Source organism: Varanus komodoensis, unplaced genomic scaffold, assembly GCF_004798865.1.
Source record: "Varanus komodoensis strain SLA01 unplaced genomic scaffold, ASM479886v1 scaffold4, whole genome shotgun sequence".
Classification (NCBI taxonomy): domain Eukaryota; kingdom Metazoa; phylum Chordata; class Lepidosauria; order Squamata; family Varanidae; genus Varanus; species Varanus komodoensis.
Genome location: NW_025335941.1, coordinates 35,875,993 through 36,114,538, shown reverse-complemented (window position 1 = coordinate 36,114,538; position 238,546 = coordinate 35,875,993). Strand labels below are relative to the sequence as shown.

At 39.6% G+C, this 238,546-nt stretch overlaps 3 protein-coding genes across 21 annotated transcripts; 2 read left to right on the top strand and 1 right to left on the bottom strand.

The window, feature by feature from the left end:
- Positions 1-12,173: 12,173 nt before the first annotated feature.
- TMEM45A (transmembrane protein 45A) lies at positions 12,174-34,575 on the top strand. Its single transcript, XM_044442760.1, has 6 exons — positions 12,174-12,340; positions 23,644-23,852; positions 24,206-24,418; positions 25,890-26,074; positions 29,971-30,116; positions 32,275-34,575. The coding sequence occupies exons 2-6, from the start codon at positions 23,663-23,665 to the stop codon at positions 32,366-32,368; spliced, it is 828 nt and encodes a 275-aa protein (XP_044298695.1). The 5' UTR covers positions 12,174-12,340; positions 23,644-23,662; the 3' UTR covers positions 32,369-34,575.
- An 18,520-nt stretch (positions 34,576-53,095) lies between these two features.
- On the top strand, positions 53,096-73,423 carry TFG (trafficking from ER to golgi regulator). 4 transcript variants are annotated; one of them, XM_044442236.1, is made up of 9 exons: positions 53,096-53,238; positions 59,769-59,888; positions 61,060-61,268; positions 63,280-63,363; positions 63,690-63,836; positions 65,618-65,785; positions 68,574-68,711; positions 70,385-70,477; positions 72,631-73,423. In XM_044442236.1, exons 3-9 carry the CDS (start codon positions 61,085-61,087, stop codon positions 73,005-73,007), a joined length of 1,191 nt encoding a protein of 396 aa, XP_044298171.1. In that variant the 5' UTR covers positions 53,096-53,238; positions 59,769-59,888; positions 61,060-61,084; the 3' UTR covers positions 73,008-73,423. The 4 variants fall into 4 exon arrangements, with proteins under 4 accessions (XP_044298171.1, XP_044298172.1, XP_044298170.1 ...); XM_044442237.1 differs by having other exon boundaries at positions 61,057-61,268; positions 72,634-73,423; XM_044442235.1 differs by having other exon boundaries at positions 61,057-61,268.
- A 2,336-nt stretch (positions 73,424-75,759) lies between these two features.
- Positions 75,760-209,519, bottom strand: LOC123029256 (ABI family member 3 binding protein). 16 transcript variants are annotated; one of them, XM_044441958.1, is made up of 47 exons: positions 209,356-209,519; positions 181,417-181,596; positions 165,335-165,403; positions 164,153-164,285; positions 161,243-161,424; positions 160,179-160,237; positions 156,395-156,446; positions 155,275-155,346; positions 154,074-154,166; positions 152,087-152,164; positions 149,745-149,819; positions 148,781-148,855; positions 147,226-147,297; positions 146,834-146,905; positions 140,098-140,172; positions 138,624-138,698; positions 138,106-138,180; positions 137,362-137,436; positions 135,676-135,750; positions 135,248-135,319; positions 133,310-133,384; positions 130,890-130,967; positions 128,478-128,558; positions 126,686-126,727; positions 126,089-126,160; positions 125,181-125,249; positions 123,847-123,894; positions 122,726-122,800; positions 120,909-120,971; positions 118,012-118,089; positions 116,425-116,499; positions 114,724-114,801; positions 114,248-114,313; positions 112,394-112,447; positions 111,348-111,413; positions 109,944-110,018; positions 106,116-106,223; positions 102,399-102,509; positions 100,088-100,219; positions 96,563-96,628; positions 95,394-95,606; positions 93,322-93,430; positions 84,908-84,987; positions 84,359-84,388; positions 80,608-80,769; positions 78,814-78,936; positions 75,760-77,524 (listed from the first exon to the last, which is right to left on the bottom strand). In XM_044441958.1, exons 1-47 carry the CDS (start codon positions 209,432-209,434, stop codon positions 77,409-77,411), a joined length of 4,083 nt encoding a protein of 1,360 aa, XP_044297893.1. In that variant the 5' UTR covers positions 209,435-209,519; the 3' UTR covers positions 75,760-77,408. The 16 variants fall into 16 exon arrangements, with proteins under 16 accessions (XP_044297893.1, XP_044297899.1, XP_044297895.1 ...); XM_044441964.1 differs by having other exon boundaries at positions 84,359-84,385; XM_044441960.1 differs by having other exon boundaries at positions 114,724-114,798.
- Positions 209,520-238,546: the final 29,027 nt, after the last annotated feature.

Genomic DNA, 238,546 nt, shown 5'->3' with positions numbered 1-238,546 from the left:
TCATGGATTGGTGAAGACTGCCACTGCCTTGTCCCATCCATGATTCAGATACACAAAAGCCTCTTACAGGGGCATTGGATGTTTATTCCCTAAAACTTGCAGATCTTTGTTAAAGCAGAACAGGACATTAAACTTTGCAACTAAAATAAATGAACTGAAACTCTTAGGTTAGCCTATTAATAATGGGGCTTAAGCTACAGAAAGCCAGATTCTGGCTGGACTTCAGGAAAAACTTCCTGACTGTTAGAGCAGTATGACAATGGCGTCAATTACCTAGGGAGGGGGTGATTTCTTCAAGATGCAGTTGGACATCCATCCATCAGGAATGCTTTAACTTGGAGTCCCGAATCAAGCAGGAGTTTTAATTTGTTGGCCTTATAGGCCACTTCCAACTTCACTATTCTGTGATTCTATAATATTTTCTTTGTTAAATCTGAAGCATTCATTTTATATAAATCAATATAAGCAATCCATTAAGTCAGATAACTATAATGAATGTATATTCATTTGCAAAAGAAAATAAATAGAAGACTCCATGGTTGTGCAAAGCCACATGAAAATAGCTTTTGTTAAAACTTGAAGCTGAGGCAAGACTCAGTGGTAGGGTCATGAAATGAAGAAAACCATGTATACATTCTCACATTCTGCACAGCACCAAGTGATCTGAAGATAGTCTCAAATATAGCAATATAATACAACCTGTTTATAGTTGCAAAACAAACAATTTGGTTCCTATCTGGATATTGTATGTTAACCCATGGTTCTTTTTCCTTCTTTTGAAAGTAATATACACAGTTTAAATGCTATTCTAGAATATCTGTATAAATTTATTTATTTATTTATTTAAATCTATTTATTTATCTCATTTTTGTACTACCCCACAGCTGAAGCTCTCTGGGCAGTTTACACAGTCCATAAAAACAATGATAAAAATACTATAAAAACCAGAAAATCAGAAAAAAATATGTAAAAGGTTTAAAACAGATAAAGACAAATAGTAACAAACAATAACAAGGGGTAACAGCAAAAAAGAATGACTCTGTGAAACACCTGGTGATTTCCCTCAATCCCCTGGGTGGCCTAGTAAGTCTTTAAATGCCTCAGAAAAGAGGGCCATTTTATCCTGGTGCTGAAAAAATGACAGATTCAGCACTAGCCAGGCCACAGTGAAGAGGTTATTCCATAGATGGGGAGTCACCACTGAGAAAGCCCTCCCCCTTGTTGCCACCCTCCACACTTCCCTCAGGTGTCACACTCGGAGGAAGGTTCCAGAGGTTGAGGTTCCAGTAAATTAATATATTTCCTTTTCAAAAATGGAAAAAAATATGCTGCATACAAACTGGAACCACAAACCCAGTGAATCCATCTAATGCATTTTCTGGCCCAAGACATTTCACTGTCTAAAGTGAAGGATACAATTTCCTCACAACACCTTTCTGCCACTGTCCAACTGCTTGCGCTGCTGCCTAAGGCAGCTGTCTCACGCCATCAAATGAAAGGACCAGCTGTACCTTACCTTGTATCACGGCCACATGTTATTGTCCCACTATTTCATTCACATCTCTTTTGCCTCATTATTGTGCCTCCCTCTCTAACTTCTCATTTGGAATTTGTTAATGTTTTCACTACTACTTTTCTGTTTCACTTATCACAATACCATATCCTTTTCCAATATTGAGTGCAGCTTGTCCTTTCCAGAATTCACATGTCTTCTCAGTTCTAAGCTACTTATTATATGGTGATGGTAGATATGCTTCTTTAACAGCCTAAGTCTGCATTTTTTTCTCTTATAGTACCTCCCAACTTGGTGTCCTGTATCAGAGCCCTGGTGTAGGGAAAGCACTTGGAAGTTGGACTACAGGGCTAAGAGACACAAGTGGTGAGAGGATTAAGTCTGCAATCCTATGCAAGCTTACTACTGGGTAAGCCCTTCTTGACAAAGTGGGGGTTAATTCCAAGCAGATAGGCATACGTAGGATTACCTTGAATTATCCCCTGTCCTTGCTCCTCTTTGTCCTCCTCACCACCTTACACATGAATGGGGCAGTCCAACATTTGAAGATGGAAATCTGTCATTGCCATGTTTAGGTTGAAGCTCAATGATCACTAAAGGATCTCCGTTTCCACTTCACTGGAAACAGCAAAAGGTAGATCCCATGTTTTCCATAATCCCAGATGGCTACGAAAAATCTATAGCACTAGTTTATCAGAATAGTGATGTTTACATGTAGGAAAAGAAACTGTTTACTAAGTACTACCTTTATCTTATTAGTTATGCTTTCATGTACTATGATTAAAGTCATACCAAATAAGTTCTAAATAGGCTAAAAGTATTAGAGAAGACAGAATATAGGTAATTTTAGAGAAGTGAAACTTTTCAACTGTGATTCCTCATTATTCCCGGTTTCATTTTTGTAACTTTTATTTGATCTTAAAGTAGGGGCTTTGTATAAATTATCCATCTTTGAACACCTGGTGCTTTCCCAGTTGTTTATTGGGATAAACACAATATTTTGGTTTTGAAGTGTGATAAGTTATACAGTTTGCTTACAGATGTGTAAAATATATTCAATCTTGTATAATATATTGGAATTTTAATAAAAACCAAACTGAAAATGAAATGTGCCATGTCCAATAAAAGCCAATTTAAAATGAAATATGTCACATTGTGATGATTTATTAAATGAACATGATATTTTATACTACAAGTTAAGACTTTCAAAGGTACTGAACAGTGAAATCCATAGCAGTGTCCACTTTGTCAATGGGATTTACTCCAAGCTAAATGTGCATAGGATTACAGCCTGAAGCAACTCAATGGCACTTACTTCAGAGTAGACATACATAGGATTGTGCTTTAAGTGATGGGAAGAACAATCAGAAGTGGGGCCCAGAAGAGCAGAGTGGTGGATTCATCAATGCATTTTAAGGCCTTCCGGCTTGGGCCAGCCAGGAAAGGAGGCTGAAGAGCACAGATTTTTTTGTATTTTTCATTTTATCAGATGCAGGGTCATACAGGTGATCGGAATGAAGTAATTGGGGCTATCCTGGTGGGAAGGAAACTTTGGAGGCATAAAATCCAAAGCCGATCCAAAGTGGTATCGGTCAGACACTGGCTTAATACATCATCTTATGTGTGAACTAGACCTCCATGTGTTGGGGAGGGGCAGGGAGGATCCAATTTGTTAGGCTTACTCCACCCTTGAGAGAAGGCAAAGGAGGAGATTTCAGAAAACCGGTGTACAAAAGGGCATAAAGCACAGAAACTAAGACTGGTGAGATATCTGAGCTCATGTGACTCTACACGAGCTTTTGCCTAAGCTTTGTTTAAACATGTTCCTGGAAGGCTTGCTATGTGTGGTCTGGCATCCACTCAGGTGTCCCTGTTTCTTGCAGAGAAGGATGTTACCTATTTAAATAGGAAAGTCACACCAACAGTCACTGGATTGGGAGAAGAAAATATATTACTAGGGAAGAGATAGTACGCTAATGTGTTGTGATGGTTACAGTCTCACACTGAAGACCCAGGAGAGCCAGGTTCTAGCCCCCACTTGGGCAGGAAGCTCACTTGGTGACTTTGGGCCAGTCATTGCCTCTCAGCCTAACCTATCTCATGGGGCTGTTGTTGCAAGAATAAAAATGAAGTGCAGGAGATCTACGTACACTGCTTCAGTTTCCTTGCATGAGGGAAAAAGGCAGGATTTAGATGCAGTGCAACAACAACAAGTCCTGTTCTGAAGTAGCTTTCTTCTGAGTGAAAGCTTATGAAATACTGTCTCTATACTGAGAAACTTAAGCTAATGAGCCAAACATCTTCATCTTCAACTTCAGAAAAAGTGGCAAAAAGACATAGGGATTAGGTTGACAGTGATCAGGAAGGACTAGATCAAGCAATTCAGGTTCTACTGGACTTTCAAATGTGCAATCTCCAAAGGTGGCGTGCGGAGGGTGGCAAGGGAAATGGAAATTATAGACCCAAACATGAATATGCTGGATAGCAAGATGGAAACCTGGAAAGGTACTTAACTAGCCACTGGCAATGTGTTCCTATTGTGGCATTTCAGTGGAAAAGACCTAGTAAGACTTGTTTCCAGAGAGTGAAGCCCCTATCCCCAAACACCATCTTTTATTAAATAAGATGAAAGGGCAGCTCAGTCTTTATCCCTTAGCAATTATCACCATGTTCAGTGCTTAGAGGGAGGAGATTCTCAGCCTTGCTGGCTATGTGCTACCTCCTTTATCAGAGGTGGCCTGCCTGCATACCTTTGCTGAGGAGCTTGGGCAGAAGGAGGTCTTGCACCCCTGAAGGATCCTGTGGGCAGCTGGTTTGCCACTGTATGTAGAGAAGGCTGGACTAGATGGACCTTTGGTCTGATCGCACATGGCTTTTCTTATGTTCTTATGGTTGTGAGTGTTGCCTGGTTTGCCAGAGTTGTGATATCACAACCTTTCTTTGAGCTGTGATTGGACAATCACACATGGGGAGCCAGATTTTCCACCACTCCCTCTTCCCAGAGATATGGGACCACAGTGCTGATATCATTAGGTGTCTCACTTCCCCCAGGGGCAAAATGCCATGGTTTGCTGAAAACACTGCTAAAGGAAAGACTCAGAGTGGAAATCACTGAAGGACTAGCCTCCTTCCCACCGATATCACTAGCTCTTTGCTTACCAGAATAAAGTGTCATCATTAAGTGACCATGGAAAGCAAGACTTCCCATTGTCCTTCAGCAGAACCAGGAATTGCAATGCTCAGTAGCTCTTATTTGCAGGAAAGGGCATCTGACAAAGAAAGGTATCTTGCTCTTGGAGGTTCTCAGTACAAATGGTGGCCTCCCCCATCCCTTCTCTCTGTGTGTGTGAGCGCATGCATGCATGTATATGCATGTGAGCGTGTGCTTCAAGCCTGGGGAATATTCCTTCCCACAGTTTCAAAAACTACCTTTAGGTGTGGAGCCCAGCTTCACCAACACTACAGCTAATTTCCCTGACAAGACATACCTGGAGATCCAGTTGCCTGAACATCTCCATTAAATCCATTTGCTTAGCTAATTCTCCCAAAATTAGCTTGTGCATCTCAATTTATGTAAATCTCAGTAAATGTGCAGCTGTTAAATGTGCAGGTGTTAATAGAAAAGATCTTATCCATAGACACTATTTGCCAGAGTCTAAAGATTCCATTTAAACAGGTATGTGTTTTGTTGGCATGTGTGTGAATTTGTACATGGGCAAATTTTATTTTTCTGGGCTCCAAGATCACTGCAGAAGGGGACTGCAGCCAAGAAATTAAAAGACGCTTGCTCCTTGAGAGTAAAGCTATGGCAAATCTAGACAGCACACTAAAAAGCAGAGACATCACCCTGCTGACAAAAGGGAGTATAGTCAAGGCTATGGTTTCCCCAGTTGCAATGTATGGCTGTGAAAGCTGGACCATAAGGAAGACTGAGCGCCGAAGAATTGAGGCCTTTGAATTGTGGTGCTGGAGGAGACGCCTGCGAGTCCCTTGGACCGCAAGGCGATCAAACTGGTCAGTCCTAGAGGAGATCAGCCCTGACTGCTCTTTAGAAGGCCTGATACTGAAGATGAAACTCAAATACTTTGGCCACGTAATGAGAAGGAAGGACTCACTGGAGAAGACCCTCATGCTGGGAACAACTGATGGGAAAAGAAGAAGCAGACGGCTAGATGGAGTCACTGAAGCAGTCGGCGTGAGCTTGAGTGGACTTCGGGCGATGGTGAAGGACAGGAAGACCTGGAGGAATGTTGTCCATGGGGTCGCGATGGGTTGGATGCAACTTCGCGACTAACAACAACAACTAATGAGGGCATGTTTTGCTAAGCCTAAATATTTGCTAGCAGTGTGATACTAGCCATAGATGCCTTATCTGCCAATGTCTAAAGGCAGACGTGGTTCTCACCAGAACATGTGTAAGACTGTACATGGATTGAAAGAGAGCACATTTGTCTTCTTTGTCATGTGTTGTATACACTGCAACAGAACTTTTAAAAGAACATCCATGTTACCTTCTTTCACCTGTTTGTTTGTTTTAATGAAAGAACAATAGTTCTCTTTTCAGAGTATTGTGAGATGTTAGTACATCTTCAGAAACAAATTTTTCCAACCTATGCCATCCTATTCAAGGAAGAGGGCATACAACTCTTAGCATGGGGCATGCTGGAAGTAGCAAGCCTTTTTCCTGTCTAAACTTGCATAGGATTGCACCTTTAATAATTCTTTTAAAGAAAGATGTGTTTTCCTGCCTACCTGAGACTCTAATTTGGAAATGTGTTGCTTAGCAGGTTTCTCCATTGAATGTAGTTTGAATGGCCAGTCATGCAGATGTTCAGTACAATCCACCACCTTTTGCAGATAAACTTCATTGCATTCTGTTGTTTTTCATGGTGCCTTTCCTCTTAAGGGCTAATAAAAACAGGCAGGTTGTGGTTTGGTTTGAATGAAACAGAAAACCAAAGAAGCATTTACTTTCACAATGATAGTAAATAATATCAGCTAAAGTATTTACTTTCTAAAAATATGAAATCAAAGGGACCTGTCCATAAATTTATCTGAATTAGGCTCTGACATTTTAAGATAGCAGTTGCTATTAAGAATTACTGGTTTTCACTAATGCTTCTTATTTTCCCAGAGTTCAGAGAAGAATGTATTTATTTCAAAAAGCATTTGGACAGTCATCTGGGATGGTGTAACAGTATCCTGCAATAGCAGGGGACTGGACCTAATGGCCTTCTGGCACCTTCCAATGCTACTCTTCTATGATTCTACGATTTAAGGACATTATTCCTGGAATAAACCTTAAACTAGAGTAGGGAAGGTAGACCAAGAAGATTTGCAGTACAATTGTTTCTGATATCTAGTTATTTCACAAGAACAACAATAAAATTACCTTTCCTTACTAAATTAGGCTGTTGAAGTTAAAAAAAATTGGGATGGCTAGGAGTGAATCTGTACATGAAGGGAGTATGAACACATTTAAGTTCTGGCACTGAAGACAAATTTCTAGAATGTGTTCAGAAACACCCCTTTTTAATGACAAAAGCACAATCTTACTCAATTTTAGATAGATAAAGACTCTCAAAGTCCTAGCATGCTGCAGTCAACTGTTTAAGGTTGTGTAGGATTTTATGCTAAGTTTCTTTCTTTGGCAGCTGGTTCTAGTTGGTGGGCTTAGTTCTAGTTAAAAAGAGAAAGGGAGAGAGAGATCTGACATTCTGAATCCACCTCACCCCCAGAATGAACTGATAACAATTGATAACGATTCAAGGTGGTATCAATGCACATCTTATTTTACAAAGTAATGCAAAAACCCAAAAAACAAAAAAACCCACAGGCAGGTCTTTGTTTCAGGAAACATACAATTTCAGGCAGATCGTGGGAAGGGAACTGAGAAAGGCAAGGGAAAGAAGAAAGGCAAGGGTAATAGGTAAATATGAACAAATACAGTTACATCTACTTAGGATTCATTAGAGTATAGGTGCTAAGGGACTAAACTTGAGATGACAATAACATGTTGTTTTAGAACTTATTCCTAGAAAGGAAAATCTAATTTGGAAGAGTTTCTTGAGCCACTAAGTAGCAGCAGGGACAAAAAAAGACCTTATACTACTAGGCATTTCTATACCATACATCTTTCTGTCAGACCAAAACTTTATGAGAGGTTTTTTAAATTCTATTTTACTGTATTTTAAAGCTACCTTAAATTAATTTTAAATTCTTTTAACATTGTTGTTTTATGTTATTTGCATTTTATTTTATTGTTTTTATTGTTCTGTCTTTCCTGTTTTTATTAAGAATTTTTATTAAGAATCCCTATAATAGTATTTACCTGTGCATTCTTTGCTTCTATATTCCCAAGTATTCTAATAAATCAAATTACCTTTTCTCAAAGCAGATTTTGTCTGAAGTTGCTTTTTCTCTAACAGTCAGCCTCATTGTTAAGGACTGTTGAAATATGCACCTTTCAGTTGCATATGTGATAAAGATCATAGGAGGCTGACATCAGCAGAATTATTAGATCAGCAGTGATGTCATCAGACATGAACCTGTACTAAAATGGCTTTTTAGTACAGGTTCATGTGTACTAAATATTATATGCACATACTTGCCTGTGTTACACGGAGAGTGGGACAAGAGATTGTACTAATTAATCATACTGTAACATGGTGGTGTAGTGAGAGCCAGTGTGGTGTAGTGGTTAAGAGCATGGGACTTGGACTCAGGCGATCTGGAGCCAACTGGGTGACTTTGGGCCAATCACAGACTCTCAGCCCAACCTACCTCACAGGGTTGTTGTTGTGGGGATAAGATGGAGGAGGAGAATGATGTAAGCTGCCTTGAGTCCTTTGTAGGAAAAAGGCAGGATATAAATCAATCAATCAATAGTCTGTATTCCAAAGAAGTGCACTGTACTTGAGATATTGATCTCAATATATATATTGAAAACATTAAAGTAATAAGACTAATCTGTGGCATGTAGGCTGACATGTATTAGAGGACTGCAGGCCTGCTGGATACTGCATATGTATACAAATGTTTACAAAGTTTAAAAATGTTCTCAGAAAGCTTACAATATACAGTTCATGCTACTAATGTAATTCATTCTGCTGCGTGTTACTACAAAAAATTACACATAGGAAAAACGACAAGAAGTCTTATCCTGCAATCCTATGCCCACCTATTAGACAGTAAGCTCAACTGAACACCACAAAACCTTTTTCTGAGTAACACACAGGATTGCAAACCTATTTGGACACCTAAGTGTAACATTCAGGACTCAGTGGTCAGGTAACCAGACCTATAATAGTTAAGCCTGCCAATTTTGTTTAGCGGTGTATTAGAGAGGACAGATGGCCACAATAACCATATGAAAGTATGTGGCGCCACACACTCCTTCCTGCATGCTCCAAAGCTGAACACGCAGATGGTCAAAGACTATCCTGATGTTTTGCACAGAAGGCACCCTTTGCATCTGCACTTCTGCCATGCATGCTGTTGCCTCTGATTACGGCAACCCTATGAGTGGGAGCCCTCCCAGATGCTCTGTCCCTGACAACCTCAGCTCTTCTTAACAAAAGACCATAGAATTTTATGGACCTGATCCATCCCATAGTTGGTTTTCCTAGCGAGTAGGGGATCATGTAGTCAATAGGACTGAATGATCAGGGGAAAGCAGGTGTTTTAGATGATGCTGGCATCCTTGAGTGTATCTTTCGAATATTTTTCCAAGACTTTTCCTGAGTCATGAAAATGCAGCATTTTAGGAATCATGGAGGGAAACCAACACCATCCACCAGTGTAGTTCCAGTTCTGCTGCGTTTCCCTATGCCACAGCGCTACTAAGAGACTCCTCAAAGAAATAGCACAGAAAACCAAAAGGCAGTGCAATTTGATCTCTATGGGAAAAAACATGCAACTCCCATTATCCTGTTTTTACGGGTAAAAGAATGATAAGGTGGACTATTAAGGTAGTTAGAACAGGTATTGCTGTGTGTGGAGGAAATTTCATTGAGGAAGTTTGGGGTGGGGGATGAGAATCTGAAGCATCCCACTAGGTTCCACCCACCAAATATAGGTTATGTAGCAGAACATAACAAAAGACAGGAATAGAAACAACAACAGATGTATAGCGATCCAGTTCTAATCCTACACACACACAACACAGAAACAGAAATAGCAGGTTAAAGAGAAAATCTAGAAAGCCTGTATATTGAAATTCTATGTCACCAATGAGTTACTCCTTAAAAGATTTCTGTTTCCTTTTAGAAAAATGTACTTAATGTTTGTCTGTCCCTCTCTTTTGGTCACATAAATAAGGTGATAAAAAATTAGGGTTTCATCTCACTTTTTCAGGATAATGTCCTCAAAGAACTTATCTGATTTTAAAGAAATGTATTCTGACTTGCTGAAAATATCATCATTATTCTTGCCCAATTCCTGATGCAGTTATTTAAATTCTTGTATCTAGGCAGCCAAGGAAGCAATGGCAAGAGAAAAGTATCTGCTGACTCAGGGTAAATCCAAGGTTTACAAACTTTAGTCCCCACTTGGCCATGGAGGACACTGGGTAACTTTGAGCAGTCACTGAATCTCAGCCTAACCTACCTCACCAGGTTGTTGTAAGAATAACATGGAGAGGAGGACTATGCAAGTCACTTTGGGTTGCTTGAAAAGAAAGAAAAGGTGGAATATGATGCAATCATTTCCATCCTTAAGGGGGAATCTAACTGGAAGAATGAGAATGCCAAACACCCCACTTATCATGGAATACTGAATAAGAGAAGGATATCTGAAAATGGGGTGAGAATGAGAATGGACTCAAGTAGCTGGTAAAGGTAGACAAAACAAAAGCACATTGATTTTAAAAAAGTGTAATTACCCTACTTTTTCTGGTTCACACTGAGAAGCTATTTAAACACCCAATGCACAGGAGTAAAAGCTGCCTATAAAAGTCAGTGGAGAAATCCCAGACTCCACATTGCACCATTTTGTTCCCAGGCCAACTTTTCCCTATCATTTCTCATGTTTGGGCATGCTGTTGTTTATGTAGCCAAAACAGCACCATCCATCCATTAGAGGCTGGCATCTGTAAATTTACCAGAATCCCATGGTTTGCAGAACTGTCCCAGAGAGAGAGAGGGAGGGAGGTGCCTCTGTGAATCAAGACAGCCCAAATGGGGACTGACTATTCAATGGGCTACACAATGCTGACTGACCACATCTGGGGACAGTGGAATAGTAGGCTTGGATTGAAATACTTTGGAAAGAAAAAAGATGGCTGAGGTATCCTGGGAGTTTAGTCCAACCTCCCTTGAAGATCTTAGTGGTCTGGTAGGAACACAGATAGACAGGCGTTCTTTCAGTTATCCCAGCCCCAAGCTGTTAGGGCTTTATATGTTAAGGTCAGCACTTTGACTTGAATTGCCCAACAACAGGGCAGCCAGTGCAGCTGACAGAGGACCAGAGTGCTGTGCTCTCTAGTTAACAGCCGCACTGCTCTGTTTTGAATTAGCTGGAGCATCTGTTTTCAAAGGCAGGCCCACGCAGAACACATTAGTTCCCAGTATTTGCTTGGAACTTACTCCTCTTTACTGTTCTGCATCCTAATCCGGAATTTCGACTGAAAGAACATAAAAGTGCATAAATATAGCATAACAATTGAATTTTAAATGGTGATAGCACGGGAGCTTGTGAAGAGTTCCTTCTGGTTGTGAAATGGCATTTTAAGAGGTTTGGGGGTAGATATATAGAAATCAGGAAAATAAGCACCTGCATTATTGATCTGAGGAATAAGAAGTGGCTGCTCTTTTTTTGCTTTTTCTGTGTGCCGCCAAGTTGTCTCCAAGATAGTGCAATCCTATGAATGAATGTCCTCCAGAATGTCCTATCCGTGGCAGTGCTGTTCAGCTCTTGTAAACTCAAGGCTGTGACCTTTCTGGAACTGACCTATCTCATTTTTGGAGACTTATTGAAGAGCTATTATTATTAGAATTACCTCCCTCCTCTAATAAAGTTCTTATTAAGTTCAACTCTGAAATAATGACTGTTTCAAGTACACCCAGAAATGCGAACAGGAAGCGGTTGTTTCTAAAGGGGGAGACCTAGAAAAAGTTCTTTAATACAACGTCTAGAAGAAATGGCTCTTCCATAGCTTTCCAAACACTTAGGAGGAGGAAAAACAGAGGGAGCAAGCCCTCTATTTGAAAAGGACGGAGCTGTTAAAAGGCTCTGCCTGAAGAGTAATAGGGAATCACTCGGTTTCCTCCCAGAAACGGCGAAGCCGAGCTCTCCGCAATAAAACTCCGTGGCTCCCAGACACCCCGCCTCGGTCCTCTCCCCAAGCTCAAGCAAGTGCCACATCACAGCGTGCTCGGCCGTCCCGCTGCTCTGCTCCAGCAGAGGGCGCCCGCCCCCTCACGCTTGGTGGACCCTCTCGGAGACGGACTCCTCCTGCAACCCATCCGGAGGCGAGAGGAGGCAAAGCCCGCCAATGGGAACTGCGGGAGGGGCGCTGCGGTGAGTAACGGCCGGCGTGATTTCCCTGCGGTGGAGCCCGGGAGGCGCATCTGGGCAGCTGTAGAGGAGGGCGGGGTGGGGGCGAGGCGGGGCGAGACGGAGGAGGAGGAGGAGGAGGAGGAGGAGGAAAGTAGCGGGAGCATCCCTTGCAGACAACAGTTGGAGTCTTTCCTAGGATAACGATGAGCTCGCCGGCACGTCCACATACTTGAGTCTGGGCAATGACGGATGGGAATACCGCTGTAGACTGTTCGGGTTCCAAAGAGGAGCCCCAAACTCGCAAAGGTGCAAAGAAGCAGGCCAAGTTCGGTAAGTCTCGCGCGCGCGCGCACACTCACACGGTGTTCAGTTTGTTTTCACCGACTTGTGCAACAGAAGAAACGAAGTTTCGATTCCGGGAATAGATTTATATCCCGAACCTTTAAATGTGCTTCCGCCAAAATCTCCTTCAGTAAATCCAATTAAACTTATTTCTTGGAGCGTAACTTTAGACTCGCCCCATTAAATGCATTTTGAGTATCACTTATCGACATTTTTGCACTTCCTGAAGCATGTGCACCCACTGTGCCAGTCTTTCGGTGGAGCTTTTGCAAGACGACTTTATTTTTTATTTATTTTATTATAGCATTTTTATGCCGCCCCCATCGCAGAAAGCCTTCCTTCTCTTTTTACAGCATTCCAAGTTTCTTCCTTGGTGGGGAAGGGAGAAGTTTCTACCTTGGTTGGGGAAGCTAAGAGATGTATAGCGCTACATCGGATGATGTCAGATTCCTCCGTTTTATTGTCTGTCTCCCGGTTTTTGGAAATGGGGCCAGGGGCCAGTTTGGGGGGTACACACAGCGTCCATACACACTTCTTCAGCCAGATGATTAGGGGCAGTTCCCCTAAGCCCCACCTTACATGTTCCATGGTCAGAAATGCTAAGAGTTGTAGTCCAAAACATCTGAAAGGCACTAGATTAGGAAAAGCTAAAATAACGATGGAAACATTAAACATGAAGCATGCTTGATGCATAATTAAGCAGCATGGTGTGATGGTGCGAGTCCTGGACTAGGACTGCGGAGATTCTGGCTCTAGTCTGCACTCAGCCACGAAGCCCACTGGGAGATGTGGGGCCAGGCAGCACCCTCAGCCTAACCTGCCTTGCAGGGTTTTGTGCCGATATGGAAGAGAGGAGGATTATGTCAGATGACATGGGTCCCTTATAGGAAGAATGTGTAATATGCAAGTGTAATAAATACACAAGACTCGCTCAGTGGAAGAGCCACATACGGTACATGTCAGATGCTTGAGAACTGCAAGCGGGTGCCCACGGGCGGTGGCAGCAGGTGGCAAGCAGGCACCCACAACAGCGAGCAGTAAGCCACAAAATAAACCCAGAGAGCTGCATGAGACCCCCGAGCCTCAGTTTGGCCACCCCATAATATGCTCTATCTGCACCTTTGCATAAAAGACTCACTATGTATGTATGCTTGCTTGTTTTAATGAGTTAGGGCAGTTCTGATGACTTTTCAGAATTCTACTATTCTGATAGTATTTCAGATGTAAGTATTACTACCAACAGATTCATGCTTGATTTAAGTATCAGTTATTTTGTACCATAATAAGGGCTTAGATACAGTTCTGCACTTTGTTTGTTTGGTCCTTTATCTGGAGATATGGGTTGCTAACACAAACAGGGCTGTTGTAGGCACTGACATGTCTTAACCCATACAGTGTGACTGGTGTTCGCAAGGTGTTTCTCTAAAGCAAAACTGCCACTTATAAATTTCTGTTGGGATGGAAGGAAAGAGAAACTGCTATACCAGCCTCCCCCAGCCTTGTGCCCTCTAGTTGTTTGTGATTCCAGCTCCCATAAGCCCCAGACAGCATGGCTCATGGACAGGAACATTGGGAATTGTCATCCAAATTATCTGAAGGGCATCAAGTTGGAGAAAGCGGTGTTAGAGTCTTGCATCCAGAGACAGCTTTCTCCATGCCATAACGATGTTACATCATAAGTAAAATAATTAGAATGGGGGAGAGAGCAACTGTGGGCAAAGGGAGTTTCCACATCCTGTGACAGACCATTGGCACCTCTAGCCCTGTATTCTTAACTGATGCAGGATGGCATCAGCTGTATGGTATTTCAGGCAAGGGTTTTTCTGTGCTATCTGGAGATGCTGGGCACCAGTGCTGACTTTCTGTGTGCAAAGCAGGTGCTCCACCAGTGAGCCTCAACCCCTCCTGAGAGGAACAAGGTCCATACATCGTGGATGTCTGTCTAATTCAAAGCACAGCTTGGTAAGATGCACAGAGCACAGATATGCCACATGATGTTGTGCTGCATATTTTGCTACTGTGATGTGAAATCTAGCTGTTCAGATGTATTTTTTCATGGCTACTGCATCACCTTGAAAGACAGCCTAGTATTATGCCATATAATGGGTAGGACAAGGGATTTGCTGTGATTTGCTGTGAAATGACCAGCTTACTGAAGACCACTTGAAGAGTTCTTGGCTGAGCTGAGATTTTGAACTAGGAACTTTCAGCTCATGTTATTAACCACAACTCCAATTCTCTATTTAAATGAATGGAGCTTAGGCAGTAGCAGTGTTAGAAGATAAAAGTTGCCTCTAGTGTTGGTCTTACTGTGGACTCTATTACCCATTTGCACAGACTCCTAACCCCTTAATCCATTTTACAAGCTACTTCTTATCAATGATGATAAAAGAAGAAAACCCCACCATTTTAAGGAAGATACGTTCATTGTCCTTGTCGGAAGACCATGTTGGTTGTTTTCCATAAAACTATTGTTCCTTACCTAAGAAGAAAAAAATATTTAATGAAAAATAGCACCATTGTTCTTTTCTACTGTCATTAACACTGCAGATTCTGCATTTAAAGTTGCCTTGTTCTCTAAGGTTCTGTCAATATTACAAACCTGCTTGGATGGGCAGAAAATGAGAAGGAAAGCCAGAGAGACTTGACTGTAGTCATCAATTCCTTAAAAGTCCTTTTGGTTGCCTGCCATATTAAGCCTGCCATGTTCCACAGTTTATAAAGAAAATTACAAACCATATTGTAAAGTGGAGGAAAGAGACACACAAATACAGAGTACCGGGTGCGTAATATGCTCTCTAATTTGCTAGCAATTGGTGTAACTATGACATGTATGATCTGTGATGTGTCAGTTTTTCAAAGAAACTAAAGCTTTCCTTCCAATGGCTTGGTATATTTATTTTCCTTCTGGCCAGCAAATCATGGTTCTGTCTGCACCAGTAACCAATGCCCTTTATCATCAAAGTCACCATTCAAAACTTATGAAGGACCTGCAGTTTTGCTTTGTACCTTACTGGGTGCTATGCAGGTTGAGACTTTGATTTGGCAGCAGCATGGTGGCTGCCAGAGGAGATGGTGGGGGTTGTCGAACCTGTCCAATCTGCTGGATAGGTGGAATTGAAACGCATACTCTAGAGCTGGGATAATGTGGGGCTGCTGCTTTAATTAGATGTTTGATATAACTTGGCTAGTTGCGTGCAGGTGCCCTATCATCATTGATTGGGTGGATGGTAACTGAGGAAAGGTCTTTTCCAGTCGGGGCACCCTACAGATGAAATGCTGACTCTGGTGCCAAAGGAAGGTTGCAACCCTTTTAATTACCCTACTACTATTATTAAACTGCATTTATATCCTGCCTTTGCTCCCCTTGTGAGAAATCCATGGTATCTTACATAGCTCCATTTTATCCTCCCAATAATCCTGTGAGGCAGGTCAGGCTGAGAGTGAGTGACTGGCCCAGAGTCACCCAGTGATCTTCATGACTGAGTGGAGACTAGAACCCAGACCTCCTGAGTCCCCAGTCCAACACCGTAATCACCACACCAGCTCTCATACCCATTCACCTAGGAATAAATACCAGAATGCATAGAAGGGGTGCTGAACCTCTTTCAGTCTGAGGACCAGACTGAATTTCAGAGAAGCTCTTGGTGGTTGCATCCCAGTGGTGGGCAGAGCCAAAGGGGCCAAAACTGCCAGCATGTTTTAGCTTAATGCTCTTACTACCAGTAACTGAATCTTAAGAGAGAGATGCAAGGTCTTAGAATGGGGAGAAAGCTATGCAAAAAATGATGGCAGTTAAGGAAAGGGGAAGGGCCAAGGGAAGGGAAATGGCTCTGTTGGGATTTTGGTTCTGATATTTTGCACTCTTACTGCTTGAGGGATGTTGAGAATCGTGGTTCGTTTTCTGTATAAAATAGGCCTAACTTGTACTCCTAATGTCCTTTGGGCACCAGGCGAAGTCTTTATAGAGTACAATTCTTTACCTATTTTACTAGAAGTAAGCTCGAATGAATCCAATGTATACAATTTACCAAGGCCTTTTAAAATCTTGAAGTTCTGATGTTGCTGCTATCTGCTGGGTTTACTGTTTTGCATGCTTTTAGCATTGTTTCTTTTTAAAAGTTTCAGTATTTGCTTTTGACAGTAACGTACTATGGATTTTTTAATAAAAGAAATGGTCAACTTTACAATATGTACAATACTTTCTCCTCTTTCACATACTGGACTTCTCTTTTACTGTTGAGTGTGTACTTTATTTTTAATAATGCAAACAAAGGTGCACTCAGCCAGATGTGTACTCATCTTAGACATTGCAAGTTTTCCAAGGAATCGACAACATTAAAAAAAGTGGAGTAAAAACCTTGAGACATTTCTGTGGGATTTTGAGTCATCCTGTGAAAAGTTGGAGGAAAAAACAACCCAAAGTTAACATGTCAGTGTGTTGATGACTAATCCAGTGTGTGGATGAATAATTAATTGCACAGTCACTTAAAACGAAGATAAAAGTGGTGGAAGAAAAGATTGGAAATAGCAGATGTAGGTGTTATACAAAGAATTGGCCCAATCTTAGTGTTGGATTAAGAAACAGATAACTAATGACAATGCCCATTTTATTAAACATGAATGTTAACACTAAAAAACTCAGCAAATACTAACAGCATGTTGTACTGTCACCCCAAGTAATCTTGGAAAGCAATGTGCCTCAGAAGGAGGGACCTGCCCACCAGATTGCCTTGAAAGATCTTTTACTGGGGTTTGATGCACTGTCAGAAAGAACAAGCCCCAGGTTTGTGATCACTCAGATGAACAACACTTAGAAAGTAAAGGGAAGTTTATTCAGCGGAAAATACGAGGGGTCTTCAAAAAGTTGCCGCACTTTTTAAAACTCAATTTATTAAGAATTTCAAAAACAAATTACATCACTTTTCTACACAGTCACCTTCCTTTGCGATGCATTTTTCCAAGAGTCGTACCAACTTTTTAATGCCATCAGCAAAAATATATAAAATATATTCATAAAATATTAAATTGCTGAAACTTTTTGAAGACCCCTTGTACAAAGCAGGCTCATTCCTTTAACCTGATGTTGTCTAGGCAGCAAATATTCCCGTTGCATCCCAATCTTACTCTAGATAGCCAAAGAGATAAATAGATTCCTTACTAACAGAGAGAAAGCTCGCTCTCGCGCGCTCTCGCTCTCTCTCTCTCTCTCTCTCTCTCTCTCTCTCTCTCTCTCTGTGTGTGTGTGTGTGAGAGAGAGAGAGAGAGAGAGAGAGAGAGAGAGAGAGAGAGAGAGACGGACCTGTCCTGCAGGATAATAGGTAGCAGTCCCTTGCTTGAGCAGGGAGGATGCAAGAGTTCCACAGGTCGGGGTTCCAGGACTGTGTTCAGAGCTTGCCCCCTTCCATTTTCTAAGTCTCTGATCTTTATACTGTTTCTCTCTATACTTGCCCCTGTGAGAAAGGGGAGGCTCCCATTGTTTCCCAAACTTACGATTGCGCTTGATGGACTTTCGTATTGCTGTCTGCAGTCAGTCTAATTTCTATGGATAAAAGGTGAGTTCTTTGCTGGCTGCCATTGATGAGGCAATATCTGAGTGTATCTTTTCTTTCTTTCAGCTCTTGAGATCTCATGCAGCTCTCTCGAGACAATGGTAATCTTCCTTGCTGGGTAGTTTTGCCTAATCTCTTTAAGGGAAAATGTCTTGTGCCTGACCTTTTCTCAGCAAGAATTTCAACATTTGCTATTCACTGTTCATTTTTATCTCATTCGCACTGGCTAGTCCAGGACAGTAGCTGTCCTTTCCTGAGCTCAAGCTTATCCTAACGTGGCTTATGGTCTGGAACTGCCTCATAGCACTGCTTCATGGCCTGGGAGCTTGTCTTTTTGGTACGGATATTGATATGCATGCACTGCACTACTCAAGATGTTTGCTGTGGATGTGCCCTTAAAGCCCTGGGAAATCTAGTTATATTAAAGCTTTTTAGGGAACACTGAATAGAAATGGATTTAGGTTGGAATTTGGAGGTGGAGGCACAGATAGAGAAATGAGTTTGAATAACTTTACAATGGGTCACACAACACAGGCAATCCAGATCCATAAAAGTAGAACCCATCTAACACTGGTTCCTTCCACACTAAATATTTAGCCTAGAATTACCATGCCTTATTTACTCACATTTTACAGGCATTCATGTTGTTTTTGTCATTTGTAACCCTCCTTTGCTTCCCAAGTGCTGGTAGGTCTTTTTTTCTGACCACAGTAAGTTCAACTTCATTTGAAACAGGAGAGGGCAATGTCTGTAGGTCTTGGGAGCACATCCCTGCCCTGCCAAAGAAATCTGACAGTGCAGCAACCACAAAAATCCCTGTGATTATCGAGCTCATGTATGTGAATGACTGTGACTAGTGTGCAGCCCCAGCCATCCCAGCCTCTACCCTGTATGTCCCTCAAGGCAAAAAGTTATGCTTTCCTGGTGGTAGGGTTATTCTGCAGAGTTGCATTGCTATGTACACTTCATGGAATCCTAACAAATTTACTTGGAAGTAGTTATTGGATTGCACTACATGTCTGAGCATGAGACAAGCAATGCATTTAAATAAATGTTGAGACTGTAATCCCTGCATGTATTGGGGAAATAGCATTCATCCCAACATTTTTGCTAGGCTCCAATTCCTTCTTGTGTTCTCTTTTGTTCATTTGAATTAATTTTAACTATAATCACAAACATTTCATGCATGCATACTGTTTGAAGACCCAATTTACATTAAATTGCAGGCCTTGATGTGTTGGTACAAGAGAAAGCTGCACCTGTGGTGAGCGCTGCGATGATAAATTTTATGGCATTCAGGGAAAACAAAGCATCAAGGAAAAGACAGGTCTCTAACAAAAAGAATGTCTTCAGCAATAAAAAAGGCAGTGATATGCCATTGAAACAGAGAGGTTTTGTAGTTTGTTTGGTGGTTACAACATTTCAAACAAATATATAAGCAGTTTTGGTGTAAAATTACATCAGCAAAACACAATGTGATTTTTTCTAATTGAAATGAATTTCCTCACCCTTCGCTGAGCAACACTTAGTCCCAAACCGTGGCTCAAGAGAAAAGAGATCCACCCCTTCCAAAATGCTCTTGACTGAATTTTGGAAATGTGTAGTAGAATAGAGTTTCATAATTGCGTGGGAGGGGAGGGGAGGGCCTCCGATGCCCCTCTTGACTTGAGTTTTCTGTTGAGCACATGTAGTTGATAAGCTCCTTATCAAAATTTAATTCACACTCAATCCAAACCAAGTCACTTTCACATTTTTAATGGTGATTTTAATTACGTGATGTAAGAATAGGACTTCTTTTCTTAAATGAGGCCAAGTGGAGACTTCAAACAAAGCTATTTTCCAAATGATGCCTATTTTTTTTTAGAAAATTCATCAGGTTCTCAAACTTTTCTTATGTCATGATGGCCATCCTCAGAATCAGAAGTCTCTGAATATTATGGGTTAGGACCACCAGCATCAGAGGACTATTGTGGTTTGTCACTGAGAAACAGGATGCTGGGCTAAAGAGGCTTGGGGTGATCCAGAAGGGGTCTCCTTAAGTCTCCTTAGAAATACTTTCTTGTTATTTGGAGGACCATCCCCTTATCCTCTGTGGTAAGGGGCATGGACTGCATATTGGGTAGTTTAATTATCAAATTTCAGAGCTGTGCTCTGGTACAAATTAAGATGAGTTTCAAATAATCATACATAAATTTCCTAGGGTGGGACAGTAGTGGGGGGAAACTGATGTACACAGTCCAACTTTGCAGTCTGTGCTCTGTGTATGGAGGGGGGTCTATGTACCTATTAAGTGTGCCTAAGTGGAAACCCCTTCCTTTAAAGAAGGGCTGTGGATTTGCTTTATGGTGGTGATATTGCTGCAATTAGCACATATTATTATAATGTCGTAATATAATATTGACAAATTATGCTTTGTCATTGGATGATAACTGAATTAAAGGAGTCCTAAAGGAAGCTAAGGAGATTTCAGAGAAGCTGAATGAATTCTTTTCATTTGTTTTCACAGCTGAGGATATAGAACAGATAACTCTTGGTGCACTTATGTATTCAGGAAGGGGGTCTGAGGAATTAAGACAGATCGTAGTGACAAAAGATTAAATACCCAAATCTATTGATAAACTGAATGTTAATCATTGTTCCCAGATGGTACCCATCTCAGAGTTCTTAAAGAGCTTAAATATAAAATTGCTGACCTTCTTGCCAAAATGCTTAATCTTGCTTAAGATCAGCTTCTGTATCAAAGGAACAGAGAATGGCCAATGTAACACATATTTTTTTAAAAAGAATTAAGTGGAGATCCAGGGAATTGCAGGCCAGTTAGCTTAGTGTCTTTTCTGGCTAAATTGCTTGAAAATATTATTAAAGACAGAATCAGTAAGTGCACAGAAGGTCAAGCCCTGATGAAAAAATCAACATGGCTTTTGCAAAGGTAAGTCCTGTCTCACTAGTCATTTATAGTTATTTCGGAATTTTAGTAAGCATGTGAACAGGGTGATGTGATAGACATTGTTAACTGAACTTTCAAAAAGCTTCAGCAATGACTCCTGAGCAAATTAAGCAGTCACAGAATAAGAGAGGCATCAGTACTGTATGGATCAGTAATTGGTTAAGAACGGGAAGCATAGTGTGGGTATAAATTGCAATTTCTCCCAATGGAAGGATGTAAACAGTGGAATCCCACAGGGATCTGTATTAGGACCAAAGCTTTTCCATCTATTTGCAAATTAGCTGGAAATAGGAATAAGTAATGGCCAAGCGGTTAAAGGGGTGGGTAAAACCAAAAGGGGCTGTGAGAAGCTCCAGAAAGATCTCTTCAGGCCAGGAGAATGGCCATCAAACTGGCAAATACAGTTCAATATAAGCATGTGTAAAGCTATGCATATTGGGGCAAAAAATATCCCATTTTCTTGTGTAGGCTATGGGAACTGAGCTAGCCATGGCTGATCAAGGAAGGGATCTTGGAATTGTGGTGTGCAGCTCAATGAAAGTGTCACCCAACATATAGCAGCTGTAAAAAAGGCAAACTCCCTATTAAGCTTAATTAGGAAAGGAATTGAAAATGAAACTACGAAGATTATACTCCCCTTATACAAATTTTTGGTGCAACCATACTTTAGAATATTGTATATAGTTCTGGTTGTTGAACCTAAAAAGGACTTTATTCAGTTGGAAAAAGTGCACAGAAAGACAACTAAGACAATGAAGGGGTTAGAGCAACTTTTCTGTGAGGAACAGTGAGAGCAATTGGGGTTGCTTGGCTTAGAAAAAAGTAGAGTTAAGAGAAGACATGAGAGCGGTGTTTAAAATTATGTATGGTGTGGAGAAAGGGACCTCTCTCTCCCCTCCCTCTCTCCCAATATTTAGAACATCCCATGAAGCTGATTGGTAGGAGATTCCAGACAGATAAAAGGCAATACTTCTTCTGCTTATTTAAACTATGGAATTCACTGACATAGGAAGTAGTGATGGGCACTAATTTGGATAGCTTTAGGAGTTGACTGGACAAATTCATGGAGGAGAAGGCAATCAATGGCTACTAGCCTTGCTGGCTATGCGCGAACTCTGTTATCCAGGGCAGTATGCTGAGAAGCTTGGGCAGGTAGAACTCTTGTACTCCTCCTGCTTGAGAGATCCTGTGAGCAGCTGGATGGCCACCATGTGAGCAGAGTGCCAGACTGGATGCACCATTGGTTTGATCCAGCATGGCTTTTCTTACGTTCTTATAATGCTATTGACTTGGTTACACTGATAAAATATTCAGTGTGAGAATAATAATTTTTGACATTTTTTACACACACAATATATATATCAAGGGAATTGACATGGAACACACAGACTTGGAGTCATTTCCTACAGTGATGTATTTTCCCTATTTTAGTCAATCTGCAACTAGGCTGTGTTACTGCCATGTTACTGGGACAATGTATCTAGCTGTCACAGATAAGAATTGCTCACATATGGTTCATGAACTAATTTGAATGCTAAGTGTTGATGATTTGGGCATGGCAGCTGTGCAAGTATTGGAATTATTCAGCTTCATTGTTTTGTTTAGTTGCAAAGTCATGCCTGACCCATCACGACCTGATGGACAACATTCGTCCAGGCTCTCCTGTCTTCCACCATCCCTCAGAGTCCACCCATGTCCACATCCACTGCCCCAGTGACTCCATCTAGCCACCTCATCCTCTGCCGCCTCCTCTTATTTTGCCATCTATTGTTCCCAGCATGAGGCTCTTCTCCAGGGAGTCCTTCCTTCTCATTAGGTGGCCAGAGTATTTGAGTGGCATCTTCAGTATCTGGCCTTCTAAAGAGCAATCGGGGTTGATTTCCTTTAAGATTGACTGATTTGATCTCTTTGCACAGCTTCATTATGCTCAAACAAATAATAAGGAATCTTGTAACATGTTGAAGTGGGACATATTTATAATGGCATAAGCTAGGGGTGGCCAAACTTGCTCAATGGAAGAGTCTCATATGTCTGAGAGCCACAGTGGGTGGCAAGGGGCGAAATAAAAGCCTGGTTTGGCCACCCCTACCATAAACTTTCAAACAACAACTTGTGTTCTGTTTGCTTATGATGTTTTAACAACTTCCAGGACTGATTCTTCTCATTAGGATTTAACAAGGGTACTTCTTGTGTTCTACTGCTGTTTTTTCTATCTTTTTTTCTGATCAGAAAAAGATCTGTTAAGAAAGAAATGATGAAATAGCTTCACAGTGCTTTTTGGCTGTTAATGCTAATTCCTATGGAACAACCCCAAGAATCGGGAGGTGGGTTAATTATGCATCTCTGTATCCTTTAATACAAAGTGGATATGCTCAGAACATTTAACCTTTAGGCTCTTTTCCACCATTACAAGAGTACATATATTCAACTTAAAGAGGATATACCTGACAAGCAAAGCCTCCTGCTGCTGTTCCAACTGGCTGTATTTGGATACAACAATAAACTAAAATAACCCAACTTTAAACATTGGGTTATGAAACTTGCTTTTTTCAACAAAACATAATTAAGGACAAACATAATCTAAGCTTTGAAAGTATCCTAGATTGCTTCATTTAAAATGGAAGAGGGGAGTACATATGCTTAAAGTTCACTGTAGCTCATTTCTGTAGTGCAAACCATAATTTTTCATTATGTTCATATACAGCCAATGTGTAGACTGGGACTTAGACTGGAGAGACAAGAAATATATTGCTTTTAGGCATACTTTAATTGTAAAAAATCTTTATCCATAGGTTTTTGCACAAGAGAAGGATGGGAAATTTTAAAGGTCATGCACTGCCTGGGAGCTTTTTGCTTCTCTTTGGCTTGTGGTGGTCCGTGAAATACCCATTGAAGTACCTCTGTCGAAAGAAAAAGAACACATCTTCCCTGGGCTCCAAGGCAGGATTTCAGCGCTTAGAATTTACTGAGGGCATCATCAAAGCTGTCTTTGCTCTAATTGGTAAGGTGTTTTCCTTTAGCTGAATGCCCAGACCATTATGATTAGGACTGGGGCATGTATACTAAACTATGATGCTATGTTGCAGAATCTCTTTCTTGGATTTAAGACTGTAGCTTTATTTTATTTAACCGTGCTAATGAAAAAAGTAGGTTGTGGAGTTTGATACACATGTGTAGTAGTAATAATGGATTACTAGGGCACATTGATGAGTACTGGTCTGAGTTTTTATCAGTAGCACAGTGATGAGAAAAAGGGCTGCCATTACCACACTGATGCCAAAGGCTTCCTCGACTGTTATATGCTTGGGACAAATTAAGGTCGTTGACATGTTTTTCCTATTATTTCACCCACAGGAATGATAGCTGAGCAGTTTGTTCCTGACGGTCCTCACCTGAAGCTGTATAATTATGAAAGGAAACAATGGGATCACCTAATGAACTGGCAACATGCCACCATGTATCTCTTCTTTGGTATCTCAGGACTGGTAGACATTGTGGTGCATAGAACTAATATATTACCAATAGCATTGGACAGAATGATGCTTTCGCTAGCAATTTTTGTGGAAGGTGAGTGCATTGCACTGCTTTATTCACACAGAATAATCTTTTTCGGAATCAAAATGAAAATTAACAGAAAAGATGATCTGTTAAACTGACTATGTTACATAACCCAATGAGAGAAGCCATAACAAAGGGAGTGGGGTGCAGAAAGATTGCATATCAGAACTGATTATTAATATAGCTAAATAATGAGCTATGTGTCCTTTCTGGAGAGGAAGAAAATAGAGTAACTGAGGGTTTGAATAAAGAAATGGGTTTGTGGGTTATCTGTATTTAAATAGCATAAGCGAAAAACAGAGAATCCTATACTCTGGGGGAACCTTAAAAGTCATCTAGCCCAACCCTGATGCAGGCAGTCCATTGCTCGGGCATCCTTGCTATGTGGCCAACCAGCCTCCGCTTGGTTGTGAATATATTTAATTGCATTCCGTGTGCACACACACACACCCCTCTACAGTAAATGGGGCAGCCCCAGTTTGGATTGCTACCACTGTGCACTAGAAAGGAAGGATAAAAACTCCCTCCACCATTTCTACCAGAAATCCCTGCATTGGTTGGTAGGGATGGGCAGTTAAGGCAAAGTAAAGAAAAAGGAAGCCTCCACCGACACCTGCAAAGACTTCCTTTCTCTTTGCACATTTTTCACCCCAGGTGGGAGTGGAGGAAATTGCAGGAAGAATGTGTGTGTGGGTCCCAAGGGGTTAATTAGTTACCAGTGATGGTGGTCCCAATCAAAATTGGACCATTACAGTTGCTCTAGAGTAAGCCAACCAACAAACAAACGTTAAATGACTCAATGACCATAACATTTGATCCATAGGGTGCTTCATCCTGCCTCATTCACAGAATGAGAAGCAGGAAAGGTTTTCCAGGTGACCATGTTTTCCATTTGCAGCCTTCTCTGTCTCCTCCCACACCCACACACACCTTTCCCCCCCACAAAAAGTCCTTTCAGGAAGAAAAGACAGAATCAATGCACAGTGCCTTTGGATTGGCAGTACTAAGCGATGTCCTTATAGAAACACCCTTACACACAATCCTATGCAGGTTTTGGCAGAAAAAGGTCCTACAGCTCTCTCCATTCCCCAGCCAGAATAGCTGGGAATTGTAGGACTTTCTGTTTAAACCTGCATAGGATTGTGCCCTTGATTTGGAGCATATGTAGAGTTGTAGTGGATACAGTGAAGAGGTAGGCATAGTCTTTATGTTGACCCAGAACACTGTTATGTCTGTTGCACTTTTTATTTGATTAGTGGTAGGAAATTTATTTACTTTATATTTCTTTTCCAATTCTGTTTTTGGAGGACTTTCTCTCAGAAAGGCAAAATATGAAAAAATAAATGAAGGAGGCAGAGGGCAACTTGCCATCTCCCACCCCAGCACCCCCTGAAAAGAAGCAACTCCTGAATGTGTATGCAAATGTGCAAGTGTATGCTTAGAAATGTTCATACATGAGTTTGTCTTTCCCTGTCACCAGGTTTTCTGTTTTATTACCACATCCATGGGCGTGCTATGCTGGATTTTCATGTGCATCAGTTACTTTTAGTGGCCATCTTCGGAGCAGCTATCTGTGTTTTCTTAGAAGTGTTCTTCCGTGGCATCATAGTCATTGAGATGCTCCGGACAAGTCTCTGCTTACTGCAAGGGAGCTGGTTCTGGCAGGTGAGTGAGGTGCTATTTCCTACCGTCACAATCTGTTCATTGCCAGGAAAAGGTTGCAAAGGAGAGGATGAAAAAATGCCACTCATGCATGGGACAGCATGGAAGAGCAGACTGAAGAGTGATACAACAGTAGATCAGACCTAAAACTAAGAAATGTGGAGTAACTAGCTCATGAGTCTTTGAACTGCTGCATTGCAGAGTAGATGGCAACAGTGGCCTCTCCCGAAGAGCTTATATAAGTACGCTTAACTGGAAACTAGCTATGCAAGTGTAGGGAGATTCTATTCGCACTCAGGCCTTTGTGATTAGCACCCCCTTTCTGAGCCAGGCGGAGGCAGGGACTGAAGGCATTAAGCAGCCATGCATCTAGATGTTGGAGATGGAATCTGCATGCACAGTCCTGTGCCCCTTTCACACATGTCTACATACAGGGGTACTATCTGCTTACAGCCAAGCCACTTCTCTCGCTAAGTAAAGGTAGCACAATGTGCCTCAGTGTTGCAAAATTTTACATTTCTGAGATGAGATATGTCTTGTCCCATTGCTGATGTCCCCACCATTTCTCTGCTCAGTGTGGAGAGAGGAGGAGATGCTGGGAAAATGAAAACTCTGCAGCCTGCTGTTTAAAAGTGATCTGGACAGACTATTTGCTAGGCATTTTTGCCGTGTCATTCTCTTGTTTTAGCGTCTACAGGGACATAGTTATGTCCTTACAGAGCTGTGCACACACGGGGGAAGGAGGAAAAAAGTGTGTGAGCTACTTTTTATCCTTTAATATTCTAAAAGTTTTTTAGTTTTTATTTCTGGTTGTTTGTATTCTGGAATTTTTTATTTGCAATTATTTTTAGAGTGAATTCCAGTTATATGATCATTTATGTTCTTAGTTGTTGTATGTTTGTGAGTACAAAAGAGGACATTGCCCTGTAAAGCAGTTTAAACATGGTTTAACTAATAAGCAAACATCCTTTTGCAATCCAGTCTTGAATGCTTAAACATCCATATACAGCTCTTTGTATTTCACTGCTGCATGAATCAGTATTTGCATAGATAAATAGGGTGACCTTGTGCTCTCTTTCACAGAGGACTGCCGTCTATTTGAAGAATTGCTATAGTACTGTGCACTGTTTGAAGATATTTTCTGTTTGAAGGGCTGTCCTGTCCAAGTCTAGTTTAAAGATAAAGAGCTATAAAAATGAAGAGCCAACAGTGTTTCTGAAATTGCCCATCAACAGTTACCATCTGACTATGTTCTTCCCCACTTAAAATTGTATTTGTATCTAAAATAATGCTTATGTCTAAATTTGCATTTATGTATGTACACTAGCACATGCAATTTTCAAAACCTGTGTCCATTTTTGTGATCTGTTATGATGATGCAAGTGGCCACTCCAAAGTGGAGCCTGCAACAAAATTATGCCTTGTGGAATGCTTCCTGTTCAGGGTCCAATAGGTCCATTCCATTCCATCAGCACCCCAACAGACACAGAGTAGTCTATGCCAATGAACATGCTTAGTTCCCATGGGTTTGTTTTGGGCAACTCCACTTGCATAAGGATTTCTAAACATTTCATACCTGTGCAAAAACCCAGGTTTCTCTAGTCTGTTGATACCCGCTTCTTCTTGCTCATGGATGATACCATCTTAAGGACTGGCACTTGGAGAACTGAGGCTGCCCTTAATTTATTGATTTATTTATACGTGTATTTATAGGCCACCTAGAACTGCCGGGACCTTCCTAGGTGGCTTACAATACATAAAACATATTAACCAAGTAAACCACATTAAAACCAATATGCCCCAATAAACGTTGCATCAGTGCTGCAGCATGTGGTAAGAGAGCTGAGTGGCAGTCCCAGAAAACACCCTCCCTGCTGCAGTTAGTATTGCATCCATTGGTGTCACTTGTGCTGACATGATGATTGAGGGTTCATCATGAAAAATGAAACTCAAATGTATGTGGAGGTATAATATCCTTGTGTATGTACTGCTGAAGTGAATGGAATATGTTTTGGCAAGGAAAAACGCTATGTAAAAAGGAATGGATTTTCTTTGAAAGACTAAGAAGCTCTTATCAATGAAATACATTGTGGAAGGGAAAACACCTCTCCTGCGTGTGGTGCTGTTCATAGATAGGTTTAAAGGATATGTACAATACCATAGACAAATCTATTGTTACATTCTATTGCTCAGAGGGTTCCTTTGCAGGCTTAAGGTTGAGTTCCCCCTCCCCCTCTCGCTTTAGGACACAATCCTGTTAATAGAAAAATGTTCTACAACTTCCACATGCACCTTGTAGCCGTGCTGGTTGGAAATGCTAGGAACTCTAGAACTGTTTTCAGTCTAAACATTGTATTTATTCATTCATTTATTATTTATTAAGAGTATTCATATGCCATCCTTTCGCAGAGCCTCAGGACAGCTTACATAAACATGCATAGGAGTATGCCCTAAGATGATGAATTTTCTGGTGGGGGGCAGTCCGGGTCACATTACCATTTCATATTTCATAGAATCATAGAATAGTAGAATTGGAAGGGGCCGTAAATGCCATCAGGTCCAACCCCCTGCTGTTGCAGGACATCAAGTTTTACCAGCCCACTCAGATGGCTGTCCAGTTTCACCTTGAATGTCTCTAGTGTTGGGGAGACCACCACCTCTCTAGGCGGCTGGTTCCACTGTTGTATTGCTCTGACAGTAAGGAAACTGTTCCTGATGTCCAGCCTGAATCTGGGTTGTCACAACTTGAATTGATTATTCTGTGTCCTACACTCTGGCATCAACAAGAAGAGATCTTGACCTTCCTCTTTGTGACAGCCTTTCAGGTACTTATAGAGGGATATTGTGTCCCCACTCAGTCTTCTCTTCTCAAGGCTGAACATACCCAGTTCTCTCAGTCTCTCCTCACAGGGCAGTGTTTCGAAACCCTGGATCTCTCTCTTTTTTTGCCCTCCTCTGGACCCTTTCTAATTTTCCTACATCTCTCTTAAATCTTGGTGCCCAAAACTGGACACAGTATTCCAGATGAAGTCTGACTAGTGAGGAGCATAGAGGAACTACTACTTCTCTTGATTTGGAATACTGTGTATATATCAAGTGTTATGGTGACCCTATAAATAATGCCCTTCAAAATGTCCTTGACAGCTTGTTCAACTCATGTAAACTCAAGGTTGTGACTTTTTTAATGGAACTAATCCATCTCATACCTGGTGATCCTCTTTTTCTGCTTCAAATTTCCCGAGTATTATTGCTTCCATGGATACTGGATGCACTGAAATACATTGAATGCATTTAATAATTCTATGTGTTTTCATTATCCTCATGAAAGATAAGGTTGCCTTCGTGTTCTTTCTAGAGCCTTCTCGTTGCCAATTATGACAGGGCTTTGGGTTCCTACTGCTGCTACTACTACTATTAATATTATTTTCATTTCTGTACTGCCCAAAACCAAAGCTCTCTGGGTGGTTTACAACAAAGTTCCCTGGGCAGCTTGATCGAGCAAGGTTGTTCTTATGGTGAAGCTTTGTGTTCTTATATTGCTCACCCGCACTTTAACTCTGTGAGAAAGGGACTCATGTGGATTGGGAACTGAGGTGAATTATGGGAACTTTCCAGGGCTACGCAGAGAATATAAAACACTGCTGAGATCTGTCAATTTTTTAATATTCTTTCCTTGAGCCCTAATGGCTATCACATGGCATGCAATAAACATATAAACATGGCATTGCAAACTATAAATACAAATACTTGTATAATATTTTTATACAATTTTTAATTTCTTCCTGTTGTGAGCCGCCCCGAGGCTTTGTTGCAATGGGGGCGGCATAAAAATGTTTTAAACAAACAAACAAACAAATATTTCTAAATCTAAATCTGTTTGTGCCTTTTTGATTTCACAGATTGGATTCGTTCTTTATCCTCCAAGTGGGAGTCCAGAATGGAACCAAATGGATCACAATAATATAATGTTCCTCACGATGTGCTATTGCTGGCATTATGCATTTGCACTTCTTATAATGGCAGTGAATTACATGATAGTCAGCTGGTAAGTGGATTCTACTTAAGAAGAGAAATTCTAGATCTCCACTTAACTTGCCACTACAAGCTAAGTCTTTGAAATGTTATTCAATGTAATAAAAATTTCAGGCCTTCAAAAAGAAATCCTCCTGTTATGGAGGGATCCAAAATGGAAGTGGCCTACAAAACCTCATTCTGAAGCAACCCAGCTGCAAGCTGACTTTTCCTCATAGGCTTGCTGAGCGAATAACAAATAAGATGTTTTTTAAAATATGTAAATGAGCAATGCCCATCTTGCTTCTCAAAGGTACAGTGACTTCATAAGTTCTTGAAGCTTTTCATGTAGCCTCCCAGAGCTTACTACATAGGAGAGCTCACTGGAGTTGATTGTTAGAGCATAGGGACCCATTTGATTGTTACTGCCTAGCACTAGAACAACATATAATCATCTTCTGATAAAGAAAACTGAGTCCCTGACAATATCAACTCCTCTTTTTTTTTTCTCATCACTGTATAATCATAACCAGACAATGTAGCTCTGAGAATATCGTTCTGGCATTCAGGGCAAAACAGATGCTGGGAGATAAAGCAGATGTTACTTTAAAGCAGGCTCACCCAGTTTGGTAACCTCCAGATGTGTTTTGGACTATTTTTCCCAGCAGGTTTTGGGCATTCTGAGAATTGTTACCCAACACATCTGGAGAGCACCAGGCTATGGAAGCCCATTTTAATGCTTGCCTATTCGACACTGGATAATTTTGGAGGTTCTATCGTTACTGAGAACCTAGCATAAGAGTAGGACTGCTTCAAACCTTCTCTTCTGGGCTCCTGTGGATCAGGAAGCCTATGCCAGCAATTTTTATTGCAAATATTTATTCAGTATATCCTGCGTTTTCCCCTCTTGCAAGGAACCTAGGGCAGCTTACATAATCCTTCTTACAATTTTTTCCTTGTAATAACTCTACAATGTAGGCTAAGCTGAGAGTCAGTGATTGGCCCAAAGTCAGTGAGCTTCACTGCCAAACAAGGAGCAGAACAGGATCTTTAGCGTCTCAGTCCAACACTCTAACCACTACAGCACACTGTCTTTGTCAAACAAATGGATCACAGTTTGGCAATATACATTGTAGCTATGCTTCCCCTTCCTCCATATAGCAGGATCAATTACACTGCACATTTTTTTCAAACACAGATGTTTGAGTTTACCTGAACCCATTCCTGGAGCAATTGCAGGGCAAGACATTCAGCGGTGTCTCTCCATATTTTCTTCAGTACTAACACAGTGAGCTGCTTTCCTGTTCAGACATCCCTTACCAGATATAACGAGCAGGCAGGCCGAGTGTATGTCTGCAGAGAGGGCTTGTATATTATTGCAAGGATCCCTAGAAAGGATGTAGTGTGTACCCTCCCCCTGCATTGCATCCACCCTGTGGGAGCCCCATCTTCCCACTGCTGGGGGTGACAGGAAGGTTCTGCCTTCACTGTTGTGACAGTGTAAAATGTTGCTTCTCCACAAAAATTAAGAGCAAAAAATTGGAGTAAGGATAGAACCTGCTCTCTGTCCCAATGACACCAAACATTTAAGAGCAAGGCTATTCCTGTCCATGTAGACTTAACTGAGAATTCTGTTTTCTTTGTCACGGTACAGCAGGAATGCAAAATCTCTTTCAGCCTGAGGGCTGGATTCCATTTCAGAGAAGCCCTTGGGCCCACATTCCAGCAGCAGGAAGGGCAAAAGGCAAAGGATGGGTCTTGCTTCCAAAAAGATCATAAACAGCAGTGTATTTTAATTTAAAGTTTTTAATGCAAGCATCTAAGCCTTAGGAGAGGCACTTCAGCCTTTTGGAATTTGGACAGAGCACTGGAGATAGCACAAAACCTAGAAACACCCCAAGGACTGATGGTTAGGAGAAAAGGCTGGGGACGGGGGAAGGGAACTGGCTTTCTGAGGATTTTCAGAGATTTGGATTTGGCCCCTATGACCAGGATTCTGCACCCCTGCACTACAGCATGGCATATCAGAATGTTGGGAGAATCGCTTAGAATGTTGGGAACCGGACTCGGTATGAATCCATTGTTAACGCTGCACCTCATATAGGAATAACCAAACCTCCAGTTGTCCCCTGCTGGACTTAGATGGTTGAAGCGGTACCATTAATTGTTGTACTTTATTTTTCCCTCTCCAGGGTAGTTCGTTCAAAACTAAAACAAGCCCCAACAATGGAAATTGGATTACTGAAAACATCTGAGCGAGATCAGGAGTCAGAAGATGAGATCTAATTTATCTAAATATTTTCTCATAGATTACCAATTCTTTCTTCCATATCTGAGATGCAATGGTTTTGTCTACTGTATCATTTAAGCTTACACAATCTGTGCATCTAGAGATTAATTTATGAAAAGTCCGTTAGTGTGTTGTTTATATGCTGTGCTTGAAGTAGAAAGAGAACATTTTACTACTGAGCAGGCTAGAGGTGACATTGTCAAAGTGAAAATCAATCCAGGCCATTAATAGATAGGTCTACTCTTTCTTTGCTCTTGGGTAAATTGGGAAATTTTCATACATGTTAAAAACCCAAATACAATCCTAATGTTGCAGGAAACACAGTTTAAAACCAATTTATATGTAATACAAATTTGCTTTAGGTATAAAGGATAATTTCTTGTTTAGGTTCCAAATTTACAAAATGTTTGTTTTCAACTGTATAACTTTGTTTCTTTGTCATATCATTATTATTTATTATTAGTTATGTTCTGACTGCATCAAAGGATACAAAAAACTAGTGTAGAATTATTTAGCATCAGTACTCAGCAAATGATATCCCTGAATTGCTGGATAATTGAAGGTACTACATTGCACTTGTTACTTAACAGCATCGGAGTTAATTTATTTTTATAATTATTACACAGAAGGCTGCTGTATATTTTGAATGCCTTCTATGCTGAATTCACTCACTATGAGACTTGGGCCAGAGTTCTCCCCTTAGCAAAGAAGCTCACCCAACCTTTGGGGATGTCATTATGTTTCAGTCTAACCTACCTCACAGAACTGTTGTGAGAATAAATTTTCCATTGCCTTGTGCTCCATGAAGGAAAGGTGAGATACAATCTATAACATAAATATAATGTTAGCAAAGAACAGAATCACCACTGAATGCAGCAACAGAGTATATAAATGTGACTGTTACATACCAGAGATCTGGCAACAAAAATGCTTTGCTGCACATAGACAATAACTGAGAGTACATTTGAAAGCTCAACATTTTTGAAGGTAGGGTGGCCAGATAACCATCACTAAAACAAGGAAATGCATCATCAAAAGAGGAGAGATGAGGGTTTCATGATAGTACATGCGCTAATTCTATGTAAGGATTCAAATTACTATCTTTTAAATAGAAATAGAAAACATCTCATCAGAGCTGCAAAGACAGCTTTATTAGAGATGAGCAGATTACCTGTGCACCTGATCAGCCTTTTTTCCAGGTGCTGTCTGTTGATGGACAACTGCACAGGGGCTTATGCTCTCCCTTTATCTTTAAACTGGACTGGGGCTGGAGAGCCCCTCAAAGAGAAGATGCCTCCAAACAGGGCTGTCCTCTGGCAGCTTCTTAAGGAGAGAATGCCTTCTGTAAAGTAGGGAACATGGCCACTGTATCTGTAGGGCATGGAGAGGGTCCATAGCTCAGTGGCAGCGTACATGGTTTGCATATGAAAGGACCCAGATTCAATCCCTGGCATCTCTAGGTAGAACAGGAAAACCCCCTGCCTGAAATGCTGGAAAGCCACTACTAGTCACCATGGATGGTACTGGGCAAAATGGATCAAGGTCTGAGCTAGTGCAAGGCCACTTCCTGTGTCCCTAAGGACAGGGGCTGTATGCACTTGCTCATGCTAATTGTTGCCAGTGTAAACCACTAGGAGCAATCATCATGAATAGTGTGTGGGGCAGCACCCTAACCCTCCACCTCCCTGGCCCTGCCTGTGCTACTAGATAGTTCTTCCCCTTTCCCATTTGGCATTACAGTCAGCACTTTGCTTCCTGGGGAAAGGACCATTTGGAAGTATCCTTATTTGTGTGACATAACTCAGAATGAACCTATACTCAGGAAAGACCACATGGTATTGTGTGCCTTTAGCTTTAATGTCACTTAGTATACTCTCAGGTAAAAATACCTTGTTTGAGACATAAAATCATAAAGGTGTTTGCAAATTTCATAGCATAGATGTATGTGTTCTCTTTAGGAGTTCTAACTTTAAAAGACTCTACTGCATTAGACATATACTAAATATCAATTAGTAATGGCTATTTGATATGCACTTTCTATTCACCCAAATTGTGGTTATAACAAAATCTCTTTGTAGAATCTCCTGAAGAATCATTTGATCAGTCAAAGATGCTTCAGGCTTGTGCAACTCCTTTAAAATTATGAATAGTGATTTGCTTTTTAACTGCATTGTATCATAATCCATTGAAATAAAGTAATTCCAGTTCACTTTCAGACAAGCAGAATGTTGTGTGATGGGTTACTTTTTACAGTCCAATCTGCTTGCAATAAAGTCCTTGACTTGTGGTCTGTTTTTAACCATATGTTTGTGAAATGAAGAAGCACCAAGTCCAATGTAATTTAGTTTAAAGGAAGCATTCATCAGTTTTAGGGTGGCCACCAAAAAAAGGGGCATGAAACACCTAAAAATACTTCAAAGGAGAACAAGAATTTGCGTAAAATTTCCATATAGTAATATATAAATGCAAGTTTGGAAGTAAATATAATTTTTTAAAAATACAGGGCATCTCATCTTGATGTGCAGGAATGTGACCTGGTGATCTGTGTCCTTGCCTGTTCATGCTGCAGGCTCTAGTTATTATGGATGGGCAATAGTTCTTTTCTCTGTCTTGAAACTGGACTTGCACTGGATTGCCCTTGAAATAGAGAAGATCATCAGAGAGAGAACACTCCTCTGGCAGCCCTTCAAAGAGAGCACTGTCCTCTGTGGGAGAGATCACTTGTCCACCCTAATTAGGATGGTAGCATTAGTTGCAGTGTGGTAACATGGGAAGTCGCCTGCCAATTCTCAGCAGCTGCCTGCTGAGTGATGATGAAGGAACTTTTGAGGATTGCAAAGGTAAGGTTGAAACACATTAGCCGTGCCATATTTAAAAACCAGTTCTTCCACTACTATTGGTCATAAAACATAATTTGTTTTATTCATTTAAGTATTTTAAATGGGTTTTGAGTTTTTTTAAGGATAAAATCCTCTCAAGGCTGCATCAAATCTGTAAGTTTAGCAGTACAGCTATTGATCAATATACAGTGAAATATTATAAAAGTAAATGACAGCAATAAAGTCTGTTATCAACAGCTGGCAAGATGGGCTTCTATGGATGACTGCAGAGTGTGGGCAGGCTGATATGGAGAAAGGCCATAAGTGATGAACCCAAACCATTTAAGGCTTTCAGGATGAAAAACAGCACTTTGAATTTGTCTTGGGAATCAGATCTGGCCTCAGGTTGGCAAGACTAGGCAGCTGCCAAGAGTGCTCACACTTAGAAAGATCCATTCCTGTTGACCCCTAAGGTCCCTCCCACACTTACTTCCACTGCTGCTTGTCCCCTGGAAATTTCCATCCACCAGAGAAGGTGGCTTGTGCAGTTCTTTAGATAGCCAGGCAGACCCAAATACATGGCTCTGTGAGTTCCTTCCTCAGAGCCAGGCATTGTGGAGACCGAAGAGGTGTTCCAGAAGATCCCTTGGGTTACAGACAATCTCCTGGGACACCTCAACGGCAGCAGCTATCTTCTATCTAGCCAGAGTTAACAAGGGACAGGCGTCCTGGAAAATCACCTGCTAAGTTCAGCTAACCATCACAGGTATACATATGGAGGAACAGGATGGCTTTTTCACACCCAAATCTGTTCTCTGCTATAAGGAGCTGGATGGAACTTGGTTCTTTTATTTATGCTCTTGGTGCTTTTCAGCTTCAGTTCATCCATAAGTGACTCCTGCAGGAGTTCTTCAGCATGCATAGGGCAAGTGCTAGGCTTATGGTTTGACTACAATCCATGAGAAGGTGATTTTGAACGGTAGAAGCCATAGCTGTGCAAACAAATCCACGTTGAGGTCCCCAACAAAGGCAAAAGTTCGTGTCTTTTGGCAGTTCTGAGTGACTTAATGAACTTACAGACAGATCTACTGCCACTTCAGCAGGGGCTCCATTATGCACAGAGGGGCTGAACAGAGGAAGGATGGCCTCAAGAAGATGAGTTGTGCCTGCACGGTGATGCACTACCCTCAAAGTTCAGTGCTCTGAAATCTTAAGAATCAGCTTCCCTGGCTGAAGTAATTGGTTTAAAAAGTATGCAACCCAATCTGTTAACTTTAGTGACTGCTGATCACACTCAGCATAAGAGACAGAGCTGCAGAATGCAAAACCACATTCTATTCTATTCCTGTAGTGCTTTTTCTATAGTGCCAAGTATTTTACTATGTACTAGACACTATGTACTATGGTGTCTTGGTTTTCTGTTCCAGGCTGGAAGTGGCCATCTAATACCAGTTTTGAAATTATGCCCAGTTTTAATTTGTGCATCAATATTCAATGAAGAATTTGGAAAGCCGTGTATTGGTACATGGACATTGGCATCACTGTTTTGATTTCAAAAGAGCTAAGTTGTTTAAAGACTTACATATTTGAAATGGTAGTCTATTTTACAGGGATGGGCCATAGTGCAGTTGGAAAGCACATGTATCACATGATTCGAGCCCCTGATTCAATCCCCAGTGTCTCCAGGTGGATCTAGGAGACAAATCTGCCTGAAATACAGGAGAATTGCTGTTAGTGTTGAGAATATTGGCCTAGGAGGTGGACAGTGCTCTGACATAGTAGGAGCTTGGGTCCCCTGCTGATCTGGGGACCCTGCCATGGTATGGCTGTCATGTTGGGAGGAGAGGCAGTCTAGCTTGGCTGGGAAATTAAAGGGATGGTCTGGTCATGGCCATATGACTCCCAGCTGTTTATGTTCATGAAGAATGAGGGTCATAGATGAATAAAATGCATTCTATTGTGTCCATGAAAACCCCTCCTCTGCTAATAAGTAAATTGGACCTTCATATTCAGGAATAGATCAAATATGTTAATAACAGTTCCAGTTCTCTGGATGCTGATCTTGATACAGCTGAAGTGAAATGTGTTAGTCCTTTCAGTAGTTGCTTTCAGGCTATGGAACTCCTTCTGAAGGAAAGCTTGGCTCCCTCTCTGCTGTCTTTCCACCATCAGCAAAAATATTACTTTAATTCAAGAAGATCTTGGGCCTGCAAGTGGCTTCTTGGGGGTGAGGTATTTTTATTTTTTTATGTTAGGGGTTGATACTTTTAAAATTTTTTAATAAATGTGGTTGTTTGAATCAATTTTAATTATGGAAGCCACCTTGACTGCCATTTTTGTAGAAAGGTAGAGTGCAAATCGTGTTTGCAGAAGTAAAAAAAAGGCCTGAACATTACAACATTATGTTGCAGGTCTTACCTGTACTTATAAATTCTATCGTTAAGACTAAGTCTTAAGGAAAGACAAGAAGCAACCCCTGCAAACCCCCTCATTGTTTTGAAGCCTATTTTCCCTCTAAAATTATAACACTGAAAACTTCCCTCTGCTGCTGGTCACACACACACACGTTGGTCTTCAAGGATCTTCTGCCACCCTATTTTCTTCTAAAATGGCACATGTTTTGGTTCACAAGGTACATTCTGGAAGCCAAACTACATTGTCTTGTATTTAGAGCTTGTCTCCCACAATCAGAAAAATGCACTATGCAATCAAATTTCTAAGTGGGTTAAATAGACACATGAAAAATATTAATTGCTGGACTATGAATATTTAATCCATTTTAAGGAAAGCAGTACTAGAAACTAACTATATGGTATTATATGTTTCTGAGTGTGTCATTCACTTCTCCAGTACGCAGAACCATGTGCTAGCATGATGAAGGTGGTCTTTGGGCAAGGGCTGGAGCTCACATGCCATTCTTGGCTCTCCCAAAGAGAGATCAGCTGATGTCAGACAATTGAGGCTCCTGCTTCTCCTGGAGAAAATCCAGCCACTCTCCTTGCTAGAGAACGGTTTGAGTCTCTTTAAAGTGTTCCGGACAAATGCCATCACCTAAAAGTTCTGGTATTCTTCTCATCAGCATCACACGCTTAAGAGACTTAAATGCCTGGAGTTTCTCATACGAGGAGGCAGTTGAGCACAATGAGCTTTGGTTACTTCCACATTGGACTAATCTGGTATCTATTACTATATGTGATGCTGAAATAACACTAAATATTTGCTGAATCCCACATGGTCCTGGACTTTGTCCACATCTGCTGCTTATTAATGACAGTATGAGGTTTCCAGTGATCTGAGTGATTTATGTTCTGATGAACAGAACAGTTAAATGGAACACAATTTAGCTCAGATAAGAATAAATTGCCATTGCAAAAGTACAGTGCGTGTGTGTGTGTGTGTGGGTGTGTTACATTAGATGATGAAACTCCCATTTCCTTTATTGAGCCCTTCTATAAGCACTGAGATAATTGCAAATGTAATTGCTAATACATATCCTAAAAAAGAAAAAGAAAAAGATGTTTTCCCCAGCAGGTGGTTACTTGTTCCTGTAAATGATGCTGGTGTTTGCTGTAGATTGTGTGCTTTATTTACCTTGCACTGTTCATTCCCCATCTTGCCAATATCTGTAATTACTGGTATGGTTCTGAGCTTCTACCCACTATAAAATTTGATGCATGAGCTCTGCCTTCTTACATAGGTTGCATTAGCCCTGTTTGTCCAACTGTGATTGGAAGATAGAAAGCAATTTTATCATGTGCCAGTGGACTAACTCTGCATTGTTTATTTAGCAGACTGTATTCTACCTGGGGGCATCTCAGGTAAGATCTTTCCCATCACTCACTGCCAAAATCTTTTACTGTAGAAGATCTCAGGGACTGAAACTGGGATCATTTCCATGCAAAAAATGGCTATCCATGATGGAGTTCACACAACATATTTTAAGCCATGGTGGGTTAACATGTCACCTGAACCCAGCATTCTTCCTGAGGGGTGGTTTATAAACTTTCCTGATGGCCTATGGCTTGTTCCAGAAGATAATTGACTCCCCAGAAAACATGGCAAACCATCTTCAGGCTGAAAATAAGAGAGATGTTTGGCCCACGTGGCAATAAAGCATCTCTGCTCTGGCCAAAGGGCTTGCTGATGACAGTGAACAAAGGGCAGCTGTCATTGGTTCCCAGGGCTTCTGATACTGTGGGAAAGAGAACAGGGCTGTTCATAGGCAAACCCACTCTCCCTATGACATTGGCAGGAGCCCAGGGAAGCCTCAGGTTCCACGGCATACTACTTCCCCAGGCCCCATGCAGAGGAAGAACCAGCTGCTTGGCCTTGGTTGCATGTGAGGAATGGATCCCACTTGCCACTGGCACCACTGTGGTGATGGTAGGTAGCAACAAGACTTTCTGGTTTCCTTCTTTCCAAAGAGGAGGCACATGGGCAATGAAGGCACACCCAGTGTCACTCTCTCAAGTCCCAACTGGGAGAGATAGCGGGCTAAGAGACTGACCATAAAGTATGCCAAAATTCTAAGAATCATGTTAATCCTTTCCATCATTAGTGTTCCACTTAACCCCACTTTACACTTCCTCCTGCATCACAGCTCTGCAAGTCTTTCACCCTCCCTTGATGTCTGACAAACTTTAATAGTTCCTATTTAGTATTTTGTTTGGACTGGATTTTCTTGCAGAACTTGGGAGCTGATCAGTTTGGTAGATTGGATCAGCCTCTCATTGCTGCACCACCAGCTTCAGATTCTGATTCTATTTACATAAACCAATTCTATTTAGAGGGTAAGCTTTTGACTCATTGCAAATACTTCCTCTTCCTGCAGATTCCAGGGATGATTAAAACTGAAGTAAATTAACAGATCAACATCTGCTAGCAAAATCAATGGTTTTGACTTGCTGAATTACTGTCAACACAAGCAGTTGTCAGAAAACCTTGGAATCACAAAACTGGGAGAATGTATGTTTAGATTCACTGGAAGACACTTAGCTCAGTTTCAGCAATTTATTGGGAAAACACCCTGGCAATCCTCTCTGACAAAGAAAAACAACAGCGCTGCCGAGTAGCCAGTGTATGCTGCCCATAGTGGACTCTACCCATCTGTTTTATAAGATTCCTACATCAGACGTGTGGGTTGCAAAATCAGTGTACCCGTGTGGTCTGCAGCCTTCCTGTCAGCCATGTGGCCTGGTAAAGCGTTATATTTGGCTGAACACTTTGTGTTAAATACTATTGCAGTGATCACATTAGTATAAAATCATAGAGTTAAGGGTCTTCATAGGCCATCTAGTCCAAGCTCTGCTTGACGCAGGAAATCTGGAGCTAGAGCATCCTCAAGAGATCATTGGCCAGCCCCTGCTTGAAGGATTTCACCAAGGGAGAGCTCACTGTTCCGCTAAGTCAGTGACCCCACCGTTCAACAGCTCTCACCAGCCCGATGTTTTTCTTAGGGTCAACCAACATTTAGTCATCAGTAAGTTTGTTTGTTTATTTGTTTATTTATTTATTTACCAATTTATATCCTGCCTTTTTCCTACAAAGGGCTCAAGGCAGCTTACATCATTCTCCTCCTCCTCCTCCATCTTATCCCCACAACAACCACCCTGTGAGGTAGGTTTGGCTGAGAGTCTGTGACTGGCCCAAAGTCACCCAGTTGGCTCCATGGCTGAGCGGAGACTCAAACCCAGATCGCCTGAGTCCCCATCCCATGCTCTTAACCACTGCACCACACTGGCCGTTAGAGCAAGTCCTTCTATCTGCAGCAGCAGAAAGGCTTTTGCCCACTCCTGTGTGACAGTCTTTCAGGTATTTGAAGAATGCTTTCACATCTTCCCCAGGCTAAGCACACCAAATTCCTGCAAACTTTCCTCATAGGACTTGCTTTCTCTACCAATGACCGTCTTCTCTGCTCTTCTTTGAATCCATTCCAATTTCTCTATATCCTGTTTAAATTGTAGTGCTCTTTAGTACTCCTGAGAAAGTATGACTAATGCAGAAAACAGTGGAACCATTACTTCCTGTGTCTCGGAAACAATTATTCTATTGATGCATTCTAAAATCACATTCACTTTTTCAGCAGCCTCATCACACTACTGGCTTGTGTTTATCTAGAATATGATTAGATGAAGCAGATCAACTGATCACCAGTGGGGAATCATCGGGATGGCGGCCAGTGACAAGCGGGGTCCCCCAGGGCTCTGTCCTGGGACCGATCCTGCTTAATCTTTTCATAAATGACATGGAAGAAGGGGTGAACAGTCTGCTGATCAAATTCTCAGATGACACTAAAACTGGAGCAGTGGCCACAACTGAGGAGCAGGTACTCCAGATCCAAAAGGATCTGGACAGACTATGAAGGTGGGCAGGAGACAACAGAATGGCGTTCAATGTGGATAAGTGCAAGGTCTTGCACTTGGGGCATAGGAATGGGTATCATAAGTACAGGTTAGAGGACAAGTGGCTGGAGAGCAGCACTTGTGAAAGGGACCTCGGGGTACTGGTTGACTGCAGGCTAAACATGAGTCAGCAGTGTGATGCGGTGGCCAAGAGGGCAAACACCACCCTTGGTTGCATAGCCAGAAGTGTGGCTTCTAGATCAAGAGAGGTATTACTACCACTCTATATGACTCTGGTGTGCCCACAACTGGAGTATTGTGCTCAGTTTTGGGCCCCTCATTACAGAAAGGATATAGCCAGGTTAGAGTCAGTGCAGCGTAGGGCCACAAGGTGGCTGGTTTGCAGAGAATGGGGTATGAGGTGAGACTGAGGGAACTGGGTCTCTTCAGCCTGGAGAAGAGGAGACTCAGAGGGAACATACAGGTATGTGAGGGGATGTCACATGGAGATGGGTAGAGACCTGTTCTTCCCTGCAGAGGAAGGCAGGACGCGCTCTAATGGAGGAAAGCTCAGGGAACCAAGGTTCCATTTAGAAGCCAGGAAGCACTTCCTGACAGTTAGGTCCCTGAGGGTATGGAATGGGCTTCCATGAGAGGTGGTTGAGGCCCCATCGGTGAGGGTGTTCAAAGGTAGGCTGGACATGCACATGGTGGGCATGTCGTGAGTGGAGCTGGCTGGTGCCGGAGGTCAGACTGGATGGCCTGGGAGACCCCTTCTGACTCACGCTGTTTCTATGTTTCACCAAAAAATGGCCCAAGTGCACACAAGCAACAACTGTGAGGGGAAAAGAAAAGGGTGCAGCTTTGTATGGCAAATTCTGCATGACAAGCTGTATGAAGTGATTTTCCATGTGATGATGTGTGACCTCACCTACAGGAAGGCAATGAATCCCTCTAAAAAGCAATACAAAGAATGTGTCTTTGGAGATTACTTTTCCCTTCTAAATAGTTACTTGGACGCATATTTGTCATAATCCACAGATTTCACTTGCATTGTTGTCTTCTTTTTTCATGCTTGGCACGAGTATATGTACTAGGCTACTATTCTTACACATACATGAAATCATCACTACAGATTTAATAACAATTCCAACACAAAATTGGTCTTTGCTGTAGGTGCCTTTCTAAACAGCCTTTAGTATTTATCAACTCTTACAAAACTGCCATATTTAATCATTTGATTTCTGGAGCTACACTGCCATCTAGTGAAATAACATTAAAATAAAGTTTATTGTTAAAAAGTTAAGGTTGTTTCATTGCTGATTGCAGGGCGTTGTGCTGATGGGGAAGCTCAGGAAAAGAAGATCCGCAAGATCCGCTGCTGCTGCTGCTGCTGCCGAGGAGACCCGCTGCCACCGTGGCTGACAGGTACCCCAGCGCCCGCTGAGGACGCCACTGCCTTGCGGGACGGACGGCGCCATTGCGGGACCGGGAGCCAGGGTGCTGCTGGCCTGAGGTCCCACCATCCGACTGCCGAGTGCTCCACGGGCCCTGCTCCTGCCCCCCTCCGGGGCGGGGGGCGGGGGAGGGGCCGCGCAGCCTTTAACTCGCTGGCAGCGACTGGGGCTGGCGGCCAAAGGGCGTCGGCCTAAGGGCGGTGACGCCGTTTGGGGCTGAGCGGGGGCTGGCCTGGCCAGGATCTTTGTTGTTGGCCGGCGGGTGGGATAGGTTAAAGTGGGCGGCAGGGATTGTGGGTGTGTTTTTAAGTGTTTTAATGTGTTTTTAGTTGTTTTAATGGATTCATCTCTGGCTTTGAGTATGGGGTTGCCTGGGGAGTGCATGGGCACCGCCATTGGGGTAGTCATGGGCAATGGACGTTACAGCGTTGGGGGTCTAATGTGTCCGTGTAGAAGAAGGAGGGTCAGATGGCTAGCACCTGTTCCCCCTTCTGGTTATTCCCCCAGCCTGAGGGTTCCAGGTAGTCCTGTCAACTGCCCCCCGGGCCTGTTGGTGCTGCTGCTTAATGCCAGGTCGGTCCACAATAAATCTTCCCTCATCCATGACTTGATTGTGGATGAGGGGGCCGACCTGGCCTGTATTACAGAGACCTGGGTGGGGGAGGAGGGATGTCTCCCTCTCTCAAATGTGCCCACCCTGGTACCTGGTCCAGCACCGACCATGCCTGGAGGGGAGGGGAGGGGGGGTTGCTTTTGTTTACCGAGCCTCTATTTCTCTCACGGGGCTTCCTGTTCTCTCGAGGCCGGGTCTAGAGTGCCTCTACTTGGTGTTGGGCAACCGAGACAGATTGGGGATTCTGTTGGTGTACCATGCACCCTTCTGCCCAACAGACTCCCTGCTTGAGCTGACGGAGATCGTCTTGGACTTGAAGACTCCCAGGATGTTGGTCCTGGGGTACTTGAATCTCCACGCCGAGACTGTTCTGACCAGGGTGGCTCAGGACTTCATGGCCTCCATGACGGCCATGGGACTGTCTCAGAATGTCACTGGCCCGACCCATGAACGTGGACACACTCTGGACCTGGTTTTCTTGATGGGACAGGAAGAGGGGGATCTGAGGGTGAGGAACTTGTGTCTGACACCCCTGTCATGGTCAGATCACTTCCTCGTGAGGTTTGAGCTTGAGAGCGGCCTTTCCCTCTGTAAGGGTGTGGACCTGATTGTGTTGGTCTGCCCCCAGAGCTGGATGGATCCGGATGGATCCGGATGGATTCCTGAAGGCCCTGGGGGAATTCCCGGTTGATAAGACTGATGCTCCTGTCGATGACTTGGTTGAACTGTGGAATGGGGAAATGACCAGGGCTATTGACATGATCACTCCTAAGCGTTCTCTCCTGCCTGGCAGAGCCCGTTCATCCCCCTGCTATACATCCGAACTATGGGCAATGAAGCGGGTTGGGAGACGTCTAGAGTGTAGGTGGAGGAAATCATGGGATGAATCTGACTGAACACACTTAAGAGCCCATTATCAGGCCTATGCTGTGGCGGTGAGGGCGGCGAAAAAGAAATTCTTCTCTGCTTCCATTGCCTCCTCACAATGCCGTCAGGTGGAGCTCTTTCGGGTGGTACAGGGGCTGGTTCATCCAGGCCCAAAAAAAGATCTCGTGCCACCCTCGATGGCCCGCTGTGATGACTTCGCCAAGCATTTCAAGGAGAAAATCTCTCAGATTCGTCACGAGCTGGACTCCACTAGTGACTCAGAACCTTTGGGGGAGGTGCCAATGTTGCCATCTGGTCCACAATTGATGGATGAATTTCAGTTGCTGCGGCCTGATGATGTGGACAAGGTGCTTGGACAAGTACGTCCTACCACCTGCTTACTGGACCCTTGCCCATCTTGGCTACTCAAGAAAGCCAAGGACGGGATAAGGACCTGGATCCTGGAGGTTGTCAATGCCTCTCTAAGGGACGGCTGGGTACCTGCCCCTCTAAAGGAGGCGGTAGTCCGGCCAATCCTAAAGAAGGCATCCCTGGATCCAGAGATGGCCGCCAATTATAGACCGGTGGCCAACATCCCGTTCTTGGGCAAGGTGTTAGAGTGGGTGGTGGCGGGACAACTCCAAGCACTCTTGGATGAAACTGATTATCTGGACCCATTTCAGTCTGGCTTCAGACCCGGATATGGTACTGAATTTGCCTTGGTCTCCCTGTATGATGAACTGTGCAGGGAGAGAGACAGGAGGAGTGCGTCCCTGTTGGTCCTCCTGGACTTCTCAGCAGCTTTTGATATCATCGACCATGGTATCCTTCTGGATAGGCTAGCGGGATTGGGAGTTGGAGGCACTGCTCTGCGGTGGTTCCGCTCCTATCTCAATGGCCGATTCCAGAAGGTGGTGCTGGGGGACTATGGCTCTGCGCCATGGCAGTTATGCCATGGAGTTCTGCAGGGGTCCATTTTGTCCCCCTTGCTATTAAACATCTACATGAAACTGGTGGGAGAGGTCATTAGGAGGTGTGGGCTGCAGAATCATCAGTATGCTGATGATACCCAGCTCTACCTCTCGTTTTCAACCAATCCAGGTGAGACAGTGACTGTACTGAACCGGTGTCTGGCCGAGGTAACGGGCTGGATGAGGGCCAATAAACTGAAGCTCAATCCAGACAAGACGGAGGTCCTGTTGGTAGGTGGTTCAGGCTTCGGAGTGGGGGACCTGGACCTTGTCCTGAATGGGGTTGCACTCCCTCTTAGGGACAAGGCTTGCAGCTTGGGAGTGCTTCTTGACCCTGAGCTGTCATTAGAAGCTCAGGTGACAGCGGTGGTGAGGAGTGCTTTCCTTCAGCTTCGGCTGATCCATGAGCTGCGTCCCTACCTGGAGAACAATTGCCTGGTGACAGTGACACATGCACTGGTAACTTCCCGATTAGACTTCTGTAACACGCTCTATGTGGAGCTACCCTTGAAGATGGTCTGGATACTTCAATTGGTGCAAAATAGAGCTGCCAGGTTGCTGACAGGGACTGGGCGTTGTTCTCATATAACCCCAGTTCTCCGCCAGCTTCCCTGGCTCCCCATTGAAGTCCGGGCCCAATTCAAGGTGGTTGGTTATAAAGCTCTTAACGGCTTGGGACCTGGTTATCTAAAGGAACGCTTACGTCCATATATGCCCTCCCGCCCCTTGAGATCGGCAGCAGATGCCCTTCTCCAGGAACCCTCTGTGAAAGATATTAGGAGGGTGAGTAGCTGGAGGGGGCCTTCTCTGTGGAGGTGCCCCATCTATGGAATGCGCTCCCCAGAGAGGTCCACCTGGTGCCGTCGTTATTTGTTTTTCGGCGCCAGGCCAAGATCTTTTTATTTAAAAGTTATTTTAATTGTTAATTTATGAATTATATTTATGGGGTTTTTATGTACATGCTGAGATGATTTCGGTTTTTTAACTCTAATTGTATAAACTGTTTATTTATGTTTGTTTATTATTGTTGCAAGCCACCCCGAGGCTTTTTGCGAATGCGGTGGCATAAAAATTGTTTAAATAAATAAATAAAATAAATAAAGTACAAACGTGTAAAGGAGTTTGCCCAGCAACTCTGATGTTGTTGTTGTTACATTCCATCAACTCATCTCTGACTTATGGTGACCCTTATCAGTTAATATTCCCCAGATGTCCTGTCCTTGACAGCCCTGCTCAGCTCTTGTAAACTCCAGAGTGTAGCTTCTTTTATGGAATGGATCCATCTCATTGCTGGTCTTCTTATTGTTTTTCTGCCTTCCACTTTCCCAAGCATTATGGTCTTCTTCAGTGAGTCATGCTTTCTCCTGATGTGCTCAAAGTACAACAGCTTCAGTTTTGTCAATTGTGTTTCCGGGCCTGATTCACTTTAGGAAGTATCTTTTGTCAACACAGGTATTTTCAAAGCTCTCCTTCAGCACCATCATTTGAGTACATCAATTTTCCCCTCTTAACTTTCTTCACTGTCCAGCTTTCATATCCATGCATGCTGATTGGGAATACGGCAGTGTGGGAGATCTTGTCCTTGGCTGCCAGTGAAATGTCTTTTCACTTGATCATCCTTCCTAGTTCCTTCATTGTTGTCCTTCCAGATCTCATTCTTCATTGAATCTCTTGGCTGCAGTCTCTATTTGAATTGATAATTGATTCAAGTCATGCAAAATCTTTCATGACCTTAATTTTTAACATTAAAATTCTGTAATTTCTTTGAAGTCATGAATTTTGTTTACTTAATGTTCAGCTACAGTCTTGCTTTGACAATTTCTTCTTTCACTTTCCTCAAGAGTCGGTTCAATTCATTGCTGCTTTTTGTCAATAATATGGCATCATCTGCATATCTGAAATTACTGGTGTATCTTCAGCCAATTTTCTCTCCTTGTTGTGATCCTTCCTTATATGTTCTGAATCCAGATCAAACAGATAGGTAAATAAAATGTCAATCAAGTATGAGACAGTCATTTCTTTCAGAACCATCCCTAAGTTCTTGTGATTTGTATAGTCAAAGGCTTTGCTATAGTCTAAAAAGCTCAGATTAATCTTCTGAAGTTATTTGATGTACCCCAGTATCCAATGTATATTTCTTATATGATTTCAAATGTCTCTTCCTTTTTGAAATCCAACTTGAATATCAGACATTTCTCACTCTATATAGTGTAATTTTTTTTGTTGAAACACCTTGAGCATTACTTTGCTTATATGGGAAATTAATGCAATGTTTCTTTAGTTGCTGCCCTTTTTTCATCTCCTTTCTTAGGAATGGAATGTACACTGGGTATTTCCAGTCTGTGGGCCATTATTCTGATTTCCATATTTGTTGGCATATTCTTGTTAGGGTTTGGACTGATTCAGTCTTTACAGCTTGGAATAGTTCTGTTGGTATCCTATCTACTGGTACTTTATTCCCTCCAAGTGATTTCAGAGTAGCTTTCACATTACTTTCTAATATTACAGGTTCTTCCTCAAACAGTTCCTCTTTGAAGGAGTCTGTCTTCTTTTTGTTTCTCCTGTATAGTTCTTCTTTTTCCCACCTTCTCTTTATTTCATCTGGTCAGCTAGTATGTACCTAAGTCTTTCAACATTCCTAATCTAGGTTTGAATTTCCTTTTGGTTGTTGGATCCTCAGAAAGAGTTTCTTGTTTTTCCTCATTTGTTGCACTCAGGATTCTGAATGGTTTTCACCCTTTGCTTCTCACCTGTCTTTAGCAATTGTGAATGTTTCTTCCATCATCCACCCAGGCCTTTTATTTTTGCTACAGAAATGGTCTTTTCGCATTCTTCCATAATAATGCCTCTGGTCTCAGTCCACAATGCCTCTGGTCTCGGTTCAATAATACAAATCTGTTATTTATGTGGACTTTATATTCTGTAGGAATGTTATTTAAGTTGTATTTTACTACTGTGGTTCTTTTAGATAACTAACAGAAGCATAGTAATAAAGTGCTCCTTGTCTTGTTTTGGAAGAAAGAACACAATTTCAACATCTTCTACTTCCAGTTACATAGTCTAGTGGATTTCTGTACTGGCCATCTGATGATGCCCATGTGTACAGTCATCTGAACAGTTCCTTGAAGTATGTATTTGAAATAAGCAGATGATTGGCTTCACAAAATTCTAAGTCATCCTGTTGCTTTATTTCTGACCCCTAGGCCAAATCCTCCCCAGATATTTGATTCTGCATTGTTTCCTACTTTTGCATTTCAGTGGTCCATGATGATCAGCATGTAGTGTTTTGGGGTCACCTCCCTTATTTCTTTATGATACTATCCAAGAAGTCACCATACACAAGAGGTTACCAAGCAACAACCCTGGTATGGCAGGCCAATTTGAGTAATAATTGTCTTATGAAAACTCTTTGTTTTCATAATTCATTCATGGTCTGTTGAATTTTACTCTGTGGGCATTTATCAATTTTCCATGGTTACACTGTGGACAACTAATCACCCATCTCGTTCAATAAAATGCTATTAAGTTTAACAATATAATCAGTATTATCTATACAGGGTGGGGCTTCATGAATTTCAGTATTCCATGCACTGTGAACTTTAGACTGCTTCTTGATCCAAGAAAGCCACTTTGAATGTCAGGAAGAACACTGAAAAGGAATTGACCGAAGTCTTACAAAAGAAGTGTGCATGTGACAGGGCTATTGCATACACTTATTAATGTTTGTGGGTATGTGATAAAGAGCCAGGTAAAATCATGTTGCCCCAGTGTCCCTCACCAATAAGCTGGAATCAGGGAAGGAAGAATGTAGTAATAGAGGTTAGAGTCTTCCATCCAAATGGGAGTGGGATGCAATCACCTAAGTTGAACCCTTGCATCTACTGGCCTTTACTAGTGTATTCTAGCCAGTATTTATTTTATTTATTTATTAAAACATTTTTATGCCGCCCCATTCGCCGAAGCCTCGGGGCGGCTTACAACATAGATAAAACAATAAGTTAAAATCCATATAAAATAATCTTAATTAAAACACACATTATAAAATAAGCCGCCCTGGCCAGATAAAATTCAATTGTATTTAGCATTTAAAATGTTGCTTAAATAAAAAGGTCTTAGCCTGGCGCCGAAAAACAAATAACGACGGCGCCAGGCGGACCTCTCTGGGGAGCGCATTCCATAACTTAGGCGCCACCGCTGAGAAAGCCCTTCTCCGAGTAGCCACCCTCCTAATTTCTCTCACGGAGGGCCCCCGGAGAAGGGCCTCTCCCACCGATCTCAGGGGGCGACTGGACAAATATGGATGTAAGCGCTCCTTCAGGTGACCAGGACCCAAGCTGTTTAGGGCTTTATAGGTCATTACCAACACCTTGAATTGGGCCCGGACTTCAATGGGGAGCCAGTGAAGCTGACGGAGAATTGGCATCATGTGAACATAACGTCCAGTCCCCGTCCAGTACTGATGAGTATTACTGTCTGCACTTGAACATTCACCCTTTCATTTCTCTCTTCTCTTACATTCACCCACACCTGTTCTCCCCTGCAGAGGAAGGCAGGATGCACTCCAACAGAGCAAAGCTCAGGGAACCGAGGTTCCATTTAGATGCCAGGAAGCACTTCCTGACAGTTAGGACCCCTAGGGTATGGAATGGGCTTCCAAGGGAAGTGGTTGAGGCCCATCGGTGAGGGTGTTCAAAGATAGGCTGGACATGCACATGGTGGGCATGTCATGAGCGGAACCAGCTGGAGCCGGGGTCAGACTAGATGGCCTGGGAGGCCCCTTCTGACTTGCTCTGTTTCTGTGTTTCTTCTTGCTAATTCTTGGTGGAGAGTCTAAAAGGCAGAATGAGTCAGAGTAGGAGGGAGGGACAACCTGTAATGGTTGTTACGCATAAGGGGCAATAGGAAATGTTATTGGAGGAACTTTTGAGCCCTCCAGACAATGAAATAGGACAGAAAACTGCAGGAGCCTAAGTGGTACAAGACTTGTCATGAAGTTGATTAACCACATGTAAAATAGATAACTGTGCAAGTGTTTGTGGACTTCTTCTTGGCTCGACTGCAAAACTGGGCCAAGTATGAGAGGAAGTCCACAAATGCTAGAGGGATGGATTCCTCTAGAGTTCATACCAACCCATCATTGCTCATGGTATCTGCCTGGATTGCTTAAGTTGTGAATTGGAGGTGTCACTTTACAGTGGTTCAAGTCATACTTGCATGTTCAGTTCCAGAGAATAATATTGCATCAAAGTCCCATGGCTGGTGAATTGTGGGCTGTCCAGTACTGTTTTATACAAAGCCATTGGGAGTGATTATCAGGAGATTTAGGGCAAAGTATCACCAGTATACAGATGGCACCAAGATCTCTTTTGCTGAGATATGAACTGGGAGAGGTTGTGCATATGTGTGAAAAGGATGTTGTAATGGCTTGAATGAGGGCTAATAAACATAATCCCAGTGACAGAGATCCTATGGCTTGGGAGTTTTCAGGTCTGGTAATTGGGCTGTTTGCTTGCTCTGGATGAGGTTGGATTCCCTCTGAAGGAGCATGTATGTACTCTGGGGGTGATTCTGGATCCATCTTTGACACTGGAGACCTAGGTGACCTTGGGGGCCCAGAGGGCCCACTACCATTTTTGCTTTGTATACCAATTATATCCATTCCTGGATAGATATAACCTAGCCATAGTGATCCTCATGAATAGAATACTGTGATGCTTTATTTCATTTTCATTCTGCCCAATAGTTGAGATTCTTTTAACAAACATTTAAAAGATGCAAGCAACAAAAATTAACCCAAAAGAACAAAACCACAGCAATTGCAACTGTATCAGCATAGAGGTGTAGCAGTGGTACAGTATAAAATGCAAGATTAAAACTAAAATTAAAAAGTTAAACAGTTAAAATGCTGGGAAAATAAACAGTTTTCACCTGGTGCCAAAAAGAATGGGGTCTTCTCATGAAGCTGATTGGTGGGAAGGTTAGGACAGATAAAAGGAAGTACTTCTTCACAAAGCAGTACTTCACAAAGCAGTTATATACAGATAACTATATAATTCATTGTCAAGGGAAGAGATGATGTCTGCCAATCTGGAAAGCTTTAAAAAGAGATTGAATAGATTCACAAGAGAAGAGGTGATCAGTGGCCATTAGCCTTGCTGGCTATGTGCTACCTCCTTTACCAGAGGTGGCATGCCTGCATACACCACTTGCTGAAGAGCTTTGGCAGGAGGAGGTCTTGCACCCATCCTGCTTGAGGGATTCTGTAGCAGCCGGTTTGCCACTGTGTGTGTGCATGCGGAATGGTGGACTAGATCATGCATGACTTTTCGTACGTTCTAAATACAAAGTAAGTGCCAGGCACACCTCTTCGAGAAGCTTAGAGCTGGGGTGCCACAACTGAAAATGCCCTTTTCCTAGTAGCTACCTGCTGCAGGGGCAGCAGCTGAGCTGTAGAGGTGAGGCTGTCACCACCAGCAGCTATTTTTGGGAGCGAAGACCAAGGCAGGGTAAGATGACTGCTTGTCTTTCCAGCCAGGCCAGTCCTGATGGAAAGGCAGGTAAGAATTTTTAAAAATGTTACCTGTAACATAAATGGGAAGGAGGCATTCCTTGTGCTCAATGCAGACAATATTAGTTAGCAATTTCTTATGTGAATGAGATTTACTATACTTTGTATAGTTAAAGGTCCTCTGATAATTTAATAACTCATACAAGACAGGTACAAAGGTCTTAGATAAGGATATTTCATAATTATTGCAGCCACCAGCTATTTCTGAAATACTCAGCAAACCAGTGTTTTAAACTTGCCTGACTCATTTTATTGCTACCCCACCAGATTTTTCTTAGCTTATGCTCAACAGGCAAACACAGAAGCATGTCAGTTTTCAAGATGTGGAACAGATCTAATTTCCTTGCCACTTAACAGATTACGTATTTTCCTGTTTATTTTTAATTTATACTATTTATATATCACAAGCAAAATATTCCTAAGCTGTTTCCATATAAATATCAAAATAATACTTAAAATCACATTTTAATTTTCATAATTTAAAAAACCAATTATAATATTTTTAAATGCAATGCAGCACAATTACAGTAATAATATAGAGCAGTACAGGAGCAGTAAAATGGAACAGAGTGGTTAATGCAGTTGCAGGCCAGGGAACACCCTGGATGAACTGATGCATTTTTGGGAAGCATTTGAAAAGTAACACCACTTCTGACTCTTAAATTGCACGGGGAAGTTTCTCACGTGGTGGGTGCCACTACTGAGAAGGCCTGCGTTGAGGAATTACATGGTGACATTCTGACAACTTTGAAATGCCCGGCAAAACTTCCTCCCATGTTCTTAATGGTCAGTTAGGTGGGTGTATATAGAAAGGAAGATGCTCTGCCTGGTCCTAAGTTGAGGCTTGTATTACAGAAGTATGAGCATGGGTCGATCGCTAACAGGCAGCCCAGGCTGTTCTTTTAGCACAGGTCTTACGTAAACATAATACAATGTCCCAGGAAGACTACTAGCTCCTCCGCCCTGCACCAGCTATGGCTTCTAAATCAGGCTCAAGGACAACCCCACATAGCTGTGTTTCTTTCGGAGCCGGAAACCTGATGCGGGTCTCGACTACCTCTGCGCCTGCGCAGTGCCAGTTTCCTCTGACGAAGCTCTTCGGCGCCATGATCCTGGCCGTCAGGTCGTGGGTGGAGTGCGCGTGCGTGGCGGCCCGGCAGCTGAAGGGGCAGTAACCGACTTGGTGGTCTCCCTTTGCCACGTACGGCGGCGAGGACGGTAGTATCCCCGGTAAGTGGCGGAACAGAGTTCGAGCTTTGGGCTGGCTGGCTGGTGGAGGAGGCCCGCATGCCTCGGCCTTTGTACGGCGGAGGAGCTGGAGTCAGTGCTGAGGGGAGCCTCTGCCTGTGTTTGAATGGGAGCGGCCGGGCCAGAGGGTCTGCGGGGAGGAAGCAGGCGGCTGGCCGAGGCCACCGCGCCTCCCTTTTCTGTGACAAGGTTTCCCTCTGGGTTGCTGCCACGTCTTACACCCCGTTTCTCCCTCGCTCTAGGAACTCCTCTTCTAGAGGGGCGGAGAAGCCACACTGGCCCTTTGCAGCAAAAACAAGGCAACAGACTTGTCGTCCTTTAAAAGGCTGCATGTAGAAAAGTGTCTCACTTTTTGTAATAACCCTCGGCGGACCAAAAACCACTTGGCAAAAAGCACCTCCTTTTTTTTGGCTAAACTCCCATCTTCTCCTTTCCTCATCCTGGCCTGGACACCCGAAAATGGGCCGGTGATGATTAATTCCTGCCTCTGTAGGTGTCAGTCGTTAGGGAAGGGCTGTGAAATAAGCAACTCTCCTCTCAGTGCTTCATCTTTTTGTACTGCTCAGAGTGTCACCGTATAGATACAACATGGTCTTTGTAGTTTCTGTGAGCCTTGGAGGAACCTAAGTAAATTGTCCAAGGTCACCAAGAAGCTAGGGGATAGTTCTGCATTCAGTCTGGCTTGCTGAGTGAGTGTATTTATTATAATACCAGTAAGAGATGTAAACACTTGCACCTTTCCCTTATGTTAACATTCTCAAGAATCCAAGCTGCCTTCAGCTGCCAAGGAATTCTTATTAGTTTAATTGTGTAGATTTAAAAAAATATTCTCTGTTACTGTCAGTGGGAGTGAGCCAGCAATTCTAACTGTTCAAAGCTTGATTACTCTTGTGGTAAAGTTGATGTGCAGTGGTGTCACATATTTAGTATTAATGATGCAAAGATGCAAATATGGTTTCGAGGTTTTTTTAAAAGATGACACCAATGAATCAAATACATTAAGAAGTGCATAACATCCAAGTAAAAAACATCCATGTATTTCTTACGTAGAGTAAAGCTTTTTAAAAGAGGGGTTTTTTGTTTTGGTTTTTGTTACTGTAAAATATCTTTCTGGACCAAATTATGTTTTTTAATTAGCCATTTCAAGAATTTATTTCTAATGAGGAAATAAATTGGCTGAAATCTGTTTTTTTTTTTTTTTTGCAGTTGTGAAAGATATAGCAGTCTTAGTTGGTGAAGTATAAGTGCAAGAGAAGTTCATTTTGTAAATATGAAATGTTTTTTAAATTGATCTTAGGGGCAGGTTAAGTCTGATTTCTGCCACCTCTGTCATACAAGCTGGGGTTGAATTCCATACTTGTTTATAGAGTCTGCCCTTGGGGTTGTTACATTGCAACTTACTTTTCACAACTTAAAGATATTTGTCAACAGAAAACAAAAAGGTTAAATTACCAGTTGGATTTAAATATATTTGCTGGAATGCTGTGGACATAGTATATCTTGACTTCATCAAAGCTTTTGACAAAGTACTCCATGATATCCTGATTAGCAAACTAGCTAAAAGTGGGCTTGATGGAACATTGAACAGGTGGCTACAGAATCAAACTTTAGAAGTGCTCATCAGTGGCACCTTCTCAAACTGGTAGAGTTAACAACCTTGTGGAGTACCGCAGGGTCAGTCTGGGCCCCAGTGTTCTTCATGTTGAATGAGAAAGTGCAGGGAACGATTATCAGATTTGTATAAGACACAAAACTGGGTGGGATGGCTAATACCCTGGAAGACAGAAAGAAGATTCAAGGTGATCTTGATAAGTTGGAAAGAACGGAATGAAATTCAATAGTGACCAATGCCAAGTTCTTCACTTAGGAAAAAGAAACCAAATGCAGCATTATAAAATGGGAAATACTTGGCTCAGCGGTACTGCAAGTGAGAACATCTTGGAATTGTCATTGATCACAAACTGAATATGAGTCAACAATGTGATATGGCTGCAAAAAGAGCAAGTAATATTTTAGGCTGCATTAATAGAAGTTTAACTTCCAAATCCTGAAAGGTACTAGTTTTCCCTGTGAGGCTCAGCATTGGTTAGGCTTCTTTGTCCAGTTCAGGGCTTCACAGTTTAAGAAAGATGTAGACAAGCTAGAGAGGCTTCAGAGGCATGCAACAAAGATGTTCCAGGGACTGGAAACAAGGGAGAGATTGAAAGAACTGGGCATGTTTAGCTTTGAGAAGAGAAGGCTGAGGGAGATATGATAGCTCTCTGCAAGTACTTGAAAGGCTGTCACAAAGAAGGACAGGATCTCTCTTTGATCATCCCAGAATGCAGGACATGGAATAACGTGCTCAAGTTACAGGAAGCCAGATTGTGGCTAGTTATCAGGAAAATATTTCTGACTGTTAAAGCAGTATGACAATGCAACCCGTTACCTAGGGAAGTTATGGGCTCTCCCACACACTAGAGGCATTCACTGAGAAGGAGGTTGGATTTGATGGCCTTCTGGCCCCTTCCATCTGTACAATTCTATGATTCTATGAAGTTCTTCTTAGTTCTTCTCTGAAGTAACCAGTGTAATGGTCTTTTCCAAGTTACATTTCAATTTATTTATTTAAAAGTTTTGTATTCCGCCCTTTACAGTGTCTTGTTGCTGTTGTTGTTAGTCGCAAAGTCGTGTCCAACCCATCGCAACCCCATGGACAACATTCCTCCAGGCCTTCCTGTCCTCCACCATCCCCCGGAGTCCACTCAAGCTCACACCAACTGCTTCAGTGACTCCATCTAGCCACCTCATTCTCTGCCGTCCCATTCTTCTTTTGCCATCTATTGTTCCCAGCATTAGGCTCTTCTCCAGTGAGTCCTTCCTTCTCATTGGGTGGCCATAGTATTTGAATTTCATCTTCAGTATCTGGCCTTCTAAAGAGCAGTCAGGGTTGATCTCCTCTAGGACTGACCAGTTTGATCGCCTTGCAGTCCAAGGGACTTGCAGGAGTCTTCTCCAGCACTACAGTTCAAAGGCCTCAGTCCTTTGGCACTCAGCCTTCCTTATGGTCCAGCTTTCACAACCATACATTGCAATTGGGAAAACCATAGCCTTGACTATACGGACTTTTGTTGGCAGGGTAATGTCTTCTTTTTAGTATGCTGTCTAGATTTGCCATAGCTTTCCTCCCCAGGAGCAAGCGTCTTTTAATTTCTTGGCTGCAGTCCCTGTCTACAGTGATCTTGGACTCCAGGAAAATAAAATCTGTCACTACCTCCATTTCTTCCCCATCTGTTTGTCTGGAAGTGAGAGGACCAGATGCCATGATATTAGTTTTCTTAATGTTGAGTTTCAAAAATTTTGCACTCTCCTCCTTCACCCACATCAACAGACTCTTTAGTTCCTCTTCACTTTCTGCCATGAGAGTGGTATCATCTGCATTTCTGAGGTTGTCGATATTTCTCCCAGCAATCTTAATTCCAGCTGGTGATTCATCTAGCCCCGCCTTTCTCATGATGTGCTCTGCATATAAGTTAAATAGGCAGGGTGACAGTATTTAGCCTTGCCGAACTCCTTTCTCAATTTTGAACCAATCAGTGGTTCCGTGTCCAGTTCTGACTGTTGCTTCTTGACCTGCATATAGGTTTCTCAAGAGACAAGATGGTCTGGTACTCCAATCTCTTTAAGAACTTGCCACAATTGGTTGTGATCCACACAATCAAAGGCTTTAACATAGTCTATGAAGCAAAAGTAGATTTTTCTGGAACTCCCTAGCTTTCTCCATGATCCAGCATATGTTCACAATTTGATTTCTAGTTCCTCTCCCTCTTTGAATCCTGCCTGTACTTCTGGTAGTTCTCAGTCCACATACTGCTGAAGCCTAGCTTGTAGGATTTTGAGCATAACTTTGCTAGCATGTGAAATGAGTGCAGTGGTGTGGTAATTTGAACATTCTTTGGCATTGGCCTTCTTTGGGATCAGAATGTAAACTGACCTTTTCCAATCCTGTGGCCACTGTTGAGTTTTCCAATTTTGCTGGCATATTGAGTGTATTTTACTGCATCGTCTTTTAAGATTTTGAATAGCTCAGCTGGAATACTGTCACCTCCACGAGCTTTGTTGTTGCTCGGACTTCCTAAGGCCCATTTGACTTCACATTCCAGAATGTCTGGCTCGAGGTCAGTGACCACCCCATCGTGGTTATCAGGGACATTAAGCTCTTTCTTGTATAGTTCTTCTGTGCAATCTTGCCACCTCTTCTTAATTTCTTCTGCCTCTGTTAGGTCCCTGCCATTTTGGTCCTTTATCATGCCCATCTTTGCATGAAACAATCTCTGGTCCTCCCTATTCTATTTTTTCCTTCTATTTCTTTGCACTGTTCATTTAAGAAGGCATTCTTATTTCTTCTAGCTATTCTCTGGAATTCTGCATTCAACTGGGTGTATCTTTCTCCCTTGCCTTTCACTTCCCTTCTTTCCTCAGCTATTTGTAAAGCTTCCTCAGACAACCATTTTGCTTTCTTGCATTTCTTTTTCTTTGGGATGGCTTTAGTTGCTACCTCTTGTACAATGATACGAACCTCCATCCACAGTTCTTCAGGCACTCTGTCTATCAGATCTAATTTCTTAAATCTATTTGTCACCTCTACTGTATATTCATCATGGATATGATTTAGGTCATACCTGCGTGGCCTAGTGCATTTCCCTACTTTCTTCAGTTTAAGCCTAAATTTTGCAACAAGAAGCTCATGATCTGAGCCACAGTCAGCTCCTGGTCTAGTTTTTACTGACTGTATAGAGCTTCTCCATCTTTGGCTGCAGAGCACATAGTCAGTCTGATTTCTGTGTTGACCGTCTGGTGATGTCCGTGTGTAGAGTTGTCTCTTGGGTTGTTGGAAAAGAGTGTTTGCTATGACCATCATATTCTCTTGACAAAATTCTACCAGCCTGTGCTCTGCTTCATTTTGTACTCCAAGGCCAAACTTGCCTGTTATTCCGGTTATCTTTTGGCTTTCTACTTTAGCATTCCAGTTCCCCATGATGATAAGGACATCATTTTTTTGGTGTTAATTCTAGAAGGTGTTGTAGGCCTTCATAGAACTGGTCAACTTCAGCCTCTTCAGCACCAGTGGTTGGGGCATAGACTTGGACTATTGTAATGTTGAATGGTTTTCCTTGGATTTGAATTGAGATCGTTCTGTCATTTTGGAGATTGTATCCCAGTACTGCTTTTCCTACTCTTTTATTGACTATGAATGCTACTCCATTTCTTCTGAGGGATTCTTGCCCGCAGTAGTATACCTGATTGTTATCTGAATTAAATTCATCCAATTCTGTCCATTTAGTTCACTGATTCCTAAGATGTCGATGTTCAGTCTTGTCATCTCTTGTTTGACCACATCCAGCTTGCCTTGATTCATGGATCTTACATTCCAGGTTCCTATGGAGTATAGATCTTTGCAGAATCGGACTTTCCTTTCACCACCAGGTACACCTGCAACTGAGTGTCCTTTCAGCTTTGACCCAGTCGCTACATTCTTTCTGGAACTACTAGTACTAGCCCTCTGCTCTTCCCCAGTAGCATATTGGACACCTTCCGACCTGAGGGGCTCATCTTCTGACATCATGTCTTCTTGCCTTCTGGTACTGTCCATGGGGTTTTCATGGCAAATATACTGGAGTGGGTTGCCATTTTCTTCTCCAGTGGATCACGTTTTGTCAGAGCTCTCTGCTATGACCTGTCCGTCTTGGGTGGCCCTGCATGGCATAACTCATAGCTTCATTGAGCTACACAAGCCCCTTCACCACGTCAAGGCAGTGATTCATGAAGGAGTACAGTGTCTTAGGGCTATGATAACATAAGACACAGCATCACAATAATTTATACAATCAACATTAAAAGCAATACTAACTTTTAACATGTTGGGAAAATAAAAAGGTTTGGCCTGGGGCTTAAATGAAAAAGCATCAGTGCCAGGCGCACCTCTCTGGGGAGCCCACTCCATACCCCATTCCAATTTTACTGCCTCATTAAGTTAGTGCTTTTTTTAATGGACAATATAGGCTTTCCTTCTGATTCAAGGAAAGATATGCATGGGCAGGAGAAAACCACAGGTGTAAGTACAGTTTGCTTGGCTGTGTTTTTATGTTGAAAAAACATGAAGTATAAATATGAGAAATGTAATTTCTATTGGATGGGGGTTGTAGAGTACAGCAAAATGCAGTAATCTCCTCAGAAAACATGTTATCCAAAACTTCAGCAATTTAAGTGTATATGTTTGACGTATGAATTATATTCTAGAAATCACTTGTTTTAATGGACTCTCTGGGCTGGTTGTATATGCTGAGCTTATTTCTGAACTGAAGAAATCCCTTAGATCTTAGTATCATCCACAGTATGCATAATTCATAATAACAGATTGCTTTTCAGTACTCCATAAGGTAAGTTGCCTTTTGTTTAAATTGGTATATGTGCTTGTAATGAAGGCCTCTAACTTCTGGCAGTGACTAAGCTATCTTGGTGTTCTGATGCAGATTCTACATGTGGCTGCCTATTATATTTCACTAATCAGCACTGTATGGCGAGACATCTGATCTCCAGCTGAAAGTAGAAGGATAAATCTGCCCAGCTATTCAATAAACTTTGTGAGAGAGGTAAATTTCAAAGCAGATACCTCATTGGAAATGAATATTATGATAAAGGAAGTAAAAAGTGTCCTAAAGTTAAAAGTGATGATGTTTTGTTTAAAATTATTTTTATTACTATATTCTGTTCTTCATGTTACAGATGGAATTTTGAAATATGTTCAGCTATGATAATTCAGATAAGCACATGTAATTTAATCTGTTAAAACAGCTGAAACCATATGTTAAACTATATAATAATTATTATTATTACATCGCATTTACTACATTTATAACCTGCCTTTTTTTCTCTTTTCTGAGGAACCCAAGGCAGTTTACATAGCTGCATTTTATGCTCACAACAGCAACCTGGTGAGGTAGGTTGGGCTGAAAGACTGCAACTGGCTCAAAGTCACCCATTGACCTTCATGGCTGTGTGGGGACTAGAACCCAGATCTCCAGTCCAACATTCTAACTACCAGACTGGCTATATCTGTTGTAAGCTGGAATTGTCTCTGAGTCACTTTGAATGAGCATAAAGTTAGAAAGGGCAAGACAGACGAGAATAGGCTGTATTAGCACATCTTTATATTAGCATTTGAACATCCATTGTAAATTATTTAAACGTTTCAAGATGCATCTTAGTGTAATCTCCTTATTGGGCAAATCAAAATGTCACAAAAATATGCAATTTTTTGAGATTGCTTCATCCGGTAATATACTTTTTCCTGTTACATCTTGCTTGATGAAGAGAGATACAGAGATCTTGAAAGCTTGCACTTTGTTGTTACCTTCTGGTTAGTCCCTTAAAATATATGGTAATGAACTTGACCAACATATCTCACTTTTTATCTAAGAATGATATAATTGATTCTACTAACAGATGTTAGCATTCTGTCTTGGACATTTTAGGCATAACAGTTCTGCAAACTGGCAATGTCTATCATTTCACAACCCTGCTCCCAATGTCCAAAATGGTGAAATTGTTAAGTTTTAAAAACTGTTTTTCATAATAGACGTAGGGCATTTGTGGTTATTTTCTCTCTGTCATATCCTTATGCTCAAGATATTTTTTCCAGGTTTTTTTGTGTGCTTCCCTTCTTTTAGATCTAATAAGAGTCTTGTGTTTTAGATACAATAAATAAATATAACTATTTGTTTCATGGTCGATATTGATATCCTTTTTTTTCATTCCCAGTAGCTCTGTAAAAAGGCCAGAGGTAACCATGAATGGTCAACTGGACTTGAGTGGAAAGCTTATAATTAAAGCTCAGATGGGTGATGATATTAGGAGAATTCCGATTCACAATGAGGATATCACCTATGATGAGTTAGTGCTGATGATGCAGAGAGTTTTCAGGGGAAAGCTTCTCAGTAATGATGAAGTCACAATAAAATACAAAGATGAAGGTAGGATTTTTTCCCAGACTTTTAATATTATTTAATGATGCAGAAATGTTCTTATGTTTCTTTAGTTCTTTTGGTTATGGGAACATTTTTCTTCTTTTTCTGGCCTATGCAGAATTTAAGGTTGGGAACTAGTTCAGAACAGCTACCTTGAATGACCTAAGTAACTGGTAACCTTTAGAGAGACAGGTAGACATTAAGGTTGTCTTTCTCAGCACTGGAGAGGAGTAAAGTTTTGCTGCACTTGACTTACAAACCATAGGAGTAGCATTCAGTGGGAGGTAGGTAGATACAAGGAACACCTCAGGCAGGATGGAGTCTAGTATTAACAGGAGGAAGTAGGGAGCTGCAGTTGTCATAATTGGAACCTGGAAGTAGCCCTGAGATCACTTACAGGTTTCTGTATTGGAGGCTCCCTTTGTAGAGTTGGGATAGGGGATAGTGAAGGTGTACCATCCCAGACACCTGGCTTGTACCTCCTAAGCTGTGCCAGTCTCTTAATAAGTACCTGTTCTGGCCTGCATATATAGTTTTCATAGTATGAAACAAGTCTTTGCTGTAATAGCACTGAACTCTTATACCTGAATTCTCTAATATCTAAAACTAAACTAAAAACTAAACAAAGTGTTTATAGCTTCTATATATTTGTTAGCTTCTATATATGCATTGAAACACTGAATAGATTGTATTGATATCTTTAATATGCAACTATAAAGATAAGATGAATGTTGAATAAGCTTGGTCATTTTTTGTAGGTCATTGCCTGGTAGAACTACTACAGTGTATTTTCATAGCACTGTGTAATGAAAACTTGTAATGCTTACAATGCAAGCCTAATGGTATGTGTTCTTGAGGTACTGACTGACATTTCAGTAACTCCTTCCACTTCTAGTGCTACTTGCAGTCTAAAATACACAGACACTTTTTACCATCATTCACTGGTGAAACCTTACTGTAATGGCTTCAGTAACTCAACATTGGAATCTTCTCTTCTGCTCAAAACTTAATTCAGGATTGTAGTTGTACTGAAATTTGTTCAGGTGTGATCTGCCCTTCTTCCTAGGCAATTCTGATGTTACCTGAAATAAGAGGTAGAACAAGTCTGCCCTGTTTCTGCAGTCTAACCCAGGGCACTGTGTACAGTTGCATTTGCTGCAATATAAAGTGAAAGAGCAAAACAGCATGTTGCCATCCATTTCCCTAAGTAGATTCTGTATGAGCAGGACCCAAGTATGTCTACTATTTTTATTCTTGAAGATGATAGACATCTTAAGGTTGAGAAGACCTTTTGGCTCCTACCTTGATTCTTCATGAAATTGACTTGCTTGTAATTACTCTTCTAGGAAAAACCTACGTGTTTTTCTGCTTGGAATTTTCTGGAAAAAGTAGATGTGTTTTATGCAGGTATTGTGGGAAGGTGATTATAGATTTTCCTGGGAACTCAAAATGATAGTAGATAGTTGCACATCAGTATATGGGGGCAATTGGTGGAACAAGGCACCCAGCATTGCTAAGTAGATTCTGAAAATGCTTTAGATCTCAGATTCCAGTCAACGTGTTGTTTACATTTTGTTTATAACTCCTATACAATGATGTAATACAGATGAATGTATCTGATACTGTTAGGACAGGAAAGGCTAAATAATGCCAGATATTGTCCGTTGAATGTGCAATCAAAACTTAGAAGAATCACAAATAAGTTTCTTGGTGCCTGTATATTAGTAATTTATTACTTGAAATGGTAATTTAACTTAATGTTAAACAAACAGCAGCAGATTTTTGGTTTGCAGATATTAATTTTAAATTCAGGGCAGATGGAAGGTGATTGTGTTTACACCATTATTGTTTTCAGTGCATAAATTAAAAATTATATCTTTAGGAACATAGCATAGACTCGGTGTGCTTATTCTGTTTTGTCCACTTTAAACTAATTTAAAAAGATCTGCTGTATAATTTAAGGGAGTTTATGGTTCCTTCCATGTGCTTAGATATGATTCCTAATTCTCCTTAACAGATGGGGATCTTATAACAATCTTTGATAGCTCGGACCTTTCCTTTGCAATTCAGTGCAGCAGGATACTGAAACTGACACTGTTTGGTGAGTAGAAATGCTTTTCGAAGCAATGGCAGTTGATGTATTTAAGGGATTTCCCCCCTCATTCTTGGCTGTTCCCTTTGTAATAAACTTTACTTAATTTCTTCCTCTGGCAATTCAGAGAAGTATGAGTCTCACCACTTATACCTGCTGCTCTAGAGAAGTGCATTCAATTTTAATGGACCAAATTGTGATCAGTGTGTAGAATTGGTTAGAATAAGGCCATGAGAGCAACAAAACATTTTCAGTTAAACTCTTACAGTAAAGCAGTGTCTTATGGTATCAACATTTGTGCCTTGAAAACTCACTGTAGTAATATCTTTATTCAGTTAATGGGCAGCCAAGGCCTTTAGAATCCAATCAGGTAAAATACCTCCGGCGAGAACTGATAGAACTTCGCAACAAAGTGAATCGTTTGCTGGATTGCTTAGAGCCACCTGCTGAACCAGGCCTTTCAACCAGTCTCCCTGAAAATGGTAAGTTGGAAAACTGGTACTGTCAAGTATTACTTGAACTTTTTTGACATTGTCCATGAGTGTGTGCATGTGTGCCACAAATGGACATGTAGCAAGAAAGCTGCAATTTCTTTTGAACTGGTATTTTGCTTGCCACATGAGTTCATGAGGACATTTCTTTTAAAAAAGTGTTTAAATTCTGTTGCTATTTCTGTAGCTTTTGATACAGGTTTGGTTAAAAATCAAGCTGAATAGAAAACAAATGCATTGTAGTAAAAGCAGGGAATAGATAATTTTAAGAAATATAATTTTAATAAAGTTGTGGTGCTTGTCATGTAACATTTAAGTGCCCTTAAAATTGACAATTTAAATGTCTTTGAAATGTTGGCTGCTGTAATACACTAAGATCGAATAGTTTTAAGTAACCTAACCAACCTCCCCATACATGCCACATCATATGCTCCTTGGGAGAGGTCAGGAATAGTGGTTGGGCTTGTCTGTTTCATCTTCTGTGGAGCAAGGGTAGGACTGAATTAGGTGATGTCGGTGTTCTCAACCTAGGTTTCTGAGCTGTCAAGTGTGGTAGGATGTGTTTAATCAGGATGGAAAACCTTTGGTTTGTGGATTCAGTTTGGCTCATCAGGCTTTCCCTAAAAGACCTCACCCCTTATGGGAGATTTTCCTATCCTCCAGACTCTTTCTATCCGTTTGTGAAATACTGGAACTATGGAGTGCTGTTGAGCAATTTTATGATAGCTAGCTTTTTTTTCAAATAGGGTTTTTGACAGAAACATACAGATATGTGTGCATTTTTGTCTTTTAGAAACCTTTAGCACTATCAAAAATCCCATTTGAAAGAAGAAGCCTGAGTTTTGACAGTTATCAGAACTCCATGCTTCTGTAGAAGGGGTGGCTGTGGAGTCCTCTGGTTACCCATGGGATGCCTGAAGAGTAAAGACTGGGAGGAATCCATAATGAAGGTTTTGTTTGTCTGTGCAGTGTGTGTTGTTTCACAAACTGCCTATTCTGCATATTTGCAGGTTTTGTTGTGGTGTCATGTGAACTTGCCCAGCTTGTTATCAGTAGCTGCTAAAACTCTCTGGAAGTTATCTTGCAAAAGCATATTGAAGTGCTATTAAGTAAATACTTAAATAATGTTACTTTGTACTCAGATGGCTTCTTTCAGTGTATCTGAATGGAGGTTCTGTTAGCATTGTCAGCTAAGGATAAAGTAACTGCATGCATGCACATTGGCCAAGTTAGACTTCAGTTAGATTTTCTTGTTTTTGTTTTTAATTTGAACATTACTTAGGTTTAGAAAATTGGTTCTATAGCTTGGTAATTCTCTTCCTGGAAAAATGATCTTCTGAAAATCATGAATGAAATTGCTTGCTTACATATCAATCATCTTGGTAGATGCAAATAGCATATATTTGTTATCTCTTGCCATGTAGTATGCCTGTTCATTTTAAAGAATGTTTATCCACTGCTCCGGCAAAAATGTCTCAGAGCTGCTTCCATGCAATCACTGAAAGCAAGGCAGCCCATGTTTATGGGAGGGAAGGGGACATGGCTGATGAAATGGCCCTGGTTCCTTTCTCCCTCTGTATGGCCTGCTGGAACACTTGCTGGTAGTGATAGTTGAAGGAGAGGGAGCTTTACTTATCCCAAATTAATTGGCAGTAGAAGATGGTGGAATTTCTGATGGGGACATTAAGGATGCCAAACAAGGTCTGGTCCTTAAAATGAACTTTGTCATACTAGTCAATCAAGCCCTCTAAAATTTTCCTTATATCTTTCAGATGTTGCAGAGGGTAGGGAAGACAAGCCTGCTACTACTGACTCCACTGTCAAACCTTCTACTCAAGTTATAGCAGCAAGTATGTCTGCTTTTGATCCATTAAAAAATCAAGATGAAATCAACAAAAATGTCATGTCAGCATTTGGGTTGGCAGATGATCAGGTGTCAGGTAAGAATATGTATTTATTGAAACCCTTGTTGAAATTTCAGCCTTTCAGAATTGGTCACATGTAATAAGGATCTTATAGAATGAATATGCAAATTGAGTTATTGTATATAAAAATATTTGCTAAAATTATGCCACTGTCTCTTGCCAAAAACAAAGCCTTAATTATTCCCAGGACAGAATCTTGTTAGTTTTTAAATGGCATTAAACCAGACCCAAGGATAATACACATTCTTTGATTGAAATAATGCATGTATGATGTGGCCGTACTGAATGGTACACCATCTTTGCATATTTATCAGTAGTGTAGTACTGCTTTCAACTATCTTCCTGTCAGCTGTAGGTGAGTAAGTAATATGTTACACATCCTATTGCTCATATTCTGAAGATTTCTGTTTAATATGGTACTACTAAGGTATATCAATATTTGGAGATAAGTTATTGTCTGAAGTATGTACTATATGGGCATAAAATATTGTTGCTGAATGTGTTAATGTACTATATCATTCATAACTTGTGGCTAGATATAGCCAACAGATTTGAATTCTGAGATTATCGCATTTTCAATAGTCTTATAAGATTCAGCCCTTTCAGTTGTACAAATAGAAGGGGAATGCAGTGTATCTAAAACTGTAAGAAACTATAAACCAGAAAGTAGAATTAATTTCTGAAAGTAAAGTTTTCATTTTTTAGATTCTTAACAAACTTAATATTCAGGGTTAGCAATGCCAGTCTGGGAAAGTCAATTGTGTGTGAGTGTAAGGGAGACCTATAATGTGAAATGGCAAATCCACGAAGCTTCAATATATGACTCATAAGTTCATGCTGAAGAAACATGTTTTTACCAAATAGCTAAGAGAGAGACAAAGCTGCAACTTCCTGGCAAACACTGCCTTCCTGAGGTGTTTTGTATGGCAGAATGTGTTTCTTATTTTTGTGCTAGGTAAAATCACTCTCTTTATTTTGACTAAAAAGTATATTCTCAAGAGAAAATTGAATTCTGACCATACTTTCATAGTTGCATTGGCATGGCTTGCTTGATGTAAAATTAGACATGTGCAAGGGAAATAAAGCCTATTACAGCTGTCCCCATAGATTGTACTTCTGAATGATGAAAATTGATCTTTCAGGAAGCAGTCAGATGAAGATGACCCATTTATGACAGCTGTTGCTTAGCTTGAGTTTGCTGTGTGCTCATGAATGACCTTGGGTTGTGTACGTTAGGCCTCCTGGATCTGTGAGGTTTAAATATACTGGCAGTGTTGTATTCTGTGGCTGTATATAGATAATTACTGAAAAACAACAGGAGTGACATTAAGCTTGATCTAACACCAAAAACTGAAGAAGTGTAACATAATATAATAGTGATGGCAGAGGCAGAAACACCTGCCTGCAGGAGGAAAATCCTCTTTGCTCTCCTTTCCTGCTTCCTAATCATAGTACAAAAATTGTTTTAAAATGGCAAAGAAATGCTATTGTGGATCTTGTAGCCTTGTGCTATTTTAGAAGGAAGAAGCAACATAATATTAATAGGGATTAGTGGCTACGCATATATTTTTCCCTGTGTGCTGCTGTAAAAGCTACTTTGGTGTAATTGTGGGATAATAACTAAGTTACTCAATACTACTGATTTGCTGGATTCGATCCAGACCTAGCTGCTCTTAGTGTGGACTCATTAAATGAAACTTACTCATAGGTACTTTAAGTCCTATTGATTTCAGTGGCTGTACTCCAGGACTGGGCAACATGTAGGCTTAAAACATCTGGAGAATCAGATGGTTATTCCTGATCCACTTCAGCCAATAACACAATCCAATAACATAGCAGCAATTTTGGTTGTGTTGTGATATTCTCCAGGTATTCCCTTAAAATACTACAAAACTCTTTAATATCAGTTTGACCAAAGACTATAGAAGAAATAAAATGAACCATACACCCTCCTATATCCAAGTCTCTGAAAAGTTAACATCTGGATACCGTTGACTAACTTAGAACCTAGGTATCACTTAGATGCATGACTGGAGGGAGTCTTTGCATTTGTAACTAGATGCATGCTTATTGGACACAATGTTCTTACATAGCTGAGAAGATGTACTGTAGTCTAATGAAAGTGGGGAAAGGAAGTAATTTTCAAGACACGCTGTTAAAGTATCTATTTTTGTACAGGAGCCACGTATAACTTGAAAGAAATAAAATTAGTTTTGCCCAGAGACTGGATCCTATATAAAATATGTAATCTAGAAACTGAAAAATTGGTCAAACCAAATAGCAGTTAAGATGACAGACAGAAAAAGCTGGAAAAGTTTTTGTTCAATTAATTAATTAATTAAAGCATTTATACCCTGCCCTTTACCAAGGTTTCAGGATGGCAGTACAATAGTAAGCATTTATTTGTTACTGTTTTATTTCTACGTTGTAAGCCATCCCGAGATGTCGATGCATGCGGTAATGGCATATAAAAGTATAATATAATAAACTTATATTCAGGAAAGTTTGTCGCCTTTGATAGACGTAGTCAGAATTAATTAAGAATCATAGCAATTTGTGCAGCTATGTTTGTGTTGCTGTCAGAAATTGACTCATTTTATAAGCACTTGGCTCTTCTAAATTCAAGACTGTCACTTCCTTTATGGATTCAAATCCATCCTATGAATTCTAGACTACATAGCAGATTATTATGTTCTTGTATATCCAGTATTCTTAAATACTGAAAGATGATACATAAGTAATTTCTTCTGTTGTTTGAAAAGTTTAAGTGTCTGCATCGTTTTACGCTGCTTCTCTTTCTCAGGACCCCCCAGTGCCCCTGTAGAAGAACGTTCAGGAACACCTGATAGCATTGCTTCCTCATCCTCTGCAGCTCATCCACCTGGTGTTCAATCACAGCAGCCATATGTAGGTGCTCAGCCACAAACTGGTCAAATAGAAGGTGAGTGATATCTGCACTTAATTATTCAGCTTACAATATATTCATCTTTCTTGCCCAATCTCTTGATATGGTCCTACTTAAAATTTCTGCTTCTTCAACTTTACTATTCTATTCCATTAAGATGAGCTACAGAGATCCTTCTCAGGGAAGCTCCTGCTAAAAAAGTAAAGGGGGTGGTAAACAGGAGAAGGTACTTTTCACTGGTGGCACTTCTCTGGAATATGCTCCCCAGAGAGGTAGGCCTGGTACCACCTTTAGTATTCTTTCAATGCCAGGTGACAACTTTTTATTCATATTTTAAAAACTGTTGGGAAATTTTATATTTTTATATCTTAATATTGTATTGCTGCTGCTGCATTGCATTGTATGGTTATTTTTAATATGGAGCTATTGCTGTTGGTATTTCTTAGTGTTGTTTTTAGTCTTCCATTTTATTGTTCTACATAGGGGTATACATGTTTGTAAACAGCCCAGAGAGCCTTCTGGGCTATTGGGGCTGAATATAAATGCAATAAATGAATGAATATTCCCAGCTGTCTTCTCTTGCTTTCTTAAATTACTCAGCCCATGATCTTTCCCTACTATTCCTTTCTTGAACATGTTCATGTGTCCTTTGTCTCTCCACCTGCAGATCTCTCTCAGATGCACATACTTTGTCAAAGCTATGGCCTGTTTTATTCCATAATTGTTTGCTCCCCAGTGCATCCTAGACTAAAAGTACCTGTGACTACATTTACTCATATCAGTCACTCGTCAAGCATGTCTTTCCTGTCATCTCCCCTTGCCTTTGCCTCTGTCAAAGATTGTAAGCACCTTCAGGGAAGGGACCTGTCTTCTGTGCTGATCTGTAAACAGCTATGTATGTTGATGGCACTCTATATGTAAATCATAATAGAAAAGCCTCTTTGAATTGCCTTGGCCTAATCACTAAATAAAGTGGGTATGATGCAGTCAGGTTTTGAAGGACCTTTTTGACTATAACTTTTAAAACACTAGATGGTGCTACAGTGCTGAATCACAAGCAAAATAGTTGTGTAAATCGAAAAGTGATCTGAAAACCATTTTGTAGTATTATTGCAACAGTTTAAAAGAGTTTCCATGATGCATCTTTTTAGAAATGTTATGAAACAATATATATTAGAATTAAAAATATCTGATTTCTAAAATAAACATTAAATAGATATCCTAAAAAACCTGAGGCCTGCCCTAAGTATGAACATAAAACCTGACTAGCAAAGCAGTTTATGCGTATGAGGTGTGCAACACAGCAAGAATGAGTCTCTCAAACAGCTTACAATCTGAAACTTTTTCAGTCTTTTATTATGAACAACCAGCTGTGTAAAGGAGAGTGGCCTGCAGGGTAAAATAAGAACCATGGACAACCTCCCATCTTTCTTCTGGTTCCCAGATACTAGGCTCCCATATATGGTAAATCACTTCTTCCTGCATAGGATAATATGCATACTCCCATGGGGGAGAGAAAAGACAGCTAAATTCTTATCACATCAGATTTTTTAAAATGAAAAATCTTAACTTTCTTCAGCAAACTATGCTCACTTAGATCTAATAATTCTGTTAAAAAATCTTAACTTCATGAGAATAGTTTATGAGGAAGGTAAGACTGAGCTGCTAATATTTTAATTTTAAAAACATTTTTAAATTTAAATTGGTAGGCCAAATGTATCAACAGTATCCACAACAGGCTGGATATCCTGCTCAGCAGCCTCAAGCTCAACCCCAGCAACAATATGGTATGCAGTATCCAGGTAAGAAGGTAGTAGGTACTTCAGAATTACTATATAGAAAAAAATGTGATCAATTAGCCATTTCTTCAATACATCTTTGTAGTTCAAGTTTTCATCTGTAGGCTGCAATCAGATGTAGTACCACTGCGCATATGACCTTAAGACTTTTTCCAAAATATCCAACTTATTACATCCATTTCAGAGCAGTTGAGCTGCTTTTGTGGGAACTGATCCCTGAATAATGTAGAGCTGAATGTATTGCTGTCTTCCACAAAGTTGCATTGTTCATACGAATACAGAATTCAGATGTAGCTCCCAGCTTCATGGGTCAGTCTTATTCAAAAGCTCTTCCCATGTAGTGCTTCTACATCTAAAGAGACTGACATATAAACTATAAATGTTAAAGAATCTGTAGCATTTCCATTTTCCTTGTTCTTTGTGGATAGTTTGGCAAAAGAGCATGATTATAATGGTAGCTAGAATGCATCCTTATTATGTTGGGCAGGGGGGATTGTGTTAACACAAGAAGTATCAGAAGAAAAGCCTGCTGGTGGTTTTGCTTGCTCATTTCCCCCTGGATTGGCCTCCAGAAAGCATCTGGAACTCTTCAGCTACAGTAGAACTAGTCAAATATTCTTTTAAAGTGCTCAATAAATCGAGTGAGCTCCAGAAAAGTTAGGACATTCTTCGTTTGAACAAAACTTGCACCTAAGTATTTATATTGGCCTTAAACATTGATCTATTGCAGTCATTAACATCAATGGCTGTGTAAGTTTTATATCTGCACCAGAACAACTTTTAAAGTGCAACTCCTGCAAGGCACAGTAAATACCAGTAAAGTCTTTGCTGCTGTTAGCAAACTGGTTATTACCAGCAATTGTTTCTTCAAGTGGAAGCTAGTTTTGTGCAACATGCGTATTTTCTGAATGTTGCCCTATTACATAAGCTGTACGGTTTACCTTTTGGTCTTCATATATTAAAAAGGGCTTCTTGTATGTTGATCTCGGGTATTAGGTTTTATTCCTCTCAACTGCCACTTGTCAGGTGTGTGTTGTATAGTTCAGTCTAGCCATACTAAAATTTGCAAGTCTGGTAGTGCTTCTATATTTAAAAGGGTTTTTTCCATAGTAAATTTTGAAATTGCAGGTGAGTTCAAAATTTACTCCAATGCTTTCTTTAGTCCATTCTTTCTATATTCAGGGTCATGCCTTTTTAATAATTGTTATATATCTGGTGTTTAATGCTAACAGGATTCCAGTCAATGGAGAGTTTTCATTGCGAGTAGCTTCAGGTGTGTTTCATGCTAGAGATAAATGGGAGTAACTGGTTTTTGTTCCAGGCCTTTTTGTTCTTATGTTGCCAATATGAAACTGTCTAAAAGCTGTTTTTAATATAGTGGGCTGATAGCAAAGCATAGTGTTAAAAGCACTTAAACTGTTGTTGACATCTTTGTACTTGTGAAAGGAGTATCTGGAAGTATTTTCTGTTTTCCAATCTAGATACAATTGATTAGATTAGCTCTATCAATTAATGGTTTCACACTATGAATAAAGCATAGCCTGAATATGTCTGAATTGGCACATTAAGTTGCAGAGTTACTCAGTGGTGGCATATTTCACTAAAGGAAGATTCTAAAACATAGGGATATTCATTGTTTAAATTATTTCATAAAACTTAAGAATTTTATTTGCATACAAAATGTAGTGGTTTCATATAATGAGGTTGTCTGTTCTTTCTTCCCTCAATTCGACAGAATTAATTTAGAGTTGGTTCACACATATAGACACTCAATTATTCTACAATGGACAAGTGGTTAATGTGTGAATTGACTCTCAGCTAAAATACTAAGCTTTTCAGTGACATCTAGTAACATGAAAACTTTGTGGCTCATTCAGCTATGCAAATCATCCTTTAATGCTGAAGTGAGCAAATAGTCAGCATGCCTGTGTGAGCACTGCTGTTTGAGCATATTCCTCCTTTTCTGCCCTAGGTTTTGTTTAGTGCTCAGACTTTTTAAAACTGTTCATTTTTCCCCCCAGTTGTGCATAATGTATACTTCAACCTTTGCCTGAAATGTCTGTCTTTTTAAGAATATAGTGATGGGTATGTAGGTATTAAACAACCTGTTATGCTACTTTTACTTAAATACGTTGCTGTTTATTTGGCTCTCTCAGCAGGCTACAGCCAACAGACTGCTCCTCAACAGGCACAGCAGTTCCAAGGATACAGTCAGCAGGCATCACAGCCTCCAGCTCCTGGCTTTCCTGGCCAGGCTCAGCAGCTGCCAGCTCAGCCTCCCCAGCAGTACCAGGCAGGCACCTATCCACAAAACTACACAACACAAGCATCCCAGTCTGCTAGTTATAATGTGCCCCCAGCTTCACAACCTGGAATGGCTCCAAGTCAGCCAGGGGCTTATCAGCCAAGACCAGGCTTCACCCCACCACCTGGAACTACTATGACACCTCCTCCAAGTGGCCCTAATCCTTATGCACGCAACCGTCCTCCTTTTGGCCAGGGGTATACCCAGCCAGGTCCTGGCTATCGATAAGGATGTTCTGCTGCTGAAAGGCCCCAGGTAAATCCAAGCAGCTGCTGATGCTTTTCCATCCATATAGACTCCAAGGTTCTTTAACTGATTACAAAAACTAATGAAAGACAGAATATTGTGTGGTATCACTGTTGCTGTTTAATTTGCTGGGATATATGACCAAATGAATCTTGTTTCCTGCTTTAAATTGCATTGGCTCTCTAGTTTAATATTGATTTTTGGAAACACTACCTAAATGTTTGTAAAGTAATGACATTCTAGCTTGCCATATTAAACTGCTAGGTGAAAATCTAGCTCACTTATCTGGCTTGTTTTTACTAATACGATGATGTACTAAATTAGACCCACTTGTTAAAAGAAAAATATGATGTATAAATTGTAACATGCTCTCTGATTGAATAAACAGTCAAACTCAATTGCTGAATGGTGATTACTGCTTAAATTATTTTGTGTCTTGCTATAGCATGCTAATCCCCTTCCTCCCTGCTACACACACTCAATCACTAGTTGGGACTAGTCCAACAGTATTTTTTTCTGTACAAACAGTCTTTACTGTCCTCAGCTATGCATTTACTTTGGCCTAGTATGTCAGCTGAAAGACTTGAAGCAGTTGTTGTGGTAGCTGAAATTGGACTATTATTAACATTGCTGTTGTGCATTACAGAGACCCTTCCAGTGAAGCTGTTATGTATACAGGAACCATCTGTGAACAGTGATGTCCTGGTGTTTGAAACAGATCTCTGCTATGCATCACTTCATTTTTAATTAGCAGTAGGCAAACCAGTCAGTCCTAGAGGAGATCAACCCTGACTGCTCTTTAGAAGGCCAGATACTGAAGATGAAACTCAAATACTTTGGCTACCTAATGAGAAGGAAGGGCTCCCTGGAGAAAGGGCCTAATGCTGGGAACAATGGATGGCAAAAGAAGGGGACGGCAGAGGAATGGCTAGATGGAGTCACTGGGGCAGTGGGTGGACTCCGAGGGATGTTGGAGGACAGGAGAGCCTGGAGGAATGTTGTCCATGGGGTTGTGATGGGTCAGGCACGACTTTGCGACTAAACAACAACACCCATACAGTTGTGTATGTACCTGTTTTACCGTAATGAACTCAAGGGCAATCTTAAATTCTGAAGAATATACACATTTTACTAAAAGTAAAATACTGGATTCAAGCAATCATTCCCAATGCAGGTACAGAGCTCGCATACAGAGGAATTTCCACGGAGCATAACAGACCTGTTTTCTCCTTTCTGTTTGCAAGTGTTTGGAGAGGCTTGGTGTCTAAATGCAAAGCTTAGTGCATAAGATCCCAGGTTCAGCCCCAGCAGCTCCAGCTAGGACTGGAGAACAGCTGCCAATCTATGAAAATGAGCTAAAGATGCAGCAGTGGTTTGATTCTGCATAAGGCAGATTTCTATGTTTCCAGGTGTCCACAGACCTTCCAACCTGTATAATGGGGGACTTGTTAATATAATGAAGTGTGTGTGGGGAGAGAAAAAGCAAGAGGACAAAAAGGGAAAAAGAAGCTGTTCTGGGGGAAGGGAAAAGAATGAGAGAACTGCAAACAAAGGGGCTGGGTTTAAAACCTGTTCATGTATTCCCTGCCTTACTCTGAGCAGTGGAGGGTTGTGTGGGGGAGTGCGCACAATTGAATTGTGCGCACTCCATATACTTGGTTCAAACACCACAGTTTGCTCATCAAGGATTATTTAACTCATGATGAGCCAAGGAGTGCAGCTGAACAACCACTGTCATGCAAATCAAGCTGCTGTTGACAATTCAAGGTTATTACTAACCCTTGATTAGTAGTAGCTTTCCGTGAGGATTATTTTAACCCTCAATCCATGATGACTAGCTTTCCACACCATAATGCAAGCTGATTGCCCTGATAGGTGGTTACATAGTTAAAAGGGAAGCTGCATATACCATAGCTCATCATGAATTATAACTCATTATGAACCCTGATGAGTTAGCCATATCTTGTGAGCTGCCTCATAAAAAAGCCACCTTACTTAATCAGGGAACATGTTATATGCTTTTTTGCTATCAAAAGTAATACAGGAGTGGCTATCAAAAGTCAAAAACTACCAGCTGCATTGTGGTATTGGAAAGGAAGTACAAAAAGTACATTGACATTTCTTCTACCACAGGTGCTTATATAATATTTCAGTGCAACCAAAACTGCAAGCTATGTATGAAATGTCTGTTTAAGACTGTAGAAGAAACAGTCACATGTAATTATTCAATGAAAGACTCAGTTTAAAATACTTGTATTTTTTAAGATGCTCTCAATCATGTGTTAGGGGTTTGTTTTATAGCTAGATTCATTCAATTAATTCACAGGACTATTTTGATGTTTATGCTAATTTGATTCATATGTTCTAAACTGAATGTCCTGATCTTAGAAAACTATAGTCATTATGCGGATAACACTCAGCTTTTCTTCCTCTTTCAGCTTACGCAAGGAGGCTGTGGATTTCTTTAACAATCTAGATGTAGTGAAGGACTGGATGTGGACAAACAAATTAGGTTGAGGCAGGGTGTGATCTTGCCAACTGGCATTGTCAGACAAAAGCATGCCCTCCAAAGCCTATCTTTAACAATTCAAGATGTAAATGAATGTAAATCTATTCTAATAGGTAGTAGAACCCCTTTAAGCAGATCTCAAAATACTTATTTCCAGGCTTCATATCTCTAGAAACTTTCATTTTTTCACTTGTGTGTCTGCTAAGTATACCAGTGGAACAAACATTGATTAAAAATACTTTATTAAGAGTACAGTGTACCTGCAGTGTACTTAAACTTTTTTTTATAAACAACCAATCCACTATTCCTCGTGTTCCTTCTTATATTTTAATACATTGACTAAACAACTTTAAAAAACCTACATCTCTTTATATATAATGTTTAAATGTTCAAGCAATACAAATACAGCAATTTACGTAGCATGAAAGGAATTACCTATTTTCAGAACGAGCCTTAATTTTCTATTCTACAAAGCAGATCACATTACTCTTCAATTTTATATATATAGAAATCAGGTTTTTAAATACAACTAAAATGTAGGTGCTTTTGTATGCTTTGCCAATAATCTATTCTACACACCATTTCATTAACATCTGCATTGATCTACACTTAACTCAGAATGATCATACCAGTCTGTCAAGGATAAGTGTTAACTTGACTTATTCTTAATGTGCCAATCTGTATATTTTGTATACATGAGTACTGCATGCATGTTTCAAAGGCAGCTTTCCCCAGAAGCTGTGAATAATTGAGTCTGCGTCTGTGGAAGGAAAAACCTGTGCTTAAAACTGTCACATGTTCTTAAGTGACATACTGCATGCTCGTATACCCATACCAGAGCACACAGTATTTTGAGGAGGGGAATTATGTTTGTTCCACTTTTATGGTCGTGATCACAGATCTTAAAGTTTGTGCATACAATAGCCTGTCTCTTCTTTGCTGTAGCCAACTGAGAAGTAGTTTCATTCTTTCTTTTGAACCCAGCTAAAATTAATTCATATTAGAGAAGTAAATTTCCCCTGAAGATGTAATAACTTCCACTTAAGTCCAAAAATGAATGCCACAAGAAAATATGTGTGCAACCTCTGCAACTGCCAGCTCCAGGCATGCAAGACTCATGTTGCCACATAATATATTGCCTTTGCTGTGATGAGTCAAAACCCAATTGAGCAATCAAAGTTAGAAACCTGTACAAACTACTCAGGTGAGTGCTCAGCCTGAGGTAGCTTGATTACCTGTATTATCTTGCAGAGTGGTAACAAAGATTTTACCACAGAACTGTATGGTGCATTGGTTACAGGTGTGAACTGTGTCACATGATTTATTTTTGAAATGTTTTAAGACAGACTGAGTGTATTTATGCCACATCATCAGTTTATGATAATATTCAGATGGAGCTGTAGAACTGCATACTTTCCCACAGGGTGTATATATTGACAGAAAGGTTAATTCAGGAGCTCACCTGCCTGAATAATTTATGTCTGTTCAAAACTAAATTGGAGCATGAACTTTGGCAGTAACAATAAAATTCAGAATACATATTTGTTTTTAATCTTTTTCATAAAGGTGCCTCAAAATGACACAACAATGATAAATAATAAACTACATCTTTTAAAATATGTAGATGGTACCATAATAGACTAATAGGGAGCCAGCTTCCCAAGACATCAATTTATAGTATGTTCTAACACTTCCTGGAACAGATCCGTAAATCTGGACAACTATAATTAAGCAGCCAATGCTATTGAACAATGAACACAGTATTGTCATTAGATTTCAGCATGACGTCCATAATACCATGACACATTTCTATGTCTGAGCCCATGATAGTCCTAGCTGGATGCAATTTCTCAATGTTCAGTTCATCTCTTGTTCTACCATTTTCCAGGTATTGTGGTTCCACACTCATACCACTGAACATAGTTAGTATGTGTCTCAGCTCCTATTTTTCCAAAGTGAACAGGTTCCTGTCGAACAGCTCTATAATAACCTGGTTAAAACAAAATAGGGAAAGGCCACAAATTTAACACTAAAGGGTTAAATCATTACATTTGTTTAGATATACCTATTATTTAAAAATATATACTTGAAAATACAACTGTTAAACAAATTTTAATTTGCAAATGTCTATGATGTAAACTCATTAGAGAGCTATGTGATTCTTGAAAAAAGTCCCAAGGATGAAGGTCAGTTATTACTTTACCTTTCAAGCTAGGATGCATAAAAGATAAAGCTGTCAAATATGAAGGACTTGCACATGTGGAAGCAGAGACTGATGGACAGTAATTGAGGCTCCAGCAAATAGCATACTGTGCCTGCACAATACTATCTTAAGCCATTGATTCTCCAAATACCATTTAGAGGGCATACTAATACAATTTTGCATGTGTTTGCTGTCTGTTGATCAATTCCATCCCATATTGGTGTGCTGGCCTTCAAAACAGGCTAACTTACCTTGCTGTTTGGAGATAATAAAAAACCCCTGTTTAGAAATACATATAATGCAGTGCCACCATTACTTTTGTGATCGAAAAAGTGCAAGCTTTTGTGATGGCTAGCTCTCATCATGAGGCTAGAAATTACAAAAAGCAGGTGGCCTGAGAGTGGGGAGGAAAGCTTCATCATGCCTCCAGCAACTGACATCACAAATGTGACAGCTCTGCAGGATAATGAATTCAGTTTTGGAGTTGGAGGAAGAGGCAGTCATTTGGTACTGTAATATTTTCTTGGAAATATTTTCCTTGGTTTAGACAAGCACATAGGTAAGGGTGCAATCCACTGGCTACTAAATATTATCTGAGGAGTCATAAGTAATTGAGATTATCCTGAGGCTACACAGAATGCTACAACCTCAGAAGTGAAAGTCCCTGCTCAAAGCCCTTCAGCCCTAAAGCACATGGCACCACAGAAATCCCTTCGGCAGCATTTCTTCCAGGATTGGTGTCAAGCATCAGATGAGGATGGGAAGGGGAAAAAGGGATTGTGACAGTGTGTGGGAAAGAGTGGAAGGAGAAGCCAATAGGATGCATTGCATCATTTGGACACTCCAGTCCTTTACTGCCTTCGCTTAGGGAGGCTGAGAGGCCCATTCAACTGCACAAATTTCAGAGGAGAACAAAATTCTTCTCTATTGCTCTTTTTGCCTTGTGAGCAGCAGCTCAGCAGGGAATTGGATACTCAGAAGTCTCCAAGATCAGAGCTTTCTGTGTAGCAGTCATAAACCTGATAGGGATGTACTCTAAATTGTGTTTAGGTATACCTAAAACCTTTACAACATACCATCTATGGTAGGTAGTTGATCTGATGGAAGCTGTTGGCCAGTCCTTCCATCTAAATATGAATCCACAAATTGACAGTGATCTTCTCCATGTCCTCTCTGGTCTCCTATATTATAAAATGTACCTGAAAATATTAAAAACATGTTTAAAATTACATAAAATTTAAATAACATTTTAAAAAGGATTAGAGAAAAAAAATCATAAAGTTCCTTAAAATGCTCAGAATTTGAAAACTGATCAGCCCCAAACTGATCACCAGAGTGCATGTAGCCCTCGAGAAGTTGTTTGCCTGAATCCATTTTAGGTGTGCATTTACAACCAACACTAGTGGAACAAGTGTGAGAGCTGTGCAGATGATTCATTCCTACTTCCATGGGTGTATGGCTCCAGTTGCACCCATCTGACCATCTCAGAAGGATTTCTTGCTTGTGACAGTCTCTGTTGAGCTCAAAAAGGCTTTCCTACTCTTTGCTGGCTTAGATAACTGTAGATTTAGCATCCTTTAAGATAAGAACCTTTATTCCAGTTTACAATCAACACAGAAAGAAAGCAACTCTTCAAGTGTCATTTTATGTTTCTTTTGATCTGGCTGAAATTACTGAATTTTTCCTAAAGTTTTGGCGTGGGGGTGGGGGTGGGAATGAAGCATGCAATTTTGCCCAAATACTGTACAATACAACCAAGGGTGCAAACCTTTGCATATTTAGGAAGGAAAAAAGCCCTACAACTTCCAGCATAGCTGGCTGGGGGTTGTACGACTTTTTTTCTATTTGAACATGCAAAGGAGTATGCCTTAAGTAGTTTTTGTATAACTAATACAAATATAGGAAGTGGGTTACAACGCCATGCTTATGTAATAAACGCTTTGGCCCTGCTCTGTGCACACCTAACAGCTTGGTTTCTGTGTATGATGCCATCTCTGAAAGTTTAGCCAAGGAGGACATGAGCTAAAATGAGTCGCTTGCTTGCCTGCAAACCAATAGGTGCCATCATGTCTTTTTGAAGAGGGCTCCATGCAAGTAGCATAAGCAATGTGCACACTCACTGGAGCATGCAGTTCCACCATGGATAAGCATATGGAAGTCTGCTTCCATGTACCCACAGGGCTCTAGATTTATTGGAACTACTGCATGCTGGCTGAATAGTTGTAGATACTTCTCCATGGAATGTAAGAAAAGTGGCAGGGTGGTGACAGATACTTGATCTGGCTACCAATCATGAATGTTAGAAATCAGCCCCAGGACAATTCTGAAAGTGACAAGCATGCTAAGTCACTCCATGACATCACCTCCTAGTTTTTTGTGTGCTTTGGACTACCATTTACATTTTAGGCTGACATTAGGCTCATTGAAGGCATTTAGAATGTTAGGGTTCTTTTCACAATCCTGGAAAGCAACATTGGGCAGTGTTTCTGCACCTGGTTCATTTTTGTTGCCCTCCTCTGGAGCCTTTCTAATTTTTCTGCATTATTTTCTGGGTAGCTGTGTTGAAGTGTAGTGTGTGCTTTTGAAGAAGATAGAATGGCATCCTGTTAAAACAGGATACTGGGAGGTAGCTGCCTCTGTGATGACTGAAGGCTTTTCTGAGCACAGATTGATGATGCTTGACCATCATTCCTGGTCACTGTTCCCGGCCAGACCATTTAATTGCTTTGTGCAACAATATTAAGGAAGCTAGTATATCAGCTTTGACATATCTTGCCCTGCTTGCATGATAAGCTGTCCCAGTTCACTTAACCAGGCATCTGATGTGCTTATGTGGGGGCAGTCCATTGCACCTGCCGTTGCCTTCATACCTGTAAGCGAATCACTGAGATAAATTTTGTATCGGAGTGAGTTGCACACTTGTACACCGACAAATTTCTTGTACCAAGTCCTCTTCACATACTGTTTCCCCTTGCATTCAGAATAGGTATCAGAATTAAATTTGATTTCAGTCCAAATTGCATCTTTTCCCACTGTAAAGGAATAACACATACATTGTTGGTGGTAATGTGCAAGCACAGGTGTGTAATATAAATATTGGAATTAAGTGAAAGTGAGATAAGACCATTTTACCACTTTAAACATTTTATAAATTGTCTACCCTGCTTTTTATTCTGAAACAGTCTGAAGGCAGTTCACATTAATAAAACACAATAAAGCCGAGCACCATAATACAAGAGAAAAACAGTTAAGAGGAAAACACAGATCAAAGCAGCAGTTTAAAGGTGATCAAGAGATTTCATATACCAAGGGAGAGGAAGCCTAGGACACTGGCTTGATCTGGCTAATTGTGCCTTCCTGGATTCCCCCAGGAGGTGGGACTTGGGCTCCAAATCCCGCCTCCTGGAGGAATCCTCACTGCCATCCCTAGTTTGTGATCAGGCTCAGAAATTTGCAGGTGGAGACAGGCACACCTAAGTCCTGTCTTGCCTTTACTTGCCCTAGACCGGGACCGCAAACCCCATTTTTCACAACATTTCAGCTGAGAAGGCCATTTCACACCATTTCAGCTGGGTCCTTCTCTTTGGTAGAAATATTTGTGGTCCCAGTCCCCAGGAGAAAACAGGGCCTGCCAGGTGCTATAAATGCCACCACCACCTCGGCCTTGCTTAGCCTTACAGCAAGAGAACAAGAAAATGGAGGGTCACGGAGAGCAGGGCACCTCAATCTTATTTGCAAGCATTTGAGCAGAAACATATACATGTAGCTAGGGCAGAAACTTGCGGCTGAAGTCTCACGCCCTGCAATGCAGCCCAAATTATCACTCAGATAGTGGCAGATGATTGGGATAACAGTGAAGAGGTCTAACATAAATACCTGAGCCAGCATTGGCATGCTGGGGACCATGGGGATGATGCTATTCCTTGCAGCATCCATTTTTCTTAGATTACACACACACACACACACACACACACACACACACTCTTATGCTCATTTCATTATTTTTACTTTTAAAATCTATTACCATTTCCTGCAACAAAATCTTTCAAATTAAACATATTTAGCATCAGGACAGCAGGACAGCAACTCCATTTTAAAATTAATGTTAGAAAACATGTTTTTGTTTTGCTTTTATTCTAATATATCAGTAACATAGAAGGAGTTGTAAAGCTGGAATCATACTGGATGGATGGAAGAAGAGAAATGCTAATTTTGTGGATCATAATTTTAGAATACTAATAGAGGGTGAACATATGACCAAAATTATCTAGCTATGCCACTGCATGGGTGTCCTCTCCCACTGGGAGGCGTTTGCGGCTGCTGCACCCCCAATTCAGTGGTGGCAAATACATAAAAAAGGAAAATAAAGCTTGAAAACAAGCAAAATGTTGTTCGAGCCTTCTCTTGTGCTCTGTTTGCTACTGTCACAAAATTCACTAGTGTGGCAGTAATGTGGGCCCATAGATGGATTCAATGGAGGAGTTGAGCCCTAGACCCCCTGAAATCTTGTGGGGACATGGGTACACCAGGGAAGATGTCCACATGGCTTGTGAGTCACTGTCGTGCCTGACGGCGTGACAGAGGCGTCTACTCGTGAGGAAGAGGCAGAAGCTACCAGTGAGAGTCAGGCATTGGAACAAGGGGACTTATACTTGGGGTCCAGTGCCCAGACAGCCCCTCTGCAGCCTGACTCTGAGACTTCTGAGCAAGTAACCTCCCCACAGCCTGACCCCTTAGCCCCTGAGCGAATAGCCTCCCCACAGACTGTCGGTGAGGCGTCTGAAAGAGTAGCTTCCCCTCATCCTAGGTCTGAGATACCTGAACAAGTTGCCCCCCCCCCCCCCCCCCCGGCTCCTGACTCTGAGGCTGCTGGACAGAGTCCAGGAGAACAAGAAGACATAACAGTGAATTTGGCAAACGCCCAGCTTAGGAGGAGTTTAAGATGACAAGAGCAATTATGACGACAGGACAGAGGTCTGTCCCACCCATGAACAGAAAGGCGAGACAGGAAGGTCTGATACCACGTGGACTTCTGAGATAGCTCAGAAAGGAGGGAGCAACTGAACTGTTAGGGGCTTGTTGTTAGAGCTTATCAGTCACATCGTAAATCTTGTAGTGAATAGCAATAAAAGTCTTTAGCTTCACTGCCGGCTGCTGTGTGAGTTAATTGGAGACGTAAGTTACAACCTCACAACAGCCACATATTGTCCACACCTGCTGTATGCCACCCAGCTGCTAAGGATAGGGCAGACTGTGCCTGGCACCTTAAAGCAAACAGAGTGAACATTTTTGGGAACAGATTTCCATAGTTTGGGTTCCACCTTAGGCTTCTTGTGCAGCCATCAACCAAATGTCAGAAATTATGGGCATCTACATGCAGGAAAGCATCTGAAGATCACAACTGATGGGTTAGATTCATTGGGGAAAAGTAGCCACTCAGATATCCCAGGATATGAGATACTAGTATGCATATGACCCTTGAAGGTGACTGGGAGAGCAGACTAGTTTGAAACAACCCTAATGGTGAGTTATGCGCATCAATTTCTGAGCAATCTCTTTCATTCAGATTTGGAGAAGCTTCATCTAAGTACAGAGTTAGGTTGGAGTAACCATCCTAAAATGTTTAGCATACTTTGATTCTTACAGAGCATTGATTTGTACATTCATTTACAGTTCCAGGTTTATATAGGTTCCAACTAATGAAGAGTGTTAATGCATTAAAGGAGAGAAAAATGACATGAGAAATATGGAATGAGTGAAAGGGCCTTTTTGGTTGCAGCACCAAGACTGTGGAATTACATATATCAGGAAGTCCAGCAGTCCTCTTTATTGGCTTTTTGTATGGTAAAGACCTTTCTGTTTTGCATTCTGTTAAACTTTCCCACCCCTTCTGATTATCCTGTCTGAGTTTTCTCCTTCCACTCATTTTATTGTTTACGAGTAATTATACAATGATTTTTAACTGCTATAAGTGTCCTTGGAAAGCATTTGGGGTCTGGAAGATGGGGAAAATGTTTTAATAAATGGAATGAATGCTATGGAAAATGTTTTGCTGAAAGAAAATATATGTAACCAACATAAAAAGATAAAGAATTAAATAGCACTTTTTACACAGTCTCCTTAACTGTGTAAAGAAACGTATCCCACTTGACTATGTCAGGTCCACCCCTGCTTTCAAAAGGCCTTATAAGGAACTTATACAAGTTGATGGCAGTTTTTCATTTTTGTCCAACATCAGCAGAAGTTGATGGCGCATTTTCTACAGCACAGTGGCAGAACGCTGCAGTGTGCTCTGTTAAATCACTTATTAAGTGAGAAACAGCCTATTCATTTCACAAGACTGTCTTTTAATTTAATGACAGGGCTGAGAAAATACGAGCTGTGTCTGGCTCGTTGCTGCCCATTGGTCCTGAGCCATTGGAGTGCCACATCACGTTGATTGGGCAGTTCTCAGGTAAACATTTAGACTGGCAGGAATTCTCTGCAAGTGGACAAGTTGAAAAAATAAAATCATGCGCAAAATGCCTTTCTCCTCCAAATCCATTCTGTCATATAGCAGCACATTAACTCACCTCAGAAAAATTTTCTCAACAAAATATACACTATGCAGAAAGGACTTACTTGGAATGGGCTCAGTCACTCTTGGGTCTGCTAAGGAAAAAAAGCAAGCACTGGGTTAGACTGAAAGGAACTTCTAGCATTTTAGAAATAGACTAGAAATGCTTGTTTTCTTTCTGCAGTTGACAGGATTTATAATTACAATGTACAATTAGAAAGTTGTTTGAAATTAGGACAACAGAACTGTTGTGAACTGGCATTTAACTCCTAACATATTTCAGGGTTGTACTTTTTAAAGTGTTATGTATCAGATGCTTCTAGTATATTCAATGTAAACATCTCAATAGCATTTTAGTAGTGGATAGAAAGTTGCTTCTTTTGATAAAAGAAATTCCACAGGGGCACTGTTCCAGTTCATGATGATAAAAAAGATTAATTGCATGTCAACAGCACTTTAAAGTTTCAGTTTAAGAACTTACAGAAGACGTGCAGACCTCTCAATGCATTCAGCTGGATAGCTCTTTGCTGTTTTCCCTTTTAGGGATGGATGCTAAGAACTGCAAAGTACTAGAGAGACTTGTAGCTAATGAATACAGTTTTCGAAATGCTTACCTGATTCTGTTTTAAATGGCTTTGATTCGCTACTTGGACCTTCACCAAGTGGGTTACTTGGTATCACAACAAATTCATAACTAGGAAGAAAATGAGGAAATGCGTTCTATTCTTGGTTATGAATATCAAACATCTCACATAAGCAATAAGACTGGCCTATCTTAAAGGGCTGTTATAAAGATTATTAAGATAATATATGTTAAATGTTTTGAGTACTAAGAGAAAGTCTCATCTAAATATATTTTTCTTTATGTGGTATAGTTTCTGTGTTAGAAATTGGATGCATAAGCATTTTATTTTGCCATGTATGTGTGTTACAGAAATGCACAACGAATAGAGACATTTTGCTCATACACACAGCAAAATAGAGTCACATGACTTGCTCATATATGCATATGTTGGATACAAGCCAATTTCTATGTAAAAGTGATGCTTATCTAGGACATTTGATTTGATTTAAGAAGTCCAGAACGCCTATTTTATGAACAATCAAACATCCTTATCTATGTTTCTTTCATGTTTTGAGAAGGAAATCTCCCATTCCCTCAACCCATCTGTTGGGAGAGTGCTCTGCCCATTTGCTTTTCAGATTGAAACCATTTTCAACTTCATTAGTTTTTCTGTACAGAGGCAGGAGAATCGGACTTCATTTACTATTTTGACAGAAATGCAATCAGCACTGAGGAGCAAGTAGATTACAAGACAATAAATTCACTAGTCAGAATTTACTAAATTGTTTAGGGTCTCCTTTGCCTTTGGCTATTAGAAAAGTTAAACCCAAATAAGCCTAGCAGGCCAACAAAGCAACACATGATAATAAATGCATTTGCACAGATTAAATGAATGTTATTTATATTACAGTAAAGACTTTTTCCATAGGAAATTGCTATCCCATATGGAATCTTGGCAAAAGGAAGGAATTGCACTACTTTCCAGAGCATGAAACAGGACAGAAATGGAAGAGCATAAAAAGAAAAGAAGGGATTAAACTGTCTGTTTAACAAATCCCTAATAAAAAATGTTAGATAATGTTCTAATAGTTGATTTTCCTTTATTGTTAATTGCACAGTATTTATACGGTCCACCAATTACAGTGGGGACTATTAGTTGACACTAACTTGAAGCAAGAAACAAAGCATGTCACTCATTTTCAGATAGATGTTGTTATTTAGTATGTGTTGTATAAAAGGGATGAAGCCAGGTACTTTGGGGTCCTGGATGACAAAATTCTGTAGACACTTATGGCACAATCTGGGCAAAGGTAAACACTTGTATGCCCCACTAATTTCAAAGTGTGTGTGTTTATCTGTGTACATCTGTTGGGAGAGGTTAAAGTTCTCTCACTGACATTCATGGGACCTAAAAATATTTATATTTTCCTGGGTTCTTTTCATATTTCCTCTGCTATTCTGGGACTGAAATTGTCTCCTGAGAACACACCAATCCTTCATACTTAAAACCAGGGGTCCTCAAACTTTTCCACCAGGGGGCCAGTTGAAAGGTGCTGGTGCTGGGCAGGGGCGGTGCCTGTGGGTGTGCGCGCTGAGGCAGGGATGGGGAGCGCAACGAGGCAAGGTGAGGCGAGGTGCAGGCACCAGTGAGGCGAGGCGGGCGCACGAGGCAGTGGCTTGCTTGCTTGGAAATCATTTTCTCCAAGTGAGCAGACTGCTCATTTTCCCCGAGTGAACAAACTGCGTACAGGGTAAGGTGGGCAGCGGCACACGTGCGCATGGGCGTGTGCGGGGTGGGTCCAAATAGGCATGGCAGGCCAGATAAATGGGCATGGTGGGCCGGATCCGCCCCCCGGGCCGTAGTTTGAGGACCCATGCTTAAAACGTTCATACAACAGTAACTTGATATTATGCCCACTCAGTGCAGAGGGAAACATTTCAATTTGTTCCTTACAGCTCAATCCTTTACATACTTGCTCACAAGTAAGTCTTCCTTAGTTCAATGCTACTGCTTCTCAGTTAAGTGAGAAGGCCTACTTGCAAACTGTCTATTTCTGCCATTTTCTTTCCCCTAGCAAAATGTTTATGGACATTCTGTAACATCATCCAAGTATGGTCAACTGGTGCCAGCAGGTTACCCAGGCCATGATAAAAACCCTTACCATGTTACCTGATCATCTGAACCATATAGCCTATTTGCCCCCAGCACCATGTCACTATACATACAGGTAAATAACTGCTTATCCTAGACAGGATAAATAGGTTAGCATTCTGGTCAAGCTTACATTATAGATTTACCCCAGATCAGCAATAATGCCAGACATTTCTGAAGCATTTCTGCTCTACCATGGATCTGCTGTAAATACAACCCACTCCTTCTATCTAGCAGCAATTGTCCACTGACTGTTGGAAACTGTGGAAACGGTTATAGATGTAATGTAGCTTTAATATTGCAGCACTGCATGACACACCACAGCAAATTCAGGCAAATTACCCAACATATGTCAGAGGGCATTTGGATGGAAGTTCTGCCTTACATCAAAGGATTCTTCAGTTTTAGCTGTCACCAAGTGTTTTGATTTCTTTGATTTGAACAAATGGGTAAACTTAGCAACAGGACTTTATTAAAATCAAATGGAATATGCAGTTGTTTGATTCCTGGAATATTTCCACATAGAGAAAACTTTAAAGACAGGTGGGGAGAAAGGCCTGAGCAGTAAAAAAACAAAGCTCTTTATGTGGTCCACTTGCTTGTCAACAAACAGAACACTCTTTCAGGAATTCCAGAAACAGGATATAATCAATGTGTGGGGGCTTTAGGAAAAACCAGGCACTGGGATGCTTGAAGGACAGGTATGTGAGGACCTTGGCCAGAAATATGTGGCCTGACAAATCACCACAGGCAATTGCTGTAGTGTGTTGGGCACAGATTCAGCTGGTAGGAGAAGGGATGGCTATACTGTGGCCCTACAGGACCTTCATTGTATTCCATTAAGTGCACAGGGTGAAAAATGGCAACCTTGCATTTTACAGCCCTACTGTATAAAAATTCTAATACAGATTTATTTATTCAAACTTTCAGCACTACTACAACAAAAATATTCCAATCATGTTATCAGTTAAACTCATGTAACCTTTAGTATTTGGATTCAGAGAAAGTTTTGACTTCATATCTCCCCTTATTTCCATTCAACGTCTACCTGAAATACTTTAATAACTTTTGCCAAATGTGTAGAACAAAAGTTTAACTTTTAATGACATGTGAGTCTGATTCCCCTTAATACAAAATTAAACAGTGAAACATGGAAAGTATGCGTTGTCTGCGTAATTGAGATGGCATCTCACCTAAACCTATGGGTGTTGGCTAAATGAAAAAAGTAGCATAAATTATTGTAAATATACTAATGGAAATCTGATATTGTTATTACTGCTACACCTTTTGGCCAGATTATAGACAGACAAATGTGAAAAGTTAAAGCATAACATTTTAAACTATGGCCCAAAGCAAGCAACTTTCCATCCGGTTTTCTAGTTCAGTGTCAAAGTAGTTCAACAGAGCAGGCATTAAGCAAGACAGATTCCATTGGTATTCCCTTCCTCTTTCAGAGATTAGCAACTTACAGAACTAAGATATCAATGGGACTAATAATTTAACTGTGTAATAATATTACACAGCCTGCAATTTTATTGTCTAAAGAAGGCATGCATGTAGTTTCTTCTAGAATTAAAGGGTAATTATCAAAGAGAGATTTAAAATAATATTTTCTTCAATGTAAGGAAAATTTGAGATCCGTCATGAAAATATAATAGTTCAGAGCTATAAAATCCAAAAGGGTTTCCATGAACAAGAACAAAAATTGAATGTGAACTTCAGGTTTAAACTTGAATGAACTGAAATGAAAAGAGGACAAAATGTTGGGATTTTGCAGTGTGCAAAGAGATTTTTCAGAACAATACATTATAGGAGATGGCACAGCTGGGAATAACCACACACACTGGTCAGTGAGGAGGAGTAGAGGACCAGATCTTGCCCATACTAGTGGTAAAGGATTGGGGACTGAGTCAGCACCATGGAATCATACAGTTCCTAAACAGAGAGCAGTGGACTGTGCAGACATGAGTCACTCATGTCATCAACAGACACTGGGCACTGCTGGTTAGTCAGCAGTCAGAAGCTCCCATGGTGCTGACCAAGTCATCCATGCCTGCATAGTGGCCTGGTGACACCAGTTGATAATTGCCTCCCACCCACATGGATCAATGAATGCTGGTGGTGGCCAGTTACTGTTCTCTGCCCCACTTCACTAGCTACTGTTAATATCCACATCACACAAGGAAGTGAATATGGGACAATTTCTGGCATTGGCCTGCTACAAATAGTTTACTGGCATATAGAATATATAAAAATCTTACATACCACATGTAAAAATCTTACCTGCTGTAATAGTTCTTGCTGGTAAATTCTATGGTTGCTGCTAAACTAAGATAACAATATAATGACCTCCTATTTAATCTGGGTGTGACAGCACCTGATAGTTAAGACTGCATTATCCAGAATGGATTAAACACTACAAAAGGTCCATTCCCATACAAACTCAGACATGCTTAAGTCTACAGTGGAGTGTAGCCAAGAAATATGATTAGCCATGGCTTGTTGGCAGTGCATAAAAATTATTGATGGTCCAACAATTTCTTTAAGCCAGTCAACTGTATCTTACCCTCTCTGAAGATATTATTTATTACTTAAGAATTGCTTCAAGATCCTCAGAAGAAAGAAACTCTTGTAGATCAAGGCTTTTGAATAATGAAGACTGATAATGTGCAATGTTGTTTTGACCAACTATCCAGCCAACTGTTATTCACTACAGCAATAATTAATGATTTGAAGAAAGCTCAGTGAACCAAATTATGGGTAAAATGTTTTGTATTTTTCTAGTTGCTTGCATTTTGCCCAGTTTTAAGATGTTAGTTTTCCTTTGAAACACTGCAAATGTGCTTTTTGATAATTATCCAGCATAAAATGCCAAAACACTCCTCACCTAAGGGGAAAAAATTAACCAATGAAAAATACTGGTTATCAGGCATGTGTTGTTATGAGAGAATGGAACACCTGCATCAGGTTTGTATCCTTAACATGGAATTTTTCAGCAATCCAGCAGTCCAACAGAACTGAAAAGCAAGGAGGTCAGCAAATTTAGAAATTGTTGCAGTCTAAAATGGGCAACATGAACATCCTCTGAGGCACCAGTGAGAAGCAGAAGAACCAGTTCATGGTTCTATGTTTTTAGCTCCACCAGTCCACTTAAAATCCTGACTTCAGGTATGAAAAGAGAATGTTTACCAAGCCGAACTTAGGCGCTGTCACCAGCTCTGACATAATACCCTATTCCCATTTATTCCTCTTACTTCTTTCTAGTAGATTCATCATTCATTTACAATTGTGCCTACATGACACTGTCTCAGAGATGTTTTGCTACGCTGTTCCTGCTGTTAAGGAGCAGCATGTGTTGCTCTATTTATGCCAATCCCCTGACACAAGAGAATACATCTGCACCAATACATTCTTTGGCTACGGCAAGAGCTGGCCTTAGATAGGTGAAACTATACTAGCTCCCATCTTACGCCTGAATCATGAATACCATCCAGACTTCTGCCATAGCCTGTTGATTGCCTCTGACAGTATACAATGAAAACAAGCTAAATATTTGCCATACATTTTCTTTGAAGGAAAACAGGATCAAGAGCAAGAATAAGGCATGCTATGTGATAGCAGTAATAGTGACCGAAGAAAGGATTTATTGCAGCAGCCCACTGGCATACACATACTTGTTAGGGATGCCACACTTCCAAACATGATTTTTCCTGGTTGCTTCCAACACATCCTTGCTGCTCTCTGTCCTCTACCACCTCTTGGAAGAGCTTAGAAGAGTGAGACTGGAAGTAAATTCAGACACTGCAAAGAGCATTGCCAGCAAAATAAACAACTACCTGCATTCCAACATCCACAGCAGAATGCTTTGGCAAATGCAAATGGAAGACAGAATGTACAGCCAAAACATACCCCCTGTATGTCCCTCTTCAGGTCTGGATGTTTCACCAGGCAATTGACTGTGCATTATTTTGGGGACATCTGTTTGCAGCGTCTGCAGGCCAAACGGCATATTGCACAAGAATATGTGATCATTTCTTGCAAGGTTTTTAAGGTTTAAAACAGTTGCAGGGGTTCTGCCTTGAATTTGGGCCATAGCTTAAGAACATTGGGCTGTCCAGGATCAGACCAAGGGTTAATGTACAGTCCAGCATTCCATCCACATCATGGTCAGCCAGCTGCCCATGGGATCCTACAAGTAGGATATGAGTACAATAGCACCCTCCTGATCATGTTTCCTGGCAACTGGTATACATAATTGGAGGCAGTTAATATGCTACCACTAATATTGGAGGCAGCATATAGTTGGTCATGAGGAGTAGCCACTGATGATCTTCTCCTCCATAAAATTGTCCATTTGCCTTTTAAAGCCATCCAAATTGGTGGCATCATTACACTATGGAAGTGAATTTCATGGTTTAACTATGTGCTAAGTGAAGAAACACTTCTATTTATCTGTACAGAAGCTTCCAGCATATTGGGATGACCTCAGATTCTAGGATTATGGGATATATATCCCATTGCTCCAACACACATTACCTTAATCTTTACAGTGAATGGCATTTGCCATTGTGATGCCCTTTCTCCCAGTTTGAAGATATTCTTTTGAAGCTCCTCACAATTCCTATTTTGTTTTAACTACCCTAAATAATTTGGTGTCATCAACAAACCTAGTCATTTCAGAATTTACTCCCAATTCCATACCATTTATGAATAAGTTGAAAAGCACTGGTCCTAATACAGATGTCCATGTGACCCCATGACTTATGTCTCCCCACTGAGATAATCTACCATTTATTCCTGCTTTCTGTTCCTTAACCAGTTACTGATCTATAAGAGGACCGCCCCGCTCCTTATTCTATGACGGCTAAGTTTGCTCAGGAATCTTTGGTGAGCAACTTCATGAAGAGTCTGTTGGAAATCCAAGTAAACAGTGCCTTGCTGTCCACATGTTTACTGACATTCTTAAAGAACTCTAAAAGGTTAGTGAGACAGGAGTTACTTTTGTGGAAGCCTTTTAGATACATTCTTGATAGGACTTGTTTTTCTATATGCCAATGTTATTTTTAATAATGCTTTCAACCAGTTTACCCAGAACACAGATAACTGGCCTGAAATTTCTTGGATTTACCCCCACCCCCATGTTTTTTTTTTTAACCTGTTGTTGGCCATTCTATATTCCTGTGGTACAGAGGTTGATCTTGGGGATATGTTAGATATTTTTATAAGGAGGTCAGAATTTCACACTTGTACAGGATAGATACACAGAGTTTTGTCCTCTTGTAGTACCATTTCCATAATCAAAATCTCTCCACCCCAATCCCTCCCTGTATTGCCAAAGTGCACATTCAGGCTGTGTTCATGTTAACACCTTTTCTGGTTAAGTATGTACCATAGTATAGAGGTTTTTAATTCCACAATAAAAAGTACCCATTAAGTTAACCTAGTGTTAAAAAGCACAAAAAATCAAAATTGGTTAAAATGGAAAATCCTGTACTGGTTTCAGGCATATGAACCAAGTATAAAGTGAAAGCTTCCACTGAAAATATTAGCAGTCATTTCCAACTGCTTGTAAAACTTGATTCCTAAGAAAGGAGTCCTCCCTGCCCCCATTCAAAGAATCATTGTTTCCAACTTAATAGGTAAAAGCCAGAGAAAATCTGCTTTACAATTCCCGCAGGATTGAGAGCCATAAGTACTGAGGCATGGATCATTTGCTTCTAACCAAAGACTCATTTCTCCATCCCAGACTGCTAGTTGCTCCAGCAGCCAGGGCCAGCCTCAGTCGTTTTCCTGCCTTAGGTGAAGGGCAAGATGGAACTCCCCCCACACCCCCACACACATTCCATATACAGAAGCCAGTGGGACCGGCAATTGCATCTTCCACATAGTTCCGCATAGGGAGAGCGGATTGAACAATGTAAGGGGATGCAGAGTGGGCTTCAAACAACACAGAGCTCTTTCCTTCAGCAAGTTGCTGCAGATCTCTGTTGTCTGAGACACTGCCTAACAGTAGGACCGGCCCCTGCCAGCAGCTGAGCACAAGTACTTTTCATCTACAACCTTCTGAAAATGAAATGATCTGCTCTTTTGAATCAGCTGAGGACGGTGTTTGGTCGGGAGTCTGCAATTACTGTTTGGTATGAAGAAAGAACAATAGTGGAACTGACTTGATGAGTGACTGCTTCTGTCTACAGCTTGTTATTGATTTTAGAATTATGTCGTTAATGATTAGGCGAAAATATGCTGTTGAACTGTTTGGATGCAATGGCTCAGTATTACAGCAAGGTTTCTTGGTAATGATTCCAACCTACCTTGTGTTAGGTTTTAGGTTTTCAACAGTAGAATGAGTTTGATTTGTAGTTATAATGGACTTGTCCTTTCCAACAGGGCCTCCATTTTCAGTTGATACAACTTTATACTCTGAAATGAAGAGAAATCTTGTTGAACTATTCTCTGCATCTCCATTAATATGCTTTTAGTGTAAAGTAGTTAAAATCTGGATTAAATAACACATTTGTTAAAAGGAAATATTTTTTACAACTTGATTTGAGGAAGTAATTCTGTCTTTGCTTGGATTTGCCATGTTGAAGAGTCATGGGATAATCTATTTAATATTGCATGTGTAAGTAGAGGAATTTTTATGTTGTGGGGGGCAGTTCTTGGTAATGGTAATGTTAAAAAAAAATCTCCCTAAGGAAATTGTTGTGAATAGGAAATAGTTTTGATGGGGATACTGGGATTTTTATTGCCATCCCCTAGTGGGAATGGATGTTCCGCTTGGGATGTGGAGCATCTGTCACAGCTTTCCCCCTGCTCCTGCAGCTGTGTTGGGTGGCCTCTGGCAAAGGATGGGAAGTGGAGAAGGAGCTGGTCAAATGGGTCCTGCTGAACCTACTACTTCTCAGGAAGGAAAGAACACACGTGCTTTCTTTTGTGAGTACTGTTGTGCAATTTCTTATGATGTTTCAATACCTTATACAATTATACAATCTGTAAGACTGCCCAGACAGAAGTAAAGAGAATGAGAAATAAATGAGTAGAACGCAGCAGGCTAGCACATAATGAAATATAGCTTTTACCCTCAAGACAGTTGCTTAATTATGTCTTGGAATCAAGACTGCTGCTTAACAACAGAGTGAAAATATTCACAGTTATATTTTTCCATCCAAATTAATTCCAAACAGAAGTAGACTGACACATGCATAGACTTAGATTGTTTCCCTGACAATCCCTTCTGAAATAAGACAGCCTAGTTCCCCCTTCACCACTACCTTAGAGTTGGATGCAAGACCTTGCTCTAATCTGAGGAGAGCCATAGCCTATGGCACCAATTCAGTCAGAAAGGGAAGCTGTAGAATCAGCCATGGGGAGCCAGATGCCTGAGAATGCAGTTCATCTAGGCCTGCTGGGAAGGAGGGAAGGACCCTGATGTGGCCTATCTTCTACAGCTGGGAGTCCTGGCTTTGATGGAGGCTCCTGGCTCCAGACCTGGGACATCTGTGGGAACAGGTTTGTAGGAGATGGAAGTCGCTGCAGAGCAGAACTTTCAGGGCAGGGGTTGTCCTAAGGTGCACCATCAACTAGAGAGGTTGGTGTGCAGGTGTCCAGAGACATCCCATAAATGTCTATGAGGCAGGTTTCCCTTCTAGAATCAAGGGTGAGGTACTGATCTTTACTGCTTACCAGAGCCAACCTTCTTCATTTTATTGGAACTGTAAACCTATTTGCTGTATGCTGAAGCCAGGGCTGATTGGATTTTTAGGTAATGCTTACAAATTGATTCTGTTCAATCACTGTAATCTCATATCTGGGTTTTTTTTCTATTACTGGGGCCATAAAGGATTACATAATCACTGGAATTACTTCCAGAAAAAGTTTTACTGAGTAGTGAGGTTCTGACACTCTGAGACCCAGTGGAATAGACATATGGAGTCTGGTGACTTCTCTGTCAGTGGGGTTTCTTATCCATTGCAGCTTTTATAGAATAATCACTGAGGTTATCATGCAGCTACCACCTTGGGCTGTGAATAGAAATTAGGCAGCCATAAACTTTTCACTTAAATTTAAGGAGCTTAAATAAAGTGGTATAAAGAACACCATCAAGTCTCCAGAATAGTAAAGATGTAGGGAAAGGGATTCAGTTTCATAATTCATTCATTCATGTATTTTTGCCAAGTCTGAGATATGATTCTTGGGTCCTTATTGCCAGTCTAGACTAGTTGCTGGGTCCGTGGGTGGGAGGGTGCTCTTGCGCTCATGTCCTGCTTGTAGGATCCTGTGGGCAGCTCCTGTGTGAGCAGAATGCTGGGCCCGAGGGCCCCTTGACCTGATCCAGCATGGCTCTTCTTCCATTCTCTTCTAAGATAACAAAAGTTTGGCTCACCTGTGACAGTTTCATTTTGTGGTTTTTCCCAATCCAGTATGACAAATGATGGACAGCCTTCAACTGTCACCACGGTGAGGTTCGTAGGAGGCTTTTGTGGAGGAGCAGTGGCCCTCTCAGTACTGTCTCCCTCTTCTGTGGGAAAGTGTTGCAGTGTATCCGTGATGGAACATGGCACACTTTCTTCTTTTTTAATGTACTTTACATGGTCACCTAGAGAAACAGCAGCAACATTTACACTGTAAATTCATGGAAACTACAGGTGAGATGGCAAAGCTATCTGATGCATACTGCCTCAGGCAGTGATTTTCATATTGAAATGCTTCCCCAAAGAGATATTCCAACAGTCAACCAGCATGTTGGGGAGAAGAAGCTAAGCTGGAAGCTTTCTCTCTTAATATGTATTTTTTATGAACAGAGATGGTTGTTGTTATGAGTATTATTATGCATACAGTATCATTCAGTTATGAAAGCCAGTTATAAAATGTTAAGAAGGCTCCTCAGATCCTGAAAATGCTTGAACGTGTAGTAAAATAATGTTGAGCTGCTTGCCAAACATTCAAGCTGTCTTCCCTTGTATATATTATGAAATACATTACACTCTGTAAGCATGTTTCAAAACATTATTATTTTTACCCTGGTTAGTAATTCATCCTCCCTCGAACATTTCAGAGTGGTTTAGAGATGACATCATATGCTCAAGAAATGCATAAAGAAGGTTATGGGACTGCAAGGGCTAGCCCCATCTACCAGCGGCCATACTCTTTTTAAGCATGCATGAGAATAAATTTGATGGGTGAGGCAGCATGGCACACTGAGCTTCTTCACACCTTGAGAGATCCTACCCTAGTCAAGGCCTCCTCTCACATAAAGGCACCCTACATATGTACAGTCATATATATGTGGAACTGTCTCACATGTGTGCCAAATAGTGCAGAAATAGTGGAAGTGGGGTGTGGCCACTGGAAGTTTAGGAAGTGAGAGCAGAGCTAGTTCCTGTCACCCTGACTCCATTTGTGCCCTTTTTGAAGACATATGTACAATCATCTAACTCCTCCTTTCTTCATTACTGAAGATTCATTTTCTTGGACATGTTGCTGATAATCAAAAGATTCATGGTTAAATATTATTTCCTCAGTATCAAACAATGACTGCTATTTTACACATACCTCTATACCTTGGCGTGCCTGCAATATCAGTCTCTGTTGTAGGAAGTGAGCTGAACATTGGATTACCTAAGGAGAGGAAAACAACCATAAAATTTTAATAATACTCTGATTTGCAATACTGAAATAACACCTAATATTTCATCTCTCATTTTAGCCTCAGTCTCTTAAATCCTCTACTTGGTGCATGCTTAAAGTCATGTTAACCTTTTTCTTAGCAGTGAGTTGAATTTGGCTGTGATGGAAAATAAAAGTCTCTGCACTGGCAAAATAAAGACAATCATAACCCAAATGACTGAGCTCATTATTGCTCTTGGATTTACTTCATGTATAATATACAAAATCCCCCTTAGCGCTCTAAAAAAGATTCTTTTTCAGTGTCATGGATACTCCAGTCACTTAATTCATTGTCAGTCTCCTCAGGGAACACATTTGTTTTGTACATAGCAGCACTCAAAAATGCTGAAGGCAACTCCAAGCCAATTCAACTTTTTATGCTATACATGTCGTGTAATGGCCAGGGAGACATACATATACACATTTTGCTAGCCAGTGAAAAGATGCCAAGCAAAACTAATTCTAATGACTTTGTACTGGTAGCTATAGTAATAAATGTAAAGGAACACATTCTGAATTAACTAGATATATGGATTTTACAGGAGTAAGCAAGAATGAAAATGAAAATTTTATGACATAACTCTGAAATGCCTTAAAGTAATGTAAGATATTATTACAAAATATTTGAGTCTTTCAATGCAGTCATCTCACTTAGCCTTTTCTAGCCTATGAGCTATTTGTTGGCTGATTCATTTCCTATAATTTGATGTCTGAATTGTCCAAACTGGATTCATATTAAGAAAGTTGTGAAAGTAAACAGGATGTATAGTCATATACCTTAATGCAGGCACAAGATGAAAAGTATACGCTATAAATATCATTCCAGAGCCATGTCATCATTGCTGCATCGTATCAATAAAGGTAGTGATTATATGTGATGGTGTCTCCACTAGAAGCAGAGGATGCTTCTATGATACATTGCAATGATACATCATTGCAAATCCAGTTTTTGGCCATAATTTCCACTATTTGAGTCCTTATTGCTCCCCATCTGTAAAAACTTTTGCTGCTATCAATCAATCAATCTTTATGCTACCCAATAGCATAAAAGGCAGTCTGGGCAGCAAACAAATCAAGGAAGGATAAAAACAGAGAGATATCACAATAAAATAATAAAAACAGACACATTGAAATTGCTAATACAACGATATAACAAGTTGATTGCTGCCATTGTTAAATTGGAACCCTAATATAAAATACAATATCAAAATTAATTTTTAAACTATTTATATCCCTGGAAAATTACAAGGTTTTCACCTGGCACCAGAAAGGAAAAAGGGTAGGTGCCAGGAGTACTTCTTTGGGAAGCTGATTCCATAAATGGGGTGCAACAATCAAGAAGGCCCTTCTCCCACTCACCGCCCTCCTTAGCTCCTATAGAGGGGGCTCTTTAAGAAGGACTCCTGAAGATGATCTTAAGGGCCAGGTAGGTATATATGGGAAGAAGCATTCCTTCAGATATTAATTTATTTGACCTGTATGCCACCATAAGGCTGCTTGGGCAGCTCACAACATATTATTTATTTATTTAAAGTTTTTATATGCCGCCCTTTGCCACATAGCCTCGGGGTGGCTTACAGAAATAAATACAAAATAATAACAATTACAATTAAAACCCGGAAACACACTGGCTGCACAATTAAAATCTATAACTATTAAACATTATTAAAATACTGTTTGAATAAAAAGGTCTTGGCCTGGCACTGAAAAACAAATAACAACGGCACCAGGCGGACCTCTCTGGGGAGCGCATTCCACAGATGGGGCACCACCGCAGAGAAAGCTCTCCTCCGGGTACTCTGCTTCTTGATATGGAAGGCTCCTGGAGGAGAGCCTCTGCTGCCGATCTCAAGAGGCAGGAGGGCAAATATTACACAAAAATAAAAAAAAATGTATTTCATAGTAACCTCCTTGCCTTCCTTGTGGTATATGGCATGTTCAGTTCATTATTTTTAGAAGTACAACAGCTTCCTCCAAAGTTGTCTAACCCATGTTGTAGAGGGATAGGTGTCCTTGTAAATTACTTTCAAACACATATTTGAGGGTGACTGTCACAGGACCAGCTATGCTTTGTTCCATGTATATAGATAGCCCCATTTCTGTTTGCCCTTCCCTTCCAATGACCTTTTCACTACCACTACATAGATGTTTTTATTTCGCTCACTGCATCCACCAAAGAATCTGAAAAACTTTCAGGCCACCTCTAAGCATCTTTAGGAAATCTAGAGTTTGGTAGGCATAAGATAGGTAAAACAAGAAACCACAAAGTTTAAACAACATTTTAAAGTTTACTGAAAAAAGTCTTATTATTAGGGGAAAAGTTTTAACATCTGAATGGTTTAAATACACAAACAAAACCCATAAAAGCAAAAAGGATAAACACATCCAGCTAAGTCCAAGCTGAACTAGGTCCTTATTTTTGTTCAGTTCTCCCCAGAAATATATTACTGTCAAGAGCTCTCAGCATTCCATTTCTTCCCCAACATTCCATTTCCTCCAAACAGCTTTCTGATTTTCTTTCATTCTTCTTTCTTTTCAGGCTTTTTCTAGTCCAAAAACTGGCCTTTTGCCTCAACTTTTTATACAAAAAAGCATTGTATACATCTTGGTGATATCTCAGATGACACATGATAGGTACTTGTGCACAACCAGGTTCTGCACTGAACTTGCAGAGTATCTTCCCCTTAGAAAGGAATATGGTGCAGCCCCTTCAAACTCAAGTTATGCCCTTCATCTCTGTATTTCATAGAAATCAGGCCAATGCCATCACACAGTATCCTTGGACAGCAGCTGAAGCCCAGTCAACCTAACAGGACCCATGGGAGGTGCCTGCCCTCAATTTTCATTAAGGCAACAATGAACCTTTTCTCAGTTCCTTTCTGTAGTCATGATTTTTCCATCCAAAGCTCCAGTAGCGTTGCAGAGGAAAAACACAACCAATATCAGGAGTGGATAATGTTTTTTCTTTCATTTTGATGAAGGAAGTTGTCCATGACTCCCCAAGCACCCCCTGAAAGCACAGCAGGGTCCAGCCCATTAATTAATGAGCTGGCCCTCATAAGGGACAAGAGTTGTAATTCTTAAGCCAAAAGCATCAGCCAACAGGTATGATTGTGTTCACTAGCGATTCACTAGAGACAGCTATTCCATCTCTGCTTCTTCTGCTCTACATGTTTCCTCTCATCCTTGTGTGCTCCCGAGAATCTGTTTCAGGAAGGGAGTCAAGCAGCTGGTGCAAGATGTGTGAGTCACAGCCCCACGGACACTTGGAATGATGAAATATTGCCAGGACTGCTATTATAATTCTAGTGCAGCAGGAATACTAAGTTACAGATTAGGTTGCTAGTCTGATAGAGAACAAACAAACAAACAAACAAACAAGACCCAGAAATGTACAATTAAAATTCTTACTGTAATCTGGAGAAGAAGCTGCTGTAGGTAGCTTTTTTGGTGAGCCTGTTTTTGTGAGAGAAGCTGGCCCAGTAGGCTTTGCTGTAGAAGATGCTGTGGAAAATGAAGAGGCTTGTGGCATCAAGATGTTTCCTATTTTAAAACAAAAGTGAACCTGAATGTCTAGTTGGAACCAATGTATCCTTGATTCTAAATAAAACATTTTATAGGCTATAGGAGAGATTCAGTTTTTAAACCTGCTTTATTTATTCATCCTCTATATAGACTGATTTAGATTCTCACCTGAGCATGAAATAATTAATGATTTAATAAGACATTTCTTTCTGTTCCACATCTATGTAACTTTCTGTTCTTGGTTTATTTTTATGATATGGCATGTGACAAGGCAGTTACAGCAGTCTTCTAGAAGCTGTTTTTCTCCAGATGTTTTGAACTTAGGGATACACTAATTCTAATCCTAACCTGCTCCTTCAAGGGGAGTGTGACCCCATCCAGAACAGGTTGGATTTCTTTTTGTGCTCAGAAGACCCATCCACTAACAGCATCTCAGTCATGTCTGCATTGAACCTCAGTTTGTTAGCTCTTAGTGTTTCAGCCAGGCACTGGGTTAGCACATCTACAGTCCCATTAGTTGACAATGAAACAAGAAATATGTGTCATACACATAATGGTGAGAGCACACTCCAAAACTCTGGATGATCCCATTCAGCAGTTACCATGCAGATGTTAAGCAGCATGGGGGACAAGACCAACCACTGAGAAACCCCATGTTGGATAATCCAAGGGGGTTAGGTATATCCCCCAAGGACCACTTCTGGAGTTGTGTGTCCAAGTAGGAGTGGAAGCACTGCAGTGCAGTGGCCCCTACCCACAACTCAGGCAGTGGCCCCTACCCACAACTCAGGCAGTGGCCCCTACCCACAACTCAGGCAGTGGCCCCTACCCACCCAGGAGGATACCATGATCAGTCTAAAATTCTTGTCTTGCCAATAAAAAAACCCAGACACTGCAGGTATTAATATATTTGATAGCTCACTTTTTATATAGTGTATAAATGATTGATTATTTTTGCATGATTCAGGAAAGAAAAATGAGATGGGTGTGTGTGTGTGTGTGTGTGTGTGTGTGTGTGTGTATTTATATATGAAATTAACTGAACTATATGAAGAAAAAAAAAATCCCCCTACACACAGAAATATATTGAGAGCTAGAATCCAATCTCTTAAGAAAAATAAGTGTTTTTGAGAAATATGGATTCCCCATATTATAGGTTCTCATTTATTTTCCTCTAAAATTTACTACAGCTTCTATCTTGAATCTAAAAAAGAAGTGGGTAAAAATATTAGTTATACTAAATTAGTATGAAATATAATGAAAACAAAAGGGGAAAATAGCCTGGGAAAAACTGAACAAACATTTTATTCCAATACCATTTGGGAGAATAGCTATTAGCCAAGAAACCCTTCCCATACATGGGGACAGGTTCACTGTTGTAACAGTCCTCTGAGCACTATACCAAAGCCAGGTGGATGGAGCAGATTATATGACTCTTTTTCATCCGATCAACACTCTATCCTGGCAGGATAGCAATCACATAGGGAGATTGATGTGATCAGCCTTGCCAATGTACTTGTGGCATTCCTTTTTCTCTCTCTCCATCACCTGCTGTTCACATGGGGTGGGAGACTAAGAGTAAAGATTAACTGTTGGAAGAGGAAAGACTGAATTTAGTGGTTCTCAAATATGGGAATGTTTTCTGAGGGCTCACTGGCTTTCCTTTTTCCTTCTGTGAGCAGAGAATTCATGTGCACAATGGAACATTGACACTGGTGCTTGGGTTCATCTGGCAGAGACAGTTTAAGCACATTGCACTCCTAGCATGCAAAGCATTTCCATGGGTGAATACAGTGCAAAAGAACCCTGACAATATGGATGCTTGTGCAGCATCCAACAGTCATATATGATGCAAAACTGAGAAATATACGAAGGCTGCCTTTTATTAAAAAACAAATTATGAAGGTCCCAGTGAATCTAAGTATCTTCTGAGTACACCTACAGAAAGTTCCCTGGATTTACACTTATAAACTGGAATGGGGTGGTTTTGTTGAGAAGGTGCTATAGCTACAAAGTCAAGCACATTCTCTGCATGTAAAAGCCTGAAGCCCCAGCATCTCCAGGGTACAGCTGGTATAACTCCTACATGAAATCTTGGAGAACCACTGCCAGTGAGCAAAGTGAACCAAGGGTCTGACCCAGTATAAAGTAACTTCCTTTCTTCCTGTTAAAACTGCTTCCTGGGAAGCCAACATACCTGAACGTCCAGGTTTACCAGTCACAGTGTTTGGAGGCAAAGGTTTTCTTTTCATTGGTGTAGGCTTGGCAGGAGCTAAGGGTGGTCGTGGAGAGTCAGGTGGTGTAGCTACTGTATAACGTTACAAGACACCACTGTTAACGAAGGAACCTCACACCACGCAATCAGAAAGAGAAAAATGGCTAATAGCTACACTTCTCAAACAAAATTTAAAGGCATGAGCTTCAGCGATAAGAACTGCAAAAGAACACAAAACATAGACAGGGAAGAGCTGAAAGGAGTTACTTTGAGCATTTGCATTTCCTGCATGAAAATGTGCATGCTTCCAGCCTTAGGCCAAACAGCACAGCAACCAGCACAGCAAAGCGGCTAAGCTAAATCCTCAAAATGTATGCTTCTTGTTCAGAGTTAAGAATCATTTCGTTCAGTTGCATGCCACTATATTGGCAGAAACAAGCATCAGCCATTGTCAATATATGGTGCTCTCTGAGAGACTGAGATCAAAGTGAAAGCAGTGTTAATTGTTTTCTAGGAAGATGCTCATTACTGCAAATGCAAACAATTGTGTACTGGGACATATCAGGGGAATATAACATAATATCTCTCATCCTTCCTAAAAGTACACCTAGGGGAAAAACATCAGTAACTAGTCTGAAGTTATTCCCAAATCAATTTGGGATGATGGAGCAAGTGGAGTAGCAGTAATCTTTTTGCATTTAACATGAATCAATGAGGATCCCCTCATTTAGCCCATAAGTGTCTTAACTGGGAAGTGGATGAAGGCTCCCCTACACTTCCAGGTGATTCATACTCCAGGAAATCAGGAGGTCATGTCAATCACATCAACTCCCTGCATTCTGTTCTTCTTAAATTTAAATATTTTTAAATGACCATGCAAAGCCAACTGATATTCCAAAATGGGAGCAAAGGTCCCTGTGATGTACCCTAGCTGGATATATTTTGGTTTTGGGCATTCAAATAGTGCAGTGAAGGGTACTGTGAAAACTGAATTGAGGCACAAATAAATGTCATGTATTTCTAATTGTTCAAAGTCTTATGGGTTTCTGCTGCAAACCTTTAATTGATAAATATTACAATGGTCCTTCTGACAATTAAATGGGTACTATAATTGCCAAAGTCAGATCTTCTGTGCTCATGTCAATGAATTCCACTCCCATATATGGAGATTAACAGAATTATTTAGTTTATAAATTAAAAGCCTTTCTTTCCATGCATTCTTTGCAAGTTTTAATACTAGATAGAATTAAGTGGGAGAAGCTTTCAAAGCACTTAGTAAAACAAGCTCATGCGTAGCTTCAGAGAGACTATAGTACATGAATGAAAGGCCAGCAAATAGAAATGGCAAAGCAACATTAGGTATTATGGACAGTTGGGATGAATGCAGATTTACATAATGCATATAACATATAATTTAATATTTAATGAGTAATAAATAAATATCATTTATACATTCTTTTCAGCAGAAACACAGATTCCCCACAATATGATTTTCACTCATCTTACTACATACAGAATACAGTGGTGCCTTGGCTCACGAACACCTTGGTTCACAACCAAATCAGGTCACGAACAAAAGTTTCATGAAAATTTTGACTTGGGTCGTGAACTCCGCATTGAGTGGCAACCAAGATAGTGGTCATCTCCCCACCCCCCTGAGTGGGGAGATGGCCACAATCACAGTTGTGTTCGTGCAGGGAAGACACAGAGGAGCTGACAGCAGAACTTGCTGAACTCCAGAGTGAGCAGCAGAAGGCACTTGCTGAGGAGGATTCAGTGATTAGCAGTGATGTGGATGAGGCTAGCAGAGATGTGATACAGTCCATTGTGAAAAAATGGAATTAGTGCCAGGATTTCTTTGAGAAGCACCACCCCAACGTAACTGTAATGAACAGAGTGTTGAATCTGATGAACAATAACGTGGTCTCTCATTTCCGAAGGGTTATCCAGCACAGGAAAATCAAGTGACTATAGACAGATTTTTCACCAAAACTGACCCTGCAGCTAAGAGACAAAGAAGAGAGGAAACCCCTGAAAGAGATCTCCCCAGTGTCCTTATGGAGGGGGACTCTCCCTCAAAACAATAACCTCCCCCACCACCTAGGTTAGTGTTCTCCACTGTACTGTACAGTACTTTGTTACTTTGTTGTTCTTTGTCACTTTGTTCTTTGTTTCAAGTTTTTCTGATTAAAAAATAGTTATAGAATAGATCAACCTTATTTACATTGAAACTTATGGGGAAATTTGCTTTGATATACAAGTGCTTTGGATTACAAGCATGTTTCTGGAACGAATTACAACTAGAGTCGTGAAATGGATTAAGTTCGTGAGCCAATGTACCACTGTATTAATAATTTCAGACTATGCATACTTAGTACAAAGCAAGTCCAATTAAAATTAAAATTAAAATTCTATGCTTCTATGTGAACAAGCATAGAATTAGACTGCAAATTTATAAGCCACACTTTTCTACTAGATTAAAGCAGATTGGATTCTAAAATGTATAAAGCAGTGTTCCACTTGTTTAAATAGTTCTCTTAAGAAGCTGTTTCTGGTGATTGGGAGATTTCTGGAACAAATGCTAGTACAGTGTGTGGAGCTACAATTGCAAGGGAGAAATTCATTCAAGATATGGCATTTCCTCCCCCCCTCCCCCTGTGTAAGCTAAAGTGCCATCTCTTTAAAGTGCTCTTTTGGTTTTAAGCTGAAGAAACGAAGGGACTGGATACAGGCTAGCACATAATCGGCTCTGCTAGTTCTTGTGGAAAGGAGCAGGGTACAATTTTCTCAAATTCCCTCTTTCCCTTGCTGTGCATGCTGTTCCAGACAAATGAAGGATCATCTCAAACAGCATGGACAGTGGTATTCAGTTTGTGGAAAAGAGAATCAGAGAAAAAGGATGGTGCATCACCTTCCTCCAGCGGAAAGCTTCTGCTGGAACCTACAGTAATTGAAGATGCAATTTTATTTGCAGAGAGGCAAGTCTGGATCCAACCCATTTTTGTATATTATTTTTAAATTTATATTTTAGTCATGGTCAAAAATGCAAGGTAATGAATATAACAGTATTATTACAGACATTGAAACTGAGCCTTTTCAAGAATCTATCCATGGAATACATACAATATCTAGCAGAACAAGAACAAGTTCTGCTTATTTCTCTAGTCTGTATTCTGTAGAAAATCACCATAGAAGATAAAGAAGAAAGTTTGTATGCCATTTTCTTTAATTGGTTCTCCACTTAAACTGTGAGATTTCAATTTTTATTTACCTGTTCCATCTGTTCAGTGGGCTAGTAATACTGGTGAACATGTGGTTGATTTTGCTTGTGTATGAGGGTGCATGGGATAACTATTTGACTTTTAAGATCAGGATATTCTTACAGGTCAATAAATACAAATGGAAACAACAATTACTCATGATATCTTTGATATAAAATTGTTTTTAATTTTTCTCTCTCGCTGTTTGTGTTATATATGCATATAATTGTATGTGTATGGTTTCTCTAAGGTAGTTTTAAGGTTTAAATTTTTGAAAAACTGCTTGGAGAACTTTGGCTATTGTACAGTTTAGAAATATAATAAATAAATGAAGTATATTTTAAATATAAGGGTTTAAGTTTATATTTAGACTCTTCCAGGTAAATCATGTTGCTGGAGAAATAGCATCTTTTTACCTATTATTGAAAACTAATCTTACCAGGTTCTGGCTTCTTTCTTGCAACTGCAGAATCCACTGGTGTGTTGTAGCTTATACTAGAACTTGTACTAAGTACCCTGGTAGCATCCCGGTCTGTTAGTTTGTCCCCTGCAAAATCAAAATCAAAATCCTTATGTGTTACGATGCATATCCAAGCAATCACAAAGACAACTTGTCTGCTATATGGACATCTGATAGCCTAAGACTATCAAGAAAGATCAGTTAAATATCACCAATAATCTAATTGTACATACTAGCTAATGCAAATCTACAATTTTAATAGTTCACAAAGTGTGTGAAAGCTTGCTAACAAACTGCATGTTTGGCATTTACTGCCAGCATAGAAAGGATAACAATTTATAGAAATATCAATTCATTTTCAAACAGTATCCAAATGAAATACATATATACAAATATTGGCCAATACATCTTATTTTGATTACTATTTCAATGACCTTTGAAAACACTAGCTATCTGAATTAAATTTTATGGTCCTTACATGAGTTTATTTATAAAGCCCTAACTAATTTATTAGATGTATATCTCACTTTTCCTCCAATGAGTTGAGTGCGGTGTCCACATTTCCCTCACCTATGTTAATCTTTACAACACAACAACTCACTGAGGTAGTCAAGGCTTAGCAATAGTATTTCATCCAGTGTCACGCAGGGAGCTTAGTAGGGATTTGAAAGTGGGCCCCCTCAGTTCTAGGCTGATGCTCTGAGCTCCACACAAGTTTCCTCTACTCAGTTTTTGGCACATGCAGTTTTCCCCACACAGCCAGATTCCACTCCACTCAGGAGGGGCTGCAAACCGTTGGGAGATGCTTTTCAAATCATTCCTGTGGGAATAGCTGTGGGAAAGTCCCCTTCTGGCAACATACTTTGCCATCTCTTCTCTGATCTAAATCCATGATTTCTATAGGGACATCAATATCCTTATCTTCTTGAGGTTTTAATGTGGAGCTTGCTTGAAAAGAACAGCCAAACATGCACAAGGTATAGCATTAATCAAGTGTCAAACGCTCTGATTCAATTGCTTGATACCAGGAAGTCGTATGAGGATTGTGTCTGTGCTGATTCCTTGACTAATCCCTGTAAACCCACACATTAGACTGGTGTCAGGATAAGTAACACAGTCCAATGACAGATTTCCAGGGAATGGTTTACAAAACCTATTGCTTGTCAGAAGAGGCAGATTTCTTTCTCCTGGACTTCCAGTTTAGCGTTGTCTCACAATATTGACCACATGGGATGTTTATATCTTCCTCAAAGCCCATGCAGAAACCAGTCCTGCAGCAATTATTCGTAGTAAACGAAGTTGACATTTCACTGCAGTTTTAGTTGTGCCTTGATTTATGTTGTTTGTATGGCTCTGGAAATATTGTAATCAAACTTTCTCCGGATTATATTACATGTAGAGCAAGTAAGTAACATAGCCTGAAAATTGGACACGTATGTGAACGACCAACCTGAAACTGAAATGATTACACAGACAAGGTTTCAAATACATGGCAGGCAGCGGTACCAGCATCCCGAGCAGTTGCCAGGGCTGGCATCATAGCAGAGCCGGCAGCCAAGCCCTGCTCTGAGTTCTCCTCAATTTATTTTTCTTACATGGCAATCCAAGTAGCATTACGTGGTACCACTCCGGGGCATTGTGTGGTATTTAAAGGATGGCTAGACTAGATGTGGACAAATCTGTTCATTTTTGTTTTTCTCATTTCCTCCCATTTTAAAATCTGGTTATCCTTAACGCTGATTTAAAAAAAAATTGCATGAAAAGTTATAAAAAAAAACTTTGCATGCTTTTCTCCTAATATATGTATATTTGTACACAATTTGTCCTAATATACATTTTAGCAATTTTCTTTATATTGTGCATTTTTGAATGTACTTTCTCCAAACAAGCACATTTTAACATGCATTTTCTGAGCAAAATTCAGAGAAATGCCAAAAACTGGCTTTTTTTTTCTGTTTTAAAGTGTGAAATTGGGTACGTTTGTACTAAAATCTGATCTGAAAAAGTTCCCCCTTCCTTAGGCTAGACCAGTACTTTGATTCTTAGATTGGTGTCCCCCTCAGCCAGGCAAACCGCTAGGCCTCCTAGCGGCCTAGCAGCCTGATAGGGGATTGGGTCCCTCCAGAGGACCTTTTATGCAGAGCCCTCTCAAACCTGGAGCCAGCCCTCTTCACTAGTCAAGGAAAAGATCTTTGTGCTGGGATAGGTTGTCCCTGCAATGGCAAGTGGCAGCCCGAATGGTGGGAAAGCCTGATTTTCAAAAGTTTTCAGTTGATAAACCACTAGAAGAAAGATGTCTTCTGAATATCTATAAAAATATATTTCTATAGTGTACAGAGTTGATCAACATAATTCACTCCAGAAGGGTGGGACTTCCACTCCCAGCATTGGCAGGGATACTAGGAGCTGAGGTCCATCATATCTGACAAACTACTTCCCTTCCATTTCTGCTATATAAGCTATTCTAGTGGAGGGCAGTGCCCAGGCCTTGCACATTAGTGCAGCTAGGAGTATGAAAAAGGTCAGTTGCCTGGATAGATCTCAAGGAAACACTGAATTTTTTATTTTGTATGTATGTGCACACACACACTCCCCTCCACCCCCAGCAGCTCAGGGAGTACACAGAGAACACCAATTTATCCTCACAATGACCCTGTGAGGTACGCTAGGCTGAGCCAGGGTCAAGATAATCCAGAAAGGGGAGGGATGAAACCCAGGACTTCCTAATTAAAGCTTAATACTACATACTGCTACTACATAATATTAGATTTCCTTCATGTGTTTAAGAGCAGTGTGAATAGGCAATATGGGATTTTAAAAAATGAATTTGAAATTAATCGGACAGTCTGTCATTGCAGTGCAGAATGGAAATACCTTTTGATGAGATTATGGCTAGCCATCAGTTCAATATCTATCTGATAGACATTTAAGATAGTTTGCATACCCTAGGACTTGAGGCAAGTGGTTTAAAAGAGAAAATGATTCTATAGCTTTGGTTCTACATAGAATTATGTATTGTCCAGTATAATCTTGTAAATTATTACTTCTAAAAACACATGAACATAAAATCTTCAAGCTTACTTGTAATTTGTATCCTATTAGGCTATAACTTAATTACCACATTGCTTCTGAGTGATTGAACTCTTTGATGCCTTAACTAGTTTTAATAGCTTTGTTCTATTGTACTTGATTTATTGCCTATAAAATATTTTACGGTGGAAATTCTTTTGATCTGGCAAGGATGATTAACAAATGGCCTCTGAATTAAAAAATGCAACATAAAATTTACCAGTCAAATTACTAAGCAGAAATATTTGCTGCATTTCAGAAACTGGAAGAATTTACTCAACACTTAAGCTTTAAAATCCAACTTAACCTGTTTATCTGCATTAATTCTTCACATCTTTTTAAAAGGTACTTTGAATAAGTACAGTATACCATTTTTCTATCTATGTAGCCTAAGATGGCATTTCACTGTTCAGACTTCACTGTATCAGAATTACTAGATTTCCTCCTGCAGTCCAATCTCAAGCACTTTCTTTTGGAGGTAGCCACACATTCAGAATCCCAATACATTTACATTTAAGCCCTAATAATTTCAATCAAACCTCTTTATGGTTTATGACCATAAATTTAATTCACTTTTCCAATAACCGCAAAAAATATCCACCAAGCATTCATTCTCTGTAGCTATTCATCCAGTTCCAAGTGAAGGGACAGGAAGGGAACTCTAGTCACTGGATAATACCCTGTCCAGCTCAAGCACAGAAAAACATTTAAACAATAAAAATAATGTCTAAGTATTACCTCTTGATACTTTACCCCATGTGAATCCACCAGGTGTTTTTGTTCTACCAGGGGCAGGTGTTGTTTTATTTATAACTGAAAATAAGTGCAAAGGACATTAAAAACCGATACAAAGCAATAGTATACTCACATTTATTTTTGTAACTGTTATAGAATATTATATTGTCCACTCCAGAGAGAAGGTGGAAGAGATTTTTATGAGTATATGGATGTGAATTTACCTCTTTCTAGAGAAATCTGCCTGATTTTTAAAATCTCCCTTTCCTGACCCTCTGTGCACAATTTCAGGAGACTGTGACCTAGTTCATACATAATGGCAGTATTTGGTGGCAAATCAAGAGTTGATTAGTTAATTAAGAGTTAATTTGTTAATATGTCCCCAAGATTTGTGGGGACGTATGCCACTTCTAGTTTACACAAAGTCATGGTTTGTTCTCAGGTTAACTCTAGGTTGTTTAACCCACGAATGAACCAAAATGTCAAGGTTCAGACAGCATACCAACAACTTACAAATGGAAGTACCTTGTGTATACCATACATTCCCACAAATCATGTTAATCTTGGGTTAATTGAGCCACAATTTTCCACTGATACCACTGTTATATGCAAAACAGCCCCAAAGGTCCTCTTCCAGGACACTGGAAAAGTTACCTAAGGAGGAGAAGGAATGAGGATGACTGTTACTGTCAGATTTGTGCCTGAATTAGGATCCAGTCCAATACTGGACCAGTCTTTCTCAAGCTGGTGCCTTTACAAGCACTGGATTACAATTCCCATAGTTTGGGAATTATGTGCATTGTAGTCCAACACAGATGGAGGGTATCAGTTTAAGGAAAACTGATCTGAACTATTTCAGAATTAAGTGAAGTCCTATTTTAAGACTCATGTTTCATTCTTTTGCATTGAACTGCTTCTAAACCCTGTCAAAGTAATGAAGCAACTAATACCATATACATGGCAGTGGTGGTTGGGAGATGCAGGCAGGGAAATAAACTGGATGAAGCAGCAAAACATAGACTGGAGTGCAGAGTTCTCAGAAAGGGTCCAGCACAGATGCTGGGGAAAGACTTTAGTTGTGGGGAAAAGTAGAAATGGTCCAAGGCTGTTTATGGTTTCTAGCAAGACATACTAAGGTCTATAAACAGTACTGTCCCCCTAGTGCCAGCATTCAACAGCACTGGAAGAGGCTATAGAAAGCAGGGTTGAAGACTTTGCTGAAAAGAAGTAGGTCAAAGTTTTTTAGCATGTGACTCATTTAACTCCCCTGTAGCTATCCTAATGTTAACAAATCTACTCCTGCTCACCTATATTAAGGAAAATACTGGTCAACTACAAATTATAAATAAAATCAAATTATAAACATTGACTAACTTAAAAAATATCCAAAAAAGAATACTACATTACCAAGCCTGCCATGTGGCTTTTCAGACGTCTTAGGTTTTGCTGTCGTGAGATAGATTTTATGTGGTACTGTTAGAAAGAAAACAAAACTAATTTAGTTTCTAAGGGTAGAACATTGAAATAATATGCAGCATGATATAGGTTTCAAGTACTGCAACAGCAGGAAAAATCAACATCTATCAACTTTGTAGTTTCTAGCATGATACAAGTTTACAAAGCATTTTTTTCTGAAAAAGTAATAATTATCCAGACATCCAATGCATTACTACAAATCTTAGGAGTTTACCTATTGAAGAATTTTGCTAGATATTATAGAGCACACCCCAGGCCACAGAAGTTCACTATTCCTTATCATACTGGCATTCAAGTATGCATCGCATCCTTGCATGCTACTGAAATGCAGTCGTTAGGAAATTGAGTTGTGAAACCCCAGGTAAACTCATGCTTGTGCCACAAACTCTGTGACCCAGGTCTCAGGTCACTGAGAACCCATGGTCTGGATGTTCTTTGTTAGCTGTGGGTTATCAATATGGTGACAGTTATCACTGCATGGATTTGGTGGATAGTGAGTTCATGAGCTGGCAAGATTAATGTACTAGATATACTTGTCATGTACTTCATTATCTTTACAATCTGATAGCCCATGACAACTCTATCATGTGGGAAGTGGAATCCGGTACTTTGGCAGTCTTGTGGAACCTTGCCCAACCACCCACAAAAGATGACTTCCAGTTATTTGCTTCCAACAGGTATTTCCCCTTGATCCAAAGAAATTGGTTTTCATGAGCAAACTCAGAAGAATGCTGCACAGGAAAATCCCTGCCAGATCTTGAGATTGCACACTGAGTGTTGCTTTTCTACCATAGACTTATCAACTAACAGTTGGTCAGTTCTGTCAGCTTTTTCAGAATACCTTATCTGTTACAATTATATAATTAAGAAGTAGTTTAGGGGTTTATTATTGGGCCATAAGAGCAAAATACACTAAGTTCAGCAACTCCCAAGAAATACTCAAATAAATTCAATTAAAACAGTTGCAAATATATTACCAGTTTTCAGACGTGGACTTTCAGTTGTGGCACTGCTGTGGGGCTTGGATGAAACTAAAAGAAAACAATTGAACTAGTTAAGTATACAGAGGGTCTTCTTTATGTGGAATGCTGTGAAATTCAAGCAATAAGGATGACATTTTCAAAGCAGTATAAAAGTTAAAGTGCCCAGTGCTATGAATCAGGCTTGCATGGAGGACGACACCTTTGAGACCAGAATAATATTTAGAATGATCAAGCTAAGATAGAAAGAGCACTTAGGTAGTATTCCAATGAAAATTAGGGCTTGTGCCCTAGCCAAAACAGTGAAGAAATGATCTGGAAACAAGGAATGCAGCCTTATAGTTCAATCAAGACACAAATCAAGCTTTTAAAAAAGTTAATAAACCTGTAGGCTGCTAAATCCTGTAAGAAAGTTACATAGAAAATAAGGCCAGTTCAGCCAACTTCAAGGAAATAAGTAGATAAGTTATTCAAAGTATCTTTGGGACAATTAAGAACATGAATGTGAACGTGAAAGAGCCCAGGTAAGCTGCAATTGGTGCTATGCTCATTTGTCACCTGAGATTAAATGGAGCTCATCTGAGTCAGGTATGAGGTGAGAACAGAAGAAAACTCCTTTCCTATTATTATTACTTATTACATATCACAGAACACTCAGTGCATCTTATTTTGTCAAGGAAAAAAAAACCAAAATCAAACCCAGTTACAAAATATAAAATTTAAAATGATATCATCTAACACTGCAATGTTTAAGCATCAATTTAAAACAGAAGGTTAGGTGTGCAATTTCTGCATGATATAATAAAGAGTGTTCCTGATGAATCTCCACTAAGACTGGCGATTCCAGTTGCAGCATAACTATGGAGAAGGCTCTGTCTCTCATGTTCACTTGTTGGATGGCCAGAGTTGAAGGCATAAAATGCAGGACCTCTGAGAGAGATCTAAAGTCCAGGCAGGTTACAGTGTTGAGGCTTTAATGGCCAACACCAGCAATTTAAATGAGGCTTAGAAAAAAATATCAGCAATGCAGGTCTCTAGATGTGCTATGTCCTTTAGGTTGCAATGCTCTGGTCAGGCTCTTTGTGATTTTAATTTTTACTAAATTTTCTATAAATAGATGCTATATAAACATACAAACACGCCATATAACTGCAAACCATAATTATTGTCTAACTATTATCAGGCTTTCAGAATGAATGTATATGCAGTGTGTGAGAAAGTGTGTGAGAGAGATGAGAATCAAGTACTTCTCTCCATCTGTGTTGCCTATGAGCCATTAGTGAAGGTGATGGGGCAGATTGCATTCAACTATCCCTTTTGGGATCCAGCTGACCATCTCCTCTCAAACAGTAAGAATGTGCTTGAACCTTGCTACAGAGCTCAGAAAGTTCCAGACCAGGAGGCAGCTGCATTTAGCTCTTCATCACAGTGGCTCCTTAAGTACAATATACAAGTAGGCTTTGCCACCTGGCCGAAATACCTGAATTTCAGTAAAAGAAGTGTGAAACAGGAAGAAAAGGGGATGTTCTATTTCTTCCTCATCTCCACCTATTTCCCTCACATCCCGTTATTTTCCCCTCAGATTACTGCGATTGTATGAAGGAAGTAAAAATGGAAGAAGCTTAAAATGTAAAAATGCATCCTTCATCATATGTCAGGAATTGCAAACCTATATTGTGCTTTTGAAATCTCTCTTTCAATATATTTCTATTAGAAATCATTATGTATTGATCAAAAAAGATGCTACCAGTCAACATAAAGATGTGCCTATTAAGATGAAAAGTGCTGTTGCCTTATTTTAAAAACCTGCTAAAACACTACCTACATTAAATATTATAAAAATGCAATTACCAGCTTTAGTCTGGGATACGTCTGATTTGCCAGGTGTTTTAGGTTTTAACTGTGTTCCTTTTGAAGCTGGAAAAAAGGAATGGGATTGTTATTATATTCTTCAGGCTCATGCCATGTTTAGCTCAAATGACAGTGCATGCCTTAAAAGCATTAACTAAAACAGTAATGATTCCGTGTTTTTCTGATAGTGGATTAAAAGGTAAAATCAGAAAAATGTGATGATACACAATGGCTGATAAGGCAAATTGTTCAAGCTTTGAAGACAGCAGCATCTCACTTGTGAAAGAGAGAAAATAAAATGTCAGCAATGGTGTTCTGAGCGCTAGGGAAACCAAGAGATCAGAGCAAAACAAAAGATAAATTGAGCAGCATTCAGCAGACGGATGGGATGTTACAACACAAAATAATGGCAGAAGGTATATTTGATGCTGAAGAGAGAATAAACAGTGTAGTCATTTCGTCAAGGAAGCTTTTACCCATAGTTAACTTTGGTGTTTCAGAAGACATAGTAGGTTTTAGTATAAATGGTTGTGAGGTTGTCTGAAGTACTGCTGCTGGAAGGAAAAAGTGAACATCTTTACAAACCTGAAATAGACTAAATATAAGATGCAATGGAAAAATTAAATGACATTGGGAGTCAGAACGGCTTCCCAGTTTGGGCACATAGTAATTATAGGGGATATTTTCAGTAGATGATGCAGAAGGAAAGGATAAAATAAAATCTCCCCTACATCCCATGGTCTCAGTCAAGTGCAGGGCTTCTGTGAAAGCTATTCAAAATGAACAGATGTACATGCAAATGCAAAGATGCATTTAAACCTATGCATGGTTAGGATAACTTCTTTTCTTGGAATAATGCTGCAAAATAAAAAGAATGCTGAAATGGACATGGTTGTTTGGGGAAAAAGTGCAATTGGTAAGATTTCTCCTGTAACATTTTGTGACCTTTAACATTATAAAGAGATGACAAAAGGTGATAAAGAAGTTTCCGGAAGCTATCAAGACTTTTGTTGTGATCATGTCCATAACTACATTTACGGTTGTAATGTGAACAAATTTCAGCTTTCACATGTGATCTGAGCAATGTGAAAGGAAAACTACACATGTGGCTTTTTAAATATGCAAGAGTTTACCAAGTACCTAGCTGCAAAAACTGGGAGCTGATAATAAAAAGATATCTACATAAGCCTCCATGATATCTACATAATCCTTTATGCATGCTGAAGGAACTGTCTAAAGTCTAAACCATGTAATGCATGCACACGTGCACACACACAGATACATACTGAACCATATGATTATGCAAAATATGTGGGTACAAATATTTGTAGGAAGTCCACAGGGTTAGTAGCGACAGGCCCATGTCATGTTGACTTAGAGCATAATCCAACAAGATCGCCACTCTAGAAGCAGGGTACTGAGATCAGAGTCCTCCGCTTATCTCAAGCCTTGTAGGTACTCGTAAGATGGGTGGAGAGACAGAGGAGAAAATGTCCCTTACTTCTTGTTGGACAGGTTGGGACAAGCAACACAGACACTAGTGAGTCTAGCACATCCACTCTTTTCCTCCTCCCATCTGCCTGGTCCTTTTTTCTCCCTCCCTAATCCTCTTCCATTGGAAGGGGTATGAATGGTGAAATCTTTGCTTGGATTCTACATCCCAGGTCATAGCTTTGTCTATGGGCCTGTGGGTAGAGTGGTGTAATCTGCATTGATTTATGGTTTGTGGATGCCTTCCTATCATGCATAAGATTGCACTGTTAGCTAATTAACTACAGTATACCGGATGTCAGTACCAGTAGAAAGCTTTCATTTGGCACTGCAGGTACTTTAAATTGCTTCAAGTGTTGGCAACTGATGTTTCAAATGCCCTTTAAAAAAAACCCTGTTATTATCTGAGATAAATCTGCTGGCATTTCAGCCTTCTCAAGTTGGGTTTGTTTTTCTTTTTTTGGGTGGGGAGGGGAAGAAGAAAGGCTGTTGCTTTCGATCTGGGAACAATGTAATAGTTTCCACAGAAGACAATGGATGAGGATATTGTGTTTTCCCATTATGAGTGTAGCTACTCAGGCATAAGCAAGAGGAATTTGGCATTTTTCTCTAAAAATACAGAAAGTGAGGTTTGGCTAACAATCTAATTCTGTGAATATATAGAATTACAAAAGTGACTCAATTACCAGGTTTAGTTTCTAGCATTCTTGGCCTGGTGGATGGTTTTGATTTATTAGGAATGAACTGTTCCACTGCTGAAGCTGAAATAAAAATTTAAACCTGGATTATAACTTGCATGAACAGATTTGTTTCTCACCTGAAAGAAATGAAGTATGTGAGAGTGACTGTGGTAACCAACTGCTATTATTCCCAAAAGGGAATTATAATTGTTGTTGTTGTTGGCATTAGCATCTTTATCAATTTTTAATAGCAAATGTTGTCCCAATGTTTTCTTGGTTATAAAAGAGGGGAAGTCAGAGGCCAAGAAATATGAAGTTCAGAACTGCTTCATAGCTTAACTGAAGAAAATTTGTTCAGACAATATAAGCCAAAATCTTAATTACACCAGTTCTCAGGTACCTTTTGAGAATGAGTTCAATAGTACTTGGGTCTATTCACTCAGGCTCAGTTCTTGAACATGATTAATTTAAGAACTGCCTTTATGCCGTGAAGTCTTACTTCATATTTTGGGTGCGTTTCAATGGCTGAATCCTACACAAAGTCCTTTGCATGGAGGTGGTTTCTGACAATGTTTCCGCAAGCTGATACGTCTAGAAGTCTGAACAACTGAACAGTTTTGTTTGTGTTCAGATGGTTGCGAGATCAGGCTTTTAAAATATTATCCTCCCAAATGCTCTCTATGCCTGAATGAAACAATTTCTGTTCAGCATACTTGATGGAAACCATTCCAATTCATTTCAACAAATTTGGGAAGAACAGGTTTGCAGTAAAAATTAAACAATACACAATCAACATATTAGTGTTAAAAGTTACAGCATGCTTTTATGCATAAGGAAACGCAAATTACTGATTGATAATGCACATTTATTTTTCATATCCAAATTATCAACATTTTTATCTTGTGTTTTGCTTCCCTAAATTCCAAACCTTATTTACTTCATACATCTGATAAAGAAGATTCTTGCCTATGGAATATCATGCTCTCATAAGCTGCTTTGGCTAAATTTGAGAGAGAACTGTGTATTTACCCATAGAGCATAATCTGATGTTTTTCACGGCAACAGTTCTCACTACAAGACCTCTCCCACCCTTTTTTTGGAAACTGAATAGAAGCAGTGTTTAGTCAGCAGTGCAGTGCAGAAATGCTACAGGAAAATTTCTGGCTGCATATATCTTGGAGGTTCAGTAAGATAATTTTGTAGCTTATCCTAAATACTCCTAGAAAGGACATTGTATCAAAGTAAGTCCATTTATTGTAAGTCCATTGTATCAAAGTAGGTCCAAGACTGATAATGATAAGTGAATTTTAAAAGAAGGAACTCATATTTTCAAGCATAAATGAAGCTGAAGGAAAGTTAATTTTGCTGTATTTGTAGAACTCAAAGGCTAGGAATTTTGTGTATATGCCACTACTTTAATAGTATCTTCATATGAAGATCAACAGTCTTTGCATATTTTGTGCCAAAGGACAGTTGCATATATGGAAAGAAAGACTGGTTATTAGATGCAATGGTATGACACAAGCTGCTCCTGGGAATTTATTCTCCTGCAAGAATTAAGAGAAAAGCATAGCTGTGGGTAAATATGTTTACCAAGTGTTGGCTTTGCTGTTTCAGTAGCTTGTGGTATCATGGTACTGATAGGATCTTGAGAAAATTGAATAATTTCTGCTGGAAAAAACGGAGATACATCATCAAAGAAGTGGAGCAAATTAATAAAAGTATTTCTTCTGTGCCAGTGTGCCAAATTAATTCCAAAGAGATGTAAGCAGTACTCTCATGTATATAAGACTGCAAAATCTTTTTAGTTGGAGATTTTTAAAAATAATATTTTAAAAACTGTTTGAAAGATGTGAAATGACTGCATTTTCATACAAAAACATTTATCAGTATACTGAAGAAAATGTCCTTGAATTATATTAGGGTGAGAGTCTTTCCACACTTTGTTTTGCTTTTTCTGCTCAGACTGAATCACATTCTGCCTTTTTTGTGAGGAACCAAGGCGGTTTACATAATTCTCCTCAACTCCATTTTGTCCTCACAACAACCACCCTATGAGGCAGGTTGGGCTTCGAGTCCAAAGTTATGTGATTGGCCCAAAGTTATCCAGTAAGTTTCATGGATGAGTGGGGACTGGAGCCTAGATCTCCTGGGTCTCTATCCCCCATTGGCTCTCAACTGCTCCTATGCCCATGCTTTGAATCACATAATGATCCTATTAATTTAACTTCTCTGCTACTTCACCTTCTTCCTAAAGAACAAGTGTGCTTTCAGCAAAGGCTAATGAGCTGGGTCTCTGATGAAGTGACTCTCACCTACCTTGTCACCTTCCTTGTCCTGGTGCCAGTTATGTTTTAGGCAACAGGAAGTTGTTTTTAGTGCTGCTATTGATTTGTATCATCTAGATATATTGTTATCAATAATCATTCTATATAGGCCTTTTTAATGCTTATTAGAGATGAATGCGTGTCCCAAAATCCAGCCCTCAAAGGGTCATACTTGGCGTTCTTTGAGGTGGAAATTGATGTAGATCACCACTTTCCCATTGGATGCTACCCTTGGGAGTGGAGTGGCCTCATCTTTTTACCGGGGCCCTTGGGGTGGGGTGGGGTGGGGGGGCAAAGGAATGGCACAGCAGAGTCCAGTTCAGTCTGATCCTATGTGCAAGTAGCTGAACAAAAGTGCTTGTTCTTGCCAATGCCCCTATTAGATATTTTGCAGCATCTTCATTATTTACGCCAATCTGATTTACAATGTTTTAATGATGTTTATTTGCTGGAGAATGCTGACTTATTTCTTGGTGGGGAAAATGAAAGGGCAGTATATAAATAAGTAATGCAAAAGTCAGCATGGTAGAACATTCTGAGCATTGGATTTGACTCAGAAGTTCTCGGCTCTTCTCCCCACTCAGCCATGAAGGACACCGGCTGACTGGGCCAGTCAATTGTTCTCAGCCTAACCTACCTCACAGAGTGGTTGTGGAGATAAAATGAAAAGGTGGAGGATTATGTAAGCTGCTCTGGGTTCTCTGCTGGGACAAAAGGGAAGCTATAAATAAACGAACATGCTGGATCAGTTGCCCTGGTCTTCTTATGATTATGATTTTGAATGCTATCTGAACAGAGGTAACATGATGCATTAGTAATGCATGTCAGTAAGAATCATGCTATTTGTTCATAACAGCCAAACGCTGTTTAGTATTTGAAATCTGGATTTAATTTCCATCATAGTATTTTGGTACCTGTTTGTCCCTTAGCCTTGTTTCCACAACATCAAAAGCTGCAGTGTTTAAAGACTCTCACATGGGAAATGTATTGAAACAAATGTTTCTTTTTAAGAATTTTCATAAACTGCCTTCTTTAGATGACCATATAGTGGAAAAAGTGACACTATTTAGAATTCCAGTCTTCACAGAATATAAATCAGCTCTACTGTATTTCAACATTGCCTCCCCAGGAAATCTTTTTATTTATAAGAAGCCCTTCTAAAAGACAAATGGGTTAGAAAATTAAATGCTTCAAATAGAAACAAATTCAGTTACATTCCATTCAAATAATCTTCAGCAGAAGAGGAGTGCTGAATTACAACAGCTACACATTATTTTAGTTTAAATGTTGCTCTGAGATCCACTTTTTGTTTTCATTACTTCCATTCATTTCCATCATTTCCACCACATGATTTCTGAAAAACATCAAGCTCCCTTAGAAATATGCTGTGTTCTCAGAGACCACTGTTCTCATTCCAGATGAGACTAAAAATGGTTGGGTGACTTACTGGTTAAGAGAAGGTACTCTGTACATGCTCCAAGGCACCTACTTTTCTTTCTTTTCTTTTTTTTAAACAAGTTCCAGAGGTATACTGTATCACATACTGTAAATAGGGCTGAGCTAGGGATCAAGTGATACTCCAAATTGTAACATATTAGAATGATTCTACAAGTCAGTTCCATAAGGCTATAATAATGCTTGTGTCTAGCCAAAAGAAAAAAAACCGAGCATTTTAAAATTAGAAAAGTGGGGTGGGGGGTGAAACATAATTAAATGCAACCCTGTGTTTATCCAAGAGCAATTGGCATACCTGGCCAGACATACTAGCTATGGTCAAACAGATACGCTGAGGCAAGATCCTCACCCTGAGGGTGCCCTTCTCCGGGAACCCTCTGTGAATGATATTAGGAGGGTGAGTACCTGGAGGAGGGCTTTCTCTGCGGTGGCGCCACACCTATGGAATGAGCTCCCTAGAGAGTTCCGCCTGGCGCCATCATTATTTGTTTTTTGGCGCCAGGCTAAGACCTTTTTATTTAAAACTTATTTTAACTGCTAAATTACTGTATTTATTAGGATTTTAAATTAGCCGAGAATGCACCGGGGGGTTTTACTTTTTTTTTTTTTTTTTGTGAGCCGCCCCGAGACTTTGTGGTGATGGGGGCGGCATAGAAATGTTTTAAATAAATAAATAAATAAGATAAATAATTAGTAGTGATGTGTTACCTGGTTTTGTTTGAGGTACTTTTGGGCTAGGTTTTGAAGAAACTCGGCGGCCGCTTTTTGTACCTGCAACAAAAATACTGGTTAGGTACTGTTACTTCTCAGGACAAGGAGCAATCACTTTGTGTTCCCTCTTAAATCCAATTGGTTCCTATCCCACTTCTCATTTGGATGTCAGAAAGGGCTCTGGGCTAGTGCCTGCTTCACGTGGCAGAAAACAGCGTGCCCTCACAAATGCACCTGCCTGGGGGACAGGGAGTGCTGCAGCCTTTCTGCTGTCATAGGAGGAGCCTACCATAGGCAACTTTGGTCCAGTGGATCCACATCAATCATCATCATCCTCATCCTCATTGTCTTGCACTTACAGCTGCCCTTTTTCTTTTGGCAAGGAACTGAGGGTAGATTATAAGATTCTCATCCTCTCCATTTTTATCACAGCAGCAGCAGCAGCAGCAGCAGCAGCAGCAGCAGCAGCAGCCCTGCATAGTGGGTTAGGCTGAGAGTGAGAGACTGGCCCAAAGCCACCTAGTGAACTTCATGCTCCAGTGGAGACTAGATCTCCTAGATCTCCACTCGAACACTCTAGTCACCACTGGCACACATGGCAGGCATGTGCTATTCAGGACTGCAGCTTCTGGTTCTTTTGCCCAGCCGATCCATTTGCAGAGAGAGGTTGGCATCTTCCAGGCATCTTCCATGCGAAAGAACACTCTAGAAGCATTCCTATCAGCACATCTACACATTTGGGAACAGTATTCACCCTGCTGCTTTGATCTGGCAAAATGCTCTCCTTTTATTTAAATATCCCAAAGAAAAAGTCACAGGTATTATCAATCGATGAGTGATCAAAGATGTAGAAATAGTTTTCTGTAAAATTATTTACAGAGAATGCTCCCAAGGGAAGATGATCTACGGAGCAATTGCTTACAAAGTTTTCTGGGAACAAATAAGCAGTATTAGCTAAAGGCTGGAAAATAAAATTTATTTACCAAGCAGATAAAGAAAAATGAATGTTTTGGATGTTCATAAAAGTCAGCTAGGGTTAGTGGTTGAATCAAAATAAATTGTATTGCACTTAAAGAGATGAACAAGGATATTTCCCCCCATGCAGAAAAGATGGAAAGAAAACAAACACATAACTTAAAACACAGTATGTTCCTTTTAAACTGGTTGAGCACTGCCCTGTTTTAAAGATTTATGACCATAATCCAAATTGTTATTGCAAGTTTGCTTCACCCAAATAGAAACCGGCAATATAGCACAGACTACATCTTAAAAGAAGAAAATGAGTATGTGTACAGAAGAAAATAGAAGCCCTAACACATGCATGGAAATATCTTTTGCATAAGGCATTACACGAAAAATGATTTCCTTTGTTAGCCAAACATGTGCCTAGAAAGGGAAAACATTGCTCTGGTTGCTAAGCAGTGATTCATCTTTTTCTTTTATGTTCAGTTTGCCTGTTTGTTCTACATGCTGAATAGATAAGAAAAAGAAACATCAAAGCTATATCTGGCTGTTATTTTTGACTAATCCTGTATATTACACTGTGCAAATATATTGTCAAGTGTTTATGTTTATGTGTGGTATTTTTATGTTTTTGTAGAGTGTAATTGGCTAATGCTGAAAATAAAAGAAGTTTTAAAAATTACCGAGAAGATCTTTACCCAGTTTTTCATTCTGATAGCAAATTTCTTTACTATATCAGTGTTCTTGCAAACAGTTTCCTGCTTTATGTACCAATGGGCCTCTATAAGCTAAATGAAGAAGTTACACATTGAGTATAGTTCTGCAGAAATGCATGGTACTGGAACACTTACTAGGTTTTGTTGATATTATACCAGGGCTGGGTGATGTTTTTGTTCTGGCAGGAATTTGATGAGATACTTTAGGAGCTGAAAGAAATTGAACAGAAGTTGCAGAGAATACCGGCAAGTGTAAGTTCTACAAAGTAATTAAAAATAGTAAAGATGCAATCTTAACATTGGATGCCATAGGATTCTTCTGAGTCCCAGCTGCGAGATCCCACAAACTTGGAGCTGGAACTCTGAAGGCTGAGTGCACACCCTGTCTCTTTGCAGACAGAATGGAAAGAACCATGCTGGCTGTCCCCCAAGGTCACAAGTGGATCTTGGAAGGAAGGGGAAAAAAAGAAGCATACCAAGGGATGGATAGGAGGACACGGCTGCTCCAGAGTTATATCCATTCCCATTGGTGCCTCAACCTCCTTTCCTTCCCCTCCCTGAAGCTAAACCTAGATGTCTGAAAGTGGCTGTCTAGATAAAGTGATGTCTGTCAAACTATGTTCAGTTTGTGGAGTGCTCACTATCACAGATTACAAGTTGTCATGCTCATTTCCCCCCAAAGATCCTGCTGCTTTCTTGTCATCAACCAGTACATCCCTGTTAGTCAGCATTAAATTCTGTTTAAGTCTCATGGTTCCTTCTTTCAGCCTCTGAGATGCCGAAAGAAACACATAGCAGACTTAGATGTCTGGAAAACGCCAGGATAGTTGGAATCTCATATTTCTACTATGGCTTGCAAAGAACAAGACTGGATTTAGGGTCCCTTTCTCAAACAACAGTCTTTTACTGGGTTGGAGACATCCTTTCTATGACCAGGTCAGGCATTTTGGTAGCAGAACATCATCTTTACTTCCAAGCATTGTGTCCTGTGCCATGATTTCAAAGGAACATGTACTCGGGATGCCCTTCTACACCTCATTTCTGCTCAGTTTTGAAGTATACTGAGTTCTAGTATCATAGCCACCTTTTCTAGGCTTAGCACAACAAGTTGATTTTAGTAATGCTACAGAAGAATCTTAAATTACATGCTAAATTTTATGATAAAGCATGACGATATGGGCCACACAGGACATGCAGTGCTGCAATTCTGACACGCAATATAAAGGAAATAAATATGATAATTAAACTGTTTTTACCTATCGTTGTTTTTGATTTTTCTTTTCCAATTGTAACTGCTTCTATATCTGTCAATAAGATTAATAAATAAAAACAGAAATAATCAGTAAAAATCTTGTCAATCATTATGAAACAAAACATGAAAAACACATTTCGGCTTCATCTGTAGCTAATCCTCAATTAACACACACAATTTATTTGACCAACCTCAAGTAATAAAGTTGAGGTCCAGATACAAGTGTGTCTTCTGGCTACTTTGTAAGATGTTGCTGCATAAAGCAGTGAACATGCACATGGTATCAGATGCTCCCACTACTTCCCCAACAAGGAGGCAGCACATGCTGCCACTGTAGTTTCTGTTTCTTTATTAGGAGAGAATAAAGGAAGGTTAATATATGGTTATGTGTGTTTATTTAAAAATATATGCCTTAACAAGGCAGGATTTGCAGACAGATGATACTATTCCACCCTCCAAAGGAAATAACATCTACCTGGATCCTCTCACAAGGCTCCTTCTCCTAACCAACTTCAATACTCCTGCTGGTTTTAATTCTGGTGGCTACACCGGTAAATCCAAAGGGTTCTCTAAGCTGTACTGTGTAGGCTTAGCTGGGTCTGTGTTTAGGAAGCACCACTGTCAATTCCCAGTGAAGGAACATACATCTTCAAGCCTGTTGTGAGCAGCCCCGAGGCTTCGTTGCGATGGGGGCGGCATAAAAATGTTTTAAATAAATAAATAAGCCATCAGAAGCATCTTCCAGACCTGCATAGCCCAGTATCTTTTGGATGTTCTGGGTTACAACTTCTATCATTCCTGACTATTGGCCATGCTATCTGGGCACGATAGGTATAATCTAAAACATTTGGAAGACACTGGGTTGGCTATTCCTGTTCTGGATCTTCAGTGTTCATTAGCAATTACTTCAAGAGATATCATCTTCATATGACACACTATTATTGCATTTCCATTACAACATTGTAGTTTAAATAATGAATTAAAAATGGATTTGAATCAATTTAAAGTAATAGATTTAAAATAATAGATTTGAATAATGGACTAACTAGAGAAACTATGTATACACTTTCTGCTTTCTTTATTTTAGCTCTTTTAAAAAATCTGTAGTCCGCTTTATTAGAATAAACATAAATGAAGGAATAATGATAGCTTACTTTGGGCTAATAAAATTTTGTTCAGTATCCAGTCACTGAGATATAAACCAGTCAAAACACAGCTTATAAGACACACATCTTCTGAACATGGCATCACATTTTAAGATAATAAATCAAGTGTATCCAAAGTATTCTAAAATATATAAAAATTAAATCTGATGAAAGAAAATGAAGAAGAATTTACCAGGCTTGGTCTGTGGCTCATCAGGGCTGAGCTGAGTCTCATGTCTGAAAGGCTCAGGGTCTTTCTTTTCTGAAAATAAAATAAAGAATGGGAGCTATAAATTACTACCTTGCCCAGAAAATTGAAACTTACATCAGACTCTGTGAACATAGATGCAGTATGCCTCCAGAGTATAAGAGGAGTATAAGAGAAAAGAGTATAAATTCCTATTATAAATTATGAAGGAGAAAAAAAGACATGCCAAGAAAATGAAAAAAGAAACCAGCATTTCAGGCTACCTTGGTGACAGAGATTTGTAACAGAACTCAAGCACAATTCTTACAATTAATGTCTATTATTGCACACAAATCTTCCTATATATGCTATCCCGATGGTTTTCAATGCAGGGGCAGAGGGCCTGCAAGTATAGGGGAGGGGGAATTGGTTAAATTCAGAGACCCCACTCTTGCATAAGTAGAAATGCCTCTAGTTCATGCTAGGGTACCTGTGGAAACAAGCCATGATAGGAGGGCAAAACTGTACCAATACTATTTCATTAGAGCTAAAGACTGACTCTTCAACAGGGGCCCACTGAGACTCCTGGACATGCTGTTTTACTTCAACTTGCAGGTTCATGTGCTTCTTACTTTGGCCCCAAATATGATGGTGGTGAAAAGGGGAACAGTCACTGGCGTGGCCTATTGGTTCTCTGGCTCTCTTGCACACCAAGCAAGTGAATAGGAGCAATGATAACAAAGAGGCTGAAAAGCAGTAGCAAGAAGGTACACTCATGAGGGAAAGGAGTCTTGCCTTAAGGTCCTTAAAAACCTGGACTTGGTGCTGTTTTTTATTGACATACAGTATAAACATAATCAAGATTTTAAAAAATCACACAGATAAAATTTAAATATGAATATTAGAACATTTACCAGGTTTAGGATGTAGCACATGAGGACTAATGGTTGTTTTATGGCTAGGAACATGATGTTTGGCTTTTGGAGCTGAAAGAGAAAAAGGATATTCAAAATTATTAAGATATTTCTAAATGTAGGTCTGGCATTTAAGATTTGAAGGTGAAGGCGAAGAAACAAAATCATGCTGTGGATAAGAAGTATACAATGGCAGCCACACAAAAGATTTCAGAAGAAAGAATTGCCTCAACACACATATAAAGATTAGCATAGGTGGATTATGTAATTTGCAGCAGTTTCTTGACACCAGGTTGAAAAGTAATGTGAATCACAAACACTGAAGACTTGACTGCAGTGTAGTAGGGCTACTTCCAGCTGCTTTCAAAGGTGATAGAACTCTGTGCAAGGAAAGAAAAAGCAGTGCTGTGAAAAAAATAAATGAAATTGTTAAAGTCTTCAATGCTAAATGGTAAACACACCTAGAGAAAGAGTGAATTTTAATGAAAAAAATGTAGGGTGTTAGATGATCTTGCAGAGGGAGAAAATGCAAATAGGTTTCTTAGACAAAAGAGTAAAACAAGAAGTTCAGTCAGTGCACTAGGAAAACAGCATTACCTACTGTCGGGAGTTCATTGCTAAACGTAAAAGGTTCCAAGACTGTACCAGAAAAAAAGGAGTTATTAAAATGAGGAAAACCATTTGGAATGAATGTAACTGCTGCATTAATTGACAAACAGAAGGTAATACAATTATCTTAAAAGCAAGGTTTGCTACAAAATTTAGAACAAGGTCAGCTAACTGGTTAAAAATATAATATATATGACCTACTTGGGTGTTTCTATAACGTCCACTAATATGAAAAGGCCTTTGGATAGTTGGATGGAATAGTGCTGGTTCAAACTGTTTTTGGTCCCTTCTCAGCACCATTCTTACCAGCTGCTTTGGTTGCTGTACATCCACTTTCTCATCCTTACTACCACTTGCTTATTGAAAGACAGAGACTTAATAAAGGCATTGAATACACTACTCCTTCCCACCCACAGTTGTCTGGGCCAGAGTGAGAAGCAAGTGAATAAGCAACCTGAAATGGCAAAGAGGAAACTCCAGGAGGCAGCTGCTGGGGTGTGAGCCCTCGGCAGGTACCCAACCCTTGAGATGGAAGTCTTTTATTTTGCTACTGCTGGCGGTTGATGTTGTCATTCTGTTTTGTAACTATAGGCTTTACACTGTACTTTATTATTTTTGTATTTGTTTCTTAATGTTATGTTTCCCTGACAGTGGAAAAGGCATGCTAGGTATATTTTAAAGAAATACATGAGCACCTAATACCTTCTTCATCCTAATTTTGAAATTAATCTCCTTAGGAGATACCTATTACTTAATCATCTAGATATGAATTGGAGTTGTTCAGTTATTCAATGAAACCGCTCATTTCCATTTTTAAGTACATCTGGAAATGATAACATGGTTGAGTAGTTAAACCATTAACCCTAACTCAGGCATGTGCTTGTTTGAGACCCTTAAACCGTGTTGCTAATGATCCAAAAATATGAAGTTACAGTACTTAGACATAGATTGCTAGGAGTCTAGACAGGAGGTGGACTAGTGCCCAATTAGTAAGATGGTCTCTAAAGAATACCTGGAGGTGTGCCACCAGAGCCTGGATCAGATTATCCCAATTCTATGTTATACATAAGTCCTATTTAAATGTCCAGTTTTTATGTTGAATGAACACATGAGGTATTTATCCAGTGGTCCACCCTGGTCTCTTATTCCCAGAAGGGAAGCTCTCATTGATACCCATGGGAATGCCCCTCGTGAAGCTAATGGCAGCTCCATAGGAACAATTTTCACCAGGACCCTGGTTGGAAAGCAAAGGATTGAATCCTCCTTTCCCATGTGCCAGGAAAATTGCCCCTGAGCCTGCTATGAATTGTTTTCAAAACAGAAAGGGATATGCAGTTACAGGTGATACATTTAATCTAATATCTAGTTTGCTCTGGAGAATTCTTGTTTGTGTATGTAGAAATGTCAAGTGTATATCAGGGTCTCCACAGGGAACTCTGTATGAAGATGATTTCAGTTAGGGGCTCATTGTGTTAATATGCTAGCACTTTTGAAGGGACACTAGTGCAAAGCATTGCTTATGCAATATCATTAGCACTTGCTCATGTGATGGGGAAATTTCTAATGTTTCTAATTTAGAAACATTCTAATTTCTAAACTGCTTTCTATAAAATGTACATCTTTCAGATTTTCACAGTGGCCAGTACATCACTGCATAAATAAATAAATGCAGTCTTTAAAATGTAATGTTTAATGTGAAATCAGCATTCCAAAACAACATCTAGAGACAATTTTATAGAATAGCACAAGTAACTAAAATATATTTTAAAGGTTACTCTACCAGGCTTGCTATCTGGTACTTCTGGCATGCCATGCTTGGATTCTTTAGATTTAGAACGAACAGAGCTTGGTTCATAAGAAGCTGAAAAAAAGCCCCAGTCCAGAAATTAATTCATACTCTATTGACATTGAAATACACACACTTAAATCCTGTATGGTAGTGATACTGCTTTAATAAATAAACTGAAATCAGGAAATGATGAATTTTACATTCTGATACTAAGGAAGGAGATTAAACTGCAGTGCATAAGCTGTGTGTATAAAGGGGAGACAACAGAAATTATAGAATATGATTCACTGTAAATTTTAAGGAAGGGATTAGAGAAATCTGTTAAGGATGAGATAAATACTTCAGGAATAATTCCACTGAGTCCACACTTGGTTCTGTAGAACACAGTCTATAGCAATGCAGAAAGAAATGTGAATGAAAGCAGGAGCTTGTATCTGAATGCTGCAGCAAGAACAGCCTTCCCCCTCCATGATAATTAGCTTTGCTGGCAGTTGTTAATGGGAGCTTTAGTCCAAAACATCTGGCATGTACCAGCTTGACAAAGGCTGTTCTAGATTTTTGGTCCCAGTGGAGCGAGGGGCCTGACTTGGTCATTGTGTCAGGTAGTGTAATAAGGAAATGGATCAAGGTGGCTCTTTTGTGGAAACTGTGCGAGCACAGCTATTGAAATATTTTCAACATTTGCCTATATTCAGGGATGACAAATGTCAGAGAACGCAAACTCTCCTTCAAGGACTGAGCACAACTTACTCTTAGGGCCTAACTAGAATGTTTGGGCAATCACATGTACTTCAAACACGGATGCCCTGTTCATGCCTAAAAGTGGAGGTACCAAGTGGATTCCTTAGGCATAATAACATACAGAGAGGCACGGAGAAACCTTCCCACTCCTGCACATCTGTGTCTTTCAATGCAGGCTCAGGCTGCCTTTCATCTCTTAACTCTGCCCTGCATGTCCTTTCAGTGTGCTGAGCAAACATCAACCTTTCCTGCCATTCTCTTCTTCAGGTTTGCTTCACTGCAGGAATGAAGAGATCCTATTGCTCATGCCAAAAATGAAGCATCTTCTTGGATCTGCCATATTGTGTCAGGTATATAAACACTATTTTGAGGCAGGTTGTCCAGCTTTTTTTGTACTACTAACTGCTGGGGCAAAATGATCCCTTCTACCACCTCCTTTCCTTTAGCTGGGCTCTTCCATCCAAAGAAAAAAACGCCTCTTGATAATCTGACGTAACTGTTTTTAAAGCAAAATGCCTACATTGCAACGCTCACTTACACTTTCTCAGGCACACCATCTGTTTAACCCACATGCCACATCAATTTCTCAGCCAGTCTGGTTTGAGTAACTAGCTGATTCAAGCCATCAATATTTTAATCTACTTATGGAAGATTCCTGGATTCTGGAGCATTATTTTGTGATTGCCTTTTGTCAGTTAAATATTTTAAATTAAAAAAAAACTTGAAGGATACTTATAAATTTAATAGGAAAACACAACTAGAATTGGACAGACTATGTTTAGTTTTTTATTATTTGGAAAAGAAAATTAATATAATGTGTACAACTTACAAACATTCACAATTGATTTACCAGATCCACTTGCTGGCACTGACTGAAAGTATTACAAAAACTAATAGGCTGGAAGGCTTGCAGCTGGGAATATGTATGAAGATGACTGGGGCTGTGGGATTCAGATACTAACTAGTTGTGTCTTCTATAATTACTAGCAGTGACCCAAAGTTAAACCATCAAGTTTTGTTTAAAATGTAATGGTACTCCTTTCCAATACTTTGGTTTGAATTATTCTAAGTAGAAGTTCTTCAACTGGTTAAGGTGTAAAAATGCACACTTTTTTGGCAGGATACCAATAGATGAAGTATAACAATGGACATAACACCATTCTAGTGCACCATTAGAGTATGCCAAGTGGGGCTGCCTGGCATGGCTTTGCGTACAGTCTATTGAGGTGGCAAGGAAGTAGCAATGCATTGCTGAAGAGACATGGGCTCTCTTGTTTCTATTTCAGCGAGCCATAAATGTTTGCACTATGTCACTTGTAAGATCGGTTGTGTAGGTGCTACTCATGCTTTAGTGTTCGTAAGGGATAATAAATTAGACATGTGAAAGAGTTCTTGCAGATGTTAATGGAAGACATGTGAATAGTAATGCTTGGCAAGCATTTCATTGAACACATATTGCTACAACAACAATAAAACGTAAAGAAAAAAACAGTACTAGACCAATTCCATCATTTAAAACACTATTAAACACTATTAAAATTTTAATGATGAATGTAGTGGCAAGGAATGCCCTTGTAGAAGGTGAAAGGTCCTTTGTATGAACTAGAAGAAATTGAAAGAAGAACCAGGATGATGACAATTAACTGAAGTAAAAGGTATTACCCATTGTTGTGACTGGATGTCCAACAGTGTGAGAAACCTTAGTTGTGGTTGGCACTGGAATCAATTTGCTGGTAACTGCTGGAGTAAAGGATATTATCTTGAGACAGAGAAAGGAAAATCAGAGAGTTCAGGATTTTAGAACTAGTGTTCTAGGAAAGTATTGTATGTTCTATTTTAATGGCATATCTTTTCTGTACTGTTCATCCAATCTGAAACATAATCAGTTAGTATAATGTCACTATGGTATTGTAATTGCAGTTGAAATGGGGAGACATGGGTTCAAATGCTTGCTCAGCTAACTCAGTGAGTTTAGGCAATCCGGCATATCTCAGCATATTAAGCTTGCTATGAATATACAATAGTTTAATCTGGTGTCTATACTTGTATACAAGTAGGGTGAAAAAAATACAGTGGGGCTTGTTCCAAAGGGGATGAAGGTACAAGCATATTGGCCGACAATTTCCTAATTAATTGCATCTGGAGTAGAAGATGTACTTCTCTAAAACCAGATTAGACTACACTGTGATTGAATTATACTGCAAAAAATGAAAAGCAGAAGGTGTTGTCTTTTATAGTTGGAATCATGCACATTGATCTCAAAAGGTTTACTATGGTGCATACAATATGAAGAAAATGAAGCTTGCATCAGCTAAGAACCTTACAAAAAACAGCCAAACACTGCATTCCATAGAATAAATGGGGCATTCTGAAAGTTTTAAAAGGGAAAAACAATGCAACTATGCAGGGTGGGAAAATGAATTTGGAAGTTAGCTAAATAGCAATATTGGTGTGATATATTTAGCACACCACATTTCTTAACTATTGAAGGAAGTGAAAGAAAATACTTCAGCTGTCAACATCTGTTCCAAGACATAGACCCTGTCAGTCTGACACATTTTAGCTTCTTGAATGCTTAATGCAAGCTGTACACAGGGGAACAGTATCACTGGCTTAAAGTGCAACTGCTTTTGACTCCCCGAAGCTAATGTATCAAGTTTGTATTTACAACTGGGTCTATTGGAGAGAAGCCACCTTTTAGGAGACTCCTTCCTCATAAACAAAAATAGATGCCTGGCATTTAATTAAGTGGAATGTATCACATCAATTTTAAGCTCATATTCTTATCCTGACCTCTCGAACCCACTGAAATTCTATAGCATTTTCCAACTCTAGGAAAGTATGAGGAGGCTAAACAATATTACCACATTTGTTTAGAATGAAGTAGACACATATGTTGCCTCTCAATTAAATATCCTGATTAAACTTTATAGAGGATGGCCATGAGGCCCTACTGATGTACAGAGCGTACTCAATGAAAGTCCATGTATAATTGATTTGGAACTGTATTTTCCATTTCAGTTCCTACTTGATGAGAATGGCACTTTCCACCTTCTACCAACTAATAGCCTGTCTCTGCTTCTGTCCTTTTATGAAGCCTTGGAACTGTTTCTGAAAGTGCTGATTTTTCACTGCATTGTTTACTTACTGAAAACTGAAGAGATGCTTAACTCTAACCCTGCCATACACCTTCCTTCTCTAGCCTGAAGAGATGACTGGAGGGCCATGGCCTTCCAGTCACTTACTCTTTTCAAACGGGTAATCAATAGTGTCAAAACTGATTGCACCAAAACAGTTCAGCACTACTGGTGGGTTTCTGAGTCAATAGTCTAAAACAAATTGAAGAAGTGATGGAGGTCAAGTCCCAGGAGAACTTGTACTGTATATGCTATTCCCAATCCAGTAGTGAATATGCACAAGACACATACCTCTCTAATGGGACAAGTGTTCCAGATGGCCTTCCCCTCTTTCATATGCCCCCTACCCTTTCCCACAAATTTTTGATCTGTACTCAAAAATACTTTGAGCAGGTCCTTTGTTTTCATTTTAAAGCATGGATAGACAATTTGGTAGCCCTTGGGCTGCACCTAGCACCTGATCAAAAATTCTCTCTATCTTCCTATTCAATGTTAGTAGTTTATCCCAGTATTATTTACTGCTACCTGTGACTGACATATGCCATCAAATGCATTTAACTTTATTCTCAAACTTGAGTTAAATTTAAAGCAAATTCGATTAACTAAACTTAGCTTAGTTTGAGTTGATAAAATGCTAGAAACATGAGCTTTGATAGGACAGTGAAATCTTATGATGCTAATTTTAATCATAGAAGTTTAACTTCAAAAGGTTATGTGTGACTATGTATATCACACTACATGATATAAGATTATGAAAGGTTTACCACCAAGAAAGCCTTGACTATTTGGCAGTCTAAAAATGAAATAAATAAGTAAATACAAGAAAAGTAATACATGTGAATAACATGTGTTCTGTTTTTATGACATTCTTGTCCAAAACAGTTAAAAGAAAGTTTGATCCATGCTGTGGAACAAAACAGTTATAGGAAAGTACATGGCAATTACCCGGTACAGTCTTTGGCTCTTCCAGATGGGGAAGGATTTGGGGCTTGGAAACAGGGATTTTTGTTTTACTGGGAGCTAGAAGGAATAAAAATGAAAATGTAATTCCTGCTTGTTTAAGAAAACATTAGTTGGTACCAGACAAGCACAAATAGCACAGCCCACAGAGAATTGCTCCTTAAAATGCATTGGAAGACTTCAGTGGACACATCTATGTCCAAAATTGCATAAAAGTATCCCAAATTGACAATAAACAGTGATGGATTTTTTTAAAGCTGTCATATGACAGACCTGTAGCATTTTTGTTCCTTTTACTATGTCAGGTCCTCAAAAGCTGTGTTGCAAACTACTTTAGCAATTCCTGTGAGATTCAAAAGCGATTTGCCAAAGGCTGTTGCTTGAGAAGAACAATTTTGTAATGGGATTTTGTGCAAACTCAACTAACTTCAGTGAACCTAGTTTCACTTGGGCAGTGATTGAATGACCATGAAAAACCTTTTTGCTCACAGAGCTAGTCCTGCGGTTCTTTAGAACCTGGCCTAAATATGAATATAATAATAAATTCTAGGACCCTTACAATTAAACTTGAATGTCTATCCATGTCAATTGTGGTACATTTTTAATTAAAGGAAAGTAAATAAATAAAGTTTTATCCATTGTCCTGCCCTCTCTTTCCTTTTTAAAACAATGCCATTATTTTAGCATTATTTATGATGGCACAGGATTCCAACAAAAGAATCACAAAGTAGGACATCAAAGAACAGTCCAAAGTCAGAGATCTGTGGAGTGTCTGAATTTTCTTGGCTTACTCAGTGCTGCCTGTCCAATAGATTGTCAGCACAGTCGCCTTTGACAATGCCTTTTCCCCAGTTTTCAGGTATGCGGGCCTGTCCAAACATTAACTTCCCTCTTCTTTCATGATTGGATGTACCTGAGTGTACTTTTTCTGTCCTCTAAACCTTGAGATATTCAGGTCCATGGGAACTGAAGTGCTATTTTATGTTTTACAATATGAGTCATGAGTGCAATTCTAAGAAATACAAGATCATGTGTAGCATCCTTCCTGCATTCATCAAGGGATGCACATGCAAAAATCTGCTTCCTCCCTGGTGGTATTCAAATAATTAGCATTCAAATTCCTAAAATGGAACAAAAGCACCCCTACAAACAGTTTTGCAATCCTGTTTGTAGGTTCTCTTCTCTGGAAGGTGAGGGCAAAGTGTTCTCACCCAGCCCATCTTATTTGTGCCATGACACTTCTCTTTCTCCAAAAACAATACAAAGTCAGAGCAGTGCTTGCCCTACCCTCACTCTAAATTGGTTTCGCAATGCCGTGCCATCACAAAGCCAATTCAGAATAAAAGATCAGTACATGATCCCCAGTAGCCCATTCACTCTCACTTAAGAGAAGAATGTGGGGTGTTAACAATGAGAAGCTACCAAGACCACCATTAAACAAGAGCACACAGATGCAATGAAAGGGGGTGGGTGGCAGGGAACATTTCAAGCTTCCCATTCATGCTAAAAATATTCAATTATACTATATTCAATTAGGAATAAAAGTGATATCCCCAATTATTAGTCTCAAAGAAAAATGATAGAATACTTTAAAAGCAGGAGTAAACTATGAGTCACATACAAGACCCTCTTTCATGCATGGTACAGTATATACTAGATTTCTTTTCTAGATTCCTGAGCAGGGGAGCAGGCACGGGATCAGCGCAAGAGAATCAGACAGAAGTAAAACTTAAGCCTCTAACTGTAGTGAGACTCAGAGGTCTCTAACTCATATTTAATTGTGCCACAAATCCTTCACTGCCAGTGCTATATCACCCATTAGCCCCACTTCATCCATTTATGGCACAACGAAGACAAATTCATTGATATTTAACCACTATGATTGCTCCCCTGTAACATCATGTAAGCTCGGTTGGCCATTACCCAGTGTTGTTCTTGGCAATTCAGGGGTTTTATAAATGCTAGTAGTAGTGCTTTCCCACTGAGGTTCTTTTTCTGTTGGTGAAAAAGGGAAAAAACAGCAGTAAATCATGTAGGAATTAAATGCTTCTAAATAAAAGATTTTTAAAATGAGACAGATTTTCCACTGCCTAGGACAGCATATGAATGCATCCAACAGAAAAGGATATAAAATAATTTCTTTCTGATCCTTAATATGCTTGTATTATTAACAGTGTTTTCATTGAAAGATTTTATGAATCTTTGAGATAAAGCACAAGACTCAAAGTCACACAGTCAACAAACACAGTTTTGTATTTTCTGAGGAAAAAGAACACAGTTTCTTTTATACAGGCTAACTTCATGGATTAAAAAGAAAGTTCATTATAATTAATGGCACAAAATATAATTACCATATTTAAGTTCTGGTGTTTCGGGTCGGGCAAAAGGTTTAGGTGTAGAAGGAACAAATTTTGTTTCCAGAGGAGCTGAAAGACACAGGCTGTATTATAGATACTTTGTTTGTTTGCTTGCTTCTTACTGTCTTTTTTCTTCCTAGGAAATTAGAGTTATATGAGCTAAAGTGGAGGGGGAAAAGATTTTACCCACTTTTATAGAAGTTGTAGAATTAGTTGTTGAAAAAGTCTCATCCAACAGAAAAATCATACTTATCTATTCTTTGCCATTAACTTATTAGGTGACTCCTGTTCTTGTCTGCATAGGTAATAACATTGACCTATCTTACAAATGTGCTTTAAGAATTACTAATGTATGTGAAATGCTTTGAATCTCAGAAATGCTGTATAAACTGTTACTAGTAATAGAAAAATCTCTTATATTTTAATCAGTCATGCAATGGTTGATAGTATTCATTTCACATTGTCAGTTGGAACATTTTGCTTTTATAAGAATATTGTTTTTCTAACCCAGAAAGATTTGTTCAAAGAAAATTTTCAGAATTCAGTTATAGAATTTTAAATCCTAATATGCAGTCATAGGTACTATGCTTTTTTTTTTGCAAGCAGTTTTCTTAAACCAGGCTTGTACATTCCTTCTAGGCACTGATAACCCAGGTTGCAAAATTCACCCTGGCTGCTTGAAAATTCAGGCATCCTGTAGCTCTGTACTAATTTATGGAGAAGGACTACTCTGTTATTTTTCTCCTGGAAATGGATGTGTGAATGTAATTGTCCTATTCTAATTATTGTTTGCACACTTTTTCCTTTTTAAAATGGTCCATATTTCATTAACCTTTTGTATGTTTTCAAATGTTTTTGTTTAAAATTGTTTTGTACTTTTGTTGCATTTTGTTTTCTGCTTATCTGGATTTGTGGTGGTCTGTGGCTATAACCAATACAGATTGACTAACATTGCAATTCAGTGGGCAGTTTAACTTAACAAAAACATTTCCAAAATTGAAGAATTAATATTGTAGCTGTAGCCTGAACAACAATTTGAAATCACACCCTTGGTTAAATACATGTTAAAAAAAGGTAAAGGTAAAGGTTTCCCCATGACATTAAAGTTCAGTCATGTCTGACTCTAGTGGGAGGTGCTCATCTCTGTTTCCTAGCCTAGGGAGCCAGCATTTGTCCACAGAGAGTTTCCGTGGTCATGTGGCCAGCATGACTAAACACCAAGGTGCACAGAATGCTGTTACCTTCCCACTGAAGTGGTACCTTTTTATCTACTTGCATTTGCACGCTTTCGAACTGCAAGGTTGACAGGAACAGGGGCAGAGTATGGGAGCTCACCAAGTCTGCAGATTCAAAATGTCCACCTTTCGATCAACCAGTGGTTTAACCCACTGCACCACCTCTAAATATATCCGAGTGGTTATTAAACAGCATGGCAAGCTTTACTCTTTCTTTCTGCACCTTTCTGTACTACCCTAGTGCTCTGCAGTATTTCTGAACCCTTTGGGGCATTTTGAGGTTATAAGTGTGGTTTTGGGAATTTCACTAATGCAATGACTCCACTGAATCCAATCAACTATTTCTATTATTTGCAGAATAAAATACATTCCCAGGGATCAGTTAGATTGGAATTTTATTGGCACTTCGGAAAGCTAAATAATTTTTGCAGGAGATGATTGTTACCTGGGGTAGATTTTAATTGTTCAGTAATCCTGGAAATTTTAGGTGTATCCTGCTTCAAAGGTGGTAGACTGGGGACTAGAAAAATAAAAGAATTTGAACACTGAACAACAACAATAAAGATAACTGCAAGTTACCATTCTGAGAAATGAAACATTTCCTACCTGTTGATAAAATTTAAACATCTAACATAAAGATTGAATTGTGAAAAAAACACACAAGATAGAAGGTCCATAGTCACTAATTACTCTGGAGATAGAAGCTCTTTGCATAATGTCTCATATATGAAGTGGACATTGGCATCCCTTCCTTCTGACAAAAAATATAAGAAGGAACGAAAGACATATCCACATACTATCCTTTGCATGGTTGCATAGATCCAATAATATAGAATGGGCTGGTGGTCCTTTTGTAACAAATCTATATTGTATAAAAGATAAATTCTTCATTACTGAGCTCCTGAAAGCAGAAACAGCTAGAAATGAATTGACTCAGTTAAGGTTATACAAGCCTATTCTCCTCATCATAATCAATTTAAATGAAACAAAGTGATTCACATGTTTGTGCTTTAGACAAGTGATCTGCATTTTAGTACCAAATGTTTGTTTTGCTGCTTTTGATAAAAATATAATGAAAAGTTTTACATGTGAAAGAAGTACTCCCACTGATTACAGAAAGCTGTTATTTCATGGCTGATTGCAGAAGAATTTTCTCAGTGCTGTCTGTATTCATAAATTATTTAATTACCAGGTTTCAAATGCCTTCCTTCTGGGGTGGCAGAAGGTTCCCATTTAAAAGGAATAAATGGAGTTTCGGATGGAGCTGAAAAGAGCAACAAATTAAGTTTAAAATCCTTCAGAATTCATTCAAGACATTATAATTAAATACACAGCACATGCAAAAAGCTTGCAATTATGAAGAAAAGGTTCAAAATGGAATGGACCAGCCAGCGAATGAAAGTGATGCACTGATCTTAAACAGATCTCAGTATTCCAAAGACAAATGACAATTTTCTATACAGACAGCTGTAGATAAATGTTGGTGAACAGGGAAGGATAACACAAAGATGATCCATGCAACTTTCTTAACTGAAATTAAAAATATGAATATAAATATTTAGAGACTTTGGAGAAAGCAGAAGTTTGATGAAGGTCAGTACTGAAAGGATGGTAATTATATCCTGGAAGAAATGAATTCACATGGAATGAAAATGTTTCTGTTGAAACATAAAATATAGCATGATCATTCACAGCGAAAAACATTACCCAGAGTTGCCCTTGGCTGGTCAAGAGCTTTAGATGTTTTAGGTGTGAGAGCTTCCAGGGGTTCATTGGTTACTGCTAGAAAAAATGTTGACAAGTATAAGAAACAAACAAAGCTATCCTAAAAGAAAAAAAAAAAAGTGTTTCCTTCACTTTGGTTTTTGTTTTAGTTTACCAGTTTAGTAGGTGTTATAGAAGCTATTTAAATAACATATTATTAAGGATTCCCTTCCTGCTACCATACGTGAACATGTATGTGATCATTTATTTATCTTTTCCCTTCCCCTGTACCATTAGTTTTGAATTAAACCCTGCTATCTGAATAATCATTGCCACATGTACAATGTATATAGAATTTTAGAATTTAGAGACAACTCTGCAAAAATTGTATCATTCAAATGAAATAGTAAAGAGATTAAGATTGTTAGCAGAAAGAGATTTTACTGCACATCCTCCTAATACTGAGAACAAATTGGTCACTTAGAGTTCTATTGGTTTCAACATGTTTAGTGTTATGACTATCACCACCACATCATTAGCCTACATGGAATTTTAGGCAAAAAAAGAGACTAGACTCTATACCAAAGAATTTACACTCTGAAAGAGAGAAAGAGAGAGAGAGGGAATGAGAGAGAGAGGGAGGGAGAGATAGGGAGGGAGAGGTACAGGAGAGGACAACAGAAATGAATGTCTTTTCTGGATGTTAGGTAAATACAGTTCTTAAGATGTTGCTAAACAGGAAATTGGGATTAAGGTGATAAAACAAAGGCCAGGTAGAAAAAGTAGCATTTGAGAAGGTGTTTAAAGGAAAGGAGAGAGGTAGAAAATATACATGATCATGACATCAATGGCATGTTCATTGGCACCATTGGAGCTTAAAGATGCTTAGCATTGACTGGATCATGCCCATAATCCTTGGCTAAAATAAAGTGGCAAATCCAAGTCATTAATACAGTTATAGAGAATCAAACAAAGGCTTTACTCTCATCTCATCTGATCTCATCTCAACCTTCTCTACTGTCTTAAAACATTAGGTTGCATCACCTTTAGACAATTTCAAATGAACAACAAAATAATTCTAAACACCCCCTTTTAAAGCTGTATTCAACATCTCATGTAGAATATTAAGAAGCACACAACACTCCATGCCATGAGCTATTCTTTCTTTATATAGCATAGGACAGAGCTATTTGGATGAAGCAGACTATCATTTTCTTATTTATTACATTTCTATATTGCCCAATCACTGAAGTTTTCTGAGCAGTTCACAGGGCTAGAATTTCTATCTATATGTTTTGATTATCTGTTTCAGACACAATCCAGTCCCCAGAAGGTTCTGTCAGCACATATTCTATTGAAGTTAAAGAGACAAGTACAGCTCTCAGAGTCTTAACTAAACCATCTTAGTGAATTCAATGTGAAATTACTCTGGGGTATACAGAGAATAGGCTGCACATATAAGATGACAGCAGTATACCTGGTTTGGAGTCTGACAGATCAATCTCATCAGAAGCTGTGGCACGTGAAAAAGCAGGCTGTGGTTTGCTGTAAACTAAAAATAATGAATTGATAGAAAGTGCAATTATGATTATTTCTTTTAAAACTATTTTTATTTTCTGAAGGAAGTAGTATAAACTGTATCAATAACTAAGACTGATAAAGTTTTGATTAGGTTAGTTTTTAACTTGCAAATTGTTTGACTGGTCCAATGCATTTGCAAATTACAACTTTTCAGTGAATATATCTTTGGGGATTTTAAACTAGGAGACTAGAGTAGCATTTATTTAATGAAAGAAAAACTACTATAGTCACTTCTCACTGCTTTTTCTTCAAACTGGGTCTCATAGGACATTTCTAATTCTTCAGAAACTCATTCAAGCCCAATAAGCCTCTATTGTTAAAATGAAAAATAAAAATAAAAATACATACTGAGTGGAATCCAACTAGTGTCTCTTGGTCAACAAAAGGTTTCCATCAGCAGAACAGGGAAGAGTCATTTTTAAGCAATACCCTGTTCTCTCTGTATCCTCCTTTGCTCCTGGTCTGCTCCAACAGGGAATCACTGAAACACCTTCCTGTTTTGCTGATGGAAGCCTTCTGGCAATGGAGGAAAATGTCTTAGATTCCATTCACTGATATTAATTTCAGGTGGGTAAATTGCCTTGACTTCCCAGCATATACTTACAGAACATTTCCTTTATGTTGAAACTACTCTACCAAAAATAGCAACAAGAGAAATAAGAGGCCAGCAGGCAGAAGTGGACACTGGACAGGAGTAAGAAGCCGTTCTGTACAAAACCAGTTGTGCAGTTCTTTGAATTTCAGCCAAATGTTTTTCTAATTTTCTGCACACATTCTCTTCTACTGCCAACCAGACTCCCCTTTTGCCAGGTCAAGTTATGCAAGCTAGGACATGGAGAGGAACAGTTAAATGTGGTATTGCCTGTGCACACAGACTTCCCATCCTCTGGATTGCCCTGGTGTACAACTTGCATCTGTGCTGAGAGGAAGAGCTGGTTAAAATTTGGACACTGCTTCAGTATGAGTAAGAATTGTATATTCTTGTGAATTGTAAGAAACCATGCCATTTACAAGATTGATGGAACTAGAAAAACCAAATATAATTCCAATGTATTTCCATTCCCCACACCCCCAAATGCATTGTGTACACATGTTTGAGTACTCTCATTAAGATAATGCCACCTCTGTAATTTTATAGAAATTGGTTCAGTGAGGTGCTCATTGATAGAATAACATCCAGAAATGTGAAAGGCACTGGTTAACTATTTTCCTATCAACTCCTTGAATTCTTTTGTCCCATTATAACTCTGAAGAAATAATTCAGTATTTATGAAAAGGAAATGTACCACATTTACTACTTCAAATATTGCTGGCCAGATTTCAGTAGCATAGTCCAATTCTTAATTATTATTTTTTAATTAAGCCACCTGTATAGACCCACATAATTTCTTGTTGAAAACTTATTCCTACTTTTCATTTTATACAGTTGTTTATGCAGTTCGTTGGCTGGCCTTATTGCAATCAACACCTAAGGCGGAACACAAACAAGTCACATATGTAAAGCCTTAGATGTAAAACCATCCAAAAACATCAGAGTACAACAAAAAGGTCTTTGTATCTCAAAGCTAAGAAGTAGTTCATTTCAAGGACAAGGTAGAGAATTAATGAAATAAATGAATAATGCTTGAAGAGGAAATATATTGTATGAATAGGTTTCATTTGCTTGAAATGAACAAGGAAAAAGGATCTATCCTTGTCAATTATCTAAAAAAGAAGCTGTAAGTGAAACAGTTGACAGTCACTAGTTCCATAACAGATAAGTTTTATAATTATCTAGCATTTAGGGCCAGTCACTGCTACATTACTGCACACTGGCTACTGATAAACCCAGGCATGCAAGCCGATTAATGTGTGTTAATTAGATCATAATACAGAATATAAAGAGACTCTCCCATGAAGACTCTCATACTGAATGTAATAAAACAGTCTGGCCAGCTGTACTGGGATACTGGGGGGACTGTTGTATTGATCCCTAGGGCAGAGTTAAGTCTGAGTGAGTTAGAATATGGAGATCCAGATCCTTCAGGAAAAAGGATGCCCTGGTAAGAGATGTTATTAGAGGCAAGACACATGTGGAGATAGGCCTTTCCTAAGAAGAGAATAAAATCAAACAAGTATATAAAGTTCAAGATTTGGTTTCTATCAATGTAACATTGTTCTTGTTATTACAAAGTATTAACTTACTGCTAAATGTGTATTTACTTTTACAGAATCTATTGAAACAACAGATGAATGTAAGAAGAAGCTGTGAAGTATTACATTCAGACAGAGAGAAAAGCCTATTGGAAAGCTATAGAAAATAGCACTCTAATTGTGATTCAAATATATTTGATGGCTTCCATTTTCCTTGTTCTGATTCCTTCTATATTCTTCCTCTAATTTCCATTCTAGTTTGTTTGCTTTTGTTTAATTTTGGTTTTTGAAAATGGGATGCATGTTCCAATAGGACACAACAACAGTGTCCAGCTTATTAGATTTATAGTTCTTAAAGTGCTGGATGTTATTACCGTTATTGATTGAATTTATATCCCACCTATTCTCTGGAGAGTTCAGGGCAACATATACTGCATTCACAGGCAACCTCCTACACAGCCACTCTTCAAAGCCATGTTTGTTTAACTTCAGCAAGAAAAATGTCTAAATGAACAATGAATGTCAGCAATGAGGTACTATTAATTTTAAATAGCAGTCTGTTTAAAACTCTGGAGAACTTTGCGGTTCCTCAGAAACTTATCAGAGGGTTAGCAGAAAGAACATTAGTAGCTGACAAGCATATCTAATCATGTCCTGCAAATTGGATTTGCTAAATAGAGATAGTGAGACCCAAGATACTTAACCAGTTCCCTGCATCAACACTGCAGGTCACACCCAGAGTCCTTGTAACACAAAATAGTTCCATGACAGTTGCTCAGGGTTCCCTCAAGGTTTTATGAAGGCAGAATAATTGAAAATGACTACTTTATTTCAAACTACAAATGTTGTCTAACCATACAAAAGAATGTTCTAACTCTCCACTTCTACTATACCATTTACTGCAGAGTAGTAGTAAACTACAGCATATACAATTGAATTAAAGGGTAATGAAGTCATTGGAAATAGGATTCTGCAATTTTCAAATTGACTCTGTGGTCATCCTCAGGCTTGAATCTGTATTTCATGCAATGACAAGAGAAAATATAGGCCAAGTGTTCTGAGACCTTGAGATGGATTTTTGGCATTTTACTATCAAGTTCCCTAACCATTACTCAGAGTTATATTGTTGACTGAGGTACCACAGAAACTGTGTCTTCCAGATTCTTGATCACACTTAACTTGCCTTCCCATGCTTCGGTTCCAGTTGTTACTCCAGACAGTACAATGCTTCCAGAATGCTTGGCCCATCTTTAATGACCACAGGTACCTATGAGTATTTACCTCTTTTATTAACACATCAAGTTGAAGGCTTTGATTCATATTGTCCTCTGCATTTTATCCTGTCTATTGTTTTGTCTTAGAATCTAACCAGATCCATCTTCTGGTTTAGTGGCAGCATTCACATTATTTCTTACCATACTTCTACATCTAAGCAAGCTACAAGTACTCATGTTTTTTAAAAGTTTTGATTTGTCCTGTGACATAGCAGGAGTTGTCCTGCTTTCATCTTATCAGTCACTGGGAGTCACCAAGTTCAGGACAGCTGTACAAAAATGAACACACTTTTTAAAAGCAAGAGGAGAGATTTTGAAGAATCAAGTGAAACTAGATGAAATATTCAAGGGTCATTTTTTTAAAGAAACTATATTGTTCACCAAGTGCAGACAGTGCAGATATAGAAAATCAGAAAATTATGCACAGCATTAGAATCACACAGTATGTGTGCAGTCTGTAACCTGGAACAGAAAAATTAATATGAAAATATCATAATGGGTTCCATACAAAAGCAAAGGAAGCTTAAGAAAACATTTTGAGAAGATATTGTGAGATAGAAGAATGTAGACCTAATGTTGAAGTTATAAAAATGGAACAAGGCACCACAAAAATATAATCTGCTTTACTTACTTCTGGATCAAGCAGTTTCAGGTATTTAAATATTTACTGAAAAAATATTAATTTGAGAGTATTCAGAACATGTGCCTTGGTTCCCTATTACTGTCTCTTTAAGGAGAATTCTGTGTAGCTATATACACATATCATCTTGTATGGCTGAATATTCTCACAGAAAAAAGGAACCCCTCCCCCCCCCCCTTCCCCTATGCTGTTGGATCATGCCTACTAAACTTTGAAAATAGTCTCTGGGCAAAGTTTAGACCCATTAATTTCACTCCTGGGAGTAGCCTACAACTTATTCGCATGACTAGTATTAGAATAGGGGATAGGTAACTGAATGCCTTCCAGTGTTGTTTTGGACTACAACTACCATGATCCCTAACCACTGGCCATGTCAGCTAGGACTTACAAGAATTGTGGTCCAAAACATCTGGAGAGCACTAGATTGCCCATCCCTGGACAGATACCTGGGTCTAATCATTAAATCAGAGTGAGATCAACATATCACACTCTGCATAGCTAGAAATCCTTCTGAAATAACGTTCATCGTTAGAATGACCTGGATGGGAATAAATCCTACACAGTAAGTAAAACAGGGAACTAATTCTTACTTCCATGCAATTTTAGGTTTACTTTTTAATTTAGAAGAAAGGGGGATGAAAACATTATCACTTAGAAGATAAGCTAAAAATGTAAGAAAAAGTGAACCACTTTCATTTTTCATGTAGTGTAAGGAAAATGTACTCTTTCTACAAAGCATATTCATTTATACTAACTGAAGTGAAGGATTTGTTTGTAGTCTTGTAAAAATGATTCACTGCCAGCAGAAAGAACACAAGCAATTTTTAGAAAGAAAAAAATGTATGATTCAGAGTTCTTGGATGAAGGAACTGCATTCATACTATTTACATAGATTCAGAGGTATCAGCATCTATGAAAAATATAATAAATAATAAAATAAAACAACAAAGGCATCTTTTTAGAAACTTAAAGTTCACCATAAACTGGCCACCCAGAATGTTTATAAATAAAAATAAATGTCTCCCTCTGGGATAGCAGAAATGCTTAAAAATATTTCAGAGGAAATCTGGGGTAAAATCCCTGAAACCTCCCAAGAGAATTCAGTGAAAATAGTAACAGAAATGGCAGGTAAATAGTAGCATCTGATGGGCCTGACTCTAGATATCATAGAGTATTTGTGGAAATTTGAAAAGACTGAAGATAAAATAATGCAGATTCCTGTTATTAAGTTAAAAATACTTTTAGAATAAATGTTTCTATTTATATACAAAATATACATTCAAAATAAGATGCTATTTTGATGCTGAGTGATAAAATCTATCACTCAGGAATGGGTGACGCCAAGCAAGAGATGCCTGACAGTCCTATACTTGGCAGTGACAGCCACCTCTCTGGGGAAGAACATCCTGGGCACCCCTGCTGTGGTTGTTGTAGAGCACGGCATGCCAGGAAGGGTTTGCAGATGTTTTTCCCTGATATCACAGCCTTCATGAAATCCGCCCATTCTCAAGTTGCTCCCCCAGCGGAAATTGTATGAATTACAATGGTCCTCCCATTGCAAATAGGAAATAGTTGTGTGCTTGTGTGTGTGTGTGTGGGGGGGGGGTCATAGCATGGGAGAAAAGGGTTCATTCCCTTCCTGTGATCCATGGTCCCAATCATGGATCTACCCTGACTGATATTTACAGTAAAAGAAAATCAAGACATGTGCAGTTTGGTTACATTTTCCTAAACTAAGTCTCTATCTTCTCCAGCCTGCCCTTTAGCCTTACTCCTTTTTCTTTTAAGAAAAAAAAATCAGCTACTAATACTGCAATGGGATCTTTTTGACAGCAGTAACAGCCTCTTGATAGTTTCTTTGCAAGCCCAGAATGGAAGGCAACAGGTGTCCCAAATAGGAGACTCTCAAAGCTCCTTATTGCCCACAGGCCAGCCAGCAAGCTGAGAGAACGCTTGGCTTAATCTTGGTTGGTCTGCAGCTCCACCATGCATACGACTAGCAAGTGGACTACCATGTACAAACCAGCAGCATCAGGCGCCCAGTGGAGCCAAGAATGGCCCATCTAGTGGTACACCACTGCTGACTTTGACCTGATCACTCAGCCTGAAGACCTTGGTACATGGTACAAGTTGGGCTTTTACACACTGCCCTGAAATCCAGCCTTAGTCTACTGAAATCATGCTCTCTCTTCCTGACACATTGCCTATAATGTGAAGACTATGTCAAAACTGGCACCATCCCTCCACCACTCCTCAAGGAAACAGTGACCCAGTTCCCATGATTCTGGCATGAACCCTGTCATGCATGCTTGCTGTGTGTGGATGGAATTGCCCTAATTATAATAGCTGACAGGCTTGTCATGCCATCCAAATCTTGAACAACCCTCCAATACCCCATGGGATGTCATGCAAACTGGCTCAGCTGAATGAGTATAGAGGATAGCTGCTTCATATTCTGTGTCGATATAATGCTTCTCTGCATGCATATATATTTGTGGGATGTAGGCTAGTTGTTCAGAGCATGAAACTATTTTGTTGTAAAACTGCATTGATCAAATGCAACTTTGGGTGTGGGGAATAATTACCTGGCTTTGTCTGTGTGGTTTTTGGAGCAGGCGTTTGGGGTACTGAGGGAACTGGTTGCATTTCACTCGAAGCTATAGTAAAAGAAATGACCATGTTTTATAGAGGTAATTAGTATAGAGCTCATCTTGAAAGAAAAGTATAATTATCAAGTTCATTGGTACAATGGATCTTCTGGGATATAATTTTGCAAATAATGTAAATATATTTGAATGAAATCGGCTGAACCATAAATTACTTAATCATATGAAGAACTAGAACAAAAGCAAACACCACCATGATGTCACAATGTAGCTTTTATGTTATCATGCTCATGCTCTAAGAATGCAAACCCTTTCCAAGAAAATTTAATGTAAAACTGAAATGAAAAGAACACTTTAAAAAACACCATTACCCAATATTTCCGTGGGTATTTGGAGTGGAGGAGTTGTTTTAGTTTTAGGAAATTCTGGAAAATGGCGTGGAGCTAAAAGTTGAAAGATAGAAAAGAAGAAATGTCCAACATATTAATATACAATATCCTGAAAAATAAATATTTACAACCTTTACTTTTAGATGGAAAGTAAGGACGTAGCCATTATATTCTAGAAGATTTTTGTGAGTACAGATGATGAGGTGTTTGCTATCAGATAAATCCTTTCATATTGAGAACTTTAAAATCTGCTGCATTAATACTGTGCTTTGGGGTTTGCATGCTTTTCAATGACTTAATGGTGTCCCTAATTGTCATTTCTTCTTCATAAAAAGTAGCACTGAATTCCTGTATCTTCTTGAGTCATCTGTATTTCCTGCACTTATTCCTGTTCATCCATGGAATTTAGGCATGGAATGCTTTCTGCTTTTAGCATGCTATAAGATGCCAGATGTTCATTAGGTGTCTAGTGTTGGGTGTGAGCAGCTGAATTTTACCACCCTTCCTATGTCAAGTGTACAACTGTGAAAGCTATAGCACAACTTTAGCTGGCTTTGCAGAATTCACAGTAAGATGCAAAATAGTGCTGGTCCTACATGAATAACATTCCAGCTTGACTGGACCTGTGACATAATTATCTTTGTACAAGCACCAAGGGAAAAAGAAGTTCCTTGCTCACTACTTAGTAAGCAATGGCTCCTCTTATTCCCTTTCAATAGCACAGATTAGGAAACTCCTTCATGATGCTGGGAGCTGGAAGATGAAAAAGAACCTGTCAATAGCTTTTAATGGAAATAATGTTTGTTTTGTTTAATGCAATTCAAAAAGCACTTGATTAAGATGATTTATTTCAATGAAATTAAGTGTGCATTAAGTGTCTGTTGGACTGTGGCCACCTTGTCTCAGTTCCTATGAGGAAACCCTTCTATCTTTTCTTATAATCAGAGTGATACTTAAGATGGTAAGTAAAAACGCCCATAAAAGGAAGATATGGTGAACAGTGCTTCATACTTGCTTAGTGACACTATGCATTATTAGGATAACAAAATAATGGTTCAAGGAAATCAAGAGGTTTTATTTTGAGTGCTCATCATGTCAGATTTGCAGCTTTCTATAATGTGCAAAGCCCAATGCCCAGGCCCTTTAACCTTAGGAAATGTTTTTTTTTGAAATGATAAACCACAATGTGGCTAAAAGTAAGGTGTGATTCCTCACTTTTAATTCAATGACAAGAAGTTCTTGTTCATTTACTAATTTTATTTCCTAGAAATACCATGTTTAAACCAGTCAGTAAGAGAGATATTTTATGTATAGTGCAAATGTTGCAGTAGTCAGGTTTTGTGGAAGAGGTCATAATTAACCATTATAAACTACTAGCATGGCAGTGACCTCTTGCTAATCTTACATGGCAGTGACACCACCAGGAATACAAGAATGTGAATGTTCAGGTTTGGTTTGGTTTTTTCTAGAGCATGCATGCATTGACACAAACAGTGTTAGGCTTAATTTCGCCGTGGAAACACCATAAAGTATTTACCCAGTGTGGAAAGTGGCAATTCAACCATGGGTGTTATGCTAGGTTTCGAAGACTCAAGGTCACTTTCAGTGTGAACTAAAAAAGAGAGAGAATTAATATCCTTTCTTTAGGCAGTCAATACACTGTGGCCATATGCAAAGAGTGCTTCAGCATTTACGATGACAACAAAGTCACAAAGATAATATTTTGCTTTCTAGTCTTACTACTCCAATAGCTATGATATATTTTGATGAAGAAACTGTAGTCAACAATACAAAAATGCATTATGCATTACATAACTGTCCCAGCAACTATGCAAATTTTCAAAAACCTCATAATTAAATGCTAACTTGAAATAATTCCCACTGAACACAACAGTGTAGGCTCAGGACTGAATTGTTAGCAATTATATTCCAGCAGTACTTTATAATCACTTCACAAATGCATGAAGCACAAACTTATACAGCAGTAATTGCTAGATTTCAAACGTACGCAGGAGTTGTTAGGACTGGAAGTTTCCAGTTCACTTTCAGAGTAGTAAAATAAAGTTATAATCCTTTCTTTATCAGAACTATAACCTCAGATTCTGTCAGTATAACAGCTATATTTCTATCAACATGACTCTAAAGTATTGCTATTTATTGAATAAATGTATTAACAAAGCGATTTATCTAAATGATGCATGATGCAAAAGAAAGCAGTAGTACAAAACAGAACAGTCAGTTATTGGTCAGTGTAAAAAAGTGTGGGGGGGGGGAGTTATGGTGAACTCCAGTACTTTACCTCTCCCTAAGGCACTTGGTTTGTCCACAAGGAACCATAAAGTTGACCTATATTTATTTTATTAGAAATAGATTATACATCAGGAACTAAACATTCTGAAGAATCCCAGCAGCATCATTCCAGCGGTACCTAAATAAATGCAGTTATGTTATTTGCTGTCCAGGATAACTTCAAATTAAGACACAGGAAGGTATCTCTTTACCTGGAGAGCTTTCTGATTCTTCTGAGACACTAGGAGCTGTAGGTTGACTTCTTTCCCAGTCTAGTACAGTCATAGCTGCAAAGTTTTTTGAAAAAGTTAATATAATGTTAACATAAAACACATTAGCATAACTTGGTAGAGAACAACTTAGTATTAAATTTAGCATAATGTTAAGTCAGTGACATTAAGCTACTTTGAACAGAAAAAATGGTTTCAGGATATAAAGCATTTACTAGATATAGTAACCCTTTAATGGCAAAAGCTAAAAATGTCATGCATAATTCCTATAAAATACAGTACCTTGTGCTAAAGTAATTTATCCTTGAACATACACAGTGGTGTAGTTAACACTGGCGTTAGGGTTAGTTTCCCTACTCCCATGGCAGGATCCCGATGTGGATTGTGGGGGCCACATTGGAAACCTCTGAAATAAGCTTGTATTCAAAGGTAAAACAATCGATGAATGTGTCATTTGGTCCTCAATGAACTCAGTCAGTTGTTCCTTGGGCTATATTTGAATAGTATTCATTTAAACTGAAAAAATATTTGGATGACTGTAGCCAAACCATTTCTAATTCTCCTCTCAAGAAGAGGGTTTGCCACCCATGGGAGCTAGAAGCACGACATTCTGTACATCCCATCTGTATGTCCCATAGCCATTCTGGATTTAGGAGCATTCCCAAGTAGCAGATACAATTCTAATTAACACAATTATGTGAAAAATCAGCCAGTGTTTTCTTATGCTACTGGTAGCCAGTGTTAAAGTTTTAATTTGGCAGCATTACTCTCTAGTCCATAGAAAAAAAATTCTTGAGCACAGGCTGCTTCAACATCTACCACTTAATATCATATTCAATGCATTTTTACTTGGGTTTGGAGAACTTAGTTCTATCAAGATACATGTGGATGGAATTGCAGCCTATATGTCTGGTGGACTGCACTACTGTGATTCTCTGTACCCTGTTCTACCTAGCTTGAGAATTTACAGTCCACATATTTCACTCTTCTGGAATAATCTCCTCATCTGTAAAACTGAAGTCAGGATTGGGGCATAATGCCAGAGGTCATGGAAATATGTCAATAATATTATAGACAACTCATCATGACAGTCCTCATAGCCAAACCTTCAACGGGAGGCTAAAAACCTCAAGCAACTGTGTTGATCTCTATCAACAGGCCAATTCTAGCAGTTTTCATCTCAGCAGGTCTTTTACAAAGCTGCTGGGGGTTACTTGTCCATTCAAGACAAGTCTGCCCTGAAATACTTGGTGTTACAACTGCATACCATTACTGTGAACATTCATTATTTTCCTTCCTTCCACAACTACTGCGAGGACTGGACCTAAGCCGAGAAGGAACAGAATTCTGAGGGGGGAGGCAGATGACATCAGCACCCCGCTAATTGAAAAGTGCTGTCTCCATGCCCCTGACATCTCCAGCTAGGACACTGAATGGGCAGCTCAAGAGGGAAGAGGAAAACAGCTGTATCAGAGTCAAATTGTATTGCTTTAGAACAGCTGTAGAAGACTCTTGCGAGTCCCTTGGACTGCAAGGAGATCAAATGAGTCAGTCTTAGAGGAGATCAACCCTGACTGCTCTTTAGAAGGCCAGATACTGAAGATGAAACTCAATACTTTGGCCACCTAATGAGAGGGAAGGACTCCCTGGAGAAGAGCCTAATGCTGGGAACAACAGATGGCAAAAGAAGAAGGGGACGGCCGAGAATGAGGTGGCTAGATGGAGTCACTGAAGCAGTAGGTGTGAGCTTAAGTGGACTCCGGGGTATGGTGGAGGACCGAAAGCCCTGGAGGAATGTTGCCCATGGGGTCACGATGGGCTGGACACGATTTTGCAACTAACAACAACAACAAGAAGAACAGCACATACAGCAGGGCAGTGAGAAAGGTATGATGATTATTTGGTATGACGGATTTAAAAACTATCCTAAAGATACTTCAGCTATCATGAAGTCTCTTCCCTGATAAATGCACTCACATAATATAAAACTGTGGAAATATAAGAATGTGAGTTCAATTGGCATATACTAAGGACTGAAAATTACAAAACACAAATATAATATTAATTGGTGGCCTGATGCATTCAGTTATGAACTTTCAAATTGGAAATTTTCATGCTCCTGATATATACTACATATAGATATCTCATATAGATATCTGTTAAGCAGAATAGAAAGTTTGAACAAACAGGAAAATGCATATTTCAATATATTTTACAAAATTAGTGTAGTTTTCTCACTTATTTTAGGCCAAGAGAACAAATGGTCTAAGTAAAATACGCACAATTCTATTTTGACAGATCAAGAGAAAAAGAAATATAATCACCAGGATAGGATTGTGGAGAAATTTCTTGAACTTCTGCTGTCTTGGATTCTGAAGGCCATTCTTGACTTTCATTCTGAGCTATGTAAGGCAAAAAGTAGGATTTAATAAACATATGGTCCTCGCATTATAAAATAAAATGCAAATAACTGACCATGCTGCCTGCAAAGAATCTGACAAGAATTTAAATGAATGGAAATACAGTCTCATTTCTTCCTTTTCCCCCAGTAATGAAGCATCTAGAATCACCACTCTAAATATTGTTGTATCTTCCATGGCACCTAGTGTCAGAAATGGAGACAACTGCACTCCCTTTTCTAACCAGAGTGACTCTGCAGATAATACACCTAAAACAAATGCATGTTTTGTACGAGCTAGTCAGAGACCTTGCTACATCTTCTTGCAGCAATGTGGAAAATAAAGGTTAAAAAACACACAAGCACAGAATGTTTAATTGTGCAGGAAAAGTATTAACAAAAGGAGTTGAAACTCCACACAAAACCACAAATTTCAGTTAAATGGACTTCATCTGCCAATCTGTTATTTCTAAATTCCTTATTTAGGGGCAACTCATCAGTTCTGGAGCCTGAGCAGAAAAGGTAGTCTTTCCACATAATGTCAAAACAAGTTTTGAAATGTAGAGTAATTAAATAGCAGATTTGCAGGTCTGCCTTCTGTTTTGAAAAGCATTCTGCTGGACAAGTTTGAAGCAAATATTTCATTCAGATGGGCATATTCCAGTCCAGACCAGTCCAATATGGGCATGATCCAGCTCATGATGGGTACAGCATCCAGGACTTCATAGGCTCCTCAGAGCCCCATTTTCTACCCTCCTTTTAGCTATGGCCACTCATGAAACAATGAGGGGCCATCACAATGAATGGGACATCTAAGTACACCTTCCAGATCAGTTCAAGTGACTTGCTCCCTAGAGCAACTTGTACCAAGATGAAAGCGCAGCTGGATGAAGATCTGGAGAGGTTTCACATGCCTACTAATGCCTTGTCTGACTCTGTGGATGTGCATGTTTAGCTTATCAGTGCAGAATTTAAGAGAGAGCTATTTACATTTTGTCAGGATGGTGAAGACAGATGATAATGGGCCCTCAGAGGCTGGACTCCCTGGTTTCCATTTTCAGTACATTAAGCAGAAGCTTGAGCGGTTGGACGGAGAGAAAATGTCCCTTTACAGCACAGCTGGGCCTCAAAGTAGAGATGCAGACATGTTCAATTGTATTTAGTTCTAGGGAGAGAAGAATGATTCTTTTCTCCCTAGAACTAAAAGGAAAGCCTAAGGACTTTCCTTGCTGGAGAAGACTCCAGCAAGTCCCTTGGACAGCAAGGCGATCAAACTGGTCAGTCCTAGAGGAGATCAACCCTGACTGCTCTTTAGAAGGCCAGATACTGAAGATGAAACTCAATACTTATGCCACCTAAGGAGAAGGAAGGACTCACTGGATAAGAGCCTAATGCTGGGAACAATTGATGGCAAAAGAAGAGGGGACGGCAGAGAATGAGGTGGCTAGATGGAGTCACTGAAGCAGTTGGTGTGAGCTTGAGTGGACTCCGGGGGATGGTGGAGGACAGGAAGCCCTGGAGGAATGTTGTCCATGGGGTTGCAATGGGTCAGACATGACTTCACGGCAAACAACAACAACAACAAAGGGCTTTCCTACCTCATGCACTTGGACAGAACTTGGATGTGCACATCCTTTGGTTTTTGTAGGAACCCACTAGATACTAGCTCAAGTTTATTAGATGGGTGGATCAAGAGCCCCTGATCTTTCTCTCTTTAGCTGTCTGTGATGGTATCAGGGGTATTTCTATACTCACTGCTTGCTTGGTGCTGCTAATTATAGGTTCTATCAAACATGTGCCAGTCCATAATACATGGCTAATGGATTGCTTAGCTTCTGAGAAGCTTGGCAAGTCTGATCTACATAATCCACCTGAAATCTCACCACTTACAATGTAGCCTTGTTTCTGCTTACCCAGTGTTTTCTTTGGTGTTTCAGATATATCCAATCTCACGGGAGAAGGCAGTTTCTGTTGAGTTCCACTTAAATCTGGAATGATAATGTGCACTACACACAGAGGTAAATGAAACATGCATTAAGGGCTCATTCCAGCTGGGGCGCCTGTAACTCTCCAAACTCAGGACATTGCAGGCATCCTGCGCAGGGTGGGAGCAGTGCAGAGCAAATGTCATCTCTGTGCTCCTCCTGCCCTGCAAAACACTTAGATGGTTACTTTGGGATGTTTAAGTAGAATGAAGGAAGGAGGATGAGGCACTTCCAACAAGCTTCCCATTATGGTAATATCTGTTTTCTCTCCCTGTCCTTCTGCAACACAATTTTTTTCTGAATTCCTATTTATGAACTTGAAGAAAACAGCCAGTGCTGTTATTTCACCTTGATAGCAAGGTATGGGGAGGTACTCTAATCTGTTTCCAGGGCTGGAGCTGAAACTCCAAATATCCTATGGCTATCTAGTCACAGTCTAGTAGCCATAGGGTCAAGCTGTTGTAATTATTTTTCTAATGAAGATTTTCTTTCTCTTGGAAGCATGGAAAATTCAGTATTTACCTAAAAGCAGTATTTATTATTTTAATTATTAAAAGCTTTTCCTAACCCGTTCACCACCAGCATCTCGGGAAGGCTTATAATAAAATATATATATTTACATATTTATGTATATATAACAGGCCTCTTTGCGAGCTCCAACCAGATTTCATTAACAGAAAGTATTTTTACTTATTTGCAGATGTGAGCATCTCAAACAGAAAGTTTGTGCATACTTAGTAGTAGTAGTAGTAATGTCATAGGATTTTATTTTTGCCTGTTTATAATTTTTTATTTTTTTAAAAAAATCCTGTGTGCCAGTTTGAAGGGCTTTTACTCTTAAAAGTGATTTATAATAATAACAAAATAACAAGAGTAAGAGTAATGGGGGGCAGGTTACCCATAAGATTGCTAATTTTTTTTACAGATTTACAGATCACTTTTTAATTTTTTTTACATTTACAGATCATTTTATCTATAAGGCTAGATCTTTCCCCGTCTCACTAGGTTTGGGTACAATATTAGTAAAATCCAAAGCAACTTATATCCATTGAAAGGAAGAGAACTACAAAAGAAAAGGCTGAAAGTGAATGATAAAACATCTGTTAGAAATAAGGAGCTTCTTAGTCACCTTGTATTGGTCCTGATACAGGGAACTTCTCTGGGCTTTTAGACTGTGCCCGATGTGTGATATTTTGAAGTACTGTGGAAATAAGCATGGAACTTTTAGAAATCATTTGACCCTTTGTCATGTAATAAGTATGTATATGGGAGCAACTGCATTTGAAATGACTGTTCTTCAACAGTCTGATTAGCTGCAAAATTGCAAATTAAGTTTTCTTTCATGTGATCATTATTTTTAACAACATATAGCCTGCAATAATCAGGACTAATGGGAGGTATTATTGTTATTACAGTACCATGAGTTGAAAAGCAAAGTTGTGTTGGTAAATAAAACTGGATGGATGAGACTCTGAAAATATTTCATGATGGGATTGCTGTCTAATTGCAGCAAAGACATTTTGGGTGTGGTGGACATGTAGGGGCTGTAATAAGTCAGAACAATTGCGTAAAATTCCTTAATGAATAGCCAAGTTGCTAGAAATCTATTTTCTCTGAGAAATTACAGGTAAATGGCCCACAGTGACTAGGAAAAGGCTGGAAATACCTCTGTAACATGATTTACTGGAAGAGGATAACAAGTCTGAATGTAAGATATTCTCATCAAATTCTTCTTAAAGAAGATGCATAATAGCTCTGTTTTGCATGCATCTGAGCAGCCAAAGGACATAAATTGGGATGTTTCTGCCTATGGGATACTGGCATGAGCTCCTTTTCTACTGCTGAAGCATGGAGAGCAGAGGAGAGGAGAGGAGAGGAGAAGAGAGCAGAGGAGAGCAGAGGAGAGGAGAAGAGAGCAGAGGAGAAGAGAGCAGAGGAGAGGAGAAGAGAGGAGAGGAGAGTTAATTCAGTTCAAGATTTACTCTTGCCTTTTCTACAGGTATGAGAAGCTCTGTTATATGACTTGTTCAGACATGTTTAATCATGCATGTGTGAGGCATTAACAGATACTAGTGAGTTTGCTTAAGGAGGGGAGATTTGAGGAGTTTTCCGCCATTCATAACATAAGCATATCCTTTTGTCCCATCCTCATCCTCAAAGCTAGCAAAACTATATGCACATGTTCTTTTCATGCACAAAGAAATGCTATCCATTCTCTATATGTCAAGCATAAAAATCATGCAGATTACCTTGTTTGATTATTGTAATGGGAATTCGAGCTTTTGAATCTACTGGTATAAACTGAAGGGAAGAAACCAATATATAAAGACAGTGATCTGTTATTATTTATTATTACATGATATTACTTCTTTTTTGATAACACAAAAATATAGTTGTGAATGTCTACAACTGAAAGAAAGATCAGAATATCTCTGATATGAAATTCCACAATTGTAGTGCTATTATTCCATTGCATTAGCTTGCATAAAACGAGTAAGAATGTTCAGATAAAACCAGTAAGAATGTACAGAATGTACAGGAAAATCTGTGTTTTATGGATTGTCTGATGCCTTTTGTTCCATTAGTTGCTCACTGACAGAACCCATGAGCAGATGACAGTCAATTCACATTAACAGAACTTAGATGGAATGGAACAGAACTTGCATTTGTGAGCCAATTAATTAATGCCAATCGGTGAAATCCTTTGAAGACAAGAAGAACCATGTGGGATCAGACCAATGTTTATCACACCTCTATCACTTCTTCCCTTACTCACTTTTTCAACTGGGTCTGAACAGACCCAGTTGTGGTAGCTGCTTCTTACAGAGGAGTTGCTCCATCCCCCTGATCATTTTTGTTGCCCTTCTCTGTACTTTTCCCAATTCAATAATGTCCTTTTTCAGATGAGGCAACCAGACCTGAACAGAATATACTAAGTGTGGTCATACCAAGAATTTGTATAATGGGAGTAAGATTTTGGCAGTTCTATTTGATTTGCACTAGTACACTATAACACTAATTTGAACTTATGCACGCATGCTAATCTGCATGAGTTACTTCTAATTAGTACAGCCCCCTTCCTTTCACCAAAAAGTGAAATACCAGTATGCAGTTCTGTATGACTGGAAAGGTGCTGGTCTGCTGTGGAATCTACAGCTGTGATCCATAGAAATCTGTACTCATTTGACTATGTTACAGATTTCAGCAACATCCCTATCACCAGACTAAAATCCATTGAAAGTGGTTTCTGTAACTTCATAACACTGAAAATAATGCCAGTAAAGAACAGTAAGAGATGTTTGTGGTGGGAAGGCATATCTCATCCATCTAAAGACAGATAGAACTACCAGGCTTAGTTCTAGAAATATCAGATTTTCTAATCTAATTTAAACAAGTTGAGGATAGTATACTCATGCTACAACATGTTGACTAGAGTTGCCTGTTGCCACAGAACTTGGCAGTAATTTTATAAAAATCTTAAGTAATTATTTGGCATTGACAAACATATGAACAGAGGTAATTCATCTGATCTTTTGGAATTTCAGTTACTTTTGTTGAGGTCAAACGTACATTTAAAAAAGCTAACTAGTCATGGCATGAACTAGTTAGTCCAATAACAAATTAGCAAATGATTAAAGGAAAGGGTATAATTTATGCCACAGCCTCATCCACCCAATAAAGTGAGATGTGCATAGTTGCAGCAGAAAATAAGTTTATATATTAACCAAACATCTCCCAAAAGAAACCACAGTCCTAGGACTGTTTGCATTACCTCTTCCATAACTCCCAGCTGTTGGCTAAATATATCTTTCAGGAGTCTCAGTATAAAATACAGAAAAGGGGAGAAAACTGCTCTCCTTTTTAGTTTGCTTATCTAATTTCCTCCCAAAGGATCAGCCAGTTCTTCTGACTTGCCTGTCCTGAGATTGGTGCACCAGCCTAGCTTTAGCTGACTTAATTCTGGAACTGATTGTGTTCATCCCTAAGCTAGAAGTTATGTTGTGTAATCCAGTCTAGCTGCAATACATGGTACAATCAAATCACGATCTACCTGATTTTCATAAAAATCATATAAATGGTACAATCATGATTTGACTGCTTGGACACTGAAAATAAAATAAAGATGATTAACTCTCAAAACAGGATTGTGGAATTAAGCATTGCATTTTGGCTTTCACATGTGATTGCTGCATTGTCATGTAGGTATCAGTTTTTATTTATCCATAGTATGCTGTCTCTTTTTTATTTATGTTATTGCTGCCCTGAGACACTGTGAAGGATGGAATACAAAATTTAAAAATAGATAAATAAATAGTAATAGATTTTAGGAGGAGGAGTGCTGGTGGGTTCCAACCAGGCTGTGAGCTATGGAGAATTAGAGGTCTCAGTAATCAGACTTAAGCACTTCTGCAAACTGGTGAAGCCCAGTCAGCATCCTGTGGATAACAGCTTGAAATGCCATGTAGAGAAGTATGAGAATTCCATTTCAGGGGTATAAACTTGATGAATTTCTCCAGCCTGGCCCTGAAGATTCTGTTCTGTTTCCCTCTCACTGGCATCAGCCCAATCTGTAGTGAGTTCAGACAGGATGCAGTTTCTCCTTCTTCTGTAATTTTTTAAATGGAGGAAATGTGGGCAGTTTAGGTCATCTTGAAATTTGCACATATGGTGTGCCTTTTTTAACCTTTCAAAGAGGTCCTCTTGTGCAAGTGAACATAATTGCAAGTCTGTCTGTTCGATATGTAGCCCCATAGAAGGATATTTCCCTCTTGTAAATATCTTTTCATCTTCACTGCAAAGGAAGATCTTTAGCCCAGCAGAATAAAGAAATTGTCAATTTCATGTTCCACTTCAATACTGGGGTGAACAAATGGCTGGGTTGGAGATGGAAAGAACTGAGAGGCTCTTTGAAAAATAAAGGGTATGGGCTAAGTGAAGTAGTACTGGGCTAAGCCAGGTAGTGTGAGGACAGGAACCTGTCAAGGATATTTACAAGAGGGGGAAATGTCTCTGTCTGGCTATATAATAGACAGGCAGATTAGCAAGCATGCATGCTCAGGTAAGTCTGCAAAAATAGATCAGTAGATTGATGTATCAATACAGTTATGGCACCATTTGCACAAACATCAGGACCACACCCCTCTGGAACCAACAAAAACAATCCATTTCATTCTGCTGCTGGAATACATATGGAGATGCAGTGATGAAATTTTCAGTGTTGCACATCCCTTGTTGTCACATTTTGTGGAATAACAAGCAGTCTTGTGACCAGCTCACCCAGGGCGATTACACCATTAACAATAAGACAACTTACTGAGTTGTCGCTCACATCTAAATATCTATGTGGTAATTCAGTAATGGAACTTCTGGTTAGAAAGTGGACCTAGAAGCAGCCTCAGATGGAGTTTTCAGGAAGGGCTTCATTATTCATTATGCTATCTACAAGAATAATAGTTGAATAGTCTAAGATGCTATTAGTGGGAAATGCCCACTAATAATTTCAATACTGAATTAAAATTATTCCTGGATTGTAATCAGTTTCAGTCTAGATTGAAGCCTGGCAAAGAAAATAACAGAGGATCTTTTATCACCAAGTTTTCTGTAAGATGCAGTCCCAATGCATCTTCTTCCAATAAAGTCAGACATAATCTTACAGTGAATAAAGGTCTCCTACTCTGAGAGAATAATATTCATGTAACAAATGAGCAAGGATAAAACAATTATAAACCAGGTGTTTCACCTCTGAAAATATTATTGTTCCTTGCCCTGAACTCACATCTGTTGTAGATTTGATATTCAAATGTAAATAGGTCAATTATATCCAGTTTTTCTTGAAATTGTTATAGACTAGGTACTTTTTTGATTTTGAGAAAGAACACCCAGTCTTCCTTGATACAGTTTAGTAACATTGTTTGCATATTAACCAAATGTTGTTTGTTTTTTAAACCAAAAGGAAATTCTACTATATGCATATTAGATGTATTCATTCTATATAAATCGTACCAGTCAATACAAATAAATTGAAATGCATACCGTTGGAATTTTAGATAATTTGATATTGTTCTGGAGTTGTCCATTTTCTTTGCTTTTGCCTAACATAAAAATACAGCAAAATTATTCTCTTCTCTAATACAAAGAAAAAATAATTGCTCTCAAATGTATGATATTTTTAAATTGTTTTCCAATTGTTATGACAGTTTGCTATCAACCAATTATGAATTTATTTTCCCATCCCTCTGCTTAAATTTAAACCTCAGTCTTCCCAATTACTTTGCAGACTACATGCACACATAATTAGCGGATGTAATAGCCACATGTGGATCTCATGTCTTGACTAACTGAAGATGTAATCGTTATTCAGCTTCTAGCATGCGTGTTGCTGTTTCTTCATTAATTCCTTTTTGTCACTTGTTTTCCATCCTAAAGCTAGCAATGTATAATAAGGAAGATCACCATATGCCCACAGCAGGGGTTGCCAAAGCTCTTGTTGAAGATGCCTCACTTTTCAGGCTATGACCTCTTGCGGCCAGGAGGAAGCATAACTGTGCCATGGTTAACAGACACTGGGAAAGAGCAGGTTATATTGGGTGCTCGAAGCCTCTTGATACCAGGAAAGGAAACAGTTGCCAGGGCTGGAACTGCTTGAGAAGGGTGTGAAGAGAAATGAAAATGCTGTCAACAAGATTACATACTGTTCTGGTAGGCCGCTTAGAGGTACCATGGCATCAGAGAGGGTTTCTTACTTCTCACCTGCATGCTCTTTCCTGTATAAAAAATAGACCTTGTCCCCATGTCTGCATAAGTCCTGAGGGCCACTGTGGTAGTGCAGTGGGACTTGGGCGATCCGGGCTCTAGCTCTCATTCAGCGCACTGGGGGACTTTCAGCCAGTCACTGACTCCCAGACTTACCTGCCTCAGAAGATTGTTGTGAGGAGGAAATGGAAAGAAGGAGCAGGAGGGTTATGTAAACTGCCTGCCCCTTTCAGGAAAAAAAAAAAGGCTAGGAAAAAAATAGAATCAAACAGGCATGCCTGCCCCATTGCATCTATCTTGGCCCTTTAAACTGTAAAATCTGGAAACTGCTTCATGTTACTTACCAGGAACAGCCATCTTGTGACTGAAACTCTTGCTCCAGATCCCATTATCAGTATTGTCTTTCACTCCAAATTCATACACTGTGTTAGGTTTCAGATTGTCCACCACTGTTTCTGTAGTTGGGCAAAGCTGAAGAACCCACTTCTTATTCTTGTCCTTTTCTCTGTAGCGAACTGTATAAAATCTAGTCAATAAAAAACAAATGTTTAATTTTAATTGAAGAAAAGAAAGATGATTTAACAATGCAGAACTGTCATGCCTTTTCATTTAAACAACACGTATGAAGTCATGTATTTCTTGGTTTTAAACAAAAACCACACTGAAATTTATTTCAGGAATTCTACATAAATATTTGATTCTCTCTTACTTTCACAGTCTTTTGAGTTATCAGACATTGACTATCTAAAAGAGGTGAAATGATAACCCAATTATTGTCACTATATTAAATCCAATATTACAAATTAGTTGACATAATAAAGCAGTATATCACAGATTCAACTTTTTTAAAAAATAAAAATGAATTCCTCATGCTATATTAAAAATGTCTAATTAGAATCTTCTGAAAAAGTTTAAGAATCTATTTAATGTATCCAATTGCTAAATTCAGTATTTTCTAGTCTTCAAAACAATAGCTATTTGAATTATTGCATGAAAATAATTTGCTGGACAATCATGTTCTCTTAAGAACATAAGAAAAGCCATGCTGGATCAGACCAAAGGTCCATCTGGTCCAACACTCCATGCATACACATAGTGGCATGGTCCCACAAGATCCCTCAAACAGGATAGATGCAAGTCCTTCTCCTGCCCAAGCTTCTTTGCAACTGATGTATGCAGGTATGCCACCTCTCTCCATGCACACATCCCTGCCAACCAACCTTAAGAACACCTGCCTCCAAAAATGGGAGTGGTTCACCCTTTCCACTTTCCTGAATGCTTAGTGTCAGAGGAAAGTATACAAAAGTGGGGATTCCTCAGAGAAGCCAGATCCAACCCCGCAACCACCTCCTACCAACTGATAGCTGGACTTGACCACCTGATTTTGCTATTAGTATATAGGATATATACTTATTTCCTGGGTGCTAGCATAGAATAGTGGCTAAGAGAGTGAGCTGTGACATTTGAAGTTTCATAAGCATATTATCATAATGATGTTTATAAGAAAGCAATAAGGCAGTTCAGTAATATGAATATCTTTTCCTGATTCTGAACAGAGAGTTACCATCTTGTGTAAGGAAACACATTAAGTTCAAAGCAGAGGTAGCATTTGAATTAGGGATTTACTGTCTTAGCTACTACACTATTACAGCTCTCAGAAATTCTGTATCAGGAAGATAGTTGCTCAAATCTTGTTTTTATGTTTCAACTATCTCCTCTCTTTAGAATTTCCTACTTTAAAAATATGAACTAGAACTAATGTAGTCAACATATATTTAATGAAAGATGTTCAGTTTAATTGTTACCACTTAATGTTAGTAAATGATTGGCCTCCAGATAGAAAAACATGAAGACATCTTAAAAGTCTTTACAAGTTATGCCAATTCCTCCACTTAATTCAGCCATTCCTATTATTTGTACTTATGAGACTAAAGCAAAACAAAACAAAACAAAGCAAAACAACAGATGCCAGAGCATAATGAAACCTTATGGAATAGATCCTGAAATAACAATATAACTGCATGAGCATATGAACAGCTACCTAATTAGAAGCATACAAAACTTCACATAATAAATTCAATTATGATTGATAAAAAAGAATATCTTGGGTAGGAAAAGCCTAAAATACAGAACAGTTCTATTGATGATGCCCAAACTACGATGGTGGTTAATATTTCTTATGACATAAAATACCATATTTGCCACAGCTTGTCAAATGATTTAAAAAATACTTTTCAAATATTCCTATTTTTGCCACTGAGCACGTTTGTTAGCATAGCCAGTATTTCTCATTAGAGTTATCCCCCACCCCCCATTTTTGATCTCAGAACCTCCATTCTCTCACATGAATCTGTTTGCCAATGGTGGTTAATGGAGATCTGAGCATCTGTAATGTCATCATGTCAGAAACAGCATTGAGACATCTGTCCGCATCATGTGGGTCACCATAGCAATAGTGTTAAACGGCATTGTGGGCCAATGAGGACTGAAATGGCAAAAAAGTTTATATTCAAAGTGGAATGGCAGTGAAATAGTACACATGGGTGGAATCCAAAGTTGCACAGCTGGACATTGGCTTGTTTGCTGGCACTAGCTCCTTCTCCCCACATGCTCCAGGCAGTTCCCCAGTCGTCCAGAGGGATTTTGAGAGTGCACAAGAGCTGGGAAATAGAATCCCCACGGTTTGGCAATTCCATCAGTGGAACTACTTCATTGGATTTCTCCCAGGTTTTTTCTGAAGCAACGTGCCAAATAATGCTGAAAGTAGCAAGGGGGTGTTGGCACTCATCTAAGGAACATGACAAAAGGTAATAATTTCCAGATGGGTAGCCCTGTCTTGTGGCACCTCAATGACTAAAATATGTATGCATCTGATGACGTGGACAGTGTCCATGAACACTTATGCCAGAATAAGTTTCTTAGTCCTTAAAGTGCCATAAGAATCTTTGCTGTTTTGACAAAAGGTAAGTAGTTTTGACTTAGCCTGAGGCCAGACTATTAGGATTCATCATGTCACTGTCCCATCTCATGAATATAAAGGCTTCATGTCTAAGCATATCTTTGGAGCTTACATTTATGGAAAGAGCATTGCACTGCTCTTCAAGTTAATCTCTCATCTCATGAATGTAAACTCTTCATTCATAAAGCAAAATCTTAGGATTCAAGCCAAACAGGAAAAGATTCATTCATAATCTTCACAAGGTAATTTACTGTCTTTATTAATTTACAGATTCAGAACATCTTTAGTTGATTACCTGCCGTTTGCACAGTTATTCATTGTTGTCCAGTCATGCTTTGGGTTGACTAGGACTCCCCATGACAAGAAGGCAGAAGTTGGAGTTAAAGTGCCTATAACCAACTGAAGGGGTTTTAGTTTGTTCATTTTACCTGTTTAAGAAAGGCACAGACAATTCAATGTTTATACATTTATATATTTGAAGATGCAGCTCAAGTGTACAACTCATCATACCAGCCAGGTATTGCAGTTGACCTGAATTCATCATAACTCAACTTTGTGTTTTTCTCCTGCCTGAAATGGCCTAAATATGGATGTTCTGAGGTATCTACCAAGCCACAGTTAATGGCAGGTGGGCTGCTTTCAGCTAATACAAACAAAGTCTGACTCAAAGGCAATATCTATTGTGTTTCAAGGCAATAGAAACTAAGGGCAGATATTCATGGCGTATAATCACATTTGTAATGGTGCAGAATGGAGTCTTGAGCAGTCTGACAATCATCAAAACCAAGATACATTGTTCAGTTCATCCACCTATTTTTTGTATAGCACTAAAAAATTCAGGGCACAATCCAATAGTGCAATTATGTGGACACCCCATATCTCAATCCTGCCCTCCCATTCATCTTGATACAAATGACTAATGCTGTTATCAGCATGCACAGATCTCTTACTCATCTTACCACCATCATTAGGCCATATGCTAGCTGAGCTGATAAAAAGGCTTCATTTAGCCTTCTGGACATTGTCTGTAAGTGGGCACTACAGCCACAGTGGACGGGTTCATTCTCCAAGTAATTTACAAAGCAAAACAAAAGTTTCTACTTACTTTGGTTTATGATCTGGAAAGAATTTCTTCATAAACTAGAAGCAAGTTACTGTTTTGAACCTCATTTTCTGAGCAGTCAGATAGTTTGTGAATGTTTCAAAGTATCCCAGCAGTAAACTGGCTATTATCTTTCTCTGAAAAGGCTATACCTCCCTTAAGAATGGGTAAATAAATCTGGAAAGTAATTGAACTTTAAACATGTATTTTTAAAAAAGTTTAAAATGCAAAGTCTTAGTCCTCTAAGGACACTAAATTAGTTGAATTATTATAATTTGTTCAGCCATTGCTCAAATGTGGGATCTGTCATCTCAGCTGAAAAATGTTTGTGTCTCCTGACTGTTTATGGAAAATTGTTTAGTATTGCTACATTACCTGAACAGGGTTTCTTGTAATTTGGAACAGGTGCTGGCCTCACTGCAATCAAGTATCTTGGCTCTGCATCTGGAAAATGTTAGAATGACCCAATTGTAAAACTTGATGAGTTAAAAAAGTACATTAACAATGAAGAGCATATACCACAACTTATGACAGTCTATGGTATGATTCCTCTGAATTATTTCAATAAGTTTTCAAAATATACCAGGACTATGCCAAAATACATTCACTCATGAAAAGCAGCTTCCTCCTCAACTCAGAATTCTGGCAATCCTCGTCTAATATTTCATCAAAAACCTGGCATTATATTTCTAGAAACCCTGTGTGATCTGGTGACTAGAGTATAGAATTGAGACTGTGAGACCCACATTCAAAGCTCCACCCTGCCCTGAGCCTCACTAGATATCTTCAGGCCAGCTCCACCCTACCCCGAGCCTCACTAGATATCTTCAGGCCAGCTCCATGCTGCCCCGAACCTCACTAGATATCTTCAGGGGGTTGTTGAGAGGCTACAGTGAGGTAGGGGAGGATCATACAGGCTACCTTGGACTTCATGTTGAGAATGTGAGAGCCAGTGTGGTGTAGTGGTTAAGAGCATGGGACTGGAACTCAGACGATCTGGGTTCGAGTCCCCACTCGGCCATGGAGCCAACTGGGTGACTTTGGGCCAGTCACAGACTCTCAGCCCAACCTACCTCACAGGGTTGTTGTTGTGGGGATAAGATGGAGGAGGAGAATGATGTAAGCTGCCTTGAGCCCTTTGTAGGAAAAAGGCAGAATATAAATCGAAAAATAAATAAATAAATAAATAAATAAATAAATAAATAAATGTAACAGATATAAGCAAGCAAGCAAGGATCTATATTTATGAATATGATCTTTGAATTGTAAACAAACATGACACACAAATTTCTTTAAAGGGTAGAATTATAGTGTGTTCACTGTTCCATCTTCTCAATCAGTCTGCAGTCTTATAGTGCCATTAGAATTGTTGCACTAGCCTCCTACTATTTGGGAAATATTAGAGATTTATAGGAATGCTCAGCTATCATGGAGGCTTGGAGTGGTGTGTTCATTAATGCACCTTTGTCTGAAAAGCTTCAGTGGAACATGACCCCCCCCATATATCCCTAACTGAACCCTTAAAAGGCTGTTGTCTAAGGAAATGGGTGACCCCTTTCTCGACCCCCCCCCCCACTATGGGTAGTGATGGGTAGCACTGGCCAAAGAGTGAAGCTAGAGATTCATAAGGCTTCATTAAGCCCACATTGCAGGATGAGATGAAAGCGTTGGTCACCCTAAGATAAATGGAAGTACTTCTTTATACAGTGCAAAGTTAAACCATGGAATTCACTGATTGCCACCAGTTTTGATGGCTTTAAAGGGGGATTGGAATAATCCATGAAGGAGAAGGCTATCAGTGGCTAGTGTCAGAGGCAATATGCATACATACACCTGTTACATGAAACATGGGCAGAAGGATGCTGTTGCACTCATGTCTTGCTTGTGAATTTCCCATAGGCAGGTGGTTAGTCACTGCCTGAACAGAATGCAGACCAGATGAACCTTGGTCTGCTCCAGCATGGCTTTTCTTATATGAGCCATTCAGTTCTTGTGCAGGAAGTTCCAAATGGAGAGGAATGCTGAGCACATTGCCACCTACCTGCCCATTCATTGACTGTGCTAGAAACATTAGTCACCTCATTCAGTGGGAATTGCCACACTTGGCCCAAATTGGCCAGGGAAATAGGGTAGCTGTTGCTAACTCAATGCTGTTATAAGATTTGGTGGTAGACCTGCAAGGCTGATTTTGCTAATATATGCAATACCATCCATCCATTCATCCATACATGCATCTACACACTATATGCAGGTAAAAGGGAATTATAGGAACAAGGACAGTGGAAAGCAACCTGGGGCATCTGTTGGTTGATGTAAGGAACTTGTCATCCAGCCCACAAACCTTTTTCCCAGGAAGTGTGCCTCTTTCAGTAGGGATAACACCTTTATCACTTATCACTTGCTTGCTATATAAAGAGAAAGATGTCTTTTCTCAGCACTAAGTAGAAAAACTCTTATCTATCATCAGGTCTCTGCCAGAATGAACATAATTATGCGAGAAAAGTGGTCAGGCTCCAGGGATAAAGTTGCTGAATGTCTTAAGTGTTCCTTACTCCTGCAGCTTGTCTTGCAGTGGCTTGTCCTACTTACTTCTGAATAGACATGTAGATGCTTGCCTTGTTTATGTGTGAGATCATGCCTCTCATGCTTGTTTTTGAGTAGATATGCTTGATTCTTTTGAGTAAGCTTAATAAACTGAGTAACCTGCCTTTGCTATAGTCACTTTGCCTTTGGCTCTTCCCACAGTTGGAATATATCCCTTGAGACTTTTGCTAGATTGGAGTTTGGCTGAAGAGCTGACAGAGATTCCTTATCCCTGCCCTTGGTCAGCTTCTCAAGACCACTGAGTTTCAAATGAAAGGAATCTGGACTGCTTGAGGATTGCCTTCCTTTAGGACTGCAAGGCTCAGCGAGTGGTGATAGGGACATGACTGCCTCACAACACCTTAACAGGAGTGACTCTAGCAGTGCAGGGCACTGCTTTAAATGTTGGTTGTGGCTGACCCCCCTTCATGGATCACTGCCTTGTCGTAGCAAAGGGGCTTGTGTGGCTCAATGAAGCTATGAGCTATGCTGTGCAGGGGCACCCAAGACGGACAGGTCATAGCAGAGAGATCTGACAAAAGGTGATCCACTGGAGAAGGAAATGGCAGCCCACTCCAGTATCCTTGCCGTGAAAACCCCATGGGCAGTACCAAAAGGCAAAAAGATACAACACTGGAAGAAAATGCATCCTGCCACAAAATAGTCATCTGTACTGGGAGCTGGGAGTCAGTGTCCACTAGCAATAGTTAATCTCTTCCAGATTTTATTTAAACCAACAAACAATCCAGCTTCTTTATCACTGGGTCTAAGACAAACATATTACTAGAGGTATGCCAGAGATTTCTGATTCTCCCTCAGTACCAAAAGAAAACTTATTATATAAGTAGGCAATTTAGCTGTGGAAAGCACCTTTTCAATAAAGATTATACAACAAATCAGATAGTTAATCATTCTCTAAAGAGCTGAAAATGTCTTGGATCACATGGGAATGTACACATGTGCAACTCAAATCTGTTACACTAATAGTAATTTACATAAAGGTTGTTGCTACAAACAGGAGTGCACAAGTTTTGATCAAAATAAATTGCTGGCTAGGAGCATTGACTGAGAACAAGTTTGCATGTTCTTCACAAATCTTGTTCATATTTGGAAACAATGAAATGAAGCAAACCAAAGCCAAACATGCTGATATTTTTACTCACAAGCTAACACATTCTTAGTACATTCGATATGTTTTGGAAGAACACATGCTTATGTGGTAAGAGGCCACAAGTTCATGGTTATGTTTCTAGTGAAAACCAGCTAACTGCATCCAAGTGTTGATCAAAATAAACTGATTAAAACAATGCTTAGGAAAGAAAAAAGATTTTACTGCAAAGAGGCAAAACATTTTTGGTGTGTGGGTATGTGTGTGTTTACATACATTTCTCCCATAGATCAGAATCAGGGTTTCAACCTTTCCATTTTTTTCAAATATTCAGACAATTTAGGATCCACTTGGCACTCCATCTCAGCTCATTCATATTGTAATGGGGAATAACATGATGAAATAGCCTAGCTACCTGAATCTCTTATTAAGAGCCCATGACAATTAGATATGCGGATTAAATATAACTAGAGGATAATCAGAAATGAACCCCAAATTATAAATATTTTAATAAAGAAAATGTTGTTGAAAATAAAGAAAAATATAAATTTGACCACTGAATTTCAAGGATATACGGAGGGAGCATTGATTTAACTATCGGGTTTCTTTACATTAGGTATTTATTGAGCTTATGGACCCTCATCTATGGACATTTGCAGGTCTTTTTCACAGCCTTGTCAGCCTCCAGGGCTTCTCTCAAGTTTTCCAGCCAAGTTTTCTGAGATGGTGCCAATATTTGCTACAGAAACCTAACATATTTTTCCAGTTCTGCTCTATAGTACAGTGCCCCCTTGTATTGCGTAATGGAACATGAAGGAATACATAGGAAGGCAGAGAGGGAAAAACCTTGTGTGAAAGATGCTGTAATCTCACGAAGAAAACAAGAGGAGCCTTAGTAAAGCACTAAGTTATATACCTCATGTAGAGAAGTCCAGTAGTTACTATTTTAGAGCCAAGTATTCTGGGTTACAATCAGGCATCTGTGCACAAGCAAGGCACATGGAGCAGTGCCTTATCTCAGCTCATCTTACAAGGACTGCTAGTTTTGCTGCCAGCTACCTTTTAGCTTCTGCTGATTAAAAAATGGATTTCTTGTGCTGCTTTTAATGTTGACCTTATGTGTGGGGATTTTTTTTGTTTTATTTTTATATGAATTTTTCTAAGTTGTCCTGAGAACCTTTAATTGTAGGATATAGACACATATTAGGGAAAAAAGAGCTTCTCAGTGAAATTGTTCCTCCCTTAATAGGTGATTAGTGCTACATGGGTTCTAACTGCATTTGCGACTTGTAGGAGATAAACACATAGAGAGATTCTTGCATGCAAGAACATGTATGTAATTCAATGTTACACATAAAAACATGAATTGTTCAGTTCTTTCCCTCACCAAAAACACGAGGACTTTATTTACACAGCAAACTGGGAATCTGGTTAACACCTGGGAATCACAGACATAATTTGGATTGTGCACACACCATATCACTGAGGGGGTGTGTTAGAATTCTAACAATGAGTCCTTTAAAGACAGCATTTTAAGAGCAAAGTTTCCTAATTCGTTGTTTGGTTAAACAGAGCAACATTGGAAGAGACACACAATATCTGCCTGAGTTTTGTCCAAACTGATATAAATCATAACCCTTCCCATCAGTATTGTATGTGGAAACTCAGTGGACTCCAGCAATGTTGAGAGTTGGCAAGAAACAACATGTCCTCAATTTTGTTACATTCTCTTCTCTGAGATTCCTGCACATTTGCAGGCGTATTCTGGAGCAGTGGTGAGGCCAGTCAGAAACAGAGACCTATTTGGGCAGGAGCAATCAGGACCTTTCTTCCAAAAAAGTGGAAATATACAACCCAAATGGAAGATAAAAGATGAAACCAGTTTGCATACATTTTGCATATGTTAATATACATGCAAATTTAGAAATTAATAACATGTATATAGAAGCAAACTTGCTGGGAACAATAGATGGCAAAAGAAGAAGGGGACCGCAGAGAATCAGGTGGCTAGATGGAGTCACTGAAGCTTAAGTGGACTCTGGGAGATGGTGGAGGACAAGAAGGCCTGGAGGAATGTTGTCCATGGGGTTGCGATGGGTCGGACATGACTTCTCAACTAACAACAACAGAAACATACTACAGCAGGTTGGGAGATGTCTAGAGAGTAGGTGGAGGAAATCATGGGATGAATCTGACCGAACACACTTGAGAGCTCACTATCGAACCTATGCTGTGGTGGTGAGGGCGGCGAAAAATAAATTCTTCTCCGCTTCCATTGCCTCCTCACAAGGCCGTCCAGCAGAGCTCTTTCAGGTGGTACAGGGGCTGGTTCATCCAGGCCCCAAGAAAAATCCCGTACCGCCCTCGACAGCCCACTGTGATGACTTTGCCAAGCGTTTTAAGGAGAAAATCGCTCAGATTCGTCACGAGCTGGACTCCACTAGTGATTCAGAGCCCTCAGGGGAGGTGCCAATGTTGCCATATGGTCCAACATTATTGGATGAGTTCCAGTTATTGTGGCCTGAAGATGTGGACAAGGTGCTTGGACAAGTATGTTCCACCACCTGTATACTGGACCCTTGCCCATTGTGGCTACTTAACAAAGCCAAACATGGGATTGGGGCCTGGATCCTGAAGTTGTCAACGCCTCTCTGAGGGACGGCCGGGTACCTGCCCCTCTAAAGGAGGCGGTAGTCCGGCCAGACCTAAAGAAGGCTTCCCTGGATCCAGAGATGGCCACCAATTATAGACCAGTGGCCAACATCCCATTCTTGGGCAAGGTGTTAGAGCGGGTGGTGGTGGGACAACTCCAAGCACTCTTGGATGAGACTGATTATCTGGACCCATTTCAGTCCGGCTTCAGACCCGGCTATGGTACTGAATCTGCCTTGATTGCCCTGTATGATAACCAGGGAGAGAGACAGGAGGAGTGCGTCCCTGTTGGTCCTCCTGGACTTCTCAGTGGCTTTCGATACCATCGACCATGGTATCCTTCTGGATAAGCTAGCGGGATTGGGAGTAGGAGGCACTGCTTTGCAGTGGTTCCACTCCTGTCTCAATGACCGATTCCAGAAGGTGGTGCTGGGGGACTATGGCTCTGTGCTATGGCAGCTATGCCATGGAGTTCCACAGGGGTCCATCTTGTCCCCCTTGCTATTTAACATCTACATGAAACCACAGGGAGAGGTCATCAGGAGTTGTGGGCTGCGGAATCATCAGTACACTGATGATACCCAGCTCTACCTCTCTTTTCAACCGATCCAGGTGAGGCAGTGGCAGAACCAGTGCCTGGCTGAGGTAATGGGCTGGATGAGGGCCAATAAATTGAAGTTCAATCCAGACAAGACGGAGGTCCTGTTGGTGGGTGGTTAGGGCTCCAGGGTAGGTGACTTGGACCTTGTCCTGAATGGGGTTGCACTCCCTCTTAAGGACAGGGTCCGCAGTTTGGGAGTGCTCCTCGACCCAGAGCTGACTTTGGAAGCTCAAGTGACTGTGGTGGCAAGGAGCGCTTTTTTTCAGCTTCAGCTGATCCATCAGCTGCGTCCCTACCTGGAGAACGATTGCCTGGCGACAGTGACACATGCATTGGTTACTTCCCGATTGGACTTCTGTAACGCACTCTACACGGAGCTGCCCTTGAAGACGGTCCGGATACTTCAGATGGTGCAAAATAGAGCTGCCAGGTTGCTGACTGGGTGTTGTTCTCATATAACCCCAGTCCTCTACCAGCTTCATTGGCTCCCCATTGAAGTCAGGGCCCAATTCAAGGTGCTGGTTATCACCTATAAAGCCCTTAACGGCTTGGGACCTGGATATCTAAAGGAACGCCTGCATCCATATTTGCCCTCCAACCCCTTGAGCCTGGCAGCAGAGGCTCTTCTCCTGGAACCCTCCGTGAAAGATATTAGGAGGGTGAGTACCCAGAGGAGGGCCTTCTCTGCAGTGGCGCCCCACTTATGGAATGTGCTCCCCAGAGAAGTCTGCCTGGTGCTGTCGTTATTTGTTTTTCAGCGCCAGGTCAAGACCTTTTTATTTAAATGATATTTTAATAATCATTGATTTTATTATTGGTTTTATAATGTTGTGCCAGGATGTTTCTGGATTTTATATATGTATGTATTTACATAAATGTATTTATTTATAATGTTGGAAGCTGTCCTGAGGCTTATGCAAATGGGACGGCATACAAAAATTCCAAATAAATAAATAAATACATTGTAAAGGAATGTGGCTGACTGTAATCAGGTCTTAGCCTGCTTCCAGGTGTTGAGGAAGGGACGTTTCGAGGCCCAGCTCTTCACCTACTGATTTTCTATATTTAGACCAAACTTGGACAGGACAAGCCATCAGACAGACAACAACTTCAAAATAGGATGGTCACTTGGTAGACTTCAATTAGAGGACTGCCTCTGATGCCAGAACAATGCAGCTGTTCTCTGACAGGCTCCAGTGCAACTGCTTCAATACAGCAGGCTGTGTGCCACAACACCAAGGGCCAATGGTCCAAGGCAAGCAAGAGGCCGTGCTGCTCCAATGCACTGCTCTTGGCCCTTGTGCCGGGCAGCAACAGACTGACCCACCCACAGTGAACTTGGAGTCTGAGGGGTAGTGGTGTGCAAAAGCCAGAAACTCAGGGGTGAGGATAGAGGGTGAGTGTACTAAAATATTGTTTACAAGTTCCTGTTTTGCACTTGGATTTTCAATCATGGGTAGGGTTTGGTGTGCGCGCGCACATGTGTGTGTTTGCTGCTGCTAATAAACATTGATTCCTAACAATATCTCTGCTGCACAGTCCAAGATCAAGAGTGAGATGGGAAATGATTATACCGCATACCAAGTTTATTAAAAAATGTTCCAGACTACCAAAGTAAGTGCACAGCTTACAGAATTGCACCCCCCACAGCTATTCAGAATCCTATGCTGAAGATAAAATAATAATACTTTAGTAGGAATTAGTACAATGCCCCTCCATCGGAACTGCCACTTTCCAGTAGCAAGGTATTCTTTCTAGAGCAGAAAATCTAGGTAACACCTTTTATGATCTGAAAAGTTGCTCTAGAGAAAAAAAGGAGTTCCCATCCATCACTCATCCAAATCTAACATTAAACAATGTGTGCATGGGAAGAACAGAAGCAGAATTCAGGTGCTGCAAAATAAAGGAAATTTGTTAGGGAGCTATTTTCTACATGCCAATATGTGCTGAATATTTCTAGGCCCTGGATAGTAAGGGGAATATGTTGGGTGCTTTCACTATGAATACAGTTTAGTTCATAATGTGCGTTAAGTGAAGCTTGAATGTAACATTCTTCTGTGTTAGTGTTGCTGAATCCCCAATTCTGAGGATTTTCTGTAACTCACTATGCTTCTAAATGTCATGGAATGCAAAAGTGTGTTTGCACACAGAAAAGAAAAATGCACAGGTGAATCAGAGTGGCACATGGCATGCACATGCTCTGATATCATATACCAAACCAACATGGTTCAGCAGAATTTCCTGGACTCTAGCTAAGAAATTTTTTGGGTAGCCTCGGAAACTGTTTGGGTACCTCTAGCTTCTATGTCTGCTAGAAGTAAGCTCAATTTGTTTGTTTGTTTGTTTGTTTGTTTATAGTTCTATACCACTCAATGAACCTGATAGAGGTGTCCAAAGTTATGCATAGTCTGGAGAAAGTGGAGGGAGATACATTTTTCTTCCTCTCCCATAACATTAATATCCGGGTCCCTCCCTTGAAGCTAATTGGTGGGAAGATTCTATACAGATAAAATGAAGTATTTCTTCACAGAGAGCATAGTTAAACTATGGGACTGACAGCCACATGAAGTAGTGATGGCCACCAATTTGTACAACTTTAAAAGGAGGTTGGACAAATTCAGAGAAAAGAACCCTGTCAATAGCTAATAGTCTTGATGGCTATGTGCTCCCTCCAGTACCCAAGGCTGAATGCTTGTGCACAGCAGTTGCTGCAGCGCTTGGGCGGGAGAGAAATACTGTACCTATCCTCTTAAAGGATCCTGTGCACAGCTCTTTTGCCACCACGTGAGTAGAGCACTAGAATGGATGGGTGGATACATCATGGCTTCTCTTATGTTCTTAGGGTAGGAAAGCTTATAGCATGCTGACATAATATTTGGTATTACTAGATGTTACCAGGGGAGACAGGAAGATATGTGAAGTTCCTGCTTGGAGTGTAAACTACCCGTATGTCATAACACCAGCATTCACTTCAGATGTGCTCTGCTTAACACTACAATCCATTCTTATTTGATTAATAATCAAATGTAGGAATGAAAACATAAAAGTAGGAATGAACTCCTTTTGATTCCTATCAATAATTTCAGTAAACTAATTCAGAGAATAAACTCCTCCCAACACTTGACATATCTGCATTACCTGGCATATATTTTATGCAGTTGGATGTATCCAACCCAATTTTAACTAATAATAATTTGTCAGTGATGATAAGAAATCTTCCATTTGTATTAAGTTCAAAAAATCAAATACTGATTTTCAAGAAAACTTTCATTTTGACAGTCAAATATTGACCGTATTTATATTTCGGATGGAAGATAGCTACTTATAAATGAGTGATAGACTACATGCAACAATTTAACTTTTAAGGTTTAAACCTATGACCACTCCTGTGAGATTAATTTCCATTGAAGTCAGCGGGACCTATGTCCAAGTAGACACATAAAGAATGGTGTTGCTGATTCTTTGGTACTTAAAGAGTAATCAAACTTTTGAAAGAGTCCTTTTTCGTTAGCAGAAATGTTCCCTTCCTAATTTGTCCTTAATCATTCTTCAATATTCAGTATCCAGTAGGAACATTGGGACCATTAGTTATTCAATAATTCTGACATTATATATAGAGAGATCTTAATATGCAAATATATTTCATAGATAACCCAGCTCCTGTGGTAAGAAAAGGAAGGAGATTTATTTAATCACTTGTAGATTTTGTGAATTTGGAAGTTCACAAATTTTATGTTGCTGTTATCAAGTCTGACAAACTCACCATCATAGGTTTTGCTATTTGCTTGGTGCACTGCATGAAGCCTTTAAAATGCCTTAAATTAAATCTTTTTCAAGTAATGTAAATTTTTCATTACACTTCAGACATTCTCTCTTTGCCTGAAGCATATCTGAAAGCTCAGCACAGCAATTTCCTTCTGGCATCAGTTCCAGTTGTGCTGCTGTCCAAAATGTAAGCATGACAGGAGACCTTGGAAAATTTGCTTTATGCTCTTCTAACTTCCTCTTCTTGTGATTTTACTTTCTAAGATTTCAGCAATAAGAATTTACATGCTTCTTTTAGTTTTCTTCATTATACCTTTCACTCACCAAGATAGAACTATTTCTATAGAACTATTTCCTGCTGCATTGATAAGTTGAAACTCTGCCAAGTATTATTATTTTTCTCTATGAAGAGTATGAGTTTTAAACTTTGGCTATGTTCTTATTTTCCCTTTCTTTAATGGTTCCTTTTGGTCTCTATTCTTGTTTTAGCATTTTGTGGATCCATCTGCAAATAATTTAGCAAGATTTGATGAATTTGCTAGAATGCTAGAATATAATGTTTTGCTGGTAGCCAAGTATCTAGAGTTATCAACTAACTTTTTTTGAAGGAAGAAAAATTGCATACTTGATAGGTTTGATAGAAAACATGTTTAAGAATGTGTAGTACAATGCTAAACATGTTTATTCAGTAAGTGTGTGTAGGATCCAGCCTTAGAAGCCCACACCCAAAGAACAAACATTTTAAGGTTGCCCAAAATAGCCAGAGGATATTTGAAAGCTCCAAACCAGCTGCTTCATCTCTGAGCATTTGTCAGATACAGACTTGCAGGCAACTATTCATGCCAGCAACATCCTTGTAGCTGTTCTGATATGCGCCAACAGCTGATTTTAGGCTTAGTGGGCTTTCATGTTTTTTGCTTATCTTCAGGACTATCAACCAAAGAGTCTCACCTATGCCAACTTGTCTTAAGCAGGCATGTTAGAATATATGAGAAAAGAATTTAAAGAATCAGTAGGTGATTAGAACATAAATTTCTGTGAGATATACAAAATTATTTCTATTAAATGTCTCTGTAAGGCATACTAAATAATTTCTTTATCTTATTAACATGTAATGCTACAGAGGCAGCATAATTAATGTATATAAGTCTATTATCAAATGCAGGAAAATAAGCAACTTGGCTGTGAATTGTTCACCAGTAGCCTTTAGCAAATTTAACAGATGCTTCTATTATCTGTGCAGGGAAAAATCTGTGCAGTCATGTATGGAGTACATAACTTCACATAGAATTTGAATTTTTGAATGTTTCATGTACTTGGCTACTTAAGAAAGCCAAGGACGGGATTGGGACCTGGATCCTGGAGGTGGTCAACGCCTCTTTAAGAGATGGTCAGGTACCTTCCTCTTTAAAAGAGGTGGTAGTCCGGCCAGTCCTAAAGAAGGCATCCCTGGATCCAGAGGTGGCCTCCAATTATAGACCGGTGGCCAACATCCCATTCCTGGGCAAGGTGCTAGAACAGGTGGTGGCAGGACAACTCCAAGCATTCTTGGATGAAACTGTTTATCTGGACCCATTTCAGTCCAGCTTCAGACCTGGGTACAGCACTGAATCTGCCTTGGTCACCCTGTATGATGACCTGTGCAGGGGGAGTGTGTCCCTCTTAGTTTTCCTGCACCTCTCAGCGGCTTTCGATACCATCGACCATGGTATCCTTCTGAATAGGCTAGCGGGATTGGGAGTTGGAGGCACCGCATGGCGGTGGTTCCGCTCCTATCTCAACGGCTGATTTCAGAAGGTGGTGCTGGGGGACTATGGCTCTGCGCCATTGCAGTTATGCCATGGAGTTCTGCAGGGGTCCATTTTGTCCCCCTTGCTATTCAACATCTACATGAAACCACTGGGAGAAGTCATCAGGAGGTGTGGGCTGCAGAATCATCAGTACACTGATGATACCCAGCTCTACCTCTCGTTTTCCACCAATCCAGGTGAGGCAGTGGCTGTACTGAACCGGTGCCTGGCCAAGGTAATGGGCTGGATGAGGGCCAATAAACTGAAGCTCAATCCAGACAAGACGGAGGTCCTGTTGGTGGGTGGTTCGGGCCTTGGGATGGGGGACTTGGGCCTTGTCCTAAATGGGGTTGCACTCCCTCTGAGGGACAGGGTTTGCAGCTTAGGAGTGCTCCTCAACCCTGAGCTGTCTTTAGAAGCTCAGGTGAGGGCGGTGGCGAGGAGTGCTTTCCTTCAGCTTCAGCTGATCCATCAGCTGCGTCCCTTCCTGGACAACGACTGCCTGGCGACAGTGACACACGTGTTGGTAACTTCCTGATTAGATTTCTGCAATGCGCTCTACGTGGGGCTACCCTTGAAGACGGTCTGGATACTTCAATTGGTACAGAATAGAGCTGCCAGGCTGCTGACAGGGACTGGGCGTTGTTCTCATATAACCCCAGTTCTCCATCAGCTCCACTGGCTCCCGATTGAAGTCCGGGCCCAATTCAAGGTGTTGGTTATGACCTATAAAGCCCTCAACGACTTGGGTCCTGGGTATCTAAAGGAACGCTTGCGTCCATATATGCCCTCCCGCCCCTTGAGATCAGCAATAGATGCCCTTCTCCGGGAACCCTCTGTGAATGATTTTAGGAGGGTGAGTACCCGGAGGGGGGCCTTCTCTGTGGTGGCGCCCCACCTATGGAATGCGCTCCCCAGAGATGTCTGCCTGGCGCCGTCATTATTTGTTTTTCGGCGCCAGGCTAAGACCTTTTTATTTAAAACTTATTTTAAGTGTTAATTTATTGGTTATTTGTAGGATTTTAAATCTTTTAAGCTGAGATGCACTGGGTTTTAATATTTTTATTGTATAATATTGTTCTTGTTGTGAGCTGCCCCAAGGCTTTGTTTTGCGATGGGGGCGGCATAAAAATGTTTTAAATAAATAAATAAATAAATAAATGTATAATATTGTTTTAAAAGATAATTACATGAAATGTAGTACATTGATTTGTATTCATATGGGTTTTGAGCTTTAGTGAAGCATGAGTGTACAAACGCTAAACCATAAGCATACCAAAACAATCTGTGAAGGTCATCAGTTGCTGCTTTGTTTTGTCTAAATAGATTAGGGATTATATAGTACTAAGTTCCAAACCATGATTGTATATTTTTAAAGCCTTGTTTTGAATTTTTGCTGTTGTTTATGGATTTGTTTAACTATAGCACTTCTTAGGAAACGTGTTGCTAAATTTGTCATGATTTTCTGGTCCATTTTTGTTTTCAGGAATTTAACCATCTGCAATTCCTAGTAAAGAAAGCCATGGTGCTGAAAGATGGTGCTGAAGGAAAGAGTGTTGAAGTGCAATGCTTTAAAAAGGAATTTCTCTCTTACTTCTATTACCAAGGATCCAATGGCTCCAGAGAGTCTTGGTTGGGGATCCCTCCCCCACTCCACCCAAGCTGTTTTTCTACAGAGGACCTTTGTCCACATCTTTATTCAAGAGAATGGAGTTACTCCTTGACTTGAATAGATGTGATGGGGAGGGGGAGAAGGATGCAATGATGGAGATTAGAGATGAAGTGACAGTGGTGGTGAGTGGAGGGCCTGGGAAGATGCACAATTTGTTTACTAGGGCATCATGTGACACAGCCAGCTGGTCACATGACCTAAAGAAGCTTCACGTGACCAGGTTGGCTTTTCTGTTGAAGCGTAATATGTGAGTGTAATAGCGGGTGGTTAGGATAAGGCCTCTTAAAAGAATCTGTTTTGCTATAAAAGCTGTTTGTGCCTTGTGGGAGTTCCAGTGCTGGTTGCTGGGCTTAAGCCTTCGTTCAGAAAAGGAAAGAGAAACAGGTGAGTGCCAGCACAGATGCCAAGGAAATTAGCATTTTAACAAGGAAGTCTGGGCAAGCATTCCATGACTTCTCTTTTTAGGACTTCCCAGTAATAGATGAGGCAAGAACTGATTAGAACCATTGGATTTCCCTCACCCCATTTCTTATGCTTCTATCTACTTTACATGTGAATCATCACTTTATTTTGTAAGTGTGACAGTGTTCTACTTGAACAACTCCTTTCCCATCTAAATCCTGTCTTCCTGACAGAGGGTGTGGGCTATTTAGCTCAGCTGCACCTGTTTCCATGGTCACAAACTAGCATATCCAAATGAACTCTAGCCAGAATCAGACATTACTTGGCTTTTTAGAAGCCATGTGTTTAAGCAAAATGAACTCTGGTGACTCCCAAGTATTTTGGCCTAGCCTATGCTATTTCAGTATCTTCACTGAGTCAGTACATTATTGTAAAATCCTGTTCTCTTATAATTGTCTTATATCTCTGAACTGATGTTCATTGTATCCCTGTGTATTAACTGGAAGCATGTTCTTGTTCTTTCTTGGGCTTTTCTGCATTACGAAATCATTAACCTTCCTGCTATTTGCTAACCTCAATAATCTTTTGTTGCTTAGTTTATGAGGTTTGAATAGTCTCCCAAACTTTCCAGCAAAATAAATACTTGTATGTTCTTAACATGGCAGAGATTCTTCAGGTAAAAGAAACATCATTTGTGGCTAAGCCCTGACACATTTATTTTAATTAATGAAGAGGCAGCTCCACTTCCATCTGTGCCACTTTCTTCTAGAAACTGCCAAATTTATATTCTTTGGGTTCAATCCAAAGTCTATTTACATGGAAGGAAGGGCTCCATTCATAGAAGGTGTCTCTGCCCATTTTTCAGGAACTTCTGCTTTCCCTATATCTCCATTTTGGCAGAGTCCCCTCTCCCATTATGTCATGTGTTCTGGAGCTAGAGAGGCTGCTGTAGGGAGCAGGTGGCAGGGACGTCTGCTTTTAACTACCCAATTGCACCCATCAAAATCTGGATCCAATCCATAATTTTTGCTAATATATTTATAAAGAAATTTTAATGAAATAAGAAATAATTGCAGCAGTTCAGATAAAACTAGAATGGAAATTCTAGTAATTCAGCCACAGTTTTCGTCCTCTGCTTATATGCTGGTTTTCGATCACCTGTGCATGTAGCCTGAGTCTCAGCAACACTAAAATGCAGTGGCACATCTGACAACATTAATCTCTTCAGCTTGTTTGGGTGTATTTCCTTCTGTGAATGATTTAGGAGAAGAAGCATACACATACGAGGAGCACAGCAACTACATCATGGCTACAGGAGCAGCCTGGCTTGCATGGGTGTGTGTGGTCATCAACCCATGATTCAACAACAGTGTTGTTACCTGTAAACCCTGCACTATGGTTTAAGAATAACCATGAACAACCAAGAAAGAAAACCCATTGTTTGTTGCTGGACTGTGAACTCTGCATTGTTGTTTGTTAACAATCCATGGTTTCTTTCTATATTTTGTTTAAAATTCTCATTTTACATTGAAATTATAATTGAATTGACAGCTCTATGAACACTGAAATAAAGTAAGTTTAGATTCAGTCTAATGATAAATTTTACATCTGATAGCAATAGTCACAAATAAATAATTGCCTAGCATACTATCTGCGTATACTAAAGTGCTATTTGGATAGTGTGTTCAACGTTTTGCATTAGTGTCAAACTTACCTCCTTTGGTTTTGGGAAACATTAATAACTGGAAACACATGAATATGTGAAAAACAAAGTAAAATTATAAATTATTCAGAATATATAGACACATTTGCCACTTCATGAAAGCAAGTAAACATGAATTCCATAACCATCTATCCAAAATACGGTTGTACAAATTGCCTTACCAACTTCAGTAATGTAAGATTTTCCATCTGATGGCAGAGAAATATACTGGTTAGAGAAGAAGCTGCTGCCGTACCCCAAGATGAAGCCTTCCAACTTGGTGCTTAGACTCGGCCGAATATATCTCATGCAGACTGTATCATCAGTGACGTTGATCTGAACTCTTAGGCTTTGTCTCTTAACTGTTTGGGGAGCAGGACAGAGAAAAAGAAGAGATGTTACCAACTCAAGTAGCATAAAACAACCAGTACGTTCATCCTACACCAAACTAGCATTACTCACATTTGGGGTTATTTGTTACCCTACACAAAAGTGCCTCAGGCAATGTAAATCTGCATTTGAAAGGCCAAGTTCTGGATGTTCTTCTCCTAGGAGGTTTTGATCAGCATAAGAATAGCTTTCAGCTCTCAACAAGTTCAGGTAATTCAAGGTATAATATTTCCTGAGGCTATATAAGACAATACAGCCTGCATTAAAAAGCTTGGACTGTTGACCTTTTCTAAGCATAACAATAGTTTAGTTTATTAACTTTAAACTAGTATAAAAATATTTTCCTTCAATGGATTTTATTCTGTTTTCTGGAAGTTTCAACTCAGATTCTTAATTCTTAATAAGATTAAGAGAATCTGAACCTAACCTTGTTTTATTCCTGTGCCTTTTATTCCTGAGCCTTTTGTATGGGGTATCAAAGGCCCCATAATACTCTTCTCATAGAAATTTGAAGAGTCTTTTGTGTGTGCTTTATATAGAAAAAAAACTATAAAAGGTAGCAGGCTGAAATTTGGGACTTTTTGACTAGGCAGCTTGTGACACTCCTAGAAGGACGAGACTGTAAGTCTGCTTATGTGTAAATTGCTGTACTGAAAATGAGTCAGGGAAACTTGAGAGCCCCCAAGATGCAGAATGGAGGTGAATATAGGGCATGCATCCAGTTGTATTAACACAGGAATGGCCCATAGGTGAGTGGTAGCCAATGGCATTTGAAGAGATGTGTCAAACTTGCTTGCCACTATATGTGTAGTATGGAGAGTACAATCATACGAACCTTGCTCCACCCAGCAGCTACCATGTTTCCCCGAAAATAACACCTATCCCAAGAATAAGACCTAGTACTAGTTTTGGTACTTGCTAAAATATAAGACCTACCCCAAAAATAAGACCTAGCTGTGTTTATTCCCAGGGCCAGTGGGGAACATAAAGAGCCTTTTTAAACTTTATTTTTTAACTTAACTTTAACTTAATGCACTGTGTGGAGGAAACATGCTTATGCAGCTCTGCTCCTTGCAGAGGGAGCAGAGCTGCATAAGCCGCTGCTTCCTCTATAGCGCCGGCTCCTGTCACAGGTGGAGTGATGCCAAATGTGCCAAATGTACATGTATTCATGCTGTTGTACATGAATAAGTGTGGATTGTTGTACACATTAAAAAATAAGATAAAAAAATAAGACCTACTCCAAAAATAAGACCTAGTGTGTTTTTGTGAGCCAAAAAAATATGACAGTGACTTATTTTCAGGGAAACACGGAATTTGTGGAGATGCTTTAAAAGAGGGATCTTTAGAAGATGAACCACATATATTTCTTTAAGAACAATCCTATTCTTTCCTTGCTTTAATTTAAGTCATTTTGGTAAATTCTGGAGAGGTTAAAAGAACACTAGGGTCTTGGAATGAGTTTATCAGCTAGAGTTAGCTCCTTTGGCTGTTCAGTCATACTTTGGTATTGACTGTTATTCCTTTACAGTATACCCCCATGAAGTTGCAGTTCGGTGTTCGCGGCCTCAGTCTTTTGTGGAATTTTCAGTGTGGCAGCTTGCTCTCATGGAGGTCATTTTCTCCGAGTGAGTCCAAACCGATCTCCTTCAACTTGCTCAGAGAAAACGATCTCTGCTCATGCCCACCCCTGCTGCTACCTCGCCACGTGTGCGCGCCCACCCCCCCAGCCCGATCCGCACCCCCCACCCACACCGCCTTGGAACGTAACCCCTGCAGATTTCGGGGGACTACTGTATACTCTTTTATCTGGTTAAATACACCTTTTTATAATATATTTCACTTGTTTATTTAAAGAGTGACTGCTTCTGCACCAGTCCAGGTTATATTTTAATTGCTCTTATAAAATGATAGCTGTGATTCTTAAGACTTTGATAAAATCCATAGGGACTGTGGCAACTAGAGGCAACACTTAGGGTTTCCCTACAGGACACATTTATTGTGCTTTTGGGATCTCTTATTCATGAAAATTTGTGGGGTCCTTTCATAAGACCTTTGCCCTTCAGACCCTCTTCCATGTTTTCCAGACTTCTTAGCATCATTTTATTTTAAAGTGAGGAAAATCTGCTATAAAATTCTAGATTGTGAAAAACTGGAGAAAAGCCTCACGATAACTCACAAATCCACTGTGTTGCAGCATTGCCACAGCACCAGCTTGTTGTTGGTTGATGTAATATATACAAAGGCAAAGAAATACAAATTCTTGGAAAAAGAAACAATATCAAAGATTTTGCTCCCAAAATCTAAGCAAAGAAGAAACCGTGGTAAAATTGTGGGTTACATCCCTCACACAGAGAAGTGCCTAGCCTGTAGGCTTTCAGTTAACCACAGAGCTTTACAGTTTGACATCATACACTGCTTAGGACTGCAATAGCTGTCAGAATGCCTTTCCCAACCATGATCTACTTGGATGCTATGCTCAATCTCGGGGACCTTCCTCTGACTGCCTACTCTGAGGGAAGAGTTGAAAGTAGCAACAAGGTGGAGAGCTTTGTATGTGGTGGTCCACTGTCTATGGAATAACCACTGTGGCCCAGCTGGCACCAAATTTGTCATTTTTTGAGCACCAGATTAAAATGGCCTCTTGTCCAAGGTCTTTAAGACTTACTGGGTCACTCAGGGACTTGAGGAAGATTACCTATCCCAGGTGCTTTGCAGAGTAATTCTTTCTGGTTGTATCTTTTAGTGGTTTAAAACCTTTTAATGCATTTATTGCATTTTATTGTCTGTTTTATGGATAGTTGTAAACCACCCAGAGAGCTTCAGCTGGGGCAGAATAGTAGTAGTAGTAATTCCTGCTCATTAATTAATTAATTAATAATTGAGCATGCTCATTAAATTATCACAGTTTCCACCATTAGGGTGCTCAAAGAAGCATATAATGAATAAAGAACTCAATAGACTTGCACATTAAAAATGTGGAATGTTATAATTAAGTAAAATACAGAACAGTATCCACTAGCATCAGAAACTCTGTTCTCACTACTGCAAAAGAAGCTTTGAAGCATCACTGGTCACTGTCATGCTATTCAGATTATTTGTCATTCTGACACATTACCCTATCCAGAGCCAATATCCAGAGCCAATCTCAGTAACATTACCCTATCTTGTCTAGTACTTATATAAACATTCATATTAATTTAAACTATACTACCACACACCACAGGCCATTTGGAGCCTGCTTGTTATTACCAAATGACATGTAGTAAGTCTTCTTCTGGTCAATAATCTTGGCATGAAATAGGTGTAATTCAGTCCATCACTTAATGGCATACTCCTTTACATGTCTGCATGCTCCTTTACATGTCTATTCTGAAGAGAGTCCAGTTGAGATCAATGGCACTTACTCCCAAGAACACATGACAGTCTAAATATTACTCTCTTGCCCAAAGCATGAAAATTAAATAGGAAGATCAGTTAGCTCTGAATTCAAGCCAATATGCACCTTTCATCACTTACCTTTGCCAAACACAGTGAAATTATAAATTTATGTTTTCATTTGCAAATACACAAATATGCATGCTCTGCTCACTGAAGAATACGTGAAGAAGATCAGTATTTATTAATGAATTAAGCTAAATAGTTATGAGCTCCTAGCTAAAAATTTAATGAGTTCTCTGGTGTTGCAGGCACCTTGTTTGAGATAATCACAGCACAGAATGAGGTTATATACTGAAACAGTAGGATTCTGGAGTGTAACACTTCAGACTGCAGGACAGAGAGAAAAAGGAATGGGGGGGGGAGAGAGAGAGAGGGAGAGAGAGGGAGAGAGAGAAGGAGGTCCTGACTCCCTTTGACTCTGGCTTCATCTACCATTATATGTGGCCTGCAATAAAGGAAAGCATACACCTGGCTGTGACCCATTTGCCCCTACCTGAACAGCCCTGTACTTTGTACCTTTTCTGGCAAAATTGAGTGAGGATGCTAAAGGACATGCTTTCTTGGCAACAGGAAGCAAGCAAAGATACCAAAAGGTACCTAGTCCTTCCCTAGCAGCGTTGTCCCCTCCTGTAGCATAGGACCATCTAATATCACCCACCCTATGGGAACAAATAGGAAAAAGAGGGAAGGAGCCAACGATGGCACTAGGCACCTGGTCCTGTTCCAGGTGCCTGTCCTCTCCCTCTTTATAAGGTCATCTAACATGGAAAGAAAGTGGAGAGGAGAGCAGAGCAAAATTGGGCAGCTTCTCTGCCTCCCTCACCCCTGTCTTGTAGAAAGGAATCCAGGTGACAGAGATAGGCAGGCAAAAACAATATCAAGCACCTATCCTAGCCTAATTCATCAGGCTAGCAGGAGCAAACCAGAATCAAATGTTTATTCAGATCCTGTCTTGTTCTCAAATCTTGATCTAAACAAGGTTTGTCCAATTTGGACTTAATGGAGAACTGTGATGATGTCAAAATATAAAGCCGAACTGTTTGACCTCCTTGTGCTGCATGCAAAAAAGAAGAGAGGTTAAAGGAAATGCATATGTTTCAGACTCATGCTGGCCTATTCACATATTTCCACACTATATCATGGGCCTAGACAAAGAAGCTACAAATTGGATTAAGTTTTTGTAAAATTTCCTTGCAAAAGGAATGAAAATATTTGTTTTTCGGCGCCAGGCCAAGACCTTTTTATTTAAATGATATTTTAATTGATTGGTGTTTTATTTAATGGTTTTATATTATCACTGAGAAACACCAAATTTTTAATACTATTCTATGCTTTGTTTATTTGTTTTCTTTGTGAGCTGCCCAGAGGCTTCGGTGATGGGTGTGGCATAGAAATATTATAAATAAATAAATAAATAAATATTTCTGGACAGGCAGAAATATCTCTCTAGAATCTAGAGTCTAGATACTGAAAATAACTCACTTTTAAGAGGTGTCAATTTATCATAATACTTACAGTAGGAGATAGCTACTACTTTGTGTAACAGCGCTTTTACTGGCACTTGTACAATTTTCAGGCATGAACACACATGTGTGCACACGCACACATAGTCATTAAAAGGTTTTCTAAGGATCCTGTATAAGGCATTTGATTCCAGTTTTGGCATGTTACCAAAAGCTGGGTCTTAAATCATTTAAGAATGCTTTCTTTGTTCAGACTTTTATTTTAGAACTTTAAAATAATGTCAATCTAAAGAACTATTTGACTTGGAGAGCAATAATTAATTCATATGAGGAGGACTTAAAAAAAAAGTCTACTGGACAAACCTAGTACAACCCTAAGTCACTGAATTGAATGGAGTTGAAGTTGTGCATTGTACTTAATGTTATTTTCATTTGTATTGAGAAAGCCTTATTTATTAAAAAAGAATGAGAATAAACAAACAATAAAAGGAAACCAGGAGTTAAATCCTTCCCCCCAACTGAGAACAAAAACTGATTAAAGGGCAATTAACAGGCTATTCAAGGTGCTGCTTTATTCAACAGGAAAGGGTAAAAGAAGGAAAAGCCATAACCAAGAAACTTTTAATGAAAGGCACAATCAACTTGGAAAGCCTCAAATGATTCCTGACAGATTGGCAGTACAGCTGCATTTATATTTATTGAAGTAACAGCACTGGGAAAAAGAGAAAGAACAGTACAACTCAGAAAACACTGGAATAAAATATCCTAGCAACAGTGCCACTTGGATTCTTTGGAAAAAATGAATAAAGAATTATTCCTTAAACTATTGTCTTAGTTTCATCAAACAAAAATTGAACAAAGGATGGCAATGTCAAACTGTCTGTCTTAGATCGGCAACCTAATAAGCAATGATCAAGTTTGTCTTCCCTTTTGTTTTTAAAAGTACAAAAATGGGGTTTCAAAATTGGTAAAATGTCTACGAGTTCTTTATCTTTTCCTGTTAGGATCATTTTAGATTTCAAATGTAAAATGATTGAAAACCTCATTCACTCAACTAATAACAAGTTAGAGATCACTTAATGGGGTGTGCTTGCGGAATAAATCCTAACATTGCCTCATTAAGCACACTGCTACTTCGCTGCTACAGAAGATGTCCCAGTCAGCTAATCTATCCATAAGTGGAGCTGACATTGTTTTCAGTTTTATATTTGGCCAGGCTTCCCTATATTGCCTTCACACTTGAATGTGAAATCAAGTAGCTGATTACCCACTGGAGAAAGGTTTATTGCCAAGGTGCATAGCTACAGAAACATGAAAAATTCAATCCACAAATTATTGTGGTCAGTGGGGAAAACTCCTACTCATTTTAATGGAGCTGGTCTGTAGTAATTGAGAAAAAAATTACTGGAGAATTTTGCCTTGCTTATTTCTAAAACCAGCTGTGAGTATCTAGCCAGCAAAGAAAGGCAGATCAACAAAATGGACATCTGGACTGTTTACATATCACTATCAGTCCATCTGTACAATTCCCACGACAGCCTCTGAAATTAGCATGTTATAAGGTCATGTTGTAGTTAAGATATGAGGCTTTCCACTCTTTGTATTTCTCTTCTGCTTTCTTCTGCGGGGGAAGGAAACTAAGACAATATGTTAAGCCAGTTAACAACACAGTCTATTTAAGTGATGGGATTTAGTAAGGCTTTTAGTTTAACTCAACAGCTTGCTCTTCTGTTTGTTGATCTGAACAACAAACACTGAGATATTATGAAAAAATCTGGCATGCATATTCAGGGCATAATTTTACACTGCAGTTCAAAAACTGAGCTCAATTCACCTACCCACTTTCAAATAGAGAAGGAAAGACCTTGATATCTCTGTGAAACATTGATACATGCATATCCATGGAGTCATTTTAGGTTCAAAAATAGACTTGTTGCATTTGGATGGTACAATGAACAAGCTATGTGGTGTGGCTTATAAGCTACTCTGCACAAAATGTGCCCAATGGACTAACAGCATATTGTGGGTAAGGTGCCCCATTTTCCTCTTCCTCAGATCATTGCTTTTGCTGGTATCCCAGAGGGACAGCTTGGGAATAGCAAGGTTCCCTACTGCCCTCCATGTACTGTTTTGAGCTTACCATGGCTTGACTTTTGCCCCTTTCCCTTGCAAGATTGGCTTTCAAGATCTCCACCCAGTCATCCACCACGCACCCCTCAAAAGTTGTCCCTCTTCTTAAATTGTCATGATAATGAGCTCAAAAAATTGTGTTTTTTCTTTTTAGCCCAACTTGCTGGATTTGGCCAAACCCAGCAGAGGGAGACATTAATGCATGCAGCTCCTAACCAGGGATACTGGCTGGGGGAAATGCCTGTTGCCCAAATCCAGGATGTCTCCCAGTAAGTGTTCATGCCCCAAATCAACACAGTAGCACTTTGCAAAATCCATTTCCCAGCATTTCTAGGAGAGAACAGGACCTATAAAGGACCCTTTTGCAGCAGATTCCTTGCTGGTCTATTTATCTATTTTGGTAATGCTCATGTCCCCACAGCTGTCATTTTTTGTAGTGTGGTTAACTCAAGGGCATAAGCACAGCCCTAAAAAGCCCCAAGTGTCTTGCTGGAAAGGGTGTTTTAAGGGATACCCTTTCAATTTGCCACCGTTCTTAGAGCTTGAGGTGATCACATGTCCCAAAGGACCTGTGATCCTTGGGCGGGGGACAGAGTTTCCCATTGCAAAGAGTAGGCAAAGCTTGACAGTTATCTTCAACATTCAAGATCAGAGCAATGTTTTAACAGAGAGATCTGGAAGGGATTTAACATTTTGTTTTTTTAGAAAGTGTGCAGGTACAAAGATATGATATGCCTGCATGCTGTCTTGGCAAAAAGGAAATTGCTAGACCCTTCCATGAGCCACTTCAGAAACTGAGCTGGGCTAGACAGGCCTTTGGTTTGATTCAGCGAGGCTAAATCCTATGTTGTTATGTTCTGAGACAAGCAAGAAAACTGCATCATGTCTGGGATGCCAATCCTCTGCATACCAAATAAGTAAGGCTTTTCTCACGAGCTTTCCCACTAAATAAGTTGAGCAGTAGGAGAGAGATTGAAATACTAAGATGAACTTGAAATTAACCTCGCTGGAGACACTTCTCAGGACTATGGACCATCACTCTTTTCTGCCAGGTACTACCTTACTGGCAAATCGAATAAGCTACTCTTTCTCATGAAAATAAGATAAAGGCTCCACCATCCCATTATTCACAATTGTCCCATTCAAAAAGTTGATATTTTGAACCCGAATAGCTTAACCAGGCAGCAGCTATGGCAAAAGCCACATCAACAGCATTTGCATGCACCCTCACTGTCTGCCCGCTACCCACCAAAGCTTTGATGAACATGGCTTACTATGATGAACTATGGACTGCTGTACAAAGTTAAAGTGCCAGCAGATTTATATGCTCATAACATATTCCACAGAGCTGTGGAGGAGCTGTGACATGAAGATGACTTATTTAGTGCATTTGCCACTACATGCAGCCAAACTTTCTCACTGCAGCTTTGCCACTGACAACTTAAGGAATACACTAGTCAAGAGGCTAGAGAAGACCTTTATTACCTCTCTTACAAAGAAAAGAACAGCAACATGAAACTTCTGGGTTCACTCAGCAACTAAGTCAAGTGGTGCCAAATGACTGAACTATATGACAATAGCCTTACAGCCTCACAGGCTGTACTCTACCATGAATCTCTAGAAAATCCTTGCCGCTTTTCAGCGGATGATGGTTTCTACAATGAGTATTTTTTTGCCTGGATGTACCTGACAGATTATCAAGTTTCTACACTGGTGTGGTTTCCACTCTTCTTGCTCAATCATCCCACTATTGGCATCTATTCCATCAGCCAAATTCAATGGATGGCTGGAGCAGTTCCTGCAGCTGCTGCTATTTCCAGAGGACTCTATGGTAGCTGCATGCAGGACTGTGGAAACCAGAGTGCTGGGTTTGGATGACCAGAGAAACCATGGTGAAGCATGAAAACCATAGAACAAGCCATTGCTTCTTATAATGGTTTCGAAAAGCCTATTCTATCACCCACAACCAGTTTTGGATAACATGGCAGATACAAGAAACCATCATGGTTTATCATGTCATGTCAACCCACCCATAGTGTCACCTGGTGGCCCTTCTGGAAAATGTCAGATTCCTATCAGACCCTAAATTCGGACAACCATTAGCAAAAAATGAAAATAAAAGGCAAAAGCAGAAAAGTGTAATGAAGTTCTTTCAACAAATCTTGGTATTCAAATAATATGATACAAGTACTATATTCAGGCGCTATTAAAATGATTTCCCAAAGAAAAGAAAAGTCGAATCTAATACAAATAATGCATATAGGAGAAAAAGTGGGAATTGCAACTACTGCCCCTGTAAAATGTAGAGAATATGAACCCTTTCCCAAGCTCAGACTGATGTGGCCATCAGGATATGTGCATTAGTTTAATAGCACATTGTACACGGGCTGATCAGTAGTCAGCCAGTCAAGCCTTTTGGGGATTCTTGCCCTAAGCCTTCAGTTTTGCCTGCATTCTGGGACTGAAGAACAAATGGAGCTTAAAAAGAAGGGAAAGGGACAACCTCACTCATATTCTGCAGTGGTACCTGCATTTATAGGACCTACATTGTCTTCTAAGTCATCCTTGCTCTTTAAAAAACAATGATCAGATATGAAAATAGTTCAAATCATGCAAAACCTTTGTTTTTGCCTCTATAAAGTACTATAGCTGTCTCCTTACTAGTGGCTTCATCTTCTAATTAAACCCCAGAATCTGGCAGAGTTCTTGCCACACAGCATACAGAAATTGTATGTGGATATTTTGACCCAGAATATGTCACACTTCTCTGTTCTCTGTTGAAAAAAAAAAAGAATAACATGTGAAGTTTCCAACACTTCACTGCAAATAGTGATCAAAAACCAAGTGCCACAGAGGGTTTTAAGGAGTTTGAAGCATATTGCATTGATTATGAGTGTGTCAGAAAATCTTAGCCTTTGGCACAAAGGATTAATTCAGAAAGCACAATATAGAATCAAATAATATTATTACATTACATTTATATTCAGATTTCCCACCTCTTGCTAGGAACCCAGGGCAGTTCACACAGTTCTCTTCCACTCCATTTTATCATCACAACAAAAACCTTGCAAATAGGCTAGGCTGAAAGTGAGTGAATGGCCCAAAGTCACCCGGAGAGCTGCATGGTGTCCACTGTCAAACACTCTAAACAGCACAACACACTGACTCTCTTCTGAAGTTTTAAATCAAAGTATTTACCAGACCTTTTCATGGCAGTCTAACCAGCCTTCCTGGACATCTCTTCTCTTGATTTCAAGACTAAATGAATTGCCATCTGACTCATTTATAGCAGTTTCAGAATTTGTGGCAGGGGTATGTAAACTTTCAGGGTCATGGGCACATTCAGCGATTAAAAAACAGTCCAGGATACTACTGCAAAATGAGTTCCATGGGAGGCATTGCAAGGGACATATAAACTGCCCAAAAGATTGAGTATAAGGTAGAGGTGTGATCTGGTCTGAACACACAGCACCATCAGAAGGCTATTTTGCAGTGAGACTAGCTGCCTGCAAGAAAGCACTTTGCTGCTGTGCTGTTGTTTAAAGTGGGAGGGCTAGGGCACTGCGGTGGGCACCAGGAAAGATACCTGGGGAGGTTGTGGTGCCGATGGGCACCACTTTGTCTAACCTCGATGTATGGCAGACTATATTGAAAATAGAATATTTAGACTATAGATCCTTTGGTATGTAAGAATGAACTCCCCACTGAGGCCTGCCTGGCTCCAGTTTTACCCTCTTTTTACACTAGTTAAAAACTGTTCTCTACTGCAGGGCATTCAAATAGTCTACTGGGGCCTGCCAGCTGTTGAACAACTCTTATGATTTTTCTTTAAGTTACTATTTTTATATATAAAAATAAATCCAAATTTGAAATGGATTATAAAATATGTTCTAATTAATTCTAACATAAGGATTTGTTTTCTTTTTTCCATTTTAGTTTAATCATGCAAAGTGATAGTGTGAGCTGAGAGACTCCACCAGTTTCTGTGCATATTTATAGATGTATATTTGGACATAATTTGTCAAACCAAGGATGTTCCCAAGGATATAAACCAATCCTTGCCACATTGCACATCCCCAGGATTATATCCATAGATCTGAGAATCAGTTTAGGATTCTCTGACTACACCCTAGATTGCTGTACACAACAAACATGGGTGAATTTAGAACTCCTAATTCAAGCACATTGTCTCAGAGAACTGGATGCACATGGAATATATGTAAATCTGAAAGGCATGATGCAAAGATTGGTATCCATACTTGAATTACATGAAATAATTATATTATATGAAATAATGTATGAATATAAGTTCTACAAAATGTTTCTGATCCTTAGTGTTTAGTTAATTTACTAGCACATTTGTTCTTAAGAGGTCTCTATCACTTAAAAGAAAAGCCTATTCTCTTTATATTTTGCTTAAAAGTCTTTATAAATCTTCACTTTATCAGCCTCTTTTTGTGTCACCTTGGGACACATGCTGCATCTGTAATTTTTGTTTTCTAGGCAGAGCCAAAGAATTTCTGCACCTCAGTAAGAGCTTCCTTAATTACTGTACCATTGCAGCCCTGTTTTGGATCTGGCTTTTCTCTCAATATCACTTAACAATATTTAACATGACACAGCAAGTAAAATATGAATCAAAGAAGAAGGATGACCTGGCAAAGTGCTGATATACAAGATTCAACAAAAAGCTGGATGATTGAGAGAGTTTACTTTGGAAAGCTGCTTTGGAAAGCATTTTGATAAAATATTCATTCTTGACAGCAGACAAAAGTTTTTATCATTTTTAAAATCATTTCTGGTTTTATAGCATTTCACTCTCTGTCCCATTGCACCTATTTTCCAAAAATCAAGCAACTTCAGGCAGGTGACAAACAGTGCCTTTCTGTATGCCACTTTCTTTAACCACTTCTCTTGCCTCTGTATTAAGATCCAGGTTCAAGAAACCACATAAATTCAACATTTGGAAGCTTATACAGTAGCTGGAAAGTCAGAGGGAAGTAAAGACGTCATAGCTATTAAAAATTTATTGCCTGTTACAAAGTCTAGGAATTCTCTGCTGTTCTGACTACAAGCACAGGTTGCACGTTTACTGGAAAGAGGACAAATCTTAGAAACAATCTGAGAACAATTTATTATTTCAATATTTATAGACTTATTTTTTGCAAACATAGCACCTTCAGAAAAGAATGACATTTTTAATTTTTCTTAATGCCTGTATCATAAACCTGATCCTTTGATCTCTAATTGTAATTGGCCTATCCACAAACATGAAAAATATGAAACCGAAATAGCACACATGTCAAATGAATGGTAATGAGGCCAGGACAGTATAGCATGTGTGGTTGTATAAAATATTTGTGTATATTTGCATGTAGACTGATATTCATTTGATATTTACATTTCCTAGACCTATTTACTGTATAATTTTTGCAAAACATTTACTTCTTACACTGCAGGGCAATTTATCAAACTAATTGATAGAACTTAAATGTAACAGTCTATTAATGAAAAAGAAGGTAGTTGTATTATTTTTATGGGGTCAGCAGAACTTGGGGCAGAGGACTGATGGAGACTATTCTTCCCTTCCTTTGTGTGCCCTTCACTTCAGGAGATCCATCTGTCCATCTACCAGTCATGCGGTCTTGGCAGCCATTGCCTTGAAGCTTCTTACAAAGCGCAAACGGCATACAACAGACATGATCTGATTCATTATGGATTTCATGGAGATCCTGGTGCGGACCAGTCTTGTATCAGGTCCTTGGGGATGGCTGGCAGAAGGAGTTCTTGGAAGCATCTGTTGGCGTCAACCTGACATAGGAATTGTCTTACAACCAAGGTGGTAGCTCCTCTCTGGGCCTATTCTTCTCAAGGATAAGATAGGGCAGACAGCAAATTCTTCTTTTAGAATCATCTACAATATCAGATCTCTTAACTCTTCCAATAAATGCATTTTTGCATGACCTGCAGAATCTTAGAGGAAATGTGAAGTGCAAAATCTTAGAGCGATGTGCAAAATGTTAAGATCAGTTGGGAATTAAATGGGGACTACTCTCAAATAAAGAAGGGTATACATTTTGATGATTATTCTTGATTCTGTAACAAACCATCTTTCTCCATATTTAACGCCTTGTTGCTAAGGAAAGTATTTTAAATACTTCAAATAAGTCACAATAAATTGAGAACATTAAACAGGTGTTTAAACATTAATACAGGCACAGATTAAAATTTAGAGCTCTTGAATGCGATTGGTACACTAGCCATCTGAGGCTCAGTTGTTTGTACATGTTGCATTTCTTTCATAATTTGGTTGCTATGTCATATGGTCACAGGACATATTCTATTCTACTTTTCAAATAAAACTCTGGCAAGAAATAGAACTCTAAGTATATCTGAAACAGTTTATTTTTAAAAAATAGAGTTAGTTTTCCACTGGTATGTAGTGGTAGTATTTTATGGTAGCTTTTTAGTATTAAAGTGTAACTTGCAGCATTTTAATTTAGTTAAATGATTGTAATAATATTACGCATTTGGTGGATCAGAAATGTACCAAAATCAATCAACCAATCAAACGATCAACAAATTATTTGTATCAAATAAATCAAAACAAAGCCTCGGCTGAAACCTTGAAAATACTGACTTCTGGCAAAATATAAGTTCTTTTTGCTTTTTGTAAAAATATATGTTAGTTTTGCTTTGTCAGTGATGAATAATACTATAATAATCCTCAAATGAAATAATATTTTGACACAATATTCAATCAAATGAAATCAGCATTATATTTCTATTTGCATCTTTCCAGGTTGCAGTACACTGGCAAAACCATTACACGTCTATGGTTATAAATGTTCTTAATCACATATTACTATTAATTTCTTCTTTGCTTCACATTTCCAGAAGAATAACTACAGAAAAGGTTTAACTGAATCTGTATCTCTAATTTCATATACTCACACATGAATTACATATGCTATATCTATTTGAGTTCTGTCACTGCTGGCTTGAAATGCAAATGATTTTAACTGCTGGGAATATTCAACCCATTTTATGTCCTTAGAGAATATGAAGCCAAACATCCTGGTGACAGAGAATCAGAAAACAATAATTTTCTTTTTACCACCTGTATATTATTTTAACATATAATCTTTTCTTATAACATCCACACATCAAAATTGTTGATTTTCCAAGAAGCAACCATAGAAAATAATAAAAGAAACTTAAAAACCTATTTTACCTTAAGTACCTTATATTATAACTGAAGAAAGAAACATTTTTCCTGATGAAACATAGCTAATTTTTTAGTGTCAACTTTTTGTGGATTTTGAGGCATTTTTTTTTGTTGATTCACATACAATATGCAGGTCATACAGATAGTAGAGGGTAATAAAATATAAATATATCTTGCTTTAGGTAGAATCAAAGCTCAAACATAGGTGTTAAGCCACCACCAAATAGAATGGATGGCAGCATAAGTAGTTTTTACATTACTATTATTATTATTAATAAAGTTATGGAAGCATTAGTAATAGTACTGTAAATGTATGTAAAGTAATGAACAAAAGTATCTTTTCTACTGTGACAAATTGAGAATCTATACTTTGCGGGTGGAGAAGAGATAACCAAAGAAGAGAGGGGACAGGAGAAAAGACAAAGACAATTAATTGATCACTATTTGTATTAGCAGTAGTCCAATACTATCTATTCAATACATTACGTTTGCACACAGACATTTCTTTTTTATCTCCATCTGTCCCACCATGCATTCTATAATACTTTCATCTGTCATATAGTATACCAAACACCTAAAGACTGTGAAAGTGATAGAATTAATGTGCTGGATAGAATTAAAGTGATAGATTAATGTGCTGGTGGGGAAACAGGGTAGCAAAGAGGGTATAGTTCCACAGCCATATGAAAAACATGTCTGATAAAAGAATATATATCTGGTAAATGCAATTAGGACAAATTATTGCATAGAAAAGGCAAAGCTCAAATTCAAATGCAATACGCAACAGCCCAGGATTATAGTTAACAATAACAGATAAAATAAAATGACTGAATGGAAGTACTGTTTGTGTGTGCACTTTTTACCTGCTTAAAGACTGATGTTCAGCCTGTCCTGGAAGGGAATGGACTCTCTCTAAAGGAAGACCCTTCTTACTTGTAGTATCATTGAATGAATTATCATCTCATCAAGATTTTTGCAGATCAACTGTTTTATAATCGAATCCAGAGTTTTCCAGAGATTGGTGTCAGATTGACTGGTCTATACTTCCCAGTTTCTTCCTTTTTTCCCTTCTTGAAGACGGGGACAATATTAGCACTTCTGCTGTCATCTGGCACTTCTGTCCTCCATGATTTCTCAGAGATAACAGACAGTGGTTCTGAGGGTTTGTCTGCCAGTTCTTTTATTATTCTAGGATGCAGTTCATTGCACCCTGAGGATCTGAACTCATTCAGTGATCCTTAAACATTTGCCTATCAATCCCAAGCTGCCATCCTGCTCACATTTATAGAATCATAGAATAGTAGAGCTGGAAGGGGCCATTGGGTCAAATCCCTTGCTCAGTGCAGGACTCCAAGTTCCCCTTTATTGTGGAGGTAATCAGTTCTCTTTTGGGAGAAGGCTGAGCCAAAGTAGGAATTGAGCACTTCTGCCTTTCTTTGGGCATCTGCCATTATTTTGCCACCCTCATGGAGTAGCTGACCCACCATTTCTTTGCATTTATTTATTTATTTATTTATTTATTTATTTAAAAACCATGTATTTATTTAAAACATTTCTATGCCGCCCCATTAGCCGAAGCCTCGGGGCAGCTCACAACATAAAATTAAAATATAATACATTCAAAATATAAAACAAATTAACAATATAAAATAAGTCGCCCTGGCCAGATAAAATAAGCAAATAATATTAACAATTAAAAAGAAGTTTAAATAAAAAGGTCTTCACCTTTTACTATAGACATATCTAATGAAGGCCTTTTTGTTGCTTTTAGCATCCTTCGCTACTCTCAGTCCATTCTGAGCTGTAATCTTCGTGATAATATCCCTGCAATTCCATGCTACCTGCCTGTACTCTTCCTTTGCAGCCTTGCCTTCCTTCTACTTCCTATATGTGCCCTCTTTGTTTTCAGAACATCCCTAAATTCAGATAATCTCAGATCACCCAGATATATCAGCTACATCCTTATTTGCACAGAGATAGCTTAGCTATTCATGCTCTGGTATCCTCTTGTCTGGATTACTGAAATGCATTATATGAGAAGCTGCCTTTGAAAAAGGTCTGGAAACTTCAGCTGGCCTAAAATAGGACAAGAGAATTAACAGGGACTGGTCGAGGTGATCACATGATACCAGTATTTTTTTCCAGCTGCACTGGCTGCCAGTCCATGTCAGGACCTAACTCAAAGTGCTGCTGTTGGCATTTAAGGCCTAATTAGCTTGGAGGCAGGTTACCTGAAGGATCATCTCCTCTTGCACATACCTGCCCAGACCCTAAGATTGTCTTTAGTAGTCCTTCTTCAGAAGCTCCTTCCAAAGGAAGTGAAGTGGTAATACTAAGGACACTTTTTGTTGTGGTACCCTGCTGTGGAATGGATTTTCTAGAGAGGCTTGCCTGTTACTTATGTTATACTTTATCTGAAGACCTTCCTGTTTTCCCAGGGATTTTAGTCTTTTAGTTTGTGTTTTTAGCCTGTTACTCTATTTTATTCTTAGCATTACAGTTAGCTTCTAGTTTGTTTTACTTTGATTTTACACTGTAACTTTGAACTTTTAAAATTAATATTGTATTTTATGTTGTATGCTATGGTTTTCTGAACGACCCAGAGAGCTTCGGCTATTAGGTAGTACAAAAGTGTAATCTTTACATATAAATGAATATTTCTGGTTTCTGAACAGAAAAGAAAACTAGCGAGATTACCAGTGCATTTATATGCATAATGATTCCAAAGTAAGTTGAACTTAGTACAATGGGACTTGCATTCGGGTAAGTGTATATAGGACTGAGCATTAATTTGAGTTGCAGAGTTTTAAATATCAATTGAACAAGCTAGAACTTGATTTTAAGTGCCAAATGGAACTATTTTCACCAGGAAATTGTAAATTAACTTTATGGCTGCTTCAGCAAAGCCAGTCACAATTGTGTTCTGAAACCACAAAAGCATGCACTTTTCTTTTACCTGGTACAACTAATACTTGCCCTCTGGAGAAAATTGGGCTTCTAAGAGTGTTATCCTGTGGACCTGAGGACATGTCCCTGGAAATTTCCCTTTGAGGCTCTGTCCTTCAAGGGCAAGATTTGGTTCTGGACTCCCAAAAAACTATGCCTCCTCTCATCCCATGTTAGTTCCCCCCATAAGTATGGAACTCTGATCTGGTTGGTGTGTCTGGAGCGGGGAAAGGAGGCATGTCAGGAATGTGGCAATGGATAGGTATGGAAAGGACATAGATCTGCTGAATTCACAGGGGTCTCACCCCCACCTACACCCTCAACACAGTAGATATCTTAGACCTTATTAACACATGTCTATAGCTGACTATGTTCCTTCAGTGGTTAGGAAGATGCTTTTGAGCATTTCATAACAACATAATGAGGCAGCTAATATCTGAGTTTGGGTTACTTACAGAAGATGAACAAGCAGTTTTAAGCCCACCAAAGAATGTGCATTTAGAATAAGCATAATTACCTTGAGTATAGAGAGCTAAAATGCTGAGAGTGGATATATGTGAATATACATTAGCTAGTCTGGTTTTAGAAATATTCAAATATTAGCTGTTAACTTTTGAAATGAAGCACGAAATAAACTACTCATACTAAAACATATGTAAATGGCTTCAAACAGATTTCTGGGAACACATGGCTTTTCTTTTTTGTATTTTGCTACTAACCACAAATGCCTTTAATCAAAATGTGCAATCTTATATAAAGTAATATTAATGTAAACAATAGCATGTACTTAAAATGAGAGATTTCATAAGCTAACAGAGCAATGAATAGTTGCCTTTTTCCATACCCAGTGCCAGACTCTACTTATTAGGAAAAGTTTCAACATTAACTTGTATATAGCAAAAAATAACAAAGTTATAGAAGCTGAATTACAGCTAGATACTGAGACATCATTTATACGATGTTGGAGCCGAACCAGGCTGGCACTCCTGTAGCTCAAGTGGCATGGCGGACACTGTGGTGAGCCCTTCAAGGGTGAGCTCTTCCACCTGCTCTCCCCCACCTCCTGCTGTACTTGACTGGTCCTTATAAGGCATTGTTCCAGGGGAGAGAGTATAATAGGATTTTGCCTAGTACCTTTATAAAGAGATGCTGCCTGGAAGGCATTTTTGCAGGGATTTGAACCTGGGGGTTTGGGGCATTCAAAGCCCACACTCTGCAGCTGAACTGCACATTCTCTGTTATAATTAGCTCACAGCACAATGCAATTAACAAGCTGTGGTAGCTCCTTATCTACTCCCATGCATACTGGCTGGTTTCTCTAATTACCTTCATCAGACCTGGATTATCATGACATCAGAACCCAGCAATGATGTGGCTGGATAGGCTAACAAGCTACCCAGCAACCCTACAGCAGACCATGGGTTATTAACCAGCCTTGTGTCCTGTGAACCAGGTTTTTTTGGTGTGATAATTAAACACATACTCTGGTAAAAGCAGTCATGTACATGGCTGCTAGTTTTGCTTCTTTGTTGCAATTCTGCATGAGAATTAGAATGGTAAAGCTTTTTAAATAGGAACTGTTGAAAATGGATAGATAAATGTTTTTATCATCATTATAGCCCTGGAATTTACTTGTCAACCCATGAGTGTAGTAGCAGACTCCAGGCAGACAAAAGAAGGCACTCCTATACACAATTAAGTTGAGTTATAGAAGTTATAGAATTTGCAGCTCCAGGACATGGTGAAAGACCTTTAGTAAAGCAGGATTAGACATCAGGGGATAATAGGTTTCTCAATGACTATTAGCCATTATGGACTATGAATGCAGGCTGCTTGGGAGTAGGCACAAGCCACTGCCTCCCTTCCCTGCTTATTTATTTATTTAGCAAGTTTCCCTGATGGTATCTGCTTGTGGGCTTCCCTGATGGTATCTGGCTGGCCAGCAAGGAAAGCTTGGCCAGCCATGAAATATGTGTGTAAGGGAGATTTCTCTAATGGTTGCATATTGAAAAGTTGCTGGAAAAAGTTTCTGTCTGTGGTCTTTTTTCACAAGTATAGTATTCGGTCACAAGACAAGTAAAAATAAATACTTCATGGAGCACATACAAGAGGGGATTAATCATTCTTTCAACATCACGTGACCACTCTGAAACATCCAGTACTATCCTTAGCCAGAAAGAAAATCCTCAGTTAGATGAACTCAAGCTCAGAATAACAGTTGCATTCCAATACGCATGAAGGTAGCAGGGGCTTCAGTAAAAATAAACATGGAAAGTGGATAGCTCAAAAATAAACAGTTCACTACAAATATACTACTTCCAAAACTAATTTCTGACTGTTTGCAACCCTATGCCCACTTAACCAGAAGTAAGCCACATAAAATACAAAGGCATTTAGATTTCATATTTAAATATCACAACATGTAGCATGGTGCTGTGACTTAGATAGCACAGAAAAGCTTGTAGATCAGTGGCAGGACACAAAAATTCTCAGGATCAAGCCCCAGCATTTTCAGGTAGGGCTGGGAAAGGGTCCTGTCTGAAACCCTGGAGACCTGTCAGATAGTATGACTAATACTGGACTAGATGGTCCAGTGTTCTGGTTTGTAACAGCTTCCTATGTTACTAACCTCAACCATCAATTTATATATCTGTGTAAGTTAAGAGTGGGTGTTCAGGATTTCATATATACTGTATACCTAGCCTTATTCAGGCATTATCCTAACCAGTTGCTCTCATTACACAAGCTGAGAGGAGGCTTCACTGAGCAGTATCTTCCTTAAGATCACATCACAACCTGACTGCATAACATGAACCTGCCTGTGTAGCTGTACAGCAAGTTAGCATGCCACTTCACCTTCACTAAGCTAAAAAGGCACAGGCTGCAGCCAGATGGGTGACCACATGTGGAAGCAGAGCAGGGGGTTGGGCTTGATGGTCTTACAAGCCACTTCCAATTCTGCTTCTGCTTCTGCTTCTGTTCTGTTCTAAGCTGCAGGAAGAGCATGGAGGCCACTGTGCATACAGCTGTTCACGTGGAGGTTTCCATGTGACTGAAAACTAAATTAATACATGCTTGTCTCTTATGCAGAAACTTCCAGATGTACAGCTGTGCACTTGTGCAGTTCATGTAAATGCCTATGGCTGGAGCTTCAATGTGATGCATTGTTACAGGGTGGGACTTCTTGAAATGGACCCATTCTGGCTCCTATGGTAACTTCCACCACTTACAATAATGCTAGAATAGGGCTACTTACAGTAGATATCTAAAGAATTGGGAGTGAAGGAGCCTTTAGCAAAAGAAAAACAAATAAGTGATACTGACTGTCATAGAATCTCCAATAATACATTAGCCTTGTTTGAGTTGTTTGACAAAAATAAAAGTGCTACACTTAAGAGCAAGTGTCACACAATGGAACCCAGACAATAAATGTAGAATTGCTTCAACCTAACCACATTGTTAGAAAGAGCCAAATAACAAGCGATTTGTAATGAACGAGCACAGTACTTTCTGAAAAGACTGGCTCATGGCCATGGACAGGGAGGTTCTGGTGTCAGGGTGGTGACTAAGACATAGTCAGCGTGTCAGTTGTGGTCTGGGTCTTCAGGACTTGCACAATGAAAGGCTAACTTCTGCATTTACAGGATTTCCTAATGTACCCTGGGAATCCCAGTCAAGTCCCTGAATATTGTTGGGTACTACATGATGCTGCTATGTCAGGAAGGGGGTCAGAGATAGAACTTGCTTACAATTCTTAAACATGACTATGATATAGTTTACCTAGTTTCTTTAGTTAAATCAGTTATGGTGTCAGTTAAGTTTAGCTACAAGACCCCTTTCATACTTTGGCCATGTGTACAATGAGCATCTCATTTGTGGTCCTGACATGTTTTGTAGTGATTGAAAAGACCCGTGTATGTGCTTACAGGGCTCCTCTCTGAAAATAATCTTCTGTGTATGCAGTTATACATACATAGATGTACATACATCTGGAGGTCTTTTCAGACTGGACACTGGACACACATTAAGTTTAGAAGACAGAGCTCACAGCCCCAGTCCCAACAGATGCTCACTGTTCACGCAGTGTATAAAGATCATGTGAATTTATGTAACAGCATTTATTAACACAATATAGGTTTCCTTCCATATCTTCACCACTCTATGAAAGGGTATGTGGAAAAAAAGGATTATAGAAATGAAAAAAGAAGATAATGAACAGGCTGATCTAGTCTGATCATCTGTTGTTAATTCTGAAATCCTGGCTTGTTACAGTCATTTGGGAAAGTGTCAGGAAAAGTTGACCTACATATTGTTACTTAAGAAGTTCTAGTTCTAACACGACTGCCTTCCATTGCATTCTCAAATTACATCTTGCAGTCCATCACACACAACATGCACAATACACAAGAGAATGATGATCTGTCATGCCATCTTGTAATGCCATCTATCAAAGAAAAAGCAAAAGGATTACATTTCTTTTACCAGTATTACAAATAAGATTTAGGGAGCATAATAGTCTGCTGTGCAAGGCAGCATATAAAATGTTTTTTAAGAACCTTTAGTTACATTTTGTCAGATAAATCTGTCATCTGATCTTCTTTGCTGGCTCATCCCCTCATAGGCAGAAACAATTTTAGGTCAGATGGTTAGGGTTGTATTGTTGATTACAATTCTGGGAGGTACCCTTGTAAGAACAGCCTGAGGACCAACAAAATTATGAGACACCATGGAAAAACTTGAACGTTTGTTTTCATTTCAAATTGCTTATGGTAATGTTTTTGTATATTGGGAAACATGTAATAACAAAATTTTCTTACTGAACTTTGGCACCATGATTAGACTGGCCTTCCTGCGAGATTCAGCGTGCAACACCATTTAAGCACCCAGGCAGACCAAGCATAATCAATAGAGTAAGAATTGTGTCAGCTGGCTGACAATTTAACTGCAAATGGTAAATTTCACAATTGTAAAAATTGTCAAAGCAATATGTGAAAAATGCGAGAAGCTCTAGTCTCATTCACCAGGAATGTTTCCAGTTGCATTGTTTCCAGAAAAAAAAAAAAAAACACAAATGCATGTGCATCATATAAAACTGTCATGCACTGTAAGTACAAATTTCTGAAGTAATTAAGGAAACAAACAAACAGATTAGCTAAATCAGGGAGGTTAGTATGATTTTAATTTGAGTTCTCATGTTTTGAACACCAATGATGCAAGTCTGTTCAGATGGAACTTCTCCACAAGTGAGGAAAAGCAGCAGCGAGTGGGTGCAGAAGGGGTCTGATGTTAGAGTCAGCAGGTTCAGCTGGGAAACCTGTTGGCTCTTGAGAACGCAGAAGGACAAAGACAGCAACAGAAATTTGGAACAAGCAAGAACAGAAATTTTAAAAGGAAAAAGGTACACCTGTCATTCTTTGTACTTTATCAGGAAGACCAGAGAAAGGGTGGTAATTGAAGGAGCTCAAAATGAGCAAATGGCAAGCTTGCTGACATGAGGATTAGGAAGGAAACAGCTCAAAGACTCAAACTCAAAAATTCTTTGAGAGATTAAGACCATACTAAAGAATGTGGTAGTCCTGGAAGTGCAATTCCTAGGCAAACAATCAAGATGGGAGTCTTGAGGTGGTGTGCTTTCTGTGGGATTGATAGCACTTCTTATAATTTACCTTTTTTACTTTGTAGGGCTCCCAGCAGAGAAATGAGAATGAGGCAAAGACTAGAATGAAAACAAAAAGGTTCAGTGTTCAAATCCCAGGAGGTCCAACAATAAATGAATGGCAAGTGGGGCTACCCCGTGATCATATCCATACAGGCAACTGAAAAAGTTATTTGAATTATGCCAACAAAAATAGTTTGAGCTATGGTACTAGAAAAATAAAATGGTGGATGAATACTGCTCTTTAGTAACAGTGTATGGTCTTCCACTTCAGTTTTCCACACGGTTTAGATATAATTACAATCTATAATTAGCCCTAGTTTTTCCATCTCCTCTTCAGTTATCCTACCAGCTGCAGCCACATCATCATATTTTTAAACATTGCTGCTTGTTTCTGTTGGGCATTTTTATCTGGTTGATACAAATCCCTTAAGGGCTATATCCAAAACTGGTGGTTACATCACTTCCCTGAAACTACAGGATGTTACAGAAATGAACACCTTTCATGGGAAATGAGTTGCCTAGCTTTCAGAGAAATTGTAGCATGTTCCTTCTGTCATACTTAAAATAGTTTTGAGAGAAAGTCATCCCATGTCTCTACTGACACTACCCTCCAGTGGAACTATCAGAACAACTGATAAGCCAATTTTATCAACTTATCTGTGTGGTAGCTTGAAATGAAGTTGACTCTTTGCAGCCAACATAAGCAACCTGCCAAGGCTGCACAGGCATGTCATCATACCTACTGCACTTATGTAAACTTGGTAGCAGATGGTGAGAATGCTGGTGGCAACAGCACTGCTAAGGGTGAACACAGTGTGGGTGTTAAATAAATGGCATAGCTCAGTAAAACTTTTATAAACTGTAATGCCATTTTGGTTTATGCTCAGGTACCTGGAATTCTGCAGTGCTCATTCTGTAATGCCCAAGTCTTAGCAACAGTCACTTGGAGAATATCTTAAGTATTAAATAGCGCAATGGATAATATGTGGCCTGAAATCAGCACAGTAGTTTATTTTATCCCATTTGTTCTCAGAGGTAAGAATAGGCCTTTTCAAAGTTCATTGAAAGCCAATGAGATTCTGGTGAAGAAACAGGTAGAGAAAAAGGAAAGGGCTATATTGGTTGTTGCAGGCTGTTGTGAAGTGGGCAAATGCCACAACGAACCAGTTGGTATGTCATGATAAGTCCCTCTAAGTACCCTGAACAACACAAGAATGAGCCATGAATTCTTAGATGCAGGGTTAGCATCCTAGAGATATGTGTATCACATTTATCTCTAGGAAACCAAAGGTCCAATTAAAACTGACTTAATGCAGAAAGAACAATCTGAAAATAAATTATTAATGGCTGTTTGATGGACCTTGCTTTTGCTGTCTTCGCAATTACTTTGATGCAAACCAAAGTAAACTTCAGGTGATCCATAGCTTAATGTACTATGTTGGCTGTTACTTTTAGGAAGCTACCCTCAGGTGTTTTTTGGGCACCTGTTCCCTTCTTTGTATACTGAGTGACAAACGAGCATTATTATAAGCACCAATCTTCCTTCTACATGTATTCTTTTGTCACCACACAGCCAAACAATGCTACATTTACCACTTTGGTTCCTATGTTAGGGCATTCTCATGTGCGGAGGAAGGTTGGAACGTACTCCGCCTACACAGCTGGAAAAGGAAAGCTGGATGTTGTCCAAAGTAGGACATTTAAATTTTGCTGCAAGACCTAAAGATAGTTTCTCCTTAGCATCTTTGTTCTGGGGAAATGCTTCCCAGTGTTCAAACTAGAAATTGCTGTTGCTGAGAAAATGCAATTTTCTTCTTGGTTAACATTCAGATTCCCCACCCACCACCCACCAGTGCTCCCCACACCAGTTTTATCACTGACGTTGCATAGGTTTCATGGGCAGTGACTAACTGGTGCTTGTGATCTTACCCCAAAAGTTTTTTGTACATTTTACATTATTTTGCTCCTGTCCAAAATGGCTGTACCTCTCTTACCTCAGTGCTCATGGAATTGATTCATTCCCACAGAATATAGAGGTGCAACATTATTCTTATAACTGAGAGATAAATAGGCACAATGAAATATCTTCTATATTTTCTAGAGATATATGTGCCACCAACAGACAGAAAGATACAGAAAATTTGAAAAATTAAAGAAGAATATTTTAATTTATGTGAGATATAAAATGTCATGGTTAAGTGTGTGAAAGATTTATATTACATGCACCATCCAATGATTATGAAAAGCACTGATCAACAGATATTCATGACACCAGCACAAATTCCTTTCTCATGGCAAACTGTGTAATAGTACTTTTTCACTAAGGCAAGATTTTTTTTTTTTTCTTGTGAATTCTGGGGAGCAGAGGTTCTCCCTCTGTTGAACTGATTTTAGGAATGGCACTTTGTGATTAGTGGAGCCATGGCTTTTATATTCTCCCAAGAAAACCATTTGTGCTTGGAAGGATCCAGATGAAGAAATAAAAATTATACTTCTACCTGCAGTAACTTCATACCTTCTTATTGCAAATATTGTCAAAGTCATATATGTGGCATTAAGACAAGCTATCAAAATCAGGCATGTGGAACATAATGGTCTAACCATTGCACACCTGCTTTTGCATCTGTATAATTTGGTTTTCATGTAGTGACTTAACAGTAATTATTCTCTTTCCATCATGCTTCTCTAAATATCCAATCCACTTTCCAAGAACTCCTACAGAAAGTAGTATTTTCCCTGCTGACAAATCCAAAAACTGACATTTTAAAACAGATGTTTCCCCTTATCATACTCAGTCAGGTGGAAGTAGTTCATGTCGATGCTTCAAGAATAGTGTATCTGTGTGAAGAGTTTCCCCAATGTTCCATAAGGAACTGGCATCTGAGAGTCTTCTTGGCTTTCTTTCCTACAGCTGCAGGAAGCAAATTTTCTTTCCTTGCTTGTACCAGGGAAAGGAAATCCAATTTCATGACATAAGGCCAGGAATAAGAAGACTTCACATCCTGGAGTGGAAAACTAAGTGCTTGGATTCTAGGACCCAGCAGGAGAAGGTTCAGAAGCTAAAATTGTTAAGTCTACCCAAAAATAAATCTGGCAGGAAGATGCTATAGGGATCACACAGGGATTATGAAGTGATGTTAAAGTGAACTCTTTAATTAAAGTCCTAACACTGTTTTTATCTGTGAAATCTGTGAATGGGATTAGACATTACCAGAGGAAGTATAAATTATTTACAGTAATTGGCTTAATTTTTTTTTTTTTGACAAAGAAGGTGGATCCAAGAGACAATTCTTGTATTATTCTAAAGTCAAACTTAAGTGCTTTAACAAAAGACACAGAGCCACAGAACATCCTCAAATAACCAACACAACAGAATACTTGACCTAGTAAGAATAATCTCATATTACACTTTTATCTAGTGGAATAGCTGTTTGTGTTTGTTTATTTGCAAAAAGGAGAATAATTTGAAACCATATGGACTTCCAGTTGCAACTTAATTTGAGACACAGATTTGTACTTTTGCTTTTCTCTACTAGAAGAATATTCCCACTGACTGAAGCATAAAATGCAAAGCATTTGTCTTTGCCAGTATTCTACACTTAAGGATAGTTATGGCTCTAGTCCCACAAAAGTGGATTGGAAAGACAAATAAAGCCATCTGCAAGGTTTGTGATCTGGAAATGATCCATGTTCCAAAGACAGACAATACATAGTACTTAACTCTGGAGTGTAATGGCACTGCTAATTGCCAACCTATGTTTACTTCTCTAATCTTTTGAGGTTTCAGAATTTGAGGTATAGTTCCACACTGAAGGAATGCTTTCATACCAGTAATGGAAATATATAGTTTATAAAACTATGAAATCTGTTTGATTCTGAAAGAGCAAAACTTCAACTTTAGGGGGTACAGTAGGGGATAAATAAACCAACATACATATTTTCAGGTGGAAAGTAATTCACTGTTTTACAGGTGGGAGACTGCTGCTGTCTTGAGCTCAGCTATGTAGTACGGACAACTTGAAGGATCCCATTTTCTGAGTTAGCATTTCTCCAAGCAGCTGAACAGCGTGCACACACACACACACACACACACACACGTTTCTCATATAAGCTTGAAGTTCACTGCACACATGCATGTAAAAAGCACACAATGTACTTTTAAAAAAAGTCAAAGTCAACAGCTGAATTTGAAGTACACAAAAGGTTGTGAAGTTCTGCTTTAGTGCCAAGGTGTTACAAAGTACTTCTTGGTCTAGAATTAGAAATGTGGTATGAATGCTACAGTATGTCTTCTTCTTTTGCAGCAACCAAACACTTTAAAAATACAAGATGCAATGAAGATCCAGTTTAAGGGGAATAGTGTGGGAAAGGAAAGTACTTCAGTGTTTGCATATTTTCTTTCAATCTATAGAGAAGAAGATCCAGTGCAGTGTCTGCAAACCTCTTGCTTATTATCATCATACAAACATGGATTTCATTAAAAAAATAAAATGTAAGTACTTGAGGGGAGGAAGAAAACAGAATGTTTATCTCAGTGTAAAATCAAATCTCAAAATGTCCTAGTAGTCACCTCACATATTAGCATACAAAGCAAATGCCCAAGAACACATGTAAAACTAATCTTCATTTGTTTGCAGCATGGATGCTCTATTTTGAATCCTGAACAAAAAAGCTATTTTAATTCTTTGCCTTATTTATACAAGTAGTTAAAAACTTCTCTCTACTATGTGATTTTGCCCTTTCCCCATTACATCTCTCTCTTTCATGTTCATAATTCTTTCATACATGCTGAAAGCAAGGTTGCTTCATTAAGACCAAGCATTTCCCCCCAAATACATATATTAAAAAAATCACATCTACTTGCCTCTTGGCAATTTCTGAACATTTCCAAGATTTAGTGCAATATTTCCACAGAACAGTAGAAAGACCAGCCTTGAGATCATGTTTCAAACCCAAACTTGCACAGATAAAGATGCTGAAGAGTGTCATACAAGGTAATGCAGCTGCAGTAGAGTGAACTGTTCTCTCTGTCACAGAGGAAGCAAAACTTTGACAGGAGTTAAGTTTACACAGTGGGAGGAGACAGTATGACATCACACCATTTCACTGGGAAAAAGAAGGCAATTACAATATAAATTTTACTATAAATCTCTTGCCTGAAACAGATTTCCTGCTGCTGTTACAAATGCATGTCTAAGATGCAGAAAATTTTAACTTCCAATCCTTTGCAGTGCCTATTTATTTAAAAAAGTTAGGGAAACTAGGAATAAATTAAGCTACATTGTAAAACAGAGCGCAAACAGGCTTCTAAAACACACAAAAGAAAAAGTTGAATGTCATTGGGGTAACAAGAAAGAGGATGCAATTAGCAGGTGCAAATGACTTATGGTGCTAGGCAAGAATTTTGGCCAGAAGACCACCCAGCTCTCAGTATACATGGTTCTTGCCTTCCTGGTCAATACTGAGCACTCCACTTCAGCAACCATAGGGAGAATCACAGGTTAACTGTAGCATAAAGGAACAGGGATTGTATAACTACACAGGTTAGCACTTAAACATAGCTACAGGTAAGCAACTTGTTTTCCTTCTTCATGGTCTTTGTGCAGTCTTCAAAATGTTTATGGGGTGAGTGAGGTTTTTTGTTTGACCTGCCCTAAACAGTGATGACATTTGAGGTTGGATGCTTGAAGAGGAAACTTGGATTGTCTGTTATACTCTACATAAGTTATCTAGCCAGTTTTTATTTCTTAATAATACTTCCATGCACTTCTATGCTGCTTAATATAATAAAATTGCTGAGTGCCATGCGCATACTAATATTTCAGCCCCATCTAGATATAGGAGGCATGGAATAGATCTTGTTCCATGGTTTGCTAGAGAACTGGAGCAGAATAGCTGACATAGTGAAAGTGATGGGTACAGTAGTATCTAGATGGAGCAGCTGAAACCCCAGGTTCTTTACCAATGGCCCCAGGTCTCTGAAAAGAGAGTCTCCAAGTTCAATAGCCATTAATTGGCCTCCAGTGAAAGAACAACATAGTATTGGATGACTTACCAAGGCCAAAGAGGATACTGGCAATATGGCAGGCAGCAAAGGATGTCTCTGTAACAAAGACGCAGACATTACTATCAAGGTCAATACCAACATATCAGAAGAGTGGTCATACAGGTAGCAACAAAATGATTGAACTGTGTGCAGCTAGTAACGGTGAGGTGGCAAAAGGAGGAGGTAGAAAATAGATTCAACTCTGTAGCAAAGAGGTTATAACCATGTCAGGACTTTAGTTCCAAGATATGGTATCAGGAAAGACGTTTCAAAACTGAGCATCACAAAGTTGTTAAGATATGTACTCTACAATTCAAAAGAAAATTATTCTTGTGATGGCAGCAAGAATTCCCATCCCAATAGAAGTGAGATGCATATGGCCAGTGTGTGAGTCCCAGGGCTTTTCTACAGAAATTTGGGAGGGGGGGGGGATCTGCAGTCCTGATGGTACAATAGCAACTGATAGAACCAATACTGCAGCATAGGGTTGTGATGGTCCTCCATGGAATCTGTCCCTCTTCTGTTTGTTGGACTTGTGCTCTGCCCTTGCTTAGGCACCCTGTGAGCACTTGCAGAACTCCAGTTACACAACCTGCAACCTTCTTCCACAGTATATGTGCAGCATCTGTACAGGCTCACTGCCCGTGGGTGGGGCTGTTAATGTGAATGCACAGTGTGCTTGCCAGACAGGCAGACTCATAACCATAAGAAAGCAGGCCAGAGTCCAAGGAACCAAGCCCAGGGAATCCAATGGATCCCCACCCCCAAAATAGAGTCCTCATACACTCCTACTGAAGAGGTTCCCATTGGATAGGGGTCCAGGTATACATAGTTAGGGGTAGCAGTAACCAAGAGAAGAACCCCTTGATCCCAAGGACTTGGAGCTAAACATCGTGAACAACTATAAGAGTCAGAAAGATCAGGCAAATAATTACTCCATCTGGGATAGATGTCACCCCTAATTTTCCCTTTAGCGATTTACATAATGACCTGATCTTACTTGAATTCCTTAATGTTTCTCGTTTGGGTCCAGATGTTGAATACTAGAATGATTTTACCTTTTACAAGACCAACAGAATGTAAGCATTTGGCATGGGCTTGCTCAGTTGGAGATTTTTTAGATGTTGACATTTTAGAAACCTTGGCTTGGCACGGCAAATGTTAGGAGTGAGCAAAGTAGCTGCTCTGGGCACACATTATCAAGGCATGCTGGCTGGACTTCAGAGGGGATTGAGGAGGAGGAGGAGGAGGAAGAAGACGCAGACGAGCATGGGGGTACTTTGGAATGTGAGCCAATTCCAGACATTGAGCTAAGAAAAGCTGCGACAGTTATCTCAAGGCCAGACTCCTCAAGTGGAGAGGCAGCCTATTGAAATAACCAAGATGTACAGATACCGGGAGGACACTTGCAACAGTAGAGTTTTTCAGAGAGAGACAAGGTGGATATGGCTCTTGAGCCCATGATGCAATGTTGGCTCAATTAGATTCGTGCACAGAGAGGAGCTATGCTCATTTTCTGACGGCACATCCTGAAGGGATGGGGCTCAGGCGTGCTCATAAGCAGAGTTCCTGGAAGTGAATGTTAGATTGGGTTCAATGAACTGCTCTGTGCATGCTCAGAAATTCAATCTAGGTGTTGCTTCTAGAAAACACTTTGGTCAATAAAGAATATTTTGCAGGAAAGGTCTGTGGTTTTGGATGTGCAAAGGGAGGAATCCTGGATCATGACACCAAGAGTATGACTGCTTCAAGATGAGTTCCAATATGATCAATATATTGCTAATACTCAAGACAAAAAGTGGTGATAGAGACACACTGAGAATCCAGCTGGCATAACACAACTGCTCATGGGGTTTTGTCACTCTTGTTTACTTCAGGGTGATTTGACATGACATTCTGAATCCAGTCTGGTTCCCTCAACAAGGTTTGCAACCCTGAGTGTCAGACCTTGCTCCACTTCAGGTGAACATATAGCCTGTGGCACCAGAGTCAGTGTAGTTAGGTCCAGCCATGGGAAGCCAGATGCCTGAGAATTCTGTTTCACCAGAAGTCTAACTGGCTAAAGAGCCATGTGGGGATGAGGCACAGGATATTGATGCAGCCAATCTTCCACAGCTGAGAAAACTGACCTTCATGAAATCCTCTCTCTCTTCACCTGTGGTATCTTCCATGAAAACAGGAGTGCAGGAGAAGAGGGGTCATAGTAGGTATCCTAGTGTGTTGCCAACTAAAGAGGGTAGGGCAAAGGGGTGTAACAAGGCCCAGCCAGGCTTTTCTGCCAGGCCTGAATGCCCGGTAGTGATTTTATGAGCATTCCCCTTTATCTAACCAGAGCAACATGTGGTAGACTTCATTGGAAACAACACATTGCTAAACCTGTAAGGCCTGATTTCTCTGAGGCTGTGAACTTATTGGAACTTGTTCTGTGTGCCAAATCCAGGGCAAGTTGAATCTTGTGATGCTTGTGAATTGTCTCCATCTTCATTGTGATCTGTTAACTGCAGATCTTTATTGGGGCTATAAAGACTTATAACCAATTACTAGAACTGCCTCAGTCAAAAGTTTTATTGAGACTTCTGTCTCTGCTCCAAGAAATCATGACTTAATATCCTTGGCTTATTGCTGGGTTGTTCAAAGTGACTTGTTTTCAAGGTTGTTACAAACTGCTCAGAAAGCTTCTGCTATTGGGCAGCATAAAATTTCAGTGAATAATAACAGCAACAATTGTGGCGTGCAAACTTGTCAGTGTAGGTTCTGCATAGCTTGAGGGATAGAGATGTCTGGAAAAAGTGACAAAACCTCCAACTACTCCATGCAGTGCCCTCCATCCCTCACCTTTGCCATTTTTCTTTAAAGAAAGAAGTACCATCTCAAATTTGAGAAGGGACATTGTAGCATGGAAACAGGAGAGAAAATCATACCTCCTGAATGCCATTGATCTCAACTGGGGGGCACAATTTACCAAGAGGTACATCTATCACACGTACAAGCATAGTTATGCTAGGAAGAGAAATATTGCTTATCTCTAACTGTGATAAACAGTTAATGATGCTTTTAAAGTGTGAAAGAAAGGGAGACCCCCTCAGCCACTTCATCCTAAGATGTGAGGTGACCTCCTCCACTCTGAATACTAATGTCACTGATTTTTGGTGTTGTATCACATATGTCAAAGCAGGTGCTTCACAAGGCAAGGAGGGGAGGGGGAGGATCTCATCACAGCAGAAATCTGGGCAAAGGCCTCTGGAATACATCCTGGGAGTGAGTGGCAGAGCAAAGCAGGGAAGCCAGCCAGGGACCCCTGACTGACTGTCTGTCTCTAACACTGGATCTTAGGGAGAGATTAAGCAACACATCATGGCTGCATTCAGTATGCCTTATTGAGAACTATCATGTGACTTTCACCAAGCCAGAACCAGTAGTTATCATGCTCATCAATTGGAAAGGTAGTAACTTATTACTGCAAATGGAACACTTCAGAAAAAGTGCTTTAGAGAGCAACCAGGGCACCCAACTGGTGCAAACTGGACTTAACAAAAGACATACAGAGGAACAAAAGAAAAAAAGAAAAGGAATGGACAGAAAGAAATGAAGAAAAAAGGCTGGTTCACATGCTTTTACTATCCACCAAAAGGCACCCCTGGGTATTTCAAGAGCTGGCAACAAGTGCCTTCTTGGAACAAGTACACCAATGCCTTCTGATATGCTACATTTTATTTAGCTTGTATTAACAATATAGCTTCGATCTGTTCTGGATGATGCAGAAGTTTTTCTTTTCCAGTTTGTTTTTCATTTTTTCATGCTTGCTGACCATGACGTGCACCAGCTGGTTGCCACTGTTCCTTCAGAATAGATTTGCCTGTACTTCCTGTTCTTCAGATATTACAAATCCCATATGTTGGTGCCTTTTGTGATTAAATAAACTTTAAATAGCTCAAGACCTCTTTCATTTTCTGTAAATCTACTACATGATATGTTGAAAAGTTTCAGGAAAATAGAGATGCCAAACAGCATTGCCTCAGAACTGCTCCAAAAAAAAAAAAAAAAAAAGTTCACAATAAAATCCATGAATTTGTTTTTTATTTCCTTATTTCAAGAAACTTCACAGCTATATCTAGAACCCTGTGGATGTGGAACAGTGCAACTCATGGATTTGTTAGGTCTCTGTAGCATGTTTGCTAGGGAAGGATTATTAATAAGAAACATTATTCCTTTCATAACCTCAATGGGACAAAAAGAAACCTAGGTGAAAATAGTTTAATTCATTCTATTTACTTATGAATAATACCTATGTATTGCTTAACATAACATTTCTAAGTGATTTATACATAAATATTAAGCATTTCAATCCTAATGTTTTTAATATGCTATTAAAAACATTTGCAGCTACAGTATCAATATAGCAGTACAAAGAACAGAAAGAGTAGCTTATCTTACAACTAATAATTACAGTTACTGATATGCTTGAAAAAGTTTTTCCAGGAGCAAATTAAAACATCACATTTCTGTCTCTGAATCACATGGGGGCATTCCCCAAATGGAAGGCATCACTGCCAAGAAGGCTCTCCTTGAAAATATTTCAGGGTGACATTCTATAGGTCACGGGCCCCCTCTGAAGATCTGAAAGGTTTTATGGTGTCTATAGGCAGACTTCGTATTTCAACAACAAAATCCTGAAAATAGCTCAGTATCTAGTAGGCAGTCAGGGCAATTCTTTTGACACAGGTATAATGTGATCACATCTAGGTGTCCCACAGAGCATCCTAGCCACAACATTTTTCACTAACTGCGGTTTCTGAACCAAGCACAAGGGCAGCTCCACATTGAGTATATTACAGTAATCTAGTTATGAGGTTGCCTGTGTATGTACCACAGTAACAAGACTATCCTCATCACAAATAAATATAGTTGTCACACAGTGACAGCTGTGACAACTGGTTGGTAATGAGTGCTTCAAGCTGCTGATATCACCTGGGCCCCCAGTCACTATGCTGGATCTAGGAGCACCTTGAAACTATGGGACTATTCCCATCAGTGGAAGTGCAACCCAATCCAGAATTATGTAGTTCCAAGAGTGGAAACTCTCCCAGATCTAAGACACAGAGGGGTTTCTGTCTTATCAGTTTACAGAAGAAATGCATGGGAGAGAAGTTTACTCCATGCCAACCATCCCATGATCACAGTACAACAAAGGTGCTCTCTCCCACCCCTGCAGCTGTTCTTAAAAGAGAACTAAAGGGATAGACCATCCAATCATGAATTACCAATATCTCATTTAGTGTGGCTTCTTGGTTCAGCAATAATATTGGGGACACCTTTTTTGGGGGATGCATTACAAGAACCCTCCCTAGTGCAGCTGGTCAATTTTAGTCAAAACACTGACTGGGAAAATGTGCTGGAGAGCTGAAGACAGGGCAAATTATTTCTGTCCTAATACTCACATTGCCTCAGACATAAATGACTTGTTATGGAAAAGAGCAGTCCGGTCACATGTGCATTATTCCTGGAGCAGCTACAGAAACTGAGTGTGGGCCAGCAAGCCTTTCTTTTAGTTTATCTGGCTGAATTGCAGGCTACAAATAGGTGCATATAGCAATTGGCAAATCTTTCTATTTTCACTCCTCTTCACGTTTGCATATTTTTACTCATAATAACCGGGGCCTTAATCCAAGTTATTAAAAGGATTTAGCACAAAACTACATATTTAAATATGTATGATTGTATTTGTGGAAATATAACCTTTTGCCCTCTCAGATTACATATGCAAATATGTACTTTGACATATTTAAATCACCAAGTACTGTGTTGCCATAGTCGAAGGAGTGAGAAATATGGATTTTGATCCATCCAGTGGTTCAAGAGGTACAGAGCAGGGTGTCACATATAGGAATGTACCAGGGTCCCATTCCTCAGTCCTTCCCGGGTTTGTGAACAAGTCCTCACTGTGTGGTGGTGGGCCCCCATGCCCAACTCTGAAATAAGGCTTAACTGCAATTCTTGTCAGCTTTGGTACATGAAACAGATGGTGCCACCTGGTCCTTCATCTCAGGCAGGAAAATATAAGGAGAATTTATGCAGAATAGATTTTAAAACTTCAAGAATGTCAAGGCTTTGGGGCCAAGATCCCAAACTAATATTGTGGCAAAACTGCAGAGCACAACACATGATTTTCAGCTGCTTGGCATATTCAGTCTACCTAATGCTGTGAACTGGAATTACAACCACACTCTTTGACTTTGGCTAGTGGATATGTTCTGGAATAACAATTATTATTATAGCTGAAGATACATGAAACAACCTTGGTGAAGATAAGCAGAAATAAATTGGCCAGAGCCTGGAAACCCTATGTACACAGGCTGGAGGCTCAAAATGTAGTAAAGCATAGGCTAAGAATGGGTTATTCCCATGTTCTTTATCACAATCTGATCCAAGTGCTGCATATATTATAAATTCAAGGGAATAGACCTAACAATGTAGAACAAGGAGGCAATGACTGGAGTTATTATGCTTTATGTGCTTTTGAGGAAAAATGACTCCAACCATGCTGTCCAGGCAAGCTGCTCTTTTGTAATCACCCTACCTCATTCTCAGAATTTTACAGGCCGTCCAGATTTCATATTTTATTAGTGCATTCTCAGTGCTGTTTCTCCTCCTCCTCTTACCAGAGGATAATATGGAAGAGAATCACACAAATTTTAACTGGTAGATTTAGAAGCCCTCCTTCTGGACCACCCTAAAATCTAGTCAAGTAATGTCTGAAGTGGTGTGAAAGATGGGATAGTCAGAGGTACTGACAGAAAACTTGATATTAAGCATTAAAGACAGGCTGAAAATTTTATGTTGAGTAATTTTACAGACCCTGAGATTTGACTTGAATCCAGCTTTTTACACCACTTGAAGCTGTTTTGCATTGTGAACTTTTACATGCCCTGTCATCAGATCCTGATGTTTCATCACACACTTGGCTTGATGATCCTAATGGATTACTATCCTTTGCCTTTTGGCATCTTAATCTTTGCTAATGGCCTATTTATCCAGTGCTATTCCCACCATATTCTCAGGAGAAATTTCCATTTACTTTTTTATAGTGCTGTTTTTCTTCTTCTTTCTTTTTTCTTATTAATCTCTATATTTTCAGAATGGAAAAGGGCCCATTCCTGCTTTCGCCAAGAAGTTCCATTATCACATAAGCTGCTTGTTTCAAATATCATACTGACCCCCAAAGCTTAAGGTCTTCCAGCCTGTACTGAAGAAGGAGGCAAGAAGCAGTGAAGTTCTCCCTTTGAGTACTTGCTCTCCGATCTCCTACTCTGCAATGCTAATCTTTGCTTAGCCTTGCTTTTTGCAATGTGCACTTCCTTCATGATGTGATCACAGCATGCCTAAGCAGCCTGAAAAGTGGCTACAGGCAACAATTTTTGCAAGCATAAAATAGGAAGGAGACAGTTATGCCTGCTCTTTGTCTCTGTGGCAACATCCTTTCGCTCCAAAACATGTTCCCTGAGTCTTGGCATCGATACTGCAATTCAAAGTTTTCGGCCCCATCTATCAGCGCATTCTATGACCTCCTGCTGCAGTGAATTCCACTGGCATACAACACAGTTTGTAAAACGTTTTCTTTAAAGTGCCCTCAATGAAATGAGTTTTTGATTTCATTCTATTTTTTCTTCCAGGATGCTCTTCTTCCTCCACAATGATCAAAGAATGCTTTGGCACAGCAGGTTGATAATATATTGAAAAGCCTCAAGTGTGTATTCAGCATATTATTGATGGCTCTTTATTATAGGCACAGGGCCTCATTTCTGAATATGTCACTGCCGAAACTAACAAAATGTTTAAATGATTCTTGGGATTGATCATGATTATATACACTATCATATTTCTGAATGAAATTAAATACTGAAAGAAAGGGACATAGGATTGACAGGTATCCTTCCAAATACCAACAAGATTGCTTTAGCTATGGGGTAGTATAGAAATGAAATAAATAAAAGTAAGAATAAGAATAAAGGTAATAACTACCACAACTTAATAAGCCTTATACATATGCCTTAAGGTCACAGTCCAACCTGAATCACAGCTTGAGAAAAGGAGACTGAAGCATTACTGGAATATTCTTCCCTTCCCTGACCCCAGACTTCCCCTAAACCCCATTTCAACTTCTCATAAACAACTGCGGCAGTTCTTTTTGCACCAACTTTTCTGACCTAATAGTTGGATCTCCAAAAAAAGAAATCCTATGGCCAAGCTGTCACAGGATTGCACTGTCCATTTACTAATAACTGAAAATACAAACAACAACAACAAACAACAATGTCAACAGAGGTTTTGTATTTTCCTCATCAAACAATATCTGGCCTTCATTCCTAAAATCTTGCAGTATGCATGCAGTACAAATTGCTTACTCTGGCACATCACAGTCAATTCTGGAGAGATATTTATACAGAGCTCCTGCAGAGCACATCACTGGCATTTCAACATGGCTTTCATCCACCTTCTGAAGTGGGAAATGCAGACTTGATTAATGGAAGCATGCCCTGAGCAGTCTTTTCTCCTAACTTTCATGGTGTGTGAGTTCCCTGCTGGTTGGCAAAGAGTGCCGACGTATTCCCCATAGTGCAGAGCTGTCCACATTGTGCATTTGCAAGAATGCACAGTGTGGACAGCTCTACAAGAGGCGAAGGTTCTGGTCAGCAAACCTGATCGACCCAATCTCCATTTCGCATCAGATGCATCTGGAATGGAGATCAGATCACTTTTACTGGAGATCACATCATTTGGTTTCACTGGGATTGCATGACCTTCTGATTTTCCCTTCTGATACTATATAGGAAACATTGTTGAATTTAGGGAAGGAACTCTAGCATATGAAAAAGTGGAATTACTACTTGTCTATTTTTTAAAGCTGGTCAACAGTTCCTTTCCTCCTTTTTTCCTTTTTTCTTTAGTACACTTTCCAGGTTTTGTCCCTTAACTTAGTATTAGATGTTCAAGATTTCATGCTCCGCATTTCTTTAAATTTTAAAGTAGTTTTAGGGAGCAGCTTTAAAAGATCACTTTCCTTGTAAGATGAAATCATTGAGGTGATATATCAAGTTTATTCTTTATTTATATAATTTTTATACCACCCAATTTGCCAGGTTTCAATATAGGTTTATTTACTACACAGAGAGAGAGAGATAGGCTGGGAATGAACAGGACCGAATATGCAGGCAGCAGGACAAGTAGTGTTTGTATTTAAATGAGTTGTTGTTTTTCAAAAGCAACTGCATGCTCTTGCACTTCCAAATTATTTCTTGCCAATGAGCTACAAAAACTTTGTCTGACTCTTGTTCAAACTGCTTTTTTTCCAGAAACAGATATAAACAAAATATGTGTACAGGCAGAACGCAGGTCACTGGAGAATTTATTTAAAATGTCGTACAGGGGAGTGCAACATGAGCCAATAACTTGGAGAACCTGAACCCACTGCTGTCTTCACTCCTTCCTTCCCTGCTTCATCCAGACTGTTCTTCCAACAAAGCTGAGGCCAGAAGTAAATCCTGCTTGGAAAGGAATTGGGTTGTATAAAGAAAAAATTGAGCAGGAGAAGGTTCAGCTTCAGCATTCTCATACCTCTATCTAAATTACCCAGTCCTGGCATCGTATAAATTTGGCATAATCCAAGATGGGTATGACATTGTTTCTGATTTACTCCTAATTTTACTATGCCTTTTGAAAGTATATTTGGTCTACATTTCTAGTTAAGGAATGTCAATTAACAATTAATCTCATATAATTTGATATTAAGATGCAGAAGAGCATAGAACAAAATTTGCCAACACGATTCCTGTGGATATGCTAGCCTTCAACTACCATCAACCCTAGCAGACATATACTATAGTCAGGAACACTAGGAGGAGTTGTCCAAAACATTTGGAAAGCACCAAGTTTAGCACAATTTGCCTAGAGATTGTAATCTTATTTGACAAACCCCGCAAATTTTCAGAATAGGAAGATGTAATTTAACAATAGTGTATGTAAATGGGATGGACACAATTGTCTCATAAAGAAGGGTGGCATACAGGCTTTTTGTTGTTTGGAAAATGGCCAAGTGAATTGATTTTGTGATTTGCCATTTAGTTCTTTTTAATTCTGAGGATAAACATCTTTGGAAACCTGCTGCTGTGGAAAAAAGGAGGATAAAAGTGTCTCTAGACGTATGCAATAAAATTATCCATGGTCTGCTCTAGAACAGGGTGATGGAAAGCCTTGCCCAGTGCTACAGCTGGAAATCTGGGTGTTGCCCCTCTATCCAAGCCACACAATGAGTCATTCCTTCCCATTGCTACCATTGTCCCCCTTCTTACTGTAGGAAGCTATCAGTTAGAATAGTTTTCCTTAGCACAGATAAAGCAAATTACATAATCAAGCATGTTTTCATGTTGTATTCACTGCATTAACAGTACACATTCCACTTACACATATTACTTATACATATGCAGATCCCTGCTGTAACCACGCTATCAGTTATGATTACATTATATTATCATTACTTCCAATCACAACAACATAAAATTTTTGTTCAGGATCTAGAAAGAAGCTTTTTCCTGACACTAGAGGGCAACATCAAAGTAATTTTAAAAATTTTCAGAAAGAGGCTCTTTCAAAATGTTGATCATTTCATTTTAAATACTTTGAGTAAACCAAATAGTAAATAAAATGAAACATGAATATGATGGATTTCAGCTACACTAACTGTTTTCCCTGTAAAAGAATGCCAAAATATTAAAATATTTTGATGAAATTAGAGACCAAAGTTTGTTATCTTCAGCTCAAATGTGTGTTAAATCAGCTAAGCAAATAACCATATTCATGGACGGTTTGATATTAACTTGCATTGTGAAAAAAATGTTATTGTTAAGTAGCATATTTAACAATATTGCATCTCAGACAAAAATATGGTAATATAATGCCAAAGTCCCAGTTGATTCCCACTATTTAGGTTTATAGTGTCTCATTGTTTAAGAATGTTTCTAGTATCTGTGCATCCATGCAAGAGATAGATACTAAATGGTTATGGGCATCTCTTTCCATGGTTCAGTTGCTGGAGGGAAACAATATGTAGGTTTAAAACATTGGCAATCTGGTCCTTTGAATGAGTTGGTGAGTGGTGGCGGAGTTGGCAGCTCTGCTTTACATTTGCTTGTTAGCAGGAAAATACTGGGCAGGGCTGTGTTCCTGTTTCTAGCTCTTAGGCTGATAAATAGCTGATAGAAGAGGGTAGGGTGTGTCTTGCTTGTCTTCTTCTTGGCTTGCACAGTTCTCCATTACTGCTGCATGATGAGTCACAAGCAGGATAATCCATATGCTCAAACTGTTCCTATCTGACATGGCCAGACCACAGTTTTTAGTATTTGTTTCTCAGAAAATATTGCTGTTCTTGTCATTTGGGAAGATGTTGCAACAACCTTCGTAAAAATTGATATTGTGCCCAAGCATGCACTAGAGTTTATCCAATTTCACTTCCCTTTCTCAGATCTCTAGAAGGCAATGCTACATCTTTACTGGAGTGCATTGCATTTTCTCATGGTTGGTGACTGTCTTGGAAGGAACAACTGGTATCACCCCCACAATCCTGTTCCCACCTTTCATTCATTCAACAGTTTAGCTCCTTTAAGATTTCAGATGAATGCTCACAGGTGTAAGAAGTGGCATTGCAGCAGCAGGTTCTTCTCCCAGCCTATGTGCTTTTATTTGAAGGTAGGTCCTGCACTTACTGGGAGCGGAATCCTCCATTTACAACTGTACAAATGAAGCTCTTTATGGGCAATTGAGAAACTAAGTCCAGGCAGAGCCCTCAGTCACACGCAAGCAAACATTTGCCTCATATTGGCTCGGGCTGAAAATGAGGGTGGGGCCAGGGTGAGACCTCATCTTTATATCCAGCCATTCACTGAATGCAAAAGTCATGTGAACAGGGCTTACATCAAATCAAGGGAATTGTTATGGTTCTGGCACATAACTGCATACCTAGATAATGAATGCTGTCAAGCATCTTTGAGTTGCAGTCATTCTATTGTAACATTATAAATGTTCTATTAAGCATTTGGATCTTTCCCTGTTCCTGGTATGGACATTGCTTCCCTTCCTCTGTATGGAAAGAAACTGGCTCTGTCTGGACTGAGACACATCTCTACTCTGGCATTGTACAGAATGGTTCATAGGATCACACTACAACATTCTCAGAAAAAGGTATGCTATTTCACAATGAGTTACACATAAAGTGATCTGTATGGAATATAGCAACATCAAATATACCCTGATGAAGGAATTGTAGAAGTTTGAGACAACAGACAGAAGGAAATCGACTGAAGGTGCAATCCCTTATATATTCAGACAGAAGAAATCCTATAAGTTGTAGGTTTTATTTTTAGTTTATACCTGCATAGGACTGTTGCAAATAACAAAAACTGCAACTTTTATTAATGGGTACTGAGACAATTGAACCCTCAATCAGACAAGGAATAAGAAAAGACTCAGAAAGTTGGATGGGATGGGAGTGAGGTTTTCCATTCTATAAAGAACGCTTATTGTCTGTGATGATTTGACTGTTAGAACAATCTTCTTTCCACAAAGAAATTATTTCCTTGGCATTGCTATATAGACATGATGGATGTGTAAAGGGATAAGAAATACATTATTCAGAAGTGCTCTTCTCCCCAGTGTGACTTACCATGGCTTAGAAGATTTCTTCTGCAGACATTTTAGCTTAAAGTGTATAGTTATGGTGCAACTATGGTGCAAGTTTTTATATGGAGAGAATACAGTCCCCTCCCCTCACTGCCCACAAAAGCATTCATATTTCTGAGTAAGATCAACCATATGCAGATTTTAAAAATATATAAGCCACTTATTTTCAAGCAGGAATTCTAGACATTCAGCCAATGGGGAAAAGTTACTCTATCCCATAAGTATGCAACAGATAGCATCAACATTTCTTTCGCAGTTATTCCTGACCATCTTTGAGCTTTTTTCTCCAGAGACTGCCCAAATGTTTTGTGCTCCACATGTTTAACAGTTCATGCATTATTTGCCTGAATCAAAACAATCGAAACAAGTTGAAACAAAACAATACAAATACAAAGCAATATTCTATAGTAAACGTTAAACTTTTAGTATATGCAATAGAATTGTTATGTAGATCTGTTTGGAAGTGCTCACCCAGGCACACTAAGTGTGTTACTAAATCACTGGACATGATCTTGAAACATTAATGTAGTAGAGTACTACTAATACACTGTGATATATATCTTACAACCCTTTATATCCAAGAATCATAACCCATTTGACGATCTCTTAGGGATGATGGTAAAGAATAATCCATTATGTTGCTCCATTGGTCATAGGAAAGCAAGGAAGCCAACAAAGGAAATGCAAGTACATCTGCCTTGCCAAGGGCTCCTCCCTCAGCCCATGCATACCTGCGAGCACTACGAGGGCCCATGGATCTGGGGAAATAAACCACCTAAGATTCATAAAACAGTTAAAATACAATAGCAGATTATGCAAATATATCCAAAAATTCAACAAGGTTCTCTATTCTTGATGCCTTTCAGGCAAGATATCCTAGTCTTGACTTGGCTGAAGCTACAGTTACAGACACATAGGGAGTAAATGTGCTGGACACAAAGGAGCTTAATTTTAAATAGTTGTAATGTACTGTTCAACTACCTCTTACACAGCTTACTTTTGAGAAAACTCTCTTAAAACTCCATTGCATTAAAATGGTAATAAACACAGAGTCAAAATATATTCTTAAAATCCTTTGGAGTAACTCTGACCTCTGAATTTCTAATGTAAAGAAATTACATTAGAAATGTAATGTGTGTATTAGAAGTGTAATGTACCACCCCTTTTTTCCCATCTCCTGTACCATAAAGAAGAAAGCAGCTTGGGAGTATCTCTCACTGAAACTGAGCAAAGTTATTGAAATCTGTGCCAAGCACATCATGCTGATCTTTCAAATGCGGTATTTCATAGATAGCAAGCAAGGAATTGGTTATCCACTGATTTGCAGTATACAGTACATTCCACCGATATGAATTTCTTTAGGCAAGCTAAAGTAACTACTTCAACAAATATATTATTTATGCTGAAAATTATTTTTTTACTTCATAAATAAATTAAAAATACAGAATTTATTGCCTGCTTGCACCCACCCCAGCTATGGTATTTGTCTTTACAAACAGAGGCTTCAATACAGCATAAATCAGATGGCATATAGCCAAATGGAAAAGTGACAAGTTACGGCACCAGCCGGGGGGAATAAAAAGGAAGAAAAATGCTTCAGTCAAAACAGTGACTGATGCTCAGTGGCTGGACTGAACTAGATTCATGGCAGTCAGAAGACCGTTTGCTGGCTCCGTCTGCAGAGTCCTAGCGCAGCAGCAAGTTTTTGGTTGTTTTTAAGGTCATCGATCCTGGGCACCTAATTCTACAAACTGTGCTCCACAAAAACAAGCTGAGGTTTCTTAGCAAAGTCATTCCTTTATCACTGTGAGCTGCTACATTGCGTATGCATCCAAATGAAATGTAAAGGGACAGAAGCATTATGTTTTCTTCTGTGTTCGAAATCTCAGGAAAACTTGCCAGGTCATCCAAATAAAGTGAGGGACAGAATACGAAGACCATATGCCAAAAATATTAATGGACAGTCAAACCCACAAATAATACAAGTGGGCAAAAGAAGGGGGAAATGCAGTTCTAGATAAGCTGTAGTACCAAAACCTGAAAAGAAAAATATGTTTTTTTTCCTCCACAAGGAAAATATTAAGAGAAATCTGGTCATAGGAATTAAGATATTCCTCAAAGTTTTCATATATATGTCTTCTTCACAGATGGTAGTTGCAGAGAAATAGAATTAGCATATATAAAGGAAACAACATGTATTTTCTGAAAATCATGTGAAATGAAAGAAAAAATTATGCAACGTACACAGGGACTTTCCAAAGAATCTGTGGTGAACACATCCAAAAAAATGATGTAGTCTTATATTGGATCCAAAGAAGCATTTAGTCTGACACAGAAGAAAGAAAATATGTTCCCTACACATAAAAAATGTAATTTGATCTATCTAAAAATTTACATGATTTTTATAGTGTTAGACAGTGCTTTTTTTGTAAAAAAAAAAAAAAAAAAAGGTGCCAGAAGGAACTCACGTGGTTGGCAGTAAGCACACACACCAATCCCAAGCCGAGCAGCAGTGGAGCAGCATCCGGAGCAGCTATCTCTCACTATCAGATAGCAGATCGCAGACACAATAGCAGCCTGCAGGCACTATGTTAATGATGTTTGCTGCTGATCTGCTACGCCAAAATCACTTTGTAAAATCCACTGAAAAAAAGGTGCCGGAATGCCGTTCCGGTGCGTTCTATGACAAAAAAAAAGCCCTGGTGTTAGAAATGTATGATTTCTCTAGGATTGATTAGAAAGAAATAGTTAATATTAAGAAACAGAATGTTCCTCTGATATTATGAGAAAGATGCAAAGGACCCTGATGTTACAGTAAGGAATTTCCCAGAGAATCCCTCTTCAAAAAATCTTTTTTACTCTACTGGCTGGCCTGAGGATTCCTTTCCAACCTACCACTGAGACTCAACAAAGCAAATATATCACCACTATAGCATATTTATTCCTCCTGTCATGACTACAAATGCTAAATCTACTGGAAATGCTTTGAGAATGTCCACATAGAAAACACATGTAAGGATTGAGCAGCATTCCTACGTAAAGATATCACACTCTGAATCTGAACTAGAAGAGGCAGGGTTTGAATGCTTAGCTGCATTCAGGTCAACTAGCTATGAGATAAGCCAAGAGACTTGTGAGAACTGGACCTCACTTGTTGAAGGGTGTGTGTGTGTGGGGGGGGGGTATGAATTTATCAGCCCTGTGGGTTGGCATCAAACCAAATTATTGGTCCAATGAAGAATTTTCCTGCGTTTCCGCTGTCTAGCCAAAAGCAGTACAAACTTCCCTGAGGGTGGATCTAGCTTTGTTTGAAGGACATGGGAATTTAGTTTGGGATCAATTTCTAGTAGTGGAAAGAACTAACTCCACAATTCGAAGGATCTTTAACTTGATGTATTCTCCTTGGCAATTACTTTTAGATTACTTCACTCTGTATTACAAAGCCAGCCCCACCAGCCAGACTGTAGCTAGAAGCCATTTGCCTTGATCTGCTGGGAAGGGAAAAGGAGGGAGATGTGCTCATGACCAAACCAGTGGTCTCCAGAATTGAGGACCCTTTGTCACAACTCCCACTGCTGCTAGCCCAAGCAACTTCTTTCTTCCACCAGTACCACTCCAATGAAAGCCAAGAATTTTTTGGCCTCCATATTCTGTGTTACTGTCCTGTTTGCATTTGATTCAGCAGACCAACCTTCTCCAACCTGCTGTCCTCCTGATGTGTGGAAATACAACTACAATAATTCCCGGACAGATGACCAATAGACAATGGTGGCTGGCATGAACAAATTGTAATCCGAAACATCTAGAGGACACTGGGTTGTGGCAGACCTATATGGACAGCCTTGCTTCTGTGTTCAGCTTTTTAAAAAACTCTGGCTAGTTACATACCCCCAAGTCAGCAAGATAAAGAAAATATAGTCTCTAAATATATATTTTTTAAACAGTTCAATCCTTGACATAGTTTGCCACTTTTAGACATATCTTGCCAAATGTGTGTTAAGCTAGTTGTATAGAAAAGGATGCACTCCCCAGAGATTTATTTTTTAATGCCAAGAGACCAGAAAGTTCACAGAACAGTAAATGTAAAGGATGGATATTTTCCTCTTTTTAGCCGGCCTCTACCCCTCCTTTCTTTGCTGCCCTCCTTATGGCTATCCATAAGTTGCAAGATTCTTGTAGTAGAGAGTGCTATAAAATAATAACAATGTTGAACATTAATTTGTGGGCATTATGGCCCCCATTTAGTTAAGATTTCATTTTCCACTAAAAAAACTTAGAGCTATTTCAACCCATGCAAAACTCGGCTTGTTACTTGTAAAACAAAATTGAAAGTAATGGAACTTAGACTGATCATGCCTTATAAACAGCCCTACTGAGTGTAATAGAACTTCTTCATAGGTAGACATATAAAGGATTGCGGTCTAACTTATTCATTTGGTTTCAGTAGAAAATAAATTTTTACCTTAAATGGGGTGATAATAGTACAAATAGTTGTAGTCATTTGCATAATTGTAGAATGTTATATAAATAATTATATGACATTATTTATATAGCACTCTGCCACAAAAAGCTTACTGTTTATAAGCTAACATAAGGAAGAACAATAGAGAATAGAAATAAAATTTGAGACAGGAGTAAACAAGGGGAAGCATTGGAATGATTCCAGTTTCACAGACAATTTACTGGTTATTGCCATATTAAAAAATATGAATACAAAATTAAATTATACAATTAAATATGGTTAGATTTTGTAGGATATATTTCAGATGCCCACTGGCTCATTTTATCCCTCCACCAATTATGCTCATTACATTATAATTAATCTAATATAATACGGCCCTTTCATAATGCCATTAAATACTGTATTATATTTGATGGGGTGAGCTTAAAACTATCAGCTCAACCCCCTCCCTCTTTGTACTGCCTACTTGAAAGCATTTCGAACTTGATGAACAGCAGGATATAAATTCCTTGAGGGCTAAATTTCAAGTTGCAGCGTCTATCCAATTTAATTTTGTTTAACAAAGCACACATACCATTAACAGGACAAAACTATCATTGTCTTAACATTTTATGGCAGTACTAAGAATAAGCGAAGCTAAGACTGTGTGGGGGATTAAGGATGGGTTAAGGAGCCTTTAACGTGATTTATATCTGGCATGGCAGGGATGCTTCTATGAGTAACACCCAAGCTGGTGATGATTAAATGATTTGGATCTGAAGGCCAGTTATAAAGTCACTGTTTCTCCAAGGCTGATACCAGAATTTTCCAGAAGTATAAAACCCAATACATCATTCCAGCTGAAAGCTGATGACCTGCAAGGATACACACAAATAGCAATTTAAAATGATTATTATGACACATTTCTTATTTTTAAAAGCTTGTTTCTTGGTCTCTCCTTCCTCAATCTATGACATAGGATGGGTAGTACATCCAAACAAACATAATGATTTTTTCCCAGAGGGTTTTAAATGTTCTGTACTGATAGTCTAATTGAGATACAGCATCTGCCCATAACTCCCAAGAACTTGGCTGATTTCCAGAAGTGGAAATCTCATCCATGGCATTTTTTTTCTTTGCCAATATAGTACAACATTAATGACCCATGTGACAAATTTTTTCACTAAACATATTTATTGAAAATTATTACAGCCAAACAATATGGACCTAATTCAGAAATAGTCACATTTAAGTCCTGTTAAAATTCAGTGTGACCTGAATTAGTAGAGTTGTAATTAATATATTCCACTCCTTTCACTGAAACTCAAGTTCAGCCATCTTTCTTTGGAAAGGGACCTATGTTAAAAACTACTGCTGAAAGCATTTTTTCAAGATGAACACTGGGGTGGGGACATACAATATATACTGCCATATCACACAATTCTTTTCACATTTTTGCCATTACATCTTGCATTTCTTTAGACCAGTTATATTGTAACTTTTTAATATGTTGTGTTTTTTCTAAGGTACATATTCCAGTGGATGCTAAATTTGTGGTACTGTCTGGGGTGGGGACACTGCAGTGAGGAGGTGTCCTATTGGACTTGGCAAAACAGGAGGAATCCTGCAAAGAAGATAAGACAGATCAGCCTTCACTTGTTTTCCACCTCCCTTTAGACCCCATGGCTCTCTCTTTTTCTCTGTCTGACCCAATGAACTGGAGAGAAAATGCAATGCTGTTTTCTTCCTCTCCTGTAAAGGAACAACTAACTGCAAACAGGGCTGCATTCATGTCTGCTCAGAAGTAAATCACATTATTTTCACAGGTGCTTACCCAGAAGTAAATAACATCGTTTTCAGTGGTGTTTACTGTTGGGAACAGCAGCAGAGAAGAGAAGCGGCATTTGCCTTCAGGAATTTCCTTGGGGTAGAGGGAAATGGGGGTTCCAATCCAACTGGCTTCATGAGAAAGCAGCTGGGAGAATGGCAACAAGCAACACCACAACCTCCTCCTCTTCACTCTCCATGCCCTTTTCCTTCTCTGTGATCTTCTGAGGGGGCAGTTGGAGCTGTCAATTTCCCTCCTTTCAACAACAAAAACCCAGAGCTCTGCTCCTTTAAGTCATTTCCGTTTGCACGTAGAATAGGAAAATACTCCCCCCTCTCCACAAGGGCCCGTTCCCTCACACTTCCCATTTTAATTTATCAGCACTCCCTGATAAATGAGAGGAGTTCTAGTGTAGATCCCCCCCACTGTCGCATTCGTTATGTACTCTAGGGAAAGGGTTAAGTTTAAAAACCTAAGCTAGCCGAAGTACATCTGAGGACGAAAGTGAATTTTGTTTTGTGCGGCCAAGACTTGTACATCATGGGGGTGTGGGTGGCAGAAGCTTACAGTATTTCAGTTTTACAAATTATCCAGGAATGTTTGCTCTGATTGTGCTAGTATATTTCCTGGTAAATATGCAAAAAGAATGAAGAAAGTTCTCCTCTACTAGTTTTCACTAAAATGTTATGTAAGCATACTCACTTACTGTACATGATGCTGCAGAAACAGGGGTTGTTTCTATCCCTCTTTCTGTGTTATATCATCTTTAATGAGGAAGGGGAGGCCAGACTGCCCTTCAGTGAGGAATTAATGATAAGGATCACAAACAGCTTTCAAAAAGAAATGTTTGGACTGTCCATAGGATATAAACATTTTGGAACAGATCTATTGCAGAGCCACCTCTGTTACTTTTCAGGTCCTAAGGTAAAGATGCAATCCTGTGCAAGTTTAGGCAGGAAAAAAAGACCTACAACTTCCAGCACAGGCTAAACTTGTGTAGGATGTTCCTAAGTCAGTTAGGGCACAGTCCTGTGTCCTGGGCCTTGCAATTGCATGGAAACATCTGAACTTAGAGGAAAATGTGCAGCCTATAGCTAGAGGACAGCATGGCAGTGGCAATTTCTGCTGCACCCAAGCCTAAGACTGGGTATTTTACCTAGATGGCTATTTTCAGCTGCCTAGATAAAGCACTGTGGAAGGGGAGAGGAGGAGGCTGACGCTGATAGCAACTGGATTTGAAAATGATACTGCTATTAATGCAGCCAAAAATATCATTTGCCCTTTTTGCAGCCACATCACATTGTGACTCATATTAAGCTTGTGATCTACAACAATTCCAAGACCCTTCTCACTTGCAGCATTGTTGAGCCAAGTATTCCCCATCTTGTAATGCTGCATTTTGGTTTCTTTTTCCTAGGTACAAAACTTGGCATTTGTCCCTATTGAATTTCATTCTGTTCTTTTCAGCCTAGAGTTCCAACTTGTGAAGTTCACCTCAAATCCTCTTTCTATCTTCCAGGGTACGAGCTATCCCACCCAGTTTATTGTCATCTGCTAATTTGATCAATGTTCCCTGCACTTTTTCATCTAAATCATTGATGAAAATGTTGGAGTACTGGGCCCAGGACTGAACCCTGGGGTACCCCGCTTATTACCTCTCCCAAGTTTGTGATGGTGCCACTGATGAGCATTCTGAGTCTGATTCTGTAGCCAGCTGAGGATTGTTCCATCAAATCAACTTTTAGCTAGTTTGCTTATCAGGGTATAATGGGGCACTTTGTCAAAGCTTTGCTGAAGTCAAGATATACTATGTGAACTACATTTCCACAGTCCATAGGAAGATAATCAAATTAAAAAAAGATCAGATTAGTCAGGCAAGATTTGTTCTTGAGAAATCCATTTTGGTTTCTAGTAATCACTGCATTATTTTCAAGGTGTCTGAAGACTGTCTTCTTTATAATCTGCTGCAGAATTTTCTCAGGGATTGATGACCAGTCTGTATTCCCCAAGGTTTTTTTTCCATTCTTGAAGATCAGAACAACATTAGCCTGTCTTAAGTCATCTGGCACGTCTCTTTTCCTCCATGATTTCTCAAAGTTGATAGTGGTTCTGAGAGGTCTTCCACCAGCTCTTTTATGACTCTAGCATGGAGTTCATCAGGTCCTGGAGATTGAAGGCATTCAACCCAATTAGACGATCCTTGATCATTTGCTTATCAAACCTGAACTTCCATCCTGGTCCTTCAGCTTATACTTCCCCTTCTTCAGGAAGGTCATAGATCTTCTTTTGGGAGAAGACTGAGCCAAGGCAGGAATTGAAAACTTCAGTCTCTTCTTTGTTATCTGTTATAATTTTGCCATCCACATAGAGTAGATGAACCCCCATTTCTTTCCTCTGTCTTTTAATTTACTTTGTCAATTACTGACTGGTGTTTCACATTCTGGCACTGTAAAACCATTCCTTCATTAAATATTTTAATGGAAACACAAAATCAAACTGTTTATAAATGAGGGCTTTTTCTCATCCTTTAAGTCCATATACAGCATCATTGTGTTAAGATAAAACATATGACAAGTTTTTCCACTACAGCTTTGGCATTGTTAACTGAAGTAACAAATATTTAACCTAGTACAATCTATGCATATGTCAGCTTTGCAATAAAAGTCTCAGTGTTATTTAAGTAATATAAGAACAGCTTAAAATTCTTTAAGCAGAATTTGTATGTAAGTCAGATCATGTATATAAAAATAATATAAAACACTTAAGAAACACTTCCCTATACACTAAAACATCTTAAACACAATACAGCATTTTAATAATGATAGTAATATGGTAATAATAAAGTAACGACAGGTTCTGAAAAGACAGCAGGGGATAGAGAGAAAATCTGTACATATGTGTGTGGGTATATAATACAGTTCTAAAAAAGTTTATAGAAAAAGATAGACAGAAAAAATAATAAAAAGATTATTAAAAGTTAACATTTCTTGAGCTAACATTAAACCCAATGTTAATTGGATGATGATAGAGATGGGACTGCTGTTGAAGGCATGGTTACAAATCAAATACAGTACAACATTACAGAAGATAACACTAACTCCATGGGATCCAAAACACACTGGCTTGGATATGCTAGTTTTCATGAGCATGAAAAACCCCTGTAGTTTTGCCACCACCACAGAACTAGTTAAAACTTCACCACTTGCCACTTTTCCCCTCTTCCTTCCATTTCCGTCCCTCCTTCCCTTCCCTTCCTTCCTCTTCTTCCCCCTTCTTTCATTCCTCTCCTCATAGATCTGTGCTTACCACCCGCAGATGACTGCTCACTGCCCACCAGCCACCTGCACGCACCCACTTGATGCTCAAGAAGAAGGTGAGACTTCCAGGTTTGCTCATTCATAAGTAGGGGTTGTTCTTAACTCAGATGTTTGTAATTAGGTTCCTCTCTTATACTAATGCATACAGTAAAATATATTTCACTGCATACATCTTTTAAATTATTATCAAGTAGGTGTAGATGTTGGTAGTATCAGTTTTGTATATTGAACATCTATGTTTCACTGTGCAGTATAACACAGGTATTAATTCAATATCACTAGGCCTTTGTGTTGTGTTGTTTATTACTATGAGAGATCCTTATGAGAGATTGTTTGTGCTTTTTAGATTGGCAAAACATACCAGAGATGGTTCCTGTTTTGTAGTGCTCTTCTCTAGTAGATCAATGTCCCTGTTTTGTCTGTGGGAATACTTTGCTGGTGCCTTTTTAAAAAGCTGATTGATGTGAGTGAGTGAATTGAATTACAGTTTGTCAACGTGACCCAGTTTGCATGCCACAACTCTTATTTACCCTATCAGATTTGGGATGATACCGAAACAAGCAACTTCTTGCCTTCTGGCCACTTCTTCTTTGTATATAGTGGAGAAAAGCATGATGTGAGAATCCACAACTGTGGGTTATTGAGGTAGTAACCATAGTTTGTTGTTGGGCTGTCTCTCCCCGCCCCAGCCAGAGTGCCAGGTTTGCACATCATCCCAGATGCAAGACAGAAATACTAAGTGAGTAGAAGACAGAACTCCATACCAACCATCAGCTAATTAACTATTCACTTACTCCCTCATGGTCCTACTGTTTTTTCATCATTTGTGAATTGGTCACTATTGCTCATATGTGTAGACTTAGAAAATGCCATTCTATTCAATCAATTGAAAAACATATAAAATAATCTTCCTAAGAGCAGAATACAGAAAAAAAACAGTGGCACTTGTTTTGACTAACTTACAGCTGGCTGATGTACAAACCGAGACCATGTTTTTCCACCATTAAAATACAATTCTGTAAGAAGTAAGATCAAATCCATTGTGAAATTAGAAATTAGAAAAGGAAACTGTGGACTAGCATAGCCCTGTTGAAGTATGCAGGATCCTCTTTCAAGTCTTCTCCCTGGAGAGCAGATCAGATTATTAAATACAGCTTTATTATTAAATAAAGTTTCTCTATTCAGAATTTTAACATTTGTAGAAAAACTAATCAGAGTACATCTGGAAACTGAATGCACACTCACAAACAGGAATTGACAGTGTTTACCTGGAATCTGTTCTGACTGAAAAAAAACATGCTGACAGTTTTAGGATGAATAGTTCCAAGAGCTGCATTCAGAGGTGGTTAGAGTCTGAGGGGTCTGATGCTGCTATGAGCCGTATCTGGTACAAATCTTCTTCTCTCCTTTCTTTTGTTGGCCATGGTTGAGCAATACTCCTGGACTGGTGTTAGCCATAGTTAAAAAGCTAACCAAGTTCCCTCATAATAAGGCTTTGCAAACTTACTTCATAACCTGATTGAAATGAGAACCTTAATTGGCATTAACCATGATTACAGTAACTACAGAAATATCCTTAAACCATGGTTAAGACTGACAAGTGAAGGGAGGTGCTAGGACAGCAGAGCAGAGTGCACATTCTTGGCTTCCAATGTGCAAGCCATGGTTAAGAAGGACCTAACCACTAGTGCTTGTTCTAAACCACTTAATACCTGCTCAGCCTGAATATCTCTACTTAAAAATTATAGAGACACTTAAATGACTATTTGAAAAATGACAACAAACTTTGCAAAGATGACTCTGGAATACAATCAAGCACCTTGAGAGAAGATCAGTAGCAAGGACTATTGAGCTATTGGTCTGATAGTTATTTGTGCTTGCATGGACCTACAGCCTCATAACGCCATTCATAGCTTAATGCTCAGTAAAGGCCAATGAAAAGTAACAGCAGAAGTAAAAAAGGCAGTGCCACAGCCGTTTTCTTCTTATGGCCAGACCAAGGCAATGGTTGCTCCTACTTCTAACCAGACCTGCAGTATGCTTGTCCAATCCAAAATTGCTGCTCTAAGGTCTCAGAACTTGTAAACTCATCTGTTTTAAAATTTACCCTAATTTATGGTTTATTTCTCATCTGCTGCTTACCTTAATAAAGTACCTTAGTATCACTGCCTGTTTACTGTGAGTTTCTCTACAGTTGTTTTCTCAGCTCATGAGCTACATTGATTTGGCAATAAAGATTCATTCACACTCTGTAACTTGGACTACACATCTGTAAATACACTCTAAAAGTTAAGACACTGAATAAATTACATGAAGGACAATTATCAGGCATCTAGGGTTGGAAGTGAGTCAGACAGAATAAATGGAAACTAAGAACTGGGATGATTTCTAGTTACAAAATGAAATTAAATTCTGTGGAAAAATATTACCTACTTCATCTTGTGCAAAATCTTGGACAAGAACAGTCTACATTTTGCCATAACTGTAATGGCTAGGAAAATTCCAGAGGGACAAACCAAAAATACAGACACAAAAACCTTACCCCCAAACAATTGTTGGATCCAGATTTAGTTAGAGTAGACTTATTGAAATAAATGGGATTTAAGTTGATTTCAATGGCTGTATTCCAAGTACGGATAAAGCTAGATCCAAGCTAGTAGCTGCACTTTTTCTGGATAGTAGGAATGAATATAATATAAATTATGAAAGTTGGTATTTATTTTTGAATATTTTGAGCAATGTATAGCTGGAGCTCTTTTTCAGAGAATGTGTTACAATCTTTCTGATCTGGTGGTATCTTAAGACATCTACACTTTATTTTTTCTGATGTTATCCAAATCTGTAACATTTTCATACATCACCAGAACCCACTCAGGTGTTAGAAATTTGAGTAGAAGGGAAGGAGTGAGCTAGCCCCACCTTCCTTGTGGGTTTCTGTCATCAGTGGTCAACAATGGCCTGAAGAGGAGAGCCTCCTCTATCTGTGGAGACTCTCAGTGAGGACCAGAATCCTTGGCAATCATTGTGTGCAGAATTTCCATTGAAATAGATGTACGTCCTTTATAGAGCAGTGCCCTCCACAAATAGAGGATGACAGATGCACAGGGGGGTTGCGGCTAGTGTGTTCTCTTCCTGCACATTTTTAACCTGTTTATAATGTCTAAATCATTTATAATGCCTAAATAAGGCTAAGAACTTTGTGAGATTCTATTCCAACAATGATTGAAGAACAGTATTTAAATATAATTAATTTGCAATCTGTTAAAGTAATGCAATGTTAATACATATTTTTGTACAGCCAAGATCAAAAGAATCATTGTTTTGCTTAACATTTCTAGGCACTGCAAAAAAGAAAGAAAAAATCTCAGCTTTCCGCATTTTTAAATACTCCTTTTGGAAATATTTATATCCCCAGAAAAGCTCACCTCATGCTCTGAAATCTTTTCCTCAAATATGCTGTGCACATAATAGTTCAATTATTCATATTTATCTTCCTATATTCAATTTTCAGGGAAATATTTCCAATTTTAAACATAAAACATGGACTATCCTACTGTTCCTACCTGCTAGCAGGCCTAGCCACTAGTGTCTAGGAAAATGGCAGCTCTAAAATGCTTGTGCCCAGAATGGAATGAGCCAAAATGCTTTTTGTCCCAGTCTGCTAATTTCTTTCTTCTCATGGCTCAGGTTATTTTTAGAATCTGTTGGGTAACAAGTCAGTCTCACTGATGTAATGTAGATGTATCAACAGCAGCCCCACTGGATATGGTCCATGGCTTCAGAAATCCAGAAACGGTGTCATATTAAACATTTTTCATCAGGATTGCTAAGAAAGGGTCAAGGCCCATATCACTGGGATATAACCAACAGCCTTGTCCTATTTTTTCCCAAGGAAAAAAAATCATAATTGTGCTGGCGCAACAGTTACACTGCTATACAACCCTGCAGTGAAGCAAAGGAAAATCTGGCAAGGACAGGGGACAGGGGGTGGTGTCCAATGTGGAAGTTTTATTATGTGGTTTTGGGGATTATTTTTACCTTTGCAATAAATTCTGAGCTGAATTATCCCAAATGATGTGCTTGGACATATTCCCAGTGATGTCTTCATCAGGACACGTGGAGGACAGGTCCACACTCACCCAGATCCAGTTTTGATACCATAGTGATAGTTTATTTTCTAAATAAAACATTGACCTCTCCTTCCCTGCAAGTTGTTTTATGCACACTGATTCATATTCTAAATTCCTTCCTTTTCATAGCATTTCTTGCTAGCCTTGTAGAACACTAACTGTGGGAGATCCTCCATTCCCACAGAAAGATATATTCTGTTCTGCTGCCTCTGGATGGATAAAAAAATAAGATCTGTATTATCCAAGTGCATTGTTCATCAGCAGCCCCACATAGATGATTAGGGAAAATATGGAGCCTACATTAGTAATGGGATAAGCTAGAAGCACAGCAAACATAGTAATCAGTGTTCCTGGCAGCTTTGTGATTTATGGCGCTGAATTCACTGGATAGAGATGAAGAAGGAGTCAGTTTCTTGGAAGGAGCAACAGTGGGGGTTGAAGCAGTTTTGTTCAACAGTTATGCTGCACTATCTTGAATTCCATTTAACATCTGTGCTTCAGTTTCTCCCATGCATGAAAACTCTCCAGCAGAGTTGTGTTTAACCAAACATAGCTACATACTGAAAGGCAGAGGCAAAATATTGCTGGGATTTATGATGAACTGAAGTGTTTACGTCTTTTATTTTTGTTTTGTTTTCCCTGAACATTTTGAACAATTTAATGACACCATTTGGAAGCACCTGGAAACATTTTATTGGGGAAAAATGGTATGGTTTTGTTAGAAAGTGTATATCCTTTATTTTTCAGCTAACATATTTACCAAGTAACAAATAAGCCAGGCAAATACAGATCACTCACAAGATGCCTATTATTATGATGAGCGTGTTTTACACTCATCAGTGTACAGACCCACTCCAGTCTCCAACCCCTCCTCAAAGAAGGGATGGCCAGCCAGTGTCTGGAGTCTCCCTGAGGGCAGCATGCGAATTTTCCAAATGGCAGCTAATGGCCATTCTTCATTTCTATGTGGAATAGCAGAGCAGTCAGGGATGGATGCTAAACCAGTGCTTGCCCACTTTAGTTCCAGCCTTCAAGAACAAAGCCTGTGTTACTTTTCCTGGATTGTATTTTTGGGTCACACTAGGGACCCAAAAGCACAGATTAGAGCAGCAGAAATAGACAGATTATAGCATGTTACTTCATAGTGGGCAGATGGAGTGAATGAAGGGGTCCTGGCTATCGTCTTGTTCATATTCATTCCTCCCTTCCCCTTATCCTCAGGTGCTGTTTTTATTTTATTTTATGTAATTCATCATATCAACCTGGATTTTTCTTTCCTGTGATTCCCATCTTATTTATTTATTTATTTATTTATTTATTTATTAAAACATTTTTATGCCGCCCCATTCGCCGAAGCCTCGGGGCGGCTTACAACATAGATTTTTACAACATAGATCTTATTTGGGCTATACTTTCCCCCCATTCCATCTCTGGGATATTCCTTCCTCTTTTCCTCCCACTAATCTCACGTCTCCTCTTCTCCCTCTCTAGCGCTAAATCCTAGCCACTTGAGGCTCTCTCATACCTCCCTTGCTCCTCTCTACACCCATACCTTACCATGACT

Excerpts from the sequence above, each read along its gene's own strand:
- TMEM45A (XM_044442760.1), top strand. The coding sequence starts at position 23,663 with ATGGGAAATTTTAAAGGTCATGCACTGCCTGGGAGCTTTTTGCTTCTC. Across the intron at positions 26,075-29,970 it reads AAGGGAGCTGGTTCTGGCAG|ATTGGATTCGTTCTTTATCC; the intron begins GTGAGTGAGGTG and ends TTGATTTCACAG. Across the intron at positions 30,117-32,274 it reads AATTACATGATAGTCAGCTG|GGTAGTTCGTTCAAAACTAA; the intron begins GTAAGTGGATTC and ends TTCCCTCTCCAG.
- TFG (XM_044442236.1), top strand. The coding sequence starts at position 61,085 with ATGAATGGTCAACTGGACTTGAGTGGAAAGCTTATAATTAAAGCTCAG. Across the intron at positions 63,837-65,617 it reads AACCAGTCTCCCTGAAAATG|ATGTTGCAGAGGGTAGGGAA; the intron begins GTAAGTTGGAAA and ends TATATCTTTCAG. Across the intron at positions 68,712-70,384 it reads ACAAACTGGTCAAATAGAAG|GCCAAATGTATCAACAGTAT; the intron begins GTGAGTGATATC and ends TTAAATTGGTAG.
- LOC123029256 (XM_044441958.1), bottom strand. The coding sequence starts at position 209,434 with ATGATCTCAAGGCTGGTCTTTCTACTGTTCTGTGGAAATATTGCACTA. Across the intron at positions 125,250-126,088 it reads TGTGCTACATCCTAAACCTG|AAAAGAAAGACCCTGAGCCT; the intron begins GTAAATGTTCTA and ends TTTTATTTTCAG. Across the intron at positions 102,510-106,115 it reads AAGAAAGAAGCCAGAACCTG|TAGCTACACCACCTGACTCT; the intron begins GTAAGATTAGTT and ends AACGTTATACAG.